The sequence below is a fragment of the Schistocerca cancellata genome, chromosome 1, assembly GCF_023864275.1.
Source record: "Schistocerca cancellata isolate TAMUIC-IGC-003103 chromosome 1, iqSchCanc2.1, whole genome shotgun sequence".
Classification (NCBI taxonomy): domain Eukaryota; kingdom Metazoa; phylum Arthropoda; class Insecta; order Orthoptera; family Acrididae; genus Schistocerca; species Schistocerca cancellata.
Window position 1 is genome coordinate 746,498,814 of NC_064626.1, and position 288,358 is coordinate 746,787,171.

The 288,358-nt window shown below is 42.8% G+C and overlaps 3 protein-coding genes and 1 non-coding gene across 4 annotated transcripts; all 4 read right to left on the reverse strand.

The window, feature by feature from the left end:
• Positions 1-36,368: 36,368 nt before the first annotated feature.
• On the reverse strand, positions 36,369-173,131 carry LOC126162212 (lipopolysaccharide-induced tumor necrosis factor-alpha factor homolog). The gene is made up of 4 exons (XM_049918558.1): positions 173,114-173,131; positions 74,213-74,340; positions 43,950-44,091; positions 36,369-36,698 (listed from the first exon to the last, which is right to left on the reverse strand). The coding sequence occupies exons 2-4, from the start codon at positions 74,337-74,339 to the stop codon at positions 36,599-36,601; spliced, it is 369 nt and encodes a 122-aa protein (XP_049774515.1). The 5' UTR covers position 74,340; positions 173,114-173,131; the 3' UTR covers positions 36,369-36,598.
• Positions 144,659-144,730, reverse strand: Trnah-gug (transfer RNA histidin (anticodon GUG)). Its single transcript has one exon. It is a non-coding gene; the product is annotated as a tRNA-His (tRNA).
• A 47,273-nt stretch (positions 173,132-220,404) lies between the features above and the next one.
• Positions 220,405-228,028, reverse strand: LOC126100197 (lipopolysaccharide-induced tumor necrosis factor-alpha factor homolog). Its single transcript, XM_049910796.1, has 2 exons — positions 227,860-228,028; positions 220,405-220,544 (listed from the first exon to the last, which is right to left on the reverse strand). Exons 1-2 carry the CDS (start codon positions 228,026-228,028, stop codon positions 220,405-220,407), a joined length of 309 nt encoding a protein of 102 aa, XP_049766753.1.
• Positions 228,029-245,179: 17,151 nt separating this feature from the next.
• Positions 245,180-262,336, reverse strand: LOC126100275 (uncharacterized). The gene is made up of 2 exons (XM_049910909.1): positions 262,215-262,336; positions 245,180-245,444 (listed from the first exon to the last, which is right to left on the reverse strand). Exons 1-2 carry the CDS (start codon positions 262,334-262,336, stop codon positions 245,180-245,182), a joined length of 387 nt encoding a protein of 128 aa, XP_049766866.1.
• Positions 262,337-288,358: the final 26,022 nt, after the last annotated feature.

Below are 288,358 nucleotides of genomic sequence, written 5' to 3' on the forward strand. Positions count from 1 at the left end.
AGGACACAAATAACTGCTGACTGCCGTCAGATTCCAACGGAAGAGGACATCGCCTCCAGAGTGGTGTTCTGAGGGCAGCAGACCACGGCTTCGTGTACCTGGAGGCGTCTTTTCATTTATGAGCGCTGCTTTGGCCCGTGATTGATAGATTCAGGAAACAGAACATAAATGATAGCTGGTGATAGAAATTCTATGAGTTATCTAACGGGAAAGTATGATTTTTTGTAGCATCGCGACAATGCCTCTCTGTTATTTTAACATCCGATTTTAGTTAACGTAGTGGATCATTTTTTTCCCACGCATTTCTCGGCAAAGTTTCTCGTACGGTACCCAACACGAACAATGAACTTGTGTGGTCGTGTGTGGTCGTGTGATACTAACATGAAGACTGAGAGAGGTAGCGCAGTGGTTAGCGTACTGGACTCGCAATTGGGAGGACGACGGTTCAAACCCGCGTCCAGCCATCTTGTTTTATGTTTTTCGTGATTTCACTAAATCGCTTCAGGCAAATGACGGGATGGTTCCTTTGAAAGGGCACGGCTGACTTCCCTCCACATTCGTTCCTAATCCGATGGGACCAATGACCTCGCTGTTTGGTCCCCTCTCCCAAACCAACCGACAGTGTGACCAGTACAACTGTCTCCGTCTCACCACTGAACGCTGCCTTCAGCAAGGTTGTTTACAATTGACGATTTTTTTCTTATCTATCTTTCCTGTTCCATGCTGTTTTTGTTGCTGTTTTGCTTCGTATGTAAATTCCCTTTCAAATGGTTCAAATGGCTCTGAGCACTATGGGACTTAACTTCTGAGGTCATCAGTCCCCTAGAACTCAAAATTACTTAAACCTAACTAACCTAAGGACATCACACACACCCATGCCCAAGACAGGATTCGAACCTGCGGTTCCAGACTGTAGCGCCTAGAACCGCTCTGCCACCCCAGCCGGCAAATTCCCTTTTCTTACGTGCGTAATACGAGGGGCGTTCAATAGGTAATGCAACATGTTATTCTTGTAAAAGCAGGTTGATTTTATTCAGGATTCCAATACACCATATTATTCCCCACTCCTTTGGTTATAGAATCCTATTTTTCAACATAATCTCCATTCAATGCGACAGTCTTACGCCACCTTACTAGGAGGGCCTGTATGTCCGCATGGTACCATTCCAATGGTCGACGTCGAAGCCAATATCTTTCTACATCAATAACATTCGCATCATCCACATACTGCCTCCCGCGCGGAGCATCCTTCATCGGGCGAAACAGATGTAAGTCGGAAGCTGCGAGATGCGCGTTGTAGGTGGATGAGGAAGAACACTCCAATGTTGTTTTGTGAGCACCTCTAGCGTGTGTCAGCACTACAAACAGAGACGTCCAGTTGTGCAGCTAAGAGTTTGATGGCAATTCGTCGTACACCTCTTAATGAGAGTGTCCGCACGTTCCAGAACCACAAGAGTCACAGCTGTGCGCGTCCACTCGGAATGACAGGTTTATACGACCTTGTTGCGATGATGACGGACGTCTTTCCCAACGACTCACCGTACTTTTGTTCAATGACAGGTCTCCGTAGACATTCTGCAAGCGCCTATGAATATCTGCGATGCTCTGGTTTTCTGCCCAAAGGAACTCAATGACAGCTCTCTGCTTGGAGCACATCTCGGTTAGAGACACCGTTTTGATGGCTTCGTATAGCGCTGCTACCTATCCATACTTCATGAAACTATAGGGGCCGAAGCGGGAATATTGCACGATATCCCACAACAATTCTGCATTTTTTTCAAATTAAACTTGCCGAGAAAAAAAAAGTGATGTTTTACGTATTGAACGTCTCTCCTACCTTTGTGTGTGCGCATTTGACCAACTAAAATTCGTCGCTTAGATAGACCCTGCACTTTTGCTAACCTGAGTGATGTGTTCATGTGCGAGAGCTGTGTTTTGCGGCCGGCCGGAATGGCCGAGCGGTTCTAGGCACTACAGTTTGGAACCGCGCGACCGCTGCGGTCGCAGGTTCAAATCCTGCCACGGGCATGGATGTGTGTGATGTCCTTAGATTAGTTAGGTTTCAGTAGTTCTAAGTTCTAGGGACTGATGACCTCAGAAGTTAAGTCTCATAGTGCTCAGAGCCATTTTTTGTGTTTTGCGTATTCACTGCAAAGCTTGCATTTATATTTCCCATTCTAACCCATGGGAAGCGTACCAATCTCTGGGTACAGTCGAATCGGAAACAGGTACCATGTGGCTAGTGAAAGTCAAGGCCTTAAGACAGGCTTCTTGCATAAAGAGAACTTGAATCTGCTACAAAACAGCGCCTTACGCACATCCCTGTTTTTTGTCTTGGAAGGATCTACTACAAACCCATCACGAAGATCTACAGGTGTTTCACCCCCTTTGGCGATTTCAAATTTGAATAATGCACGCTAAAACAAGATACAGCGACAGTCGCTTCGTTTATTAGTACCACAGAGTGTCTAGTTTCATCCCATATGCAGGTCAACAGTCATGTCGTACTGGTCGAAGCAACACCGTTAGTTTGCAGGGAATCTGTCGTGCGAGTGTAACGTGCCTTTCGTAACCATTTCAAGATTCAGGCGCGATATGCTATTCCTGCTCGTGAAAAATACTGAACTAGATAGGAAACTTCCGCTCAATCGATAGCGCACTGAATCGAAAGTGAACTGTCCCTCGGAAAACAGTCCGAACGCCGAAGACCTTGCGTAGCAGTTTACAGCCAAGCACTTGTCGTTCTTTACGAAAACGTGACGGCGCGACATGCCACACATACAGCAATGTCTTGGAAGATTTCCGTGAAGCGATTGATAACCGAATAATTTCCAAACACGCTTATCTCAAATGGCCGCCTCACTCGCCTGATTTAATCGCGCCAGACTTTTACCTATGAGATTACTTGAAGACAAGAGAAGCCGAGGAATTTACAACAGTTAAAAGATCTAATTCACGATGAAATTTCCAGAATTACTTCAGCAGTTACGAAGATATATTCAAAAACTGAACGAAACGCCTCGAGTATTGTGTAGCCGGTAATGGTCATCATTTCTTCGATTTAATATTTCATAAATGAACTCGAATAAATGTTGTACCTTGTGTAAAATATTCAGTTTTGTTTCGCGATTAGTTTGTGTGCTATTCAAATCTGAAATCGTCAAAACATTGTGAAAGACCCTGTAGAATAAAGGTCAACGCTTAGTCAACGAACGCTGGAATAATCATGCTGGTTCAATTTAACACCAGCTTGAATGAGTGGGTTCAAGTCATGGTATTAAAAACACCCTCAAGGCATCACAGAATTGCCTCCAGCCTGAACTAAACATGCAAATACTGCGGATGAATTGACTCTCCGTGCCGTCGGAGCATTGGACACCTCGTATCATTGGAAAAGAGGCAAAATCTCGACAAGTTGAACCACACTACACGCCTCCAGTCACCTATGCCCACTTTCTGTACTGTCTGGACCACTGAAGACGTGCAGTATTATGTGCTGCTGTGAGATATCCGACACCAAACTTCCATTGAATACAGTTTTCTTCGCAGAATTCGCTCGGAAACTGGACCTGCCTTTACTAACAACAGCAGTTTCCGGGCGGGAAGGAGTGCCTGGTTGGTTCAAATGGCTCTGAGGTCATCAGTCCCCTAGAACTTAGAACTACTTAAACCTAACTAACCTAAGGACATCACACACATCCATGCCCGAGGCAGGATTCGAACCTGCGACCGTAGCGGTCGCGCGGTTCCAGACTGAAGCGCCTAGAACCGATCGGCCACCAACGGCCGGCGAGTGCCTAGCCCCCGGCACGAATCCGCCGGGCGGATTTGTGTCGACGTCCGGTGAACCGGCCAGTCTGTGGATGGTTTTCAGGCGGTTTTCCATCTGCCTCGGCGAATGCGGGCTGGTTCCCCTTATTCCGCCTCAGTTACACTACGTCGGCGATTGCTGCGCACACAAATTCTCCACGTATGCGTACACCACCATTACTCTACCACACAAACATAGGGGTTACACTCGTCTGGTGTGAGACGTTCCCTGGGGGGTCCAGCGGGGGCCGAACCGCACAATAGCCCTAACTTCGGTGCGGGTCGGCGGAGGGGTGAAGTGGACTGCGGTAGTCGTCGTGCGCTTGTGGACCACTGCGGCTACGGCGAGGACAGAGCCTCTCCGTCGTTTCTAGGTGCCCGGTTAACATACAATACAATACAAACAACAGCAATTCCGGTCCGGTTTGAATATGACTGGTATTGAGAAGACGAGACACCCGTCCATGATCCCTGGCGTATTGGATATTTTTACCATCATTGCTCAAATGCCGTTTTACACGGCTGCGTGTGATACATCTTCCCTTGCATAATCGTTACACAGTCCAGATACACCAACGAATCGGTTAACTTCATTCACGGTGTTGTCATGGTCACTACCAAACACGACAGCTAACTTCCGTCCTTCTGTCACGTCCCTACGTCGACCTGTTTTAATGCGCTGGCTCCATCCAACCGACTGGCACATGCACAACACTTCTCTTTCGTGACACGTCAGCAGTAAATTGTCACATGACCGTTCGGTATTATTTCAACATTGTCTACTGCATTCCAAAGCGATCAGTCTGCTCTTTTAAGAGGGCAACTAATATTTTTTTTCGGTGAGATTACCTGGTGAGTCAAAATAATTTCTATTTGGAATAACCACCGACGGCACTTGATTGCATCTCCCTTTTATTCACTACAGATGCAACGTACAACTAATTTATTAAACCTAGAAGCATGAAAAAATGTTTCTAGGAATTCCCTAAAATTGGTTTCGGTGTTTGGAGTGATAACGTAAGCTAACCATCTGTTCCCCTATATTCTAATTACGTTCCGACTGTATTATGCCACTAGATAAACGAATACCTGGTGTAGAATTCGACTGGGAATCTCATTGTCATTGCTCTCTCTTGTATCAACAATGAACATCTTCATTTACGTCCCACAAAACGTTGTACAGAGCACGTGAAAGAATATTTAGTGCCTTTGTTCATCCTCCTTACTATCCGTATTGATTATGAGATGGAAGAAAAACCAGGTTGTCTTTACCTCCACGCCTTTTTTAATGTGCACACTGTTCATTCACTTACTTAAAGACGTTTAGCGAGAAGATGTTGCTTTTGTCGATGATTCCCAATTAACTTCCCTGTACATCTTCCTACCACCTTCATATTTGCGAAACCGGTTGGTTAAAAACTTAGCGGTGCGTGCCTGAATTCTTTAGAATTGTGTCTTTACAGACTAGCCCAGCATCTCAATAGGTTGAACCGCACCGCAGCATAGTACGCATACTTTTTATCGTACGTGCTACTTTTCCGCCACATAACATCGAGCCTTCCATTTGTTCTGCCTGATACCGATTTTAATGCGCTCCACTTCATTATATTATCGCTAGATATTGATTCGATGTGGCAACGTCCATAATTTATCAGTGCCATTCTAAATATCTATAGCTCATAACAGATAGCTGTGGTGCATGCTTTATTGCGAACTGGTTAACGTCGCCGGCCGGTTAGTTGCGGGTCGCCATTTCAAACCACCAGCATTCAACTGTCATTTAGTAATTATCATTTCTGTAAGATATGTTCGGGCTGTACGTTGGTGTCAGTAATAAATGTTCTTTTAGCAGTAAGTGACTTACTCCACTAAAGATCGGCTTCGGCTTTGCACTTTATAACAGTTTCGACCCGACATTGTTTGATGGTGACACCGGACACTTCAAAATCTCTACATCATCGAATAAGGCAACGTAAAAACGGACAGGAGCCACAACAGAAGCTGAACACCGTTCCTAAGACCCCTATTTTCAGGAGACAGATGGATTCCAAAACACCTGTAAGTCAGCTGCACGTAAAGCATATATCAATGTGTTTCAGAGACGCTGGTCATGACCTGAGAAATGACTGAAAGGATTCGAGAGAGTTTCCAAGTACTACAGATGTGGTGAAATTGTGTGTTTGGCAAACGTGTGCTTTTCACATGGGCGGCACAGCCCAGTAATTGTTCGAGAATAACGAAGAAGAGCTCAACAGCGCGACAAGTTTCAAGCTGAAGTAAAGAAAACGTTTGGCAACAACCAGCAAGTCCGTTTAGCGGAAGAACAATTGGAAGATAAAAGTCCATCGTCGTGGCGAAACGACACAATCAAAGGTACAGAACGGTTTGGCCCTATGCCACATCAGGAATTGGAATACGAGAGAAGTCCACAAAATCTCACACTTCATGAAGTGCCATGATGTGCCATGCTCTTTTGATAAAGGATGTCACAACGACGAATTCATCAAGTGTGTGAGTGAATCGAGGAAATGCAACAGAAAAAAAAAGTCGCACGGAAGAGGTATGACCTACTGCCGATAGTGGTCCCTGTTCCAGTTGTGGAAGATAACTATCCGGTCGCCTCTCTCAAACGTTAGGTAGTAAGTGAAGAGATACGTCAGTTTATGGCTGCCAGAAATGTCGGAGAGGCTATACAAGAGAGAGCAGCCACGAATGATAGCCCCAATCGTCAGGATGTAGTCAAGAATGTAGGAAAAGAGGTGTACCGAAATTTAGCACCAATCTCCGCCATCAGCCGAACTCGCCAGGAAGAATGGACTGGGCCAACTCGGACGCAGCAGCCATCAAATGACAACTCAGCACCCGACCAACGCAGGCACATGCGCCACGTATAACGAACCGTAGAACAGACATTTCTGGGCCAAAGGATAACAAGCTCGTGTGTTTTCACTATGGGCGCCCAGGACACGTTGTACGCTGCTGCACAGACAGACTGATTGATTAATTGAGGAGGTAATGAAATTAAGCGGCGAGGTCATCAGTCCCGCGATTCAAAAGTTGCGTAAGATAGAGGGTTCACTAAAAGTGGGCAGATTCAGCCAGAGGGGTCAAACTATAAAGTGAGACAGTTAAAACACATACTGCAGAAGACATAAAAGGGCAGCCCAAATCTAAAAACTGGAAAACCAGAGGGGTAGAAAAGCGGTCTTTGCATGGGGGAGTAGTCACGGCTCCCACACCTAGAAAACACACAGAGAGGCCCCAACCATAACTACCCTGCTCCTGCTCCAGGAGCAAAGCAAAACCTTATAACTGAAAATAAAAACCACTTTCACATACGAAACTGAGGACAGTTTAACCATCCGTGAATCGTCCGCTAATATTAAAGACAAGGAATCTGAAAGGTTATGCTTAGCATGAAGAGCCAAAAGAATGGGACATCCCACCAATATATGGGATACGTCAGTCTGGATCCACAGCCACATTTTGAGGGTGGCTCGTTATCCAAGAGAAAACAATGGGTGAGCCTAGTATGACCGACGCGTCGACGCAGTAGACTCCCCTTCAAGAGGAGCAGACAGAAGAGTGCCAAACTGCAGTAGTCTCCTGGAGTGGGTAGATTTATTACTATAGCAGTAGCACACGAGATGTTATTCAACTTTTGGGCAAAGAGAGATTTGATGTATATCCGCATATCTGCACCTGAAATGATGAAAAGGAATGGGGAGTGAGTATCTGCCTATCTAATCAAACGCTCAGCTAGTTCATTCCCTGGGATGCCCAAGTGACTTGGGACTCAGAGAAAAACAACGGAGCAGGCGGTACGGCCAAAGACAGAGAGAAGGTCATGGATAGCAGAGACCAAAGGATGACGAGAGTAGCATCGGTCTGTAGCCTGCAGGCTGCTCGTTGAGTCGGTGCGTATTAAAACACTGTGGAGCGAGGCCTGAGTAACAAAATGGAGGACCCTTTTAATGGTTAGCAGCTTTGCTATGTAATCCCGGCAGTAAATGATGTTCTGTGTCAGTAGGAGACGGAAAGCGTATCTTGCCTTATCTGTCGTTTTAGAACCATAAGTGTTGAAGATCGTAGCACTCTGGAACTCTTAAGGGTGGAACGTGCAAGGCGCCGGAATATCATAGGGGCAACAGAGACCTTAGAATCCTAGAATAGGTCGGTCCTAATCGGTGGGCTGGGTACCATCCAATGAGGTGGGAAGGGGGGGGGGGGGTGGCAGGAGGAAACACACCGGACATATTCCAGTGAGAGGAGATGAAGAGCCTGAGAGACGGGAGTGAGAAAGAAAGCGAGTTTCCGACGACCATCACGCCGACATACGTCACAAGCGTTCCATTCAAGCCAGTCAAATACAGACATCAAAGTCCAGCTGCGGAACGAAGCCCGTCACTGTACTCTGGTCGATGTCGCTCCCCAATGCGCCATAACCACTTCCCGACATCCTACAAAGGTACCAGCCACTCGCCTACATGCTGACTGCAGAAAAACTAAACGAGGCAACCACCTGTGAAGGGAAAGTCACCAAAGACGAAAATCCTCGACAGAAGATACTCGCCTAGATGTTACAATATCTTATTGACGTCATCGTCAACAACTCATTCCAGGCGCTATCTACTTAGGTGCTTCCTTTTCTGTAGAGCCGAATGCTTATCATCGTCAACTAAAGAAGACTATGTTCCATGATAAGGAAAGGATTGTGCCAAGAGTTACAGATGGGAAATACGCCCAGCTGACAGGAAAATGTATTGCAAGAAAAAAAATCAATGACAGAAAGCAGCACTTCTAATTTGTCGTTTCAACAAAACGTAGTCATAATTCTCTTCTTGGATGGGACTTCTTAATTGTATCAGAAGCGGTCAAACACTGTAGAAGATCAGAGATGCAGAGCGTTATAGCAGTTCCAACTCAAACACTTAATAAAAATTGCTCCGGGTGGTAGTTCGCCGCTGAAGACGTGCTTATCCTGTCTTCATCAGCCAGAAGAGTCCCAATCGTCAGTCGAGATGCTCAGTTAAATTCTGAAGATTTTGACTATTGCAAAAAGGCTAATTAGTCTCCAAAAAGGTACGTACATGCCAGAAAAGACAAATAAACATGGTAGGTGCTCAAGGATAACTTTGGATCACTAACTGTCACCAACAGCCGTAAAGCAATGTGTGTAGGGACAGCTGGACCCGTCCAGACCGGTGCAACTTAGTGTCACTGACGAAGAATCATGCTCTGCTACCACTACAGGCAACGCAGGGAAGAAACCTAATATCAACCTGTCAATACACCGAGCGAGATGGCGCAGTGGTTAGCACACGGGGCCCACATTCAGGATGACAACAGTTGAAATGACCAACCGGCGATCTAGATTTAGCTTCCCCTAACCCACTTCAGGCAAATGCCAGGAAGGTTCTTTGAAAGGACATGGCTGATTTTCTTCCACATTATTCCTTGAGCTCTGTCTCTAATGACTTCATTGCCAATAGATCAACAAACTTCCTTTCTTCCTTCCTTCCATCTGTCAACACAATTTGGCCTAACCGAGGAACAATGTCCGCAAATGATAGCCGCTCTTTGTAAATTCTCGGGTACTTTCAATTAGGAGTGGAGATTGAACAGGCCAGGCAGCTCATGGTAAAACACTATATCAACATTGGAGTACTCATGTGGAATGTAGCCAGCTGGACGATGGCTAACCAGGTAGGAAATTGAGAGATGCTGCAAGATGATATCATTAACCTTCAGAGAATCCTTAGTCCTCTCATGTGGTCCTCGTGAAGAAGAACGACGGCACATGGCAATTCTTTATCGACTGATCAAAATTAGGTAGAAAGATGTCTATCCGTTTTTGCACACTGATGACGCCATAGACTGCTTGAAAAGAGCAACGTATTTCTCCACTATGAAAATGCAGACAGATTACTGGCAGTCAGGTTGACGATGCCAACTAGTAAAAGGCTGCTTTCGTAACACTTGATGGTCTCTATGTGTTGGAAGTTATGCCGTTTCGACTGTTTAATGCTCAACTTCAAACGTATGCTGGATGACCTGCTTTGACACATTGAAACGTCCCCTTAGAAAAATTATACATGACTGTGCTTAAACTGACACACGATATTTTTAGGGCAACGCAATCTGACTTTCAATAATCCCTACAAAAGAATGGTCCTGACTAACATTAACCTATACCTTTCACAAATCACTTACCTCACAAAAATCTTCGTTACTCAAACTACCACAATACAGCGAGCGCCACTACTGCCAGCTAAATAAAAGATTCAAACTACTGAAGGCACTAACTACTGATAGGCATAGTTAGCAAATGAAAGATTTTGATAGAGAACAAGCAATGTATTTACCTTAATAGTGTTCAAAAGTCATTATATATATATATATATATATATATATATATATATATATATATATATATATATATATATATATATATACCTCAGTCTATGATATCCAATATTATAAATTTACTCTTTCTGATGGATACACGCCGAGATCGTCCCCTCTCAGAATTCCGCCATTTCTCTCCCCACATCCGCCGGTGGGCCACCAGAGGTGCAGACTCACTGCAGTCCTTGTAGAAATAATGGTATTGGTGAGTCATCAAAGGTGCAGACCCACTGTAGTCCTTGTAGAGACGGCCAGCAGCCATCTGTTGCGACTGTGCAGGTGCACAATCACCATCGAAGAGTCTTGCAGAGAATATAGCAAGTCCATAAAACACCACTTGAGCACTCACAAAGTTTTTGGATTTGTCCTTAGAACCATCAATGCTGTTAACCAGTCCCTTGCTGAATTATCAAACGTGCAAACACTAACGGTCCCAACTTCTCACATATTGTGCATATACTATGACCAACATAAATATGTGCAGTGAAATGAATGCTTACAAGTTACTTAACTTGAACTGGTGTCAATTACAATTTTATAACATGAGAATACAATAACGAAGGTACAAAATACATCATTAAAGAACATAACAATACAGATAACATTTGTAGTAATACGGGCTTTACAAAAGAATCGAAATAACATATACATCAGTGTTACAGGAATTATGACATAAGTACATACATAAAAGATCAGAATAACTTTTGAAACATCAACTTCACACATGAGCAACAAAACAGAACAGATAAATAATGTCTAAACATCTTTACAAAGGAAATAACATAGTATTTGAAAAATTCTACAACATAAATCTTATTAGCTAAAGACATAAAGACAGGAAAAACACAAATACACAAAAGTACACGAACATATAGCAGAATAACACAGGAGGAAAGGACAGGGTTTGTTTTCAGTGTAACATTTGGTACTACAGTCCAACCCAAAACTTCATTCCATAGATCTTTCGCCTTATTTCAACATTTGTTTCCACCAAAAAAATCCTATCCAAGCATGCTTTCTGTATTTATATGTTCACATATTTATTACCTCATTATTTATTTTCCATTAACTTACCTCATCATTTATTTTCAAGAAAATCCTACCTATACCTGCTTTCTGTACTTTTTTCGTATAACTTCTCAATGCATTTCTTCCAATTCATCGCAACTCATTCTCTTATATAGTCTACCCCCTCTTAAGCTAACTTAAATCTACTGAGCTCAGATGCTAAACTAAGGGACGAGGCAATGCAGCAGCACAAAACAATTAATACAAACAGCAATGAAAAAATGCAAATTGGCAAAGCTAGCAGCAGCAAATCTAAATTAGCAGAGCAAATGCAAATTACAACTAATATGAGCCAATGCGCAGCAACAAGAAAAATAAATCAGTAGTAAAACTGGCTTAACAGAGTAATACAAAGTGAACTTCAGTAGCACTATGCATGGCAAACAGCAGCAGCAAATGCTATAACTTATACCTAAACATGGCAAAGCTCAAGCAGAAAAAATATTACACTAAAGACAACAATGCAGATAAGGGAAATGTCTATTCACATCTTCATGTCTACATAATTAAAGTGGTTCACCACAACTTCTTCTACGAAAAATATTACCAAGTAGTTAAAAAGAAAATTATGTATGCAAGTCCTGTGAAGGGAAATGTCTTTTTGTGCTCCTTCGCTTTTTTTAAGTAGCTCATAAAATTATTATTTACTGCATCTGTAGGCATAAAATATCTATATTAGTACATCTATAAAACTTTATTTTAACCAATGTGGCAGTGCAGCTAGAAACTAGATATTAAACAAAATGAGCAAACTCTCAACTAGAAAGACAATAGATGTAAAATGTTTCTCATCATTTCATTAGGCATTTTAGTGAATATCATAGATTAAGAGATCCACAGTGTAATTATATGTTTTCAAGTTTGAACGTGTCGTATTTGCGATGCTTTCGACAAGGAAATGTCAATAGCGAGGATAATGGCCCTTTTTTTTCTACCTAATGGCTTTCTTTTGTCAGATGACTATCTCTCAGCTGGGCGCCCAAAACTCATTACATCAAGGTCACTTACCTTTCTTACAGAAATATTTACGACAGCAGTTTCTGCTACAGTGACAGTCTCACATAAAAAAAATTTCACAGGTCAATAATTTGTGTTACAAATCTGTAGAAACAAAATCCTATAAATATAACAGTGTTCAAAACATTTTCGTCGGCATTGTGAAACATTCACGCATGTACACACATTTCATAACTCTCAGCGTACGATTCTTGGTTTCCAACATCCGTTTCCACAAATGTGAGTCCCTAACCACTTCTCATTATTCCTTACCTTATTACACATATACATATTCGTCGACACGTCAATCTTGCGTCGACACTTCAGCATTTCATCATAATAAATATGTAGCATAATCAGATTCCTCATATAGCATCAGCTTATTGATCATAAACATACCTCAACAGCATAATACACATCATCATCATAATAATAGCATCATAAAACCTCAGTCAAATCTCAAAAACGTCGTAGCTTTCTGCAATAATTTCAAAACCTAAAAAAAATTCCCTGTTCATTTAAATAGTGCCATCTACCTCAAATGTACTTCAAATATCATGATCCCATACCAAGCATATCATTCAAAGCTCTCATAATATCACAATGGTTCCGAAAAAATATGAACAGTTCACAAAGTACAGACAAAATACAATTTCATAAGTATGAAGTTATCCAACTGTATTATTACGTAAACATCTGCCACTGATGTAGTAAAATAAATGTTTGTCTCTCCCAGTTAAATGATCAGATAGCTGCGTAATTTATGTGTTAGAGAAATATGGTACCGATGTGTAAAGTTGTATAAGCAAATACCATATTAGCCAAGGCTCCTTGTGCTTGTCAAACACATGGTACACAAAGTAAGCGTGTACCTCCCCTGAGGATTAATGTAATTATACCCTCAGGTGTTACAGATTACAGCAATGGAATGAAATGTATCACGGAAAACCTTTGTATCATTGTAATTCAAAAATCTTTAAAAATAAATGTTTTAAGTACAAAATTAATCACTCAAATACGTGTCCTTTAGCGCTAAATGTGCGTCTTGCTGTAAGATAATTCTGTAGAAGTGTCGTAGTTATCGTCCTCCGAAATCTAAGTTCTGCAGAAGTCAATGTACTTACCTCATCATAAACAAAAGTGAAATGCTATGCGTATAGATATCGTAGTTATTACGTACATTACCGTGATCAAGAAAGTACTGCACTATAACGTATTGTTGTGCTACAAAAAAAGCTGTCTCACTGTAGCTATACCACTAATGTTACTACTAAAACATGTTTTACTTTCCAGAAGAATTCAGAAAAACTGAGCAGATATAAAGCAGATACAGCACAAAAGCAACAATGTAAATTGTGTCACACATTAGTAGTGTCGTGATATAATCGTGTAGCTCTCAAAGCAACCAAATACTAAGTCATCTTTAATCTCACAAAAACTATTTCAAATAAGGAATGTCTTTTCAAGTAAACCAACATGTTTCATTTAAATCTCATTAGCAGTATATGTTCTAAGTATGTAAGCCTTATAGTCGTTACGCAATCGTGCAACTAACAAGCAAGAATGTACACACACAGTAACACTGTGTCCTCTGTTCACTATCACAATGCAGTGGGAATTACTGTCTAAATATGTTCCCTAGGTTCTAGACTGGATAGTTAACTTCAAAACATTGTTGGATGATAACAGTTTCAAAGTGTGACAACGCATACTACACTCCTGGAAATGGAAAAAGGAACACATTGACACCGGTGTGTCAGACCCACCATACTTGCTCCGGACACTGCGAGAGGGCTGTACAAGCAATGATCACACGCACGGCACAGCAGACACACCAGGAACCGCGGTGTTGGCCGTCGAATGGCGCTAGCTGCGCAGCATTTGTGCACCGCCGCCGTCAGTGTCAGCCAGTTTGCCGTGGCATACGGAGCTCTATCGCAGTCTTTAACACTGGTAGCATGCCGTTACAGCGTGGACGTGAACCGTATGTGCAGTTGACGGACTTTGAGCGAGGGCGTATAGTGGGCATGCGGGAGGCCGAGTGGACGTACCGCCGAATTGCTCAACACGTGGGGCGTGAGGTCTCCACAGTACATCGATGCTGTCGCCAGTGGTCGGCGGAAGGTGCACGTACCCGTCGACCTGGGACCTGACCGCAGCGATGCACGGATGCACACCAAGACCGTAGGATCCTACGCAGTGCCGTAGGGGACCGCACCGCCACTTCCCAGCAAATTAGGGACACTGTTGCTCCTGGGGTATCGGCGAGGACCATTCGCAACCGTCTCCATGAAGCTGGGCTACGGTCCCGCACACCGTTAGGCCGTCTTCCGCTCACGCCACAACATCGTGCAGCCCGCCTCCAGTGGTGTCGCGACAGGCGTGAATGGAGGGACGAATGGAGACGTGTCGTCTTCAGCGATGAGAGTCGCTTCTGCCTTGGTGCCAATGATGGTCATATGCGTGTTTGGCGCCGTGCAGGTGAGCGCCACAATCAGGACTGCATACGACTGAGGCACACAGGGCCAACACCCGGCATCATGGTGTAGGGAGCGATCTCCTACACTGGCCGTACACCACTGGTGATCGTCGAGGGGACACTGGATAGTGCACGGTACATCCAAACCGTCATCGAACCCATCGTTTTACTATTCCTAGACCGGCAAGGGAACTTGCTGTTCCAACAGGACAGTGCACGTCCGCATGTATCCCGTGCCACCCAACGTGCTCTAGAATGTGTAAGTGAACTACCCTGGCCAGCAAGATCTCCGGATCAGTCCCCCATTGAGCATGTTTGGGACTGGATGAAGCGTCGTCTCACGTGGTCTGCACGTCCAGCACGAACGCTGGTCCAACTGAGGCGCCAGGTGGAAATGGCATTGCAAGCCGTTCCACAGGACTATATCGAGCATCTCTACGATCGTCTCCATGGGAGAATAGCAGCCTGCATTGCTGCGAAAGGTGGATATACACTGTACTAGTGCCGACATTGTGCATGCTCTGTTGCCTGTGCCTATGTGCCTGTGGTTCTGTCAGTGTGATCATGTGATGTATCTGACCCCAGGAATGTGTCAATAAAGTTTCCCCTTCCTGGGACAATGAATTCACGGTGTTCTTATTTCAATTTCCAGGAGTGTAGTAACGTGAAGCGAAAAGTTTTATGGCAAAGACCTCAAGTTAAAAAAGCAGATCATCTTTCAATAAACGGTTTTACATGTGAAATGTGGTGTAAACCTTTACTCTTCCTAGTACGCAGAGTTTCAACTTCAACGCAATTATCATGTGGTATACGTCGGATTCTGTAAGGTCCATTGTAAATCAGAAAGAATTTGTGACTCAAGTGTTTCTTCTTATGTGACAATGAATGAGCTTTAATGAGAACTTTCTGACCAATATATAATTTCTTTGCATTTGGTTTACTGTGTAGTTTTCTCCTTTTGTCTGCTGCAGAATTTATACTTTTAATAGCCAAATCAATTATGTCTTTGTGTCGAAGTTTACGTGTATTCGGAAAAGGTACAAGCTCTCTGATTCTGTTCGGTGGTTCTTCATTCTGTAGTACAAGAATAGGTGGTAAAGCAGTGGAGTCATGAGGCATTTCATTCGGCACGTTTTGAAATAAGTGTAAACATCTGTCCCAATGCTGATGCTTTCTGTGACAATAAAGTTCTCAAAGCTTATTGATTTCTTTCATAATCCGTTCAGACGGGTTACAATGTGGTGAGTACAATGAAATAAAAACAGGTTTGATTTTATGGTTCCGAAGCATGCGTAACCAAACACCAGATCTGAATTGCGGTCCGTTATCTGAAATGACTTTACTAACGTGTCCAACTTCACGTAAGAAATTTTTAACAAAGGCGTTGGATACAGACCGTCCAGTGGCTTTACGTAACGGAGTGAAAGAACCAAATTTTGAAGTAAGTTCAACAGCGACTAGAACGTACGAAAATCCATTCGATGTTCTGACAAGGGGTCCCAAGAGATCAACAGCAGCAAATTCTTTTAATTTAGAAGGAATGATAGGAAACAACGGAACACGATGTGAGATAGTAGATGGTTTCGCCTTTTGACAAAGTTTACAAATAGACAAGACTCTTCGAATTCTCTTTTCCATATTGTTAAAATATCAAGTCGTTCGAAGAATATGATAACATTTTCGTGGACCAAAATGTGCGTAGCTGAAATGAATGTACCAAATGAGCTTATTAATAAAATTGTCTGCAATGCAAAGAACCCATAGCTTGTCATCAACAGTGCAGCGTTTGAACAGTATGTTGTTTCTAACCAGATAATAATGCCGAATCTGAGTGTGCGGCTTTTCATGCCATTTACTTTTGATGTCTTTCCAAATCGGATCTTTATCTTGTTCATGAGCAATGTCCTTTAAAGACTGGTGATGAAGTTTTCAAAGGCGACTTTCTGAATGTAAAGAATACTGAAATTTTTCTCGAGGTTGCCTTCTGTGTTACTTTTCTCAAGCCCAGGCGGTGCGCGTGACAGTGCGTCCGCAACAATGTTCTCCTAGCCGGGAATGTAGACTATTGTGAAGTGGAATTCTTGCAGAAACAATGCCCAACGTTTTAACCGGTCATGATTTAATTTTGAAGACATAAGAAATTGTAATGCACGATGATCACTGTATACTTTTACGTGCTTACCAGAAAGAAAGAAACGGAATTTGTTAAATGCCCAAACGATAGCTAAAGCTTCTAATTCAGTAACGGAATAATTTTTTTCAGATTTTGTTAGCACTCGGCTAGCAAAAGCAATGGTTTTATGAACGGTAGTGTCATTTTCTATGCCTTCTTGAAAGAAATGGGCACCAAGACCGTCTTTAGAAGAATGCGTGCTAAGGCAGAAATCTTGTGAGAGATCTGGATGAGCTAGTATTGGCGCGTTAAGTAGAGATTCTTTCGAAGAATTGAATTCCAACTGTGCTTGTTCGTCCCAGTTCCAAATAGTATTTTTTTCCAGTGAGAGAACAAAGTTTTGGTGTAACTAGAATTTGCATATTCAGAAAACGACGGTAAAAATTTACGAGACCTAGAAAACTGCTGACTTGTCTTTTTGTGGATGGAACTGGAATGGCTCTGATTGCTTCTAACTTTTCAGGATCCGGCTGAATGCCTTCAGAAGAAATAATATGTCCCAAAATCCTCACCTTTGACCTACCGAATTCAGACTTTTCCAAGTTAACTGTAATTCCAGATTCTGCAAAAATACGCAACAAAGTGTTGAGGATGCGATTATGTTGTTCCCATGAGGCTTCTGCTGTTAGAATATCATCCACATATAAGGTGATGTGACGTTTTAAGAAATCAGGTAATATGGAATTTAGCCTGCGAATGAACGCTGCCGAAGAAATGTTCAATCCAAAAGGAAGTTTCCGAAATTGATAACAAACGCCGAAACAAAGGAAAGCTGTGTATTTTCTACATTCTGGATGAAGTTCGATCTGATAAAAGCTGGATCTGAGATCAATAGAAAACAACACTTTTACACCATTAAAATTTTGAAGAAGTTCTTCCATCGTTTGCGGCTGTCTGTTTCAGGAATGATGATAGTATTGATTTGTCTCGAATCTAAGAGAAGCCTGATCGATCCATTTTTCTTCTCAACAACATGTAATGGATTGTTGTATGAGCTTACTGCAAGCTCAATAATGCCTTCGTCAAGCATAGATTGTATTTCTGTTCTAACACAGTCCCTATAATGTGCTGGAATTACGTATGGTCTAACACAAAATTTTGTATCCTCACCAACACGAAATTGGTATTGAAATCACTTGATTGTTCCTGTTTTGTGAGTAAAAACAGTGGAATGTGCTTGTAAAATCTCAAAAAGGTCCTGCCTATCAGTGTCATTACAATTCTCAATTGTTTGAATTTTATTCTGAATTAACACATTAATTTCAAATATGCCGTCGATATCATCCCTGTCAGTACTTGCAGAGTGATTGTTAGTGTCTAGTTCCGTAGAAAATTCCGAACTGTTGTCTAACAGAAGGTAAAGCCGATTAATTTCCTCGTCATGGTTTGAGACCCAATCTTCAAATTTCAAAGCTATTGACTTACCTTCCTTCTCTAAACTTATTTCAGCATCGTGAAAGTTTAAGATTGCTTTGTATTCATTCAAAAAGTCTACTCCCAATATAATTTCCGTCGACAATAATGGAACAATAAGAAAGTTCATAGAGAAGCTGTGCTGGCAAACGAAATCTAAATTGGTGTTTTGTTGGCGTACATCTACACTTTTTCCAAAGATTGCACCTTGTAATTTAATCTTACGTAACGGAAGTGTGGGGCAATCGTTCGATTTGTTGCATTTGCTAAAAGCTGTTTCACTAATTACTGAAATGGGACTGCCAGAGTCAAGTACTGCCGTAAATTTTATGTCATTTACTGTAATGTGAATCACAGGATACGCAATGTTGTTATGTTTTACGTCGTGTTCCTGGAGTAAGATGTCCCTAATGTCTTCCATTTTTACATAATTACTAGCTACGGCAGCTGCGTCGTCAGTTTCATACGTACGTTTTGTGGCGGCCAGCGGTGTAAGTCATTGTCTATTGTCTCTTTGTCTCGTTATTGGGATTTAGAGACGTAACTTCTACAAATTCACCTTGTCGAGAGGGCCCTGCCGTGTTTGAATGCCGCCAGTTCTGATGCAATTCACGTCTGTCGTAACAATCATATCGTCTGTCGTCATGTCGGTAGATTCCATAGTTTCTTTCTTGTCGGTCACGCGGTGGAGAATTTCTCCCTGAATCGTAAGTGCGCGCTGGACCATTGTGTCTAAAGTTATTCTGTCTCCCTTGATAATATTTATTTTGGTTCCCATAATGTCTGTTTCTCTGATTGTCTCTGTGATAGTCATTACCGCAGAGAGGTGATCTTTCCCTGTAATTGTTACTACTCTGCCAACTGCTGTCATACGGGTGGTGTCTGTTTTGGTCATGATATGTGTTGTGAGAACAGCCTTGTCGTGTCCATTATTATTGCTTTCATCGCGGAATTGCGACGGATGTGAACTGTAATCGTTGTGCTCCCGTTTTCGCGTTCCGCGATTGTCAGTGTCAATTTCCAATTCTTGTAAGACTCCCTGAAAAGCTTTAATGTCGTCTTTGCAACGTCCAACCAAAATAATATGTCGTAAATGTTCAGGTAATTTGATTAAGCAAATGCGCATGAGTTCTGAGGGTCTGTATGGGTTTGACAGGTACTGATTCTTGTGCAACATGTCTTCAAAATATTTCACAAGACTGGAAAATTCAGATTGTTCGAAATGTTTCATCATTATGATGCTATGTTTTACTCGGTCTTGCGTGGCTTGAGACCAATATGCTGCGAGGAAGGCATGGTAAAATTCTCCTACACTGTGGCAATCGTGAATGACCGATCGCATTCTTACAGCTGGTTCATTCTCTAGGTAGCCACACATAAATTCTAATCTGTACTCTAATGACCAGTTGGAAGGAAAACAATGAGAGAATTGATGGAGCCATGCTTGTGGATGAATGTGGTTGCCAGAATTCTTAAATGTTTTGAATTTACGTGTAGTAATGAACAGCTTATAGTCAAAATCATCATGTCGGCGAGTCGCATGTCGGTCATTGTTACGTCGTTTCGGCGGTTCCATCTCAAAATTCGGTGTACCTTGCCAATTTCTTTCATAATTTCCGAAGTGCCCTGTGTTATTATTTTGTGGCTGTTCCGGTATTTCTATGTCCCTCTTCCTGCATTGGAGCGCGAGTGTTCTCTGAAATACGTAATTCTTGTATTACCTATGTGAGCTGATCTTGTACTTCCCGGATTTCTCTTTGGCGTTGCGTATTAATTTGATTCTGATTTTGTTTGAATTTCCTAATTTGTTTGCACTCTTCTGTGTCATTAAAGACTATCGGTTTTGTGTCATTCAGATTATCATCTACCTTCGTAGATAAATTATTTAGCTGATCCGAAAGTTCAACTACTTTCTCTGATAATGAACTAATTTCCTCCATGTGTCTTTCTGAACCAAGTTTCAGAGTATCTACTGCGTCCTTTAAGTTTTCCTGAGTTTTTGCAAGTTGCGTAACCGAATCGGTAGATGCAACTGAGTCAATTTTAGCTTGCAAGGTCTCATGATTTTCATAAACAATAGTTTGTAGTTCTTTTCTGGCTGCTTCGTGATTCTGTAATGCATTTTTATGCCGCGAAAAAATTGGTTGAAAATGCTCACAAATTTGTGTTTTTACGTCATTACAGACTTTTTGACATTTCGATTCAATGTTACGTAACTCGGTAGTTAAATCTTCACGTGTTTGTTCAAGTGTAGTGTCTAACTTCCGAAGATTTTGTTCCATTATGTCTAACTTTTGAAGCTTTTGCTCTGTTTGTCTTTGATCTTGTTCCATTGTGTCTAACTTTTGAAGCTTTTGCTGTGTTTGTCTCTGATTTTGTTCCATTTGTTGCATTAATTCCAATAATAATGTATTAGTGTCTGGAATCTGTTTCTCTATGCTTTTTGGCAGTGCATTTTCACTGGCAACATTCACATTTGGACAAGCAGAAAATGTGTCTTGACTCATTTGAGAAAACGGTGAGGACCAAAAACCTGAGTCTACAGTATTTGCAATATTGTGTTCTGTCATTTCGGGTTCCTGAGGCAAGATGTTTCCGACCAATCGATCGATTATGCTTCCCTGTTCACTACTTGTTTCACTGTCTGCACCATTATTTGCCGATCGCTCCATTCCCCTATGCACTATTACCAAATTACTACTTTGAATGTCTGTTAATTCATTACACAGTGGTGTTGATAAGCTACACTCATCGTCACTATTATTTCTAAGTTTACTTTGGAGCCTAGTGTTACGTTTTTCACACGCCATTATTGTCACAATATTTCACACGATAACACAGAAAAGCACAATTTGAAGAGTAAATATAAGAGAACACATTAACATAGCACTGAAAATAATATCTAGTTAATTGCAAGCGCAGCTGCGAAATACTTGGTGCAAATCCACATGCATGCCACAACTGTTTTACTATACAACAATGAAAATCTACAACTACAAAGTAAATTCTCTCTATGATTACGCGCTAGCAATAAACAATAGCTACACTAATTACACAATCTACAAGAAAAAAATCAGAAGATTCCAGTGAGGTATCTTCGACTAAGGGTCGAAATATGAAACATCCCCTTAGAAAAATTATACATGACTGTGCTTAAACTGACACACAATATTTTTAGCGCAACACAATCTGACTTTCAATAATCCCTACAAAAGAATGGCCCTGACTAACATTAACCTATACCTTTCACAAATCACTTACCTCACAAAAATCTTCGTTACTCGAACTACTACAATACAGCGAGCGCCACTACTGCCAGCTAAATAAAAGATTCAAACTGCTGAAGGCACTTACTACTGATAGGCACAGTTAGTAAATGAAAGATTTTGATAGAGAAAAATGAATTTATTTACCTTAATAGTGTTCAAGAGTCATTATATATATATATATATATATATATATATATATATATATATATATATATATATATCAGTCCATGATATATGATATCCAGTATTATAAATTTACTCTTTCTGATGGACACACGTCCAGATCGTCCCCTCTAAGAATTCCGCCATTTCTCTCCCCACATCCATCACTGCTGGCGGCTCGCCTCCAACTGCGCAACGCTACGCGCTGTTAACATCCAACTGCCCAACACTACAATGGCAGACAACAGTGCAAACTAGCCACAGACTGCACACAGCACAGCCAGTGATTTTCATACAGAGCGCTACGTGGCGTTACCAATAAGAAAACCTAAACAGCCTACTTACAACATTAAAGGTACTGCGTGTATTTGTTACGTGGATGACATTGTTGTTTTTTCGAAGACATTTGGAGAACATCAAAGATTGCAAGCCTGTCGGTGAATCCCAAAAAGTGCCTTTTTATCACACAAGAAATATACATCTTGGGGCATCTAGCCACTGGCGACGGAATCTGCCCCATTAAAATATATATATACAGTGCTATTACAAATGATTGAAGCGATTTCATAAATTCACTGTAGCTCCATTCATTGACATATGGTCACGACACACTACAGATACGTAGAAAAACTCAAAAAGTTTTGTTCGGCTGAAGCCGCACTTCAGGTTTCTGCCGCCAGAGCGCTCGAGAGCGCAGTGAGACAAAATGGCGACAGGAGCCGAGAAAGCGTATGTCGTGCTTGAAATGCACTCACATCAGTCAGTCATAACAGTGCAACGACACTTCAGGACGAAGTTCAACAAAGATCCACCAACTGCTAACTCCATTCCGCGATGGTATGCGCAGTTTAAAGCTTCTGGATGCCTCTGTAAGGGGAAATCAACGGGTCGGCCTGCAGTGAGCGAAGAAACGGTTGGACGCGTGCGGGCAAGTTTCACGCATAGCCCGCGGAAGTCGACGAATAAAGCAAGCAGGGAGCTAAACGTATCACAGCCGACGGTTTGGAAAATCTTACGGAAAAGGCTAAAGCAGAAGCCTTACCGTTTACAATTGCTACAAGCCCTGGCACCCGATGACAAAGTCAAACGCTTTGAATTTTCGGTGCGGTTGCAACAGCTCATAGAAGAGGATGCGTTCAGTGTGAAACTTGTTTTCAGTGAAGAAGCAACATTTTTTCTTAATGGTGAAGTGAACAGACACAATGTGCGAATCTGGGCGGTAGAGAATCCTCACGCATTCGTGCAGCAAATTCGCAATTCACCAAAAGTTAACGTGTTTTGTGCAATCTCACGGTTTAAAGTTTACGGCCCCTTTTTCTTCTGCGAAAAAAACGTTACAGGACACGTGTATCTGGACATGCTGGAAAATTGGCTCATGCCACAACTGGAGACCGACAGCGCCGACTTCATCTTTCAACAGGATGGTGCTCCACCGCACTTCCATCATGATGTTCGGCATTTCTTAAACAGGAGATTGGAAAACCGATGGATCGGTCGTGGTGGCGATCATGATCAGCAATTCATGTCGTGGCCTCCACGCTCTCCCGACTTAACCGCATGCGATTTCTTTCTGTGGGATTATGTGAAAGATTCAGTGTTTAAACCTCCTCTACCAAGAAACGTGCCAGAACTGCGAGCTCGCATCAACGATGCTTTCGAACTCATTGATGGGGACATGCTGCGCCGAGTGTGGGAGGAACTTGATTATCGGCTTGATGTCTGCTGAATCACTAAAGGGGCACATATCGAACATTTGTGAATGCCTAACAAAGCTTTTTGAGTATTTGTATGTGTGTGCAAAGCATTGTGAAAATATCTCAAATAATAAAGATATTGTAGAGCTGTGAAAGCGCTTCAATCATTTGTAATAACCCTGTATATATAGAGCATACACATATTTCTGATTCATCAGCACATTCGTGATGGGAGAAATTTTCTGGAAATGGCAATTCATATAGAACTTCCGTACCAAGGCACACCCATTGCAATAACTATTGGAGTGAGACACCAAATTTTCTTGGAATGAGGTGCAAGAATGATCATCCTTGTCATTAAGAAAACACTAGCATCTACTCCTGTCCTATCATTGTATGGAGAAAATACCGAGACAGAACTTCATATCGACACTATAGAGTATGGGGTACATGCACGTCTAGTACAAATTCATGAATTTGCTGAAAACGTGGTAGCTTATGTTTCCAGACTACTCTCCAAGTCAAAGATGAAATACTCTGCAACTGAGAAAGACCGCCTTGCTTTTGTGTGGGCCGTCAACAAATCCCGGCCGTATTTATTTGGCAAACCGTTCAATGTTGTGACACACCTCTATTCTTTAGGCTGGCTGACTAGCTTGAAGGTCTCGACAACTCGTCTGGTGAGATGAGCACTGAGAATACAGGAGTACGATTTCACAGTGGCATAGAAAAGCGGACACGAACACATGGACGCCGAATGTCTTTCAAGGAATCCTTTGGCAGAACAGAGAAGTGTCCATTTGCTCTCAGACATAGCTGCTGAACAAAAAGGGAAGCACTGCACTACTGGAAAGCAAAAGAGCCTTGAAGAGGTAGGAATTGGCCAAAAGGAAATTCCAGTTAATAAATCGAAAATAGTATCAATGGAACCACCATTCAACGGCCAAAAATAGTTGCTCATCAACCTATTTCATCTACGGCTAGATATCCTGAAATATTTCGAAGACACTCTAACAGCTGGTCATTTGTAATTCGTGAAGACTCTAAACTAGATGGAGGTACCACTGGCCAGATCTCTACCGATCCGCTTGACACTACGTGAACCATTATAAAGGATGCTAGTGAAGAAACGCATGTCACATTTAACTCTGGGGCATCTGGTAAGAGTCCTGCCTGCAGCAACGCCATAGAACCGATTTGGAATCGACCTCTTGGAGAGGTTTCCAAAGTCGACAAACTGGAATCGCTGGATAATAGTCTGCAATGAAATCTTCACCTACTAGCTCTCTTGATAGCTGTGCCTAAGTTCCAGAAATTGCCAAGTTAACTGTAGAAAACAACATTTTGAAGCACAGAACAGCTCAGTGATAACACCTGACAGTGGAAAATTTTCCAGTCGGATTAGTATCAGAAGTAATTTCACGTTGCGACATCACCCACAGGATGACAACTGACTATCGCCTATAGGCGAATGGCCTCACAGAACGCCTTAATAATACTTGGGCAGGTATGCTCTCGAAGTACGCTGACGCCAAACAGAGGTATTGGGATGCAGTACTACCTATCTTGATATTTCCATGCAATACAACAAAGCAATACAGTTCTTTAAGCCCCACAGTCGAGTGGCCAAAAAGTTTCAGGTATACAATACTTAGGATGATTGCATGAAACATCTCATCACCAGGACCGTACAAGAAACTCAGCTGGCTCGCATGAGGACACTGGACGCCCAGTCAAAAATGGCTCTGAGCACTATGGGACTCAACATCGTAGGTCATAAGTCCCCTAGAACTTAGAACCACTTAAACCTAACTAACCTAAGCACATCACACACACCCATGCCCGAGGCAGGATTCGAACCTGCGACCGTAGCAGTCCCGCGGTTCCGGACTGCAGCGCCAGAACCGCTAGACCACCGCGGCCGGCAAGGACCAGTCACTGACATACTCATGTACTGAAGTGGGACTATTGGTATACTATTAAACGGCTACCTGGGGCTGTATCGTATCGTTCCTCACTTATTAGACGCCACATATGAAGTCGAGGAATATGACCCTTCATCAAGAAGACAAAGAGGCAGAGAAGTCATCCACATCCTCAGCACGAAATCTCACTACAGTCTAGAAGGCAGACCGATGATAAGAGGTTCAAGGAAACCGAAGGCCCGTTCGACGATCACGAAGCTTCGATAGGGCGGCCTACCTTGGATGCTCATCATAGTGAAGAGGATACAACAATACGACCAAAACACGAGGATTCGCCCATGCTGCCATACAGAGGATCACTGGCAAGATCTAGATCCAGGTATCTGTAGCCGGGTCTAATAAGCATCTATTTGGAGGAGCAATTCCGAGAGGTATGGTGCATGATGTGTGGCATAGTGATTGGCACCACTGGTTTTTGAGCTGTGGGTCGGCAGTTCAAACCTTACCAGTAGCAATTATTTGTTACTTAATAATTGTGATTTATGGAAGGCTATTGAAATATGTTGTGTTTGTAACGTCTGCATATACTGTAATATTCGATATATGTGTAAATAAGCTACTCTCTCTGTTCAAGTGTTCAGTTCTGTTCCGGCTGTTTCAGTAACAAACGTGCTACATGCTTTTAGGGATGCGAGTAAGTGTTTTACTTCATTGGCAACCATGCCTTAGGACGTGGACTTGATTGTGCTGAACTTGATTGTGGTTTCGATGCGACAGTATGCTGAAATATTCCGAGTACAGGCTTGCATCGATTAATGAATTGGTTAATGACGACATATGTAACTACTTCAGTGTTAATTAGTTGTTTCTTAACAGCGACCCACTGTCATTGACAGTCTGAGCAAGTATCTACGTAAATGACCTTTCAGAATTACTTAAATATGGTAATACACTACTGGCCATTAAAATTGCTACACCAAGAAGAAATGCTGATGATAAACCGGTATTCATTGGACAATTATAGTACACTAGAACTGACATGTGATTACATTTTCTCGCAATTTGGGTGCATAGATCCTGAGAAATCAGTACCCAGAACAACCACCTCTGGCCTTAATAACGCCATTGATACGCCTGGGCATTGAGTCAAACAGAGCTTCGAGGGCGTGTACAGATATAGCTGCCCATTCAGCTTCAACACGATACCACAATTCATCAAGGGTAGTGACTGGCGTATAGTGACGAGCCAGTTGCTCGGTCACGATTGACCAGACATCTTCAGTTCGTGAGAGATCTGGAGAATGTGCTGGCTAGGGCAGCAGTCGAACATTTTATGTATCCAGAAAGGCCCGTACAGGACCTGCAACATGCGGTCGTGCATTATCCTGCTGAAATGTAGCGTTTCGCAGGGATCGAATGAAGGGTAGAGTCACGGGTTGTAACACATCTGAAATGTAACGTCGACTGTTCAAAGTGCCGTCAATGCGAACAAGAGGTGACCGAGACGTGTAATCAATGGCACCCCATACCATAACGCAGGGTGATGCGCCAGTATGGCTATGACGAATACACGCTTCCAATGTGCGTTCACCGTGATGTCGCCAAACAAGGATGCGACCATCATGATGCTGTAAACAGAACCTGGATTCATCCGAAAAAATGACGTTTTGCTATTCGTCCACCCAGGTTCGTCGTTGAGTACACCATCGCAGGCGCTCCTGTCTGTGATGCAGCGTCAAGGGTAACCGCATCTATGGTCTCCGAGCTGATAGTCCGTGCTGCTGCAAAAGTCGTCGAACTGTTCGTGGAGATGGTTGTTGTCTTGCAAACGTCCCCATATGTTGACTCAGGGATCGAGACGAAGCTGCACGATCCGTTACAGCCATGCGGATAAGATGCATGTCGTCTCGAGTGCTAGTGATACGAGGCCGTTGGGATCCAGCACGGCGTTCCGTATTACCCTCCTGAACCCACCGATTCCATATAACAGTCATTGGATCTCGACCAATGTGAGCAGGAGTATCACGGTACGATAAACCGCAATCGCGATAGGCTACAATCCGACCTTTATCAAAGTCGGAAACGCTCCTTACATGAGGCATCACAACAACGTTTCACCAGGCAACGCCGGTCAACTGCTGTTTGTGTATGAGAAATCGGTTGTAAACTTTCCTCATGTCAGCACGTTGTAGGTGTCGCCACCGGCACCAACCTTGTGTGAATGCTCTGAAAAGCTAATCATTTGCATATCACAGCATCTTCTTCCTGTCGGTTAAATTTCGCGTCTGTCGCATGTCATCTTCGTAGTGTAGCAATTTTAATGGCCAGTAGTGTATTATGTATATCGTGTTGTAATATTATCTTACCTTCTCCTCTGAACCGGATTTTTGAAGATAAGAAATGTGAGAAAATGAACTGTTGGTGTCGGAAAGCTTAATCGTAATCTTCTTCCCTCACTCCCTCCCATTTTCATGACTGGTTTGAGCGTCTAATCGTCTCGCGTTTGGCTGCGTCTTAGAAATTGCACATCTGTGTATCTGTAATGGTAAATTCACAAAGTTCACTCTTTTTTATATCTTTTTAGTTTCCTGTTATTATCATTATCATTGCAATGGAAAATACAATATCTTACAAACAATCCGGAGTTTTTAGAGATTGTAACCTTTGTTTAAGACTGTGTATTTTCACAGAAATCCTGTGTGCTGTGTGCTCTGTACGCTCTTACGCAATTTTGTTTGTAATCTTCAGGTGCACCTCTTGTGTGGTATGCATGTCCTCCACAGCAGCAGCTGCATGTGCCTCGATGACTGATGCAGATTTCAAATATCTTCAGCTTCGTTATAGAGCTTTGGCATAGTCGCTTGAAATTCTTCCTTTCAAATTCGTATCATCACTAACTATCCGAAAGTTCTCCATCCGGTTTTTCGTGTTTTGTTGAAATTCATCATCTTCCAAGGGGCAAACGACAAGCACCGAAGTGTATAACAGAACATTTTTATACTGATTTACATTTTCCCTTCAGAGTTACAGGCATGAGAGGTGAAAATATTTACCATTTCCTTTATTAGTTTCTCAGATATTCACATGATATACTGCCCGAAAAAGTACACCTGGAAAGACGACGTCGATTTTGATCCGATGACGATACATCTCACCTGCAGGATATTAACTGTACTGATAACAGTTTCAGAGTCGTCCGCCAACAAATATTGAGTTGCACAGCACTATCTGTGTCTACCTTTTAATAGGAAATGCACGCTGCCGGAAGGCTCAGTATGGTGCAAACGCATGAAACAAGCGGGCAACCATCCCATAGAGACGCACTCGTACTTCCTATATCCAACTGAGTGAGTTTGAAAGGGGTTAACCTGTGGCTTTCCGAATAGCGAGTTGGTCCTTTCGGAGAATTGTCACACGAGTGGAACGTGTTGCGCCAGTTGTGCAACGATGCTGGTATCATCAACTTCGAAAAGACTCACTATATGCAATTCAGAACATCTAGTATATGCATAAAGTATGAAGAAGAGCAGATAGAAGAGGTTGACAGTCTTAAATTCCTGGGATTACAACTTGATAATAAATTCAGTTGGGAGGAGCCCACCACAGAACTTCAGAAACGCCTTAACAAATCTGTATTTGCAGTTCGAGTGTTAGCAGACATAGGCGACATAAAAACGAAAAAGCTTGCATACTTTGCCTACTTTCATTCCATAACGTCATATGGTATAATATTTTGGGGTAACTCTTCAAATCAAACAAATGTTTTCAAACTCAAAAAGCGTGTAATTCGTATTATTTGTGGAGTAAATTCACGGACGTCCTGTAGAAACCCCTTCAAAGAACTGGGTATACTAACTTCTGCCTCTCAGTAGATTTACTCCTTAATGAAATTTATCCTAAATAATGTATCTCTTTTTCCAACAAACAGCTTAGTTCATACATACAGTGCAAGGAACAAAAATGATCTGCACAAGGACTTGAAAGCACTTACTTTAGTTCAAAAAGGGGTAGACTACTCAGGAACACTCATCTTCAATAATTTGCCAGCAAACATAAAAAATTTAGTTACAAATAAAGATCAGTTTAAAAGGAGCCTGGAAGACTTACTAGTGGCCAACTCCTTCTACTCCATTGACGAATTTTTCAATAGAAACAAATGATGTATTGTATATACTCCAACTATTAGTATTGTTATTTCAGCTTAAAAAAGTGATGTATTGTATATACTCATACTATTACTATTGTTATTTCAGCTAAAAAAATGACATGTTCCACATCCACGAGGATCTCCTCAGCACGGATCTATGGAACGAAAAACTAATCTAATCATCTAATCTATCAGTTGTCACATGAACATTCTCACACCATAAACGAGTTTCTGGACGTCCTTCCAGCGTAGATGCCCGCAAGGATCACCGTATTTTTAAGGCAGCGGTGGCAGAACGTTCAGCTACCACGGCACAGAAAAGAGGATTTGTGGACCCGTGTGTGTCAACACGAACTGTTGCGAAGCGGTTAACATCAGTGAGACTATGGGCACACACACCTCTGGCCCATCTTCCACTCACGGCACATCATCGAAGTGCACGGCTCCAGTTGGATCTTTTGGAAGATGGGATGGCGGGCCGTGGTCTCCAGCGATGGAAGCAAATTCTGCCTGGACACGAGTGATGGTCGTTTGCACGCACGACGTAGACCTGGTGAGCGCTGCCTCGTAGAGTGCATTTGTCCAAGACACACTGGCCTCACCCCACACCTTGTGGTATGGGAAATGATAGGCTACAACTTCTGCTCTCCTTTCGTGTTACTGGAGGAGAAACTAACCAGAGCTTGGTACATGCAGAATGTTGTTACACCTGTTCTTTTGCCGTTCTTGCAACATGAAGGTGCTGTCTTGTTTCAACAGGATAACGCTCGCCCACACACTGCCCATAGGACTTAAAGCACTTCTCAAGACGTGCAGCAACTTCCCTGGCCATGATGATCTCCGGACTCGTCTCCAATTGAACACGTGCGTGATGTGGTGAGAGGAGAGGAGAAGTTGAAAGTTTACCGTCTAACCTCCTTGCCTAGGGACTCCAGATGTAAGTTGCTGTCGTCAAGCCCTGAATGAAAATTGCGCAACGGATAACTGGGGAGGGGAGCTTCAGAGCGCTACCTAGAGAGCGTGCCTTTTCTGTACGATACTAGGCAAGGGGCTGAAAGGCTCACACGCTGATGTATGGGTGCCTGCATTCTATATCTTCTATTTTTAAATTAATTCCTTTAACTGGACTCCTATGTGATTTTTTAAAGGTATGTTAAAGATTGATGACAATTGATTACCTATTTATTTTAAACATTATCACTCGATTTTACAGCGATTGCAGCAATTGTTCCAGTTTACAGATATTACAATTTTACAACTTATAGCCCGGGTACATTATATACTAATCTGCACGCACATTTCTACGGGCAGGACGGAATTGCGTTGGCCAAATGTATACCACCAAAGTCTCCCAATATTTTACATGGGACATCCACTATGTGAGGAGGATAAAGGGAAAACTGGGGACCAGATACATTAATACAGGGGTCAAATTTCCGGAATTGAACGAGAACATTCATTTCCTTACACAATCCAAAGCTGGAAATAAAAGAATTAGTACAAATATTCAAATACCTCTCTTCCATGCGTGAACATTGAGACAGACGCACTGAGGGCACGTCTGCTTACTTACCCGTCTTCTGAAACACTCCCCGAATATGGCGGGCCCCCGGAGGAGGAGGTCTTCCTGGGCCCCGGTGGAGCGGATGGTCTAACCATTTGACCGTGACCAACCTCTCCACCTCAAATCTTTTGACACTGGAAAGTCTTTTACTTTTACCTGCCTGTGCTGTCTCTCTGATCCCCTACAGATCTACTTCCCAACTAAGATTTGGCCACGCTTTACGGAAACGTGTGAGGAGGATTAGGAAAGTTCATGTGCAGATTCACATTCACGTACAAGAAATGTGTAATACACGACACATATAAATACGTATTATGAAGCCTGACACATTTCTTTCCACCCGTCCACATGGGTTCTGTTGCACCCGCGGCCGGCCGCGACGTGTAATAAAACTGGCGGCGGAGCCGCCTCTGTTTGTATTTCCCGGTGCGAGCGAGCAGCGAAACCTCTTGCTTATGGAGCGGAAACTAATGTACCGTTTAAAAGTGACTCGTGCTTCTCGTCAACCAACAGCTCTTACTACATGAACAGGTCGAGCAGACGTGGAATAACATATCCCAGGACAATATTCACTAATTATAAGATCGACAGGATGCCAGAGTCAGCGCCTGCACTGCCGCCCGTGGAAGCTACACCACGTACTAATATGGGTGTTTCAGCATGGGTTGATACGTTTTACCCCGTAACAACTCGCGTTATTAATTTATAAATGTAATCACATCACGCACTCCATACGCAACAATAAATTTTGAGTGAACTAGAAACCTCTAAAAGGATCTACTAATGTTGTTGTTGTGGTCTTCAGTCCTGAGACTGGTTTGATGCAGCTCTCCATGCTACTCTATCCTGTGCAAGCTTCTTCATCTCCCAGTACCTACTGCAACCTACATCCTTCTGAATCTGCTTAGTGTATTGATCTCTTGGTCTCCCTCTACGATTTTTACCCTCCACGCTGCCCTCCAATGCTAAATTTGTGATCCCTCGATGCCTCAGAACATGTCCTACCAACCGATCCCTTCTTCTAGTCAAGTTGTGCCACAAACTTCTCTTCTCCCCAATCCTATTCAATACCTCCTCATTAGTTACGTGATCTACCCACCTTATCTTCAGCATTCTTCTGTAGCACCACATTTCGAAAGCTTCTATTCTCTTCTTGTCCAAACTAGTTATCGTCCATGTCTCACTTCCATACATGGCTACACTCCATACAAATACTTTCAGAAACGACTTCCTGACACCTAAATCTATAATCGATGTTAACAAATTTCTCTTCTTGAGAAACGCTTTCCTTGCCATTGCCAGTCTACATTTTATATCCTCTCTACTTCGACCATCATCGGTTATTTTACTCCCTAAATAGCAAAACTCCTTTACTACTTTAAGTGTCTCATTTCCTAATCTAATTCCCTCAGCATCACCCGACATAATTTGACTACATTCCATTATCCTCGTTTTGCTTTTGTTGATGCTCATCTTATATCCTCCTTTCAAGACACTGTCCATTCCGTTCAACTGCTCTTCCAAGTCCTTTGCTGTCTCTGACAGAATTACAATGTCATCGGCGAACCTCAAAGTTTTTATTTCTTCTCCATGGATTTTAATACCTACTCCATATTTTTCTTTTGTTTCCTTTACTGCTTGCTCAATATACAGATTGAATAACATCGGGGAGAGGCTACAACCCTGTCTCACTCCTTTCCCAACCACTGCTTCCCTTTCATGCCCCTCGACTCTTATAACTGCCATCTGGTTTCTGTACAAATTGTAAATAGCCTTTCGCTCCCTGTATTTTACCCCTGCCACCTTCAGAATTTGAAAGAGAGTATTCCAGTCAACATTGTCAAAAGCTTTCTCTAAGTCTACAAATGCTAGAAACGTAGGTTTGCCTTTTCTTAATCTTTCTTCCAAGATAAGTCGTAAGGTCAGTATTGCCTCACGTGTTCCAACATTTCTACGGAATCCAAACTGATCTTCCCCGAGGTCGGCTTCTACCAGTTTTTCCATTCGTCTGTAAAGAATTCGCGTTAGTATTTTGCAGCTGTGACTTATTAAACTGATAGTTCGGTAATTTTCACATCTGTCAACACCTGCTTTCTTTGGGATTGGAATTATTATATTCTTCTTAAAGTCTGAGGGTATTTCGCCTGTCTCATACATCGTGCTCACCAGATGGTAGAGTTTTGTCATGACTGGCTCTCCTGAGGCAATCAGTAGTTCTAATGGAATGTTGTCTACTCCCGGGGCCTTGTTTTGACTCAGGTCTTTCAGTGCTCTGTCAAACTCTTCACGCAGTATCGTATCTCCCATTTCATCTTCATCTACATCCTCTTCCATTTCCATAATATTGTCCTCAAGTACATCGCCCTTGTATAAACCCTCTATATACTCCTTCCACCTTTCTGCTTTCCCTTCTTTGCTTAGAACTGGGTTGCCATCTGAGCTCTTGATATTCATACAAGTGGTTCTCTTCTCTCCAAAGGTCTCTTTAATTTTCCTGTAGGCAGTATCTATCTTACCCCTAGTGAGACAAGCCTCTACATCCTTACATTTGTCCTCTAGCCATCCCTGCTTAGCCATTTTGCCCTTTCTGTCGATTTCATTTTTGAGACGTTTGTATTCATTTTTGCCTGCTTCATTTACTGCATTTTTATATTTTCTCCTTTCATCAATTAAATTCAATATTTCTTCTGTTACCCAAGGATTTCTATTAGCCCGCGTCTTTTTACCTACTTGATCGTCTGCTGCCTTCACCACTTCATCCCTCAGAGCTACCCATTCTTCTTCTACTGTTTTTTTTTCCCCCATTCCTGTCAATTGTTCCCTTATGCTCTCCCTGAAACTCTCTACAACCTCTGGTTCTTTCAGTTTATCCAGGTCCCATCTCCTTAAATTCCCACCTTTTTGCAGTTTCTTCAGTTTCAATCTGCAGTTCATAACCAATAGATTGTGGTCAGAATCTACATCTGCCCCAGGAAATGTCTTACAATTTAAAACCTGGTTCCTAAATCTCTGTCTTACCATTATATAATCTATCTGAAACCTGTCAGTATCTCCAGGCTTCTTCCATGTATACAGCCTCCTTTCATGATTCTTGAACCAAGTGTTAGCTATGATTAAGTTATGCTCTGTGCCAAATTCTACAAGGCGGCTTCCTCTTTCATTCCTTCCCCCCAATCCATATTCACCTACTATGTTTCCTTCTCTCCCTTTTCCTACTGACGAATTCCAGTCACCCATCACTATTAAATTTTCGTCTCCTTTCACTACCTGAATAATTTCTTTTATCTCGTCATACATTTCATCTATTTCTTCATCATCTGCAGAGCTAGTTGGCATATAAACTTGTACTACTGTAGTAGGCATGGGCTTTGTGTCTATCTTGGCCACAATAATGCGTTCACTATGCTGTTTGTAGTAGCTAACCCGCACTCCTATTTTTTTATTCATTATTAAACCTACTCCTGCATTACCCCTATTTGATTTTGTATTTATAACCCTGTAATCACCTGACCAAAAGTCTTGTTCCTCCTGCCACCGAACTTCACTAATTCCCACTATATCTAACTTTAACCTATCCATCTCCCTTTTTAAATTTTCTAACCTACCTGCCCGATTAAGTGATCTGACATTCCACGCTCCGATCCGTAGAACGCCGGTTTTCCCTCTCCTGATAACGACGTCCTCTTGAGTAGTCCCCTCCCGGAGATCCGAATGGGGGACTATTTTACCTCCGGAATATTTTACCCAAGAGGACGCCATCATCATTTAATCATACAGTAGAGCTGCATGTCCTCGGGAAAAATTACGGCTGTAGTTTCCCCTTGCTTTCAGCCGTTCGCAGTACCAGCACAGCAAGGCCATTTTGGTTAATGTTACAAGGCCAGATCAGTCAATCATCCAGACTGTTGCCCCTGCAACTACTGAAAAGGCTGCTGCCCCTCTTCAGGAACCACATGTTTGTCTGGCCTCTCAACAGATACCCCTCCGTTGTGGTTGCACCTACGGTACGGCCATCTGTATCGCTGAGGCACGCAAGCCTCCCCACCAACGGCAAGGTCCATGGTTCACGGGGGGGATCTACTAATATGCAGGGTTATATATGCTGAGCTCTTAATATTTGGCTATCAGGAGATTCGAAACTATTAGGAAATTATTCAAAAAGTATTGCCGGTAGCGTGATGTATTTTGCTGGAAATATTGGGAAAGACATAAATTTATAAGAAGGAAGTTATTGTTAGGATAAGTATTTCATAGGCAGTTGCCTTACCGACAAGACCGTAGTTTCCAGTTTGCAGTGGTTTAAGTGGGAGTGGCAGCGAAAGGAAAAGTAAGTCTCGTCTGTCTAGTGGATAACTATTAGTCTACATAGTCTTCCATTTGTACCGGCCCTAAAGTACATTTCAATACTTATGGGTTGAACTCAGTGCACCTATAACGCCATTAGTCTCAATAAAATTGTGACTCTTACGGCACTAAATGTATCCTAGTTTATGTAAATCATTTACATTTCTAATGTGTCAGCTAGTACGTAAGCTTGAAGAACAGAGGAGGAACCAAAAGGTTACCGAGATCCAAACAAAGACTGCAGTACATTAGCTGCGACGGAAACGCCAGCGGCAGATAAAAGGCAACATTTTGTTGATTCAAGAGGCAAACAGATTTGTCTGTTTAGTTAAGTCTACGTAACGGGTAGGCAAACTGTGACAGTCAGATGTAAGCAATATCATCTTCATTTGAAAGCCTTAATATGGAACAGCCCGAAAGCACTGTGCAGTTGCAGTTGCAGGAAGTAGTTTAAGAATAGTCCTAAAAGCATGTGGTTCTCACAAAGTGACGTCTGTCGAAGTTAGGATTAACATAACATGTGAATATATATGCATATATATTATGAAAATTCTGCACTTGAAGAACGGGAATCATTATTTTGAACTTTGACTAGTAATAATTTGTTCCAGCAGGCGTTGGATTCACCTCAATACCATTCCCCTTGGACTATTGGGCTCTTCATTGCCGTAGTAAATGAAATTCGTAAATATTTTTATTTTAATATGGCTCAATTTGTACATTTATTTGTTATCATTCAGTTACATGTTTCAACGGCATTAGTTAATACATTTTGTATTTAATAGAAACATTTCTAAATGTCAGCTTATAGACTATAATGTTGTAGGTAATGCTTTACACTTAATAAAACTCTTCAGTACAATATAAAATCATAAATAATTAACAATAGATAACGTAATTAATCAAGACACAGATATTAAAAAAGGTTGATAAGATCATGTTACGCTAAAGCCTTACTTAGACAAAAAAAGTCGTTTTAAAATTATTCGTTGAATATTTTCCTACTGAAAACCAGCAGCATCCAACCACTGAAATGTACGGTAATAATATCGTAACTCAGTCATAGATTCCCTTGATAGTTTCCAGTCACATATCTGCAAAATTACATTACTAATGCACTGCTCACCCGAGCTAACGCTCTGGTTACTAATCATATGTTCCGAGGAATGTCTTGCAGTATGGACAATAGTGATTCTTCGCTTGGCAACTGTCTACACAGTATGGAATGCAACAGCAAAGCCAACACCTGAAACAGTCAACAAACTCAAAATTATAACATATTTTTTGTACTTGATGAACTCTAGGATCATTCTAAATACTATAAATTTATTTTAGGGTTTACGTTCAATCCATTTTTCGAGTCTGATTAATTTATTTTTCTCTATGTAACTTCCCTCCTTTATGTTACGAATAGAAGAGTGTAATTTAGACTTTTGTCAAAGTACTACTACTAATTTGATCACAGTGTATAATACATTTACTTCAGAGATAATACATTAAACATTAGAACTATGACTATCAAAATATGTTACAGATAATGGCTGTAAAAGGCCATATAACGTGGCTGATAAATTCAGCCCAGCATAAACCATGCCAATTAAAGATTAGCAAGGTCAAAAAGTGAACTGACAGTAAAGTACAATGATTTTTAATCTTTTGGTGATGTGGAATCAAATAAAAATTAAATTTAAAACACAACATCCGAAAAGTAACAAAAAAGGTCAAGATTGGCACATTTGCAGTGCGTTAAGGCAAATATATATTGTACAGCTAGATGGACAGTTTCAAATATTAGTGACAGCGTATTATTCTGAAACGAAACTTAGTAACAAAGTTAAATTTCTTCAGAACTTCGCGATGATATTTTACAGGTCAGGTTCCATAACAGCTGACACAATTGCCACAAGCATCGAGATGACTACAGACAGCACTGTAATCCCACATATGGAATGACTTATATATACCTTTGCAATAAGTAAAGGTAACAACAGCTGAAACACTAAATTCAATCAAAATGTTATCGGGCAATAATGTAAAAAACACACAAAGGAATGATTTTAAAAATGAAAGTATACAAAAAAAACAGACCAATAAAAGTCAGAAGCTGCTGTCTCAGTCAAAACCGTTACAAAAAGTCCTTGGTAAGTTTAATACTGAATGGTAGTTGGCCAAACAAAGTTCGCAAAGGAATATCTGCGTGCTCTCATAATACCGCATACACTCAAGTTGATAATTAAACGAATCAAACAATTAAGAACAATAATTACAAAAGGTAATTAGCTGAAAAACACGTTAATTGATTATGTACGAACTTGCAGTACGTTGCAGGTGAATTATAGGTCAGCAATATCTCTTATAATTGAAATAAATGGTAGTAGTTTCGTCATAAGCTGCATTCAGGAGTATCTATTTTTAATCAAGACGGTATATGACTGGCTTAACAACAGCAAATTGCACCACTTAGGATGGAAATTAGAGGTAACAGAATACGTTTGAGAAGTTTGACCTTTAATTCAGTGACCCAGTCAGAATCTTGCTTGGCAATGGTTGAAGTACGAGGGGGTAAGGCGGCCACAGAACATGGAAATAAATAGAGGATTTTCCAGGCCAAGCGAGATGTGTCAAACTTCTCCTTCCCTCTGGGTACCTCATGTCGCATGAAGGGACAGATGGCTTGAGGAATAAGAGATGATTTACCACATACGAAGGGCAGAAGATGTACTCAATGCAATAGAGAAAAGTAAAAAGCGTGAAGAGAAGTGTGGAAAGACTGCAGAGTAGGATCGTTTAGTGAAATTGTATTTAGATGTGAGCATTCCTACCAAGTACCAAAGGCCGATGGTGTTGGTTACTAAATGCGTAGTACTTCTGAGCATAAAGGCCAGATAACATCTGGCAAAAACAGGCACAGAGAAATTCCAGTGGAGGATACTTCAGTACGTACCCTCAAGTACATGATTCTTCAGCGTAGGTGTCAAGAGTTAAATCACAAATCGTCGATATCTCTTAAAATAAAGTGAGAGCAATAACGTTCTCGGAAGAAGAATATAAAGTTTTATGTATTATGTGTCCAGTCACGAGTGTTTGAGTATGACCTAGAGGAGATTGATGGTGAGAATACTGAGGGTGAAGTTTTCATAACAGTCTGTTGGCCGATAAGTAGATGAGAAGTTACGGCGAACAGTTCTTGATCACCAGAATGCCCACCGATGCGCTGGTATATTTTCCGAACCCATCCGATCCGCGTTATGGTACTAGGGCGTTGGACAACACTTGGTGGTAATATATCCGTCGAATGGGACGGTTAGTTCGGAACTGGCTTGGTGCAGTGCAAGGGGAGTAGGCTATGGGCCATAATTGGATTTCACCATATCTCATCTGCTTCTTCAGCGATATGCATTAATCGACAGAAACATACTACTTATATACGCCGAACAGATCTAGAAGAATTCTCACGCCCCTAGCCTTTTGATCATTTCGGCGTTTGAGCTACATCTCTTTGTGTCTCATCTATAAAGACTTTAAATTAAGCTCATCCGATATGGATCCTGTAGATCACCATGAATGTACATCAAATGAAATACGTCTACAGGGAACTAACGGAATAATCATTATTTTCATGAACTAATTTTCGCGCCTTTTTAGGGTCATCTGCAGATGAGACATCAAAATTGTAGCATCATGCTTCCCACCGGCCGTTTCTTCAGTGCGTCAAGAAGATAAAAAAACACTGTAATCTACTGCCTTGTAATTTGGAAATTTGCATCGAAAGGTTAGTTTATTTACTTTATGTGGCAGTGTGGATGGTATTGGTTTTAAAATCCTACTCTTGAGTTCCAATGTCATTGTCTTTCAGTCGTAGAGTTACAGCGAAACAATCTCCAGTGCCCAACAAGATGCTATAATTTTGAATAGGAAAACGTCCGCATGCCTCATCTGAAAATAAGTCTTAAAAGGTAGACATATTTCATAAGCGTCTGGTCCGAGGTATGTGCAGGTATATTTTGTCTAAAAACTTTCTTTAAATCGTTATTTTTGTACTATTCAAAGTCGGATTTTTTACTTAATGTGAAGACTGTCAGTTGGGAAGAATCTCAGTTTTATTCAAAAACATTGCGTTTAGTTCAGATCGTGTCTGAGTGTGACAGTGATGAACATTTGCTATTACTGGAATTTTCATACAGGGTACAAATCTGCATTAGATATCAGTAACTAATCGACAAATGGCATATTAGAAGTATTGTATACAACAATGAATCCTTATTACCCCGCGTAAAGCTCACACCTTGGTGCAAATCTTTTAATTGACGCCACTTCGGCTGTCTTAACTTACAGAGGTGTCTGTGATGAATGCATATTGAGTCGGCTTACAGTATTTCTGCTAATTGAGCGAAAGCAGCGAAATACCGCTGCAATAGTATCGAAGGAAATTGACGGAGATCCGAAATGTGAAATGATTTGGGTGAAGGTCACGGTTAAAGCAGGCTCAGACATGGTAATTGGATGTCTCTATAGGCTCCCTGGCTCAGCAGCTGTTGTGGCTGAGCACCTGAAGGATAATTTGGAAAATATTTCGAGTAGATTTCCCCACCATTTTATAGTTCTGGGTGGAGATTTTAATTTGCTGGATGTAGACTGGGAGACTCAAACGTTCATAACGGGTGGCAGGGACAAAGAATCCAGTGAAATTTTTTTAAGTGCTTTATCTGAAAACTACCTTGAGCAGTTAAACAGAGAACCGACTCGTGGCGATAACATATTAGACCTTCTGGTGACAAACAGGCCCGAACTATTTGAAAAAGTTAACGCAGAACAGGGAATCAGCGATCATAAAGCGGTTACGGCATCGATGATTTCAGCCGTAAATAGGAATATTAAAAAGGGTAGGAAGATTTTTCTGTTTAGAAAAAGTGACAAAAAGCAGATTTCAGAGTACCTGTTGGCTCAACACAAAAGTTTTGTCTCAAGTGCAGATAGTGTTGAGGATCAGTGGACAAAGTTCAAAACCGTCGTACATAATGCGTTAGATGAGTATGTGCCAAGCAAGATCGTAAGAGATGGAAAAGAGCCACCGTGGTACAACAACCGAGTTAGAAAACTGCTGCGGAAGCAAAGGGAACTTCACAGCAAACATAAACATAGCCAAAGCCTTGCAGACAAACAAAAATTACGCGAAGCGAAATGTAGTGTGAGGAGGGCTATGCGAGAGGCGTTCAATGAATTCCAAAGTAAAGGTCTATGTACTGACTTGGCAGAAAATCCTAAGAAATTTTGGTCTTATGTCAAAGCGGTAGGTGGATCAAAACAAAATGTCCAGACACTCTGTGACCAAAATGGTACTGAAACAGAGGATGACAGACTAAAGGCCGAAATACTAAATGTCTTTTTCCAAAGTTGTTTCACAGAGGAAGATTGCACTGTGGTTCCTTCTCTAGATTGTCGCACAGATGACAAAATGGTAGATATCGAAATAGACGACAGAGGGATAGAGAAACAATTAAAATCGCTCAAAAGAGGAAAGGACTCTGGACCTGATGGGATACTAGTTCAATTTTACACAGAGTACGCGAAGGAACTTGCCCCCCTTCTTGCAGCGGTGTACCGTAGGTCTCTAGAAGAGCGTAGCGTTCCAAAGGATTGGAAAAGGGCACAGGTCATCCCCGTTTTCAAGAAGGGACGTCGAACAGATGTGCAGAACTATAGACCTATATCTCTAACGTCGATCAGTTGTAGAATTTTGGAGTTGTGTTCGAGTATAATGACTTTTCTGGAGACTAGAAATCTACTCTGTAGGAATCAGCACTGGTTTCGAAAAAGACGGTCATGTGAAACCCAGCTCGCGCTATTCGTCCACGAGACTCAGAGGGCCATAGACACGGGTTCACAGGTAGATGCCGTGTTTCTTGACTTCCGCAAGGCGTTCGATACAGTTCCCCACAGTCGTTTAATGAACAAAGTAAGAGCATATGGACTATCAGACCAATTGTGTGATTGGATTGAGGAGTTCCTAGATAACAGGACGCAGCATGTTATTCTCAATGGAGAGAAGTCTTCCGAAGTAAGAGTGATTTCAGGTGTGTCGCAGGGGAGTGTCATAGGACCGTTGCTATTCACAATATACATAAATGACCTGGTGGATGACATCGTAAGTTCACTGAGGCTTTTTGCAGATGATGCTGTGGTGTATCGAGAGGTTGTAACAATGGAAAATTGTACTGAAATGCAGGAGGATCTGCAGCGAATTGACGCATGGTGCAGGGAATGGCAATTGAATCTCAATGTAGACGAGTGTAATGTGCTGCGAATACACAGAAAGATAGATCCTTTATCATTTAGCTACAAAATAGCAGGTCAGCAACTGGAAGCAGTTAATACCATAAATTATCTGGGAGTACGCATTAGGAGTGATTTAAAATGGAATGATCATATAATGTTGATCGTCGGTAAAGCAGATGCCAGACTGAGATTCATTGGAACAATCCTAAGGAAATGCAATCCGAAAACAAAGGAAGTAGGTTACAGTACGCTTGTTCGCCCACTGCTCTATTATTGCTCAGCAGTGTGGGATCCGTAACAGATAGGGTTGATACAAGACATAGAGAAGATCCAACGGAGAGCAGCGCGCTTCGTTACAGGATCATTTAGTAATCGCGAAAGCGTTACGGAGATGATAGATAAACTCCAGTGGAAGACTCTGCAGGAGAGACGCTCAGTAGCTCGGTACGGGCTTTTGTCAAAGGTTCGAGAACATACCTTCACCGAAGAGTCAAGCAGTATATTGCTCCCTCCTACGTATATCTCGCGAAGAGACCATGAGGATAAAATCAGAGAGGCATACCGACAATCCTTTCCACGAACAATACGAGACTGGAATAGAAGGGAGAACCGATAGAGGTACTGAAGGTACCATCCGCCACACACCGTCAGGTGGCTTGCGGAGTATAGATGTAGATGTAGATGTACTCTGTCCACTACCTTGGAACACCTCCAAGGGACCACCGAATGTAACATGTCCGTCTGAAAGACGGATTGCCACGAACAGAAACACAAACACTCTCCTTTAGGGGCCAAGGGGCGATTTCGGATTCAGTGCGGGGTATTGATGTCTCGGTAACGTTGCCTGTCTCTTTACTTCCACTTAGGCTAGGTATTCCGTATACACCGTTACACGCCGTAAGGACTACAGGGATTAAAGATTCAGTGATAGTGGTGTCCCGTACGATTATAAGTAAAATGGAGTCCTTAAGGCGCGGAGTGTGCGCTGATATGAAACTTGCCCGCGAAGGCAATGGTCCCGAGTTCGAGTCTCGGTCTGGCACACAGTTTTAATCTGCCAGGAAGTTTCATATCAGCGCACACTCCGCTGTAGAGTGAAAATCTCATTCAAGAATTCTTTAGCATAACTTTATCTTAACCTGTTTTGAGCCATACCTTTGCACGATTTGTTTGGGTTGTGGTGCTTGGGCAGCAATTAGTTAAAGCGCAATGCTGCATGATAAGGCGGTGCAGTGGGCATTACTAACTATGCTGTACGTGTGTGGTTTGTAGTAGTTGATGGCCAATGTGTGTGTACGTTCGTTGTATTTGTTTGACTATTAATGAGTGTATGTACTTTAAAGATAGTATGTTCAATCAGTCTGTCAGAGCAGATGTTTTAATTTTTTTTTTTTTTTGTCTGAGTTATTGAGAGAGTAAAGGAAATGAGATTGCTTTTGTTATTTGACTTTAATTTTAACTATCCACAGTACTTTGATAGTCTCTCGGTATCACTGCTGGATTAACTACTGTTCATTGTGGTTAAAGGCTCTGGGGCTTTGTAAGTGGCTCACTGCACTATGGCTGTCTTAGTTGCAGGTGGAGATCGATGCATTTGGCTGAAGAAACCGTGGGGCCTAGCGTCTTCTCCTGAGCTGATAGTTATGTAAGCGCGAGGTCCTTGTTAATAAATGGTATTCAGCTTAGTCTCGTCAGTTAAATACTCACAACTGCGAAAAATTCTGCACATTTATGTGCTATATGAGAATCGTATTCGCATTTGCGAATATGGAAAATCTTTGCTCTATGTATTGGTGACAGTGAAAATTTTTGCCAGGACAAGGCTCGAACTTGGATCTTCCGCTTGTTGCGATTGGTTACCGTGACCCGAGAAGACTCCCCAGACCGACCAAACTTTCATATGTTACCGTTTCACCTGTACCCTATACTCACACAGGTCCTGTGAGTCCCGTTCAGGAAGAGACGTATGATTTGAAGTAGAAGCCCGTTTTCCAGACGTAAAGGACATTGAAAAGTACTTCAGAACGACACAGACAGTGCAATTTAATATACACTTGTATACGTTAGCGACCTCGTCTGCGTAACATCTGTGACACGACCAACGGTGGATAAACCATTTAGAACTGGTATATACAGCCAGGTTAGGGACTTTATGGAAGACGAGCGACACTTGCACAGCACCTGCCGCCGCCCTCTGCAGCAGATGGCGGACTGCACTCACCCGACGGTGCAGAGTAGGATGGCAATCAGATGCGTCCGGGTGCTGGCCTTCACCGTGACGTCAGACTGCACGTGTCTGCCGCACGTGGGGCACAGCACGAGGCTCGGGCCAGGCCCTACTGCCGGAGCCGGCACCGCCACAGCTGCAACGCGAAACAACATGTTGCTCTTGTAACACAGTGAACCTCCGTTAAGACAGTAATTTCATTTAATCTCCGGTAAGACTGGAAAAATGCGCTGTTTGATAGCTACACGTTGAGCAGCGCATGGGTAAAAGAAATTAATTAGCACGGAGATTCACACAAACTACATTTTATATACACTACTGGCCATTAAAATTGCTACACCACGAAGATGACATGCTACAGACGCGAAATTTAACCGACAGGAAGAAGATGCTGTGATATGCAAATGATTAGCTTTTAAAAGCATTCAAACAAGGTTGGCGCCGGTGGCGACTCCTACAACGTGCTCACATGGAGAAAATTTCCAACCGATTTCTCATACACAAACAGCAGTTGACCGGCGTTGCCTGGTGAAACGTTGTTGTGATGCCTCGTGTAAGGAGGAGAAATGCGTACCAGCACGTTTCCGACTTTGATAAAAGTCGGATTGTAGCCTATCGCGGTTGCGGTTCATCGTATCGCGACACTGCTGCTCGCGTAGGTCGAGATCCAATGACTGTTAAAGAATATGGAATCGGTGGGTTCAGGAGGGTAATACGGAACGCCGTGCTGAATCCCAACAGCCTCGTATCACTAGCAGTCGAGATGACAGGCATCTTATCCGTGTGGCTTTAACGGATCGTGCAGCCACGTCTCGATCCCTGAGTAAACAGATGGGGACGTTTGCAAGACAACAACCATCTGCACGAACAGTTCGACGACGTTTGCAGCAGCATGGACTATCGGCTCGGAGACCATGGCTGCGGTTATCCTTGACGCTGCATCACAGACAGCAGCACCTGCGGTGGTGTACTCAACGACGAATCTGGGTGCACGAATGGTAAAACGTCATTTTTTCGGATGAATCCAGGTTCTGTTTGCAGCATCACGATGGCCGCATCCGTGTTTGGCGACATCGCGGTGAACGCACATTGGAAGCGTGTATTCGTCATCGCCATACTGGCGTATCACCCGGCGTGATGGTACGGGGTGCCATTGGTTACACATCTCGGTCACCTCTTGTTCGCATTGACGGCACTTTGAACAGTGGACGTTACATTTAAGATGTGTTGCGATCCGTGGGTCTACCCTTCATTCGATCCCTGCGAAACCCTACATTACAGTAGGATAATGCAAGACCGCATGTTTCAGGTCCAGTACAGGCCTTTCTGGATACAGAAAATGTTCGACTGCTGCCCTGGCCAGCACATTCTCCAGATCTCTCACCAATTGAAAACGTTTGGTCAATGGTGGCCAAGCAACTGGCTGGTCACAATACGCCAGTCACTACTCTTGATGAACTGTGGTATCGTGTTGAAGCTGTATGGGCAGCTGTACCTCTACACGCCATCCAAGCTCTGTTTGACTCAATTCCGAGGCGTATCAAGGTCCTTACTACGACCAGAGGTGGTTGTTCTGGGTACTTCTTTCTCAGGATCTATGCACCCAAATTACGTGAAAATGTAATCACGTGTCAGTTCTAGTATATTTGTCCAATGAATACCCGTTTATCATCTGCATTTCTTCTTGGTGTAGCAATTTTAATGGCATGTAGTGCACAATAGTCTATTGTCGTCATCAAGAAAGTGGGCTACAGTAAATGAATAAAGTCTTTTGATTTATTTTGTTTTTCAAAACTCTTGTGACGACCATGCAACCGTTAGCGTTCGACAACCTGACTGGTCTGCGACCCTGATAATGCAGTGTGTCTCCTGACAGACATTCTGAAAACAGGCTGTTTAGGTTTTTAAGTTGGCGCTCTCTGTATTTCAGTAGTTCGAGTAACGAAGATTTTTGTGAGGAAAGTGATTCATGAAAGGTATATGTTACTGTTAGTCAGGGCTATTCTCTTGTAGGGATTATTGAAAGTCGGACTGCGTTGCGCTAAAAATATTGTGTATCAGTCTAGTGATGATCAGAATAAGTAAAGAGAAAACTGTCTGAGTACGTTCAGTTTTACTCAGCTGTTTCAGTATCAAATATCGCAAGAGTTTTTCCAGCACTGTCATTCTTAATTTTCAAAGAGGAAGTTTCAATTCGAAGGAAGCTACAGTGTGGACGAAAAGTCACCGTACCCCTGTAACCCCTGCTTAGTATCATACAATATTATTCAGATTGGTAGCTATGATACTTCTCATCAGTTGTTGGAATCAGTTTTGGAATTTTTATTTAACTCGGTATGCCGAGGATAACAATGCGAGATCACTAGAAACAAATAACTTAATATCAGAACTTCTAGTCCAACGTTAGTACAGAGGTATCGGATACGGACCACAATGAGCACGTTTTAACATGCCGTGCTTCGTGAACTCAGTTTCCAAAAACAGTGAACCGGCCAAGGTTATGTTTTCAGATGAATGTGCCGTTTATAGCAGCTCACCTGCTAAAAGACTTGTCGTTTGGAACAAAGAGCACCCTTATTACACATTCAAGTTAAAGAAAGAATGCGGCTCATGTAGTGATATGGGCAGCGATTACTACATCTGCTTGGACCGTACTTTTTGAACCGATTGTGAATGGTGCAAATTATTTACACATGTTACAAACATGGTTAATACCCCAGTTTCAAAAAAATGGCCTCACACAACGCATATGGTTGCAGCAGGACGGAGCACCTCCTCACTATGCTATGGTAATACTTGAGTTCCTAAATGAACATTTTGCAGGACGGCGGGCAGGTCTTGGTCCATCGGAAATACCAGCTCCCTTGAAATGGCCACAAAGAAGTCCTGACCTCACCACCCCTGACAGCTGGTTGTGGGGAGTTATTAAGGCGCATATATCTGTACGTCGTTATGCTGCAAACGAAAAACTGTGCAATGTTGTTGAGGATGCATTTCGCACTATAGCACAGCACATTTTCAAAAATATGACAAGAAGAACATGGTGGCATAATGAAATGTGATTACAGTTTCATGGAGAAGACTCTAAATACATAGTCCCAGCCGTTGTACAAATTTTAATTCATTTCTTCAGCTTCTATTGTTAAAGAAGACAAAGTTGGGACTCCTATGTCTCAAGGAAAATGTAATTCCATCTTGACTGCGCATTTAGATGAATGCAGGCTCTCGCTAGCACACGACAAAGGTACCTTTCCAATTGCCTACCGGTTTCTAGTGTGACGTCACAAGAACTTTGTGGGGCTCGTATTTCTCGTAGACCCAGTCAAAATGACGTAACGTTTGCAGGAAGTCTTATGAGGTGAGTGATGAGAGACAAAGCACACTTACGTTTTCGCCGATTGATTGGTTATTCGCATCATGTCAACGCTGCCTGCACTTTTCGTAGTTCTATTGGTTCAAATTCGATGACTTTGTCTAAAGTTTCATATAGATGGTCATTTCTACATTGCAAAATATTGAGCTTATGGTGAGAGCGTTGCTTCCGTAATGTTCCATTCGCGTAATTTTCTGCTTTGTAGATATGCTTTCTTTGTGATGAAGATAAAATCCATTGTCCAAAGCGAAAAAAAAATCTGTATTGAAATATCAACATCGCACTTTCATTAACTCACCCATGAATGTAGGTCATGATTCACTTCGCTACCCCACTTAATTAATGTAGAGTGACAATTATTGAACTACATGAAGTAAAATCGTCATAACTTCTGAACGGTTTGCGTTAGGATGTTCAAACGTACGGTTGGCCGTGGGGCATGATGGGAATTGGTATGGTATGGTTTATTGACGAAACCCACTTTCATATGGATGAGTTCGTAAGTAAGCAAAATTTGTGCATTTGGTATGGTTTCGTTTATTGACGAAACCCACTTTCATGTGGATGGATTCGTCAACAAGCAAAATTGGGGGACTGAGAATCCGCATTTCGCGACCGAGAAGTCTCTTCACCCTCAGTGGTGTGCAATTTCCAGTCACGGAGCAATCGGTGCGTTATCCCTTGATGGCATGGTGACTACTGAACGGTACGTGAAGGTTTTGGAAGATGATTTATCAATAGCGACCCTGATTTCGACAAGATGTGGTTCATCCAAGACGGAGCTCGACCCCATCGAAGCAGGAGAGTCTTTGGTGCCCTGGAGGAGCACTTTGGGGACCGATTTCTGGCTCTGGGGTACCCAGAGGGCAGTGGCATTGGCCTCGATTGGCCGCCATATTCTCCGGATCCAAACACATACGGCTCCTTTTTGTTTGCCTACATTAAAGAGAAGGTGTACATGAATAACCCTAAAACCACTGATGAGCTGAAAACAGCCATTCAGGAGGTCATCGACAGCATCGATGTTTCGACACTCCAACGGGTCAAGCAGAATTTCGCTCTTCGTCTGCGCCACATCATTGCCAATGATGGTAGGCACATCGAAGATGTCTTAGCCTGAATCCGAATACCTGAAGTGACGTTCACTTGTTGGTTAAAGGGTGTGCACGCCGTAGTATGTAACTAATTGAGTTTTTTCATATAGTTCAATAATGGTCACTCTCTATATACACTCCTGGAAATTGAAATAAGAACACCGTGAATTCATTGTCCCAGGAAGGGGAAACTTTATTGACACATTCCTGGGGTCAGATACATCACATGATCACACTGACAGAACCACAGGCACATAGACACAGGCAACAGAGCATGCACAATGTCGGCACTAGTACAGTGTATATCCACCTTTCGCAGCAATGCAGGATGCTATTCTCCCATGGAGACGATCGTAGAGATGCTGGATGTAGTCCTGTGGAACGGCTTGCCATGCCATTTCCACCTGGCGCCTCAGTTGGACCAGCGTTCGTGCTGGACGTGCAAACCGCGTGAGACGACGCTTCATCCAGTCCCAAACATGCTCAATGGGGGACAGATCCGGAGATCTTGCTGGCCAGGGTAGTTGACGTACACCTTCTAGAGCACGTTGGGTGGCACGGGATACATGCGGACGTGCATTGTCCTGTTGGAACAGCAAGTTCCCTTGCCGGTCTAGGAATGGTAGAACGATGGGTTCGATGACGGTTTGGATGTACCGTGCACTATTCAGTGTCCCCTCGACGATCACCAGTGGTGTACGGCCAGTGTAGGAGATCGCTCCCCACACCATGATGCCGGGTGTTGGCCCTGTGTGCCTCGGTCGTATGCAGTCCTGATAATGACGCTCACCTGCACGGCGCCAAACACGCATAAGACCATCATTGGCACCAAGGCAGAAGCGACTCTCATCGCTGAAGACGACACGTCTCCATTCGTCCCTCCATTGACGCCTGTCGCGACACCACTGGAGGCGGGCTGCACGATGTTGGGGCGTGAGCGGAAGACGGCCTAACGGTGTGCGGGACCGTAGCCCAGCTTCATGGAGACGGTTGCGAATGGTCCTCGCCGATACCCCAGGAGCAACAGTGTCCCTAATTTGCTGGGAAGTGGCGGTGCGGTCCACTACGGCACTGCGTAGGATCCTACGGTCTTGGCGTGCATCCGTGCGTCGCTGCAGTCCGGTCCCAGGTCGACGGGCACGTGCACTTTCCGCCGACCACTGGCGACAACATCGATGTACTGTGGAGACCTCACGCCCCACGTGTTGAGCAATTCGGCGGTACGTCCACCCGGCCTCCCGCATGCCCACTATACGCCCTCGCTCAAAGTCCGTCAACTGCACATACGGTTCACGTCCACGCTGTCGCGGCATGCTACCATTGTTAAAGACTGCGATGGAGCTCCGTATGCCACGGCAAACTGGCTGACACTGACGGCGGCGGTGCACAAATGCTGCGCAGCTAGCGCCATTCGACGGCCAACACCGCGGTTCCTGGTGTGTCCGCTGTGCCGTGCGTGTGATCATTGCTTGTACAGCCCTCTCGCAGTGTACGGAGCAAGTATGGTGGGTCTGACACACCGGTGTCAATGTGTTCTTTTTTCCATTTCCAGGAGTGTATTACTACAGGGATTATAAATTTTATGGGGTACCATTTGTTCTAATTTTCATCATGTATAGTAATGGTGCTACCATGGCGGGCATCTGTAGTTTCTGGGTTGAGATACATAATGGTTTTCTAGAGCAATAATCAAGAATTATTCCAACTGCTCCTCAATTATTTCTGATCCCAAAGGCAAAATAACTTACCAAGCTTCCTTTGTGCTCATTCACTTGTTGTCTAAAGTCGTAGCGGATGCTATCACGTTAAAGTAAATAAGTTCCGCCTTCAGTGGAGTCGTTATTCAGATAAACTGGCATCGGTAGATTGTATGCATACTACAACAAAGTATGAAGCAGGTTTGAACTTCTGAGACAAGTGCTGATTCTGAACAGGCTGAGAGCGACAACTGGGACTAGCGCTTTATACAAGTAGGTGCGAGACTATACGACGTTGCGTTTACTTCTCCATCGCACGCTCCATCACTATAAGGGAACATGAAGTACACTTCCAAGTTGTGTTAACAGGCTTAGCTGTACTGGTCATAATGATGTATTATTTAAATGTTTGTTCAAAATCTCCTACATAAAATGAAGAGAAGATACGTTGATATTCATTTATGTGCCACATTTTTGTATACGAAGGATAATATTTTCAGGGCATTGACACAGATGTCATATCTGCTGCGTACGCAGATTAAATACAAAAAGGCGTAGGAGTCTTTCAAACTCTTTTGGCAGAGTTGCTGTTTTACAGCGTTTAACTATCTGAAGTCAGAAGTTAGTGGACTTCGTGACCTAGAAAGTGACTAAATCTGCAGGGAAACACGTCGCTTGAACTGTCTCACGCGACACCTATCTCTAAGAGGCCCTACAGTGCGGGTACGAGTAGGAATTCCGAGGAAACTTGAAAGAAACTTTTCAACATATCACTCACGGTAGCGCAGTGGGTCGTCCTCTTGGTATTTTTTTTTTTTTTCGATTTATGAATTGGGTTTTAGCGCTAGCTATTTAGCCAGGGATGTGAGTACTGACAGAACTGTAATTCTATATCATAGAAAAAACTTCGTCGTTTTAGATTGCACTTATGCAATTGAAACGTCGTGATACACGTTTCACGGTGAAAATGGTTGAGAATATTACAAAAACAATGAGGAATCAATGTTGACAGAAGCTGTAGACAGTCCTCTGTATGTAACGTATGCCAGTATCCTGAACGTACAAATTACCGTAAAAAAGAGTGCATCGACTACATCAAAACCGCCTCACTGGTATTCCTCCTGCTGACCATCGATTGCTGAACACGGTCCACATCAGACGACCTAGTGAGTAAGGAGATCCCTTTGTGTTGGAGTTTCCTCTACCCTTGGGTGTCCTGTGCAGTGTAGAGCTTGCGTTCTTGCGGTTATGGGGGACACAAGTGCCGGCTTGTGGCAACCGGTAGATGTGCCTTTGTCCAGTCTAGAACTAAGGGATTACGATTTCCAGTGTTCCATCTGAAGAGGCGGGCTTGATGATAGCGACTTTCCCACGAAGGCATGTGTCTTCCAGCGGCTGCTGTTAACAAACTTTTGACACTTTATGGCAGCAAGCAGCTGTTTCAAGAGAAGTGCTACCAGTGGGGAAAGAAAATTACCAGCTGGAACGCTGGCATTCTGTCCGTCAAAGTAATTCGTTGAAACCGTCTAAATAAATGAAAAGAAAGACATGGAACTGCTTGGAGCTCCTGACGCCAGGAGTCTAATGGTAGGTCTCCTGGTAGTAGGAGATAATTCGTGTGCGCCGGCCGTTGTGGCCGAGCGGTTCTAGGCGCTTCACTCTGGAACCACCCGACCGCTACCGTCGCAGGATCGAATCCTACCTCAGGCATGGATGTGTGTGATGCCCTTAGGTTAGTTAGGGTTACGTAGTTCTAAGTTCTAGGGGACTGATGACCTCAGATGTTAAGTCCCATAGTGCTCAGAGCCATTTGAACCATTTTAATTGGTGTGCCTTGTCTGACTGAGGTGGTATTTCATAATAATGTTATTTTTCTGAAATTGGGTTTAGTGATATTTCACTATCAACAAAGCCAATTTTCTGGGACTGAAAGGCTAGAATAATTCCTAAACGTGGACATCGAATTCTGTTTAGTCGTTTTTCCCATTTGCTAAACGAGTGTTCCAGTTTAGTGAGTGTGCACGTGTCCAGCAGGTAAAGACCGCAAAGCAGTATACGGAATCGTTGGTTAGCCGAAGATGGTATTAACTAACTTTTATTTCTGGCCTTCAGACTTACCCTGCTCTGTCCTGACGGAAATGGTTCCAACAAGTCACCACTAGAACACACTGCTCTGTATCGCAATAACTCAAGATGTAAAGTAATACTACGATACTACAAATAACAGGAAACACCTTATCACAGGTAAGACTGTCCTTAAGGCTTGTAAGATCACATTTATTACAAGAAATGACATACCTGAATGTTACCACTCTCATTATTACGTCAGATAGGTAATGCACGTAGTAAGTTCGTCGTATTCATGATTTCCTCTTCAAAGTAACATACCGTACTTATTATTGAACACAAAATGACATTAAAAATTTAAGTTATTCACGAGCAGCTAGTTGAGGATATGTATGAACTTCAAATGACACAACGGACCGTCTCGTTCTGCATATGGATTCAAACCCAGGTCATGCAGACTAAGCAAAGATTTCGTGACTGACGGAAACGAACAGTCATTCCCGATTAGGCATACAGGGAGTGCTATACCTCGATTTTAGACAGTATCAATTAGCAAATACCAACTTTAAATTACATAACGCAAACATTTTTAACAGACGCGAATTCCTACCCAGAACCTATTGTCCCTGTTAAGTAACTACGAGAGATGTTAAATCTTGCTTCTTAACAAGTAACTTATTTGAAATGCCATGAGGTAAAGCTTTGTGTAGGACAGGGATTCGAACCCAGAACCTAATAAGATAGATATCGAAGCACAATCAACTGTGAAATATCGCATTTTCTCGGCAGTAGCTATATGTTTTAACTGAAATGACGAAACGAAACATTAATTTTTTCCTTCCCAGCACACCAACCCGGCACCTGTCGCTGTTATATTCTAGAGAAAACGAACGTTAAATATGGGTTTGTTGCACCAGCAGCGACATGTGAGCATGTTTGAACTAGAAATAATATGACGAAGAGTTTAGTGCTGACTGGGAATAAAGCTCCACACATATCGTTGTTGACTACACACAAAGAGACATCGGCTACCGAATGTTTCTCCACCAGCAGCTGGGAATAACATCTTGAACTTACAGTGATCTCGCAAATAGTTCTGTGTCTCACTGGGAGTGAAAAACGTCAAATATCGTTAGTGTTGACAACGAATGAAAATACATTAAAAATCGAAATTATTATCCACCAGCAGATAGGTGTTCTCATGCTAGATCTTGATAAACGTAATGAAATCTTTAGTGCCGGGCCAGGATCTGAACCCATTCACATTCACGCGCAATATGTGGAGATGTTGAGGAATCTGGAGTTTTGAACAAACAACAAATTGTAGCCGAGCTGTATTGTCACGTAGGGATCAAATTCCGCGTTCAAGGGCGGTCTGAGTTGCATTCCCAGTTCAGAACCAATTTTATCGCCATACAGAAGCTCAGATAAAGGATGGAATAAGTGTCCTATGAGCCTACATTGCGTTTGTTTCGTCACTAGAAATAAATAACTAGTATAAGAAAGGTTACTGGTTATAGAGTTTCTACTTGTCGCCACTCCAGACTTTATTGTGGCTCAACCTAACGTCTACTTGGTAAAGAAGGAATATCATTTTTAATGTGAATTTCAGACCACAATGCCATTATATCTTCTTCACTTGGTGTAGCCAGAAGAGAATAGAATCTGTCTCTCCCTATCTAAAATCATTGACCGAAGTTGGAATCGAACCTAGACCATCGATATATGAACCTATCATCTGCCAAAAAGACCACCAAATCCTCTTCTCAGGGGATCATTTTTCTATCATAACGCCGTTGTACTACACTGACTGAGAATTCTGACACACAGGCTCCCTGTATCAATTTGCAACATGTTCAGTAAATTCATTTACTTGGCTGACCGAATCACCATGAACTAGCTGCCTCGGCTACCCAGTGTATGCATTCATCTTTATTTTGTAATCACCAAAATAAAATCATGTAACTGCCACCAACACAGAACTGCCAACAGTGTAGGATGTAGAAATTTAAATAGAAAGTGTTCCTTTCCACTTGAGCTACTCTATTGCGCTATCTGTTTGTTGAAAACGTCGTGCAGTGCAAAAGAGAAGGTATAACTGTTTGTCTCTCATAAGTATTGACCTGGCGATATGCATTATCCCACAGCGCTGTGGTATGCAGAAGTTCTGGATGAATTGTTCTTGACTTCTGGAGCTATTATAGCTACGTGTTAGCTAGTGGCGTAATGGTAAGTATCGCCCACGGCGGATAAGATGTCGCGAGATCGAGTACATTCCCTGCTATATTTTTTAAAACGCAATTCTGCTGTCTGCTAAAATTATCAATCTAATGGAACTTTTAACATAATTTCCTTCACTTCTCAACCCAAAATTGTCGTATGTGGAAAAAGGGCTAACTTCTTTGACATTTTGTTCATTTCAGGTTTAATATACAGCCAGACAGTAGATGCATCTCGAAACTTTTGTATTATGTATGGGTAGAGCACATCGTGTATTTTTTACATTAGCTGTCGTCTGGTAGTGGCATTTTATTCTTCTTCAAACCTTGTTTGACAGCTTTAACTCAGAACAAGTTTTCTACATGCATGTAATCAATAAACTACATGTGCATTTTCAGAATGTTATAGATAACATCAAAGAATTCGCATATGATGATTAGTTTCTCACTCACGTTTAATGTTGTTTTAACAACATTAAAGGAATCCTAACGAAAATTGTGGACTGTATTATAAAAAATGAAACCCACGATAGCGTTATGACGAAAGTTTCTTTGATAAAACTGAGTATCTGTACACAAGTGTGACTCTATCGTCACGAATTGGTAAAATACTTCTCACTTAGATTTTGATTGGGTCTGTGTTTAATTGGTATGCTGTGTCATACTCAAGAGGTATGCAAATATGGCATTTCATAAATAAAGTTATGTATTCCTAGAAACCCAAACTTTGCTTGTTAGCAGCGGAAAGATACGTTACCTATTGTGCAGCATTATAAGTTTTTCACCATTGCACTATGAGCCGAAAGTATTTTCTTGCGATTTTCTTATCGATGTTTGATGTGACTGCTTGTAGCTCTTTCACAGAAGGGATAAAAACGCTACACTCAGTGAAACTGGAACTGCGAACCATATCAGATGCCTTTTCACAGGTCAGCACGTTACCACAGAGCTGGCGAAGAAGTATGTGCCTTATCTTCCTCTCACGAGACCAATAGTGGCCATAACTGGTAAACCGCTATTTGAAGGAATAGATTAGTTGCGGTTTCCACGTGCAACAACTTTCCTGGGTTGAAAACCGTAAATTTACAATCTTTTGCTACACCTCAAGCGATAATATATCAGATTATTCAATGGAAATGACAGATAAAATCAAGTGAACTTCGAGGCTAGGAAGTAACTCGTCGATCACAGAGTTGCCAAACATCTCAGTTACAATACCAGCAGGAAGACGACGAACCGATGTGATCTTACAGCGGGCTGTGAAGTGACCATAGCGGGTGTCTCCAAGTCGCGGCTGCAACGGCCTGGAAAACGTAATGCGTCTGATTCGCATTTCTGTAACTAGGTTTAGGAACTGGAGCGTAGTTACTAATAATACTCAGAACTGACTGCAAACTAAGCAGTACACTAATAAAAAGAAAAATTAATTTGTGTGTGTGTGTGTGTGTGTGTGTGTGTGTGTGTGTGTGTATTTTGCCAAACTGCAAGAGATCTTACTGCCTTCCGATATACGTCGCTGTCAGTTCTTCCATATGATTTGGTCGACATGACCTGTTTCAAGTTGTGTATGACAGACAATGTTTAAGAAAATCAATTGTTTTCCTTTGCAATAAACAGAAAGATTTTCATTCTAAGCTATCCAAGTACAAAATTTTCGCTATATTAGTTCAAATTTAATATTCGCTTCTATAATGTATTAAAGTATTTCACAGTTGCAAAACTCGCATCTGACTCATTAACCTTACACTTAGTCGCTGACCCTAAATTCTACCTCAGAGGGACACCAGTTTAAGTAACCTAATGTAGCGAAGACTGTTTGCCAGTGCTCACCGAAAAATACGCAATTCACTCATTGGGTTCCATAAGTACACTGTAATAGTAATATCTGTGTGTATGCAATGCTTACAGTAGAATTTAGTGGTGCTCTCTCTTCCACTTCTGTATACAATATGCCTGACCTAAACGGGCCTTTTATCATTACAGGCCCTGGACAGTGCAACATCATACTGACAACAGTAATGTGCTTATACTGACAACCTGACTGTTCGTTTTACCTGATTTTGTAATCATTTAAATAAAACAACATGACCTTCCAGTGGGAGACATTTCGTCCCTCTTTTCCTTCTGTGAAATTGTCAGTAAGCTTTTTGCCTTCCAGCCAGCGAAATGCGGCAGAGTACAGCCGGTAAACGATTCACAAACCACGATTTAGTGCCGTTAAGACGATTTCCTTAAACATTGTCGTAGCTGAAGGATCTCAATCAGCAACGTTCACAGACATCTCAAATAGGAAAAAGCTCGTTATCCAGGTACGAAGGTTATACAACAAACTTCCCACAGTTTGTGTCAGGTTGATCTTTTCGTCTGATAGCACTGACAAGGGAATGGTCAGACTTGTCATGTCGAAACCTGTGTTGCTTTTTTTACCACTGTGAGTTAACATTGCAAGAAGTCTGTATGCAGAATTTTAGCTGCTGACATGATTTGGAAGTCTGTAAACAATTTTATGAAGTAAGACATTATTGTCGCACGGTTTCCGCGCTTATAACTGCCTCTTGTACAACCCTGACCTCTCTCGCTACGTTATACCAACGCCATCTAGGGACGAGGTGGCGTTAGCTACGCGCCGCTCTCTTGCCACAGCAGTGAGAGAGCTGATTCCCCCAGTGAAAGCGATCGCATGATAAACATTCGTTGACAAATATGGCTGATATGTTATCTACAACATTCTTTCCAAATAGCTATGAAATAGACACAAATAAATATACGGTTTAGAACACGTCCAAATTTTATTTCTTGTAATTAAAGCAAAAATGCGAAATATTGATACAATGTTCAAAACAGAGGTTTTTTGTGCACCAAGAACATACAAGCAAAGACGATATATGACAGCCCTGTGAATCACAGACGTTGCTAGATGTCCGTAGACAAAACTGGACTGATGTTAGGAACGAATCAGGCCTAGTATCAGTATATTTCGAGGGGTGCCACGCATATTTAATCAAATTTTGAAACCGTGGGGCGGAAAATTGATAATGTACTACTGACTGCAGCTTGAGAATATTGTCACGATGATAGACAGGAAATTGCAGTGATCTGCACACAATAATTTTCTGTTATTTTTCTGTAAAAAGCCTTCCACTGACGGAAAAATTCTCTGTCTAAAGGTTGAATTACGTTCGTCGTGCCGGGTGGAATCTGAAGTATCTCTACTTCTTTGTCAGGGTGGGCTCGAAATACAGCTTTTAATGAATCAGACCTTTTATGACCTGACCACGAATCTAGAAGGAGAACAGATTTGTTACCGGAGAACGGAAGAAAAGCATGACGCATGAAAAGTGTAACGTTCTCATTTCCCATTTTTCCAGACTTCGATGCCTCTACCACAAGATTGTTTGCGTAGAACATTGTTCTTTTGACACGTTGTCCAAAACGTCCAGTTGGTTCTTCAAGACCCACATATAGTTTAGGCAGCAATGAACCATCCAGTCTAATTATGGGCTTTATAGTGTATGAATGGGTGAGTGCAGTCGTGGACTGCGAAATCGCCTCAATATGTTTTTCCCATTTGAATTACAGTGTTCTTTTCGCACGCATTTCTTTTTGAAAACCTGACTGATCTGCATTGTACACGTACGATTCACTAACACTAGCGATCTTACTTTTGCATTCGTAAGAAAAGCCTATATCATTTCGATTTGTGTCACTTCATTTTCCGACCTGTTTCTCGATACAAATTTTGTTATTTTTCTTGCCACAGTTTTATGTAATGTTTTGAAGCGACTAATCCAACTTTGAGAAGCTGTAAATTCTTTAGCGCCTATCGCGTTGGCAATCTCTAACGCCCAATCATGCAAAGTTGTATCGCTGACACTGGCATCCGTAAATAGCTCAAAAAGTCGCGCATTTATCTCCGTCGCAATTTCCAGTCGACTCTTACGTCGTCCAGCGACTTCCTTTTTCCAGCTATACAATTCACGTTCAGAACGGACAAAGCGATACTTATTTTGAACAGTACTGACACGTAGGCGTTTCTTGCCACTTTCGTTCAATCAATACGTCACCGCTTTTTCTTTGTCTGATAAGGTAATTGTAGTTGCTGGTGTTATTTTCGGAAATAACTGATGATGGTATAGTCTGTCGGTAAACTGAAGAGCGAGCGAGCGAGTCCCCACTCTGCCTACCCTGCTACGCCACAGGGCGCTTCTACAGGCTGTTCCACAACGTAGTACCGTCCCTGCCGCGGCGCGCGCTTTAAATCTGTGGCGACGCCGTGCACAGGTACGTCCCGGCTGCGTTTATGTTTAGACAAACTCGGTAAGAGTATAAGGAAAACAAAAGACGATAGCTTCTTTCGAAACACAACGTTATAGAGGAGTTAATATTAACATAAGAACGAAAGTCAGGATTGTACTACAAAGATAGAACCGAATGACTATTCATGTGAATGTATGTTGCTCTATTCGTAAGACGAACCGGATATAGTGCAATCAGTCTAGAATTTAAGGCTAGTTCCTACTTTGTGTTTTTACTAGAAGCAGAAGTTTTCTTTGAAGGGCTGCATTGAAACTTAACAATTCTTGCAACACGAAGAGTGTATAAGAAGTAACAAGAAATTTATAATTTCGTGTGTTGTATTAGTTCGATTCGCACTGTCTTCGTAAACATGTCTGAAAAGTATTTCCAGGTAAATCCCATTTCACGCAATGTCTTATGTAAAACTTCTTTCTGCCAAGGAAAATGTATTTTTTGTTTCACTGCAGTAAGTAATTTCCGTAATGTGGCCACTATTTTTTTGGTTTATGTAAAAGACCTGCATCGTTTGTCGAATGACCAGTTTTGTGGAACTGTCTATAACGACGGGTTTCCTCCCTAAATTATTAGTTTTCCTTCGTGGCGATTCCAGTAAACCATGCGCCTTGTTTTCGCGTTCCTTCCTTATGCGTCCGATTGTGGTGAGGCTGACGTTTGCATAAACTGCAGGCCTTTGATTTGGACTGGTAATATTAGCCAACAGTTCTTTTTGTGTCGCCTCCTAAACACACGCTGCAATAACGTTAGAGACGATCTAACGCTCGTTACTCTGCAAATACCTTCTCTTCTTCGTATTCTGCACATTTTCTTGCAATGCAGGGCCATTATCCATCACTTCCGGATACTGAAGTATATCAGTGAGTACACAAAGTCAACTGACTGACACTAGCAACTAAGATCCCACGAACAGAAACGATGTATATCACTGCACGCCGAACTACACCGCTAGACACGTAACGTGCAGCCGATTTTGGGTGGCCCTGTAGGCCGGTGGCAGAGTTCTTCCAGGAAAGGCGACTTCCTCCACCAGAAGCGCTGCTCGCTCTTGAGTTTACAGACAGACTATACGTGGCACTATGACTCGAAGAGTCTTCACGAGTGCAACTTTCGTCGGTGTCTTCGCCGTCTGTAGATTCACAGTCTGCAATATCGAGTGTTTCAGTTGTTTCTAGCCACATGTCTGCGCCATTTACATGGTCGTCTAGAAGTTTAATAACCATGTCGCACAACACATAGTCTTCACGCGTGTTTTCTGTTGATTGCTTCATTTGGCGTCTGTGGTATATCTCCATGGCAAGCAGCAAAACATTTACAGGGTTCGCCATCACCTGTGAGGGGAGATTGAATGTTCACCGTAAAGCGGCTTGCGGAGTATAGATGAACATGTACAGAACATCTTTCACATCTCTAACCAGTTTCAGGACGGTATGTTTCGAAATACGTACCAGAAATTAAAAGGACGTGCATGCCACAGAAACGAATATTCGTTTCTCCTTTCCACCAAAACCGTGCAGCGATATTCCTCTTTCGTGAACGCCGCGATAAGACGGCCGCACTTCCCGAGCATGCGCTCAACGCTCGCGACTCGCCATTTCAGGGGTGGCCAGCCGTCACTGCAAGCGCCAAGCGGGAAACACAGCCATGTTCGTGATTTTTTTTAGGTGACTTCCAGTTCATGTCAGCAGCTACAATTTTGCATACGGACCTTTTGCACAGTTAAATAACAGTGCTAAAAAAAGCAATACATGTTTCGGCATGACAAGTCTGACCATTCCCTTGTGAGTAACTATTTTGTCTATGACGTATCACAAGTAGTGTTGCTGTAGCTGTGGGAATCATTGGTTGAAAACGAGTTTAACACCAATGGGTACAGTACTGCTTAATATTCAAAATGATTATCAACCTAATTCTGAGTTCATCCGCAAACTGAGGCGAATTAATAATATTGAAGCTAGACTGTGTACTCTTGTCTTCCTTGAGTGGGCATTGGAAGGCATTTACACACATGTATACAATACTATGAATACTTAGAACGCTATAGTTAACGTTGCTGTCATAAACTACTTCTGTGTTTTAATTCTTCTGGGTCTTCAGCGTGCAATATGTGTTGTAGATGCAGTCTTAGAGGAAAAAATTGACTGCCGATTCGTTCACGGAAGGTGGGCAGTACAGTCGTGCTCCTCTCAAAGTCCTATGTCCGGCAATATGCTCGATCTGGCAACATTGTAGACTGCGGCACATCCCAGAGGAAGTAATGACTTCAGTCTTAGTACTCTATTCTTGACTACGACCGTAGTTTTGAGGTAAAACGCGAGACTAGCTAATACGACGTCTGGTAACAAAAAGCACACGTCGACAAAGTTTTTATCGCCACTTTCCTCTCAGCGCTGAAGCTATGAGTGTAATTCAAGCGAATCTACAATAGATTTCGTTTTCTGTCGCACTGGTAATAATAGTTTGATCCAACAATGTTTTAGCGAAAGATTTCTTTGCCGACCATCTGCCTCTGAACACCGCATGTGTCTGAGTTCTCTGGGACCCGTTTACTGCCCACCGGCGGGGGCTGAGGCACTGCATTGTCTCGCCTACTGCCGACAACGTCTGCTCCCCTCTGCACTCTCGACCATGTAAAATGCTTTAATGTTGTTGAGTGGTGACCCATAAAATCTGTCTACGATTTGTGTTTCACTCTTGATAGCAAAGGGGGCACAAAACCGATTTTATTTGATGATTATTTTATTACACTAGAATGCAATACATCACTGTGGCACAGAATTAATTTCATTGTTTCTGTTCCAGTGCACTACAATTAAAGCGTCACAATCTGTTCTTTTTCTTTCACGAGAGGTTCCTCCAATAATTTATTATTGTCATGGATTCATATGTGTTAGTCAAGGCACAGAGAGTATATGCAATGTAATGTGTTTGGTTTCTTTCTTTGATTCTCTATGGTAAATGGATGCAAAAGATTGTGTCAATACCTATCAGAACCTGCTCTATAGCTACTCAGGCAAATTGCTTGTTTTGAGGTCTATACCTTAATTAATGGAGAAGTGAACACTGTTCACAAGTGATATTTAAAACATTCAATTGGATTTAAGGCGACAAAATTGCCCATATTTGAAGCTACCCAGAGAAAAGGTAAGTTGCTAGAGCCGCTGTTAGCAAATGTCTGCAGGGAGTTCCTAATTGCTACTGTGGAAATTTAGCATAGAGGCCCTATAGTAATCAAGAGGTTCATTTCCTTCATACTTATCACCCTGGCATGTGAGTCTTAAGTGAAGAACGATATTGAAAATCGTATCGCTGATGGTCGAATCGAATTTCTTCAGAGACGCTGGTATTGTGAAGCAGCTTGGCAGTCAAAAAGCTAAGATCTAGACCATTAACACAACTTACTGAGTCGAGCTACCAAGAGGATTTGATGTGTAAAGGTTTTCTTCCGATTTCGATACAGGATTTTTTCTGGAAATTCGCAGCTCCATAAAACATATCAGAAAAAGAAAAGGTCGCACACGCTGGCCCCTACCAAGGTTAGAACTGACGACTGATTGAGCCGTTCTGACCTGAGACACGGGCAGTACCACCGGGCTACGGACACACTGCTGCCTGTGCGCCACTCTCATCATGGTATTTGCACTCAGCCTCACAACGCATCGTGAAAGATAATAAAAGTTGTCACTTACGTGAAGAATAGCATTTCTTTAGAGAAACATACTGAATTTTCTGTCTCAGTGTCTTAGTTTACATGAGGATTATATAGCACGAGTCATTCAAATGGAAAGGGAATATCAAGTGAATTTAGCGAGTCAGTTCAGTACCATACGCGTAAGTGATTGCCCTGTCACAGTGTTGCCTAATGTTTGTGACGATGTTGCCAATTCTCAGCTGTGCTCGTAACAGTTCTGTAGTGGTATGCGAGGAGAATCCTGTGCTCATGTCATAGAAGGATATGGAGAGGAGGCGCTGGGTTTGGTTAATATGCAGCGTTTTCTCCTACCAGTTGTGTCAAACATTCAGGGGAATCAACTTTCATCACGATTACAGTTTCCTACAAAATATATATGAATAAAACACTTACCTTGTTACTTTGTGACAAAAGATTATTTCAGTAAAATAAAAAGTTTTTGGAAATCACTTATGCCCACCTGTCACAAAAGTAAGATAACAAACACTTTGCACCTCGAAATCGATTGCACCTATCAAGTGCAGTCTTGCGACGTTTAAATAAATCGTCTTAACGTCACTAAATCGTGGTTTGAGAATAATTTACCGGCCGTACTCTTCCGCATTTCACTGGTTGGAAGGCAAAAAGCTTACTGACAAATTTCACAGAACGAAAAGGGGGACGAACTGTCTCCCACTGGAAGGTCATGTTGTTTTATTTAAATGATTACAAAATCAGGTAAAACGAACAGTCAGGTTGTCAGTATCAGCACATTCCTGTTGTCAGTATGATGTTGCACTGCCCAGGGCCTGTAATGATAAAGGGCCCGTTTAGGTCAGGCATACTGTATACAGAAGTGGAAGAGAGAGCACCACTAAATTCTTATCCGTATGCATTGCATACACACAGAAATTACTGTTACAGTGTACTTATGGAGCCCAATGAGAGAATTGCGTATTTTCCGGTGAAAAAGAGCACTGGCAAACAGTCTTCGCTACATTAGGCTACTTAAACTGGTGTCACTCTGAGGTAGAATTTAGGGTCAGCGACTAAGTGTAAGGTCAATGAGTCAGATGCGAGTTTTGCAACTGCGAAATACTATCCTACATTATAGAAGCGGATATTAAATTTGAACTAATATAGCGAAAATTTTGTACTTGGATAGCTTACAATGAAAATCTTTCTGTTCATTGTAAAGGAAAACAATTGATTTTCTAAAACATTGTCTGTCATACACAACTTGAAACAGGTCATGTCGACCAAATCATATGGAAGAACTGACAGCGACGTATATCGGAAGGCAGTAAGATCTCTTGCTTTTCGGTTTGGCAGTACTTGATAGCCATTTCTAGGCGCAAGTAAATGAAGAAAGGCGGCGCGTTTTTGTTATCAAGTAACGTCTTCATCAATTACTTTAGTTTTAATGTAATCTACGAGTTATTGCTGATGTTTGATATTAACATGAAAAGGAAGCCGTAGACAGGGAAAGAACCTGTTCTTGGGGAACTACTTCTATAGTGACCAAAAGGAATCAAATGATCTTAACGTACAGTGTTCCAGCAGCGGTATGAAGATAATGATAGTAATAATGACGTAATAATCGAATTATCCGGTAACTTCACACTTCCCATTGGATTCTCTCGAACTAAGAAATTTGCTGAATTTGCGAAAATTTCAAAATGGCTTCACATCGAGCCTATGACGCCTAGAAGAGTCTTTACACCCTGCTGACATGAGAATAGCATAATCTCCGCTTCAGAAGCTTGCTTCTACTTAACCATTTAATAGTCTCGCATTTTTGTCCACCGTGACTAATTTTGTAAGCTAAGCACATCACCTATTACAGCACACTCCTGGGGTTGGGAAATGTGGCCACAATGGTCTGGAGGAACGAACTATCACAGGTGCAATGCGTGGGTTCAGGCATTTACTTTTAAGAGGCACAAACAGATTTACTTTACCCCTCTTAACATCAAGAGAAAGACGTTATAATCCAGAATCCGCATTAAACATCACGTTCCTTCATTACCAACTGGGCAGAGCCGGTTTACGTTGGGAAATGACATAGCGGAAGTCATGGTGAAGAGAAATACTGTCGCCAGTAAACTTACTTACATTAGAAAATTTTATTTTATTTGATGAACCGATAGCCATTTAAAGGAACAGAGCTCTTACATTACTTGTGCTTGATTGAACTAGATACGTTGAAAAATTTGGTGCTGGACTGTGATTCGAATTCGTGTCTCCTCTTCCGAGGATCTGAATCTCTCGGAACAGTATAGTTCAATCATTTCGTTCCTTTCCTCAAGACTGCAGTCTTCTCTAGATCTCCTCCAAAGCTAAGTATATGGGTCGAATCCTGATTCAGCACAAAAATATTCATAATTTCATTTCAAGCCCTATCACGTGCACACCGGCCTGTTAGTGAAAATAAACGTGCATTTTTAATGTCTGTTCATGTGTTGCCAACTATCGCAATAGCTGTTGTTATTTCTGGTAAAACACGCACACATTTTACTGTTAGTGAGTAAGCAACTGATACTTAAGCTATATTCGTGGATGCATGGTAGGTGAGCAGTTCGATTGTCGCTTAGGCACAAAAGTTTGTATCCTTATTTTAGAGTCAAACACCTAGCAGCTAGTAAGAAAAACGGATACGTAACATTTGAGTTTACTTAGTTAACAATCCGAATACGTGTTGGGTTCTTATCTCCATCACAGAATTTCACATCATGCACCTCATCTTTAAATGCATGCACACTTTGTTACTTCAGAATACACGTACATCAGACATCTTTCGTGGTTAGTTAACAGGAACGAAAGGGTCTTGATAGAAGTCCCGGTTTATTACAAAAACTGTCGTCTTTTATTTTCAAGTTTAGATTTGGTTACTGGTATTGGCAAAAACTTCGGTAATACATGACTCTTCATGGCTAGTCATCAATATGATATGATTAGATTAGATTATATTAGATTAATTCTAGTTTCATAGACCATGAATACGATATTTCGTAATGATGTGGAACGTGTCATTTTAATGAAAGACATCTTTACATACCATGATTCAATTTCTCTACAATTTTTTACTCTCTCTCCCTTTCTTTTTGATTTTTGTCTCTCTCTCTCTCTCTCTCTCTCTCTCTGTCACACACACACACACACACACACACACACACACACACATACAAACATACTTTTTTATTGGTATTTGTTTGTTGTGCACGACTATCGGCGAGGCATGAAAACTTCTGTGAATGAGGTTCTTAGTTTTGAGTACACTTACGAAAGAAATAAGAAAACAATAATGAGAGCTACTGATTTATGATGCTTAATTTTTAGTCAGTTCTGAGTATTATTAGTAACTACGCTCCAGTCCCTAAACCTAGCGCTACAGTCTGGAACCGCACGACCTCTACGGCCGCAGGTTGGAATCCTGCCCCGGGCATGGATGTGTGTGATGTCTTAGGTTGGTTAGGTTTAAGTAGTTCTAAGTTCTAGTGGACTTATGACCACAGAAGTTGAGTCCCATAGTGCTCAGAGCCATTTGAACCCTAAACCTAGTTACAGAAATGCGAATCAGACGCATTACGTTTCCCAGGCCGTAGAAACCACGACTTGGAGACACCAGCTATGGTCACTTCCCAGCCCGCTGTAAGATCACATCGGTTCGTCTTCTTCGTGCTGGTATTGTAATTGAGATTTGGCAACAAGGCAATGTATGTTTGGCAACTCTGTGATCGACGAGTTACTTCCTGGTGTGCACGGAATTAAGCCTCAAAGTACACTTGATTTTACCTGTCATTTCCATTGAATAATCTGAGTTATTATCGCTTTAGGTGTAACAAAAGATTGTAAATTTACGGTTTTCAACCCAGGAAAGTCGTTGCACGTGGAAATTTCAACTATTCTCGTCCTTCAAATAGCGGTTTACGAGTTCTAGCCACTATTGGTCTCGTAAGAGGAAGATAAGGCACATACTTTTTCGCAAGCTCTGTGGTAACGTGCTGACCTGTGAAAAGGCGTCTGATATGGTTCGCAGTTCGAGTCTCAATGAGTGTAGCGTTTTTATCCCATCTGTGAAAGAGCTATAAGCAGTCACATCAAACATCGATAAGGAAATCGCAAGAAAACACTTTCTGCTCTTAGTGCAATGGTGAGAAACTTACAATGCTGCACAACAGGTAACGCCTCTTTCCGCTAGTGACAAGCAAATTTTGGGTTTCTAGGAATACATAACTTTATTTATGAAATGCCACATTTGCATACCTCATGAGTATGACACAGCATACCAATTAAACACAGATCCATTCAAAATCTAAGAGAGTAGTATTTTACCTATTCGTAACGATAGAGGCACGCTTGTGTACAGATACTCAGTTTCATTAAAATAGACTTTCGTCGTGAGGTTATCATGGGCAGTTTTATTTCATGTTTTATAATAAAGTTCACAATTTTCGTAAGGTTTCCTTTAATATTGTTAAAACAAAAGTAAACATGAGAGAGAAATTAATCATCAACGATATGTGCGAATTCTCTGATGTTATCTATAACATAAAGCTGTCAAACAAAGTTTGAAGAAGAATAAAACGCCACTACCAGACGACAGCTAATGTAGAAAATAGTTTTCCGACGTATTTTAGCACGATACACTCTACCCATACACAATACAAAAGTTTCGAGATGCATCTACTGTCGGCTGTCTATTAAACATGAAATCAACAAAATGTCGCAGAAGTAAGCCCTTTTCCACATACGACTATTTTGGGTTAAGAAGTGAAGGAAATTATGTTACAAGTTCCATTAGATTGATAATTTTAGCAGACAGCAGAATTGCGTTTTAAAAAATATAGCAGGGAATGTACTCGATCTCGCGACATCTTGTCTGCCGTGGGCGATACTTACCATTACGCCACTAGCTAACACGTAGCTATAACAGCTCCAGAAGTCAAGAACAATTCATCCAGAACTTCTGCATACCACAGCGCTTTGGCATAATGCACATCGCCAGGTCAATACTTACGAGAGACAAACAGTTATACCTTTTCTTTTGAACTGCACGACGTTTTCAACAAACAGATAGCGCAATAGAGTAGTTTAAGTGGAAAGGAACACTTCCTATTTAAATTTCTACATCCTACACTGTTGGCAGTTGTGTGTTGGTGGCAGTTACATGATTTTATTTTGGTGATTACAAAATAAAGATGAATGCATGCACTGGGTAGCCGAGGCAGCTAGTTCATGGTGATTCGGTCAGCCAAGTAAATGAATTTACTGAACATGCTGCAAATTGATACAGGGAGCCTGTGTGTCAGAATTCTCAGTCAGTGTAGTACAACGGCGTTATGATAGAAAAATGATCCCCTGAGAAGAGGATTTGGTGGTCTTTTTGGCAGATGATAGGTTCATATATCGATGGTCTAGGTTCGATTCCAACTTCGGTCAATGATTTTAGATAGGGAGAGACAGATTCTATTCTCTTCTGGCTACACCAAGTGAAGAAGATCCAATGGCATTTTGGTCTGAAATTCACATTAAAAATGATATTCCTTCTCTACCAAGTAGACGTTAGGTTGAGCCACAATAAAGTCTGGAGTGGCGACAAGTAGAAACTCTATAACCAGTAACCTTTCTTATACTAGTTATTTGTTTCTAGTGACGAAACAAACGCTATGTAGGCTCACAGGACACTTATTCCATCTTTTATCTGAGCTTCTGTATGTCGATAATATTGGTTCTGAACTGGGAATGCAACTCAGATCGCCCTTGACGCGGAATTTGATCCCTACGTGACAATACAGCTCGGCTACAATTTGTTGTTTGTTCATAACTCCAGATTCCTCAACATCTCCACATATTGCACGTGAATGGGTTCGAATCCTGGCCCGGCACTAAAGATTTCATTATGTATTATCAAGATCTAGAATGAGAACACCTATCTGCTGGTGGATAATAATTTCGATTTTTAATGTATTTTCATTCGTTGTCAACACTAACGATATTTGACGTTTTTCACTCCCAGTGAGACACAGAACTATTTGCGAGATCACTGTAAGTTCAAGACGTTATTCCGAGCTGCTGGTGGAGAAAAATTCGGTAGCCGACGTCTCTTCGTGTGTAGTCAACAACGATATGTGTGGAGCTTTATTCCGTCAGCATTGAAATCTTCGTTATATTATTACTAGTTCAAACATGCTCACATGTCGCTGCTGGTGCAACAATCCCATATTTAACGTTCGTTTTCTCTAGAATATAACAGCGACAGGTGCCGGGTTGGTGTGCTGGGAAGGAAAAAATTAATGTTTCGTTTCGTCATTTCAGTTAAAACATATAGCTACTGCCGAGAAAATGCGATATTTCACAGTTGATTGTGCTTCGATATCTATCTTATTAGGTTCTGGGTTCGAATCCTTGTCCTACACAAACCTTTACCTCATGACATTTCAAATAAGTTACTTGTTAAGAAGCAATATTTAACATCTCTCGTAGTTACTTAACAGGGACAATAGGTGCTGGGTAGGAATTCGCGTCCGTTAAAAATGGTTGCGTTATGTAATTTAAAGTTGGTATTTGCTAATTGATACTGTCTAAAATCGAGGTATATCACTCTCTGTATGCCTACTCGGGAATGACTGTTCGTTTCCGTCAGTCACGAAATTTTTGCTTAGTCTGCATGACCTGGGTTTGAATCCATATGCAGAACGAGACGGTTCGTTGTGTCATTTGAAGTTCATACATATTCTCAACTAGCTGCTCGTGAATAACTTAAATTTTTAATGTCATTTTGTGTTCAATAATAAGTACGGTATGTTACTTTGAAGAGGAAATCATGAATACGACGAACTTACTACGTGCATTACCTATCTGACGTAATAATGAGAGTGGTAACATTCAGGTATGTCATTTCTTGTAATAAATGTGATCTTACAAGCCTTAAGGACAGTCTTACCTGTGATAAGGTGTTTCCTGATATTTGTAGTATCGTAGTATTACTTTACATCTTGAGTTCTTGCGATACAGAGCAGTGTGTTCTATGGTGACTTGTTGGAACCATTTTCAACAGTCAAACGACTGTACCAAGTAGCGATTAGAAGCTGGACAGCTGCGTTATGTGGGTTGTATGCGAATCAGGCGAAATGCAATTCCGGTCGTTCGGATACTTTTGAGCACGACTGTACATGTGTTAATGAAGTGCAGGTTAACTCGACAAACTAGTCTATATTTATAGAATGTTTTTTCATTCAGATGCAGATACATGGAGGGTCTGCATAGTTGAACATTTTTTATGAGTATTATATTTTTGACACATTTTTTTAGCTCTTGCTGTTAACAAAAGCTAGTGTTAGATAATGGTCTTTTACCGAAACCAAACGCAAAATAAAGTATTAGTCGAGCAGCTGCATAAGGTGTTACATGATGTTATTTCCACTAAAGCTATCAGCTTACAACCCAACTTGAAACTCGCGCTGCGTCAGTCTGTCTACATAACGAAAAATTCACATTTGCATTAGTTGGCTTCGTCAACTCACACCCAGTCTCTCACCTTCAATCCAGCATAGACCTCTCGATGTGCTTCAGATCAGTCTGTCATCACTAAATCGATCTGCAATTCTCAGTTGTGTAAATACTATACAAATGGACAACAAAACGCCAATATGTGGCACAAGTGGAATGTAAAGGGTAGGCCGTCCACACGTAACGTCCTAATCGCTTACAGAATACCGAAGTTAGCGATTTCGTATTCGTGCTAGGAATTCTGCAACCGTTCTACACAGGTGTGCTTGAACCTCACGCAGGTCGCATTAAAGAAAACGGTTCGTTACATTTCTCATGGCTGGGTTTCACAGTCACGTAACACTTTTTGGAAGACATTATAATCGCCATTGACTGTTGAGGTTATGAATTTTCACTACTGAAATTTCTGTTCAAGGCGATTATCAAGTGGTATCCTGCAAAATATTGTGTTTTAAGACATGCCAACCTTTAAAAATGTTCCGACATATACAGATGTCATCGATGTATTTGGGCCTTTTAACAATGTTACCATCTATAAGGTAAATCCCAACAAACCACTGTTCTTGTACACCATTTAGGTGAATATCGTTGCAGATGTCGCGTCAAAGAAGGCCACAACCGTGAGGGAAAGCTCTTGCACAAAACTGGCTGGGCCGCGCGGGATTAGCCGAGCGGTCTTAGGCGCTGCAGTCATAGACTGTGCGGCTGGTCCCGGCGGAGGTTCAAGTCCCCCTCGGGCATGGGTGTGTGTGTTTGTCCTTAGGATAATTTAGGTTAAGTAGTGTGTAAGCTTAGGGACTGATGACCTTAGCAGTTAAGTCCCATAAGATTTCACATACATTTGAACATTTTTTTTGAAAACTGGCTGGTCGGGAGTGCCATGAATCCGCGGCGACAATGCCCAGTTGCGCTCAACGGTATGGGCGGATAACTAGAAACTAAGAAACGTCGGAATGTTAGTAATTCGTATTCTCCGGCGTAAAGGTATGATCTGGTTTGCAGCTGATAAGTTGGTGTCACTTATTGTCTTCCACTGGGTGTCTCAAACATGACACACGACACGGGGACTCAATGCAAAGATGCACCATGTACAGGTGCACAGAGTGGACTGCCCTTAGCAAAGTTTAGCAGTGTCAAGTACTCTTGCTGACTTTTCAGCATGCTAAATACTCCCCTTAGAAATAGTGAGAGCACAATTTAATGACGCCTATTACACATATATACTCATACACAAACACGTATCGCGGAAAATGCTTATGAACATGGAGAGGGGCGTCAAATGGGCAAATTCATTTATCGTTATCGATGTATATAATATCTAATGGAAAAGCCAAGCGATATAAATTATGCTTACGTCAGCAAATATTCGATTAGTATTTTGGTTTATTCATTTTATGAATGAATCAAACTACCGTATCCTTGGAACAATCATCAGCTGTCAGGCAATTTTAAACTTCAAGTCTGACTACAGGGTGGCGCACGAAATGCGTTACCAATTGTTTCTTTCACAATTTACAACACGCATTAGATATCCTGCTGGGATCTCTGCAGCAGTACCAGCAGAGCTTGGAAAAAAAATGAGTTACGAAATGACGTGTAATTCACGATACTGCCGCTAGGAGACTAGTAAGCAGCAATGGCTGACAATGGAAGACTGACGACACAGCAACGATCGGCAATTGTGTTACGTTTTCATGAAACGAAAAGCCTTGTTGTGGCTCAAAGGCGTTTTCGACAACAGTTTAACACACGATGGGTCCCTTGCAAGAAGACCATCCACAGGTTGTACGATAAATTTGTACAGGAAGGAACAGTATTGGAAACGAAGCGACCTCAGCCTAAGCCTGTTTGTTCGCCAGAGAATATTGAAACGGTACGAGTTGCTGTACAGAGAAGGCCCGTGAAGTCGTGTAGAAAGGCAGCAGTGCAACTGGGAATATCCAGACGCTCCGTTCAACACATTCTTAAAAGTGACCTCCATATATACCCATACAAGATGACCTGTGCACAGAAGCTCACTGAAGAACACAAGTAGCAGAGACTACTGTTTGCTCAGTGGGCGGAGGATAGGGAAGAAACACTCAACAACGTTTGGTTTTCAGACGAGGCGCATTTTCATTTAGACGGTGTGGTTAACAAACAAAATGTACGCTTTTGATCCACTGAAAACCCACAAGTGCTTCATGAATGATAACATTGTGCTCCGAGGATTACAGCGTGGGCAGCAATTTCTAATCACGGACTTACTGGACCCTTTTTCTTTGAAGAAACTGTGAACAGCGAGCGTTATTTGAGCATGCTTCGCAATAGCTTCATTCCACAGCTTCTTGCTACTGCCTTGCCCTTCAACACGCAGTGGTTCATGCAAGATGGAGCAAGGCCACTTACTGCAAACACTGTGTTGGAGTTTTTACACAAGCATTTCGACATGCGGATCATTTCACTAAGGTTTCCAGGTCGCTCCAATGACGGACCAAATTGGCCCCCCAATAGTCCAGACCTCAATCCATGTGACTTTTTTCTTTGGGGCTACCTAAAGGAAAAAATTTACCCGAAACGTCTACGTGATTTAATGGAGCTCACAAGACTTATTCTTCAAGCTTGCAGTGAAATTACGGAAGACATGTGCCGTAGGGTAATCACTAACTTCAGTGTTCGGTTGAAGGAAGCTAGGAAACGAAGTGGTGGACATATTGAGCATGTGCTGAGTTAGCACAAATTTCATTGTAGTATACGTTCCTTTCAGATTGTATTGACAATAAAGTTTATATTGGTAACACATTTCGTGCGCCACGTCGTACATTTTGTCCTGTCCTTCTCCTTCTCTCTCGCTTCGACTGATTTATAGTCGGTGCCTTTTAATCCACACAAGAAAGAATGCTAATGGGGGACAAGCTATCTCAGTATTCGCAACAAATTTCGGATATCACTTTTGTGTAAACTTCTGTACAGTGGTTGAGACTAATTGAGTTGGAAGGGCTGACTCCATCTTGGAGCCACCTAGCGTGCCAAATTTTGGGGGAGGAGCTTCAAACAGAAGGTAATAATCCAGACACTTCCTACAAGCAATTCATATGCTGTCAGAGAAAAGTAAAAATTATCCAAAGAACCTCAATAAGAAGACTCCACATATCTTACTGCCAAGAATAATACCAGTGAGATTGAAGCACGAATAAAATGGCCTGTTCCTGAAGAATAATTTCACAAACGAAGATTTAAGGAAGACGTGTTTGAAAGTTTTGATCTCCTTCTGATTGAGACTGATGGATGGTTGAGTCTAGAGGATCTAAAGTGCCTATCCCATCTTGAAGAGATACTTGTTACATCATATCAAATGTATGCTCCAGCTATACGACATATGGCAGAGTTGCTTGGAGCACATACTGAAGACTTTAACTGTGGCAGGCTTCAGGCACAGTTCGAAACGTTGCAAATCATTACGACTGGTGTAATGTCTTCGCTGCTGAAAGAAGATTTCATCCTGAACTCACTAGGGTTGACGAACTGTTTCATGAAGTAATCCAATGGCTTATTCTGAGTGTGACTGTTTATCATCAGCATCCTCTAAGAGGTCATTCAAGGATTTAAGAAGACTTAAAACCACCTCATACTGATAAATGCTCTACTCCTCCATGTTAAAGAGAGGGATGGAAAAATAATTCTTATGGATCACATGAAAGGATTTGTTTCAGAACTGTGGAAATAAAAAAAAACATTCACAAATTATTTGTAAAATTATTTGACTCTAAAAAGAAACTAAACAAATACCTCCTTCTTTTTCAAAGTTATTATGTTTTTCTTTTTTTCTTAACATGTGACGCACAATGGTTGTAACACAGCAATAATAAATAGAGGCTAATCTATGGCCGACTGCTATTGCAGCCTACACTAAATCTGAATCACTGGTCGTAAATGGTCTTAGGGCATAGTTAGACCAATTTTTTCCCAGCTAAATGATGTCTTTTTCCACAGTAAAAGAACTGAATTGTTTACAGGAAGCAGAACTACAAAACTGGGCCCATATTTAGGAATTTCAGTATTAATGAATTATTTCTCTTTGTAGCACAATAGAGGCACTGACTGCCTAACACAGCATCCCACACTATAGGTGTAATGTAGTTCAACGGTTTAGCTGTATGGTGTATACTATATTCACATTACATGAAATCAGTGAATTAGTTCATTTGTCCCTCCCCCCGCACACACACACACACACACACACACACACACACACACACACACACATACATATACAGATAATGAAAATTAGTTGGCACACCGATGTGACCCGAGGTCTTACGAAGCCGTACTTACACGCTGTGGTAAACACAACAGCTGTGTGTGGAGACGAACTGTAGGGGCCACCAACCCCGTAGGCAGGCGGCAGAGCCCCGTGTAACGGTTGCGGCTGCGGCTGGTGGTCTTCTGCCGATGAATACATCCTTTAACACACAAAGATATATCAACGTGACATTAATTGCAGCAACAGAAGACGCTCCATACAGAAACAATCTCAATCCAGTACTCTTAAACTGTCACTAATGAACACTACTGGCCATTAAAAATGCTATACCAAGAAGAAACGTAGATGATAAACGTGTATTCATTGGACAAAAATATTATACTAGAACTGACATGTGATTACATTTTCACGCAATTTGGGTGCATAGATCCTGAGAAATCAGTACCCAGAACAACCACCTCTGAAGTAATAACGGCCTTGATACGCTTCGGCATTAAGTCAAACAGACCTTGGATGACGTGTACAGGTACAGCTGCCCATGCAGCTTCAACACGATACCACAGTTCATCAAGAGTAGTGACTGGTGTATTGTGACAAACCAGTTGCTCGGCCACCATTGACCAGACGTTTTCAAATGGTGAGAGATCTGGAGAATGTGCTGGCCAGGGAAACAGTCGAACATTTTCTGTATCCAGAAAGGCCCGTTCAGGACCTGCAACATGCGGTCGCGCATTATCCTGCTGAAATGTAGGGTTTCGCAGGGATCGAATGAGGGGTAGAGCCACGGGTCTTAACACATCTGAAATGTAACGTCCACTGTTCAAAGTGGCGTCAATGCGGATAAGAGGTGACCGAGATGTGTAACCAATGGCACCCCATACCGTCACGCTGGGTTACACGCCAGTATGGCGATGACGAATACACGCTTCCAATGTGTGTTCACCGCGATGTCTCCAAACACGGATGCGACCATCATGATGTTATAAACAGAACCTGGATTCATCCGAAAAAATGACGTTTTGCCATTCGTGCACCCAGGTTCGTCGTCGAGTACACCATCGAAGGCGCTCCTGACTGTGATGCAGAGTCAAGGGTAACCGCAGCCATGGTCTCGGGGCTGATTGTCCATGCTGCTGCAAACGTCGTCGAACTGTTGTTACAGATGGTTGTTGTCTTGCAAACGTCTCCATCTGTTGACTCAGCGATCGAGACGTGGCTGCACGATCCGTTACAGCCATGCGGATAAGATGCCTGTTATCTCGACTGCTAGTGATACGAGGCTGTTGGGATCCAGCACGGCGTTCCGTATTACCCTCCTGAACCCACCGATTCCATATTCTGCTAACAGAGATTGGTTCTCGACCAACGCGAGGAGCAATGTGGCGATACGATAAACCGCAATCGCGATAGGCTACAATCCGACCTTTATCAAAGTCGGAAACGTGATGGTACGCATTTCTCCTCCTTACACGAGGCATCACAACAACTTTTCACCAGGAAACGCCGGTCGGCTGCTGTTTGTGTATGAGATATCGGTTGTAAACTTTCCTCAAGTCAGCACGTTGTAGGTGTCACCACCGGCGCTAACATTGTGTGAATGCTCTGAAAAGCTAATCATTTGCATATCACAGTATCTTCTTCGTGTCGGTTAAATTTCTCGTTTGTAGCACGTCACCTTCGTGGTGTAGCAATTTTATTGACCAGTAGTGTAAATAACCGTTTTCATGTTGTTTAGCATGCCATGAGGGCTATGTGGAAAGATCTCGACACATATGAAATTTTGTTTCACTATATTGGTCATATGTTTCAGCGAGACAGATAAAGCACACTGCACATGTCTATATCCACACAAACACACACACCATCACGCACGCTAGGCTATCTTGGACATACTGCTGCAGAATTAAATTAAGTGTAGCTTCTGTTCCCCCAGGTCAGATCGAGATTTTCGGGAGAATTCCCTTGGTCGTTGGGCAAATGGCGGAAATGGAAATCTTCTACCAAATATTTCCAATTGTGACTCTCTCTGCCCATCTACCAGATGCCTGGTATTTGGCTGAAAATCAGTGACTGTAATAGAAATTACTCGGACAGCCTGCTTCCCTCTAGAATATACATATACACAAAAATAAGATCAGATAGTTTCCTCAACTGCAAAGGTAAAGTAATGGGAAGCTGAATTCAAAAGTCTTAGTTCTTCTCTTAGGGCAGCTGGGAACAGCTACCACAGATGAAAACAACGAGAAAGAGTACAATATGTTACTGGACGGTCATTGGCTGAAATGCACGAAATTGTTAAATACATAAACGTAAAAGAAAAGGACGCAATCTAACATTTCACATTAAAAATTACGAATGAGAAATCTTTGTGCAAGGTGGGTACCAAGTTTGTTAAACCTCTATCAAAAGCAAGAGCGGAAAAAAAGATTCCTAGTAATGTTCGGATCGTTTTAAATTTGTTGGTATTCAACTATCAACGATTTGCGTGCGTTAGGTTTTTAATGCGCATCACTCGTGGGCATACCACATCACGATAAATATGAAACCTTAAGCAAAGCATTCCACGAAAGACCGCGGTTGCTGCACTAAATAAGCTGAATCAATTTTGAGCGCAAAGATTTTTCTTATGTTTTAACTTGCCAGTGGTGAAACAACAACTGGTGAAATACTCCGGTGTAGAAAAAGAGAACTTACGACATCTTTATTGCAAAACGAAAACGAATGATATTTCATTCACAGTAGAATACACAGAGGAGCTTGCAAAACAGGAAAACAGAGATATGAAGTGCTAGCTGGTGATACATCAATCCTAATCAACAATTTCTCACCCTTTATTTTTACGTATCGCCATGCGTAATGAAATTTGACCAAATGAAATGTTTGTATCAAGGCACACCCACATATCCCAAGTCCCATTTCTGCGAACATTGATGTGTTAGAGATGAGCTTAGTATATAATGATTATAGATTAGTATTTCGCGATACTTAAACGTATCCGTTGTGATATTACTGTCACATGTTGCTAAGTGATATTGTTTCATGTTGTTTTACTACCGCTATGTTATTGTTTTATTGAGAGTACTGGACATGTGAGCTTGCAAGACTTTGCGTTTTTCTCACTGGCAAGGTGTGCTAACGGTGTGGTCTCAGGTTCCTCTTTGTCGACAGAGAGCACTCAGTGAATCTTATTAGGAGAGACGAGACTCCCCAGGAAGATGGGCAGTTTTTGCGGAAGTGGGGCTGCGGCCTGCCTCGTGCATTTGTGGGCAGGGCCAATACATGTCCTTACTGAGGACAGAAGACGCCTTGCTGCCACTGTCATCACCAGAAAATAACTTAGCAGGACATTTTTGCCTTTCCTGCACGAACATCTAAAGTTAAGATCTCGCAAAACTGCCCACCCAGGGCGAAAAAGCCAGCTGCTTTTGTTTCAAAAATTTTGTTTACTCAGTCGAATATTTCACGCCGCCACTTTTCTTGGAGCGAAGAAGCCGACCAACGGAGGAGACACTGTTTCGCGCCAGTATCAACCTTGTGTTTGTAGAAGCGCACTTCGTGAGCCAGGAGTGGGAAGTTTCTGCTGCATTCCATGGTTGTCAGCCGAGCGTGTTGACCGAACAGTTCGAGGCGCTTCAGTCCAGAACCGCGAGACTTCTACGGTCGCAGGTTCGAATCCTGCCTCGGGCATGGATGTGTGTGATGTCTTTAGGTTAGTTAGGTTTAAGTAGTTCTTAGTTCTAGGGGACTGATGACCTCAGATGTTAAGTCCCATAGTGCTCAGAGCCATTTTTGAACCACTGTTTTCGTCTTTCGTGAAATAAGCGCTATTATCATCTTTTACACTAGCGAGAGCATTGAGTCGTCCCTCCATACGGAGTTATTGAAAGGTAGGAACTGAGGTCTGAGAAGAATGATTAGCGACCATTCATCTCCTGGCAGCCACGCTACTGCGTTTCCCACCTGACATCAGGTATTGATGGGCACACGCTTAGTTCTTCTTGGAGTAATGTAAGTGTAGCATTCTGCAGCAGTGCAGTCCATATTCTGACACACAACTTGCGTTGCCTATTTGATTATACACTGACGGAAAAAAGTAGCAACACACCCAAGGAGATATTCGACATAAAAGGAATTTGGTAGACGTGTCTCTACATCTGGAAGATGGCGTGTATTCAAATTTCGTGCTATTCGCATAAAAGTGCCGTTAATTGCGCCACTGTAAGGATGCAAATCGCGTTTGCTTTAAATGCACTCGGTAACGGTCGTGAGCGTTATGTACCTTTCAGACTGGTGAGTTGGATGTTAATCAAGAACGCCTTTAAGGCGACAAAGATGCCATAATCAACACCTCACTGAGTTTGTACGAAGTCGTGCAGTAGGGCTACGAGGGGATGGATGTTCCTTCTGCGATACTGCAGGAAGACATGGCAGGAATGTAGCCACTGTACATGAATGGTGGCAGAGATGATCATGGGAATATACGGTCACGAAGAGACTGGGCTCCCGACGGCCAAGTGACACTGCCGAGAGGGAAGACCGTCGTATTCAAATGGTTCAAATGGCTCTAAGCACTATGGGACTTAACATCTGTGGTCATCAGTCCCCTAGACTTAGAACTACTTGAACCTAACTAACCTAAAGATATCACACGCATCAACGCCCGAGGTAGGATTCGAACCAGCGACCGTAGCAAGAGCGCGGTTCTGGACTGAAGCGCCTAAAACCGCTCGGCCACAGCGGCCGGCCCGTCGTATTCGGCGTATGTCTCTGGCGCATCGTACTGCATCTGCGTCAACAATTTCAGCAGCAGGTGGCACGACAGTGACACAACGAACTGTTACAAAGCGGTTACTTCAAGGCTGGCTCCGACCCAAACGCCCTGTAGCGCGCATTCCTCTGACCAAAAACCCGCCATTTGCGACTTCAGAGGTGTCAAATGAAAGCTCATTGAAGGGCAGGGTGAAGGTCTGTTGTGTTTTCATATGAAAGCGGGTTATACCTCGGTGCCAGTGACGGCCGTCTGTTAGTTAGTTGGAGGCCAGTGGAGGGCCTATAACTAACCTGTCTGCGTGCTAGACACACTGGACCTACAGCGAGAGCTATGGTCTAGGGTGTGATTTCGTATGACAACAGGAGCACTCTCGTAGTTATCCCTTGCACCCTGACTGCAAATCTGTACGTCACTCTGGTGATTCGACCTATTGTTCTGCATTTCATGAACGGGTTTCCAGGGGGTGTTTTCCACTAGGAGATCACTCGACCACATAAAAACACTCTTTTTAAAAGCGTCGGCTGCTCGATTACCAGATCTCTGTCCTTTCGAGCATGTACGGTACGACAAATCCAACGTCGTCCATAATCAGTGTTACCGTCCCTTTATTGAGTGAAAAAGTGCAACCCACAAACTGACATCCAGTAACTAAACAACACAATGCAGGCACATTTGCATGCTTGTATTGAACATTCTGGGAGTTACAATTGTAAGTAGGCTGTTTATGTTTTCTTCATGTAAGTAGGCTGTTTATGTTTTCTTATTGGCAACGTTACGTAGCTCTCTGTATGAAAATCACTGGCTGTGCTGTGTGCAGTCTGTGGCTAGTTTGCATTGTTGTCTGCCATTGTAGTTTTGGGCAGCGGCAGCTGGATGTGAACAGCGCGTAGCGTTGCGCAGTTGGAGGTGAGCCGCCAGCAGTGGTGGATGTGGGGAGAGAGATGGCGGACTTTTGAAAGTTTGTAAAAATGGATGTAATGAACTGCTGTATATATTATGACTTTTGATGGCTATTAAGGTAAATACATTGTTTGTTCTCTATTAAAATCTTTCATTTGCTAACTATGCCTACTAGTAGTTAGTGCCTTCCGTAGTTTGAATCTGTTATTTAGCTGGCAGTAGTGGCGCTCGCTGTATTTCTGTAGCTTGAGTAACGAAGATTTTTGTGAGGTAAGTGATTTGTGATAGGTACAGGTTAATGTTAGTCAGGGCCATTCCTTTGTACGGATTTCTGAAAGTCAGATTGCGTTGCGCTAAAAAAAAAAAAAAAAAAAAAAAAAAAAAAAAAAAAAAAAAAAAAAAAATGTGTGTCAGTTTAAGCACAGTCTTGTATAATTTTTCAAAGGGGACGTTTCACAATGATTATCAACTTCCCAGCATTTCACATTTGCAATGCCCTATCTCGCTCTTACATTACCCAGTGATCTTGCAATGTTAGTCACTTAACGTTGCCTGGAAGAGTGTATTTCAGAAATTTATTTACTCTGCGTTAATTATCGTTCGGTGTTGGTATCTTTTTCTGTCAGTAAGTATTGTGACCGTTTCAGTTATTTCTGTATTCGTGAGCTACTCAAATAAAGATATCATATTACAGTTTTTCCATGCAGTCTAATTGCGTCTTATGACTGCTACAGAAGCAGACAGACGCGAGGAAATGCTCAGGAAGCAGGCAGAGTGGAGGTCGTCCGTGTCCCTTGGGCTTGAGCAGGTCACCGACGGCCTCACGCGCAAAGCCAGAAAGGAACTGCTCGCCGCACCTTTTGTTGACGCCGTGTTGACCAGCGTATTGCAGGTGCCGACAGACGACGGAGTTTCGGCGAACTTAAAGTAACAGATGTGGCTGTCCTTTCAAAGGAACGCAGCTATGCGCTACGACAAAATGTAATTGAGTTGCATCTCAGAGAAGAAACAAAATTGTTAAGGCTTTCGTGGCCACTTGTTGACAAACTGCCTATTGGCTTCTGTCTCGGGTTCTTCGGCCGACGTTCATCTAGTGATTTTTCTGACGTTTCGCCAGCACGAGTGGCTGGCATTGTCAAAGCTTCACCCTCCATTGCCGGTGGTGAACTGGAGGCGAGCTCGCGGCCGCAGACTATATGTACCTGGCGCGCCAACGTCCGAGGGCTTCTCCGCGGTCATTTCCGCTGCGGTTCTCCTCTTGCTACCTGCGACGGTCGTTCGCACGCACTGAATGAGACGGACCACGTAATAAAATTCGCCGACACGGAAGTTCTGGCTGTAGAGAAGCACTATCACACGCGCTTGTTCAGAGAAGCTGTAGAAATCCAAAAACACGCGAACAGTTTCAACAAGAAAGAGGAAAGCCTTAAGGTAAACGGATCCTGGCTTCCCGACAGAAGCCAATAGGCAGTTTATCAGAGAAGAAAGTTTGCACTGTTAAATCTACATATTATACTAACATAAAGACAATCCATTTTTTAGAACAAAAATTTCATGCACAGACACAATTATTTTTTTAAAAAATCTTAGGGACCAAATGTACTGTAAATAATTTTCCATATTTATTTATTTTGCATTGTATACACTTTGCAGACGCCACCATTTGATCATGCAAGAGATATAGTTTTTTTCAGTAACTGTAAAATTTAACCATGAGTGAGAAGTATGGGCTCTGTCGTAGGTTTGTGAGTAGTGGGTTACGGTGTGGAATTTGTTCAAAGTACTTTCATTGGGGGGGGGGGGGGGGCGGAGGGGGAGGGAATGTAGTGGGGAAGCCAGTGGCAATTTTAGTGAGATCCTCTCCTGGAAATGCAGAATCTGTAGTAGAAACAAGTTGATAGAGGAGCAGGAGCGTAAGATCTGTGTCCTTCAGGTGCAGTTACAATGCGCAAAGGATGAACTACGAGGTGCATTCAAGTTCTAAGGCCTCCGATTTTTTTCTCCGGACTGGAAAGAGATAGAAACATGCGCATTGTTTTAAAATGAGGCTGCGTTCATTGTCAATACGTCCCAGAGATGGCAGCACCATACGGCAGATGGAATTTTACCGCCAGCGGCGAGAATGAGAACTGTATTAAATATTTAAAATGGCGACGTTTTCCTTACTTGAACAGCGTGCAATCATTCGTTTTCTGAATTTGCGTTGTGTGAAACCAATTGAAATTCATCGACAGTTGAAGGAGACATGTGGTGATGGAGTTATGGATGTGTCGAAAGTGCGTTCGTGGATGCGACAGTTTAATGAAGGCAGAACATCGTGTGACAACAAACCGAAACAACCTTGGGTTCGCACAAGTCGGTCTGAAAACATGATCGAGAAAGTGGAGTGAATTGTTTTGGGGGATCGCCGAATGACTGTTTAACAGATCGCCTCCAGACTTGGCATTTCTGTGGGTTCTGTGCACACAATCCTGCATGACGACCTGAAAATGCGAAAAGTGTCATCCTGGTGGGTGCCACGAATGCTGACGGACGACCACATGGCTGCCCGTGTGGCATGTTGCCAAGCAATGTTGACGCGCAACGACAGCATGAATGGGACTTTCTTTTCGTCGGTTGTGACAATGGATGAGACGTGGATGCCATTTTCCAATCCAGAGACAAAGCGCCAGTCAGCTCAATGGAAGCACACAGATTCACCCCCACCAAAAAATTTCAGGTAACCGCCAGTGCTGAAAAAATGATGGTGTCCATGTTCTGGGACGAGGGCGTAATCCTTACCCATTGCGTTCCAAAGGGCACTACGGTAACAGGTGCATCCTACGAAAATGTTTTGAAGAACAAATTCCTTCCTGCACCGCAACAAAAACGTCCGGGAAGGGCTGCGCATGTGCTGTTTCACCAAGACAACGCACCCGCACATCGAGCTAACGTTACGCAACAGTTTCTGCGTGATAACAACTTTGAAGTGATTCCTCATGCTCCCTCCTCGCCTGACCTGGCTCCTAGTGACTTTTGGCTGTTTCCAACAATGAAAGACACTCTCCGTGGCCGCACATTCACCAGCCATGCTGCTATTTCCTCTGCGATTTTCCAGTGGTCAAAACAGACACCTAAAGAAGCCTTCGCCGCTGCCATGGAATCATGGCGTCAGCGTTGTGAAAAATGTGTACGTCTGCAGGGCGATTACGTCGAGAAGTAACGCCAGTTTCATCGATTTCGGGTGAGTAGTTAATTAGAAAAAAAATCGGAGGCCTTAGAACTTGAATGCACCTCATAGATAGGTTGAGGAGGGTGAAGGGTGGTGGGGAATGGTAACTGGCAGTTCGTAAGACGGCAGCTAGGAAGAGGAGGTATTCAAACAGTTTTACTCTACTTATTTGCAATAGATTTGACCAACTGTCAGAGTTGAGTGGAGAGGAGCCTCGTGTAGCTGTAGATGTAGGAAACATGCAGCAGTGCTCAGCAGTTAGGAGGCCTAGGTCAGTTGCAAAGTCTAACAGAAAGACGAAGGTTCTGCTGCTACCTAGTTCTCACAGTACAGGTGTGAGCCAGCAGTTGTAGGAAGTGTTCGGGAGCGAGTACCAGGTCACCAGCATTTTGAAACCTAAGTGCAGGGTTGGCTCGAGTGACTGACAGCATAAGGGAGTTATGTAGGAATTTTACGAAGGATGACCAAGTAGTGACAGTGTGTGGAGCAGGGAACAGTCTCGATAGGGACGGGGAATATGATGTAGGTGGTGACCTGGTAAAGATAGGTACTCAAACTGCTGGCACCAATGTGCATTTCGTGCAACTGTTTCAGCATCATGATCGGCCTCACCTTAATGCGGCTGTTAGGCGCGTTAATATGGGGCTGGGGAGGGCGCTGATGGCAGAGGGCGTGGGTCACATCTCAGTGGTACCAGTTGGGCCTATCAGTAGATCGGGTTTCACTAGGTACGGCCTGCACCTCAATAGGTATGGGAAGGGGAGCCTGGCTAAGCTTATAGGTGACAGTTTAGTTCGTGGTGTTGGTGGTGGTGTTGGTGAGGACCACTCATGGAAAAATTCCTGTAGTAGTTGGTGTTAGAGCTGCACCTTTTTTAGAGTGAAGTCAGCTAATGGGTATGCCTGCTAAAAGCAAGTCCCTCTAACTAAGCGATCACCTTTAGAGGATGTAATGTTTCCAAGTAGAGAAGGAATTAGCATATTTCATCAAAATATAAGGGGTATTAGAGATAAAGTCAATGAACTGCTTATAGAGGTTGACTCTGAAATTATTGGTACATCAGAGCACAATATGAATAATTTGACAATTCAGAGGCTTACTTTACCAGGATACAGATTAGCTGGCTGTTTCTCAAGGAGTTCCTTGTGGAGTGGGGGAGTAGCTATGTACGTAAAAAACAGTATTCCATTTGAGTCCATAGACGTATAACGACACTGCACTGAACAGATATTTGAACAGATATTTGAATGTTGTGCAGGGGCAGTTGAATTTAGTGAAACTAAGCTTCTAATTGTGCTTTATAAGTCCCCTAACTCTGACTTCAGAGCATTTCTGCTCAAGTTAGAGAGAGTTCTTGATTCACTTTGAAGGAAGTACTAGAAATTAGTTACATGTGGTGACTTCAATATTAATTTTATATACGATGGTGCAAGAAAAAGGATGTTAGTAGATCTCCTAAATTCGTATGACCTGATGCAGACTGTGTTTTTTCCAAATAGGGTGCAGGGGAACACTAGCACAGCCATGGACAATATTTTTATTCATTCTTCATTACTAGATGGATGTGTTAGTAAAAGCGTGAATGGCCTTCAGACCATGACGCATAAATTTTAACACTAATAGGCTTTTGTACTCAAACGAATGTCATATTTAATTATAAACTATGTAGGAAAGTTAATCCAACAGCAATAGAGAGTTTTTTTAAACCTTGTTGAGGAACAAGAGTGGCAAGATGTTTATAGTGTCGATAACATAGACGATAAATAAAATGTTTTCCTTAACACATTTCTCATGCTCTTCGAGAGTTACTTTCCATTAGAACGTTCTAAACGGGGTACTAAGAGTGATAGACAGCCCAGGTGGCTGACTAGTGGGATAAGGATATCTTGTATAACAAAGCAGGAATTATATCAAAAAGTTAGAAGTAGTCACAATCAAGCTACAGTAGCCCATTACAGACAGTATTGTAAGGTGCTCTGACAGGAAATCACGAATCCAGTCGCACAACTGAGGAGATACTCCGAAGGCACGCAGTTTGATTAGAAGAGGTTGTGAGGAACGGTGTCGAAAGCCTGAGAGGTGGCATGAGCCCCCTCTCATATTTCTATCTTACGATTCTCCTCTCTAATTGCATGCGGTGGAAAGTTGCTATTCCTTCACACGCGGACTTCCCACGCAGCGTCTCTCGTCACCCGGGTGGTCCGGTGACAGGCGGGCTCTTCTGATTTTGAAAGGGTAAACCGACAGTTGTGAAGGAGTCGAGTGAATGCTTTCCAGACGCCGACATTGTAGAATAGCGGCGGAGACACGCTCTAAAGGGGCCTAAAGTAGCGGCTGGGCTAGAGGTTCCATTACTTCGCAGAAACTTAGCGAAAACACTTTCTGGCAGGCTACCAGCGAGCGTGGGAATGACTTGTGTACCCAGGCAGTTGTGGCAGGCAAATTCCCGCACTTTCTGCAAAATCGTAACTGTGATTGGCATACTCAGGGCATAGCTCCGTGACGTAGCAAAATCGGCGCAGAAATTGGCGCCAAGAATCTCAATTGGTGGAATAGTAGTGTTCCGGCAATGGAGTGGAATTTTCCGCCGGTTTTCGAGTTGCTGATTGGAACGTTTAACCACGGCCACTGTCGTGTGGGCGGGAATGTTGTGTGTTCGGCCTGTACGGGTGCTCTAGGTAGTCGGTTCGTAGTCGGTTCTCACCTTTCGGTCGAGGACGTCTAAGCAACCAGCCATCGCTTCCAGTACGCCAGATCGTGTTCTGGCAGTTAAGAAGACAGTTTGGTAATGTATGTCCGCAGCACCGGCAGATAGGGATTTTCCTAGGTGATAATCAGAGCTCAGCAGAGTGCGCCTGTTCGTCTTTTTCTAACTTTGTCCTGTCTTGAGTAGCAGCAATTAATGTTGGGTTAGCTGTGTGTCTCTCTTAAGATTTGAGTGGCAAGGAATTGGCTCCACATACCACTTCGTCTTAAACCTCACAATCTAGTTTAGGGACAACTTCACCTTCATAGCGTTTGTTTGAGTATCCAATTTGAGCCAATTTTATGTATTATAAATGTTTCATGTGTTTTTGTTTATTATTTTGTGTTTAGTCTTAATAAATCATATTGTTATTTTGGACAGAACTTTCATTCTGTTAATCGGTAGAGCAACCCCATCATTCCTCACTATGTTAATGAAACCTTCGTTTATTTAACTTATTTATCAAATTAAATTATTTCAGGTGCCAAACTCTCTTCTACTCCACTGGCAGGATTGATTAGTCAGTTCGCGTATTTTTTTTAATCCTTGTGCAACAGCAAACGTTGGAGTTAGAATAGGGGGGGCTAAGAGCATCATTTACATATGTAGATTCTAGAAGAATTGAGTGTTAAATACACTGCTAGCCCCGGCACCTCACAAGCCTTCTGGAAATCAAAATATATGGAATCAATTTGACATCCCCTGTCGATAGCAGTTGTTATTTCATGAGTATAAAAAGCTAGTTGTGTTTCACAAGAACGATATTTACTGAATCCGTACTGACTATGTGTCAATAAATCGTTTTCTTCGAGGTACTTCATAATGTTCGAATACAGTATATGTTCTAAAACCCTACTGCAAATCGACGTTAGTGATATAGGCCTGTAATTCAGCGGATTACTCCTACTTCCCTGCCGGCTGGTGTGGCCGTTCTAGGCGCTTCAGTCTGGAACCGCGTGACCGCTACGGTCGCAGGTTCAAATCCTGCCTCGGGCATGCATGTGTGTGATGTCCTTAGGTTAGTTGGGTTTAAGTAGTTCTAAGTTCTAGGGGACTGATGACCTAAGAAGTTAAGTCCCATAGTGCTCAGAGCCATTTGACCATACTTACCTTTTTGGGTATTGGTGTGACGTGAGCAATTTTCCAGTCTTTAGGTACGTATCTTTCTGTGAGCGATTGGTTGTATATAATTGCTGAATATGGAGCTATTTTATCAGCATACTCTGAGAGGAACCTGACTGTATACAATCTGGACCGGAGGCTTTGCTTTATTAAGTGATTTAAGCTGCTTTGTTACACCGAGGATATCTACTTCTACGTTTCTCATCTTGGCAGTTGTTCTTGATTGGACTTCAGGAATATTTACTTCGTCTTATTTGGTGAAGGAGTTTCGGAAAACCGCGTTTAATAACTCTGCTTTAGTGGCACTGTCATCAGTGACTCCATCGTTGTTATCGCGCAGTGAAGGTATTGATTGTGTCTTGCCTCTGGTGTGCTGTATGTATGACGTGAATCTCTTTGTGTTTTCTGTCAAATTTCGAGACGGAATTTCGTTGCGGAAATTATTAAAAGCATCTCGCATTGAAGTACGTGCCATATTTTGAACTTCTGTAAAACTTTGCCAATCTTGGGGATTTTGCGTTCTTTTAAATTTGGCATGCTTTTTTCGTTGCTTATGCAACAACGATCTGACCCCTTTTGTGTACCGTGGGGGATCAGTACCATCACTTATTAATTTATGTTGTATATATCTCTCAATTGCTGTTGATAATATCTCTCTGAAAACATTCCATAACTTTTCTACACTTACATGATCAATAAACTACCATTCTAATTCAAAAATCTTAGCAATAATCCAAGCGCTTTCAAATAGAAACTGAAGAGTTTCCTCATGGATCACTCCTTCTATTCTGTCGAGGAGTTCCTTGAAGAATTAAGCTGATTCTTATCGTATTGTTGATTGTCTTTACTTAAACTTATGGACTGACTTTTTTCGGGTTCATAAACATTTATTTTTATCTGTTATTACTTTTATGTACTGACACGTTCCATGACCTTGGAGATTTGCTCCTCAATTTGGTCCTACGGAACTTGACGTGTAAATAAATAAGTAAATACGTCATAGCTACTAGATGGCAATTGTATTTAGGTTTTTAAGGCGCCACTGGACTCCCTTTTATGTTATGTGATTTTCTAATCAGAGCGATGAGTGATATAACTTGTAAAAAAATTAACAAATCTTTGCTAATTTATGAGACATTGTTACTTTAATCAGGACATCACAATGTGGGACAACATTATGTTACGATGCCTGTTCATTGTTTCAGAAAAAGCAATTCCTACTTGAAATCTCTTACATTTTTGTACGTTACACTCTAATTTTATATAACATAACATGAAAATTTCGTCCGTTAAGTCGATCGAGACTACGCTCCTAGTATCAAGCCTGCCCTGTGAACCTCAGGCTAAAACATAACTTTAAGATTATTTGAGGTAAGAAGAGTTGTGATACTACAGCGGAATGTCAATTATCCGAACGTCAGTCAACCAAACAACCGCGTAACAGAACTGTTACTCGCTCGTACCGCCCTCGGTCTTACCGGAACCTCCTTTTCCTTGCTGTAGTAGTAGTACTATGGTGAAATTTTATGTATGAAGTTCTTGGTTTCTTACTAACGACGACAAGTCACCTAACGTATTTGTGGGCACCCTGTTATCCGTGTAGTCGGTGGAGAACCGCGGCACAAGTTGACACAGTCTGCTTTATCGTCGCTTTTCACTTGGGTTGTAGTGTAAAAAAAAAAAAAAATTAAAATGAGTCTGAATTGTTCAGAAACTCACAGTGCACGGCGCTGCACAACAAGCTGTATCGATGATTACCTAAAACGTAGCTTGAAGTTGGATTAATAAGATTCTGAATTGAATTATCTCCCTCGCATGTCTTGCAATAGGCAAATTAGTGATCTACATCTATATCTACGTGGATACTCTGCAAATCACATTTATGTGCATGGCAGAGGGTTCATCGAACCACCTTCTCAATTCTCTAATATTCAAATCTCGCATACCGCGCGAAAAGAACGAACACCTATATCTTCCCGTACGAGCTATGATTTCCCTTATTTTATCGTGGTGATCGTTTCTCCCTATGTAGGTTCGTGTCAACAAAATATTTTCTCATTCGTAGGAGAAAGTTAGTGAATGGAATTTCGTGAGAAAATTCCGTCGCAACGGAAGACGCCTTTCTTTTAATAATGTCCAGCCCAAATCCTGTATCATTTCTGTGACACTTTCTCCCATATTTAGCGATAATACAAAACGTGCTGCCCTTCTTTGAACTTTTTGATGCACTCCGTCAGTCCTATCTGGTAAGGATACCACACCGCGCAGCATTATTTCAAAAGACGACGGACAAGCATAGTGCAAGCAGCCTCCTTAATAGATCTGTTACATTTTCTAAGAGTCCTGCCAATAAAATGCAGTCTTTGGTTAGCCTTCCCCATTCTATGTGTTCCTTCCAATTTAAGTTCTTCATAATTGTAATTCCTAGGTAGTTATTTGAATTTACGGCCTTTAGATTTGACTGATTCATCGTGTAACCGAAGTTAACGAATTCCTTTTAGCACTCACGTGGATGATCTCACGCTTTTCGTTATTTAGGGTCAACTGTCAATTTTCGCACCAATCAGATATTTTTACTAAATCGTTTTGCAATTTGTTATGATCTTCTGATGACTTTATTAGTCGGTGAAGGACAGCGTCATCTGCAGACAGCCTAAGACGGCTGAACAGATTGTCTCCCAAATTGTTTATATAGATAAGGAACAGCAAAGGGCCTATAATGCTACCTTAGAGAACGCCAGAAATCACTTCTGTTTTACTCGATGACTTTATGTCAATTACTACGAACTGTGACCTCTCTGACAGGAAATCACAAATCCAGTCACACAACTGAGTCGATATTCCTTAAGCAAGCAATTTCACTACAAGCCGCTTGTGTGGTACAGTGTCAAAAGCCTTCCGGAAATCCAGACATACGGAATAGATCTGAAATCCATTGTCAATAGCACGCAACATTTCATGCGAATAAAGAGCTAGTTGTTTCACAAGAACGATGTTTCCTGAAGCCTTGTTGACTGTGTGCCAATAGACTGTTTTCTTCGAGGTAATTCGTAATGTTCAAACACAATATATGTTCCAGAATCCTGCTGCATATCGACGTTAATGATAAGGGCCTGTAATTAAGTGGATTACTCCTACTACCTTTCTTGAATATTGGTGTGACCTTGGGTACGGATTTTTCGTCGAGCGAACGGTTGTATACGATTGTTAAGTATGGAGCTAATGCATCAGTATACTCTGAAAGGAACCTAATTGCTATACAGTCTGGATCACAGAAATTGCTTTTATTAAGAGATTTAAGTTGCTTCACTACACCGAGGATATTTACTTCTACGTTTCTCAGGTTGGCAGCTGTTCTTGATTCGAATTCTGGAATATTTACTTCGTCTTATTTTGTGAAGGGGTTTCGGAAGGTTGTGTTTAGTACCTCGGCTTCGGCAGCACTGTCTTCGACAGTATCTCCATTGCCATCGCGCAGAGAAGGCATTGATTGTTTCTTGCCGCTAACATACTTCACATACGATCAGAATTTCTTTGGATTTTCTGCCAGGTTTCGCGACAAAGTTTCGTTGTGGAAACTGTTATAAGCATCTCGCACTGAAGTCAGCGCTAAATTTCGAGCTTCTGTAAGAGGTCGCGTGTCTTGGGGATTTTGTGTCTGATTAAATTTGGCATGTTTGTTTCGTTGTTTCTTCAACAGTGTTCTGACTCATTTTGTGTACCAAGGAGGATCAGCTCTGTCGTTTGTTAATTTATTTGGTATAAATCTCTCAATTGCTGCCGATACTATTTCTTTGAATTCAAGCCACATCTGGTCTGCACTTGCATTATTAAATTGGAAGGAATGGATATTGTCTCTCAGGAAAGCGTCAAGACCATTTTTATCTGCGTTTTTGAATAGGTATCTTTTTCGTTTATTTTTGGAGGATTTGGGGGTTATAATATTCAATCTCACTACGACAGCCCTGTGTTCACTAATCTCTGTATCCGTTTTGATACTCGTTATAAACTCAGGATTATTTGTTTCTAAGAGGTCAAGTGTGTTTTCACAACCGTTTACTATTCGCGTGGGCTCATTAACTAACTGCTCGAAATAGAATGTGTTTAGTACAATTTCGGATGATGTTTTATGCGTACCACCGGAATTAAAGTTATATTTTCACCAACATATCGAAGGTAAATTAGTCACCACCAACTATATTCCTACGAGTCGGGTACGTGTTTCAAATCAAACTCAAGTTTTCTTTGACCTTTCAGCAACTGTATCATCTAAATTGGTAGGTCGGGAAAAGGATCCAGTTATTATTTTATTCCGGTTGCCAACAATGATCCATGTCCATACTAACTCACAGGAACTATTTACTTCAATTTCGCGACAAGAGTAACTACGTCTACCACAACAAACACGCCACCGCCAACCGTATTTAGTCTATCTTTTCGGAAAACCATTAGTGATCGTATGAAATGTAATAATGTTTGCCCCATGTTGCTTGATTGGCGGACAAATCAGAGAATCTGTTACTTCCTTCGAAAATCTCTCAACTGACTAGCGATTAGCGTAATGTTCACTACGCTAAAATTTCAGAAATCAGATGTTAAGTATTATCACTTCAATGCTGTTCATTGTCCATATTCTTTATCTGTTAATAATTTCAGTCTGTTTAACTATCTCCGGAAACAAGTATTTCTATTGATTTATCACACTTTGGGACAAATGGTGATCTTTGGAACCAATGCCAGTCATACAGCGAATTCACTTGTTAGACTAAATCGGATAAAACACAATTTTAATAATGCCTGAACTTCCAATTTACAACTACACATCACATGGAAGCGAAAACTACTAACGGACGAGTTCCTCACAGAATAGATCTGAACACGAGCGTACAATGAATGTTTGTGGCTTATGAAACAAACCAATGTGTTGAGGTTTAATTTCTTATAGTTCCTTTACTCTTAGTTACTACTCTTCTCCTTTTAAATGCTTTTTGCTGAAATATTATTCAAATGCCTGGCTGAAACGTGTTATTAGAAGCAGGAATGAATTAAATATCTGTTAATTACTCACCGGAAAGAGAGAGTGGTTACGCCACATGCGCGCGCACACACATACACACACACACACACACACACACACCAAAGCTGAGTTGTCAACGATAGAAACTGTGCTTTGTTTCGATCATCTGCGTTAATTCTGTCGCGTAAAGCAAATTTGCGATGTAACGTGCCTCAATGTAACTGTGTTGTCGTTTCTGTAAGAGATAAATACAAGATTAATAAAATGTTAGGGGAGGGTGAATCTGCAACCAGTTATCAAATGAGTACAAGGTTGTTAAGTCGCCAATTATAGATAAAAAATAACAAAAGACAAGCATCACAAATTTTATATCTAAGCTTGATTCTGCTGATCCATCGACTTATCGACATGGTTTATAGCCGTGAAGCTCATTTCGTACAGGATCTAGATGATGCTGTTTACGAGTGGTTTACACAAAAAAAAACACACACACACAAGGAGACCCCGTCTCTGGTCCTATTCTATGTGAAAAGGACATCGTATTTTAAAGCAAGATCGGGCTCGTTGAAACGCTTTAAGCCAAGACAGGATGCTCGTGAGCTTCAAATAAAAGCAGAAAAAACTTTTTGCTGATTCTTCAACAGCTTATTCTTTTAAAATCAAGCTGAGGGACGAACTGAGGGAAGAAGATTATGATCTCAAAGACGTTTATAATTCTGACGAAACAGGAAATTGGAGAGCTTTGCCAAGAAAAACTCTTGCTTCAAGTTGTGAATTACTAGCACCTGGTCATAAAATATGCAACGATGGTATTACTGTTTTACCTTGTGTTAATGCTACTGGCAGCCATCGATTGCTTATGTTCGTCATTGATAAAAGTAAGAAACCGCATTGTTTTAAACACGTTAATATAACTGAGATGCCTGTTGTTTGCACCTCACAAAAGAGCACCTGGGTGGACAGTACGATTTTCATGGAATGGTTTATGGAAATTTAGTACTCTCTGTAAAACCTTCATCAGTTAAAGAATAGCAAAAGGAACAAAATGTAATATATTAAACAAAAAGGACGAGATCATAAAAATGTTTCTTTCGCATAACGTAACATCCCTATTACAGCCTATGGATAAAGCGTTATTGACACTTTCAAACAGTATTAGAGAGAAGAACTGTTACGTGAGTTATTGTTAGAAAGAGAAGACCAAGGAGAAGCAACTCTCTTAAAAATCATAAAAATATTGATTTAACAGATGCGTCCCACGCGATTGGTGCAGCATGGTATAGTCTAAAGGTACAGAATCTGAAAAAAAGCTGGAATAAATTTTTGAGTACAGCGGAAAGTTCTCAAAGAACGGTTGAAAAAGACGAACAGAATGCTCAATATGTTAAATATGCTAAATGAACTCAGTTGCTGTGAATGTGAATGGATGACTGTTAACGATGCAGATCCAGGGCATAATAAATTTCTTAGGATAGCGAAATTGTAACCTCATCACTGATGAGACTGCCAGAAATCTCATCAACTAGTGGTCCACAAGAAGAAGATGAAAATAAACTGGATGTTCCTGAAGCGTTTAGACGTTTAGACATTGCCTTGCTATTCTTTGAAGCTCAAGATGAAAGTGACCAGTATCAGATGCCGGTCCCAAGAAAAGGGCATGACATAGCTGCCCGTAAGGGGGTACGTTTGCTAAGGCAGACCAAAATAAAGGATTTTTAAAGTGTTAATTCTATATAAATGTACTGTACATGCAAAATGCATAGTATTACTTGGTTTTTGATTACATTGTTGTACCAAACACTTTCCTACTGTACTTACTTTTGTAATAATAAGAGAGATTCATGTTATTATAAATGTATGTAGAATTTGGTAAATAAAATTATACAACTGGATTATTTGAATGAACCAGTTTTCTGATCACTCATCTCTCCCAATTAGTTAGGATAATCAACGCTCTATTGTATTCTAGTATTGCTAACATATGTTATTTATGTTCAAACTACAATATTTATCCTGATGTAATATGTTTATTATGAACCAAGAAGGCAATATGACGCCTTGCCGTTTTCTTTATCCTGTGAGAAGACTGCTGGCAGATCTTTTTTGGTTCCAGTAGGTATATGAGTTACTTAATTTCCAGGACACCGCCGGCCGGTGTGGCCAAGCGGTTCTAGGCGCTTCAGTCCGGAACCGCGCGACCGCTACGGTCGTAGGTTCGAATCTTGCCTCGGGCATGGATGTTGTGCTGTCCTTAGGTTAGTTAGGTTTAAGTAGTTCTAAGTTCTAGGGGACTGATGACCTCAGATGTTAAATCCCATAGTGCTCAGAGCCATTTGAACCATTTTTTCTAGGACACCTAAGCCAGGTCACCAACGAGGAACGCAATTTTGGGGATTTTGACACTTTTTTAAAAAAGGGATAAAAGGGTGTTGTAACATTGCTGTTACGTATCGCTAAGCGCTATTTTTTTGCCAATATTTCGTAGTTATTTTATTGAGAGTACTGGACATTGGAGCGTGCGTGGAAAGCTTTTCATGTTTCTCCCTGGGAAGATCCACTCAGAGTGTGGTCTCAGGTTCCTCTTTGTCAGCAGAAGGCAATCAGTGAATCTCATTAGGAAAGGCGAGCCTCCTCAGGGAGATGGGCAGTTTTCAAGGAAGGGAAGATGCAAGTCGTTTCATACTTTTGTAGGCAGAGCTGGCACCTGCCCTCACTACGGATAAACAGCGTGCCATTACTGCTGGCCCCAGAGCATAATTCATCTTGATACTTTTGTATTTTCTGCGTTAACAACAAACGATGAGACGCAAGACCCCCAGTACGAAAATGTCGTTTGATTTCACTTCAAAAAATTGTGTTTATCCGATAGAATATGTCGTCCCTCCACTATGCTTCGCGCGAAAAAGCCGATCAAATGAAGAGACACTGCTCCTGGCTGGTACCAACCGCATGCTTTTTGAAGTGGATTTTTTTCGTGAAATAAGTGATATTCTCGTCTGTTTCCTTGGCAACAGCAATGAGTCGTCCCTCAATGTAGGATGTTTGGAAGGGTGGAGTTCAGGGCAGAGAAGGAAGGTTGGCAGCCATTCGTCTCCTGAACGCCATTCTACTGGGTCTCCCAGCGCATTAAGATGCTGATGGATGCAGACTTTTCTGTTCTTAAGAAGTCTAAGTGTTGCATTCCGTAGAAGCTTGGTCCATATTCTGACAGATAGCTTCGTAATTATTTTGGCATGAAACTTGAGTTGTCTACGTGATTATATGTTATTATTTTGTGTCATTAACTTTGAATTCCAAACCTGCTGTGATAAAGAGACCTTGTTGCGTATTCTCCGTGAAGTCTTCCATGTAATTTGGCATCTCCTCACAGTGTCAGCGTCCTTTTGCTTCAGTTCAATCGAGATATTAGGGAACTTTGGTTCCTGTCAATTTCTTGAGAACTGCGTCCAATACTTAGACCAAATAAAAACCTACTATATTTACATTCCATTTAGATTTCAAGATACTTTAATTGTTCTGCAACTTTTCATGGTTACACGAACCATTAATAACAAATACAATCTGCTGTATTCCTAAGTTTGTTTTTCTCACTGTTTCAGTGTTGTTGTTGTGCACAGTGGTCCTTGATAACCATCGGTCATCGTTTAGAGAGGGTAACGAACATTGCGCTAACCACCGGCCGCTGTCGCCGAGCGGTTCTAGGCGCTTCAGTCCGAAACCGCGCTGCCACTACGGTCGCAAGTTCGAATCCTGCCTCGGGTATGGATGTGTGTGATGTCCTTAGGTTTAGTTACATTTAAGTAGTTCTAAGTCTAGGGGACTGATGACCCCAGATGTTAAGTCCCATAGTGCTTATAGCCATTTGAACCCATTTGCGGTGGCCTGTCTTGCGTAATTATAGATCTGTGTACTTTCTAGGGAGAGTCGATTTCCCATAGGATTATAAGTTAGCTGGATGTTCTTGCATGATAATTGCGCTAACGATTTTACAGTATTCAGATATAACAAGCAACAACATTTTTATAACAGCTTCATCTAATAACGCAGATAGAGGGCTTGCTGCCCACACAAGAAACCGACACACATCTTGAGCCATGTTATTTGATATGGGCGAGGTCTGCGGCTCTTACGAATGTTATAAGCTGGGTCATTTGTGACTGATAGTCGGTCAGACTAAGACTATCTGTTATTTTTATTTCTCAGTTTCAAATTTCACGAAAAAGTAGTTTTCGGTCTTCGGGATCTGACACGAATTTCGAAAACCTGACGTCTTCAAAGTGAACCCGGTGCCATATGTCACAACTTGACCCACCTGTATCAGCTCTGCGATGGTTACAATGTCGGCGTGAACCTCTGAATTGCGGAGGGTGGAAGACGAAAGGAATGTGCAAGGGATCTTGTGCTAAAACAGAGACTTGAATAGGTAATGTGATCTCGCTAACAGCACAGCTGACTCGCAACTGTTATTTTTAAAATGCTCCAAGTACAATTCAGAACTGACAAATATCTAAGCATGAATGCAGAAACTGACCACTCTTAATTAAACAGTTCAAGAAGTTAAAGTTATAAAATCAGTGAACATTAAACGTCAACGCAACAACGCATTTTACACGGTAATCATACGCTTGGTAATAACTAAGATTCTCATAATCGATGTATGGCATTTCACAAAGATGCAGGCGCATAATGATATTGATTACCACACAGGCCAAATTATCAACGCCGGTTACCATTACCAAACCACACCCATAGCACAGTTAGTTACCCCACTCAGATATTACCATGTAGCCGGTTCGTAATAATGATTGCTATGAATTAGCAAACACAGTAGCGTCCCTTTCACTAAGCTACACCAAAGCTAACTCTTAAAATAGGGCGCTCATTCGATGTTCTTAGCTTCCATGACAGTAGAGCTATTTACAACTGAGCCAGTATCCCAAGACAGCACTAGCCGTAGCTTATCCACGTTCTCAGTGTAGGATGGGGAAGTAGCCCATTTATAACTCCACGGACTTCAGCCTGGCCAATACCAACAAGAGAGTAGAAGAATACGGCAGTAGGCTTGCTGGTAATCAGCGCACTAACTATCACTGACACAATGAGAACAGCTCTAGTTGGAGGGTTTTGCAACTAACAGTCCAAGATACCGACTCAGCATAATGGGTGAACGTCGTTCCTTACAAGCCAATTTTATCATCGAAACGCACAACGGCAAAACTCAAGCCATACTCTGATCAACACAAGACGCTCAAAATAGATAGGCAGACGTGTTTTCATTATACAAGTAATCAAGTAATACCAAAACGTACGATGGAATACAAAGCAGTCAGTCAGCAACACAAGGCGACAACTTAAAATGGTTACGGAGACGTGTGTTCATCACACCACACAGGTGAAGACAAAAAAAAAAAAACGCAAGAATGATCAAGGCAGACACTGATCATCACAAAAACATAAAGTAGATACGCAAACATGTGCGCGAAATACACGCACAGACAACAATATTAAGACGAATTCAGGAAACGCAGCCAACCGAAGCTCAGTGCATGAAATGTATTCGCAGTTGAGAACCATCAACCGTATAATGCAATGACGACAATGAAAATTCATTCCGGACCGGGTCACGAACCCGGATTTCCGTTTATGCCGAGTGGTTATCTTACCACAGGCTATCCGAGCACGGCCGGATCCAAACTTCCTATGTCGTCGTTGAAGCGTCACAACCTGCCCTCTTTCACATTATGTAATTCCCGTACAGGCGAGGATATTTTAATAGAATGTCGCTGCCTGGTTTCGGTGGAATAAGTACGATATTGCAATGCCTGAATTGTTGAGAAAGATGTAACGTTCTTTGGACAAGCAAGCAATCCGAAGGAACATTGCATAGTACTTCTGAACAACACAGGCACTGCAATATCGTATGCAGTCAAAACTCAATGTTTGCTCAGACACTGGTTTCGTGAACCACCCATCCTCAGTCAGTGCACCGAGTGATAATTTAAACAAAGTGGTTCAGCCAGTGCCAATTATGACAACCACGTGTACTTGCAATTGGTTAACATTCTACATAGTACAATAAACGACACGGAGTAACTGCTTCCTCCCAAATTAAGTGCAGATTTCATGTAACATCACTAAAGTCACTACTCGGATGGTGAAATTACTGAAATCAGTACAAAAATTAAATCAGTCCACAACTCGAATAACGCAATAGGCACATGATATTACAATGCATCAGACAAATAAACTAATAGTCCGTAATACTGCATACAGTTCACACGCAAAAAGAACGTAAATGGTCCAAATTAGCAACCACACGTCACTGCGGCAATACTCGCAAAGCAAGACAGAACTAATTTCCCTACATGTGGTGCCTAAACCGACCAGGAAGACACGCTCATTGGTGCAAAACATCAGATCAAGAACCGTTAATGACTAATCCAGTCCTTCAAGCGGTTCGCATCCGAAAATTCAAATGTGCCGAATCACCGACGACGCGTCATTTGCGGAAACGCTCACAAGCGAGCCAAAACAATTTCCGGAGACGTGATACCAAACTGATTCGGAACGCGCAGGAAACAATGCCTAAGCTGCAGCTGATAGAAAGTACCTATTCCAGCCGATGCTTTCACAGTTCTTAAGTCAGTGACCACAGCATCGGACAGCTGAGCAAAATACTCGAAGCACTTCCAGTTCTTAGAAGAATACTGTTCAGTATACTGCAATTGACGGCTTGATGGGAACCTGTCAAAACACCTACCTGAAAAGTCTCCGAATTTCTTATTCTGTTCTCAATATCTTTTGAGATATTATATGTCATGTATACAGGGTGTTACAAAAAGGTACGGCCAAACTTTCAGGAAACATTCCTCACACACAAAGAAAGAAAATATGTTATGTGGACATGTGTCCGGAAACGCTTACTTTCCATGTTAGAGCTCATTTTATTACTTCTCTTCACATTAATCATGGAATGGAAACACACAGCAACAGAACGTACCAGCGTGACTTCAAACACTTTGTTACAGGAAATGTTCAAAATGTCCTCCGTTAGCGAGGATACATGCATCCACCCTCCGTCGCATGGAATCCCTGATGCGCTGATGCAGCCCTGGACAATGGCGTGTTGTATCACAGCCGTCCACAATACGAGCACGAAGGGTCTCTACATTTGGTACCGGGGTTGCGTAGACAAGAGCTTTCAAATGCCCCCATAAATGAAAGTTAAGAGGGTTGAGGTGAGGAGAGCGTGGAGACCATAGAATTGGTCCGCCTCTACCAATCCATCGGTCACCGAATCTGTTGTTGAGAAGCGTACGAACACTTCGACTGAAATGTGCAGGAGCTCCATCGTGCATGAACCACATGTTATGTCGTACTTGTAAAGGCACATGTTGTAGCAGCACAGGTAGAGTATCCCGTATGAAATCATGGCGGTGAATCGAGGAAGTACAGTACATACTGACGAAACTAAAATGAGCTCTAACATGGAAATTAAGCGTTTCCGGACACATGTCCACCTAACATTTTTTCTTTATTTGTGTGTGAGGAATGTTTCCTGAGAGTTTGGCCGTACCTTTTTGTAACACCCTGTATTACTCGGCAGACTTTCCCTCTTCGCTGACGCAAGAAGCAACTCCTTGCCGCTAGAGGGTTACGAATTGTAGTGTGTAACATGGCGGTGTGTAATGTAACTACATCGTTGCTTGAGAAACATCTCAGAAAATTGAATTCGATAAGGTCGTCCTTGCGTCGAGCATCTTCTCCTTCAGCACGATAATGCCAGAACAAACACGAGCTCTGCGACACCTGCGACGTAAATTCAACTAAATACCTAGGTATTACAATTACGAACAACTCAAATTGGAAGGAACACACAGAAAATGTTGCGGGGAAGGCTAACCGAAGACTGCGTTTTATTGGCAGGGCACTTAGAAAACGTAACAGACCTACCAAGGAGACTGCCTACACTACGCTTGTCCTTCCTCTTTTAGAATACTGCTGCGCAGTATGGGCTCCTTACCAGATAGGACTGACGGAGTACATCGAAAAAATTCAAAGAAAGGCAACACGTTTTGTATTATCGCGAAATATGGGAGATAGTGTCACGGAAATGATGCAGGATTTGGGCTGGAAATCATTAAAAGAAAAGCGTTTTCGTTGCCACGGCATCTTCTCACGAAATTCCAATCACTAACTTCCTCCTCCGAATGCGAAAATATTTTGTTGACACCAACCTACATAGGGAGGAACGATCACCACGATAAAATAAGGGAATCAGAGCTAAGATATAGGCGTTCGTTCTTTCCGCGCGCTATACGAGATTGGAATAATAGAGAATTGTGAAAGTGATTCGATGAACCCTCTGCCAGGCACTTGAATGTGATTTGCAGAGTATCCATGTAGATGTAGATGCGACAATCTGAAGTCTTGAGTTCAACGTCATCGATCATCTTCCATACAGTCCCGACTTCGCCCCATCCGATTCTCATCTGTTCCCAAAACTTAAGTAACACTTTCGACGACTCGATTTTGATACTGATGAAGGGGTGCAAGCCGTGGTGAGATGGCTCCGCCAACAAAGCCAAACATTCTACAGTGACGGTATCAACAAACTGGTCTCTCATTGGGAGAAATGTGTTCGCCGGCGAGGTGACCAAGTTGAGAAATAAGTATCTATACATGAAGAATGAAGACGTATAATGTTAATAAAGGTTTTTTTTGTTTAAAAAGCTTGGAATCCTCATAAAAAGTTCTTTTCAGCACGTCCTCGTACATTAGTAATTTTATGCCTCAGCGAATCAAAGAGGAAACCACCTATCACCTCAACCGCTAGGAGCGGCCCCGTGCAAGGAAGAGCGCTGCGCCAATAGGCGGCGGGATCTGTAAACCTAGAGAGGCAGGACCATTTGGGTCAGGTGTTATTCTCGTGCCCACAGAAATGTGTAGTTTCCGTGGCTGAAGAAGCAGCTACATTTGATCTTGTGAGGCTAGATATGTTATTTGACCATGTGAATAACGTGTTCTGTTACATATGAATTATCTATTACGTTATTTGCATGGTAAATAGAAGGAAGAAAGATTAGCAATTAAGGGGAGCTAGAGGTGGTCAAATCCAAAAAATTACGATTTTTTTTTTGCTACCGAAAATTAATTGGAACATTCCTCTTTAATGTAAACTTTGAATTATTGTTCTACTCGCCCTAGAAGTGGAGTTATTACCATTTTCCCCCACGCCTGCAGAGGAAATGTGCGGCCGCTGAATGCATCTAACACCCTCTCGTGACTTCCTGGCGAACTGCTTGGAATTTTCTCGGCCTGTTACGCACACAGCGCTTTATGTTACGCATATAGCGAGTGTGCAATGGTTGGCTAAATTGTTTTCTGTGACAAATATTACCCGTATTTCCTTACAGCTTACTCCTATTTTCCCCAGAATTTCGAACATCTTGCTCCATTTAATATTGTCGTACACTTTTGTTCTGGTTACGATGCCACGTTTTAGTAACCGTGTATATAAGAAGAGGAAGAACGTAGGGAAAAGAAAATTAACACTAATACCAAGTTGCGATACTACAATGAATAAGAGCGCGGAACATCGTCTCTTTGCTGTTTACCGTTTCAAATTAGTTCAATGTTGCGCCTGTTGTTGGTAGTATTACACTTCTTGTGTAAAGCGGGTAATATGCAGTATGTACAAGAATCAGGAAGGAACAATAAAACCAATTTTTCATGACTTAGCACAGCCAGAATTGTTACACAAATGTCTACACGAAAAGACGCAGAATCCTAATGAGAGCGTAAACAATTTGATTTGGAAAGTGATTCCTAAAAGGGTGTTTGTAAGCATAAAAACACTGTACTTTGGCATTTATGATGCAATAGCAACCTACAACCAAGGGAACAGTGTGAAGTGTGAAGTTCTTAAGGCATTAGGATTTACAGCTGGGCTGAACACTGTACGAGCACTAAGAAATATTGACAGAGAAAGGATAAGAGGAGCAGAAAGAAGAGAAAGGCATATGAAGTATGATGGAACAACAGGCCAGAAAAGAAGACAGAAGAGGAAGCTTTTGGAGGATGAAGAAGAAAACCCTGATAATCCATCCTATAGTGCAGGAATGTATTGAGAAACTTTGATAGCCATTTCCCGTAAATTAGAATTTTTCGAATATAAGGAACATTTTCTCAAAATCCACTCAAGCTAGAGAGATGAAATTTTTATACAGCACTCCTAGTGGTCAAACTTACATTGTAACACAGCCATTTGGCAATATGTTCAGTAGTTTCATTTCAGTTTAATTATAAAGCAACTATTTGTAAAAAAAAAAAAAATTGGGTCATTAATAAAAATATAATTGGAAGGAAATTAGAAAAGATACTCCAAAATCCCTCTGTCATAACTGCAATATTAAACCACTCTATATGTAAAAGAAATTCAAATTTTTCTATTTGGTAGTTTATTCATAAATGTTCCTCAAACTTCGTGATTTTAACATGGGCAGCATAGGCATCTCCGGCTCTCCTTAACGTTCCGTCGACAACGAAGTTATTAAGTGACGGAACACAAGCTAGAAACCGGCCTTGTCCTTTCACACGAACCATAACGGCATTAACGGTGATTTAGGGAAGTCACGGGAAACCTAAATCTGGACTGTCGGACGTGGATTTGAACCGTTGTCCTCTCGAATGCCAGCACAGTATGCCAACTAATGCGACAACTCGCTCGGTCGTAGGTGGAAGGGGTTATACAAAAAGCGGGAATGTTTTAATTGTGCAAGGTTCAGTATTCCTTGACTCTTTAAATTTTCTTTTTCTATTGTTCTTTTAATTGTCCCTTACAGCAATTATTTTTATGACCGTGTAGCATTTCTTTATCTGGTGTGGAACGAAAAAGAGTATAAACAAATTTACATCGTCGCGAATAGGAGTATGGGAACAAAAGTCTCAGTCTGGATTAATATTGTACAGAAGACAAGGAATAGGTTTTAATGTTTATCTTTGGTTTACTATTTATCTTTACTCGTAGGTATGAGACTGGATATGAATTACTGCTTCGAAATATTAATATTTAGACATGTTGTCATATCTTGTAAGTTCGCAGACGATGGCGAATTGTAGTTCCCATCGATTAAATTACTGGTAATGACGGACGAGCAGGAGAAAGTATCTTATCTGTTTCAGTGGAGTACTAGACCTACTTAGCTAGGTCCGTAGCCTCCGTTTTCGGCGAGAGGAAGACAAAAGAAAGGAATCCACAAATGAGTTACTATTATGAATATACACTCCTGGAAATGGAAAAAAGAACACATTGACACCGGTGTGTCAGACCCACCATACTTGCTCCGGACACTGCGAGAGGGCTGTACAAGCAATGATCACACGCACGGCACAGCGGACACACCAGAAACCGCGGTGTTGGCCGTCGAATGGCGCTAGCTGCGCAGCATTTGTGCACCGCCGCCGTCAGTGTCAGCCAGTTTGCCGTGGCATACGGAGCTCCATCGCAGTCTTTAACACTGGTAGCATGCCGCGACAGCGTGGACGTGAACCGTATGTGCAGTTGACGGACTTTGAGCGAGGGCGTATAGTGGGCATGCGGGAGGCCGGGTGGACGTACCGCCGAATTGCTCAACACGTGGGGCGTGAGGTCTCCACAGTACATCGATGTTGTCGCCAGTGGTCGGCGGAAGGTGCACGTGCCCGTCGACCTGGGACCGGACCGCAGCGACGCACGGATGCACGCCAAGACCGTAGGATCCTACGCAGTGCCGTAGGGGACCGCACCGCCACTTCCCAGCAAATTAGGGACACTGTTGCTCCTGGGGTATCGGCGAGGACCATTCGCAACCGTCTCCATGAAGCTGGGCTACGGTCCCGCACACCGTTAGGCCGTCTTCCGCTCACGCCCCAACATCGTGCAGCCCGCCTCCAGTGGTGTCGCGACAGGCGTGAATGGAGGGACGAATGGAGACGTGTCGTCTTCAGCGATGAGAGTCGCTTCTGCCTTGGTGCCAATGATGGTCGTATGCGTGTTTGGCGCCATGCAGGTGAGCGCCACAATCAGGACTGCATACGACCGAGGCACACAGGGCCAACACCCGGCATCATGGTGTGGGGAGCGATCTCCTACACTGACCGTACACCACCGGTGATCGTCGAGGGGACACTGAATAGTGCACGGTACATCCAAACCGTCATCGAACCCATCGTTCTACCATTCCTAGACCGTCAAGGGAACTTGCTGTTCCAACAGGACAATGCACGTCCGCATGTATCCCGTGCCACCCAACGTGCTCTAGAAGGTGTAAGTCAACTACCCTGGCCAGCAAGATCTCCGGATCTGTCCCCCATTGAGCATGTTTGGGACTGGATGAAGCGTCGTCTCACGCGGTCTGCACGTCCAGCACGAACGCTGGTCCAACTGAGGCGCCAGGTGGAAATGGCATGGCAAGCCGTTCCACAGGACTACATCCAGCATCTCTACGATCGTCTCCATGGGCGAATAGCAGCCTGCATTGCTGCGAAAGGTGGATATACACTGTACTAGTGCCGACATTGTGCATGCTCTGTTGCCTGTGTCTATGTGCCTGTGGTTCTGTCAGTGTGATCATGTGATGTATCTGACCCCAGGAATGTGTCAATAAAGTTTCCCCTTCCTGGGACAATGAATTCACGGTGTTCTTATTTCAATTTCCAGGAGTGTATGTGGCCTTCGTAATAGTAGGTTGTATCTACTCATTGCTAATGTTGTTGTTGTTGTGGTCTTCAGTCCTGAGACTGGTTTGATGCAGCTCTCCATGCTACTCTATCCTGTGCAAGCTGCTTCGTCTCCCAGTACCTACTGCAACCTACATCCTTCTGAATCTGCTTAGTGTATTCATCTCTTGGTCTCCCTCTACGATTTTTACCCTCCACGCTGCCCTCCAATACTAAATTGGTGATTCCTTGATGCCTCAGAACATGTCCTACCAACCGATCCCTTCTTCTGGTCAAGTTGTGCCACAAACTTCTCTTCTCCCCAATCCTATTCAATACTTCCTCATTAGTTATGTGATCTACCCATCTAATCTTCAGCATTCTTCTGTAGCACCACATTTCGAAAGCTTCTATTCTCTTCTTGTCCAAACTATTTATCGTCCATGTTTCACTTCCATACATGGCTACACTCTATACAAATACTTTCAGAAACGACTTCCTGACTTAACAAATTTCTCTTCTTCAGAAACGCTTTCCTTGCCATTGCCAGTCTACATTTTATATCCTCTCTACTTCGACCATCATGTTTATTTCAGAACTATTAATTTGGTTCATAACGACGTTAGAGGTAGAAAATGAAAATATTACAAGAAGTTATAACTGTCGTTGAGAATTACTAAACTGCTTAAGTTTTGAAATGTGTCTGTCATCTTCATGAGGACACAGCACAAGCCCCGTTCTGACATTAAAATTGTCATTTTAAAAGGAATAAGTTTTTAGCTTCTTGGCACAAGCTTGATAGATCTACAAAGCCGTCTGGTTTGCTTTAAATTGCTTTAAGACAACAGCTCATTCACATTTTAGTGGTTCCCGTCGCTGCGATCCAACAGGGATATTTTATGATATAGTTCCCAATCCGTTTCCGCCATAAGGTTCTTGAAAACAAGAATAGACTAGTTACAGCAGGCACAGAGACATTCAAACAGTCTTCCAGCCCTCCATTCATCTACCTCTACGTCTACGTGATTACTCTGCTATTCACAATAAATTGCCTGGCATTGGTGACTGGAACTTGACCCACCTGTATCAGCTCTGCGATGGTTACAATATCGGCGTGAACCTCTGAATTGCGGAGGGTGGAAGACGAAAGGAATGTGCAAGGGATCTTGTGCTAAAACAGAGACTTGAATAGGTAATGCAATCTCGCTAACAGCACAGCTGACTGGCAACTGTTATTTTTAAAATGCTCCAAGTACAATTCAGAACTGACAAATATCTAAGCATGAATGCAGAAACTGACCACTCTTAATTAAACAGTTCAAGAAGTTAAAGTTATAAAATCAGTGAACATTAAACGTCAACGCAACAACACATTTTACATGGTAATCATACGCTTGGTAATAACTAAGATTCTCATAATCGATGTATGGCATTTCACAAAGATGCAGGCACATAATGATATTGATTACCAAACAGGCCAAATTATCGACGCCGGTTACCATTACCAAACCACACCCATAGCACAGTTAGTTACCCCACTCAGATATTACCAAGTAGCCGGTTCGTAATAATGACTGCTATGAATTAGCAAACACAGTAGCGTCCCTTTCACTAAGCTACACCCAAGCAAACTCTTAAAATAGGGCGCTCATTCGATTTTCTTAGCTTCCATGACAGTAGAGCTATTTACAACTGAGCCAGTATCCTAAGACAGCACTAGCCGTAGCTTATCCACGTTCTCAGTGTAGGATGGGGAAGTAGCCCATTTATAACTCAACGGACTTCAGCCTGGCCAATACTAACAACAGAATAGAAGAATACGGCAGTAGGCTTGCTGGTAATCAGCGCACTAACTATCACTGACATAATGAGAACAGCTCTAGTTGGAGGCTTTTGCAATTAACAGTTCAAGATACCGACTCAGCATAATGGATGAACCGAGATAATAGATATACGTTGTTCCTTACAACATCGAAACGCACAACGGCAAAAACTCAAACCAGACTCTGATCAACACAAGACGCTTAAAATAGATAGGCAGATGTGTTTTCATTATAAAAGTAATACCAAAACATACGATGGAATACAAAGCAGCCGGTCGGAGTGGCTGAGCGGTTCTAGGCGCTACAGTCTGGAACTGCGCGACCGCTACGGTCGCAGCTTCGAATCCTGCCTCGGGCATGGACGTTTGTGATGTCCTTAGGTTAGTTAGGTTTAAGTAGTTCTAAGTTCTAGGGGACTGATGATCTCATAAGTTAAGTCCCATAGTGCTCAGAGCCATTTTTTTTTAATACAAAGCAGTCAGTGAGCAACACAAGGCGCAACTTAAAATGGTTACGCAGACATGTGTTCAGCACACCACTCAGGGAAAGACAAAACAAAGACAAGAATGGTCAAGGCAGACACTGATCATCACAAGGCAACAACATAAAGTAGATACGCAAAAATGTGCGTGCAATACAGGCACAGACAACAATATTAAGACGAATTCAAGAAACACAGCCAGCTGAAGCTCAGTGCATGAAATGTATTCGCAGTTGCGAATACTGAGAACCTTGAATAACTACAATGAAAATTTATTCCAGGCCGGGATTTCCGCTTATCCCGAGTGGTTGTCTTACCACAGGCTATCCGAGCACGGCCAGATCGAATCTCCCCATGTCGTCGTTGAAGAGTCACAACCTGCACTCTTACACACTATATAATTCCCGTACAGGCGAGGACATTTTAACTGAATGTGGCTGCCTGGTTTCGGAAGATAAATACGATATTGCAGTGCGTGTTATGTTCAGAAAGATGTAATGTTCTTCGGACAAGCATGCATATCCGAAGGAACATTGCATCGTACTTCAGAACAACACAGGCACTGCAATATCGTATGCAGCCAAAACTCAGTGTTTGCTCAGACATTGGTTTCGTGAACCACCCACCCTCAGTCAGTGTACCGAGTGATAATTTAAACAAAGTGGTTCACCCAGTGTCAGTTATGACAACCATGTTCACTTGCAATTGGTTAACATTCTACATAGTACAATAAACGACACGGAGTAACTGCTTCCTCCCAAATTAAGTGCAGATTTCATTTAAGATCACTAAAGTCACCACTCGAATGGTGCAGTTACCTAAATCAGTACCATACTCAGTTTAGTACGAAAGTCGACCGTTCGCGGGCATAACAAAGAAGGGGGGGGGGGGGGGGACTACAACGTCTTGCTGTGCAACGGGTGTGTTGCGGTAGGAAGCCACTGTTGGCAGTAATGTCTTAGAAATGGACTGGAGATGCAATGGCGGGGCCAGACGAGGGGAGCCAAGCAGCTCTATTCACAGGCGCGCAGACGGGACAAAGCGCCCTTTCACCCCTCGCGCCACGTGCTCCCCTGCAGTTCGCCACCCATGAAGCGGCCGCAAGAACCGGCTGACTTGGTCGTGTAGCCCAAAACGTGGTTTGTCAGACCTAAGTTCAGCCCGTTGCTCTTAATTGTGTCGGGGAAGAATGAAGGAAAGGAAGAAATCGCATTCGAAAGCTCCACCGTTAGCAAGCCGAACACAGTGTCCTATGGACTTGCAATACCATCTAGCTTATAAAAATTTGACGCATTGTCGTCAAGGCATTGGGGTGTCAGCGAATCTGTTGATAGTTAGAAATGGAATGTCTTCGCTGAACACTGGTTAAACGTGAGAAGCTATACCCAACACTAATACTAATTTTATGCTGGCTTCAAAATACTACCGCTGTATTCAGAAATCTCTGTCACGAAGGAAACTACAGACAACTACATTTTCTGAATGAATTATTTCTTGCACAAATTTCATATATTTATCTAGAAAAAGAGGAGCTTTTGGTTTATACAGGGTGAAAAGTATTTAAACCGACAAACTCTGGGAGGTTATAGGGAACATCGAAACAAATATTTTTCCCTAATGTCATATTTTCCTATGAGGATTATTTAAACCGGTGGAGGCCGTATTACGCTCTTCAGTTGTCAGAGGCCATATTACGTTCTTCAGTTGTTAGAGGGCGTATTACGCTCTTCAGTTGTAGGCAACTGCTGTCCACCAGTGTAGTAGTGCATTGTGCCTGTTTATTAATGGAGTGATACACCTGGAGTGAGTACATAATCCCGCATCATACAACCTTTGCTGCTGTGTACCAACGTCTGCGTGAGACCGGGTCATTTAGCAGTTTACCTGGACAGGGACGCCGTCGCACGGTAAGAACGCTGCAATTTGAGGAAGCTGTCTTGCAGCACGTGGAGCGGAATCCTTCAATCAGCACTCGTGCAATTGCACATAACATGGGGACGAATCGAACGAATGTAAGAACAGTCCTTCGAGAGCAATTGTTACGTCCATTTCACATACAGCGTGTCCACAACCTCGAACCAGTTGATTATCCACCCAGAACACAGTTTTCGCAGTGGTACCTGGAACAGTGTGAAATGCATCCTATATTTCCATCCTCTGTGTTGTTTACCGATGAAGCAACGTTCGGGCGTGATGGAGTCTTCAACATGCACTATTCACATGTTTGGAGTGAGGATAACCCATATGCCAAAGTTACTAACGCTCATTAAGTGCGGTTCTTCGTTAATGTGTGGGTCGGTGTTTTTGGGGACTGTTCAATTGGGCCGTATCTGCTACCTAGGCCATTAAATGGCAGGCACTATTGCAATTTTCTCGCCAGAGCATTGCCAGAATTGCTGGAAGACATCCCGCTCCCTACAAGACAACGCATGTGCTTCCAGCATGACGGGGAGCCGGCACATTTCAGTCGTCCTGTGCGTCGATTCCTGAACCGCCGGTTCCCAGAAACGTGGATTGGCAGAAGTGGTCCTGTACCATGGCCTGCTCGATGCCCACATATGCCCCTATGGACTTTTTTGTGTGGGGAGAGATGCGCAACCTTGTTTACGCAACTCCTGTTGCATCAGAAGAGAATCTGGCTGCCCGGATAGTAGCAGCAGCAGGAACAATTCAGGATACTCCTGGGGTTTTTGCCCCTGTCAGACAGAACATGATCCGACGGTGTAACCTTTGTTTACGTGTCAATGGAAGCATTTTTGAAAATCTACTGTAACTGAAATTGGGTTGTGTTAATGTGTTGTCTCTTGGTCATAAAAAAATGGAAAAGTGTTTGTTGGTTTAATTAATTTGCTGCCAGAGAAATCTTCCTCTACCGGTTTAAATACTCCTCATAGGAAAAAATGACATTAGGGAAAAATATTTGTTTTGATGTCCCCTACAATCTCCCAGAGTTTGTCGGTTTAAATACTTTTGACCCTGTACACACTTCAAAAAGAGTTTTGCATCACCTCGTTTCCGAGAGTTCCGGAACCTGTACAGAAAAGTGGAATAGAGATCAACATAAACTTTATTTCCGCCCTTTTTATTGCTCATGAAAACCACACATTGCATGTTGTACCACCATACAGCGAGACCTTCAGAGGTGGTGGCCCACACTGCTGTACACACCGGTACCTCTAATACCTAGTAGCACGTCCTCTTGCATTGATGCATGCCTGTACTCGTCCTGGCAGCCTATCCAAAAGTTCATCAAGGCACTGTTGGTCCAGATTGTCCGACTCCTCAACGGCGATTCGGCGTAGATCCCTCAGAGTGGTTGGTGGGTCACGTCGTCTATAAACAGCCCTTTTCAATCCGTCCCAGGCATGTTCGGTAGGGTTCATGTCTGGAGAAGATGCTGGCCACTCTAGTGCGCGATATCTGAATGAAGTCATTCACAAGATGCGCACGATGGGGGCGCGAATTGTCTTCCATGAAGACGAATGCTTCTCCAATTTGCTGCCGCTATGGTTGCACTATCGGTCGGAGGATGGTATTCACGTATCGTACAGCCGTTACGGCGCCTTCCATGACCACCAGTGGCGTACGTCGGCCCCACATAACGCCATCCTAAAACAGAGGGGAACCTCCAGCTCGCTGCACTCGCTGGGCAGTGTGTCTAAGGCGTTCAGTCTGACCGGGTTGCCTCCAAACACGTCTCCGACAACTGTCTTGTTGAAGGCATATGCGACACTCATCGCTGAAGAGAACGTGATGTCAATCCTGAGTGGTCCATTCGGCGTGTTATTGGACCCACCTGTAGCGCGCTGCATGGTGTCGTGGTTGCAGATGGACCTCGCCATGGACGTCGGGAGTGAAGTTGCGCATTATGCAGCCAATTGCGCACAGTTTGAGTCATAACACGACGTCCTGTGGCTGCACGAAAAGCATTATTCAACATGTTGCCGTTGCTGTCAGGGTTCCTCCGGCCCATAATCCGTAGGTAGCGATCATCCACTGCAGTAGTAGCCCTTGGGCGGCCTGAGCGAGACACGTCATCGACAGTTTCTGTCTGTCTGTATCTCCTCCATGTCCGAACAACATCGCTTTAGCTCACTCCGAGACACCTGGACGCTTCACTTGCTGAAGAGCCCTTCCTGGTACAAAGTAACAATACGGACGCGATCGAACCGCGGTATTCACCGTCTTGGCTCGGTTGAACTACAGACAACACGAGCCGTGTACCTCCTTCCTGGTGGAATGACTGGAACTGATCGGCTGTCGGACCCCCTCTGTCTAATAGGCGCTGCTCATGCATGGTTGTTTACGTCTTTGGGCGGGTTTAATGACATCTCTGAACAGTCAAAGGGACCGTGTCTGTGATACAATATCCACAGTCAAAGTGTATCTTCAGGAGTTTTGGGAACTGGGGTGATGCAAAACTTTTTTTTTGATTTGTGTATATTGAAGTATGGAGGTCTGCTTCATTGATAGGTGTATTTGAAGCGCTCAGTCATGGTCCATACTAACGACACCAAGCTAATGGTTTGCCGTTCTACATATTAATGGATCATAGCACGATGCTGTCTCCTCTCTCTATGTATATATTGAAGCCGCCTCCTCGTGTCTGACTGTATATGCAAACTAACCTCAGGAACAGTTGAAGGGATTCTGATCCGGTTTTGACTAATGGGTTCTATACACTGATTCACAAGGAATGTTTTTGCGTATAATTTATAAATACTTTGTACAAATTGTTGTGATTATTGTGAGTTAAATTTTCATGGTGAAAGCGACACCACTGCCACTTAGCGAGCGGCCGCCGCAATTCGAGAGAGGAGCAGCGATTTGCGAGAGCGGAAAGAGTGACACAGTTTGCATATCGTGTGGTAGTCTAGCGGCCGACACGCTAGCTCATTGTGCTCGATCATAGGGCTGCCTGCCCCCTGTAATACAAAAAAACTGAGTGATGTATTCAGCTAGGAACTTTAAGGGATATCCTGTGACATCTGTCCAGACCAAATGACGAGAACCATGACGAACAAAAGAAGTTGTATAGCGTATAGCGAGAAACCAGAACACTGTAGGATCGAATTCCTGCTGAGTCACTTTTTTTTTCTCTGCATTTTAACCTAGCATTTACCTTCTAATCATGTGACGATTTACTATAAACGAAACGTGGCTCGGTTCCATGTTGCACTGCAGTTCCCTTTTTCCCTGTTGTATAACTGGTTAGGAACATGCAAGGCATTTAAGTGATATCCAACTGATTGTAATCGCTTAGGGACAACTGCAGAGCGAAAATAACATGCGTTTTCAAAACCTATGGTTTTCAGTTCTTTGTTCATAAAGTAAAACGCAGCAGGGGATGCAGCTTTGCTTTAAAGCAGTGCAACATATTACCCAGCGTTCAGCTTTCTGCTTTCCTTGAATCAAATCAGGATGTGGAGACGATTCCTCGAGTGGAACAGCGAAGAAGTGTGCCATAAGGAGACCACGATAAACAATTGCAGCAGTGAGTCTCAACAGTGCGCTATCGTTCGTATTAAGCTTCACAAGAGGTGTGCTGTAACACAAACTAAACATGTACATTATACGTAGTTTTTTTTCTTTTTATTTGTTCACCTCACCCAACCTCTGATACGTATTGTATAACTCGCCACCCCCCCTACCCCCCCCCCCCCCCACACGCGCGCGCGCGATTGCATACAATATTTACATTGATTGCAGACGTATTATTTACATCACGATGTGCTCCTATCATTGCTATGAGATGTCACTTCAAACGCCAATTCAGTATGTAACACACAACCTCATGCCTCCAGAAAACTTCGCAGGAGAGCTTCTATGAAGTTTGGAAGGTAGGAGACGAGATACTGGCAGACGTAAAGGTGTGAGGACGGGGCGTGAGTCGTGCTTGGGTAGCTCAGATGGTAAAGCACTTTCCCACGAAAGGCAAAGGTCCCGAGTTCGAGTCTCGGTCCGGCACACAGTTTTAATCTGCCAGGAAGTTTCACACTTGAGGCTGCTGTTGCAGGTCCAGAGGTTGTGCACGTATCTCAAGATGGCGGCTGAGGTTGCTGCTGGCCTGGACGTGACAGAGGTCGACATATCTGCGGTCACCCCTGTAGGCCTCGACAGATCAGATGCTACTGCTGAACAAGGAGGAGGAAGCATCACATGCAGACCAAGACACAAAAGAACCAACAATAATGCTAACTAGAGAAAAAGATTCGATACCTACTTTTCCGTTTCTTCTTGTTCTGCTGGGCTGTGCTCGATCTTGATGGCTACTGTTGATGCTTCATAGTTCTTCTTCTGATGTTGCTAGTTGACTGAATGAGACTGAGGCTATGGAGCTGCTGAGCCCACCTGAGCTCTCCAACGATATCACCAGTTGCCGTGTTCGTGTGCTGGTTGAAGCCTATCACATGACCAGATTCAGTGTTTCTGTTGGTTCCAGCCCTTCTTTTCTGCACCATCATCTTGGATTACATCACGAGAGGGGTGGGAAGGGGGTGTTGGGGAGAACCGACAGTACCCTGTGGTAGTGGTGTTGTGAACTAGGTCAGTTGGTCTCCAGACTTCAAGGTGAACACACGAAATTTGATGTTCCCACCAATAAATTTGCATTTCCTGTCTTTTTTTAGTTTCCTGCCAAAATTTTAATATTTCACCATTTCCAGAGGTGGAGAGGGGGGAGGGGAGGGGAGGGGAAGGGACCCACATGCCAGCTGGGGAAAACCCATGACGCCATCAGGTGGTGGGGTAATTAATTGATTTGTATAATTAATATGATATCGATTTGATATCAAAATTGGAGTGGGAGCCCGGTTACCCCAATATTTGCAGCTAGACCCCATGACTACAATGAGTCATTCTTTTTAAACAGAGCCGTGCATAGTCCTTAAGTACCAGTATCCACATGCACTCGTTCTTCACTCATACGGGATGCTGTTTAGAAAAGCAACTACACTAGCAGTAACCGTTAGGTATCGTTGCAGTGTGTGTAGGTTAATTAATTTTTTTATTCATGGTTGCCCATCTGTAAATGAGGATGCTTTCAATGTTTCTGTTTTTGTGCAGTGAACACTACGCCTAAGATTGATGTCACTAGAATGTAATAACCTTAGTTGCTTTCACGTAGTACGGCGTCCACCCCCGGTAGCTGAGTGGTCAGCATCACAGAATGTCAATCCTAAGGGCCCGGTTTCTATTCCCGACTGGATTAGATATTTTCTCCGCTCAAGGACTGGCTGTTTCATCCTCATCCTCGCCCAAGTCGCCAAAGTGGCGTCAAATCGAAAGACTTCCAACCGGCGAAGGGTCTACCCTACGGGAGGCCTTAGTCACACGACATTACCGCACTACTAGCCTTTAAATTGCTACACCAGGAACAAATGCAGATGATAAACGAGTATTCATTGGACAAATATATTACACTAGAACCGACATGTGATTACATTTTCACGCAATTTGGGCTCATAGATCCTGAGAAATCAGTACCCAGAACAACCCCCTCTAGCCGTAATAACAGCCTTGATACGCCTGGGCATTGAGTCAAACAGAGTTTGGATGGCGTGTACAGGTACAGCTACCCATGCAGCTTCAACACGATACCACAGTTCATCAAGAGTAGTGACAGGCGTATTGTGACGAGCCACTTGCTCGGTCACCATTGACCAGACTTTTCAGTTGGTGAGAGATCTGGAGAATGTGGTGGCCAGGGCAGCAGTCGAACATTTTCTGTATCCAGAAAGGCCCGTACAGGACCTGCAACATGCGGTCGTACATTATCCTGTTGAAATGTAGGGTTTCGCAGGGATCGAATGAAGGGTAGAGCCAGGGGTCGTAACATATCTGAAATGTAACGTCCACTGTTCAAAGTGCCGTCAATGCGAACAAGAGATGACCGAAACGTGTAACCAATGGCACCCCATACCATCACGCCGGGTGATACGCCAGTATGGCGTATACACGCTTCCAATGTGCGATTCACCGCGATGTCGCCAAACAAGGATGTGACCATCATGATGCTGTAAACAGAACCTGGATTCATCCGAAAAAATGACGTTTTGCCATTCGTGCACCCAGGTTCGTCGTTGAGTACACCATTGCAGGCGCTCATGTCTGTGACGCAGCGTCAAGGGTAACCGCAGCCATGGTGTCCGAGCTGATAGTCCATGTTGCTGAAAACGTCGTCGAACTGTTCGTGCAGATGGTTGTTGTCTTGGAAACATCCCCATTTGTTGACTGAGGGATCGAGAAGTGGCTGCACTATCCGTTACAGCCATGTGGATAAGATGCCTGTCATCTCGACTGCTAGTGATACGTGGCCGTTGGGGTCCAGCACGCTGTTCCGTATTACCCTCCTGAACCCACCGATGCCATATTCTGCTAACAGTCATTGGATCTCGACCAGCGCGAGTAGCAATGTCGCGATACTATAAACCGCAATCGCGATAGGCTACAATCCGACCTTTATCAAAGTCGGAAACGTGATGGTACGCATTTCTCCTCCTTATACGGGGCATCACAACAACGTTTCACCAGGCAACGCCGGTCAACTGCTGTTTGAGTATGAGAAGTCGGTTGGAAACTATCCTCATGTCAGAACGTTGTATATATATATAGCTTATTTCAATAGTGGTACAAGTCCATTAACTCCACTTTTCTGTCTATAATGTTTCTGAAACTAATGGACCAAACAAACAGAAAGAAAGTTTCATCTCTAGCAAGAAGCCATATGCTTGAATATTTCTGGTATCTCAACTGCAGGTTTTCCAGCGCTCATTTAACTTTAGGGCTCTGTATCTCAATATGAACAAAAATGGACTTGGACAGTCATGCTCAAAAGTATCCGAACGACCTGAATTGCATTTAGCCTGATTCCCATTCAACCCACATAACGCAGCTGTCTAGCAGGTCCTCTAATCGCTCCTTGGTACAGTCGTTTGACTATTGAGAATGGTACCAACAAGTCACCACTAGAAAACAAAGTAACATACCGTACTTATTATTTAACACAAAATGACATTAAAAATTTAAGTTATTCACGAGCAGCTAGTTGAGAATATGTATGAACTACAAATGACACAACGAACCGTCTCGTTCTGCATATGGATTCAAACCCAGGTCATGCAGACTAAGCAAAGATTTCGTGACTGACGGAAACTGACAGTCATTCCTGATTAGGCATACAGAGAGTGATATAAATCGATTTTAGACAGTATCAGTTAGCAAATACCAACTTTAAATTACATAACGCAAACATTTTTAACGGACGCGAATTCCTACGCAGCACCTGTTGTCCCTGTTAACGAACTACGAGAGATGTTAAATATTGCTTCTTAACAAGTAACTAACTTGAAATGCCGTGAGGTAAAGCTTTGTGTTGGACAGGGATTCGAACCCACAACCTAATAAGATAGATATCGAAGCACAATCAGCTGTGACATATCGGATTTTCTTGGCAGATGTTTTAACTGAAATGACGAGACGAAACATTAATTTTTTCCTTCCCAGGACTCCAACCCGGCACCTTTCGCTGTTATATTCTAGAGAAAACGAACGTTAAATATGGGTTTGTTGCATCAGCAGCGACATGTGAGTATGTTTGAACTAGAAATAATATGATGAAGAGTTCAATGCTGACTGGGAATAGAGCTCCACACATATCGTTGTTGACTACACACGAAGAGACGTCAGCTACCGAATTTTTCTCCACCAGCACCTCGGAATAACATCTTGAACTTACAGTGATCTAGCAAATAGTTCTGTGTCTCATTGGGAGTGAAAAATGTCAAATACCGTTAGTGTTGACAACGAATGAAAATACATTAAAAATCAAAATTATTATCCACCAGCAGATAGATGTTCTCATGCTAGAGCTTGATAATACATAATGAAACCTTTAGTGCCAGGCCAGGATCCCAACCCATTCACATTCACGCGCAATATGTGGAGATGTTGAGGAATCTGCAGTTTTGAACAAACAACAAATTATAGCCGAGCTTTATTGTCACGATGGGGTCAAATTCTGCGTTAAGGGCGGTCTGAGTTGGATTCCCAGTTCAGAACTAATTTTATCGACATACAGAAGCTCAGATAAAAGATGGAATAAGTGTCCTGTGATCCTACATAGCGTTTGTTTCGTCACTAGAAGTAAATAACTAGTATACGAAAGGTCACTGGTGATAGAGTTTCTACTTGTCGCCACTCCAGACTTTATTGTGGCTCAACCTAACGTCTACTTGGTAGAGAAGGAATATCATTTTTAATGTGAAATTTAGACCACAATGCCATTATATCTTCTTTACTTGGTGTAGCTTGAAGAGAATGGAATCTGTCTCTCCCTATCTAAAATCATTGACCGAAGTTGGAATCGAACCTAGACCATAGATATATGAACCTATCATCTGCCAAAAACACCACCAAATCCTCTTCTCAGGGGATCATTTTTCTATCATAACGCCGTTGTACCACACTGGCTGAGAATTCTGACACACAGGCTCCCTGTATCAATTTGCAGCATGTTCAGTAAATTCATTTACTTGGCTGAACGAATCACCGTGAACTAGCTGCCTCGGCTACACAGTGCATGCATTCATCTTTATTTTGTAATCACCAAAATAAAATCACGTAACTGCCACCAACACAGAACTGCCAACAGTGTAGGATGTAGAAATTAAAATAGGAAGTGTTCCTTTCCACTTGAGCTACTCTATTTCGCTGTCGGTTTGTTGAAAACGTCGTGCATTGCAAAAGAAAAGGTATAACTGTTTGTCTCTCATAAGTATTGACCTGGCGATATGCATTATCCCACAGCGCTGTGGTATGCACAAGTTCTGGAGGAATTGTTCTTGACTTCTGGAGCTGTTATAGCTACGTGTCCGCTAGTGGCATAATGGTAAGTGTCGCGCACCGTAGATAAGATATCGCTAGTTCGAGTTCATTCACTGCTGTATTTTCTAAAACGCAATTTTGCTGTCTGCTAAAATTATCAATCTAAAGGAACTTGAACATAATTTCCTTCACTTCTCAACCCAAAATAGTCGTATGTGGAAAAACGGCTATTTTCTGCGACATTTTGTTCATTTCAGTTTTAATAAACAGCCGACAGTAGATGCTTCTCGAAACTTTTGTATTATGTATGGGTAGAGCGCATCGTGCCCAAATACGTTGGAAAAGTATTTTCTACATTAGCTGTCGTCTGGTAGTGGCATTTTATTCTTCTTCAAACCTTGTTTGACAGCTTTAACTCAGAACAAGTTTTCTACATGCATGTAATCAATAAACTGCATGTGCATTTTCACATTGTTATAGATGACCTCAGAGAATTCGCATATATCGTTGATGATTAATTTCTCTCTCATGTTTACCATTGTTTTAACAACATTAAAGAAAACCTTACGAAAATTGTGAACTGTATTATAAAACATGAAATAAAGCTACCCACGATAACCTTACGACGAAAGTCTGTTTTAATAAAATTGACTATCTGTACACAAGCGCGCCTCTATCTTCATGAATAGGTAAAATACTACTCACTTAGATTTAGATTGGGTCTGTGTTTAATTGGTATGCTGTGTCATACTCAAGAGGTATGCAAATGTGGCATTTCATAAATAAAGTTATGTATTCCTAGCAACCCAAAATTTGCTTGTCAGCAGCGGAAAGAGGCGTTACCTGTTGTGCAGCATTGTGAGTTTTTCGCCATTGCACTGAAACCCGAAAGTATTTACTTGCGATTTCCTTATTGATGTTTGATCTGACTGCTTGTAGCTCTTTCACAAAACGGATAAAAACGCTACACTCAGTGAGCCTGGAACTGCGAACCGTATCAGACGCCCTTTTTTCTTTGTTAAATTTTTCGCTCGAGGGAGGACTTTTTTTTTTTTAGGAGGGGGAGGGCGGGGAAGGCAGAGCGATCAGGGGTCGTAACCCGAGGCCTGGTCGCAGTGTCCCCCTCGTCCGTCAAGAAATCGGGGATGGGAAGGGGAAATCTTTCGTGGGAATTATTATTTGTTTATTTATTTTTATTTAGTGTTTTTAATACATTCTTAATGTGGTTTTACTTTATACCACAGCAAAAATAAATGTATCTAGCACCGCATCGTGCTCTGAGAAAAAGAAAACAATATCTCGGCACGTTCCTACACCGAGGTAATGTATATGGGGAAAACGAAAAAAAAGTGCTTCGTACAGGATGCAGAAGGGTGTGTTGCTACTCTCCTTACGCTTCATCATCCAGGTACGTCTTCACGTATATCATGTTGTTCCACCGAGAATCGAACTTAGTCATGTCAGCTCACTCAATGGGTATCTTCTCCTACCTGTTGATGATCCAGCTGCGTGGAGGGTCGCGTAGGGCACTCCCTAAGTAATTAGAAAAATACTGTCTGTATTTTGGGTTCCGTACGATCTTGCAATGACGTTCTTGTAGGTAGTTCCAAAAGTCGAATACATCTTTAGGTCCATCGTGAAATAAGTAGTGTACCGCATGCGCACGGATCCACGTGACAGCGTTGGTCTTGGCGCGCGGGAAATACTGTTGATCCGGAAATAGTAGAAACCGAGGTGTAATGTGTTCCGGAGTCACTCGTAGAAAATACGACAAAATTTGTCGAACCAACGCCATACGTCTTCTGCCGCGCCACATGTGAGACGGTGTTCGTCCGTGTCTGGTATCCCGCAGTCTACGCAGAGAGGCGATTCCGCCATGTTTATTTTGTGGAGGCGTGATCGGGTAATCTGTTTACCATTGACTGTGATGTACCATGTGGATCGGACGGCTGTGTCCAGTGGAATCGCGTGAATCGTCTTCCACACCACCTTCCAATTAACATGAGGGCTTTTGGTCTCCACGATGTTTGGTGGGCGCCTCTGCTGTAGGACATGACATATATCCCGCGCCGACGCCTGTTTCGTCGGTGGTACTGCGATACGGACATAGCTGTGTTCAATGTAAAAGGTCCCGAAGTAGTAGAAGGGGGGGGGGGGGTATGTCTTGCGTCGTCAGTGGGGGCATAATGGAGGGCGGAGCTAAGGACTCCCACAGCAAACCTGTCAAACGTTCCGGGTGGTGGCGCCACAACTTGATGTGTGAGCTGACATACAGGGCCACAGCTCTGTCGTGGACATGGACTAGACCAAGACCTCCCCTTTCTGGGGGAAGGGTCAGTGACTCATAACTGACTTTGAAGAGCATGCCTGTACTGACGTAGGCTCCGAATGCCGTTAATAGACGTCGAGCCATCAGTAACGGTATTGGGAGAACACGCGCTATGTTTGGAAGGCGCGGTGCGAGGTAAACGTTGACGAAGTGTGTCCTTTGGAGAATGTCGAGGGTCCGCAGACGAAGGTTGAAGATCTGGACCCGAATTTGTTGTAATAAGCGGCGGTAGTTAAGAGCCGCGGTGCGCCGTATGTCGACGTGAAACTCTATTCCGAGACATTTGATAGTGCCACGAAACTGTAGGGGTTCGACACACGCTGGGGTCAACCCGTCTCCTATGGCCATGGCGACCGATTTGGCGACGTTGAGACATTTGCCGGAAGCCACACCATACGTGGTAATCCATTCTAGTGCTCTGTTGACATCGTCGCCATTGCGGAACACGAGAACCAGGTCGTCTGCTTATCCTGTACAGCGAAATGTGACGTCACGTAGGGTAAGACCGGTGAGGCGTTGACGGAGACCACAGAGGAGCGGTTCCAGTGCCAGAGCATATAGTAACGTCGACAAGGGGCAGCCTTGACGGACGGAGCGGAAAATCGGGAGGGACTGCGAGAGACGCCCGTTAACGAGCACTTTGGAAGTCGCCCCTCGGAGTAGGCGCATCACGACGTCTGTGAACTGCTGTGGGTACTGCATGTGCTGGAGAACGGACCTTAGGTACGCGTGATCCACTCGAGCAAAAGCTTGGCTAAAATCTATTGATGCCAGCGCTCCCGGGATGCGGCGTGCCCTGGCTAGGGCTATTAAGCCACGGTACCGACATAGTGCTGTGTGGATATTGTTGATACCCCCTAGGGAAGTCTGATCTGGTGAGAGGACGTAAGGTAGGGTCGGTCGTAGACGGTTTGCTAATAGTCTGGTAAATATCTTCATGTCGCAGTTGACGAGTGTTAGCGGGCGGTAATCTGATATTCGAGCCCCACCTTTAGGCTTGTGAACCGGTGTAATTATTCCTTCTACGAAGGTCGCAGGGAGCGGCACCGCGGGGGACATAAGCTCCCGACAGATGTCAGTTAACGTGGGAGCCAGTAAATACTGGAAAGTTCTATAAAACTCCACAGGGAACCCGTCGGAGCCAGGAGACTTATTCGCCGCTCCTTTACCGATGGCGTCGATAACTTCGTCTTCCGTAATGTCGTTCAATAATTCAGTTTGTAAATCCTGTGGGACAATGCCGTAAACCAGTTATGAGACTGCTGTCACCGTCGTCGGGTCGGAACATTGAGCAGAATAAAGTCGTGCGTAATGTTCGAAGAAGGCTGCAGTAATATCGCGTTGTGTGGTGTGATGATGGCCGTCCTCAGTGGTGATGGCATGTATCAGCGCCCGTCTTCGCAGTGTACGTTCTCGGATGACGTGGTACATGGTGGGTCGTTCTGTTGCGAGTCTGTCTTGTGTCCGTGCTCGGACGATCGCCCCTTCGAGGTGTTGGCGCATATGGGCTACGATCTGTGCTTTCGCACGCTGAACTGTCAGCTGTCGTTCCGGTGTGGGTGGCAAGGAGGCGCATTCGCGAAGGACGGTGAAATAAAAATCAAGGGTCTGCCGCCTCCAAGCAGCAGTCTCACGACCATACGTAATAAAGGTTCGCCGTAGGGCCGGCTTGGCGCAGGTTAACCACCAACTAATCGACGTAGGATACGTTGGGAGGTGGCGGACGCACAAACTCCACGTGTCTTCGATGGCGCGTCAACAATCCGGAGAAGCGAGATGAGCAAGGTTTTATTTCCAGGGATGTCGGCTGCGCCGCACCCGTTGGCGACGAGGGGTGACGGCACATATATAGGCCTCGTGATCAGAAAAGGCTACTGGCCACACCTCCGCGTCACTCACCGTTGCCGCGAGAGAACGGGAGACGTAAATCCTATCGATGCGACTAGACGAGTGACTCGTGAAATGGGTGTATCCCGGTCTAGTTCCTCGGACACGTTCCCATGTATCTACTAGCTGGAGATCGCCGATGAGTGTCCCAAGTTCGGGGCACGGTGAATGGCGTGGCAGCTGATCTTTAGGTGCTTGGGTGCAATTGAAATCGCCCCCTAATATCAAGTCATCGTGCCTGCCCTGAAAAAGCGGTGCTATTCCTTCTGCGAAGAAGAGCGATCGGTCACGACGGCGATTCGTTCCGGAAAGGGCGTACACATTGATAAACCGGACGCCTTGCACCGTTACGGCCATTCCTCTATCGTCGAGGAGATATCGGACTTCGTCCGCCTCGAGGCCCTCTCTGAGGAGAATGGCAACCCCACTGTTATTTTGCGAGGCGTGGGACACATGAGCCGTATAACCATACATACCCGGGAAATCGGCGACGAAGACTTCCTGGAGAAAGACAATGTCAACGTCTGCTGCATTGAGCATGTCTTGGAGCAGCGACAACTTCGTACGTGTCCGAATGGTGTTAATGTTGATGGTCGTTAAGCGATAGGTTTGTAGATCGTCTCCTGTGGTGGGGGCTGCCGTCAGTGTCGCCGTAAAAGGTGGGGCCTGTGATCTGCTGGCCGCGTCCGCGCCGTCATCTGTTGCTACTCGGGAGGAGCCGAGGTGTGGGAGGAGAGACCCCTCTCCTCATCCACCACAGCGGCCGTAGAATAGTCTTCAATGTCATCCGCCCAAGGTCCATAAGTAACGGTGGCTGCGGTAGAAAACTTGTGGGCTGAGTGACGAAGGGTGAATCCGCAGTTGTTTCCGGTTGTGTACCAACGGCGGGCGCTGTGCTGGCCATCCGTTTGTCCGAGGGAGTGGAATCGGGTTTGTCAAAATCAGACAAAGTGACAGGTGAGGGCGATCCCGTGTCATCCATTTTCCTCGTCGTTTCGTCGGCCGTCCGGTCGTCAACTGGAGAAGACGTCCGCTGGAGGCAATCGTCTGAGGGTGTGCGACGTCGCTTTTTATGTTTTCTCGGTGACCTTTGTTTGCGGACGTGGGTATCTGTGTCCGAAAGAGTTTGTGGTTCCCGTATAGCATCCCCCTCAGGGAGAAAGGCAGAGGTCGGTACAACCCTAGCGTCGAGTTCCATTCTCTCGTGCGAATCTTCATGTGGAGTCGATGGGCGGCGTTCGTCAACCCCTGCAGACACCGTAATGGTGTTGGTCAATCCAGGACCGGCGACAGGTGCGCATTCTAACGCTTCCTGTCTTCCGGGGGCGTTGTCGTGTGTCATTACGGTCGATCGTGTCACCTCTGCGTAATTGAGGGGGAGGGCCGTGAGCGTAGGAGGTGGTGTCATGTCATGCAATGTAAGTTATGTAACCCGACGTTGAATACACGCCGAGCGCACAAGACCCTCCTGGCCGCAACCAGAACAAGTACGAGGTTGGCCATCGTACATTATGGTTGCTCGACAGCCACCTATGACTAAGTAGGACGTCACATGTTTCATTAATTCAATTTTCACTTGTCGGACGCCGTTGAGGACTTGGTACGTCTCGAAGGTGTTCCATTTTTCGGCCACGTGGCTAATTACCGTCCCATAAGGGCGGAAAGCTGAGGTAACGACGTCCGGTGGTACTTCGAAAGGGAGTTCGAAGACTCTTAGTGTGCGTAATCCTAGTCCAGCATGGTCAACAGTAACCTCTCCGATGTGCCCATCGGAGTGTTTGAACTTGAGAGTGTTCGCGCATGTGTTCACAACTGCGTGACATAACTCGTCATCGACCATCTTGACGTAAACGACGCTGCTTGTGATGGATAGGTGGATACCGATGATGTGCTGTGTTGGTATTTGAAAGGCTCGTGGTCGTGCGTAGTCGGGCTGGAAGCTGATCTTGATGGTAGCTTTTCTGTACGAATGAGCCATGGCGACTCAGTGTTAACGGACGCGAGTATTAGCTGCGGCGAGGAAGTAAACAAACTACGCGCGCTCGCGACTCTGCGGACGGGACCGCGACTCTGCGGACGGGACGTAAACAAGAGTCCTCGCCGCTCATCGGCCGAAAGCAGACTGATTTAGGCAGTGGCGGGGACCGAATACCTCAAGCGATAATAACTCAGATTATTCAATGGAAATGACAGGTAAAATCAAGTGAACTTTGAGTCTTAATTCCGTGCACACCAGGAGGTAACTCATCGATCGCAGAGTTGCCAAACATACATTGCCTTGTTGCCAAATCTCAGTTACAATACCAGCAGGAAGAAGACGAACCGATGTGATCTTACACCGGGCTGGGAAGTGAACATAGCTGGTGTCTCCTAGTCGCGGCTGCTACGGCCTGGAATACGTAATACGTCTGATTCGCATTTCTGTAACTAGGTGTAGGGACTGGAGCGTAGTTGGTTGGTTGGTTGTTTCGGGGAAGGAGACCAGACAGCGAGGTCATCGGTCTCATCGGATTAGGGAAGGACGGGGAAGGAAGTCGGCCGTGCCCTTTGAAAGGAACCATCCCGGCATTTGCCTGGAGCGATTTAGGGAAATCACAGAAAACCTAAATCAGGATGGCCGGACGCGGGATTGAACTGTCGTCCTCCCTAATGCGAGTCCAGTGTCTAACCACTGCGCCACCTCGCTCGGTGGAGCGTAGTTACTAATAATACTCATATCTGACTGCAAACTAAGCATCATAAATCAGTAACTGTAATAGTTGTTTTTATATTTCTTTCGTAAGTGTAATCAAAACTAAGAAATTCATTCACAGACGTTTTCGTGCCTCGCCGATAGTCGAGCACAACAAACAAAAAAAAAAAAAAAGAATGTGTCTGTTTGTGTGTGTGTGTGTGTGTGTGTGTGTGTGTGTGTTGCCAAAAGGCAAAGAGATCTTACTGCCTTCTGATATACGTCTCTGTCAGTTCTTCCATATGATTTGGTCGACATGACCTGTTTCAAGTTGTGTATGACAAACAATGTTTTAGAAAATCAATTGTTTTCCTTTGCAATAAACAGAAAGATTTTTATTCTAAGCTATCTAAGTACAAACTTTTCGCAATATTAGTTCAAATTTAATATTCGCTTCTGTAATGTAGGAAAGTAATTCGCAGTTGCAAAACTCGCAGCAGACTCATTGATCTTACACTTAGTCGATGACCATAAATTCTAGCTCAGAGTGACACCAGATTAAGTAACCTAATGTAGCGAAGACTCTTTGCCAGTGCTCTTTCTCACCGGAAAATACGCAATTCACTCATTGGGCTCCATAAGTACACTGTAACAGTAATTTCTGTGTGTATGCAATGCAAACGGATTACAATTTAGTGCTGCTCTCTCTTCCACTTCTGTATACAATATGCCTGACATAAACGGGCCTTTTATCATTACAGGCCCTGCGCAGTGCAACATCATACTGACAACAATAATGTGCTTATACTGACAACCTGACTGTTGGTTTTACCTGATTTTGTAATCATTTAAATAAAACAACATGACCTTCCAGTGGGAGACATTTCGTCCCTCTTTTCCTTCTGTGAAATTGTCAGTAAGCTTTTTGCCTTCCAGCCAGCGAAATGCGGAAGAGTACGGCCGGTAAACGATTCGCAAACCACGATTTAGTGACGTTAAGACGATTTATTTAAACGTCGCAAGACTGCACTTTATAGGTGCAATCGATTTCGAGGTGCAAAGTGTTTGTTACCTTACTTTTGTGACAGGTGGGCATAAGTGATTTCCAAAAACTTTTTATTTTACTGAAATAATCTTTTGTCACAAAGTAACAAGGTAAGTGTTTTATTCATATATATTTTGTAGGAAACTGTAATCGTGATGAAAGTTGATTCCCCTGAATGTTTGACACAACTGGTAGGAGAAAACGCTGCATATTAACCAAACCCAGCGCCTTCTCTCCATATCCTCCTATGACATGAGCACAGGATTCTCCTCGCATACCACTACAGAACTGTTCCGAGCACAGCTGAGAATTGGCAACAACGTCACAAACATTAGGCAACACTGTGACAGGGCAATCACTTCCGCGTATGGTACTGAATTCACTCGCTAAATTCACTTGATATTCCCTTTCCATTTGAATGACTCGTGCTATATAATCCTCATGTAAACTAAGACACTGAGACAGAAAATTCAGTATTTTTCTCTAAAGAAATGCTATTCTCCACGTAGGTGACAACTTTTATTATCTTTCACGATGCGTTGTGAGGCTGAGTGACAAATACCATGATGAGAGTGGCGCACAGGCAGCAGTGTGTCCGTAGCCCGGTGGTACTGCCCGTGTCTCAGGTCAGAACGGCTCAATCAGTCGTCAGTCCTAACCGTGGTAGGGGCCAGCGTGTGGGAGCTTTTTTCTTTGTGATATATTTTATGGAGCTTCGAATTTCCAGAAAAAATTCTGTATCGAAATCGGAAGAAAACCTTTACACATCAAATCCTCTTGGTAGCTCGACTCAGTAAGTTGTGTTAATGGTCATAGATCTTGGCTTTTTGACTGCCAAGCTGCTTCGCAATACCAGCGTCTCTGAAGAAATTCGATTCGACCATCAGCGATATGATTTTCAATATCGTTCTTCACTTAAGAGTCACATGCCAGGGTGATAAGTATGAAGGAGATGAACCTCTTGATTACTATAGGGCCTCTATGCTAAATTTCCACAGTAGCAATTAGGAACTCCCTGCAGACATTTGCTAACAGCGACTCTAGCAAATAATTTTTCTCTGGGTAGCTTCAAATATGGGCAATTTTGTCGCCTTAAATCCAATTGAATATTTCAAATATCATTTGTGAACAGCGTTCACTTCTTCATTAATTGAGGTATGGACCTCAAAACAAGCAATTTGCCTGAGTAACTATAGAGCAGGTTCTGATAGGTATTTACACAATCTTTTGCGTCCATTTACCATAGAGAATCAAAGAAAGAAACCAAACACATTACATTGCATTTACTCTCGGTGCCTTGACTAACACATATGAATCCATGACAATAATAAATTATTTCAGGAACCTCCAGTGAAAGAAAAAAGAACAGAATGTGACGCTTTAATTGTAGTGCACAGGATCAGAAACAATGAAATTAATTCAAATGGTTCAAATGGCTCTGAGCACTATGGGACTCAACATCTATGGTCATAAGTCCCCTAGAACTTAGAACTACGTACACCTAACTAACCTAACGACATCACACAACACCCAGTCATCACGAGGCAGAGAAAATCCCTGACCCCGCCGGGAATCGAACCCGGGAACCCGGGCGTGAAATTAATTCTGTGGCACATTGATGTATTACATTCTAGTATAATAAACTAATCATCAAATAAAAACGGTTTTGTGCCTCCTTTGCTATCAAGAGTGAAACACAAATCGTAGACAGATTTTATGGGTCACCACTCAACAACATTAAAGCATTTTACATGGTCGAGAGTGCGGAGTGGAGCAGACGTTGTCGGCAAAAGGCGAGACAATGCAGTGCCTCAGCCCCCGCCGGTAGGCAGTAAACGGATCGCAGAGAACTCAAGACACGTGCGGTGTTCAGAGGCAGATGGTCGGCAAAGAAATCTTTCGCTAAAACATTGTTGGACCAAACTATTATTACCAGTGCGACAGAAAACGAAATCAATTGTAGATTCGCTTGAATTACACTCATAGCTTCAGCGCCGAGAGGAATGGGGCGATAAAAACTTAGTCGACGTGTGCTTTTTGTTACCAGACGAAGTATTAGCTAGTCTCGCGTTTTACCCCAAGACTATGGTCGTAGTCAAGAATAGAGTACTAAGACTGAAGTCATGACTTCCTCTGGGAAGTGCCGCAGTCTACAATGTTGCCAGATCGAGCATAATGCCGGACATAGGATTCTGAGAGGAGCACGACTGTATTGCCCACCTTCCGTGAACGAATCGGCGGTCAATTTTTTGCTCTAAGACTGTATCTACAACACATATTGCACGCTGAAGACCCAGAAGAATTAAAAAACAAAAGTAGTTTATGAGAGCAACATTAACTACAGCGTTCAAAGTATTCATAGTATTGTATACGTGTGGGTAAATGCCTTCCAGTTCCCACTCAAGGAAGACAAGGATACACAGTCTAGCTTCAGTATTATAAATTCGCCTCAGTTTGCCGATGAACTCAGAATTAGGTTGATAATCATTTTGAATATTTAGCTGTACTGTACCCATTAGTGTTAAACTCGTTTTCAACCAATGATTCCCACAGCTACAGGAACACTACTTGTGATACCTCATAGACAAAATACTTACGCAGTGCTATCAGACGAAAAGATCAACCTGACTCAAACTGTGGGAAGTTTGTTTTACAACCTTGGTACCTGGATAATGAGCTTTTTCCTATTTGAGATGTCTGTGAACGTTGCTGATTGAGAAGATTTAGGACGAAACTAAATTCCTTCAGCTAAGACAATATTTAAGGAAATCGTCTTAACGGCACTAAATCGTGGTTTGTGAATCGTTTACCGGCCGTACTCTGCAGCATTTTGCTGGCTGAAAGGCAAAAAGCTTACTGACAAATTTCACAGAAGGAAAAGAGGGACGAAATCTCTCCCACTGAAAGGTCATGTTGTTTTATTTAAATGATTACAAAATCAGGTAAAACGAACAGTCAGGTTGTCAGTATAAGCACATTCCTGTTGTCAGTATGATTTTGCGCTGCCCAGGGCCTGTAATGACAAAGGGACCATGTAGGTCAGGCATATTGTATACAGAAGTGGAAGAGAGAGCACCACTAAATTCTAATCCATATGCATTGAATACACGCAGAAATTACTGTTACTGTGTACTTATGGACCCCAATGAGAGAATTGCGTATTTCCCGGTGAGAAAGATCACTGGCAAACAGTCTTCGCTACATTACGTTAAAATGGCTCTGAGCACTATGCGACTTAACTTCTGAGGTCATCAGTCGCCTAGAACTTAGAACTAATTAAACCTAACTAACCTAAGGACATCACACACATCCATGCCCGAGGCAGGATTCGAACCCGCGACCGTAGCGGTCACGCGGTTCCAGACTGAAGCGCCTTTAACCGCACGGCCACACGGGCCGGCACATTACGTTACTTAAACTAGTGTCACTCTGAGCTAGAATTTATGGTCAGCGACTATGTGTAAGGTCAATGAGTCGGATGCGAGTTATGCAACTGTGAAATACTTTCCTACACTATAGAAGCGAATATTAAATTTGAACTAATATTGCGAAAAGTTTGTACTTGGATAGCTTAGAATAAAAACTTTCTGATTTTTTTTTTATTTGTTTGTTGTGCTCGACTATCGGCGAGGCACGAAAACGTCTGTGAATGAATTTCTTAGTTTTGAGTACACTTACGAAAGAAATATAAAAACAACTATGACAGTTCTGAGTATTATTAGTAACTACGCTCCAGTCCCTAAACCTAGTTACAGAAATGCGAATCAGACGCTTACGTATTCCAGGCCGTAGCAGCCGCGACTTGGAGACACCAGCTATGTTCACTTCCCAGCCCGCTGTAAGATCACATTGGTTCGTCTTCTTCCTGCTGGTATTGTAACTGAGATTTGGCAACAAGGCAATGTATGTTTGGTAACTCTGTGATCGACGAGTTACTTCCTGGTGTGCATGGAATTAAGACTCAAAGTTCACTTGATTTTACCTGTCATTTCCATTGAATAATCTAAGTTATTATCGCTTGAGGTGTAAAAAAAGATTGTAAATTTACGGTTTGAAGCCCAGGAATGTCGTTGCACGTGGAAATCGCAACTATTCTCGCCCTTCAAATAGCGGTTTACGAGTTCTAGCCGCTATTGGTCACGTAAGAGGAACCTAAGACACATACTTCTCCGCCTGCTCTGTGGTAACGTGCTGACGTGTGAAAAAGCGTCTGTTATGGTTCGCAGTTCCAGGATTACTCAGGGTAGCGTTTTTATCCTTTCTGTGAAAGAGCTACAAGCAGTCAGATCACACATCGATAAGCAAATCGAAAGAAAATACCTTCGGCTCGTAGTGCAATGGTGAAAAACTTACAATGCAGCACAACAGGTAACGCCTCTTTTCGCTGCTGACAAGCAAATTTTGTGTTTCTAAGAATACATAACTTTATTTATGAAATGCCACATTTGCATACCTCTTGAGTATGACACAGCATACCAATTAAACACAGACCCAATCTAAATCTAAGTGAGTAGTATTTTACCTATTCATGAAGATAGAGGCGCGCTTGTGTACAGATAGTCAATTTTATTAAAACAGACTTTCGTCGTAAGGTTATCGTGGGTAGCTTTATTTCATGTTTTATAATACAGTTCACAATTTTCGTAAGGTTTTCTTTAATGTTGTTAAAACAATGGTAAACATGAGAGAGAAATTAATCATAAACGATATATGCGAATTCTCTGAGGTCATCTATAACAATGTGAAAATGCACATGCAGTTTATTGATTACATGCATGTAGAAAACTTGTTCTGAGTTAAAGCTGTCAAACAAGGTTTGAAGAAGAATAAAATGCCACTACCAGACGACAGCTAATGTAGAAAATACTTTTCCGACGTATTTGGGCACGATGCGCTCTACCCATACATAATACAAAAGTTTCGAGATGCATCTACTGTCTGGCTGTCTATTAAACCTGAACTGAACAAAATGTCGCAGAAGTTAGCCGTTTTTCCACATACGACTATTTTGGGTTGAGAAGTGAAGGAAATTATGTTACAAGTTGCATTAGATTGATAATTTTAGCAGACAGCAGAATTCAGTTTTAAAAAATACAGCAGTGAATGAACTCGAACTCGCGACATCTTATCTACGGTGCGCGACACTTACCATTATGCCACTAGCGGACACGTAGCTATAACAGCTCCAGAAGTCAAGAACCACTCCTCCAGAACTTGTGCATTCCACAGCGCTGTGGGATAATGCATATGGCCAGGTCAATACTTATGAGAGACAAACAGTTATACCTTTTCTTTTGCAATGCACGACGTTTTCAACAAACCGATATCGCAATAGAGTAGCTCAAGTGGAAAGGAACACTTCCTATTTTAATTTATGCATCCTACACTGTTGGCAGTTCTGTGTTGAAGGCAGTTACGTGATTTTATTTTGGTAATTATAAAATAAAGATGAATGCATGCACTGGGTAACCGAGGCAGCTAGTTCATGGTGATTCGGTCAGCCAAGTAAATGAATTTACTGAACATGCTGCAAATTGATACAGGGAGCCCGTGTGTCAGAATTCTCAGCCAGTGTGGTACAACGGCGTTATGATAGAAAAATGAGCCCTGAGAAGAGGATTTGGTGGTCTGTTGGGCAGATGATAGGTTCATATGTCTATGGTCTAGGTTCGATTCCAACTTCGGTCAATGATTTTAGATAGGGAGAGACAGATTCCATTCTCTTCTGGCTACACCAAGTGAAGAAGATATAATGGCATTGTGGTCTGAAATTCACATTAAAAATGATATTCCTTCTCTACCAAGTAGACGTTAGGTTGAGCCACAATAAAGTCTGGAGCGGCGACATGTAGAAACTCTATCACCAGTAACCTTTCGTATACTAGTTACTACAGTTTGTTGTTACTACAGTTTGTTGTTTGTTCAAAACTCCTGATTCCTCAACATCTCCACATACTGCGCGTGAATGGGTTCGAATCCTGGCCCGGCACTAAAGATTTTATTATGTATTATCAAGCTCTAGCATGAGAACACCTATCTGCTGGTGGATAATAATTTCGATTTTTAATGTATTTTCATTCGTTGTCAACACTAACGATATTTGACGTTTTTGACTCCCAGTGAGACACAGAACTATTTGCGAGATCACTGTTAAGTTCAAGAAGTTATTCCGAGCTGCTGGTGGAGAAAAATTCGGTAGCTGACGTCTCTTCGTGTGTAGTCAACAACGATATGCGTGGTGCTCTATTCCCAATCAGCACTGAACTCTTCGTCATATTATTTCTAGTTCAAACATGCTCACATGTCGCTGCTGGTGCAACAAACCCATATTTAACGTTCATTTTCTCTACAATAAAACAGCGATAGGTGCTGGGTTGGAGTCCTGGGAAGGAAAAAATTAATGTTTCGTCTCGTCATTTCAATTAAAACATCTAGCAACTGCCGAGAAAATCCGATATGTCACATCTGATTGTGCTTCGATATCTATCTTATTAAGTTGTGGGTTCGAATCCCTGTTCAACACAAAGCTTTACCTCACGGCATTTCAAGTTAGTTACTTGTTAAGAAGCAATATTTAACATCTCTCGTAGTTCGATAACAGGGACAATAGGTGCTGGGTAGGAATTCGCGTCCATAAAAATGTTTGCGTTATGTAATTTAAAGTTGGTATTTGCTAACTGATACTGTCTAAAATCGAGGTATATCACTCTCTGTATGCCTAATCAGGAATGACTGTCACTTTCCGTCAGTCACGAAATCTTTGCTTAGTCTGCATGACCTGGGTTTGAATCCATATGCAGAACGAGACGATTCGTCGTGTCATTTGTAGTTCATACATATTCTCAACTAGCAGCTCGTGAATAACTTAAATTTTTAATGTCATTTTGTGTTAAATAATAAGTACGGTATGTTACTTTGAAGAGGAAATCATGTATACGACGAACTTTACTACGTGCATTACCTACCTGACGTAATAATGAGAGTGGTAACATTTCAGGTATGTCATTTATTGTAATAAATGTGAGCTTACAAGCCTTAAGGACAGTCTTACCTGTGATAAGGTGTTCCCTGATATTTGTAGTATCGTAGTATTACTTTACATCTTGAGTTATTGCGATACAGAGCAGTGTTTTCTAGTGGTGACTTGTTGGAACCATTTTCAATAGTCAAACGACTGTACCAAGGAGCCATTAGAGAACCTGCTAGACAGCTGCGTTATGTGGGTTGCATGCGAATCAGGCGAAATGCAATTCAGGTCGTTCGGATACTTTTGAGCACGACTGTACCACTATTGAAATAAGCCCTTCATATATATACACGTAGTATGGCTTATTCCTTTTTCCTTACTATGTGTTCGAGTACATACTATTAAACATTCGCCGGACTGCTCTTTTTTTTTCGGACGCGAGTATCTAATTTCCCTGAGTGAAAACCGGCGGTTTGAGTATTTCTACACGTAAAATCAAAAGTGTTGCTGTCCCACAACGCAAGCGACGGACCTGACGTAACCCGCAATGAGTTACAACAATGCTCAATCCTTTATGCTTGAAGAACCAAGACCCTTAGAGCGAAAAAAATAGAGGCTGTATTCAGTCTTGCTCATGGTATACTAAACTGCTGGTCGCCGTTGCTGATTTACTTTTCAGTTCCACAGAACCAGTAACCACTCTTCTCGCTTATCCTCTCTCTGCCTTCTCTTTTCAGCAGGCAATAATTTCGTTCTCGGGGCAGGCACGTAGAATATTCGCTCGACTGCGCCGCTCTGTGTTCAGGCGGTGCCTTAAGGACGGGCCGAGTTTTTGCCCGCGGCATCGCGACCCTGACCTCAGCGTCCCCCCTCAATGTGTTTCACCTTGGGTAGCTGCAACAGGCTGCTGTCAGAAGCGGAGCCTTCCGTCCACCTACAGGCTGTGGCCGATTCCGGCCAAAGCTTTCTAGATACAAGGCCTGTGCACAGCGGCCACATTGGCACGTGACGTCACAAACTGTTGGCCATCTTATCTTTGGTCGGCAGTCCTGTTGGCGTGTATGTTGTGTTGAAAGTGTGTGCCACGTGAAAGTGATATATGTTTCATACAGTATTCCAGTGTGCGATTTTCAGGGGGGATGGGGGGGGATTTCCCCCCCCTCTGCATCAGACCATCCCCTTCTCTGGTTTTAGTTTATGCATCCCAACCTGGCATGTTTATTTCCCACGCACTGGAGTAAAACTTTACATATAATTTAAATTTGTGGAGCCGAACACTGAAAGTTTTTAATACAGTCGTAATATTAATGCTATTAATATGTTTGCTTATTAATTTTGAAAAAGTGTTATGTAGTAGGTAAGCATTTCAAAACATTTGGAACTAAATGACAAGACGACGCACGCCACATTTCCGTAGCATGCCACAATGTTGCAAGACGTCGCCCCAGCGTAAACGAGGCTTTAGAGCCAGGTCTGTATTGTATGGTGGATGTGATGTGTTGCGTACGAAACTAAAACCTGCAATCAGATCCAAACGGCGTGGAAAACTGTGAAGAGGTGTCATCCTGCAGCAAAATAACGCTCGCCCACATTCTGCCAAACGGACAGCCGACGCAATAAAGGAGTTGAGATTCGAGGTGCTGGAACATCCACCACACAGTCCACCTGGCTCCAAGCGATTTTCACATGTTTGGACCCTTAACGGAAGCACTATAGGGAAGAAGATTTGAAAGTGATGAAGACGCCATTGCTGCGGTGCAATATTGGTTACAGATGCAACCGATAAACGTATTTTTCTGATGAAATAAAAAAAAAACTCGTAAAACGCCGGGAAAACTGCATTGAGGTCAAGGGATGTTGCGTAGAAAAATAACGCATGTTTCAGTTTTCTATCATCAGAATAAGTACAGCTTTTCACAAATGTACGTTTGCTATTTGAACTCCCCTCGTATACCTGTATGCAGATGATTTTGTAAATAAGCTTTACCTATAATGTACTTTTAAAGATATAACAAGGAATGGCTTTTCTGATAGTGCATACGCGTGAATAGTGACTTTCGGCATTAACATCTATTTATAAATAACTGTTTAACCATGGGTAACGCCAGGGTCCAAGCTAGTAACATATATAATTATACTAACCCTCTAGGACATCCCCCCCTCTGGTAAAAGCACAAATCGCACACTGCAGTATTCGCCTAGAGTTCTTCAAAGCATGGGATACAAGTGCTGCGCTCCCTTTTACCAGGGAAATTATAAATCCAAAACAGGCATGAAAGCGCACATGTTTCGATTTCTCAAATGTGTGAAGTTGAGAAATCGCTGGATTGCAGCTATTCCCAGACAGGAATTTGTGACTATGCATCATTCAAGGGTAAGTAAATGACGAAAAAATTTGTAACGTATAATTTCTTTCCATTGCACCATATTTGCCAATTGTTTTTAAAAGCAGTTATGCATGATGTCCAAGTATCATTTGTTTCTTAATTCTGGACGATTGCTGCGACGTTAACACGAATCTGGCTGTGAAATGTCTCTCTTTAATGCAACTATTCTCACACAGAATAGATATATTAATTTGTGTTGTGCTGTTACAGATCTGTCACAAATACTTCCAACCGGAAAGTATTGTATGTACAACAAACTGCTTTGACGAGAAGACAGGAAGGATTTTAACTGTAAATTTCGAACGACCGAGGATAAAAGATGGATGTGTTCCATCGATATTTCCTGGTTGTCCTTCCTGTTAATCATCGCAACTGGCTTCCCGGGAATCGCCTGATGAAAAGCGGATGCGTCTGGAAGCAGCATAACTTCAGAAAGCGATAAGTGAGAGTGTGAATTCTGCACATCAACACGAAAGTGAAAACAAAATTTCAAATATATCTCAGTTAACAGGGGGGAGGGGGGGGGGGGCATGAAGGCAACTTTTCTGCGTTCTCGGCCGTCATCAGCAAGGCAGACAGTGTAAGTTTTGTTAACATTGAGAGAACAGGATCTGTACCTAATTTATGTTACACTGCAGTTATTAACGAACAGTTGCAAGTTTCATTTTTTTTATAAAGGAGTATCATTCCTCCCAGAACAGATACCAGTTTCCTATGAAAATAAATTATTTTCATGATATTGAAAGCATACTGAAATCTCTTGGAAACAGTGCATCTACAGAGTATGAAGATAAAGAGCATTTATTAGAGGTAATGCAAGGTATTTTAGATAAGTTTATTGAAGAATCTGATGATAAAAGCTTTTTCATTTCGCTTCAGTCCGGAACTGCTGTGCTGTTACGGTCGCAGGTTCGAATCCTGCCTCGGGCCTCGGGCATGGATGTGTGTGGTATCTTTAGATTAGTTAGGTTTAAGTTGTTCTAAGTCTAGGGGACTGATGACCTCAGATGTTGAGTCCCATAGCGCATAGAGCCATTTGAACCATCTGTAGGAGTTCCATTAGCTTTATTTAAAACCGAAAACGTCCGCTTGTTGTTGCATTTGCCGATTTTTTACTGCAAGAAAACATAGCTCCTGAGGCAAAAGACAGAATTTAAAATTACAGTTTGTTTTCAAGCCTAGAAACGCGTATTTAAGGCAAATCGTCAAAACAATTTTACATGTTCAAATAACATAGGGCAGTTTTGTTCAGTTACTTTGTGCAATGATACAAATTTCCATGCGTTCATTACAAGGCCATGTAGAAGAGGAAAGCACGGGAATCCCTATGAAGTTTCAGCTCTGAAACTCGCGAAGTTCGTATAGCTTCAAGTGCTTAACAGCAGCGTTCTGATACAGACCCGGCCATCAGTATGTGACGTCAGAAGTGTGCGCGAAGGCCTGTAGTCCAGGTGGTGGTGTTCCAGCAGACAGTCGTCTTCTAATTGCCAACACTTCCAAGTTTTTTTATGTGGCGCTCCTTCATAAATGTTTTATTTAATGTGAGATGAACGCTTAATGTTTGTATCCTCACCTTACTGAGAGAACAAAATAATTTTGCAGCGTTATTTATAACATCCCTCTTAAGAGTGATTATTAATAACTGGCCTTTTCCGTAAGTGCTTGTACTGTCATTATAGAATGAAACGCACGTGGAACAAAAATAAGTATTACTGTTTGTTCCACGAAAGGAGGAAGTTGCAGTTCTGTCACTACGTTGAAATATTATCACTACATGTTCTACTGTTTAATTCTCCATCACGGATTGAATTGGACAGTGGCTGTCAGAACGCGAACGAAGCAGATATTTTTGTTTATTTCTTTCTTTCGATTTATTCCATTTCTTCTCTCTTTTTTCTGGGGCTGTTTTATGGACATCTGATATTTCGACAGTTGGTGTCACAAAACTACTCAGTTACGTGTTTTATAAATAATTTGCAGCGCGGAGTGGCCGCGCAGTTTAAGGCGTCCTGCACGAATTGCGCGGCCCCTCCCGCAGGAGGTTCGAGTCCTCCCTTGGGCATGGGCGTGTATGTTGTTCTTAGCAGGTAGTTTAAGTTAGTTTAAGTAGTGGGTAAGTTCAGGGACCGATGACCTAAGCAGTTTGGTCCCTTTGAATTCACACACATTTGAACATTTTTATAAATAATTTCAATGATTCTTTTGTCGAGTTGATTCTGGAAAGTTACTCTATAGGATATGTTCACATGATCAGCTTTAACACTGCTTTTAGTTCTACTCATGCAACTACACTTAAAAACAATAGTTTTTTGCAGGCTATCTGTTTTTAAGTAAAAATTAGTCCATTAAATTAGGAAAAATAGTTTGAGGTTGAACTTCCAACTTTCTTGGTACTAGTCAGTCGTTTTATATTATTGGGCAAATGATGAAAAATTTTTGTTGCTGGACTTTGAACTTCTTTCTGACTCACTAACAGCCTTAATAATGGGCAATAAAGGTCAGTCTTTCCTCTATTGTTGTAGGCATGGATTTCACTATTCTTCTCAAATTGTGATGAATTATTTATGTCGAATTTCATTAGCGAATATGTATGTATATTGTGGTAGTGCAGTTGAAATGCCTAACTTCTTCAAGAGGAACCTTGAAGGTTCTCCACAGGAGAACGTCACGTATTAATTTTACTGCTTGCTATTGTTCGATCAATACTTTCTTTTTACGTGATGAGTTACGCCAGAAAATTATTCCATAAGGTGTTATTAAATGGAAGGGTAAAATACTCGTATGTCGGGAGGTTTCTTCGGTTGTTTCCATGACTATAATTACATGGAGATCAAAAATAGACGAACTGAAACGCTTGATTAGCTCAGGTATGAGGTTCTTCCAGTTCAAGTTTTCATCAATATGCACACCCAAATATCTGGAACATTTTATCCTATTTACTGAGTCCATGTGCTACATTAATTGTTTGTGTGATCCTATTTGGTGTTCAGAATTGAGTATAGTATGTTTTTTTTTTTTTTCAAGATTCAGGGAGAGTTCATTTCAGACAACCACTTAGTGATTATCTGAATAAGTAATTAACAACCTCTTCTGTTGCTTCACCTTTAGTGGGACTTCTACAACACTAATACCGTCCGCATAAAGTCCCAATTCCGCCTATAAAATCGAGTTTAAGGGTCGTTGCCGATAACATTTTCTGTGTTCGTATTCCCCTTCAGAGCTCTCAAAGTATTTCTAAAGGGGCGCAGACACAAGGCCAACGAAGATCAACGAAGAACAGTCAACAGTCAACAATCGAACGTTGGTCGCCAAATCACTGGCGCGCGGCCTCTCTCACACAAAACCAAGGAGGTTGCAGCCAACGTATACGGCCACGTGGAGTCGCAGCTGGCTCTGATAACTTGTCGAGGCTGCTCCAATTTGGTTAGTATTATTAGTAGCGCTTTAATTACAATTTCATCGGTCCATATTATGAGTGAAGAACAGGACTTAGCAGTCGTCCCACACGCATCATTTATTTTACTGCAAATAAAATGCAATAAAAGAAGAATAAGAAGAAGAAGAAGAAGAAGAAATGACCCTGGTGGACGACCTCTCTTTTAAAAAAGTGGGGATCAGTGTGATGAAACGAAATTAATGTCTGACCTTAAAGCTGAATTCCAATATGACCTATTTTTCAATTTTTTCCAAATGCAGTGTTTTTAATCACAATAAATACACACCCTTTCGACAGATAGCAAATCGCTACTGAATCGACGAACATTCTACCCAACGCCCACACTAGGAGAGAAGTCCCAAGGCCAACCCACTGTCCAACGCTTTGATGTTAATTCCGTTAGTCCAAACCGCAATCAAAGCAACCTCTCCGTTGGATCCGATTTACAGCCCGTAAACATTAATCAAATGTCGGCCAACGAAACGGATGGCTGTCGTTCGTTGACCTCCGTTGGCCTAGTGTGTAAGCGCTTTAACCTCCACTTTAGTCACTGATTACACAGTCAGTTAATCTGTACCGATTATTCCTAAAAGAGCGAGGTGGCGCACTGGAAAACACAGTGGACTTGCATTCGGGAGAACAGCTGATCAAATTCATGTCCGGCCATCCGTATTAAGGTTTCCTATGATTTCCCTAAATCACTTAGGACGAGTGGCTGGATGGTTCCTTTGAGAACGTTCGGGCAGCTCCCTTCCCCACTGTTGCCCAGTCTGAGCTTGTGCTCAATCACTTCTGTTCGTGGCGTCGACGTGACGTTTAACTCTAAACCCAGCAACAGCGCACAGTGATGACGCCTAGTCGCAGCTTGACACCTCGACTAATTTAAACTAATAACGCGCCAAAGATAATGGATGCGGCCCCAAAACGTCAAAGTAAGTAACACAAATAAAAAAATAAACTGTAGCTATGTAATTCCTAATTCCAGAAAATACTTTATCAGCTACCGATTCACAAATAAAATTCTCCTCGCAAAATAATTGAGATGATGCTCTTCCTACGTATACCGTTCATTAAATGAACTTCTCTCGGCATCACAACCTTGCCTCCGTTCGTACGTTCACTTTTGAATTTTTCAGATATCTGATCTCAATAACGTGGAGAAAATTAGGCACGTTCGATACATCTTCATCGAGCAATCGAAGAATCGCAGATTTACTACTAAAGTGAAAAATTTATTTTCCGCCTAATGACGGGGAGAGAGGAGGATGAAATAATAAATTCTCTTCGCAGTAACTAGTCTAACGATCATTACCAATTTTTTTCTCGTTTATGAGACGTAAATAACTCTTGCAGACATTTTTGTGCAACCTAGTTCGTAGGCGAGTCTCCTAACTTGCTGTTAGTCTAGGAAAGGAGTTAGGAGTTTGATGTCTTATCGTCATCGACATCCTTAGAAAAGCATCAATTCAGTTGGACAGGGAGTGGAGAGTGAATAGGACGTAACCTTTCGGAGTAACTGTTCCAGCATTCGCTTAAGCATATTCAGGAAAATGTGTTGAACCGGCCTGGGCGGACGGTGAATTGAATCTGGCTCCTCTACGGTATGGTCCTGCGTGTTACAGCTCACCACCTTCCTCAGATACCCCGTATCTGTCGGCCAACGAGAGCTTGCATCGTAACGAAACCGTGAGAAACAATGTTACGAAGTACATCCAGAACGTAAGTTCCATTCGTATTTCATTCGACGGCAGCACTATGAGGGCGTACTAAAAAGTAATACCTCCAAAATTTTATGTGAGAACTCTTAAAGCTTTTTAAATAAAGCAAATAAACATAGTCACTCTGTCAATGAAAGTATTTAACAAGAGACCAGTATGTTGATACCAGTTACCGCGAAGAGAATTTAACATTTCGCCCCCCCCCCCCCTCTCCTCCTCGTAACGCGGGAAATATTTGACTTTGCTGACGGAACCACAACCTAATCTCTGCTTGCACTGCTTCATTACTATCAAAATGAAGTCCTCGAAGATGTTCTTTAAGTTCTGGATGAAAATCGGAATTGTCCAAGTCGGGATCGCATTGTTACTCAGTCAACTCAAGGCGTCGGGTTGTTCCAAATGTCAGAACGCTCGGGTGTGGTCTTGCATTGTCAGACTGAAGGAGAAGATGCTCTGCGGGTGGTCGAACTCTTCGGATTCGAAACTCGATTATAGCAAGCTGATTTGCACGCACCGACATATGTAACACACTGTTACGCTACATGCGACAATTCGGAGCCCTCTAGTGTCACAGGACTGCATATATGTAGACATGAAGAATAAAGGCGTAGAAAGAATGTTAATAATGTTTGTTTTATTTAAAAAGCTTTAAGAATTTTCATTCACGTTAAAAATTCGTAGACATTACTTTTCAGCACGCCCTCCTATAATCGCAGTTGGGCTTATGTTCCGTATTTGCTTTCAGTCGAGGAGAAAGAGATGACACGATTTTGATATCTCTCTATGTTTTCCGTTCTTTAAAGTGCTCATTTCGAATGGTAAACTTGAAAGTTACGCCGAGTGTGAGATTATTTCTGAAATTACTTTTCTGAAAGCGAAGAAGACTAAACCAGTCTACATGCATCGACATATCTCCGAGGCTTACAGAGAAAATGAGATGAGCGATTCGGTGGTAAGGAGAAGAGTTCGATCGTTCAATGAAGGGCGTGATCGGGTGCACGAAGATGAACGAAATGGGTGCCAATCTTTTGTTAATGAATAACTGGATCGTGCAGTTTAAAAACTCGTAAAGGAAAACCGCATGTTTTCATTACTCGATATTTCAAAGAACTTCCCGCATATCTCGAGATCATTTCTTCGTGAGATTACTTATCAAAAACTGAATTTTCAAAAACTGTGTGTTCGATGGGTGCCAAAAACTCTTTCTGTGCAACACAAAAACAGCGTCTGGTCAGTGCACTTGGCTGTCTTTTTGAGACGTTAAAACAAAGGCGGTGACAATTTTTTTAGCAAGATAGTGACCACGTGTAAGACTTGGATCGCTTGTGAAACCTTCAACCGAAACTGCGGGCACATTGTCTCTCCAGTAAACATTAAAGCTATGCACATCTTGAACCTCAAAAAGCAATTTTTTTAGCAAGATAGTGACCACGTGTAAGACTTGGATCGCTTGTGAAACTCTCAACCGAAACTGCGGGCACATTGCCTCTCCAGTAAACATTAAAGCTATGCACATCTTGAACCTCAAAAAGTAATGTGCACTCTTTTGAGATACACACGGCGTCCCACTGGTACATTATTTACTGTGAGGTGACATGAAGCTGCAAATGCTTATTGTGAGACGCCTATGTAATTGTGTTGCCCAGTACGGAGTAAACGCGGCGAGAAGCTCAAAAACGGTGTTGCTTTGATTCACGAGAGTGCAGGACTCAACTTTTACCCGACTTTGACAACTCTCCGTACAGGACTGACCAAGCCCCTATCGACTTCCATCTCTTTTCGCACCGAACACGTTTTTATTTTTATTTTTTTATTTTTGAGTCATCGGTCTTCTCACTGGTTTGACGCCGCCCGCCACGAATTCTTCTCCTGTACCGACTTTTTTATCTCAGAGTAGCTATTGCAACCTACGTCCTCGATTATTTGCTGAATTTATTCCAATCTCTGTCTTCCTTCACAGTTTTTACCCACTACAGCTCCCTCTAGTACCCTGAAGGTAATTCCCTAATGTCTTAACAGACATCCTATCATTTTGTCTCTTCTTCAGTGTTTTCCATATGTTCCTTTCCTCATCGATTCTGCAGAAAACTGCCTCATTTCTTGCCTTGTCCAGTCCAACTAATTTTCAACATTCTTCTGCAGCACCACATCTCACATTCATAAATTCAACAACGGTGACGAGCTCGAAGAGGTTGACAACACTGCCAGCAACATGCTAAAAGGAAAGCATACAAAAACTTTTGCCATGCAGCGACAAGTGCCCACAAAATGGTGGGAGCTATGTAGAAGAATAATTTAAGATTTCTTTTGAATAAATAGATTTTCTATATTTGTACTCGTTTTGTTTTTAGTACAAAACGGAACTTATTTTCTGAACGCGTCCCGTATATGAGATTAACGGAGTGTAACTCCAATTTGAAGTCGTTACCACTCTATTCCATTTTTTTCATATTAAAAGTTGTATTTCGTTGACTCTTATTTTTAGCCATTATTTTCACATATACTGATGCAGATTCATTGTCCTGAGCGGACACTCTCTACGTGTAACTGTCACAAATAGCGCCACAAACACAAAGAATGACGACCGTATCGCTCTAATCGTAATAAATCAAACATCCACTTTGTGCGTAGCTTCGTACTATAAGATTTCATAAAGCTATGGAATAGTGAAATACCTTACTATTCAAGACGTGAAGGACAAGGAAGTGATCATTGGGAGAAATGACTCCATCAGCTTTACCGAAAATCCGTTTAAAAAATAACAAACGGACCCTGAGCCCTAAGGGACTCCGTCCAATCCCTTGATGAATGGGGCTTCCAGGACTTGCGCCTTGGGGTGAGAACTGTAAAATCCCCCTAAATGAGTCAGGTCAGCTGTACACATCAAATGCCGCTACCTAAGCAGCCGGCTGTCTGTGGGATGCACATAACGTTTTCTTTAGATTAGGCGACTCTCCATACGGTCTAAATAACGCCAACTGTATGAGACCTGGAGGTATTAGTTTAAAAACCAAAGAAATGCCCCTCCCCTTCCCCCCCCCCCCCCTCACACACACACACAGGCGAGAGCATTAAAATCCTAGTAGTTCACAACAAAGAGCCAGAGTCTGAAACACTCCTGAAAAACAGTAAAGGCCACATACTACCAAGTACCGAAAACTTGTTAAAACCTGAAGATAATAACAGTATGATCTTTGGGGAAATTTAAACATGCATATAATGAAGGACTAACAGGAAATGGTGTTGACGTATTTGTTGCAGTAGACACGAAATTCAAATCCACCGTAATAGAGACTGAACATGCTTGTTAGACTGTTTGGGCAAGACTTAGTATTAGCAATGGGCACAAAATTGTAATTGGATCCTTCGATCGACCACCAAACTCACCTTTAGACAAAACCTTAGTTCGCTTATACCAAAGTTACTCAGTCATACTGTAATCATCACTCGAAACTTAATCACCCGACAATCATCTGGGTAAATTACAGTTTTGTTAGTGGTGTGTGTAACAAGACGTCCTATGAAACATTATTAAATGCCTTTTCCGAAAATTACTTAGACCAGATAGCTCAGAACCACACTCATGCTCGAAATATATTATATCTAGTGACAACAAATAGGCCTGACCTCTTTGAGGGTGTCCACAAACAAACTGGTATTAGTGTCCTTGATGTACGTGTTGCAACATTGGTTGCCGACGTACAAAAGGCGACTAAAACAAGTGTATAAATACATATATATATAAAAGCACTCGCATTCAAATGGGGAACTTTTCTTCGTTTATAAATGTATAGCTATGGTGTTCTTTTAATCATTGCCAAAGGTCTTCATAGGCGCTTGTGGGTTTTATTGTTCTGAAGAAGGTGTAGTTATCTAAGCCGAAACCTAGGTTAACACTAGGTGCTATTTTCGCAATCGAGGCGGGTTTCTAGTTTTTTAATATATTAACCAACGATTGCTGACGCGCTGCGATGTTGAAGGTTCTAACTTTATAATTCTTCTATTCGTCTACTGAACAAGCAGTGTAGCAGTCGATAGTGGCAACATGAAGCATAGCTCTGCTAATAGTTTTTGTACTGTCTTCCACGTTTTATCATAAAAATCAGCAATCAACACACATCATAAATTTTGTAGATGAAGGAGCTGCTGTGCTATGAAACAACGAAGGTCTGCTATAAAGAGCCGATTTATTAAATAATACAAAAAATATATAAATTATCCCACTGAAACATAATTCATAATTGTTTTCGGCATTAGATTAATAACTCGATTTCGCATAATAAATTGTAACGCAAAAAGTTTCGGAACCAGTGATTAATTTTTGGCCATAAGGGCTTTAGTGGAAAAATTACTGTGTTTAAGAAGAAAACTAAACTGTACGAAAATAATTTACGCTTTCATTCGATATCAGTTTAAAGTATAATAAATTTACAATGCATCTCCACCGGTTAAAATAACCTCCGCCGTGACAGTGTTTCACCACTGCCGTGACCAGGATTCGAACCTGGGTTATTGCGGCCACAACGCAATGTCCTAACCACTAGACGATCACGGCTATACCGGAGGGTCGGCTGAATCCCCTCTTCTTAAGGTTGATACTGTCGTAGCAATGGCGGACGTAGAGTTGCCTCGGCATAGCGGTTGTCATGCCATCTAGGTGTCGCAAGCCGAAGCACGAATGAGGCAATCGAATGCGTTTGGCGACGTAGTTCCGAGATCGAGATGTATTTCGTAAGTTGCTGTTTCACTTATACGGAAACAATGAGAAACTACATTCACCATAAAGGACAAAACTGACATACAAACATTTTTAACTACTCTGAGCGATTCATGTGCAAAATACAATACTTATATTGCGGCTACCAGATACGGCCGTAGTACAAAATGTGTATGGGCTTGAAAAATTCCGTAGCCATTTACCCAGCATTTCATCACTATCACTAGTTTGTTGGTGTTCTTAGGACAAGGGATATATTTCGCCTTTTTTAAGATATTGCTCTAAGAATGAAGTATTCCCTTTCTTCATAGTCGTTGATTCGTAGATCGTAGAGGCATACGCGTCTGCGTAAATTCGTACAACAGGTGGCAAGATTCTAACATTGCCAGTGAGTGTGAGAAACGTCTTGTGTCCTTAATTCGACAGGAGAGCCCACAATTTGTGCCCTCTAACGTTTGACAACCATCCCTTGAATATGTTTTGGAAGATCACGTTATTTTTACACCTAAAAGGTAAGCATATTTCACTAGTATTTGTGAAGTACATGTTTTGAAATGACATTAAATCCGACAGTTACGAAATAGAATTAGAAAATATTTGCAAAGTGTACGTATATTCATACGTCAATTATGTCAGTTTGATACTGAAAAATTAAAAATATGACACAGAAGAAAATCAGTTCCGCAGAAGAAACCCTATTTCCTGTCAACACAAATAATCAGCAGAAAATGCCTCTGACACTATTCTGAGTGGAGAAGTATGAAATAAATTTATAAAATAAATAAGATTTATGACAAATGTCCGAAATATTTTTAAAAAATTATATTGAGCCTTATAACCGACTCTTCACATACTAGAACTGAACGAGTGCAGTCCTTCAGTCTTAATAAGTTGTTGTATAGTCATGTCAAAACGCACAGTGCAGTTAGTAACACGATGCCTGCATGCTGCACTGTGTTGAAAAGAATAGGAATTCTATTTCGGAAATTTCCTCAAAAGGTCCGCATTCACCGTGGCTGGAAAACAGCACTGAAAGCACCGCCGACCCAAAGAAACTGCTTTAATCTACCGTAAAAATTCTCACAACCAAGCTAATCCAACTTAACGCAGTGCTTGCTACAGCATCCCGTCGCACTAGATGCCATTCGGAATAAAAAACGTATTTTGCAGATTCCAGTAGGGATCATCTGCCCTCTCCGTCTCCTGCCCCCCCCCTCCTCCTCCCCCCTCACCATGCACGCCTGCTCTTAGACACAAAATCAGTTTCATAAATTTGAGATCGCTGAAGTCACATGATTCCACTGCTAATGCGTTACAGCCAACCATTGTAGCTTTTCACCAATCAACTGGTATTACTTTTGTTTCAGATGGCTGGGGCTCCATCTACTGACATTATTTTGGACCAAAATAATAGATTTAAATATAGTTCGTATTTCCTTTTAAGTTCTTTGGCTTGTGCCGAGTGCGAGGAAAGCTTCTGACAATGGCGATTTCTGTTTATGATTGTTAAGTACAAGTGATGATGTCTTTCATAACTATTTTTTAACAATTCCATTGTCCTTGTAGTTTACATTGATGCAGTTTGATCTGAAATTATTCGTTACTGTATCGACATAACCACTGTGATGTAACTAGCTGCAGATTCACGCTCCTCTTAGGATAACAATGTACTGGTACAAAGTTAGGGCAAGATCATGGTTATATGCTTACCAGATCGAAACTAGAACAATATATCAAGATTAAAATTGAGACAATGTCTTGGTCCAGCACGAATTCCCTGATTTTGATGGTTGAGCCTAACGATACTGGCATTTATTTGAGTACAAATTTGGAAATTCATGTATGAATAGTGAAACAAACTTGTTGCAAACGACTGCGCAACATTTGATGTCACATTCCTAATTATTCAAAAATTACAGTAGGCTAAATAATAAACAGACTTAAATATTTATTCTAAGCCCCCCTTTAGCCATCAAGTTAAATGGCACAGTACGCTTACTGTGTTCTCCTTCTACAGAAATGTGACAGCAGAAATCTTTCAAACGAAGTACTCGGAAATATTACACAAATACCCGTAATTCGAATGAACACTGCAGAAAAAAGTTAGAAGTAATTACTACTGGATACACTGGTCAGATGGAAGCTGCAAGGAAATATAACATTCCAAGGCAAACCATTTTGAATAAATCGGAATACAAGCCCAGTTGTTAAGAACGAAGGCCCACCGGTTCACTGAGATTGAAGAAATATCTTGTAGTCAACAGTATCCAAAGCCTGAAAAAGATCTAGGAATATACCTGTGATACACTCAACTTTGTCAAGAGCATCAAATGCCAATTTTGGGAAATCTACTATGTCTGACTCTCTAATCCTACCACTTCAATGAGAATTTCATATTTGTTCTAGTAATTCATTAGCCTACCTACCATAACTGATTCTATTATCTTCGTAGAACGATAACGGCAGTGAAATGGGCCACCAGTTTTCCATGTCTTCTGTATTGCCTTCCTTTAGCATAGACAAAATTCTTACCTGTTTTCAATACTCTGAAAACGTCCTTGATGCAAATCACGTTTGTTAAGAAGTTAGTGCATTCTGTTTCAGCACACATACTGGTATTTCATCTAAGCCTACTGGCTTTTTATTACTGTATTATTATTATTATTATTATTTATTCGTTTCGCCCTCTAAGGAGCACTGGTCTTCTTAGCTTTCTTGTTTTCTTTTCTTCCCAAAACTTCCTCATCTTTTCACTATGCACCTGTCTTCTTTCTTGTGTCCATGCGTTTTTCAATTTCAGATTCTTTTCCGTCGGGTTTTTGGTTGTGAACTTTTGAGAGTTGATTTTCTGTCTGTACGCAGTCCTTGTGGTTTCTAGTGGGTCAATACTGAGTTCCGTGAGGTCATTTTGGGTTCCTGTTAGCCAGCCAGCGTGCTTTGGTTTGTCTAGTTCCTTTGATGATAAGGAAGATTTTCTTGGTCATTCTAGAGGCATACATTCTTGCTAAATATCTGCAGAATTTCAATCGACTTTACCGTGCAACTAACGTGAAACTTGAGTACAGTTCTTCAGAGCTTTGGCGCCTCCAGATACCGTTTTGAATCTTGGGTCCAAATATTTTCCTGAGTATTTGCCTTTCCATTTTCTCAACTTCCTTGATGTTGATGGTTAATGATGATGATGATTCAGTTGCGTAGAGCGCTTCTAGAAGAGTGACTGTATGATAGTGGTGAAGTTTGGCTTGGGTGGATAGCGATTTCTTATTGTATGTGTTTACATAATTTTTCTGCCCGTGTTTTGTGAGCTACTTTTTCGTTGCCAGTGTTGCTGATCATTTCACCCTAGTACTTGAAGTACTTAACTTGTTTGATGTCATCATATTTTGTTGCAAGTGGTTTCTGTTTTGAACTTTTGGAGTCCATGACCTGTGTTTAATCGTAAGAAATATGGAGTCCGGTTTTGATGGCAACCTCATGAAGTTTCTACATGGCATGTTTGGCCTCCTGGGGAGTCCGCGTAATTATTGTCAGGTCATCAGCAAAAGCAAGGCATTTTATGTTGATTGGTTTGTCCTCTGTTCCCATATTTATTCCAGGTATTCCTTTCTCTCACCTCTTGATAATCTTGTCCAGTACCAGGTTAAAGAGGAGTGGGAACAACCCGTCACCCTGTCTCAATCCTGTCCTAATTTGATAAGGTTCAGAAACTTCTTCCATGAATTTTATTTTTGAGGTTTTTATTTTTTAAGTTTTGTACAGCTTTACTGAGCTCATGCCCTGTGATCTATAATAACATCATCGCACCAATACATTCATATTTACAAGTCTTTTACATGTTTGGTGAATTTTTGTTGTAATTTCTCTGCAAGATTTGAAAACTGCCCACTCACATAGTTTCCTAGGTGATATGGGTCGTACATTACATCATCCTCTGCCTTAGCAACACGATAAACCTTTGTTCTTGTCTTCCTGTTTCGTTTTTAACTACATCCAGACTGATATGTTTTTATTGTCTGCATTGTATATTACTTTGTCATTAAACGACTTTTTTCTGTAGCAATCAGACCCTACAATAATCTTTTGCACCGGTGGCAGAAATTTAAGAACTGAGGCTCATTATGATTCTTTTATCATGGAATTGGGGTATTTAAAGATTTGGAAGGACTTTCTAGTGCCTGCTGTTATTCATTTGGTTTTATGTGTTATTGCTACTCCTGTGGCTATTATTGGAAATTTCTGTTCAATGTTCCATGCAAATTAGGATCATAACTTAGAGAATTTCTCATTTACGTTGTTTTCTCTATACAATTCCTCACAATTTTCATTTGCTAGTTCTTTTGAAAAATCCTGTATTTTGATTTTTGATAAGTCTTTTCCAGGCCTACAGTTAAGGAATTGTTTCTGCAGCTGACTTTACTGTCATTATTTGGCAGAAATGGTGAGAGAATCCTATTACGCTTCCTGAGGGCACATCTGATGGTATTATTGTTTCTGAAGAGCGGTCGTCATGCAATGAGGTCTACTAGTCAAACATTCACCGAACTACTCATATACCTGATTTGGTACTCCGTATGATCTTATCTTGCTTGATTGTATACGGCAAGCTTTATCCCGACACACTTTACTGTCTAAACTTGGTAAATGCATTTTTTTTTCTACTGTCTAGCCTCTCTGGCCCTGCAGCGACACAGAAAAACCGAAATTGTGAACCACATTAAGAGTGGTGAACACAGAACTTTTCGCTGTTTTGGTGCTGCACTGTTGTGGCAACAGCAATTGCGCTCCATAGCTACAGGAGGGTCGATATCGCAAGAGGGTCAGCAAATAGACGGTGTAAATATCACATGGCAACACGTTTGCGCTTATTGACTGCTGCTATACTGGGTCGCGAAAAAACTGTCTGTTCTGTAACACTGGTATATCTGGAAACACGACAGTCACACAGACGTTACGTCACCATTGTCCGCATGACACGTAAATCAGTAAATATAAAAATACATCAGTATCCATAGGGACTGTGAGATAAAACAAGTAAAGCCTTTAGTTCCAGACCACAACTGTCTCTTTAAAGCCTTCACTATACGTCGACCTGTATGGGATAGTGTTGTGTAGAGGATAGTATACCTAAAAACACGCGATGTTTTGTTTGCGACGTCAGTATATTGACAGATTTTAGAATCACATGAAGGAATTATAGAGTATAAATATCTATGGAGTGAGCATTCGGATGAGCAGAACGAGAAATCTGTCCGCAACATCTACTGCAGCTCAAGTTACGTGACAATGGGACGGCGCGTTTTTAGCTAATATATCGCTTAGTGTATGTTGAGTGTTGTTACTTCGGTGCTACAGATAGGTCACCGCGAAAGTTTGTACATGCGTTTTACAAACATCTTAACAATTTGACGCCACAAACTGAAGTTGGCTTAAAGATGTGAAGAGAAATGGTACTGTGCTTTTTCGCCACAGTATCACAGATCAGATTCCACTTTATTTACGTTTTTTTCGGTAACAGGATAAGAAATGACAGCCAATAATATTATTTTACATTTTCTGTTGCACTTATTCGTTTTGTCGAATCCGTGTTCTAATTAATTAAGTTACAATGACACTGTATACGTCGCCGAAGAGTCACAAAGAAACAACGCATTTGGAACTATGAAATAGTTGCAGTTTGCACCATCTTCTTTTACATTATTATTTTCAGTTTTTGTTTATTGACCCATCTGCTCTTTATAGACAAGTAAAATATCTAAAACAATTTTTCGCTACCCCAGCAGAAAAGTAAAACCATACACTACGCACAAAGAAATTACCTTACAATGACACAGACTGGGAAACTGTTTCATGCAGAAATACATAGATACACACACACGGGTTTGAGAACCTGTGTAAAATGGAAGAAATTCGTCAGACTACCATGTATAAATTTTATCTCTATTTGAACATAGCACCAGTATATATACAGTGATTGTCGGTTTACTCAAACGCACTTCTAAATTTATCCAGCTCTGGTCTCGTAAACACATGGCCATAAAATCACAGAAATTATCTCTACAACACAAGACTTTATAATACCGTGTCTCGAAATATTTCCACGTATGAAGTGCCTGATATCAATATGACAATTGTGATCATACACTTGTTGCACACACATATGAAAAATAACCGACCTTTCACATGCTTCTCTCTACATCCGCAGGAACGGCAATGTTACACAATAGCTGTTAACAAAACTCAAACGTCCAGAAACGTACATGAAACAAGGCGAATTCGTGTAGTATTCAAGTTTCGCTATCAAGGCGAATTTGTGTAATATTCAAGCTTCGCTATTACCGCAAATTGTAGACAAGAAGCTTCCTCCCAAAATAAGATGACTAGGCCGGTATTATGTTGAGAACACGCGAGCAGAGTATGCTCACTCCACAGATATACATATTCTATGGAAGGGATGCACACTAGAGACCGCCATTTTCTACAGTTTTGATCTTGTTAGATATGAAGGTGTCTTTTGTGTAGCATTTGTAAATGCTTGGCATTCCATATATTTAAGTGCTGTTTAATATGTTAAAGCTGTATGGAATATACATAGTTAATTCTTCAGGTATAGAATTTTATGGTGAGTAAAATGCTATATATTTTTAAAGCTATTTATATAACATTGGACAGTAAAATCATACTTTGTCGGTCGTTTACCAGCTTGTACCTTGAAACAAAAGACGGTATTTTATCATGGAATATGTGATATTTGCAAAGGAACTGAGTTTCTTTAATGTCTTACTAATTTTACCCATCCTGAAAATGGAAATAGGTCTTAGTTTCCAATATCCTCTATTCCAGAATGTATTTAACTTGCAATTGTTTTTTTTTTTATAATGCTTCTGCTTAATTTTATTTTGCTTACTGAGTACTGATGTGTAGCAGAGCAATAATATAATATATACACTATTGAAAATAGTACTGGCAAGATTTTCTCTATTGCAACTATTTTAAACTGCAATCGAATATTTGCTTCTAGGTACATGACCATCTTGTACCTTGAAACATGTTTTCGTTTTGGAAAAAATCTTAATATTCAGGAGAAATTTTTTAATTTAAAAAAGACTGCATTACGAGGCGAAGTTTGTAAAGTGTATCGAAGTAAATAAATCTCCCCTACTTGGGTAAAATCCGCGGGTGTCTCGCGAGCAAACGGAGATTGGGGCGGAGAGCACATGATGCACCAAGATCTTTCCACCCATTAACACATATTCCCTTCTTCGTTTTCTCCGTAAAGAAAACTTAAAATATCCGCTTGGGCTGCTGAGAATAGTTTGGTGATACGGAACATCCTTGCCTGATCCCTCTTGCAATTCTGAATCTCTTGCTATCGTAATAAAGACTAAAGTAAGCTCTATAAATGAAGCATACACTATCTGATCAGAAGTATCCGGACATCCCGATGTAATGCCAAATTGATCACTAGATGTCACGAGAGGTGCCGCCAGAATAAAAGGAGATGTGGAGTATTACGTAGTCAACAGAGAAGCGGTAACAGCAGAAGGGTCGATCAGGGAGCTCAGAGACAACACATCTCACCTGAGTGACAGACGCGTCAGGGACATTTCTACCCTTCTAAAGTTATCCAGGTCGACTGTTTGTGATGTGACTGTGAAGTGGAAATGCGAAGCAGCAACCGCAGCTAAACCAACTCCATGCATACATGATGTACCGACGGGCAGGAACAGACGGGCCTTACGGAAGGCGACTGTAAAAAATCACTTGAAATCAGCGGAAAGAGACACGTGAGTTCCGAAAGTGCTGTCAGTATTCCAGTTCGCACACTACATGCAGACAATGTCGGAAGTTCCAAGAAGCTTTCCGCGGATGATGCCGCTGTATACACAGGCTGAGTCACGTAAGATGTATGTAATGATCCAGATTGGAGGGAAAAGAAGTATGGAAGTATACGATACTGAGGATAAATTACGATTTTTCAGTAAATTAAACTCAAATTAGTTAAATTTCGTATGGGTGCAATTATGATGCGATGTTTTTCAATGTAATTAATATATAATATTTCGATCCAAAATAGATTGCAAAAGCATGGTACATTTATTTTAGCTGTTTTAACACGAATATTTCATTAGGAACTGTTATGTTTTGCTCAAATAGGCTTATTCAAAGTGTCAACATATGTGACTACGAAATTGCTCGTTATAAAATTTGGCCAGGAAAACCTGATTATTCACTACACTTAGTATGAAAAACAAATAAGTTTAATATTACTTTTGTACTGTATACTAACGTAATTTACAGATGTGCACTTTTTAGCCCCAATGTTATGCAAGGTCATATTCAAGACTTTGTAATCCAGTTATTTCACTTGGTTGACACTTGTAATTTTTTGTAAAATGCACCATTTATGTTTTTAATCTAAACACCTCAGCACCAGAATCATTCGTAACTATTTCATGTAAATAACTCATTGAATAACAATTTAATTGACTCTAAAAAAAGAGATAATCTGTTGATATCTTTGGAAGGTTATAAATACGAACACGGATAAATTCTAGTGTTAGATACCGCCTGTCAGCTTTGACCAATGACGTCATACGTAAGGCAAAGATGCTGCAATGGACTATCTATAGATGGAACGGATCATAGTTGTAAACAAACGAATGAAGCATGCCATAAAATAATAAATTTAACGCGACTATTATTTACGAGCGAATTTCAGTTAAACGAGTGGAAGATGACTGAAGTAACTAAGAAAACGAGAGCAATTACGAGTGCATATATTATATTTTCCGCATGTACTGCAAAAACGGTGTAAATAATGAACCGTCGAGTAGTTGGAATCGGTAACAAGAAGCAATCTATGTAGGACGTCGTTTGTAGTTACGGATTCCAATACTGCTGTTTGTTGCGCAAAAATCGAATAACATATCAGAAACGTGCTTAAAAAATTATCTTGTTTGTGGACTACAGAATACGACTAGACTTTCAAAAAATGAAAATCCTTACGCACATTACTGCACACACAAAAAAAAAAAAATAAATAAAACGCAAAATGACCTAACCTTGCAATCCATAACTATACTACACGAAAGACACACCAACTACAGTAGCTCCAAATAACACTCAGTAAAATCGATACACCAGGAGTGACAGGAAAAATAAGAGAAGTGTAGCAGAAACATCGGTAAGGAAAACATAAAAGTGGCTGCATAAAAAGAAACTTACCGCATATGAACTTCCAAAGGAGTCAAAGATCGAGGCTGACAAGAACGAAATAAGGACATCACAGAAAATAATAATGTTAGAAGGTGAAACTGTAACGAAAGAAGCAAAATCCAGAATAACAAATGAAAAAAATAATAAGAAACGCAAACTGTCTGGCACGAATGAGGTACCACCAAAATCAGTTGTTCCCTACCACCCGCCCACAATCAGATGCAAACTTTTAAAACAAAAAAGAAAAAATGAAACCACGAGTCAGTCACATAAACCCTCCGGCAAAGAAACAGCAATACTCCTCGGCCCACAATTGTAACCAGAAAATATTAAAAGGACAGAAAAACCTCCCTCCAGAGAAACCAAAAAAGTAGAACTCGCACAATACAGTAACATAAAAAAACGCAACGCAAAACAAGAAAAAAGTGTCAGACCCACCAACACCTAACTAACAAAACGAGGCTTGTACATTTTGTTGACAACTTTCATAAATGCAAGAAATAAACAATAACCTTTAGGAATACTCTTCCTCCAGCAGTATTCATCTAAATGGCCTTGCAAAACTGAAATCCTTTTCTTTCCCCGCCCGGCAACAGATTTCACAGCCCAAATCGACAGTACCAGTACATGCCCCCGTCTTATAATTTTTAAACTGAATATTGTGATTCACGACCAAATGATGATAACCCCTTTCACCCAACCCCTTGTACGAAGCAAACCCATCCGACCTGACTACAGAACCTTCTTCCACATATTCTTCTACTAAAGATGTCAAGATTTCCTTTGTCCAATTTGGTGGAACCCTAAATACAACATCAGCACAATCTCCTTCAGAAACTACTACTCCAAAAACCCAAGGCCCAGCAACCTCGTGCCCCCTTTCGTACTTTCTCTTTCCAACATGTGACTCATCTACTTCAACTATAGCCCCCCCCCCCCCCCCAATGACCCGGTATACTTTATAAATTCCCCGCAGACTTCTGTACAAAATGAGTACCATTCGACTACAGTGCCACACGAAACCCCTGCTTCGTGCATGACAGATTTGCAAGAATATTCATAGCAAAAATAGTAGGTTAGCATGACAATTATTTGTAAATTCAGCCTCGATCTTTCGAATCAGGCCCCCTGCGTATGGATCTCCATATGTTATTTTTTCTGCACCTCCACATGTATTCGTCGGAAGTTCGTGATTGCGCAACCTTCGTCAAAACCATATAATTTCCACAGACACTGCACTTGCAAAATTCAGCAGTGACGCTCAATGACTGCAAAAATTTTATAGTTGATGAACGGTCACTCATTTTGTGAAGCAGAATTTTCGCAATTAAAAACAACTGACTCATCCATAACGAACAGCGTGAGAAATCAAGGCCTTATAAATCACGACTACTTTCATTAACAAAAGATGTTCAAAACAAGTTACGAGACTAAAACAAAACAATCTCCATCTAAGTTTTAATACACCCGCGTAACGAGGAAATCCAGAGATATCATTTAACGTTCATCGACAGCAATCTGCGGCACAAACAAAATAACATCACACATTACGTCATTGGTCAAAGCCGATGAGTGGTATCGGACACTAGAAGGTCATATTCAACACTTTGTAATCCAGCTATTTCACTTGGTTGAAACTTGTAATTGTTTGTAAAATGCACCATTTATGTTTTTAATCTAAACACCTGAGCACCAGAATCATTCCTAACTATTTCATGTAAATAATTCATTTAATAACAGTTTAATTGACTCAAAAAAGAGCATTTGTTGATCTCTTTGGAAGGTTATAAATACTAGCACTGTCAAAGACCGGCGGGCAGTTGGCTCAGTGTAGTTGTGAAAGTCACGTCGGACAGTGTTATTAGTGCCGGCTAATTCCATTGTATGTAAACATGTGTGGATCGCAGAACCAAAGAGGGTGATGCACAAGATGTAACTGTTTTGTCAGAGACGCCATGTAAACCCTACGTGTGTTTTTTAAGGAGGAATAAAAACGTGTGATGAGTTTTGTAAAACTACTAGATGTCTCCAGTCTTCCCTTTTTTAAAAATCCGGACCTCTTATTTAATACCCTAGACAACAAAAGTGAAGATCTATAAATTTTATCTTTGAAACAGTATCATTCAGTGTTGTGACGACCACCCTGCGAACATCTTTGAAATGTTTTGATGAGAAGTTCTATTCTCCTAAAGCATGTGACATTTTATTTACTAACATAAAACTGAAGCTTCATCATATTAAGGCAGGGGGCCGTTATATGTAATACCCTTTTTATTTCGTGGACCGTTACGCATATTGAAACGCGGTTTTCGGCAAATGTTAGAGCGTCGAGGAGCTAGTTCGCTTGGTTTATGTTTCTAATGCTAATATCAACTGAGATATTGAAGTAAGTGCGTTTTCTTTAATGGAACCGTGTACGTTTTTGTAACTTCACTCTACGGGCCTTGAGAACACAATTACAATAACATAGCGTCGTAAAACCTATAGTAAAAAATTCGAGAAACCTGTCGTAAAAAATTCGAGAAACGTCCGAGAATATGAGAGCAAGGTGGCCGGAAACGGCATTTGCGGTGCAGATGCCGCCAAGCTGACGTCTCGGAGCAGGCTGCGTAGTTGTATACTATAAGGTGGGCCTGCGCTACAAGCATAAAGCTTCATCTCCCCTTGAACCAACTTACGACCTAGATGCAGGTTCACCCACTAATGTTGTGTATGGAAATACGACACAGGTTAGAATCTAGCGTATGACACAGTCTTAGGAAAACTGTTTCACATTTGTGAATCATCCCAGATTTACGTGAGCTGAAACAGAGAAATCAACTGAATTCTCTTCAAAAATAAAGAGGACTTACACTCTGCAAAAAGCAACTACTGTATTAAATATCTAAATGTTAGAAGGAAAATTTAACCTTTCTTTTCCTGTACGTGGCTGTGTGCTTCTTAGAGGTAAAATACATGCTGTCGGACAACTGTCTCTGCATACACTGCTCTGGATTATATCACATGGGATACATTTGTTGAACTAAATATTTTATTAAAAATACTTTGTACATCGCAAAATAAATATTCTTCTTAACGAAACGTCGTTTCATACTGAACGTAAGAGCGTAATGGCAGTGTTACCTGCTAGGTGCAATATGCGCAGTCGACTTATTTTACACTGCAATGCAATTTCGTAAACACTTAAATGAAGTAAACGGTTGACGAACAATGATTTGTAACCACCCGAACTCTTTAACATAAATTTTGTCTCTCCCCCCCCCCCCCCTTCCCCCCAAAACAAGAAAAAGTTTGTCCTTTATTTAAGCATGTGTTCAAGCAGACGTCTCGGAACAGGCTGCGTAGTTGTATACCGTCCGCAGCTCGTGGTCGTGCGGTAGCGTTCTCGCTTCCCACGCCCGGGTTCCCGGGTTCGATTCCCGGCGGGGTCAGGGATTTTCTGTGCCTCGTGATGACTGGGCACATTTGCAATCGCTGTTAGGAAGAACGACGGACAGATATAAGTACAGTTAATGATATGGTAGTGCACCCACTGGCGTTTCGACAACACACACCGGCTGGTGTCAATGGGACTTCGTCACAGACTGTATCTTTGAGCACTCTCCAAGGAAAGAAATCAAGAGGAGTCAAATTGGGCGGCCTCGCAGATTATTTGACAACAGAATTTCGTCCAGTCCAAAGGCCAGGAAAGTTCTCATTCAGTATTTTCGTTGCAACACTGGACTAATGAGCTGGACAACCGTCGTGTTGCAGCCATATACACTGTCAAATATCCAGTGGTGCCTCTTCTAGAAGACCCAGTAGAATGTTCGTCAGAAAATGTGCGTACGGATGTCCATTTGACTGCCTGAGATGAAGAAAGATCCCAAAATTTAACTTCTTACGATGCCGCACCATACGTTTACGCTCCACGGGCGTTGATATTGCACCTGACGAAGGCAATGTGGATTTCCCGCTGCTCAGTAGTGTATGTTATGCAAATTAACATTAGCGTGGTTAGTGAATTTTGTTTCATCGATAAGAGCACTCGTTGGAAAAACGTAGGGTGGTCTCTCAGCTGATGAAAAACAAACCGACAAAATTGTGTATGACGTTCGAAATCACGGTGATTGAGTGCCTGATGGAGGGACAGATGTCAGTGATGGAAATTCTGTCGATGCAGAATGCCTGATTCCATATTTCTTGGCAATAGGTCACGTACAACCGTGCGGATGCATTACCGTCGTAGGCAGGACAGCTTCTTCGTGTCATCTGTCGGTTGCAGTCTTCTTTCTTGTCTTGCTTTTGACGTTTAAGCGGCCTCTGCGCACTAGCGTCTTAATACGAGACGTGTTTTTTTTAACTAAGTACCGTTTTGAAAATAAAAAAAAGACGTGCTAAGATATCTCAGTAATTTTATTTTTACACGAAAGCCTGTACCATAATCTACGCACTGCCGCCATTACAGTCTGATTCTTCCTTGTTTACGTTGTTTACTGAGTGTTTAAGATGCTTCCGATAATCTTGAGTCCCGCCGACTGTGAAGTACGGGCTGTTATAAGATTTCTTAGTGCTTAAGGCCTAAAAGCGATCGATATTCGTCGTGAGATCTGTGAAGTTTACGGAGAAAACATTATGAGTGATGGAATGGTAAGAAAGTGGGTGAGAGCATTTAAAGATGGCCGCACAAATGTGCATGATGAACAACGGAGTGGGCGCCCTTCGGCCGTTAATGAAACTTTGATGTAGGAAGTGGACAATGAGATGAGAGAAAACAGACGCTTTACGATTTCCTCCTTGCCGGATGTCTTTCCTAATGTTTCTCGTAGTGTTTTGTGTGGCACTGTGACTGAGCAATTGAATTACCGAAAATTGTGGGCACGTTGGGTACCAAAAATGTTGACGGATGTGCACAAAACGAAACGTTTAGACAGTGCATTGACTTTCCTTGAGCGGCACCACAACGACAGTGATGATTTCTTAAGCCAAACTGTTACGGGCGATAAAACATGAGTGGCCTACGTCACACCAGAATCAAAGCAACAGTCCATGAAAGTTGAGCAAGGGCATCGTTTTGCTGCAAGAAAATGCCCGTCCGCATGGGGCGAATCAGACCAAAGATCTCATCACATCTTTTCGATGGGAAACTCTACATGATCGCCGGCCAGTGTGGCCGAGCGGTTCTAGGCGCTTCAGTCTGGAACCGCGCGACCGCTACGGTCGCAGGTTCGAATCCTGCCTCGGGCATGGATGTTTGTGAAGTCCTTAGGTCAGTTAGGAGTAAGTAGTTCTAAGTTCTAGGGGACTGATGACCTCAGAAGTTAAGTCCCATAGTGCTCAGAGCCATTAGCCATCTACACCATCCACCGTACATCACCGATCTTGCGCCCAGTGACTACCATCTGTTCCTGCACTTGAAGAAACACCTGGGCGGTCAGCGTCTCAAGACTATGACGAAGTCAAAACAGTGGTTTTGCAGTGGTTAACAAGTCAGGCGACTTCTATAAGGAGGGTATTCAAAAACTGGTATAACGTTATGACAAGTACCTCAACATAGACGGAAATAATCTAGAAAAGTAGATTAATGTACAGGCTTTCATGTAAAAATAAAATTATCGAGATATCTTAGCACGTCTTTTTTTAATTTCAAAACGTGTCTGGCACGTCGGACATTGGCGATCGGGATTGTTAGCTCTCACTATACCGCTGTACTGTTTTTACGGCATTTCTTTTACACTCACCATATGAAAGTAGTATATCCAATTTGTCCTCATTGGTGTACAGTCATGCTCAAAAGTATCCGAACGACCTGAATTGCATTTCGCCTGATTCACATGCAACCTACATAACGCAGCTGTCTAGCAGGTCCTCTAATCACTCCTTGGTACAGTCGTTTGACTATTGAAAATGGTTCCAACAAGTCACCACTAGAAAACACTGCTCTATATCGCAATAACTCAAGATGTAAAGTAATACTACGATACTACAAATATCAGCGAACACATTATCACAGATAAGACTGTCCTAAAGGCTTGTAAGCTCACATTTATTACAATAAATGACACACCTGAAATGTTACCACTGTCATTATTACGTCAGATGGGTAATGCGCGTAGTAAGTCGTCGTATTCATGATTTCCTCTTCAAAGTAACATACCGTACTTATTATTTAACACAAAATGACATTAAAAATTTAAGTTATTCACGAGCAGCTAGTTGAGAATACGTATGAACTACAAATGACACGACGAACCGTCTCGTTCTGCATATGGATTCAAACCCAGTCATGCAGACTAAGCAAAGATTTCGTGACTGACGGAAACTGACAGTTATTCCTGATTAGGCATACAGAGAGTGATATAACTCGATTTAGACAGTATCAGTTAACAAATATCAACTTTAAATTCCATAACGCAAACATTTTCATCGGATGCGAATTCCTACCCAGCACCTATTGTCCCTGTTAACGAACTACGAGAGATGTTAAATATTGCTTCTTAACAAGTAACTAACTTGAAATGCCGTGAGGTAAAGCTTTGTGTTGGACAGGGATTCGAACCCACAACCTAATAAGATAGATATCGAAGCACAATCAACTGTGACATATCGGATTTTCTCGGCAGTAGCTATATGTTTTAACTGAAATGACGAGACGTAACGTTAATTTTTTCCTTCCCAGGACTCCAACCCGGCACCTATCGCTGTTATATTCTAGAGAAAACGAACGTTAAATATGGGTTTGTTGCACCAGCAGCGACATGTGAGCATGTTTGAACTAGAAATAATATGACGAAGAGTCAGTGCTTTCTGGGAATAGAGCTCCACACTTATCGTTGTTGACTACACACAAAGAGACGTCAGCTACCGAATCTTTCTCCACCAGCAGCTGGGAATAACATCTTGAACTTACAGTGATCTCGCAAATAGTTCTGTGTCTCACTGGGAGTGAAAAACGTCAAATATCGTTAGTGCTGACAACGAATGAAAATACATTAAAAATCGAAATTATTATCCACCAGCAGATAGGTGTTCTCATGCTAGAGCTTGATAATACATAATGAAAGCTTTAGTGCCGGGCCAGGATTCGAACCCATTCAAGCGTAAAATGTGAAGATGTTGAGGAATCTGCAGTTTTGAACAAACAACAAATTGTAGCCGAGCTGTATTGTCACGAAGGGATTATGCGTTAAGGGCGATCTGAGTCGCATTCCCAGTTCAGAACCAATTTTATCGACATACAGAAGCTCAGATAAAAGATGGAATAAGTGTCCTGTGATCCTACATAGCGTTTGTTTCTTCACTAGAAATAAATAACTAGTATAAGAAAGGTTACTGGTGATAGAGTTTCTACATGTCGCCACTCCAGACTTTATTGTGGCTGAACTTAACGTCTACTTGGTACAGACGGAATATCATTTTTAATGTGAATTTCAGACCACAATGCCATTGTATCTTCTTCACTTGGTATAGCCAGAAGAGAATGGAATCTGTCTCTCCCTATCGAAAATCACTGACCGAAGTTGGAACCGAACCCAGACCATAGATATATGAACCTATCATCAGCCGAACAGACCACCAAATCCTCTTTTCAGTGGCTCATTTTTCTATCATAACGCCGTTGTGCCACACTGGCTGAGAATTCTGACACACAGGCTCCCTGTATCAATTTGCAGCATGTTCAGTAAATTCATTTACTTGGTTGAACGAATCACCATGAACTAGCTGCCTCGGCTACCCAGTGCATACATTCAACTTTATTTTGTAAACACCAAAATAAAATCATGTAACTGCCACCAACACAGAACTGCCAAAAGTTTAGGATGCAGAAATTAAAATAGGAAGTGTTCCTTTCCACTTGAGCTACTCTATTGCGCTATCTGTTTGTTGAAAACGTCGTGCAGTGCAAAAGGAAAGGTATAACTGTTTGTCTCTCATAAGTATTGACCTGGCCATATGCATTATCCCACAGCGCTGTGGAATGCACAAGTTCTGGAGGAATTGTTTTTGACTTCTGGAGCTGTTATAGCGACTTGTCAGGTAGTAGCGTAATGGCATCGTGCACGGTAGATAAGATGTCGCGACTTCGAGTACATTCATTGCTGTATTTTTTAAAACGCAATTCTGCTGTCTGCTAAAGTTATCAATCTAATGGAACATCTAACATAATTCCCTTCACTTCTCAACTCAAAATAGTCGTATGTGGAAAAAGGGCTAACTTCTGCGACATTTTGTTGATTTCAGGTTTAACAGACAGCCAGACAGCAGATGCATCTCGAAACTTTTGTATTATGTATGGGTAGAGCGCATAGTGCCAAAATACGTCGGAAAAGTATTTTCTACTTTAGCTGTCGTCTGGTAGTGGCATTTTATTCTTCTTCAAACCTTGTTTGACAGCTTTAACTCAGAACAAGTTTTCTATATGCATGTAATCAATAAACTGCATGTGCATTTTCAGACTGTTATAGATAACATCAGAGAATTTGCATATATCGTTGATGATTAATTTCTCTCTCATGTTTACTTTTGTTTTAACAACATTAAAGGAAACCTTACGAAAATTGTGAACTGTATTATAAAACATGAAATAAAACTACCCATGATAACCTCACAACGAAAGTCTGTTTTAATGAAACTGAGTATCTGTACACAAGCCTGCCGCTATCGTTACGAATTGGTAAAATACTACTCTCTTAGATTTTGATTGGGTCTGTGTTTAATTAGTATGCTGTGTCATACTCAAGAGGTATGCAAATGTGGCATTTCATAAATAAAGTTATGTATTCTTAGAAACCCAAAATTTGCTTGTCAGTAGCGGAAAGAGGCGTTACCTATTGTGCAGCATTGTAAATTTTTCACCATTGCACTATGAGCCGAAAGTATTTTCTTGAGATTTCCTTATCGATGTTTGATGTGACTGCTTGTAGCTCTTTCACAGAAGGGATAAAAACGCTACACTCAGTGAGACTCGAACTGCGAACCATATCAGACGCCTTTTCACAGGTCAGCACGTTACCACAGAGCTTGCGAAAAAGTATGTGCCGTATCTTCCTCTTACGAGACCAATAGTGGCTAGAACTCGTAAACCGCTATTTGAAGGACGAGATTAGTTGCGATTTTCACGTGCAACGACTTTCCTGGGCTGAAAACCGTAAATTTACAATCTTTTGTTACACCTCAAGCGATAATAACTCATATTATTCAATGGAAATGACACGTAAATCAAGTGAAATTTGAGTCTTAATTCCGTGCACACCAGGAAGTAACTCGTCGATCACAGAGTTGCCAAACATACATTGCCCTGTTGCCAAATCTCAGTTACGATACCAGCAGGAAGAAGACGAACGGATGTGATCTTACAGCGGGCTGGGAAGTGAACATAGCTGGTGTCTCCAAGTCGCGGCTGCAACGGCTTGGAACACGTAATGCGTCTGATTCGCTTTTCTGTAACTAGGTTTAGGGACTGGAGCGTAGTTACTAATAGTACTCATAACTGACTGCAAAATAACCATCATAAATCAGTAACTGTCATAGTTGTTTTTATATTTCTTTCGTAAGTGTACTTAAAACTAAGAAATACATTCACAAACGTTTTCGTGCCTCGCCGATAGTCGAGCACAACAAACAAATAAAAATTATATATATATATATATATATATATATATATATATATATATGTGTGTGTGTGTGTGTGATATATATATATATATATATATATATATATATATATATATATATATATATATAAATCAAAAAGAATGAGAGAGAGAGAGAGTAAAAAATTGTAAAGAAATTGAATCATGGTATGTAAAGAAATCTTTCATTAAAATGACACGTTCCATTACGAAAAATCGTATTCATGATCTAATGTAATCTAATCTAATCATATCATATTGATGACTAGCCATGAAGAGTCATGAATTATAGAAGTTTTTGCCAATACCAGTAACCAAATCTAAACTTGAAAATAAAAGACGACAATTTTTGTAATAAACCGGGACTTCTGTCAAGACCCTTTCGTCCCTGTTAATTAACCATGAAAGATGTCTGATATACCTCTATTCTGAAGTAACAAAGTGTGCATGCATTTAAAGATGAAGTGCGTGATGTGAAGTTCTGTGACAGAGATACGAACCCAACACGGTTCTTTCCCTGTCTACAGAATCCTTTTCATGTTAATATCAAACATCAATAATTAGTCGTAGATTACATTAAAACTAAACTAAATGTTGAAGACGTTACTTGATAACAAAAACGCGCTGCCTTTCTTCATTTACTTGCGCCTAGAAATGGCTATCGAGTACTTCCAAACCAAAAGGCAAGAGATCTTACTGCCTTCCGATATACGTCGCTGTCAGTTCTTCCATATGATTCGGTTGACATGACCTGTTTCAAGTTGTGTATGACAGACAATGTTTTAGAAAATCAATTGTTTTGCATTGCAATAAACAGAAAGATTTTCGCCGGCCAGTGTGACCGAGCGGTTCTGGGCGCTACAGTCTGGAACCGCGCCACCGCTACGGTCGCAGGTTCGAATTCTGCCTCGGGCATGGATGTGTGTGATGTCCTTAGGTTAGTTAGGTTTAAGTAGTTCTAAGTTCTAGGGGACTGATGACCTCAGAAGTTAAGTCGCATAGTGCTCAGAGCCATTTGAACCAAGAAAGATTTTCATTCTAAGCTATCCAAGTACAAAATTTTCGCTATATTACTTCAAGTTTAATATTCGCTTCTATAATGAAGGAAAGTATTTCACAGTTGCAAAACTCGCATCCGACTCATTGACCTTACACTTAGTCGCTGACTATAAATTCTAGCTCTGAGTGACACCAGATTAAGTAACCTAACGTAGCGAAGACTGTTTGCCAGTGCTCTCAGCAGAAAATACGCAGTTCACTCATTGGGCTCCATAAGTACACTGTAACAGTAATTTCTGTGTGTATGCAATGCATACGAATTAGAATTTATCGGTGCTCCCTCTTCCACTTCTGCATACAATATGCCTGACCTAAACGGGCCCTCTATCTTTACGGGCCCTGGGCAGTGCAACATCATACTGACAACAGTAATGTGCTGATACTGACAACCTGACTGTTGGTTTTACCTGATTTTGTAATAATTTAAATAAAGCAACATGACCCTCCAGCGGGAGACATTTCGTCCCTATTTTCCTTCTGTGAAATTTGTTAGTAAGCTTTTTGCCTTCCAGCCAGCGAAATGCGGCAGAATACGGCCGGTAAACGATTCACAAACCACGATTTAGTGCCGTTAAGACGATTTATTTAAACGTCACAAGACTGCACATATGTGCAATCGATTTCGAGATGCAAAGTGTTTGTTATCTTACTTTTGTGACAGGTGGGCATAAGTGATTTCCAAAGACTTTTTATTGTACTGAAATAATCTTTTGTCACAAAGTAACAAAGTAAGGGTTTTATTCGTATATAACTAAAATGAGCTCTAACATGGAAATTAAGCGTTTCCGGACACATGTCCACATGACATCTTTTCTTTATTTGTGTGTGAGGAATGTTTCCTGAAAGTTTGGCCGTACCTTTTTGTAAAACCCTGTATTTGTAGTATTTAGTATTATGTCTAAATACTTAGGGATGTGACGTACTCAGGATTAATCCTACAGTCGAATACAATCGAATTCATTCCCTTTGTTATAGGCATTATCTTCCAATTATTCACTTTTAAAGACACCTACTATTCATTATACCAAACTAAAATTTTGTCCAACTCTTTCTGCATTTCTGTACGATCGTCTAACAACGATACTTTCCCGCAGATAACTTCATGGTAAGGGGTACAGTCTGATGGTCACGCTGATGCTACAAACCTTAACAGATCATTTGGTTTGTCATGTTCTGCAGACAAGAACTGTTATTTTATTTGGAGGAAAAGCCTCAAGAATTGTTTGTTACTTAAAGCAAACACGGGCAGAAACAGTGAGCTTTCTGAATAAATCACCTCAAGATTACTACTAGAGTTATTGGTTTGCTCATTTGGCGCACTCCCTGGTGCAAGATTTCCTCTTTTATGGCACTTGGGTAGTTTGCTTATCACGTTTCTTACCTCTAACTGGCCGGCCGTGGTTGCCGAATGGTTCTAAGCGCTTCAGTCCGGAACCACGCAACTGCTACGGTCGCAGGTTCGAATCCTGCCTCGGGCATGGATGTGTGTGATGTCCTTAGATTAGTTAGGTTTAAGTAGTTCTAAATTCTAGGGGACTGGTGACCTCAAATGTTAAGTCCCATAGTGCTCAGAGCCATTTGAACCATTTTACCTCTAACTGCTTGTAAATGTGAGGATAACTTGTGAACTTGTGTACTGTTTGTGGTGTTAATGATAGCATAAGGAGGAGGGCTTGACACGGTGTCGGCACGTTGCCTGCTTAGTTCGATCAACAAAAAGGGAACCGCGAAACCATTGTACCCAACCAATTGGCAGAACACAATCGACAGTGTCGCATCTCGTCCTCCACAAATCACCGCTGCGAGGTTCAGAGTCTAATCCAGGACACTGGTGCAAAATCTGGTACTCAGCAACGTCACGCCACACCTCTTCACACCCCTCCCCTCCTCCCCCCCTCCCCCACCCCTCCCCCCACCACCGCCGTTTAAAAACAGGCGAGGACTTTATTTTCACTAGCCAGTATTGGGTGTGCCTACTTCCAATAACAGCACCATTACAGTATGTGGTAACGAAAGCCACATGCTAGAATGGCAAGAAATGATTTTTACTAATAATTAGCAGTCAAATTGTGCTCATAAAGTCGAAATAGCGAAAAGTTTTGTAGAAGTTAAAATGTGTGTGAATTAATGAGTGACCAAACTTCTGAGGTCATTGGTCCCTAGACTTACTACTGAAACTAACTTATGCTAAAAACAACACACACGCTTGTGTCCGATGGATGACTCGAACCTTCGGAGGGAGGGGCCGCACAATCCGTGATATGGTGTCTCAAACCACGCGGCCACTCCGTGCGGCTTTGTAGAAATCTTTTAAAGGGCTTTCTACATATTTTCGAGGGCGCTGAATCCGAATTTTCAAAGACGAACCATAATTTCGGCCCGGAAATGGAAAATCACCTCGACTTTTCTTGGTTTTTTGCTTATAACTACGAAACGACGGAATTTTCGGCAAAGTTGACTAAAATAAAGATGATAAAATTTCCGAGAAAATAGATTTTCGTCCTACCAACCGTATGGTGTGTAGCGCGTGTTGAAGTTGGCGTTATTTCAAAGCTGAAGAGATGGGTCATCTCAGGACCTAACCGTCGCGCCCTTATCTTACTTTTTAGTACATCCATTGCCGAATTCCATGCTCCAACAGTATGACGATGTTATTGGAGTAGTTGGTAGTTGATACTTGCCGTGCTGGAGGGATAGGATGTTTGCGAGATACCAGTGATTTCCCTTCCTTCCGACAGGGGTAAGGCCGGTCGTTTTGCTGGTCTCCTGCGACGGCAGCTGTTTACGAGTTCGCCCTCGGATGGTCGCTTGGAACGTATTTCTGGTCGTTAAATTCAGTGTAAGTGTATAAAATAGTAAATGAAATTAAATGAGCGTTTGGCAGGTCCGGCCGCCTTGGAGCAGGTCTTATTACATTCGACGCCACATCGGGCGACCTGCGCGCCGGTTGGCAATGAAATGATGATGCAAGACAACACAACACCCAGTCCCTGAGCGGAGAAAATCCCCGACCCAGCCGGGAATCGAACACGGGCCCCTTAGGACGGCAGTCCGTCGCGCTGACCATTTTTATTTTTATTTCATTTTGTTCGATAGAGTTCGTTGCATTCGGTCCGGGCGGACGTCAAGTTGATCGTTGATTCCTTGACTCAGTTTTTTTATTACAGAGAGCACACAGCCCTTTGACCAAACACGCTGAGTTACCGTGGCGGCAGCCATTCAGCTATCAGGGCGGACATGAAGTATATAATGAGTTCAAGTGAGATGTGTGTTCCATGTGATGGCGTACTGGATGATGGTAGGACAGTGTCATCACTTAGGAATGAAGTGGGCTTGAAGAATGTTCTTGAAACGATTAAGAGGAGGACAGATTGGATGGCAGCTCTTTTGAAGGACAAAATATTAGTTGAGGTTCGTGAACCATGTCTAAGGCAGTACATTAACGAAAAATTAATGGGTGCGGAGGCTAAGAGGATTGCGGCTAGTTGCAGCTGAAAAGAAACTCTATCTCCTTAAACAGATCTTGATTTCAAAACCATTTTTTGTTTGTGGGTAGGTTATTACGACAGAACCTCTGGCTCAAGAAAACAGGCTACCATCCAATCGACGGAACCTAGAGTATTATGTGCTTACGCAGGGGCTACGAGAGACTGTCGTGAATCTTGCTGAGAGACAAAACAATGACTTAGGTCGCTCAATAATACGTCGTATTGGACCAGTTCACGGCTCGGTTGCAGCAGATGCCCAGTACAACATCAAACGCATGAAGGTCGTGCAGGGCAGTCCAAAACAGGTATGGAGAAAAACCAGATCTATACGTCACAGTAATTGATGGTGCTATGAAGCGAATTTGCTACAACATCAGTGAAAATGATGACAAGTGTCAATTTTGCTGTCAGCAGTTAATAGACCAAATCCACGGTGGCTGGCATCCTTACGTCAGGACTGTGAAAGCTGGGCTGTTGAAGAAATATGGGAGTGATATAGTTACTACGTCGTCAGTGAAGAAATCAATTGTTGTTTGTTTCAGAAACACTAGTAAAATTCGTACAGATAGTTGGTATCACTCAAAAACCTCATCTCGAAAGGAGGAGCGTCGAAATGTGATTTAAACAACATCAGACACACTTGCTGAACGTATATGATCGCACTTTCACAGCACAACGAAATATCCCCTTCCAGACCAGTTTCTTACAGGTAACGAGGTCATCATGCCTGATACTGTTCAAAATTTCGTTAATCAACTAGTGATGAAAAGGAAGTGAGGAAACTTGAAGAAATGGAAGACCAAAGGTTTGCCCATAGTACACAGCATGGTGGCAGCTATCGGACAGAACTCTTTCTTGTCACCATTGCAAGCTGGTCTGGCCACATTCATCTGGAAGATGTAGGGCTCTATGAAAGTAGTTGATGTACTGTCTGCTTTAGGATGCAGTGCCTCCTACACAGGGGCAGTACATTTTGGGGTTTAGCAATGATGGCAAAGTGATTGGAATTTGATCCAAACGCGTCATTTCAATTTGCCTCCGACAATGCTGTCTACAGGATGCAAACTCTTGATGGAAACGGGGAGGAATCTGATTTACCACACCATGCGAAAGAGAGCCGTATTTCACATTGTTGTTTCTATAATTCCCCACTGTCAAATCTCATGACCTCATTAGTGTAACAAACACTCCAGTTATTTACCAATTACCTAGTATGACCGAGCGAGGTGGCGCTGCGGTTAGCACACTGGACTCGCATTCGGAAGGACGACGGTTCAATCCCGCGTCCTGCCATCCTGATTTGGGTTTTCCGTGATTTCCCTAAATCGCTCCAGGCAAATACCGGGATGGTTCCTCTGAAAGGGCACGGGCGACTTCCTTCCTTAATCCGATGAGACCGATGACCTCACTGTTTGGTCTCTTTCCCCAAAACCAACCAACCAACCTAGTATGAACTGAAATCAGTCATCTATTATCTTACTCATCTGTAATTTACCTATACATAATCTCATTTTGCTGATGAATCAAGTAAAGCGGTGCCAGTGCTACACGAAGTGCTGATAGGATGGTTCAAATGGCTCTGAGCACTATGGGACTTAACATCTATGGTCATCAGTCCCCTAGAACTTAGAACTACTTAAACCTAACTAACCTAAGAGCAGCACACAACACCCAGTCATCACGAGGCGCTGATAGGATGAAATTTCTTTTAAATTTCTTTAAGTTTATTATATTAAAGGCAAAAGAAACTGTTATTATGGCGACATTCACCCTGTTCCTCCCTTTCTTTCCATACCTACTACAACTACGAGGTGCATTCAAGTTCTAAGGTCACCGATTTTTTTTCTCCGGACTGGAAAGAGATAGAAACATGGGCATTGTTTTAAAATGAAGCCGCTTTCATTGTCAATACGTCCCAGAGATGGCAGCACCGTACGGCAGATGGAATTTTACCACCAGTGGCGAGAATGAGAACTGTTTTAAATACTTAAAATGGCCTTTTCCTTACTTGAATAGCGTGCAATCATTCGTTTTCTGAATTTGCGTGGTGCGAAACCAATTGAAATTCATCGACAGTTGAAGGAGACATGTGGTGATGGAGTTATGGATGTGTCGAAAGTGCGTTCATGGGTGCGACAGTTTAATGAAGGCAGAACATCGTGTGACAACAAACCGAAACAACCTCGGGCTCGCACAAGCCGGTCTGACGACATGATTGGGAAAGTGGAGAGAATTGTTTTGGAGGATCGCCGAATGACTCTTGAACAGATCGCCTCCAGAGTTGTCATTTCTGTGGGTTCTGTGCACACAATCCTGCATGACGACCTGAAAATGCGATAAGTGTCATCCAGGTGGGTGCCACGAATGCTGACGGACGACCACACGGCTGCCCGTGTGGCATGTTGCCGAGCAATGTTGACGCGCAACGACAGCACGAATGGGACTTTCTTTTCGTCGGTTGTGACAATGGATGATACGTGGATGCCATTTTTCAATCCAGAAACAAAGCGCCAGTCAGCTCAATGGAAGCACACAGATTCACCGCCACCAAAAAAATTTCGGGTAACCGCCAGCGCTGAAAAAATTATGGTGTCCATGTTCTGGGACAGCGAGGGCGTAATCCTTACCCATTGCGTTCCAAAGGGCACTACGGTAACAGGTGCATCCTACGAATATGTTTTGAAGAACAAATTCCTTCCTGCACTGCAACAAAAACGTCCGGGAAGGGCTGCGCGTGTGCTGTTTCACCAAGACAACGCACTCGCACATCGAGCTAACGTTACGCAACAGTTTCTTCGTGATAACAACTTTGAAGTGATTCCTCATGCTCCCTACTCACCTGACCTGGCTCCTAGTGACTTTTGGCTTTTTTCCAACAATGAAAGACACTCTCCGTGGCCGCACATTCACCAGCCGTGCTGCTATTGCCTCAGCGATTTTCCAGTGGTCAAAACAGACTCCTAAAGAAGCCTTCGCCGCTGCCATGGAATCATGGCGTCAGCGCTGTGAAAAATGTGTACGTCTGCAGGGCGATTACGTCGAGAAGTAACGCCAGTTTCATCGATTTCGGGTGAGTAGTTAATTAGAAAAAAAATTGGAGGCCTTAGAACTTGAATGCACCTCGTACAACACCAGCACAATAAATATTACTACTTTGCAGTCAACCACACGAGACAAATACAAACTTCATCCTTAACTAACGGGCACTGAAGAGAGACATGTTTATTCATTGATTCAAAACACTTCGTAGATATAGTATACTGCGAGTGAGGCAAGGATCCAGTTTCTAAAAAAACGTGTAATGCATGCATCTAGATAGACTTATTCTTTGACGAAGGAACATAAACAATCTTCCAGGACAAGTCCAGAACTCAGGCATTCCAACTGACATGTTACTGCATCTGAGGCATGACGATGACGCTTCACATCAATAAATGCGTCTTGAAGGAGATGTGACCGTAGCCTAATAACATTTGTCCTAATTATTCTTTTAATACGCCGTCGCATTAAGAAACGTCATTGAAACAGCAACATATCACTATTCAATGCGCAGATTACAGAGACAGCTATGTCTGCTTTTACAGCTACTTTGCAGACGTGTCGGAGATACTTCTGATACCATCATCTTTTCACCTCTTCCCTTTTCCATTGGGTGGCGCGTAGGATGAATGATTGACGGCAAAACCCCGTACGTGCTCTAATTTCTCAGATTTTCTCGTCATCGCCATTCCGCGAAACAATGACGAGAGGAAGTAATAAGTTGCCCGATCCTTCTCGGAAAATACGCTCTCAGAATTTTAACAGTAAACCTCTTCGTGAAACACACTTCCTCTTTTGTAACGTCGACGACTGAAGTTTTTTGAGTATCTCCGTAAAGGTCACGCACCTACTAAGATTTTATGACGAAGCGTGCCGCTCTTCGTTGCGTCTACTCTATTTTTTCTCATACTTGATAAGGGTCCCAGACTGAGAAATAGTGCTCAACAGTTGCTCGAACGAGTGTTTTGTAAGCCACTTCTTTCGTGGGTATTACATGTCCTTAAGATACTCTCAATTAATCTCAGCCTGGCGTCTGTATTTGCGTCATGGGGGTCAGACGTTCCAAACTGTTTCTTCTAGGTATTTTTACGGTGCTTATTTTTTCCCAGTGATTTGCAGCCAATTGTGCAAGAGAACAGTAGTGGATCTCTTTGCCTACCTGTGCGCAATACGTTACATTTACTTACATTGAGGATCCACTAGCATTCCCACCCGAATTCTGGCTACACTTTTATGGCATTCCATCCTCACAGTAGACTATAGCAGCGGCCGCGAACAACTCACAGCTTTCAACATTATCCACTAAATCATTAACATAAACTGCATACAGAAACGGCTCTGTAACACACCCCTGGGGTGTTCCGGAAATTCCCCGTGTTGAGCTTTAGCTGCAAGGAAGTTCCGAATCCAATCACAAATCTGGTGTCCGATGCACGGTAAGCTAATTTTTTCCATTAAAACGATAGCATGAAACAGTATCGGATGACTTTCGGAAGTAAAAGAACACGGTGTCATACTAGGCGCCTTTATCTACGGCACTGTGGATCTCGTGGACGGGCCGAGCGGGCTGAGCTTCGCAAGATCCTTGTTTACGGAACCCGTGTTGATTTTTAATGAGCGGATTTTCGTTCTCCATAGACCTTATAACGCGTGAGAATAAAATATGTTACATTAATTCTACAACAGACCGACGTCGTGAATGCAGTAGGCGACTGTAATCGAACGACACTTTTGAATGCCAAGACGTGCACCGTTTTCGTGTTGTTCGTTGTACTTTTAGAGGCGCAATAGCAGCCGCGTGTGCTTACCGTACGTGTTCCGGAGCGCGTGTGCTGCAACTGCGGCCTCAGCTGATGCGAACAATAAATATATAGTAGCGTGTTGCGATTATGCTGTAGTCATGGCAACGCGCGCGCGTTTATCCTCACAGTGCACACGGCTGTTTTGTGCGACACTTCCGTCAGCAAACAAGTAAACTTCGTTACCATAGCAGCGAACACTTTGCATGACACTAACGTGAATGACTCCAGTTCCTCACTCTTGACGCATCGACTGCAACTTTCGCTGATTATACAATTAAGGCAGATAGCTAGTTCGATATGAACCGAACATTTAAAATGGACAGATTCAATGAAACAGTAAACACACACTTCCCAATAACTTTTTTGTTGTTTACTTGATTAAAAGGTACGGCGATTATTATGCACAATTGGTTGAAAATATGTGATTCATTTAGTACAACATTTGTTGGAACTACATTATCCCATTATCAAGTTCTAGAAGACAAGAGACAGAAATCATTACTTCGCTTACTACATATATAAATACACGTCTAATTTAAATCATCCATTTTGCCCTGTAGTATTACATACCTCAAAATTAATACGCCATTACGCGCAGTAAAAAGAAATAAGCAAACACACATAGATGACTATCCCTTGTGCATCTCTTGGTGGAACATAACAATCTCACAAAGCTCAGTTTATTAATTACTGTCAACTGCCCTCACCTATCAAAGACTGTATTAACTCGTTACGCGTACGTATGCCTACCAACGATGCTGCTGTCGACAGTAAAATCTTTGTATCATTATTGTGAGACGAAAAATGTGGGCCAGATATGAAAAACTTTAAAATAAGTTCCAAAGAGTACAATAATAAAGACAATGTAGAGAAGTCCACATCGCTGTGGGCCGTCCAGAACACAAAATAAAGAGAATGGTACGGAAGTGTATTAAGAACGGCCAACATTCGTTAGGAAGCAGCGATGACGGCTTTAAGGTATTGTATTTATACGAAAAAGACTAACTGCTGTCAAATTTAGAGAAAATGGAGATATTTTACTCTTTAAGGGACGAATGTATCATGGTGTTAAATGAAAAGACATAATTGTCCACAGTACACACATGGGCCCATTTCAGCCACGTTCTCTTGAAAACCAGCCACCAACTTCCTAATCTTCTCGGTAGTAGTTATGTTTCAATGTCTGCTACTGGTGATTTTCAATCTACAGAAACACTGGCTATGATATCTTAGTAATTACATAGTACAATCTTTGGAGCAAAACACATTTTTTTCTTTCCTTCTGTTTGCTAGATACGTTTCACTGAAGTTTCATCATCATAAGTGGGCTTTTATTTTCTTTCTGTTAGACAGGAAAAAAGCTTGTACAAAATAAATTTGAGTTTTGAGGACAGTGCAATAATCTCTCGATTATCCGCAATAATTGGGGATTTGAAAACTGCGGATAATCGAATTCCGCAGATAATCCGTAATTAAACTACGCAGTAATGTATTAGGGTTGGCCGAAATCAAAATTAATTACAGTATCATAATTAAAATCAAAACTAACGTTTATAATAAATTCTGTCATAGAACATGTGAAAATTCGGTTTTTGCAATGAATACAGTACAGTTCAATTTCATATTGCTTTACACTACTTTGAAACAAAATACAGTCCAGCTCTTGCAGTGTTCAAGCAGTACATCGTTTACAACACTCGTAACGTAAGATTACGCTCATCCGCGACCACTCCCGGGTTAATGGAACATTTTCAGCAGAAAAAAGAGAAAAGGAAAGTGGAAAAAGTAGGATGCGGATAATCGGCAAAGCGTATAATGCGCCCTCGAATATTCGATAATTTACTGTATTTTCAAATTTCAAAAACAGACAAAGCTCTGTGTACATACCTTGCACTACACGCTGTGGATTTACTAGGTTTTTTTATGTTTTTTAATGGCGTTGGTCTTCTTTCAGATTGTCATCTGCAACCATATAGAACTTAATGTAGGGGAAACGTATTTGCTTCCTAATTTTGCGACTGTTAATGCTGTGGTAGGCCTAATAAAACTAATTCTATGTGGGAGATTGTCTGTGTGTGTGTTGTGTGTGTGTGTGTGTGTGTGTGTGTGTGTGTGTGAGAGAGAGAGAGAGAGAGAGAGAGAGAGAGAGAGAAAGAAGAAGAAGAAGAAGAAGAGAGAGTAGGTGAATGGGTGTGGGTTTTATTCATTTAATTACGTACTTTTATATTTTTATTTTAATATTTTTTAATGTTTTACTTTTTTATGTATTATTCATTTATTTTGTAATTGTGTGTGTGCGACACAGTGTGTGTCCGTGCGCAAGTAGCTGAAGGTTTGTGGGTTTCGTTTAATTATTTAGCTTTGTGTGTGGGGGGTGGGGAGGGGGAGGAAAGGTGTTTATGGGTGGGGTGGTCTGATAGTTCTTTGAGGCAGGAGAGCGGAATTCTGCTGCACACAACTGTGTACTCGTTTATTACTTGTTCTCCTTCAACGTTTTGTATTTGAAATTTTTTATTCATTTATTAGTTTTTGTGTGTGTGTGTGGGGGGGGGGGGGGGTGGAGACTGTTACTAAATTTAAAAATTTTCAAGTCAGTGTTTACGTCTGTCGGGCTGTTTCAGTTGTTTCATTTCCTTTAGGTATTCAACATTATTATGTAGAATGACAGCTGTTAATTTTTATGCCCTTCTGTGTTCTATGGTATGTGGTACTAAAGTTTCTGGTTGTTTGTCCTATAAAAAGAGATTTGCAATTCTGTTATGTCAGTTGGTAAATACAAGATGTGTTGTGTTTCACTGTGTTTATGTTGACTGCCCTTAGTTCTCTCTATCTATCTATATCCGAATCCCGCTCCAGCTACTGCCGGGTCTGGGTGCTGACGAGTCCTCTCCATTTGGCTCGGTCCTCCCACCACTTTTCTTCCTCCACTTGCTGCCAGGTCACACCTCTCCTTTCAACAGATATTCTCACTCCCATTTTCCACCGTGTTCTTGGGCGCCCTCTAGGTCGTTTCCCATCCATCTTTAGTTCTTCCATAATTTTGGGGAGTCTCTGCCCATGCATCCTCTTAACATGCCCATACCATCTTAATCTCTTTCTTTCAATTTCTTCTCTCATACTTTCTTGTTTGAGGTCCTTTCTAATCTCTACATTCCTTACTCTGTCCATTCTTGTTTTTCCCTTTACTGCTCTGAGAAATTTCATTTCCCCTGCTTGCAGTCTGCTCCAGTCCCTTTCTTTCATTGTCCATGTTTCTCCACCATAGGTGACAATAGGGAAGTAATAATTCTTATACAGTTCTCTCTATACTGAATTATTTGTCCTGTGGACTATTTTAGCCCTCGCTTTTTGAGTATGTTACCCAGTATGTGGGGTGCTTTGTTATTGTAAGTGAGAGTGTACCATTTTCGTGTTTTATGAGTGTTCTTTGTTCATGTGTACTTGATATGTGTTCTTTGTATCTGTGTTCTGTGTGTCTGTGTTTCTAAGTTGGTGATGATCTGTTTGTTTTTGTGTAGTAGGTGTCCCCTTTATTTTTTGTTTTAATTTTGTGATTTGGTTGCTGTAGAATGTGTGATCATACCCATTCTCTACAGCTATTTGTTTGAATATATGAAATTCATTTTTGTATTTGCCTTGAATGAGTGGAGTTTTGTTCAGTCTGTGCAGCATCTATTGGAAACCGGTTAGTTTTTGTACAATCAGACGATCTGAATATTTGCGCATGATAGCGCTAAAGGCAGTGACTTTTCCTGAATATGGAGAATTGATGTTGGTTCTTGAGTCTGTGTATTGTGAGGTCAAGTATTGTGTCACTTTTTAGCTTTGTTATGTTGTTGCCTTCTAGAAATTATCATGTTTTATCTTTGCATTCCTCCTGAACAAACGTAAAAACGACAGAGAGCATACAAGAGCAGCAACATAGTAGAAATAAAATAGGAGGATTACAAAGATAACGCTTTAAAACACCTAGAAGAAAACAACGTAAGAAAGCTAACCAGTGATCCAACACAAAGACACCAAAACAACACACAGACACATCTAAAAAATATCCCACACATATTCACAAAACAGAAAGTGAAATGGCTAAAACAAAAGAATCCCAAGGCACTCACACTGAACAGCTTCCTGATGCTCCACAAGATGGATATTCCAACATGTCCCGTGATAAATTTCAGACGTGCACTCACGTATCACTTAGCCAGGGAAATACGCACATACTTTTAAAAAAACGACGTTACGTGTACACAAACAACAGAAACATACACGAGACTGAAGAGCTGATACAAAAAAATCAAAGACGTCAATATACTCACAATTACCGTATTCACATCGTTCAACATCACATCCATGTACATGAATGTCACATCCATTGAAACCATCAAGGTAATCAAACAACAATTAGAAGAACAGAATGACATTCCCAAAGACAACTTAAAAGAAATAGTAAGTATTCTAAAACTAACCACACAGCAAAATTATTTATCATTTGACAACCAGCTCTATTCACAATAAGATGGGTTTCCCAAGGGCTCACTAGTCAATGCACTCCTACCCAACATTTTTCTCGGTCACATTGAAAACAAAACAACTGAAACAATAGGCAGATCCAAACAACACAGGATAACATACTGCTATTGCTATGTACATGACATGACCCAGTCACATCTAACAACTGCACAATGACACAAACACAGTTCACTCAAAAATAAAATTCGCCATATAGAAAATGACAAAATGTTATATTTCCTTGACTCATAAAACACACACAACAACCAACACCAACTGTCTACCTTCAGGAAAGTCACCACAACCGGTACAGCCATACACAAATCCTAAAATAATCTTATTGTGCACATACTAGTTGGTTTCCTGTATAAGCTGCACAAACTAAACAATATTCCACACAGTCAAGAGAAATACAAAAATGAATTACAGATAATCAAACAATTAATTGTAGAGAATAGATGTCATAAAAACATTATAGAGAAACTGAATCACAAAATGAAACAAAATAAAGATGACACCTTGTACACAAAAACAAACAGCTCATCAGCAATTTACAAACACGCAGAACACAAACACACGGAAGCCATACCAGGCTCACATGAACACGAAACACCCATAAAACAAGCACATTACACACTATCTCTTGCAACAATAAAGTAACCCACAGAATAGACGACAAACTCAAAATAACAAGCACTGAAAATTGCCTACAGGACAGATAACTCAATAGGGAGAAAACTAAGGGTAATCAACACAAACATAACACATTGGAACTTACTAACTGACATGCCAGGACTACAAATGAATTACTATAGGGCATACAAGCAGAAACTTTAATACCAGATACACAGAACACAGAAAAGCATTAAAAATTAACAGCTGTCATTCTACATTTCCTGAACACCTTAGGGACCTGAAGTACAGCCCAGCACACATCAACAGTGGCTTGAAAATTCTCAACTCCAGTAACAGCACTCCACAAAAATTGATGACTGAGGAAGACTATCCAATCCAGGGTGGTTCAGAAAGAATGATATGATTTCAAACTTCCATGTTTATTGAGGAAAATGTCGTACAAACATGGTGTGGATTGCAAAATACTCATAAAATCTTTAAGTTTTAGCTATGCTATTTCAAATGTCTATGTGTCAACCCACATCAGCATCAACAAGATCTAGATGATAGCGAAATCTGTCATAAAGTTTATGCTTTATAGCTGCTTTTACCGAAGTTATGGAGGCTGTTATTCTTCTCTTCACTTCTTCTGTGTCACGAGGTAAAGGGACGATGAACACACTTTCTTTCACATATACCCACACGAAAATGTCGCATGTGATCATTTTTAACGATCTTGGAGGCCAAAAGCTCTTGACAGTGTCTCAAGTTCCCATGTGCCCTATCCAGCGTTGAGGCATAGTGTCATTGAGAAACTACGCTCTTCTGCCAGTGTGGTGGGGCACCATCCTAGTGGAACTTCTCCTGAAGTTGTGGAAAAAACCAATTCTGCAGTTTTTGAAGACAGCTCATTCCAGTCACTATATTTTCTTCAAAAAAGGAGCGGCCATACACATTTTCACGAGAAATGGCACAAAAACGTTCACTTTAGGTAAGCCTCTTTCTTGTTCAATAATATCATGAGGTTTCTGGAGACCCCATGTGCGCAAGTTATCGCTAACATGAAATGTTGCTTCATCGCTGAAAACTGACCATGGTAAAAATGTAAAAAGATGTTATTCGTACTATTGTTGGTGGACACACAGAGCATTTGCAATAACATAGCCAAACGTTAAAATTTTGATAGGATTTTGCGATTCGTGCCATGTATGCAGTATGCTTTTTTCAATAAATATGGAATTTTGAGATCGGGCAATTTTTTTTAAACACGCTTTACAAAAAGTCGGAAGGAAACAAATAATAATTGAATGTCTTCATGGCAAATGATAACAGCCAAACAGTTGCAGGATAAAGATTTACTGAAATCCTTGTCCACGGTTTCGGTATGTCTAAATATACCTTCATCAGAAGCAAAAATATACCTGAACAGGAAGACACATTCATTAGCAAAAAACTTAGCACCATAGCTGAGATAGAAGAAAAAAAAGAAACACTTATGGCTTTAAGTAACAGTGAAAATTACCGAAGTATTACAAGCACAAAAACTTGTAGGCACTTACTAAAATCACATCCTGCAGTGAAGATACATAAAACAATCGTGCCAAAGGCGTCTCCAGTAGTTAAAATTAAAATATCATCTCCATCTGTACAGCATTAATTATGAAGAGAAGGTCGATGCGAACACGGCCTATTGTCAGTACTTACCCTGTGAACTTGCGTGAAGAGAGTGTGGAAGCCCTAGGGCAGACAGTTTCACCAAAAGAGAGCACTTGTGGTATGTGCGAGACACTCGCTCACATTAAAACCCAGAGATACATACTCATGCGCATCAAAATTTTAAAGGTTGTGCTAATTCAAACCCTCTGTCCTAATGAATAAAACATATCAGAACCATTTAAAACACCTACATACAATAGAAAATATGAAACTAATTTAGGTATACCGAAACTGTGGTCAAGGATTTCAATAAATCTTTATCCTGCAACTGTTTGGCTGTCATCATTTAGCGTGAAAATTTTAAACAGTTGCTACTTCAGCCATGTTCATAATTTGGGAATAATTGAATACATAGTTCCCTGCCTCAAAGAACTATCACACCACACCAACGAATAAACACACACATGCACACACAATAACGAAATAAATAAACAAATAATAAATAAAAAGTAAAACAAAGATAAAAATAAAAAGTAATAGAATAAATAAAACCCACACCTATTCACCTAAGCTCTCTTTCTGACGCATGCACACAATCAAACACACACACACACACACACACACACACACACACACACACACACACACAAAATGGTAGACACACCTCTGAAGAATTCAAAATGCCGCCCAGAACACATTCAACTATTTACTTTTCCGCCATCTTGTTTTGTAATGGGGGTACCCAGAAAAAGTAAGTGAAACATGTTGCGAACACACACACAAGCAAACTTTAATAGAAAGGAAATAAAAGCCCAGTGATGATTCTGGAACTTCTGTAAAACATGTCTGGAAAATAGAAGAGAAGAAAAAATTGTGTTTCGCTCTAGGTGCACCCCCCCAAAAAATAAATCTATTTTGCAAGCAAACATGAACAGAAGAACTTCAACCACAAGGCGAATAGACAATACAGACTTTGATAGGTGACGCAGTTGACTTTAGTTAATACACTTGGTTTTGTGAGAGTGTTACGTGCCAACAAGGAAGAGTGTTATATGCTCGATAACGCATATTTGCTGCTTGCTTATTATTTTTGATTGTGCCTGATGGCATTTTGATTTTAAGGTATGTAATAGTACATGGCAATACAGAGGACTTACATTATTACATTTAGTATGTGTAGTAAAGCGAAGTAATGAATTTGTGTTTCCTTGTTTAATAGAGCTTGATAATGGAATAATGTAGTTCCGAAACATGTTGTGTTAAGTAAATCACACATTTTCGACAACTGGTGCATAATAATCTCCATACTCACTAGTGATACATTTGTACAATATCTTTACAACAGATAACCCATTAAAACGTGCATCTAACAGAAACAGCATTGAATGAATACAAACCGTTATCATTAAATCTTCAAATGACATGATATTTCTGTTATGTTTATTATTATTCAGTGTGTCTGACTAGTACATTGGGGACCTGGATTCTTTTGCCAGTTCAACCTGCGGTTTTTTATTGGTGGGAGGACTGAAATGGTATGCACTCAGCCTTGTGTACTAATTGAGGAGCTACTTGAGTGAATAGTAGTGGCCTCAAGTTACAGGAATGTGGCAATTCTCTGTTTTGAGCCTACATGAATCCTGCTGCAGAAAGTGGTACTCGTGTCGTGAAGAACAACTGACAGATGTATTCACGCCGAAACAGGTACATAGTAAAGCTCTAAGCACAGACTTCTGAATAGTCAAGCACAAACTTTTCAACAAGGCCTCTGACACTTGTGGAAATGCTACAGACCATTGATCTTTTCACATGAAGTTGACATATTGTTTCTCCAATCAGAAAGCAGACATTGCTAGATTACTCAATACCGAAACAAATCAGCTCCATATACATTTACTGACTTCAACACGTGAGTATGCCCATGAGCCAGATGGCTTGTAAACAAGGGAAAACTATTAAAAATGTGGGAACCAGTCTGTACCGCCTAAATCGCCCTATTTCCTGCAGTCGGGAATCATCTATTCCTTCACATACCAAAGAACAATTATCACCTCTCTGCCCCCCTCCCCACTACTTTCCCTCCCCCCACTCACGTCAAACACAAACACACAAAAACCCTAAATATTCTCTCATAGTTTTATAACAAAAGCAAGCTTTAATGTAAGATAAACGTGGTACAATAACGATGATTAACGAAGCTGATTACAGTGCAGCTCACAGTGACAAAAGGAAGAGAAAGAATCGTCGACAGGGACCCACAAAGGGTTCTCTAACTTCCTAATAGCAAAGAATTTTCTTCCTCCACACACAATGATCAATTTTCCACATACGACAGACACTGACGGAAGTCGTTGTTCTTCATAGGCTGTTGTTTTATTTTGAAATAAACACATACTTTCACTATTTAGCAGATGGCTACTTTCCATCTCATTGGGCATCGTGAACCTACAGCAATGTAAAAATATTTACAAACAGCACAATATATTCCACACATTTCCGTGGACCCATACATGCATATCAGTGCATGAGAGTTATCTTAAGTACTCTGTGTGGCAAAAACAGTGATGCACCCATAAGATATGGTCAGATGTCAATCTAACGTCATACATGTATGCAACATTGGTGGGTATGTAAATGATTAGAGATGCAATTCTCTGTGAAACATAGAATAGTCATCGGAGTGCTTCAGTATCGTTCAAGCTTTGTGTTGTTACCAGGCCTGGTAGTATATATAAGTGGCGTGGACAGTGTTAGATTTCGAGGGATCACCATGAAGACATGTAGAGGCCATATATTCGTGTGAGACAGCATTACCAGGACACACTGAAGTTTGAAAGGTCTCATTGTGGGTCTCCATTCAGCCAGCTGATCGAATCGTGTCTTATCCATATTTTTGGGGCATTCATATATCACTGGCAGTATGTTGGACTGTATAGGAACATGACGGCATGCAAACTTGACTTAAATGCTGTGGCAGACTGTGTCTGACCATCACAAGGCAACATCGCCATATTGTACAGCAAGCACACAGTAATCCCTTCACATCTGTGCCTATAATCTGACAATAAGTAATGGACTGCTTGCAACATTTTGTATGACCCCACACCATTGGTCAAAGTCTAGCAGCAGCCAGACTACGACACTATCGTCCCACATGTAGGCTAACTTGACACAAACGGATGCATTTGTAGTAGTGCTGTAACAGGGAAGACATCCAATTCTCTTCAGCCATTAATTGTTGTTCTGCAGCGTGTAGGGCGGCAACCTGGAGAGAAATCCCACTCTACCATTGTTTTGGAGAGGCACTATAGTATTACTCTTGATGCCATGGTGTGACTTCAGATTATGGCTGTTGCTAATTTAGGGAACTCTGACAGCACAATGGTACATCACGGACATTCTGTGCCTGCATGTCACCTCTCTTGTGACAGTAAGGTGGTGCCTGTTTGAATCAGAACAATGCTCGTCCAAACATTTCACATTTGTCTCTGAATTGTCCGCATGATGTTGAGATACTCCTGTGGCCAGCAAGATCCCCAAATCCATCCTCAGCAAAACACATTTAGGACTAGCTCGGATATCAGGTCTGTCCCAGTACCAGTATCCAAGATTTCAAGGACCTGTAATAACGTTTGTGGGCTAGCTGGCCTCAGTAGAGGATACAACAACTTCATGACACCCTTCCAAAGCGAATTGCCAATGTATCCAGGCTAGAGGGGGTGCTATGCCATACCCATAAGTGGGCTGATACTGCCAAATTCATAGTAAATGTGACTCGATTTTGTGCTCACTTAAATACCATCACATACTCTCTGAACCCATGACGCTTTATTTCGTTTCCTCTTCACCTTCTGGGAGCTTAAATTATTTATCTGACAGTGTACTTCTGTTTAGTTTAGGTGAGTATAATAGGTGTGCGTGTGCTGTAGTCTCACATTTGTATTTTATGACAGTGAGAGCAGGTGCAGGGTGAATACCAGTACCAACACGTAGCTTACTCTTCTCGAACAGCACCAAAGGGACTGCCGGGCTTAACGTCCCCATCTGGCATACGACTCACCATCAACACCATCAACTTCATAAGACACGCAGCAAAAAGATAGGCATGGATTGGAATAAAACAACACTTACTCATTGCACATTCGCCAAGTTCATACTGCATGCACTATGTACTTGAACAAACTGACTTGTCACTCTACGACGACTTGGCCCACTGGCTGATGGAAATAGCTGAATCTGTATAAGGCAAATAGCCATGGTGTCTGCCAACAGCTTTCTCAGAGTAGACAGCCTTACCAAGCAGATGATTAAAGATAGCATTAATATGACATGTAACTGACTTTAAATTATTTTAAATTAACTGGTGAGTTCGATGGAGATACTCTTTTCTCCAAGTATTTACATCTACTGTTGGCAACGATTGGAAGCAAATGGATCTTGTTTCAGTACGAAGTCAATAAGCTGTCTTCCAACTTCTATCGAAAAAGCTATTCGCGTCAGCCACCGTGGCAACAATCTTTTTAAGAAAATGGCTCTGAGCACTATGGGACTCAACATCTTAGGTCATAAGTCCCCTAGAACTTAGGACTACTTAAACCTAACTAACCTAAGGACATCACACACACCCATGCCCGAGGCAGGATTCGAACCTGCGACCGTAGCAGTCCCGCGGTTCCGGACTGCAGCGCCAGAACCGCTAGACCACCGCGACCGGCAATCTTTTTAGAGTGAGCGGTTAATACGTTACATGCTGGAAATATTTTTCAAATACAACTCTAAAAATGCAATGAGTCTAGACCAGGGGTGGCCAAGAATTCGGCTCGTAAGCTGTGCCCTGGTACGAATGCCATAATATTCTGCCTCGCTGCACATTATTTCGCCCACGGCTACGCCATGTTGTCTAACCACTAGACATGATATAGCTTTTATGTGGTACTAACTGTGGGTATACGGAGAGATGCAGACAATTTCACAGATTTTGGCACTCAGGTTGCCACATACTCCTGATTTATTTAGTTTTATAGTCGAAAAAAAGTCTTTCACACTCATGTCAATCGAAATATTGTAATACATTTGCAACTCATTATGGAGAGGTAGAACTTTACCTGAGGAAAGCTATGTAGACGTCCTGGACAGTTTTAACGTAGAAGAATTTGTCCCTGAAACAGGAATTACGTGGCAACTCAATCAGTTAGATCTGCAAATGCTTAGGAACACATTCAAATGAAACGCCAAACGTTCTCGAAAACAGCTCAAAAACTGATTTAAGATTGTCAGTGTCCTCAAAACGTTTAGAAAACTGTCCTTGTAATTCTTTCATTGCGACGATGAATTTTTCTATAATGCCAGTGAGCGTTGGGAACTGGACTGTCTTTGTCAGAATGTGTCCCTTTTAAAACAACATTTTCTTTTTAAATGGCTCCCCATAAAGTCAGGTAGAAGTTGTTTCTCTCCTTGCTTTGTATTGCTGTGGATAGTGGGCAGTCAAATCCATTTACAATTCAATGTCTGCAATGCATTCCGGATGTTCCAGTTTTCGTTGCAGCACTCTTTTTCCTTCATAAATTCAACAATAGCAAGCTTTGAATTTAAAAAAATCGTTCCAAGCATATGCCCCTTGAGTTAACCAACGGACTTTGCAATAATATAGAAGGTCCCTGCGGTATCCAAGACTATCAAATCTCCATACCGAGTAACAGCGCGCTCCATTATGCTCGACCGAGAAACTCATCATTGTCTCCGTGCGCGGTCAGCTGCTGACATCGCAGGCCGTCTTCGCGTGCGCGCGTTTCAACCCACAGCGACAGGCCACCACAACTCGGAAGTGATACGCTGCATTGGACTGTTTCGTCTCATGGACTGGTGGTGTACCTGTGTGGAATAACGCGTGCGACTACAGTAATTTTAGCTCGCCCAGCTAGCGCGATCTAACGCGCTGCTTCCCGAGCGGGAAGACGTGCCGGACCCCGGCATTAATCCGCCCGGAGGTCCGGTGTGCGAATGCGGGCTAGTTCCCCTTATTCCGCCTCAGTTACACTATGTCGGCGATTGCTTTGAAAACACAAACGCGTACACCATAATTATTCTACCACACAAACATTTGGGGCTACTCTCGTCTGGTATGAGACGTTCCCGCCGGAGAGGGGGGAGGGGGGGACGGAAGGGGGGGGGGGCACTGCACTGGGGGTCGAACCGCACAATAACCCTGGGTTCGGTATGGGGCGGCGGCGGTGAGATGAGAGGACTGTTGTCGCTTGTTGTGGGGTTATGAAACACTGAGGGCTACGGCGGGACGAAGCCTCTCCGTCGTTTCTATGTCCCCTGTTCCATACACAATACACAGCCTCTAGAATGAAATTTTCACTTTACAGCGGAGTGTGCGCTGATATGAAACTTCCTGGCAGATTAAAACTGTGTGCCGGACCGAGACTCGAACTCGGGACCTTGCAGAACTGCAAGGTTCGCAGGAGAGCTTCTGTGAAGTTTGGAAGGTAGGAGACGAGGTACTGGCGGAATTAAAGCTCTGAGGACGGGGCGTGAGAGTCGTGTTTGGCAGCTCAGTTGGTAGAGCACTTTCCCGCGAAAGGCAAAGGTCCCAAGTTCGAGTCTCGGTCCGGCACACAGTTTTAATCTGCCAGGAAGTTACAATACACAGTAATTTTCCTATTCGTGCCATCTACTTCTTCATGTGCTGTATGCCTGCAACTTTAGCACAAAGTAGGGATAGGGATTATCGCTGAAACAACTGGTTCTCGGTTATGTTGCTTTTGTCAACGCCAACTTAACCTGACTGTTAAGATCGCTCAAAATAAACAGTTTCTGAAATAACTGATTTTCGGTTTTTTATTCCCACTGTTTCCTATAATAACCGTAAAAGTCGAAAAACTATCTTTACTCCCTGGGACTGAAGACACACAGAATCAAAATTTTAAACAGACAAATAAAAGAAAACTTGTTCGTCCATCGTTCGCTGCTTTTTTCGAAAAGTAATAAGTGTTTTAACACTACAAAGAAATCATCGTGTTATAACCACGGACACACAACTATTTGGGCATTACAAACAGTCAGTGCTAAAGAGTGAAAACTAAGGTTGAAAAATATCTGCTTGTATACTTTGGAAACGGACAAATTTGTGCGAAAAATAAAGGCATATTACGTAGACACGAAAAGCAGATCAGCTATTATTGTGCCCCCCCCCCCCCCCATTTTTAATCGTTTAAAGCGAATGGAGCAATATATTTCACTGATAACGCACTTCATAAAACATAAAATAGCTCCAGACTAGGGATGATGCCATTCTGTAATAAAATCATGTCCTACGAAAGGAGTGAGGAACTACCATGTAGACCGGGTGGGACAAGTAATGCACACTGCATGTACTCGTACAGTTGTACCATCTAATACGCCAAGCCACATGGTAATAGGTACATTATTATCTCAGCAGCCCTGTACCATTTCTTACGCCATGTGTTTGTTGTTCGCTTCTGTCATCGTTGTTGTTAAAATAGCCATGATCGCTTTTCTCATTTTCTATTATAAGGTAATACGATAGCCGAAAGTTTTACGAATAAAATACTCGTTTTTTTTAAAAAAAAAGTTTATTTGAAACAAAACTTAGCTCTTCTGCTAAGGCTAAATAATATTTTGGTGTTTTAATCAAGTTATTAGTAAACATTAAAAAGCCTCTGCTATAACCGCTCCCAAACAAATACCGAAAAATAAAGATTATTCAGAACTAAAATCCCGTTATCGGACAAAGCGCTTCTTGATGTACTGAACAATGAATCCCGTCTGTCGACCGTTGTAATTTTTTCCTCTTTATATTCTTTCTAGTCCGCCCCGATAGCTGAGTGGTCGCAGTCTGCTTTCGGCCGATGAGCGGCGAGGACGTCTTGTTTACGTCCCGTCCGCAGAGTCGCGAGCGAGCGTAGTTTGTTTACTTCCTCGCCGCAGCTAATACTCGCGTCTGTTAACATTGAGTCGCCATTGCTCATTCGTACAGAAAAGCTACCATCAAGATCAGTTTCCAGCCCGACTACGCACGACCACGAGCTTTTGAAGTCGAACGATTCATCCGTGACGAAGTTCAAGTACCAACACAGCACATCATCGGTATCCACCTGTCCATCACAAGTAGCGTCGTTTACGTCAAGATGGTCGATGACGAGTTATGTCACGCTGTTGTGAACAGATGCGCGAATACTCTCAAGTTCAAACACTCCGATGGTCACATCGGAGAGGTTACTGTTGACCATGCTGGACTAGGATTTCGCACACTAAGAGTCTTCGAACTCCCTTTCGAAGTGCCACCAGACGTCGTTACCTCAGCTTTCCGCCCTTATGGGACGGTAATTAGTCACGTGGCCGAAAAATGGAACACCTTCGAGACGTACCAGGTCCTCAACGGCGTCCGACAAGTGAAAATTGACTTAAAGAAACATGTGCCATCCTACTTAGTCATAGGTGGCTGTCGAGCAATAGTAATGTACGACGGACAACCTCGTACTTCTTCTGGTTGCGGCCAGGAGGGTCATGTGCGCTCGGCGTGTATTCAACGTCGGGTTACAAAACTTCCATTACATGACACGACACCACCTCCTACGCTCACGGCCCTCCCCCTCAATTACGCAGAGGTAACACGATCGACCGTCATGACAGACTCCTTGGAACACAGATAGCGTTAGAATGCACACCTGTCGCCAGTCCTGGATTTACCAACAACATTACGGTTGAAACGTCCCCTTAGAAATATTATACATGACTGTGTTTAAACTGACACACAATATTTTTAGCGCAACGCAATCTGACCCCAAAAATCCCTAAAAAAGAATGGCCCTGACTAACATTAACCTATACCTTTCACAAATCACTTACCTCACCAAAAATCTTCGTTACTCTAACTACTGCAATACAGCGAGCGCCACTACTGCCAGCTAAATAAAAGATTCAAACTACTGAAGGAACTAACTACTGATAGGCATAGTCAGCAAATGAAAATTTTGATAGAGAACAAACAATGTATTTACCTTACTAGTGTTCAAAAGTCATAATATATATAGCAGTTCATGACATCCAGTCTTACAAATTTCAAAACTCCGCCATTTCTCTCCCCACATCCACCACTGCTGGCGGCTCACCTCCAACTGCGCAACGCTACACGCTGTTAACATCCAGCTGCCCAACACTACAATGGCCGATAACAATGCAAACTAGCCACAGACTGCACACAGCACAGCCAGTGATTTTCATACAGAGCGCTACGTGGCGTTACCAATACAAAAACCTAAACAGCATACTTACACGGTGTCTGCAGAGAATGAAGAACGCCGCCCATCGACTCCCCATGAAGATTCGGACGAGAGAATGGAACTCGACGCTAGGGCTGTACCGACCTCTGCCTTTCTACCTGAGGGGGATGCGATACCACAAACTCTTTCGGACACGGAAACCCACGTCCGCAAACAAGGGTCGCCGAGAAAACATAAAAAGCGACGTCGCACACCCTCAGACGATTGCCTCCAGCGGACGTCTTCTCCAGTTGACGGCCGACGAAACGACGAGGAAAATGGATGACACAGGATCGCCCTCACCTGTCACTGTCTCATTTTGACAAACCCGATTCCGCTCTCTCGGGCAAACAGATGGCCAGCACAGCGCCCGCCGTTGGTACACAACCAGAAACAACTGCGGAGCCAACCTTAGTCACTCAGCCCACACGTGTCCTAACGAAGCCACCGTTAACTTACGGAACTTGGGCTGATGACATTGAAGACGATTCAACGGCCGCTGTGGTGGATGAGGAGAGGGGTCTCTCCTCCCACACCTCGGCCCCTCCCGAGTAGCAACAGATGACGGCGCGGACGCGGCCATCAGATCACAGGCCCCACCTTTCACGGCGACGCTGACGACGGCCCCCACTGCAGGAGACGATCTACAGACCTATCGCTTAACGACCATCAACATTAACACCATTCAGACACGTACGAAGTTGTCACTGCTCCAAGACATGCAGCAGATGTTGACATTGCCTTTCTCCAAGAAGTCTTCGTTGCCGATTTCCCGGGTATGCATGGTTATACGGCTCATGTGTCCCACGCCTCGCCAACTAACAGTGGAGTCGCAGTTCTCCTGAGAGAGGGCCTCGAGGCGGACGACGTCCGATATCTCCCCGACGCTAGAGAAATGGCCTTAACGGTGCAAGGCGTCCGGTTTATCAATGTGTACGCCCCTTCCGGAACGAATCGCCGTCGTGACCGGTCGCTCTTCTTCGCAGAAGGAATAGCACCGCTTTTTCAGGGCAGGCACGATGACTTGATATTAGGGGGCGATTTCAATTGCACCCAAGCACCTAAAGATCAGCTGCCACGCCATTCACCGTGCCCCGAACTTGGGACACTCATCAGCGATCTCCAGCTGGTAGATACATGGTAACATGTCAGAGGAAATAGACCGGGATACACCCATTTCACGAGTCACTCGTCTAGTCGCATCGATAGGATTTACGTCTCCTGTTCTCTCGCGGCGACGGTTAGTGACGCGAAGGTGTAGCCAGTAGCCTTTTCTGATCACGAGGCCTATATATGTGCCGTCACCCTTCGTCGCCGACGGGTGTGGCGCAGCCGACATCCCTGGAAATTAAACCTTGCTCATCTCGCTTCTCCGGATTGTCGACGCGCTATCGAAGAAACGTGGAGTTTGTGCGTCCGCCGCCTCCCGACGTATCCTACGTCGATTGGTTGGTGGTTAAACTGCGCCAAGTCGGCCCTACGGAGAACCTTTATTACGTATGGTCGTGAGACTGCTGCTTGGAGGCGGCAGACCCTCGATTTTTATTTCACCGTCTTTCGCGAATGCGCCTCCTTGCCACCCACACCGGAACGACAGTTGACAGTTCAGCGTGCGAAGGTACAGATCGTAGCCCATATGCGCCGACACCTCGAAGGGGCGATCGTCCGAGCGCGAACACAAGACAGACTCGCAACGGAACGACCCACTATGTACCACGTCATCCAAGAACGTACACTGCGAAGACGGGCGCTGATACATGACATCACCACTGAGGACAGCCGTCATCACACCACACAACGCGATATTGCTGCAGCCTTCTCCGACCATTACGCACGACTTTATTCTGCACAATGTTCCGACCCGACGACGATGACAGCAGTCACACAATTGGTTTACGGCATTGTCCCACAGGATTTACAAACTGATTTATTGAACGACATTACGGAAGACGAAGTTATCGACGCCATAGGTAAAGGAGCGGCGAATAAGTCTCCTGGCCCCGAAGGGCTCCCCGTGGAGTTTTATAGAACCTTCCAGTATTTACTGGCTCCCAAGTTGACAGACATCTGTCGGGAGCTTATGTCCCCCGCGGTGCCGATCCCTGCGACCTACGTAAAAGGGATAATTGTACCGGTTCACAAACCTAAAGGTGGGGCTCGAATACAAGATTACCGCCCGCTAAAGCTCGTCAACTGCGACATGAAGATATTCACCAGACTATTAGCAAACCGTCTACAACCGACCCTGCCTTACGTCCTCTCACCAGATCAGACATCCGTAGGGGGTATCAACAACATCCACACAGCACTGTGTCGATACTGTGACTTAATAGCCCTAGCCACGGCACGCCCCATCCCGGGAGCGCTGGCATCACTAGATTTTAGCCAAGCTTTTGATCGAGTGGATCACGCGTACCTAAGGTCCGTTCTCCAGCACAAGCAGTACCCACAGCAATTCACAGACGTCGTGATGCGCCTCCTCCGAGGGGCGACATCCAAAGTGCTCGTTAACGGGCGTCTCTCGCAGTCCCTCCCGATTTTCCGCTCCGTGCGTCAAGGCTCCCCTTGACGTTACTATATGCTCTGGCACTGGAACCGCTCCTCTGTGGCCTCCGTCAACGCCTCACCGGTCTTACCTTACGTGACGTCACATTTCGCTGTACAGCATACGCAGACGACCTGGTTCTCGTGTTCCGCAATCGCGACGATGTCATCAGCGCACTAGAATAGATTATCACGTACGGTGTGGCTTCCGGCATCTGTCTAAACGTCGCCAAATCGGTCGCCATGGCCATAAGAGACGGGTTGACCCCAGCGTGTGTCGAACCCCTACAGCTTTGTGGCAATATCAAATGTCTCGGAATAGAGTTTCACGACGACATACGGCGCACTGCGGCTCTTAACTAACGCCGCTTATTACAACAAATTCGGGTCCAGATCTTCAACCTTCGTCTGCGGACCCTCGACATTCTCCAAAGGACACACTTTGTCAATGTTTACCTCGCATCGCGCCTTCCACACACAGCGCGTGTTCTTCCAATACCCTTACTGATGGCTCGACGTCTATTAACGGCATTCGGAGCCTACGTCAGTACAAGCATGCTCTTCAAAGTCAGTTATGAGTCGCTGACGCTTCCCCCACAAAGGGGAGGTCTTGGTCTAGTCCATGTCCACGACAGAGCTGTGGCCCTGCATGTTAGCTCACACATCAAGCTGTGGCGCCACCACCCAGAACGTTTGACAGGTTTGCTGTTGGAGTCCTTAGCTCCACCCTCCCTTATGCCCCCACTGACGACGCAAGACATACACCCACCCTTCTACTACTTCGGGAACTTTTACATTGAACACAGCTATGTCCGTATCGCAGTACCACCGATGAAACAGGCGTCGGCGTGGGATATATATCATGTCCTACAGCAGAGGCGCCCACCAAACATCATGGAGACCAAAAGCCCTCAGGTTAGTTGGAAGGTGGTGTGGAAGACGATTCACGCGGTTACACTGGACACAGACGTCCGATCCACATGGTACATCACAGTCAATGGTAAACAGATCACCCGATCACGCCTCCACAAGATAAACATGGCGGAATCGCCTCTATGTGTTGACTGCGGGATGCCAGACACGGACGAACACCGTCTCACATGTGGCGCGGCAGAAGACGTATGGCGCTTGGTGCGACAAATTTTGTCGTATTTTCTACGAGTGACTCCGGAACACATTACAGCTCGGTTTCTACTATTTCCGGATCAACAGTATTTCCCGCGCACCAAGGCCAACGCTGTCACGTGTATCCGTGCGCATGCGGTACACTACTTATTTCACGATGGACCTAAAGATGTATTCGACTTTTGGAACTACGTACAAGAACGTCATTGTAAGATCGTACGGAACCCAAAATACAGAGAGTATTTTTCTAATTACTTAGGGAGTGCCCTACGCGACCCTCCACACAGCTGGATCATCAACAGGTAGGAGAAGACACCCACGGAGTGAGCTGACAAGACTAAGTTCGATTCTCGGTGGAACAACTTGATATACGTGAAGACGTACCTGGATGATGAAGCGTAAGGAGAGTAGCGACACACCCTTCTTCATCCTGTACGAAGCACTTTGTTTTCGTTTGCCCCATATACATTACCTTGGTGTAGGAACGTGCCGAGATATTGTTTTATTTTTCTCAGAGCACGATGCGGTGCTAGATACATTTATTTTTGTTGTGGTATAAAGTAAAACCAAATTAAGAATATATTAAAAACAGTAAATAAAAATAAATAAATAAATAAAAATTCCCACAAAAGATTTCCCCTTACCATCCATGATTCCTTGATTCCTTGACGGGCGAGGGGGACACTGTGACCAGGCCTTGGGTTACGACCCCTGGTCGCTCTGCCCTCCCCGTCCTCCCCACAAAAAGGGCGGTCTGTCACGCCAAGGGGTCCGGGTTCGATTCCCCGCTGGGTCGGAGATTTTTCTCCGCTCAGGGACTGGGTGTTGTATTGTCCTCATTATCATTTCATCATCACCAGTGGAAGGCAATGGGAAACCACCACTGGAATCACTTCCCTAGACGCTCATGCGGTGGACCTCTCTGACGAAGCTTCGCCCATGACAAGACCTGCCGTAAGGCAGAACACAAAGTTATAATCTTTCTGCGTGGTATTGTAATGTCATTTAATAGCAAATATGCAGAATCCATAGTTTATGCAGCTGCATAACGTACCCGGTGATTATAATGAAACTTTCCTATTTAATACTTTATAACACGGAAACTAATTACCGCACGAGTACCAAACTTGGCAGCATTAATGTCCAGAGTATGGGGTGCATGATTTCTATGCGTCACAGCGCCACCGTCCAGTTCCAACTATGGCCACCAGGTGCCGTGGTCAGTCATCGTGATTCATAGTCTCACACACCTGCCCAGTCGCAGTGCACTTATTGACGTGTCAACACGAGATTGGACAAAAGGAGCAGGGCATTATTGGTGAAGCTCTATTGTCAAAAGAACAGTAACGCCGCAGCTGCACTTCGAGGATATCGCCGTCTGAAAGGATTACGGAAGAGTCCTCTTTCTCCACTTGCTGTGCGGAGCATGAAGAAGTTCGAATCAACTGGAGAACTGGACGTCGCTCCAGGAAGAGGCCGACTACCGGGTGCACCACAGGCGGTTGATGAAATCGCTGTTGCTATGGCAGACAGCTCTGCACGCGATTCCCGATCGTCAGGCAGTGCGCGTGCTGTGTCACGAGTGTTGAACATCCCGTTGTCCACTGAACGGAGGATGCTTCTAACCATCCGTAAAAGACTCATATCTTACAGCAACTTCTACCACAGGACGCTCAACGACGTGTTGACTTCGCTCTCCACTTTCTCTCAACGATTGAAGCTGGTTGACGAGTGCTGGCCCAGGGCCATCCTATGGACACACAGCACTGGGGAGTGTGGGGATCTTCGCGTCCAGACACTGTGCATTAAGTTCCTCTGTATGGTGAACGTGTCACCGTATGGTGTGGCTTCACGGCTATTCTCATCATTGGCCCATTCTTTTTTGAACAGGTTGGCGCTCAGGGACCAAAGACGTGCAGTCAGTGTGACTGCCCAGAGTTATTGCGATATGCTTCGCCAACATGTCACCCCCCCTACGGGAGAGAGATGCATTGAACACAACAGTTTTCATGCGAGATGGGACCCCACCGCACATGGCTCGTGAAATTCACCTGCTTCTCCGAAACACATTTGGCTGGCACGATATCTCACTTCCTGTCATTTCTAGTTGTGGTGCTACCTGAAGGACAGGGTTTACCAGGGGACAGTCACACATATGCTGATCTGAAGCGCAAGATATCAAGAGAGGAAGCCAGCATACCTACGGACATGCTTCGACCTGCTGTGCAGAATGCAATCCTGAGCTTTAAGACTCTTCTGGACACTGATGGGCAATGGCCTTGCCGCACTGGATACGCCGGTTCCCGTGAGATCACCGAAGTTAAGCGCTGTCGGGCGTGGTTGGCACTTGGATGGGTGACCATCCAGGCCGCCATCCGCGGTTGCCATTTTTCGGGGTGCACTCAGCCTCGTGATGCCAATTGAGGAGCTACTCGACTGAATAGTAGCGGCTTCGTTCAAGAATACCATCATAACGGCCGGGAGAGCGGTGTGGTGACCCCACGCCCCTCCTATCTGCATCCTCGTCTGAGGATGACACGGCTGTCGGATGGTCCCGGTAGGCCACTCGTGACCTGAAGACGGAGTGAATACTGACGGCGCCATAAGGAGCCCCTTTTGTAGCAGTAATGTTACCGGTATGGATTGGTATGATGTACCGTAGCAGCACATTAAAAGTGTTTCAAATGAATTGATTCTGCGTTATTTTTTTTCCCGATGTCCTTCACATTAATGCTACCAAGTTTGGTTCTCGTACGGTAATTAGTTCAGGTGTTATAACGTGTTAAGTAGGGAACCTTTAATTATAACCACCCGGTATATTGAGACTGTGATCCCTCTCTTCTGTCGTTCCCACTCATTTTTAAAGGTTTGTGAGCTAGATTACTAGACGTCCTCTTTTCCTGAAAACAGCCACTTGACCTGTGAATGGTCTACGTAACATGAACAAATAGCAAAGGATAAACAGCGCCGAAACCACGATTACGCCGAACTGAAGGCAGTCGTGCCAACCGAAAAATCCCACAGAGGAGTATTAAATGAAATGTCGTGCCATGCCATGTACTTCCGAGAACGATCGAGTAAAACCGAGACAGGCCGAGCTCTGGCGGCGCACGCGGCCCACATACTGGTCTGCATTAAATTTGGCATGGCGTGGCCGGCCCTGGCCTAGAGTATTGCCGAATCTAGTAACTGATTACCTGTATTACGAAATTACTTTGCAGTGTTTCTTTAATGTTGTTAATCCGTCATAAATCATTATTTGACAGTTCACACCAGAATATTAACATTACACTAAGGGTCTCAATTTTCAATTGCAGTCGACACATTGACCAATTAAGACCGCTACCAACAATGAACTATGCGCTGTATATTGTTGAAATTCCTTATAAGGTCCTTGGAATGATTAAGTTTACCAACAATGAAGACGCAGTAAAAATTTTTCATTTTTTCATGGACATTTACCGACTTATGAAACCACCCGCGTAATATGTAGCTCGGCTCTCTTGTCACACTGCGTAATATATCTCGCGAATTATATTCATTAGATTCTGGATGACAGCGATATCAGTAACATCATTCCTCTTTAATGTTTGTTTCTCTATTTCACCATTTCTTGTCACAATGCAATCAATTACAGTACATTGCAAAACGGATTTCTTCAGTGTATGGACATACTGAAGATAAAATTAATATTCGGCCACCTTGTTTCATCGATACATTTTCTATGTTTATTGGAGGGCACAGGCAACCAAGCGACCTCTCATCTATTTAGTTCCTTTGGGGATGAATGCAATATTGCTTAGTGTTAAATATCCTATTTCACGACTCAATCAACCAAACAATGGAGAAATATATTATGAAGATTCACAAATCGATAAAAGTGGACTTAAATCTCCGAATTATGTTACCTATAGACTTCTTGAAAATATAATTACATAAAGCTTACAGTTTCCGCCACTCACTTCCAGTTCTGAACACACATTCAAAATAAATTATCGTTGGTACTGCCTTGATCAGACATCTTGTAGATGACATGAGAGTTAACAGTTTAAGTGTTGCTCAAAGTTGAGGAAACGACATCCGTTTCCTATCGCCTGGAGCAAATCGGATTACACTTGGATAATCTCTATCATCAGAGTAGAATATTAAGGACATTGATTTTGAATAAGTGGGTGATGTATGAAGCATTAAATGGCGTATTTAGTGATGGGATATCAGCAAATAAAAACTTCGGGGCTGATACCCGCCACTACTGAGGTGCAGAGGAAGGTACACGAAAGTACGTTTTAACGGCAGTACTTGCCATTGCGATACGAGAGGCGGTTCTTTACCTGTGTAGGACACAGGGGGCCGTGGCTTCCATACTCATATTTTTATTTTTGCTTATTTATGTACTCTTTTTAAGCCAGTATCTGGTAACTCCAGTGCCATTGCCGATAGAAAAGTCGTTGCCGTGGATTCAGAAAACTGCAACGGACAGTAATGATGAGAATTCTAATTCATTCGCCTCCAACTCAGACTGAACCACCACTGTACTCAAACGACGTTTCCATTATTTCGTACGCCATTTGTTAGTCTAAGTTGGAAACTGGAGACTATAAGTGTAACGCCCAGGAAGAGTAGGATTAACATAATAATGTCTTAAATTAAGTTAAAAGACAGCGTTGATTCTCTTGTACTTAGATGATGACTGTGCTGCAAAGCTTAAACTATCGATAATGCTGACATTACAATGTGAGACTGATAATACCTAATAGACTTGGCCACTGTTTCTATGTTTCGATACAGTGTATCGATACGTGGAACTGTTTCAGTGTTTCGGAACGGCTGTGGTTCACTGTTTCGAAACAGTGGTGTTTCATTCCACCCCTGCCTCGGATAACCGGAGCACATTCGATCTCGAGCCAGACACAGAAACTGTATTGTTGTTTCAAAATAAGGCTGTTTCAGTCCACCTGCGCTTGGAACGGACTAACTGTATCGAAACAGTGATATTTCATTCCGCTTTGTGTCGGACGAGATTCGGGCTCGGCACAGGTACTGAAACACAACATACCACTTCATGAAACACTTTCAAGAGTGTCGGAATCTTTTTGACAAGCAATAGCATGAAGCTTAAGATACCCGAAAATAAAGTTTCTTTTCTAGCTGACTCTCCTATTCCGAAATGGCGTAACATCTGCTTTATAAACACTAACCAAACAATAAAACAACGCATACTATTCACATTCAAAACAATAAATATGTGAAAATCATTCAGTTAAATTACACTGTTTTTTATAACATAGGCTTCTCTGTTCATGTACAGTAATCATTTTAAGAAACGCAAGTAAGCCTACAACATTTTGAATAAAAAAGGCGTAGAGTGACAGTTATTAGACATATACATAAATTTGATGTAGGTATAATTGCAAGCAATCTGTTTGACATATCACTGATAGTGTAATGGTGTGCGGGAAAGGCTGGGAAGCATGGTGAATTTGTAATAACGGTTCGAAACACCTTTAAAGACAAAATTTTTTTCTCTTATATTTTGTTATTTATTCGAATTATTTGGCGTTATTTGTGAATCTACAGTTAATGTGCCTATAATCCACAATGATTCCCTTTGTGTGCATGGAAATTAGCAGGATGGGTGTATTACCCATACTAACGGAATGTGGGAATCCCAGTAGCATATCCGTTGTTTCTGCACTTTGCTCCCACCCCCAGTTCCGTTCGTGGTGGTTCTTCTGTGATCAGCTATGGCTGTCCTCAGCCAATTGAAAAGTATGAAAGTCACACGACACGGAACTGCCAAGACGTCTAAGTGATAGTTTCATACTTTCTGCGACATGATTAGCGCTCTCGCACCTCATTTGTGTTTATATGGACATACTTATACAGCAGACATTCAAGATGATAAAATGTGTAGGTTTATTAGATTACAAAGCACAAACTGTTTCACTGTTTCGAAACAGCGTATCAAAACATTACATTGTGCTGTTTCATTTGTTTCGAAACAGTTACATGTTTCAGTTTGCCCATCTGTAATACCTAATGTCCTTCAGTTACTGGATATTGTTACGATGTATACGGTATATATAAAAAATTATATATATGTTATTTTACCAAGTGAATTTTTCTTTTGTTAGAGCATGACTCTTTCTCTCAGGGGTATTATCTTTCCTTATCACTTTTACTTACGTGCAAAAGTAAATATGAAACGGGTTCTTGAAGGGCCGCTGTTATTGATGTACCAACTTTAAATTTTGAACGTGAGACTAAAATATAGTTGCCGTTAACTGAATTGAATATAATTTTGTTAATTTCTATTTATTGATTGCAAAGCAAGGCTCGAAAGAATTTCGATTGTTGCCGTGGAGCGGCCAAAATAAAACTTACTGAACTCATGGAATCTGTATAATTTAAAAAATGAACTTTAACGTAAATTAATGATCTGTTGCAATTTAGAAAGGTTCTTACAACGAAATCTCTCACATTTACAGTTACTGTTAACACTTCGAAAAATAAATTAATATTTCGGCGCGTAATGGCCGACCAGAGGCTGCATCGGAAGATGAGCTTCCCACAGCGCAAATTACTGAAAAAATGCTTATTAAAAATAATTAGCCGCTGCGACCATTTGAGGTGACAACTATTACAAAGAAATTCATTTTGTGATAACAATAATTAGTTTATTTTAGCAGAATACCGAGTAACTTACATAAAATATGTGTAGCTGCTCAATGGCTGCCTTCCGTATCGCGAAACAAAACAGTGTGAGTACCATAAAGTATGTCCTTCCTCCTCTGCCGTACAGTCGCGCCTCTTAACGATCCTTTTTTATTTTCATAGGCATGTTTTAAATAAAGATGCTACTTTTAAGTTATCGCTGGATATTAGTTGTTTCAAGAACATTAACTGTATCTTTTATACTAATTATGTTCATAAAATACGATAAGTGTTAGTTTACCACTGTTTACAACCGATAAAAATGTCAATATATATGTGACGTACCGTCACAATCTTTGACATTCGTGCAACTAACATGAGGAAAACCAATAACGTGTGCACTATAAATCAAAATTGCTGAACGTACACCGGGATGTTAGTGAACCGTAAAACCGGACGTGGATGGTACTCACCGTGTGTGGTATCCTACCGGTGACATGCAGAAGTTCAGCGAGAGTTTCTATACCCTTCTGTGGCAATACTGGAAGCACAGATGTTCCCTGTTCCGTGGTTAAGTCCATCCAGCACGGCTTGCAGTAACTCCGCTTCTGGGCACGCAACTTCTAGAGGCTTACGGTGGCGACGTTAGAGCCGAAGTCCTTCTGCGTTGATCGTTTTAACTTGCATTTTCGATTTGATTTCTGCCCAGGGAGCCATTTGGATACTCAAGACATGCAGTGTCATCACGTTGCGAGGTACTCCGTGCCATTGGTGTCGCCAGGCATTATCTTCCATCAGCTGGTACCTTAGGAACACATGCGCCACGAGAAAGGTACGCATACCACTGCAAGATGACTCCCAAAACTTCCCAATAGTCACAGTGACCCAGGCAAGCGCATGCAGCGACGCTGCCCCGCAGAGGAACTTTACATCGCCGTGCCGGTTCCTTTTCACAATATTAACAGTGTTTTTTCACATCCCACATACACATGAAGTGAACAGATGGGGAGAACCATCTTCCATCCTAAACGTAGCTCAACCGCGAACAGGAGCAACACATCACTTTCGTGGAACCTCACAATATTTTTTCGAAACTGTCGTGTCGCCGACCATACACAGCAACCAATCGAAGTGAATGACACGTAATGTTACGGAACATGTATGACCTAGAGGCTACTGCGAAGTCTGTTTATGCTGTGCTGGTTGGAGCCATTCAGGCAGCTGAAACTAGATATCAAACCTGCCGTTCTTAGATTTGAATGGTTCCTCCATCCTTAAATCAACTTCGTAGAATCTCGACCCACCTTGTACGAGGGTGAGTCAAATGAAAACCTTAAATATTTTTTAAATATTATTTATTATGCAGATGTGGTACAAAGCTGTATCACTTTTCAACATAATCTCCCCCAAACTCAATGCAGGTCCTCCAGCGCCTACAAATTGCATAAATTCCTTTAGAAAAAAATTCTTTTGGTAGTCCGCACAACCACTCATGCACCGCGTGGCGTACCTCTTCATCAGAACGGAACTTCTTTCCTCCCATTTCGTCTTTGAGTGGTCCAAACATATGCAAGACACTCAAAATGCAGGTCTGTGATTGTTGCAACTATCGTACGGGCAGTGTGGAGCCTTGCATTGTCATGTTGCAAAGGGACACCTCCTGACAGCAGTCCACGTCGCTTTGATTTGATTGCCGACCGCAGATTATTTTTTAGGAGATCTGTGTTTGATTCACTGGTGACAGTGGTCCCTCTAGGCATGTAATGCTCCAAAATGACGCCTTTTTCGTCCCAGAAGAGAGTCAGCATAACCTTCCTTGCTGATAGTTCTGTTCGAAACTTCTTTGGTTTTGGTGATGAGAAATGGCGCCATTCCTCGCTCGCTCTCTTCGTTTCCGGTTGCTGGGAGTGAACCCAGATTTCGTCCCCAGTAACGATGCTTGCAAGGAAGCCATCACCTTCTCGTTCAAAGCGCCGAAGAAGTTCTTCACAAGCATCAACACGTCGTTCTCTCATTTCAGGAGTCAGCTGCCGTGGCACCCATCTTGCAGACACTTTGTGAAACTGCAGCACAACATGCACAATGTGGTGTGCTGACCCATGACTAAACTGTAAACATGCTGCAATGCAATTCAGTGTCACTCGGCGGTTTTCCTTCACTATGGCTTCAACTGCTGTAATGTTCTGCGGAGTCACAACTCGTTGTGCCTGACCTGGACGAGGAGCATCTTCCACTGAAGTTACACCTTTTGCGAACTTCCTACTACATTCGTAGACTTGCTGCTGTTACAAACATGCATCACCGTACTGAACCTTCATTCGTCGATGAATTTCAATAGGTTTCACATCTTCACTATGCAAAAACCGAATAATAGAACGCTGTTCTTCCCTGAAATAGTCGCAAGTGCTGCGGCCGTCTTTATACTGATACTGCGACGGATTGTGTGCATTTGCACTATGCTGCCACCTACAGGCCATTATGCACGCTGTTTGTAGCACGCTTACCAACTTACAGGATAACGGCGCGATATTTCGATTTCTTATTACAAATTTAAGATTTTCATTTGACTAATCCCCGTACTAATTGCGGCTAGCCTATGGTCTGAGAATAACCTGACCAGACGTAACGTAATCTAGATGTTACGAATGAAAATCACAGTATTGTGTATGTTCTACAGGATTAATTATCATCAGATTTTGACTATCGTCGTCAAAGAAGTTACGTTATTTGTAAACAACACTAAAAAGCTGTGATTCCTTAGATTCTCCGGGCATATCTGTTGATCGAAGAGTCCACGGGTGTACTACCGATTCATAGTGCTCAATGGTCACAATAATTCAGCGATCAAACATGTTGCGTTCGTTAGGTGCGCAGTTCGTCAGCGCAACTGACGATAGCAACATGTTTGATCGCTGAAATATTGTGCCCGTTGGACACTATGAACCGGCAATACACCCATGGACATGGGCGTACCCAGCGAGGGGCAAGGGGGGGGGGGGCAGCTACCCACTTCCCCCCTAGAAGATATTCGCAGTTTTTCACTAGTTTACTGTTTTATTTAATAAGAAAAGCTGCATATTTTCTCGGATTGTACAACTGCATTATTGTATTTAAAATGTTTATTAAAAGCAGTTTTTCACTGGTTTACTGCTTTATTCAATAAGAAGTGCTGTATGTTGTCTCTGTAGAATAAGGCACGAATACAAACTAAATCTCATCTTTGAAAGTGTAGCGGTACTGCATTAAAAAGATTGAAAGTTGAATGGTAAATAAATATAAACGGAGAAAACCAAGAAAAACCTTCAAATTAAACTCTAAAAACATTGCGTACACAAGTTTAAATTAAATTAACAATCCCATTAAAATAAAATTATTAGTTGACGAGAGTACTAAAGAAGAGGTGTTTCAAGAGGAAAGTGACACAGAAAAAGTGTAAAAGGTAGAAAGGACAGTTGTAACAACGAAATGTATCTAATACATTGGCAATCACAATAAAATACATTAAAAAAAGAAACATGAAGGAAGAGAAAGGAACAGACAGTGTGGGAAGCATTGGAAAATTGCGAGGATTAAGTGATATTGTGTACATTCTCATACCTAGGAAATGTAGCACAGAGTGTAACAAAAACACTGAAATTCTGTAACTGCAGGATTTCCTACTGTGTGGGGGATACAGCCTAGTCAGTTGTCAATAGCAAAGTCAAGATCGACTATTAGCCAACAATGGGAGATACAAAATTAGTTGTCCTGACTGACGTAAGTTTTGTACTGGTCAATCAGGGAGAGACACAGCGACCACGTTGGTTGAACATAGATGCAGCAGGAAACTGCAGAATTATGACTCCACATTTGCTGAGCATGTGCTGAGTGTGGGCTGTAGCTACCAACCACAGTCTCTTATTCTCTGGTTAGCAAACGAAGGCCAAAATCTCAGAATGTCGGAAGCCCTTGAACTCAACAAACATCTGGCCCACAGTCCGGATTTAATATCAAATGACGAAACGTAGCATAATACTTCGCTTCTTCTAAACTTCGCTTAATACTTGCAGTTTTCCATTTTTTCTTCGCTGCCTTTTCTTCCTGTTCCTCCATTTTCTTGCTTTTACTTATTTTATTTCTATTGCCTACGTACTCCAGTACTCTGTTGTTACAATTGTCAATTCCATCTTTTTCCTCTCTTTGTATCACTTTCCATATGTAATGCCTCTTCTAGTTATTGTTTAGTGCTCTTGTCAAGTACTAATTTTATTCTATTGGGCTTGTTAATTTAATTTCAATTATTATACAGGCACTGTTTTTCGAGCTTAGTGTTAATGTTTTTCTTTTTTTGCTCCCTTTATATTTGTTTACCGCTCAACTTTTAATATCTTTAACTGCATTACCACTGCATTGTCAAAGATGTAATTTATTCTGTATACGTTACTTGCTCTAGAAGAGTAATATTTTCCAATGTTGTTTACAAATACTGCAACTTCTTTGACGAAGATAGTTAGTTGAAGTCAGATGATGGCATTGTAAGCCGAAAACAGGTTAACTAAGTACATTAATCGTGTAGAACATACATAATATTGTGTTTTTTCATTTATAATTATGTTGTTCTACCATGAACCGACGGTAGATTCAGTTAATATGACGTTCCATGAGTGTTCATTGTGTTATCCTACTTCGCTGATGTTGACCAAGAAGCTAAGAATTTGAAAAATATAGACATAAACATAAAAAGGCAGTGAAACTGCATGAAATATCGAAATAATTAATGTTCATTCTGCTATATCGAGACTGCAGAAAGCATGAATTACACTGGAGTCATTGTTCATTAGACATTTATTTTGCGGACATTTAGACGGAACAGTGGACTTGGAGATTCATAGAAGCTACTATGCCCACGGAGAGCAGGTTCCCAGGTATCTTCGGCACACCGGACAGTAGTGGTGCGTCCTCTGAAACGAGCTGAGGCAGTATGGTAGCAGGCAGCACAACCAGCACCTGTGGGACCAGCAAACAAACACACGCCTAACACAGTAAGTAAAACAGATCAAATCTCAAGAACGACAGCGTTAGTTCTTATCTAGTAACGTTTGTGGAAACAGCAACACCTAGGAAGAGTGTCCCGATTGATTACACCCACATGGGATGCGTACAGCAAAGTAATTGACGTGACGAAAACCGCAGATAGACGGTGTGTACGTTAGCTAAACAGCAACTTTTCATATACGACCGGAAAGATCAATATTACGCCAAACAGACTCACAAGCGGACCCTCCATATTGTAAATCACGGATTTTCATGCGCTTCAAATATGTTGTAGAGGAACTTACCCTGAGTGCCTAGCTATCTGGGTTTTTAGCGATGGGCCTTGGTTTTTGAGAAAATCGATTTTGAAGTTCATTGCGCAGTTTGTATGCCTTAGATATATTCCGAGCAAGTCAGCGTAGCGCAGCGGTAAAAGTTCACGGCTACCGCGCTGGAGGTGCCGTGTTCGATCCTGCTCGTGTACTTTTTTTTTTTCAAAATCGACCGAATTTTTCATTTTTATTTCAAATAATATCAACAAATACTGAAAGGTGTGCGAAATTATAAAGATACACTCCTGGAAATGGAAAAAAGAACACATTGACACCGGTGTGTCAGACCCACCATACTTGCTCCGGACACTGCGAGAGGGCTGTACAAGCAATGATCACACGCACGGCACAGCGGACACACCAGGAACCGCGGTGTTGGCCGTCGAATGGCGCTAACTGCGCAGCATTTGTGCACCGCCGCCGTCAGTGTCAGCCAGTTTGCCGTGGCATACGGAGCTCCATCGCAGTCTTTAACACTGGTAGCATGCCGCGACAGCGTGGACGTGAACAGTATGTGCAGTTGACGGACTTTGAGCGAGGGCGTATAGTGGGCATGCGGGAGGCCGGGTGGACGTACCGCCGAATTGCTCAACACGAGGGGCGTGAGGTCTCCACAGTACATCGATGTTGTCGCCAGTGGTCGGCGGAAGGTGCACGTGCCCGTCGACCTGGGACCGGACCGCAGCGACGCACGGATGCACGCCAAGACCGTAGGATCCTACGCAGTGCCGTAGGGGACCGCACCGCCACTTCCCAGCAAATTAGGGACACTGTTGCTCCTGGGGTATCGGCGAGGACCATTCGCAACCGTCTCCATGAAGCTGGGCTACGGTCCCGCACACCGTTAGGCCGTCTTCCGCTCACGCCCCAACATCGTGCAGCCCGCCTCCAGTGGTGTCGCGACAGGCGTGAATGGAGGGACGAATGGAGACGTGTCGTCTTCAGCGATGAGAGTCGCTTCTGCCTTGGTGCCAATGATGGTCGTATGCGTGTTTGGCGCCGTGCAGGTGAGCGCCACAATCAGGACTGCATACGACCGAGGCACACAGGGCCAACACCCGGCATCATGGTGTGGGGAGCGATCTCCTACACTGGCCGTACACCACTGGTGATCGTCGAGGGGACACTGAATAGTGCACGGTACATCCAAACCGTCATCGAACCCATCGTTCTACCATTCCTAGACCGGCAAGGGAACTTGCTGTTCCAACAGGACAATGCACGTCCGCATGTATCCCGTGCCACCCAACGTGCTCTAGAAGGTGTAAGTCAACTACCCTGGCCAGCAAGATCTCCGGATTTGTCCCCCATTGAGCATGTTTGGGACTGGATGAAGCGTCGTCTCACGCGGTCTGCACGTCCAGCACGAACGCTGGTCCAACTGAGGCGCCAGGTGGAAATGGCATGGCAAGCCGTTCCACAGGACTACATCCAGCATCTCTACGATCGTCTCCATGGGAGAATAGCAGCCTGCATTGCTGCTAAAGGTGGATATACACTGTACTAGTGCCGACATTGTGCATGCTTTGTTGCCTGTGTCTATGTGCCTGTGGTTCTGTCAGTGTGATCATGTGATGTATATGACCCCAGGAATGTGTCAATAAAGTTTCCCCTTCCTGGGACAATGAATTCACGGTGTTCTTATTTCAATTTCCAGGAGTGTATATTCAGTTATTAATTTTTTTCAAGTATTCATTCCGTCTGTGGTTCGCAGTTTGAGTTCCAAATGTTCGTACCACGGTCGCTTGTTATATTAACTGAAATCGATCTCCGCCCATTATTATCCCCTCTCCCGTGAATACCGTTAGCCGTAATGAGAACCCCAGTTCCGAGATGCGGCCCATGAGGACGCGAGCTCCATTCCTTTTCGTTTGCATCTAATTACAGCGTCACTTGCTCGCAAAGCGCCTCTAGTGCCGTGTGTTAGAAAAATTCTGTGAACTGGAAGAACCAAGTGTTTCTGCAGTAGTGCAGCCAGAAGAAGATCCACAAGTAGAGGAGTTGAACGAAGAATCAAAAGGCGAAATCACAAATGCTATTAAATACGCCGAAAATATACTCCGCGAGCAGGATTCGAACACGGTACTTCCAGCGTGGTAGCCGAGAGCCTTTACCGATGCGCTACGCTGACTTGCTCGGAGTATATGTAATGTTACGGATATAAAAGTGCGCAATGAATTTAAAAATCGATTTTCTCAAAAACCAAGGCCCGTCGCTAAAAAACCGGATAGCCAGGTACTCCGGGTAAGTGCCTCTAGAACATATTTGAAGCGCATCAAAATTCGTAATTTACAGTAAGGAGGGTCCCCTTGTCAGTGAAGAGCATTGAGTGAGCCACTATGTCTATTCGACATCGAAAGCGGCTGTGTCAGTAAGCGAGTGAGTCGGAGCAGCGCAGAATAATAATTCTCTGGCAATTGTGTTACATTTCCGTTTGTAAAGGAGATAGCGCTACGGCAAGCTGCAGCTGTGGAATCTGTGAGCAGAAGACGGTCACCAGCACCGGACCATTCAGAGAGCCCACACTACGAGACAAGCGCCGCTTTATTGGTTTTGTCAATATTTTTGCCGAATAGTTGCATCCAGTGTTACCTTGACGCTTCAGGACGGATGTGGTAGGGACTGGTGGCACAACTGTCTTTACGTCATCATCCATGGTATAGAAACCTCAAACGCTTCAGGCATCAATAGGCATGTGTATGCTGCCATTGGCGTGCTCAGCGGCAAATATACTATTTCCGAAGAGTTCGCTTGAGTCATCCCTGCAGTAATTGCAGCAAACATGTTAGGAGCTGTCGTTGTCACCACAGCGTGGCACGCGTATTATTGAGAGGCATACCGATCAAACGCCATATGTTATCAGGATGAAATTTTCCTCTGCAGCAGAGTGTGCGCTGATATGAAACTTCCCCGCAGATTAAAACTGTGTGCCGGACCGAGACTCGAACTCGGGACCTTTGCCTTTCGCGGGCAAGTGCTCTACCATCTGAGCTACGCAAGCAGGACTCACGACTCGTCCTCACAGCTTTAATTCCGCCAGTACCTCGTCTCCTACCATCCAGACTTCACAGAAGATCCCCTGCGAATCTTGTAGAAAGGCAAACGTCCCGAGTTCGGGTCTCTGTCCGGCACACCGTTTTAATCTGCCAGAAAGTGCCATATGTTATGTTTCTGGGATACAATATGCTATCGCAGAAGCTACGTATTGAGGGAATTTTTGGAACCTGAGGTACTGCCTCTCTTTCAAGTAACTCCACATTCCATATTCTAGCAGGACAAAACACAGCTACATATGGTGTAGCGCGTGAGAGACTTCTTCGAAGAACGACTGCATCCGAGAGTTTCACACTGAAGATGTTGTGGTGTTGGTCGACAATGTTTTCGCAACAGTCATCCTTTAACCAACCCTAATATTTAGAGGATTCGCATGCAAACCGTTTGGACTGAGATCCCCCATCAATATATCGAAGCACTCTTTGAATCCATGGCACGACGCTTAGGGGTTTTGGTTGCAGGATTTGGAGGCTTCACACAGTACTGGATTCTGAAAGCTGTAAATAGTTAGTGAACTGTTTAGTAACTAGCCTGTGGTATAAAGTTCGTTGAAGTCGCATGTATCCCGTTTGGTACTGCAGTTTTCATAGACGTTAGTGTACGAGAAGGAGTAAACTGTTCGTCATTTTTTATGTTTTTCTGTCGTTCCTTAGCTGCTGCCTTGCTCCGGAAAATATGATCCGTCAATGCAAGTAAGTAAAAGGTTGTTAGTTTTATGCCATACGCGTTTCGCTTCTTTTTATTTATTAAATACATTTAGTAGTTTGTAAAACATGTTTGCTTTTTGTAAATAGTAACCGCGTTACATAATATGAGGTTGGTGCATAAATTTGTAGCGTTTCTTCCACAGGTTTAATGAACACAAAAGATATACACAACAGGGACTTTAGTCATCAATAATGTATTCTCCTTCACTATTTACAATAGTCTGCCAATGCTGGGGTAACCTGTCAGAAGAATATGTCGGATATGTTCCGATTTCTTCACTTGCGACTTCATTTTCTAGCGTCCACAGCTCCACTCAGTATCTCCAAATGACAGTATGACAATATGTAAGCTCAAATATCAACATTGAACTACAAATACAAAGTGACAATCGATAAACAATCCCATGTCAGTCGGAGTACCAACATGCTAAACAAAAACTCTATGTATTTGTGCAACAACCTAATATTCCCAGATATATTACTATATTGCAGTGTTTTGGCATTTTATTGTTGTTAGGTAAGAAACAACTATTTGGAGTCCAAGTTTCGTAGGGTTAAATTACCGTCTGGTTCGACTTACGATTTTGTGATCTTATTATTCCATATGTGTCGTCCTGGAGCTGTACTTACTTGTTAGTTGTCCTGCGTATACAAGGTGTCCGATTTTCAGCGTTTTTGGGCACATTTTACTTGTACACTCGCTTTTATTGGCTGTTGATTGTGTGTGTGTGTGTGTGTGTGTGTGTGTGTGTGTGTGTGTGTGTGTGCGTGCGCGCGCGCGCGTGTACTATATAAATATAATGTTGCCAGGTGTCGCTGTGTGTTACTAGGTCCTTTTTGTGTTGCAGTTATCTGTATTCAGCTTGATATTCGTTTTTTTGTTATTTTAAATTTGTATGTTATTGAGTATAGCGGTGCCTCCTCTGAGGAAACTACAGAATTTCGTGTGGAGGCAATCGCAGTTTTTGTATTAAATGTCTGTGGTGGTTGTTATTTAGCCTGTTTATGGTTTACATCACTCTTTGGCCTTATTTTACTGGTTAATATGGACACCGAGTTGTTACTCAAATTGATTTGCTAGTTTATTACTTTGTTGTGCGTTGCAAGAGCTCCTTGTATGTGAAAGTTTGCCTGTAATGATAAGAGTTTTCTGTTGTAAACTTTAATTCTAATAATTTTCATATACTTTTCCATGTTGAATTGTACATTCCCATACTTTATAAGGTGTTCAGCAAAGGTAGACTGTCTATTTTCATACTTCCAGTTTCTTATGTGTTCTTCGTATATGGCTTTGAAATGTCTGTCTGTCGATCTCTGGTGCACTGATTTGTAATCTTGACATTCTAGCTAGTGTGTACCAGCTCCTTGATACTTGCTTCGCTTTCCTATTAGTGTTTGTAAATGTGATCTGAGTGTGCTCGTTGTTCACTGTACGTTGCGCAATCCTTGTTTCTTCAATGTATTTGCTGTTCTGTGTGTTGATTCGTGTTTATGTCTTCATGTGTACCATTTATTTTTGTTAGCCATGCCCTGAATATTCCTGTTCTGTGTTCATGCTTGTACTGTGGTATCCGTTAATGGTTACAGAGTTTTGTGGTGCTTGAGTTCCCTGCTTATTTTCGTTTTCCTTTAGTTGTTTTTTGATTCTGGGGTTGAGTCTTCTTGCCATATGGGTGCTATACCCACTGATTTTGGATATGGAATGTATTTGTTTACTTATTTTACATAGCTTTCTTTGTTGAGCGGGATTTTGTTCAGTCTGTTTATGATGTGTTGGAGAGCTGCTAGTCTGTTATTTTGTGGGTTATTTTACAATCATCTATTGCCGTTGGCTTTTAGTAAACGTTAGATTTTTGCTTATTGCCATCTCTCTTTACTGTTATGCCCAGGAAGTGTACTTGTTTGTGTGCTTCTTTTCCCAAGGAGAATTAGATATTTTTATGTATATGTTTATGTATGTGTAAAGTTTATTTATTTTCTCTGTTGCTTCATCTATAATAAACATTACGTCATCCACAAATCTGCAACAGTGAACTATTTTGTATCCTTTCTTGCTGATTTATCAAAGATTACATTTCCTATATGGTTGGTGAATATGTTTCCCAATGTTCCTCGTATTGCGGACTTTACTGGGAGGCCACACTTTTGTAAGTAATACTCATTTTCAAAGGGGAAGTCAATTTGAGATGTGATTTCTTTAATGGTTTTGGTTATTTCTCTGATGTTATCTGCAGGTAGTTTGTTGTATGTGAAGAGGTTCTCTTCGACAAATTTTATTGTGTCTGCAGTTGGTACTCAGATCTTCATTTTCACATTGGATAATACTAGATATCTACTGCTGGGGCACAAACATTTCTTGCCGGGCGAAGGGAGGGAACAGGAGGAAGGGGTACCTGGCCACCCTCCACCACCAACATAGCTAGATCTGAAAATTAAAATGATGACCGTGTGAAGATACGGGTAAAGGCAGGAAAAAGAAGACGGTTTCGTTGTTCTTCATTTCATATTGTTGTGTTATGATTTCGTTTAGAAAAATCTGTTCTTTGGTTTTTCTATGTACACTCCTGGAAATTGAAATAAGAACACCATGAATTCATTGTCCCAGGAAGGGGAAACTTTATTGACACATTCCTGGGGTCAGATACATCACCTGATCACACTGACAGAACCACAGGCACATAGACACAGGCAACAGAGCATGCACAATGTCGGCACTAGTACAGTGTATATCCACCTTTCGCAGCAATGCAGGCTGCTATTCTCCCATGGAGACGATCGTAGAGATGCTGGATGTAGTCCTGTGGAACGCCTTGCCATGCCATTTCCACCTGGCGCCTCAGTTGGACCAGCGTTCGTGCTGGACGTGCAGACCGCGTGAGACGACGCTTCATCCAGTCCCAAACATGCTCAATGGGGGACAGATCCGGAGATCTTGCTGGCCAGGGTAGTTGACTTACACCTTCTAGAGCATGTTGGGTGGCACGGGATACATGCGGACGTGCATTGTCCTGTTGGAACAGCAAGTTCCCTTGCCGGTCTAGGAATGGTAGAACGATGGGTTCGATGACGGTTTGGATGTACCGTGCACTATTCAGTGTCCCCTCGACGATCACCAGTGGTGTACGGCCAGTGTAGGAGATCGCTCCCCACACCATCATGCCGGGTGTTGGCCCTGTGTGCCTCGGTCGTATGCAGTCCTGATTGTGGCGCTCACCTGCACGGCGCCAAACACGCATACGACCGTCATTGGCACCAAGGCAGAAGCGACTCTCATCGCTGAAGACGACACGTCTCCATTCGTCCCTCCATTCACGCCTGTCGCGACACCACTGGAGGCGGGCTGCACGATGTTGGGGCGTGAGCGGAAGACGGCCTAACGGTGTGCGGGACCGTAGCCCAGCTTCATGGAGACGGTTGCGAATGGTCCTCGCCGATACCCCAGGATCAACAGTGTCCCTAATTTGCTGGGAAGTGGTGGTGCGGTCCCCTACGGCACTGCGTAGGATCCTACGGTCTTGGCGTGCATCCGTGCGTCGCTGCGGTCCGGTCCCAGGTCGACGGGCACGTGCACCTTCCGCCGACCACTGGCGACAACATCGATGTACTGTGGAGACCTCACGCCCCACGTGTTGAGCAATTTGGCGGTACGTCCACCCGGCCTCCCGCATGCCCACTATACGCCCTCGCTCAAAGTCCGTCAACTGCACATACGGTTCACGTCCACGCTGTCGCGGCATGCTACCAGTGTTAAAGACTGCGATGGAGCTCCGTATGCCACGGCAAACTGGCTGACACTGACGGCGGCGGTGCACAAATGCTGCGCAGCTAGCGCCATTCGACGGCCAACACCGCGGTTCCTGGTGTGTCCGCTGTGCCGTGCGTGTGATCATTGCTTGTACAGCCCTCTCGCAGTGACCGGAGCAAGTATGGTGGGTCTGACACACCGATGTCATTGTGTTCTTTTTTCCATTTCCAGGAGTGTATTTTCCTTTATTGATCGGTGTTGTAGTTTTCCTTTATAGGCTGTGGTGACTATGATCTTTACTCGAATGCAGTTTATCTTTTAAGTACTTGATTGTATTGTTTTCTAATTGAAGTTTCCTGCTGTGCTCTTTCTTCGGCTTAGTCATTATGTTATTTATTTATCCCTCTGACAGTTCTCTTACTAGTCCTACTACTGCCACACATACAGTGCTACTTTCGTGTTTCTCTTCCTCTATCGGGATTTTTTATGCTTAAATTGTTAGTACAATAACGCTCACAGTGGTATCACCTGCATACCAGTGGCCACTGATTGTATTTGTTCCGTCTGTACGTAGCAAAAATACCGGATGCTGAGCATAGACCCGCATGTGGAGCCGTGGAAGCGAGAGAAGAATGTTCACATAGCCAACTTAGACGAAGCTATTGATCACTATAAGAACGCCATGACAGTTTGGAAGCAGGCCAAACTCTGAAAGAGACGGATAGTTTCTTAAATAATCGTACTCTACGAGTGATGTACTCTAGAGTGATGTTCAGGAGGCTTCAGTACGTTAGTACGTATCTGAGGCGTCATTCATCATAGGAGGCTGTATTTGCAACGGGCATCTTGAAGTATACAGTGAACAGCAGATTTACGTTGGACCATTCTGTTCTCACTTGAGTTTCGATGTAGCTTGCAAAATGAGAGATGATGTATAAGATACAGACCAGTATACAGTATCATGTATCAAACATCAGAAGGAACTCAAAGTCTCCAGATCTACAGAGCTGATTTCCTTAATACTTCCTTAAATTATGATGGTGTCATAGTTTATAATCTCTATCTAAATACTGTCTTGTTCCTGCTGAAGATCGTCTTCCTTATATCCTTGATGAACCAACAGCAGCTTTGCAAGAACAATAACCCTTTTTCTCAGGGAGCTTTTGGACGTAAGAGTCAATGATATCAGTTAACAGACTCTACAAGACAAGCCAATACATCAGATTCAAACAAAATGGCAAAATAAATAATGTAATCGCAGGTGATGTTAATGTAAATGTAAGAAACATCCCAAAGGTAGCACAAAGAACGAAATCGGTCTCACAAAAGATTTGATTGGGAAACGAAATCAAATCACTAAGTGCTAAGAAATTGATGCGTATTAGAATTTTATGTTATGTACGTTCAAATTATCTGCATTTATTAATAATTCGAAAGTAATGATCAACATGATACAGAAAACCGAACACATCGGAGAAAGTACACTGAAATATACACACAGCAAATACACACACGAAAACTTACAACACTTACTACTTACCAGTAAATACAGCCTTGCGGATAAGCAGAAAAAAGTACACCACACACATCATCACGTATTTCACCCAAAACTAGTAAACCTCACAGAGACAGAATTAACTATTATTGAATCAAAGGGTTCGGGGATACACCAGCTTCATTCAACACTGGAGGTATGAAGTGAGAAATCTCTTTTTCTAACAAACCATCGGCAGTTAAGGATCTCACGACACCTCACTCATCCTCTTTGTTAGCCTCTATAATGAGAGGGGGCGTTGTTTGTCACGTGCCCACTACGTATCCACTGCACTTTACCATATGCCTGTGTGCTGAAGAGAAACATTCAACGCCTGAATTAATTAACAACTAACAGAATTTACCACCCGGTCAACATCGAAGTTATTAGGAGCAAATTAATACGAATAAATTCAAATGGACAAGGTTAAATCACGATGGAGAAACCCTCGCAAAACTCTCCTTCGGTGATTTAATGATAGCGAGCTAAATTGTAGTCAGTATGACAGGACAAGGGTTAGCATATCGATTATTGTCCGTACAAATGTTAAACACTTAGTTAAGTCACTCTACTGTATGCTATTAGGTGACTCTTTAATACCTGCTTCCAAGAAACCTCCATTCCAGAGGATTTACAATTATGTAATTAATTAATTAAGGGTTATTATAACTGTTCAGAACGAGCACGCGAATATAGTTAAATAAAAATGTTATTATAGTATATATTATCACTTCAGGGAATTACACTGTCGACGTATCAGTACACGCGTTTACTATGACAATGAATTTATTTGTGCATCAAACTGCAGTCTCATGAATTTAACTTTTTTTATTTCTATTACTATTAATATTAATAGAAAGTTATTTGTAATACAGTATACAGTATCTGAAAACGTTAACAGGAGGTCATAATTGCTTTTGAAAGGAATAAATTTTTGAATGCTTCGCCAAAATTATGTAAACTACTGTGAGAGGCTTTCCCTGGTAAACAGTTTTATCCATCTTTGATATTCGGAATGCTTTGTAAAGTAGCAGGTTACACCCATTGTGTCTGTAGCTGAGGCTGCAGTGTGTATCGAATGCCACTAACTGATAATTTACGTGATGGCCACCTGTGCAGACCGTACTTGCAGCTATGCGTGAGTTTCAGGACATGCATCTACGTCTGTCTTGACGCTCATCTAGCAAGTCAGTCTCCTGCTTTCAGACATCTGTCAAAATACCCAAATGGAATGTATCTGATAGAATCTTTCATAGAATGTATCCATCAGAATGTTTATAATAGAATATCTGTAATTGAGTGTTCTTTTTTCACTGTCTATATTCCCACATGTGTGTTTTTCATGACGCCTACATCATTTGGAATGTACATCTTTGTGCTCTTAGTGCTGTGAATACAAAAATTGGTTGCAAACCTGACTGCATTTAGGGTACTCTCTTAGCAACTGCAGAAGAGTAACTGTCAAAATCCTCCCGTCTGCCATTTAGGTGTATTCCATTTAATTTCACCCTAGACAGACTCTCATGCATCCTTCGTATAACGTAGAAAACTTAACTCGTCGGAGAGGGAGCTGTTGTCTGCAGGCACCATATACCATGAAGAGAAAGCAGATCACTGCCGCGAACCTGTTCCAGAGCTCCATCTGCAATAACGTTATGTGAAACGTGATAAACAAGTGCGTTCGAGACTCCTGGTTCACTTCTATGGTGACTTCTCCACCACAGAATGTCAGCTGTCCCCCCTGTACTGTGGCAGACGTTTCCTTCGGTCAGCAGCGTCACTTGGGGCTCAGCTATTCCCACGTCAGGTGCTCACAATGGCGTCACTCATACAGAGGAAATACGACTTTTACTCTAGAGACGTCCACAAATTTCGTTATGTAATAAATCTTGCATTATTTGCCCTATAGTGATCACCTTTTTTCTTCCTTTACCTAAGACGGTATAGAGCAAAATGTTAGCTCGCGACATACCCCGTTCACCAGTGACTATCATGTGATGTAAATGAAAATGCCGTGTTGCTAGTGCCTCTCGTCGGGTAGACTGTTTACCTGGTGCAAGTCTTCCGAGTTGAAGCCACTTCGGCTACTTGCGTGTCGATGAGGATGAAAGGAAATGATAAGGACAGCACAACACCCAGTCCCTGAGCGCAGAAAATCTCCGACCCAGCCGGGAATCGAACCTTGGCCGTTAGGTATGACATTCCGTCGCGCTGACCACTCAACTACCAGATGTGGACGTCATGTGATCATGTGATATAAGTCAAGAGCTACATGTCAGAGGTGGTCTCTGTAACGTGCCTTGACGGTATGCGCTAGAAGAGTGAACATCTTTGCAAGGTATGTTCAGGTTCTAAGGTATGCGATTAGGTTACTCGGAACTAGGAGCAGATACAAGCACAAGTTGTCTTAAACCACTTCGGCAATCTTGGTGCATTAGTGACAGATGGCTTTATTTTACGGGGTACAGACGTCTAGTTATTGCCCTGAGAATGGGGAGTGACTTTGATACTAGAAATGGTGACATTTACATTACAAGAACATCAAGTAATCGTTCGTTTTCTCCACTTGTTATGCTTAATACTCGTCTAAATTCATTGCAAGTTATATGAAGCACATGGGGAACGTGTCATAACTGAGAAGAATCTGCGTTCGCAATGCGCGACAAAGAAGGGCGATCATCGCACAAGCTGATCTGACAACATGGTCATGAACGGATACAGTTACTCTGGAGAATCGCCGACTGAGTTTGAAAGATACAAGTTTCATTGTTGACATTTCCATGGAATCTGAGCGCAAATCTTGCATTATGACTTGAAAATACCATATGTCTCTTCCAGGTGGGTACCACGAATGTTTAGAGATGATGTCAAGGAATGTTGGCACCCGATTGCAGCGTGAACAGGACTTGCTTTCAACAATGTGACAATGGATGAGATATGAATGTCTGTGACAATGAATGAGACATGGATGCTGTTATTCAGTTCTGAAATGCAGCGTCGGTCAGCTCGTTGGAAGAACACACTCACTACTGACCAAAAAAAAGTAGGGTACGGGCCAGTGCCGAAAAGATTTTGATAGCCATTTTTTGTACAATAATTGGATAATTCTTTGAGAAAAACATTATGATCCCCATTCCAAAGAAGGCAAATGCTACAAGATGTGAAAATTATAGGACGCTCAGACTAGTTATTCATGCCTCTAAAATAGTAACCTCAATTATCCTAAAACGCATAGAACAAAAAGTCGAAGCTACACTCTCTGAAGACCAGTTTGATTCCGGAAAGATAGAGGAACCAGAGAAGCAATATTTGCTCTAAAACTAATAATAGAGAAAAGACTAGATAAGAACCTGACAGCATACATAGCTTTCGTAAATGTAGAGAAAGCCTTTGATAATGTTAAATGGGATAAGATGTTTGAGGTACTCAAAAAATTAGGAATAGACTATAAAGATAGAAAAATGATATGGAAAGCCGGCCGCGGTGGTCTAGCGGTTCTGGCGCTGCAGTCCGGAACCGCGGGACTGCTACGGTCGCAGGTTCGAATCCTGCCTCGGGCATGGGTGTGTGTGATGTCCTTAGGTTAGTTAGGTTTAAGTAGTTCTAAGTTCTAGGGGACTTATGACCTAAGATGTTGAGTCCCATAGTGCTCAGAGCCATTTGAACCATTTGATATGGAAAGTGTACAAAAACGAGACAGCAGTTATCCGTGGACAGGCTAAACAAGAAGAGATGCAGACACGGAAAGGTGTCCGACAAGGTTGCGCACTATCCCCTGTTACCTTTAACCTATACATTGAAGAGGCGCTGAAAAAAGTAAGGGAAAATTCACAGACAGGTATAGTTATTCATGACCAACGAATAAATATGATAAGATATGCCAATGATATAGCTGTCCTACCTGAAAGTGAAGAAGATCTTGTAGTCCTACTGAATAGAGTGGAAAAAGTTATGGGGGAAGAATATAATATGAGAATTAATAAAGCAAAGACAAAAGTAATAGCATGCGACAAAAAAGATCAAGTGAAAGTCCAAGTTCATGTAGGCAATGAACTGCTTGAACAAGTTGATAAATTTACTTATCTGGGCAGTAATATAACCAGGGACGGAAGCAGCAAGGCAGAAGTGAGAAGTAGAATTGCTCAAGCAAAGGCTGCTTTTAACAAGAAGAAAAACATTTTAACATCTAAGAGCATCTGCCTTGAAATCAAGAAATTTTTTTTGAAATCATATGTGTGGAGTGTGGCATGCTATGGGTGTGAAACATGGACCCTCGGGACAGAGGAAGACCAGAAGCTAAATTCTTTTTAAATGTGGTGCTACAGACGCATGCTCTAAATAAAATGTTTCGACAAGGTCACAAACGAAGTGGTTCTGGAAAAAGCAGGTGAGAAGAGAAGCTTATGGAGTTTCATTGTTAAAAGAAGAGTGCAATTTACAGACCATCTATTAAGACATAAAGGACTCCTGAACACAATCATAGAGGGATATGTCGAGGGAAAAAGACCAAGAGGAAGACCACGGCAGAGGTACATGGATCAAATCGTGAAAGAGGTGAGATGTAACACCTATAAAGAAATGAATAGAAAAGCCGAAAGACGCACAGAATGGAGACAAGCTGCCATTGTAGTTGTTGCAAACCAATCCTTGGATTGACCACTACAGAAGAAGAGAAGAAATTGGATAATGCTTATTCATTGTGTTCCACAGTGACAGCTGCAGACTACGAAGATGTTTTGCAGAACTAGCTCCCTCCAAAATTGTGAGAATACAGTGCGTGTGCTCTTTCACCAACGCAATGCATCAGCGCTTCAGATGAACGTGATGCCACTGATCCTTCGTGAATACAAATTTGAAGTGGTTTCTTGTGCTCCTCACTCACCTCACCTAACCTCACCTCACGCTAGAGATTTTTTGCTTTTTCACGTTCTGAAAAACACACTCCCTGTTCGCATATTCTCCAGTCGTGCCGCTGCTGCATCAGCAATTTTTCAGTGGTCAAAACAGACTGGATTTCATTGTAATTTCATTCTAAATGTTGTGTGTGGATGGACTTTAAGGGCGCGCGACGGCAAGGCCTTCAGCGCCCGCTCCGTAACAGATTGAGACGGGTGTCAAGAAAAGACTCAGAGCAATAAGATTAAACAGAACGTAAGACACAGGAAACTAGCTTGGAAAAATATGTGCCTACCCACACCGAAGCGTGGGAAGAAGCATGTCGCCAGCAGTAAAACATGGACAACCCAGGAAGAAAGTTGTACATGGAGCTAAAACAATATAGCAGATGGTAGTGACTGGCTGGCCGCAAGGAAAAAGGGAGGAGCCAGTCACTTTGCAATACACTAAAACCTCCAATCTAAAAGTTTAGACCAGAGTCCAGACACATCACAAAACTTTAAAACCCTAGACACACACGTCTCATCATTAGCTAAAACACAGGGCAGATCCCCATCTACTTGTGCTTCTGCCCTTGCATCACAGTATAAAATGCAGTCTGTTATAATGTGCCGGACAGAGATATGCACACCACAAGCATCACAAAACAGGGGATCCTCCCGCCGTAATAGAAAGCTATGTGTGAGAGGACAGTGCCCAATCCGAAGACGCGTGAGGGTCACTTCTTCCAGCCTGAGCGGTACGCCACGGCCGAGTTGTTGACTTCACCAACCGCAGTTTATCGGCCGTCACCGCCAGCCATTCTTCCTCCCACAACTCCATGCACTTCTTGTGGAGTGCAGAAATCTAAGGCTGCATGGGAATAGGACACTGGACCACATCCTGCTCTCTGCAGGCCTCCTTGGCAGCCCGATCGGCCTGTTCATTGCCCCATATTCCTACGTGACCAGGCACCCAGCAGAAGGACACCTCCTTACTCCGCCGTTGGAGCAAGTACAGCTGGTCATATATCTGCTGGACCATCTCCTCAGTTGGGTACAGATTCTGCAATGATTGTAAGGCATTAAGAGAATCGGAGCAGAGGAGAAATCGATTGCCCCGAACACGATTCATCCGCTCCAGTGCCTTCAGGATCGCGTGGAGCTCCGCTGCGAAAACGGCATATTCATCAGGGAGGCGAAGCCGGGTAACATGATCAGGGAACACTACAGAACAGCCAATGAAATTCTACTGTTTGGAGCCATCAGTGTAAACGACGGTAAAACCGTGATGCGCATCTAAAATGTTAAAAAACTGAGATTGGAATGTAAAATCTGGTGTACTGTTTTTCTTAAAATTAGTCAAATCTAAAATAAGTCTGGGCCTTCGGAGGAGCCAAGTTGGAAATCTGCTCCAATCGCGACGGAAAACATGAAGACCAGCCATATCCATCGCAGAGAGGCAATCCTGTGCGCGAATCCCACAGGGCCGCGTTCGCCGTGGCCGTGGAATCAGGACGTCGACTTGTGAAAAGTGTACATTGATGTAGTGGAATTCTTCAAGTTTTTTTTTGTTTGGCTGTTTTATGAAAAGAAAGCTGAAGATCTTGGAACTTAAACGCATCCCGTACTGGTGAGATGCGGGCACTCACCCCAGCAAACAGAGGATGCACGCGGCGACGTGTGTGGCCGCGCTGTGCTCGGAGTAGGTGGCGGTGACGATATAGGCGCCGCAGAAGGGGCACACCATCTCCATTGGCCACGGTTGCAGGCCCCGCCGCCCGTACACTGCACACACGTACGGTGGTGCGGCGCTGTCATCCTCGTGGCCGCAATGCTGCCATTGTAGTGATGTGCACGTAAGAAGGAGGGTGCAAGGTAGTGACGGGGAGCTCGTGAATGAGTCGTTCAAATGAACGCTTCATTCCAGTGAAGTGTGAACTAACCACTCAATTTCAGTGAACTGGTACTTCAAACTCTTCACAGATAGCACACTCCACACTTTTTTCTAGTTCACTCACTCTCTTCCCCTCTCCCTCTCCCACTACATCGGCGCTACGTCACTCATCCTCCCTTCACTTTAGTCCTCCCTCTACCGCCTGTCGACGAATCGCGCTGTGTTTGTGGGGAACGATAGGTTTACGGGTGGTTGGGGAGGTGAGGGGCGAGGGGAAGGCAGCATCAGCTGCTTCCTACAGTGCTGACATCATTACACGTGACTATTTGTCCAGTTACAAACAAAGACGCTGGCTGTGTGAGCACGCACAGCCAACATGAAAATAAAAGGTTTGTTAATAACACTGAAAGAGGGATTTTACCTGAAATCGTACCAATGACTACAAGTGACAGTTTACGTTTTGAATCTGGAGGGTTATTATTCTCAACAAAAATAAAATCTACAGGAAAACTTCTGAATAATTACTTAACGTAGGTATATAGACTTTGTGACAGTGGTAAACATACTCATTCTATTTTGGATTAAATTTTAAAAGGGACATAAAATTGGACTGCATTTCGTTGGTAGTCCTAGTTTTCAGTCCATGAATACAACAAATAATGTATCATTTGGCAGATAAAGACTTTTTTGGGCGCTTCATGAGAAAATGTCGAGCAAGATTAAATGTGATTCCTTCTTTATATGTGACAGGTTTCTCTGTTTATCTTTCCTTTGTCCCCTTCGACCATGCTCTATTTAAGTGAACTCAGACGCTGTAAGAGCGTAAAACGTTGCGTGCACTTTACTGCATAGTTCGGCCATCTGTTGGTAAAATTATGAAGTATTACGAAGCTTTATTGTACGAGCGAGGCGAAGCGAGCGGCGAACTGGGCAACTTCGCCAGGCTTCCATACTTCATGAATGAACTACTTCATTTGAACGCTTCACGGCAAAGAGTGAATGAATGAAGTAGTTCACGGGAATGAACGAGTTCGACCCATCTATAGTGCAAGGGCCAGCGAACCACGTAACATACCAGTCTATACCATCATTCTACCGCGCCTATCTGTAGAGCGCGCTTCTTGGTGCACATGGAATATGTAACCGTGATTTAGATGCTGAGTTACGTATGGTTACGGTATTTAGCGATTTTTGTGTTCATTGTGGGGGACATACAGGAAACTCGACAAGTTTTACATTAACCGAGTTAGAAGCAGATAGAGTATCCCAATTTGGCGCTTATCCAGGAGATGCCAGCTAGCAGCAGGGTAGGCAACGGCTCGAGCATGTTCCGTAGAACAGAGACACCGCATAGTGTTCTCCCTCCCTCTCCCCCTTTCTCCCACCCTTCTCTCTCTCTCTCTCTCTCTCTCTCTCTCTCTCTCTCTTTCTGCAGAAAGATTCGTTCACTCACCTTCTTACTTGCACGCTACTGAATAATGAGGTGCCAAACATCACGGGATAGCGATAGCGATATGCACATATACAGATGGTGGTAGTACCACGTACACAAGGTATAAAAGAACAGGGCACTGGCGGAGCTGTCATTTGAACTCAGGTGACCTACGTGAAAACGTTTCCGACCTGATTATGGCCGCACGACGGGAACTGCCGTTACAGACTTCGAACGTTGATTGGTAGTTGGAGCTAGACGTGTGGGAAATCGTCAGGGAATTCAGTATTCCGAGATCCACAGAGTCAAGAGTGTGTCGAGAATACAAAATTTCAGGCATTACCTCTCACCACGAACAGTGCAGTGGTCGATGGCCTTTCACATAACGACCGAGAGCAGTGGCGTTTGCGTAGAGTTGTCAGTGCTAACAGACAAGCAATACTGAGTGAAATAACCGCATAAATCAATGTGGGGCGTACGACGAACATACAGGATGAGTCAGGAGGAAAGGAATGTGTTTTGACGAGCGACAGCATTACTGATTCTGAACAAAAATCTTGATGTGGACATATGCCCTACTCCAAATGGTTTCTGAAATAGAACACTTTTAATGTACATTCCTATTTATTTTCTGTATTATTCATTGACATTGTTTACAACGTAGAAGAGTAATATAGAGGATGTTGAGACGAACATTTTGATACAGGACGCTTGTTGTCTATCAAGTCGGAAAAGTAGCTCAAACTGGCCTACGGAAAGTACCTAAGCTTCAGCATACGCGGGTCGCGCGAGATTTTCAATATTCTCGCGATCTCTCCACGCAAACTGTTAGTCCTAGATAAAAATAAATAGGACCTTTTTATGTAGAAAATTTAATTTACTTTAATTGTGTACTAAGTCACATTTTTGTTGGAGTGTGCCGTTTTCGAGTTATTAAAGAAAAACGTACAAAAGTGATATTAAACGTGTTCTGACTCGGAAACAGTTCGCAATAGGGCATATGCCCACAGGAAGTTTTTTGTTCAGAATCACTAATACCATCGCGTCTCAAAGCATGTGCCTTTCCTCCTGACTCGCCCTGTATCTTTTCCGGCAGAGCGGCTAAATTTGACGTTTGTGGGCTATGGCAGCAGAAGACCGACGCGAATGCCTTTGCTAACAGCACGGCATCGCCTGCTGTGCCTCTCCTAGACTCGTGACCACATCGGTCGGATCCTAGCCGACTGGAAAACGGTGGGCTGGTTAGATGAGTCCCGATTTTAGGCGGTAAGCCCTGATGGTAGAGTTCGAGCATGGCGCAGACTCAACCAAGCCATGGTCCAAGTTGCCAGCTAGGCACTGTGCAAGCTGATGGTTGCTCCATAATGGTGTGGGGTGTGTTAACGTGAAACGAACTGGGTCCTCTAGTCCAAAGAAGTCAATCATTGACCGCAAAGGGCTATGTTCGGCTACCTGGAGAACATTTTCAGCCATTCATGTTCTTAAAGTTTGAAGAACATTCTGGACAATTCGGGCGAATGATTCGGCCACCCTGATCGCCCGACACGAATCACATCGAACATTTATGGGACATAATAGAGAGGTCAGCTCGTGCACAAAATCCTCAGCGGCAACACATTCGCAATTACGGACAGCTATACAGGCAACATGACTCAATATTTCTGCAGAGGACTTCCATCGACTTGAGTACTTGAGCTCATGTTACGTCGAGTCTCTGCATTACGCTGGACAAAAGAAGTTCCGACACGTTGTTAGGAGGTACCCCACGACTTTTGTGACCGCGGTGTTGTGTTCCACTATTATTGCATGCGCAGAAATGTCAAAACACAGGTTCGTACCTATCTGGTGGAACATGCTGAAAATGTAAATGATGGGCAGGTATAGAGTAGAACTCAACTTTCCCAAAGTGGCGAGAACGGGAATCGCAAATAAGAAACTACTATTTAATACGAATATTTTCACAGAGACATCATCATCGTGCTCCGTCACATTTATAGGTAAGCATAAATCTACAGTACTTTCGTCTATCATTGAAACTAGAATGCAATATTTGTAGACAGGCGCTCTCATAAGTGAAATGAAAAAAAGAAGCAAAACTATTTTCATTATGAGTGGCGTGACCCAAGATGCTTCTGTGTCAGTCCGCGAAGCTTGGACCATGCTTTTGAACAACAAGATAACAACAAAATCAAGGGAGATAAAACGGGCTTAAAATATAGGAAGATCAATCCACGGTCCAGGCAAAGTCGGGTGGGTTAGCTGGTCAGCTGAGGTGCCGTATCGTGTCTGAGTGTTGGTAAATACAGGAAAGTATGCTCGACATGATTCATAAGGGACAGCATTTGACTTAGACAGAGGCACCCTTAGACATATAGAAGACTGTAATAAAATCGAATTCGCATCAGAATTCATATGCGAAAAATATCTATTCCAGACAGATTCCACATAATTCTACCGAAAAGCAAAAGCAATCTCGTGTTAATCGGTGGAGGAAAACGCTCAAAAATTCGACCGAATAAATGCATAATCCGCATATGACATCGTCACAGCAGACAAATTTGGATATATTCATTTGTGCCGGAAAATAAGCAGCAATTAAGTGTCTGAACCGAAATCTTCAAACGTGGTTCTTCCGTGAAGCACTTCCAAGAAAATGTTCGCTTGTTTCTTGGGTAACATTGGAGATTTCATGACCATTGGTTTAAAGCAGGTTTAAATTTTCTGAGGGCTGAAAACAAAAGGGCTATTAATGTTACCACTGTTTCGTAACACTATAATACTAATTACGTACGTTATCATAACAAATTTTTTCAAACACTAGCATTAACACTTGACACAGTGTGTGGAGGTTACAACCTGTGGAACGAATCTACGAAAAATGCCTTCCTCACATTGTCCGATCGCAACGAAGTTACATTAAACTTTGTACTATGCATGTATGACATAAAACTGAGACATACACGACACACTGGCTTAAATATCTCAAGAAAATGTGTTCTGCGAGTTTTAGGTAGTTCCTGGACTGGACCAAATATTGCTTCAAAAAATTGTTCAAATGGCTCTGAGCACTATGGGACTTAACTTCTGAGGTCATCAGTCCCCTAGAACTTAGAACTACTTAAGTCTAACTAACCTAAGGACATCACACACATCTATCCCCGAGGCAAGATTCGAACATGGGACCGTAGCGCTCGCGACGTTCTTGACTGCAGCGCCTAGAACCGCTCGGCCACAAATTGCTTCATTATTCACTTCGCGACAGGGAAACGAACTAATTGACAGCGCAACACAACATTTACTATATTATGGCTACTACATTGCTGCAGGGCCTACAAGCTTTATTAAAATTATTATTATTATATTACTATTATTATTGATAGTGGTCTGAACTCAAAACATTGACATGCTAAAAACTCCTAATTTCTACCAATTCAGAAGTAAGTCTTGCATCAGTCAAGTGATTTACGAACAATAAGCATAATGTACAAATTTTAATTGGGTTGTCTTTAAAAGTTGCACGGCGGAGGTTCGAATCCTCCCTCGGGTATGGGTGTGTGTGTTCGTCGTTAGGATAAATTAGGTTAAGTAGTGTGTAAACTTAGGAACTGATGACCTTAGCATTTAAGTCCCATAAGATTTCATACACGTTTTTTTCTTTAAAAGTGGATGCAGGGTGTGACAGAAAAAGCGTTGCTAGGGAGAGGATTTGTCCTAGCATAGTATGTGTATACCATCAATGTGCATGGTTGGTTTTCCATTCTGAGGAGGAGTTGCAGGTAACATTGTGCCGAACTGAGAATTGTTTCATCAATCTGTAAGTAAAGCTTGAAGGAAAAATCATTAATAACTGTGTCTTTGGCTCATTAAACGCGTACAAAAAGTAAATGTCATTTATCTTTCTGTCATTTTAAAAATAAAAGTGGTCAAGGAAAATTCTTCTTCATTCTAAAGTTTAGTTAGGCAATGAAGTTCGTACACTACTGGCCACTAAATTGCTACACCAAGAAGAAATGCAGATGATAAACGGGTATTCATTGGACAAATATATTATACTAGAACTGACATGTGATTACATTTTCACGCAATTTGGGTGCATAGATCCTGAGAAATCAGTACCCAGAACAACCACCTCCGGCCGTAATAACGGCCTTGATACGCCTGGGCATTGAGTCAAACAGAGCTTGGATGGCGTGTACAGGTACAGCTGCTCATGCACCTTTAACACGATACCACAGTTCATCAAGAATAGTGACTGGCGTATTGTGAGAAGCCAGTTGCTCGGCCACCATTGACCAGACGTTTTCAATTGGTGAGAGATCTGGAGAATGTGCTGGCCAGGGCAGCAGTCGAACATTTTCTGTATCCAGAAAGGCCCGTATAGGATCTGCAACATGCGGTCGTGCATTATCCTGCTGAAATGTAGGGTTTCGCAGGGATCGAATGAAGGGTAGAGCCACGGGTCGTAACACATCTGAAACGTAACGTCCACTGTTCAAAGTGACGTCAATGCGAACAAGAGGTGACCGAGACGTATAACTAATGGCACCCCATACCATCACGCCGGGTGATACGCCAGTATGGCGATGACGAATACACGCTTCCAATGTGCGTTCACTGCAATGTCGCCAAACACGGATTCAACCATCATGATGCTGTAAAAAGAACCTGGATTCATCCGAAAAAATGACGGTTGGCCATTCGTGCACCCAGGTTCGTCGTAGAGTACACCATCGCAGGAGCTCCTGTCTGTGATGCAGCGTCAAGGGTAACGGCAGCCATGGTCTCCGAGCTGATAGCTGCTGCAAACATCGTCGAACTGTTCGTGCTGATGGTTGTTGCCTTGCAAACGTCCCCATCTGTTGACTCAGGGATCGAGACGTGGCTGCACGATCCGTTACAGCCATGCGGATAAGATGTCTGTCATCTCGACTGCTAGTAATACGAGGCCGTTGGGATCCAGCACGGCGTTCCGTATTACCCTCCTGAACCCACCGATTCCATATTCTGCTAACAGTCATTGGATATCGACCAATAAGAGCAGCAGTGTCGCGAGACGATAAACCGCAATCGCGATAGGCTACAATCCGACCTCGGAAACGTGATGGTACGCATTTCTCCTCCTTACACAACAACGTTTCACCAGGCAACGCCGGTCAGCTGCTGTTTGTGTATGAGAAATCTGTTGGAAACTTTCCTCATGTCAGCACGTTGTAGGTGTCGCCATCGGCACCAACCTTGTGTGAAATCTCTGAAAAGCTAATCATTTGCATATCACAGCATCTTCTTCCTGTCGGTTAAATTTCGCGTCTGTAGCACGTCACCTTCGTGGTGTAGCAATTTTAATGGCCAGTAGTGTAATTTGGGGGGGGGGGGGGGGGTACTAGCTGATGTCTCACTGCATTTAAGGATAATGGTATCAGAAAAGTAGGGAACTACTGGTTGAAAATATGAGAGGAGGATTAGTCCTGAAAGGTATAGGACCTACATGAATTTGTAAGCCATAGGTCGTCAATGAAATCAACAAAAACAACGGAAAACGTCGCATTATTCTTCAATTACTCAGCGCGTCAAACACTTGGTTATTTGAGAAATAAAAACAACGGGTAAATGTTTCCCTGCCCCTATTCATCTGGTTTGTCTCCTAAGGACAACACATTAATTTGAAAGGTGAGTATTTTGAGAAACAATAGAACAATTTGCCCCAAAAAATGTTTTTCTTTCACTGCGTTTGTAAAATCTTAATAGGCAGCCCTCGTACAAGTCGCAGCCGCTACCTGGCCTCGCAGTAATGACGACGGCGGTAACTGGAGGGTGCTCCAGCCGGCGTCCTGGGTTCGAAGTCCGTCGGTCTCTGATAGCCTCCTCATAAGGAGGCGGCGGCGCCGATGGCACAGGCCGAGGCGGGGACGGTGGCGGCGCAGACGGCGTCGGCGGCGACGACATCGGGCTCTGGCGCTGCTGTCGCCCGCTGCTGGGGATCAGCACTGGAAGGTGCACAGCTTCTGTCTCAATACTGGGTTGGTGGGATTAGAAGTGGCAATAGCAGCAACATAGGCCGTGGGTGGAACTGGCTCTTGGTCGTGAATGGGTAATTAATTATTATATGGTAGTGATACTATTTACGAGGGCTTTTCAGAATTCAATATCTAATTGGTCGCGAAATGGCAGCCACTGTGAACATCACAAATATTTTTTTTGCAACAATTCGATACTACTTCCAGCTGCTTCTATACATAGTCTCCGCTCCGACTTAAACATTTGTCATAGCTGGAGTGAAATTTTCACTCTACAGCGGAGTGTGCGCTGATATCGAACTTCCTGGCAGATTGAAACTGTGTGCCGGATCGAGACTCGAACTCGGGACCTCTGCCTTTCGCGGGAAAGTGCTCTACCAACTGAGCTACCCAAACACGACTCACGCCCCGTCCTCACAGCTTTACTTCTGCCAGTACCTCGTCTTTTACCTTCCAAACTTTACAGAAGCTCTCCTGCGAAACTTGCCGAACAGTTTTAATCTGCCAGGAAGTTTCATATCGGCGCACACTTCGCTGTAGAGTGAAAATTTCATTCTAGAAACATCCCCCAGGTTGTGGCTAAGCCGTGTCTCCGCAGTATCCTTTCTTTCAGGAGTGCTAGTTCTGCAAGTTTCGCAGGAGAGCTTCTGTAAAGTTTGGAAGGTAAGAGACGAGGTACTGGCAGAAGTAAAGCTGTGAGGACGGGGCGTGAGTCGTGCTTGGGTAGCTCAGTTGGTGTCGGCACGGTAGCTCAGCGTGTTCGGTCAGAGAGCCGGTTGGCCTCTGTAATAAAAAACTGAGTGGAACGATCAGCCACCGAACTTGAACGTCCGCAACGACCAAACACAACGATCAATAACGAACAAAATGCAAAATAAATAAATAAATTTGGTAGAGCACTTGCCCGCGAAAGGTAAAGGTCCCGAGTTCGAGTCTCGGTCCGGCACACAGTTTTAATCTGCCAGGAAGTTTCATTTGTCATAGCGCTGTGCCAACTTCCCAGTACCCTCGTCATGGGAGGCAGCCACCTTTGCTTTCCGCCACTTCTCTGAGCTAGTCTAGAGTTCGTTGTTTGTGCCAAAATGTTGTACTCATGTGCGTAGAGATGATCATCAGAGGGAGCCAAGTCCGGGTTATTTGGTGAGTAATCAAACACTTACCACAGAAAACTTTGCAGAGGCGTCCTCATCGTCCTTATAGGTGAGATCGACAATTGTCATGAAGAAGGAAATGCATGACCCGTACGTTACGTGGGGTTGCAATAAATCAGGCGGATCCTCGCAGCGGGCATCCATACTTGGCAGGAGAGACTGCTGTTCTAGGTTTCCTTACGTGCTCACTGTGTGCTCACGACTCAAAAGAGTAACATGACGCGATCGACGGGCGTGCTAGAGACACTGCCTAACAGCTTAATCTGATTTTCACTGTCGTTTCCATTTCGCGATCAATCGGACTTTACGTTCCGAATATCCCTCGCATTAGCAACACTAGTAGTGAACACAAGCAGTAAGCAAGAGCACAACAGTGTAAGCAAAATCTTACTGGTTCGTCAGTAACAATAATTTGTATATAGTGACAGACATATAAGGGGCAGTCAAATGAAAATGAGACCCACGGGAAAAAATTAAGTAAACTGTTTATCATTTCAAAAGTGATTAGCGTAATTGTTAATACTTTCACCTTACTGAGAGACAAAACGGTCAATGCCTTCATGGAAAAATGTTTGCGGTTGCCCACGTAACCATGATTGTACGCATGCGTCCACCGTTTCGTCCGAAACAAATTAACTGCCAAGGATGTCTTTCTTCAGGGCTCCAAAAATACCGAAATTGCATGGACAGAGATCAGCACTGTATGACAGATGTGTAAGGGCCTCCCAGTGAAACTTCTGCAGCGTAATCGAAAGAGCCTTGGCAATATCTACCGTGCATTTTCCTGCAACAGAAAGATGCTGTCATTTAACATCCCCAGGCGTTTGGACTTGATGACGTGCTTCAGTTCTGTAAAGTGTCCATGTACTGCTGTACGTTAACCGTGCAGCTGTGTTACAGAAAGTCAATGGGCAGCGGGCCCTTGCAGTCAAAGATAAAGGTCATCATGACATTCGAGATGACGTGCCTCTTGTTTCGACTGGGCTGCAGAAGTTTCGCTCGGAAGCCCTTACACATTATCCGAACAGTCCCGCTCCCTCCCCACTGAGATAAATGTATTAACAGTTAGGGTTCAAAATGGTTCAAATGGCTCTAAGCACTATTGGACTTAACATCTGAGGTCATCAGACTAACTAACCTAAAGACATCACACACATCCACGCCCGAGGCAGGATTCGAACCTGCGACGGTAGCAGCAGCGCGGTTCCGGACTGAGGCGCCTAGAAGCGCTCGGCCACAGCGGCCGGCAACAGTTAAGGTGATTACTTTTCAAACAGTAACCAGTTTGCGATCTTTTTTTCACCTGTCTCGTATTCATTTTACTGCCCCTTATAGCGTTACCAACAGGTCACTAGAAGGGGATCTAAATCAATCTGCACGTGTGCTACAGTTCTCCCAACGCAGTAATACTCGAGTCCCTCAATCAGAGAATAGCCTGCAAGTTAACACTAAATCCTAAGAGGCATAAAATAATATTACAATTAAAACTTAAATTTCGCACACGGATCACAGGAATAATGTCGTTATGGAAATTTTATGCATCTCAGAATATATTGTATAATGCAAAACAAGGCTTCCCAACCTTTTCAGCTGGCGGACCCCTTCTTCAGTCGATAATCCATGGCGGACCCCTAGTCAGTCAAGAGCACAGTAACTTCAAATTTCAGAGCGAAACCCATGGGAACTGAAAGATTCTTAATGCAGGTGCCATGTTCCCAATGAACCCCCCCCCCCCCCCCCCCGAAGTATCAATAGTCTTTGGTTTAGAGATGAATGAAACCAACCTGAAATTAACGATCCAATTGGAATTCTCACTGTATCCAGACACTTACTAGTGGATTTTCTCCCTTTGTTCAACACACTATAGCCTGGTTAAAATTACTTGGTAATTGAAATTTCATACGATGGACCTGTCTTCCTCCAAGAACAATCAACATCACGTCCAAACTGTTCGCTGTTGACAAGCTGTCGCTTATGGTCTGTTCACTCCCACTATTTAGCTACTGTTATGTAAGGAGCATGCATATTTCGTAACAGTCGTGTGTGTAAGTGTGTGTGGGGGAGATGAGGGGGGGGGGTTTCGTGAAATCCGAAGAAAAACATTCAAATGTATGTAAAGTCTTCCTTTGATCGTCCTCCCTCCTCATTCATTTCAACTGGAAACTTCCCTTGTTGTGAAGGCGATGGAGAAACTGCAGCCTTCTTCAATGATCCTGACTTCAGCCACCGGTCCATGTTAGAAGTAATAAACTGGTCAAAAATCGACTTAGTGCACTGACAAGGCAAGTTTAACATTTAATGGTGCCTGGGGCCGCATACGTGCCAGCGAGCGCTGTGTTTGGTCGACAAAGCTCGCTCCGCGCATGCGTAAAAGGTTTCAGCGCATCTAGCACCGTGAGCCGGCGCACAAACGACCCCCGTATTGTTGCTAAACAGTCGATCACAGAAGCCGCATTCTCCGGCACGAAACTGCGTATACGTTCTCACTTAGGAACCGCAAAGACTGCTTGGGGATACGACCTGAAGTAAAAGTACACATGTTTTTCACACGAAAAAACAAGTGATGAATTTGATTATCACATTTTTATTCAATAATTTTACTCATTATTTGACACTATTTGGTGAAGGGCGACCGCGGACCCCCTAGAAAGAGCCGGCGGACCCCTAAGGGGTCCTCGGACCACAGGTTGGGAAACCCAGATGTAAAATATAGTTGCCGCTACAATTCACGTTCTTGGTTTCCTGTTTGATAATTAATTTAATAATACAATAAGTTTGAGATAATATAAAAGCGACAGCAGTCGTCTGGCGGCAACTGTCAGTAAAAACTGCATTGAAAGTGACTGAGTGGATTTCTTTAGATGCTTAGAAAGTATCCTTAAATAGGCAAATAAAATAGTTATACACAGAAATAAGTACCTTTGTAAATAATATACAAGCATTTAATGATCATGATTACATACGGAAGAAACTCTAGCAGGCTATATAACGCTTTGTGGATGACCTGTAGCGTTATCTCTGTTGATTAAATTCAAAAATATATTTGTGATTGTTTTGTTATTGTATATTTGCTATTTTCAACATGCACTGTGCATGCTAAATTGTGTAATGATGTTAAAGTGAGCGTGTTTCTACATAAGTGGACTACAGAAAGCAATAAACAAACTTTTCGTTTCAAAATTCACCATAGACTCTATATAAAGATCAATTTTAACTACAAACTTGCGCGTGTTTGATATATTACAGTAAGGGCAACGAACAATGCAGCACTCCACACATCGGAAGCAGTACTCGTAAATGACATAATACATGATGAGCATGCTTGACATAAGGTGATGTCAACCGTAGTGATGAAGAGTCCTTTCTATCTTTCTACAACTATTTAGTAAAAAAATGAATTTATTTTCTGTGCTGGTTGTAAACGTAAGTATAATTTTCGAGCTTACCTTTACCTTTTAATCAGCTACTTCAATGCAATCCAACTCCTGTTGACCTACCGTATGTTTTTTCGTCATCACTTAATTTTCCCGCCTTCTACAACTCACTATCAAGTCCATGATGTTATGTAAATGGAGTCAGAGATTCCATTACCTGATTACAAAGAATATAATGTACCACATCAACATGACATACAAAATCTTTGTTATCGCGCATAGTGTGCTAAAATCTCTGGAGTGACCCACTGGATGCCCAGAACGGATATTTTGACCGCAACATACATTGACCCCCAGATCACGTGACACTGATGTGGCGCATATTTGTCATCAAAGCGTTCTGCAGCTACTGAATGTTATTCGATCGCAAGTACCGACAAATCCCGTAAAAAAGTGCTACAGATTCAGTATCGGCGTTTCAGAGGCGTCTTAAATGTTTGCATGTCTCTGGAATGAACTTGCCTTAAAGCAAGGACATTTCTCGTGTTTGAGACAAGTTCACCTTAGATGTATCTTATTTAGCTTTGGGGGAAAAAGTGGATTACCACCGCTATTCTGCAGTTTCGTACTGTACTCGGTCTGATTTCGGAGTATCAGTAGTAGTAAATTATGCTCCAGTGGCACTGCTAAATGGTTTCATAGTGCGCCAATATCATCTAAAAAGAGTCCCAAAAATGTAGCATTTATCACTATGATGAACAGAAAATTATTGACTTATAACAAGTGTTCGTCCATTACTCTGTTTTAAATATTTATCTTCCCCATAGACAAGCACACATTAGTATTCAACGTTTTAACTAATTGTTTGGAGCAGTTTATGTACGTGTGAAATTTGCATTGTAAAATAAATATGTGGCGGAAAAATTTGAAGAGTTGAATAAATGCACAACAAAGAAACCTTACACTAAAAAAATACATTTCATTCTCCTTTATAGACATTCCCGGTAAGCAGTATAGTTAGCAGTATCTTACATTAAAATTCGGCCTTTCAAAAATTTTTCTAGTCCTAAAGTATCATCTTTTATGTGAATTTACTACCCTAGGTCCGCCTGCTTAGCTGGGTAGTAACGTGCTTGTCTCTCGTGTAGTGGGCCCTGGTTCGATTCCCGGCCGTGTTGGAGATTTTCTCCGCTCGTGGAGTGGGGGTTGCGTTGTCCTCATCAGCGACGTGCAAGTCGCCCAATGTGGCGTCAACTGAAACAAGACTTGCCCTTAGCGGCCGAACTTCCCCGATGCGGTCTCCCGGCCAAAGATGCCATACGCTCATTTCTATGTTACCAACATACGGGAAAGGTGGGCCTTCAAACTGTACTCGGAACCAAGATCTGGAGAGAACCCGAAATAAAACGTTTCAGTATATTTAGCGAGATGTGGTGGAACGTATATCGAAAAGACAGGTTAGACGCCTTATGAGGGGGAGTGTTCATTTCAGTTGACAAAAATGTTAAGTCTATAGTGGTTGAAACTGACTCTGATTGTGAAGTTGTCTGGAGGCACGCGACAGATCTAAGTGCACTCAAGTTAATTATCGGATGTTTTTGCCGGCCACCCTACTCCGCCATAATAGTTGTATAAATATTTAAAAAAAAACTCTATACGAAGTAACGCGATCATACCCCAATCATCTCGTGTTAGTTAGAGGCGGCCGCAGACTACCGAGTACTGAATGGGATTTTTGTGGACTCACTGCAGATGGTACAGACAGACGGTCTTGTGAAGTTGTAAGTAGGCTGTTTATGTTTTCTTTATGTAAGTAGGCTGTTTAGATTTTTATATTGGCAACGTTACGTAGCGCTCTATACGAAAATCACTGGCTGTGCTGTGTGCAGTCTGTGGCTAGTTTGCATTGTTGTCTGCCATTGTAGTGTTGGGCAGCGGCAGCTGGATGTGAACAGCGCGTAGCGTTGCGCAGTTGGAGGTGAGCCGCCAGCAGTGGTGGATGTGGGGAGAGAGATGGCGGAGTTTTGTAATTTGACATGAACTGCTATATATATTATGACTATTAAGGTAAATACATTGTTTGTTCTCTATTAATATCTTTCATTTGCTAACTATCCCTATCAGTAGTTAGTGCCTTCCGTAGTTTGAATCTTTTATTTAGCTGGCAGTAGTGGCGCTCGCTGTATTGCAGTAGTTCGAGTAATGAAGATTTTTGTGAGGTAAGTGATTTCTGAAAGGTATAGGTTAAAGTTACTCAGGGCCATTCTTTTGCAGGGATCTTTGATAGTCAGATTGCGTTGCGCTAAAAATATTGTGTGGCAGTTTAAGCACAGTCTCGTATACTATTGTTCTAAGCCACAAAACTCCGCCATCTCTCTCCCCACATCCACCACTGCTGGCGGCTCACCTCCAACTGCGCAACGCTACGCGCTATTCACATCCAGCTGCCGCTGCCCAACACTACAATGGCAGACAACAATGCAAACTAGCCACAGACTGCACACAGCACAGCCAGTGATTTTCGTATAGAGCTCTACGTAACGTTGCCAATATAAAAATCTAAGCAGCCTACTTACATAAAGAAAACATAAACAGCCTACTTACAAAGTATAAGAGATAAGTAATTGCAATGACTGTTAATACATTTATGCCACTATAAGACGGTCAATGCCTTCATAGAAAAAAGTTTGCAGTTGCGTATGAAACGAAAATTGTAACCAAGGTGCATCTCTTCGTCCGAAGCAAATCGACAACCACGAATGTCTTTCTTCAGAGCTCCAAAAATATGTAAATCGTGGGTAGAGAGACAGTGACTCTGTGGAGGATGTGTAGGGGCTTCCAAATCAGAGTCACATGATGAGTCTTAAGGAAATGTAACTCATACACGAAGGAAGTGGATTATAAGGCGCTTGTTAGACCGATTCTTGAGTCTTGTTCATCTATCTTGGATCCTTGTCAGATAGGACTGATAGAATAGATAGAGACGGTCCAATAAAGAGCGGCACGTTTCCTCATGGGGTCATTTAGACGGCATGAGGCAGTTACGGAGACGCTCAACAAACTCCATTGGCAGACATTACAAGACAGGCGTTGTGCATCACGAAGAGATTTACAGCTGAAATATCGAGAGAGCACATTCCAAGAAGAGTCGGACAGCAAATTACTCCCCCTCCCCCCCCCCCCCATACACACACACAAATACGTCCCGCTTAATGGCTATGAGATAGGCTTACCGACAATCATTCTTCCCACGCTCTATTCGCGACTGCAGTAGGGTTGGAGCGCTCAGTTAGTGGTACAAAAAGTACCCTCCGCCATACACCAATAGGAGGTTTGCGCAGTATGATTTAGATACAGATGTAGAAATTCCAGTGTCCCATCCGTAGTTAACTGCTGAGAGATTCCAATGCATCAGCGACTAACCATCAGGCTGAACCGAGTAGTGACGATTGTGTTTCCAAGAAAGTGTTATTGTATTTTATTTGTCGGTCTCAATAAAGCTCCTTTGTTCTTGGCTATCTGGACATATCAATCGTAGAATTTTTTCCCTTGGTGTCAAACACTGCAATAGTGACGAAAATCAGCATTCTTCCGCACTTGTCCCACACAGCAGTGATGACCAGAATTGATGCTTGCGTAGTTTAGTCATAGTCAGTAACACCTAGGATCGAAGATAGCACACTCGTCCCCACCACTAGGATAGCAACGAAGAGACTTGACTTTAGAGATTACGTCTCCACAACAACTACCATCCAGCCTCTCAGACTTTCTGTGCGTTTGTGCCTGCCCAGAGTCGCCCTCCGTAACTGTGCTGTACTTTGGAGTGTTGTAGATATTTTTTCATTGCACATGTGTACTTTCAGTCACTGCTGTACCTTTTCTGCTTTCTCCTCAGTCTTTATGGTGCTCGTCCCTATCGCCTTCTTCAGTTCCTTAACCCAAGGCTATCCTATCCTGTATCTACTTATGGACTAATTCAAGGCTTACCCTGCCCCGCCCCTGCTTGGTCGTCTCTCCGTAGTTCCTCATGGCAGTGACACTGCATATGTTCCTGGGTCCCCTTATGTTGCACAGGGCTGCAGCTGTTCCTCATCTGGACACACCATTCACGTCATCAGCAGGACTTCCATGGTCCTCTATTTGTGAACTCACAACCCCAGGCCACGTTTGGTCCTGCCTCCATCAGCACCTTCGGTGGATTCGATCGACGTTCCAAAATGATGAGTGTGCACGTCTTCCTTTTTCAGGTTTGCTCTTACCTACTCTCGTCTGACATAGCCCCATTTGTCTTGACCACTTTCCGGCCACCTGCCTTCAGGTACTGCTCTGTAGTTCAGGCCTCCACCATCGTGAGCGCCCGTCACAGTGACCTCCTTCCGGCTCTGGGCAACTCCTCCCTTTGGTATTCACGTCTTTTCCCTCAGGAGGTGAAGAATGTTGTATCCCCTGGTGACACAGCCTCCAACCATAAGGCTGTATTCCGTGAGCTGCTGAACCCTGACCCACTACCAACACTTACTCTGGAGTTCAGACGACAACAGTCCTTAGCAGCACACAAATACGCCGTTTTTTCTCTTTTTTCTTTTTTTACAGCCAAATCTCCACCAACCGCCTTGGTACTAGGTACCATGTAGCGCCAGCCTTGCCGCCAGATGTGTAAGCACCACTACAAAAAGCACTATTAACACAGCATCACCTCTCTTCTCCGAGTCATACGTATACCTCCACTTGTATTCTTCCATCAGATGAGTGTTCAGGTCGCCGCCACCTGATCGCTGTGCAGGGAGTTCACACTCCAGACTTTTCTCTAATCATGCCTAGTCATTCCTCAATAAGAGCTCTCTCACTGACTGCACTCCACACTCCGGGCACAGTGTTGCTGAGTGTCCTCTGTGCTCTATGCTGCCCGCATCTAGTGGTCCATCAATTGGAGTTAACCACAGCTCACCAGTTCTCAGGAATTCGTCTCTGATTCGTCTCCAAGCTCTCCACCTAACAGGAAAAGATCACCATGGGCTTTCTCCACGTAAGAACTTCCCTGCTCCATGTCACTGATTACCAGGACATTTCTGTGCCGTCAGTGGTTACCTGCTGAAATATTCCAGAACATCAGTGATCAACCATTAGGCTGAACTGGGTGGTGCCAATTGTCGTTCTAAGAAATTGTTATTTTATTTTGTTTATTAGACGCAATAAAGTTGCATTGTTCTTGACACATCAATCGTAGTGTACTGCTTCACTGGCTCATGAACGCTACAATAGCGACAATGATCACTATTGATCACACTTTGTCCGATGCTGTAATAAGTTCGAATATAACAAATTTCCTTGAGACACTAAAGCTTCCATCTGCAAACCAGCAATAGGAAGCATCACTGACGAGGAACTCAGTTTTTCATTTTATCTCATGGTATCCTGCGAACCACGGATGAAGGGCAACAGGCAGATTCCATATTCCTAGACTTCTGGAAAGTGTTTGAGACAGTACCCCACTGCAGACTGTTATCGAAGGTCTGAGCATAGTTTCCCACATATGTGACTGGCTCGAAGTCTCCCCAGTACATCGCCGGGATGGAAAGCGTTCAGCAGGACAAGCATATCGTCAGGAGAACCCCAAGGAAGTGCGATAGGGCCGTTGTTGTTCTCTATATACACAAACGATGCTAGTGATAAAGCGAACAGTGCTCTGCGACTCTTTGCTGGTGACACTGTGGTGTAGTGGAAAGTTTCGTGTTCACTCACTGTAGGAGGATACAAGAGGAAGCAGACAATATTTCTATTTGGTGTGATGAATGGAAGCTTGCTCTAGATATAGAAAAATATCAGGTAATGCAGACGAGCAGGAAAAACGTAAGGTTCTCATAAGTTTTATGCTATTGTAAATGATTCATCTCTACTGCATTGGGACAAAGATGAATGAGCACATTGCAAGAATAGTAAATAAGGTCCTTGACTCTGTGTTTAAATTTGTTTATGGTTAACTCTCTAGTAAGCCAGTTGTGCAGCGCCGGGGCATTCTTAATTGAGGCATGGCAGTGGGCAGTTGAGTTTTCAGAAAATGGGATCTGTTATTTGTGAATCTCGGCGAAACTATCCGGGATACTTTATTATGGAGATGAAAACTTGTTTCTATTTTATTGATTGTATCAATTGAGAAGATTTATGGAAGAATAGTTCGAGGTAACCCATATACGCACAAGAATGAAATGCTTGTTTGTCCGAACTATCAACTGAAGGAAATGTTTTTGCCTTAGATAATTAATAATATTTATGATTTGTGTTAATATGATCTGTTTGTTTTAATTATGTCACAAATCACGCAGTTGGTTGAAATGTCTGTAGTTTTTGTAGTGAGAGAAATTCGTAACTGTTAGAGTCTTCTTACGTTGTACAGTCTTTTTGGCAATAATCAGAGTTTAAATATTCAAGAATGCATTTTTTTAAAGTAAAACCATCCTCCGTTATTCTTAGTAAGGTTTAAAATATTTTGTTGTGTGTGCATTGCACCTTACGCCGCACGCAGCCACAGATTTTTTTCTGACGAGCAAAGAAAAATGTAGGGTAGATTACTTTTCTTTAGTTGCTACATTTTCTGATTTCTATTTGCTTTCGAGAACAGACACAAAATAGCATGCTGATTGAAAGGTAAGTTCCTTTTTTCTTCCGAGGGAGATCTCATTTTGCACTTTGTGAGTAAATAGTACATAGTCAGAATTTTCAGGTATTGTACTGAGTAAGCAGAATAACTTACCGTGAACACTGAAGGTAATATTAAATCGTCATTTTCTTCCGTGTTGGTCAGTAATTTATTTCGTAGATATTTCAAGTCAGACATTGCACATCATGTTGGGTAACTTTCATAATGAGCTTCAGTAGCGAGAGTCAGTTAAATAGTTTTCACTGAGGACACAATCATTTTCTTTTGGGATTTGATTAGATTCATTTTCATTATTTCAAATTTAGCATTTCATTTAGATTTATGTTTCGTTTCACGACACTGTTCAAGTGAAATGTATAACACAGGGCCAACCAACAGTCAGCTTTGCTCAGCAGTTGAATACGATATCTAAAGCACACATTACGCGAGGATAAAGTTTTTGAAAAAAGAATATTCAGTATTTCATACATATAGATAAATGACAGGAAGCTTACATCCTTCCTAACATATTTCAAACGTTTTCGTTATCCACGGGGTCAAATCGATCACTGGATAAATGAAGTGACAAAATACTAAATGATCAATACGTTTGTTGTAGAGTATTCCATAATGGGATCGGAAAATTCCTTCATTCATCAGGTTTCCGATAGTTATTGAAGTTATTCCCGATGTTTTTGTTAGTTTCTTTATTGCATTTCGCATAATCTTCTGAGTGAATTACTTTTTTGGGTCCGACGCAGTTGCTTTTTTTTTTTTTTTTTTGTGCCCAATTTTTCTCATGTACAGGAAAGCCTCTTGAAATGATTTCTGCAGTGGAGATCGGAGTAAAGCTGAGTAAACAATATTGCCTTTCCTCTTTCAATTTCGGACATGGATATGCACGAGCTACCTAGTTCTCGAATTTGTTTTTAGATCCATTTTTGCGAGTATTTCTATCGCATTTGAGGAAACATCTTTTATTTACAACTTGGTAGTTCTATGAGACATTGGACCATTTCTAAATTTCTGTAGTGAACACTAACGCTGATTAATGAATATGCAGTGAATATCCAGAAAGAATACCAACAGTAATTATTTAAGTTAAATGTCTGAGTGTACTTCATAATCCCCTGCATTTACAAGTTTAAATCGTACAGAACATAGACAGTATCTGGGGTGGTGCATGTAAGCAGCTGGAAAAAAAATGCTGCAGATTTTTTGCAGCATGTTTTGTGTTTCTGCATTTTCTTTAGTAGAAAATTCTGTAGTGAAACACATCTGAGTTCTTAAAGGAATTCCGTGCGCTTCAGTTAGTAGGACGTTCGTGGAAGTAGAATCCATCAACCCAAGGGAGAATGGGAAGCAAGATAGGTACATACGTCGAATTTATCAAGACTTCTTTTGGATCAGTTGCCATATAGGAAGTTTCTCTAATTTATTGCAGATCGAATAGGAGTTTTGTGTGTATGGCTGAAAGCATAGGTGGATGAGCTTTCTGACAAGTGCCATCCGCTGTTTCATAAAATTTGTTGGTGCTTCTGTTCTATTTCATATGTTGCCAGTATCACCAATCCACTCGGAACATGAATTGAATCTCTTTCTCAGAAAGACCACTTTGGTTTTGACTGGAAGCAATGTATCACTTATTCCTATACAGTCATTTGAGTGTTGTAGATGGTTTGAAAACTGAACAGCTAACCATTTTTCCTCTGAAACAGTAATACTGTGTGTATCCAACCACATTGTTACTCCCTCAACTAGAAAAAAGTTTTTTTTTTGTGTCAGCCACCAACTCGGCTACAACTACATCAGTTCAATGTATAATTTTTCTGTGAATACTTCTGTATCCGAAGTATGATTTTTTTGTACGGATGTCTTAAAAACTTCCCAAGATAATTGAAGATTAGGACCTGAGTGGATTCATAATCTTCTTAGTAACGTCGTGACTGATCAGTGTTGTGCATTCAAAGAAAATATTATATGTATATTTTTGTAACGAGTAACAAAACCAAATTTACAAAATACATGTTTGTCCCGAAGTTAATCTGAACACAAATCATTCCTTTAACATATTATACTTTGGTCACAGGTGAGCTTTTCTGGTAACAGATTAAGTATTTAATTACAATTCCTTGTAAATAATAGTTTTATATAAGGCAGTGAAACTACAGAGGGTGTCAAGACATTTGTGAAAGCTGTGCAAACTTTGCTTACAGTAGCTGTTTTACTTTGGTCAGATGTTTAGAAGTGATACATAATATTCGTGAACGGAATCTTCAGTTACCGAAACGCACAGAAGTACTTCAAACGATTCTTTGCAAGATAGGGAATTCCTGTGATTTGCGTCCTTCAGTACTGCAGATTCGGTCACTCCAACAATTGTTGGAAGTCCCAGAATGACTTTCGATAAAAATTTTGGAACTGTCTATTGTTATCTGCAAGCAGAACACAGAAAAGATCGATTGGGCCGTGCGTTAAGCTACTGTTTAACACTGGAGTTGCCCATTGTCAACGGTTTTTCATATTCCTTCTTGAACAGTGGTACAGTTCAGTGAAAGCTGCACTTGTAGTGGCACACTGTGTTCTACTGTGCCCGCACGCTTTAAAGTAAACCACGTGCGAGTCTATGAACACCATGCGTTCAGTGTGGAAAGTCCTCGGGACGTAACCACCGTCATCATCGAGTTTGTGCTATTAATAACAGCGTGTAGCATTCATAGATCTAGCATTACTGATATGCGGGGTACGTCAGGACTCGGTACCTGGACCCGTTCTTTACCTGATATATGTAAGTAACATAAAATACTACTCCCCAAATTCAAAGACAGTTCTGCCTGCTGATGATACAGCTACTATGTGCAAGCATAAGGATAATGATCAATTAGAAATATTGTGCAATTGTATTACAAATGAAATAATTTAGTACTTCAATGAAAGTCGCCATAATGTCAGCACCAAGAAAATAGCAATAATGGATTTTAACGCACACGACAGATTTTGAAATTCAGTTGTGCATTGGAACTGATATTTCTGTCAAAGGGAACTATGCGAGATTCCTGGGAATAGCAGTACAACATATACTTCAATAGGGTATTAATGTTCACTCTCTGACAAGCAAACTGGCTAAAAGTGTATTCACAATAAATACGCACAGCAAACACTGCAATGATACCTGTGAACTAAAGACCACTTGTCATGCATTGATGTCTTTCTGTACAAACCACTGAATAGAAGTAATGGGTGCTACAACTCAAGCAAACCTTTACAAGCTTTTAAAGATACAAGAGGAGCCTCTAAGAACAATTTGTCGTGCAAAACCAAGACACTCGTGTCGTGATCTATTTCCTAAAGCTGGGATATTAACTGTTATAAATACGTATATTTCGAAATCAGTCATAAGGGTCCGAATACTTATAATGTAAACTCTGACCAGGAAAAAAACAACACCAGAAACAAAGATCAGTTTTGTCTCATATACCACAGGACTTCAGTTTATCAAAGAAATCCGCTGTGTGCAGGAGTGGGGCTTGTCAATATATTATCGAATTCAGTCATGTAACTCCCTATTGCAAAATTTAAAGCCAGACCAAAAAGACAGCACTCATTAGGATTGTCTTTGCTTTGCACAGCATAATGACAATTTTACGTAGGCTTCATTATGTACCGGGTGGTTATAATTAAACTGATGGTGTTCTGAGAACTCAGTGCGGGTTATAGTCATCACAGGACGTTATCCTTCAGATCACGGAGAGTCCAGAGACATTCCTGATAGACATGATCTTTCAGACATCGTCACAGTCAGAAGTCACATGGATTTAGTTCAAGGGATCTGGAACGCCACACACCTTGAAATGGCTTAGAGGTGATGCCGTCGTTAGCGGTTTCTGAAAGCAAATCTTTGATCTGGCAAACGATATGAAGTGTCCCCACATCTTGCATGAACGTAGTGGTGTGGACACAGTTTTATAACGTGCAGGTGTCACGGTAAACTTAACAGGTCTGCGAAATGTCATCATATCGAAGAAAACTGGACCGAGAATGAAGGAGCTTGTGAAACCACATCACACAGTGACGTAATGTGAGTGCAGTGGGTATCCCTGCGCAGCATGTGTCGAAGAAGAATCCGATATGCCTCAGTTCTGTACAGTGACGGCACCCTGCAGGGTAAAGCGCGCCTCGTCTGTCCAAACAATTTCCCCAGCCACATGTCATCGATTTCTATGCGTGCCAAAAAACGAAGGGCAGTGTATCGGCGTTGTAGCCTCTCATAGGGCCTCATTTGGTGTCCATTCTGAATCTTGTAGAGATACCCGCGTAAATGTTTGGAACTGTTGTTTAACAACTTCGTCAACAAGTGCCCTGGAATATGCTGTCTTCCCCTCTCTGTTGCACCACCTGTTTCACGTGTTTGTTCGAATTTCTCGATCATTTTCTTTAGCCCATTTCTTGACATTGGGCCTCTTCTCAGCTGTTTCTGTCAGCAATATTCCCGCAGTGCAGTGCTGCTATTGCTGCCGTTCGTCCGCAGCTCGTGGTAGTGCGGTAGCGTTCTCGCTTCCCACGCCCGGGTTCCCGGGTTCGATTCCCGGCGGGGTCAGGGATTTTCTCTGCCTCGTGATGACTGGGTGTTGTGTGCTGTCCTTAGGTTAGTTAGGTTTAAGTAGTTCTAAGTTCTAGGGGACTGATGACCATAGATGTTAAGTCCCATAGTGCTCAGAGCCATTTGAACCATTTTGCTGCCGTTCTGATAAAACAGTAGCAGCACTGCACCCTATTTTTTAATACCATTGCATTTCGTACGGAAAACTTCAGCCATCTTGCCCCTTTACATCGAGAATCACTTCACAAAAGAAGTCACACCTGTCACCAAGTGACAAACAGCATACTCACGCCAAAACAGGAAACATCTGATATTCTGACTGCTTACGGTGCCGTATTTTCCATTTGGTAGCAGTAAGTGGAACTTTTCTTTTTTCAGCGTACTTTGCGACCGCACCGATCAGTGAACATACTTCGGATGTTTCAGCATTCTGCGATGTACACAGATGGCACTTGTGACGGTACGTCACATAAATATTGACATTTTTATCGGTTGTAGACCGTAGTTAACGTATTTTATGAATATAATTAGTATAAAAGATAGAGTTAATATTCTTGAAACAACTTATATGCAGCGATAACTTAAGAGTAACATCTTTACTTAAAAGATGTCCATGGAAATAAAAGAGGATCGTAAAGAGACGCGACTGTACAGCCGAGGAGGAAGGACGTACTTTACGGTACAGATACTGTTTTGTTTCGCGATACGGAAGGCAGCCATTGAGCGGCTACACATATTTTATGTAAGTTATTCTGTATTCTGCTAAAATAAACTAATTATTGTTCTCACAAAATGCATTTCCTTGTAATAGTTGCCACCTCAAATGGTCGCAGCGGATAATTATTTTTAATAAGCATTTTAATAAGTAGTTTAATTATAAACATGTGGTATGTTTAGTATCGTTTAATATAAACACTGAATCATTCAGTTTTTGTGCACCCATTTCTTAAACACCTAACCTAAAATAAATCTTAGCTGCTAAGATGAACTGCTCTCTACTTTCATATCAAGCATGACCCATAAGTAAGTTACTTGTAAAACTGCCATGTCATATCACCGTTGAGTGCAAGAAAAATATGTACATTCATTTGTTACGAATTGAAAAATTCATAAAAAAGATCCTCGTATCATTTGGTTTTGAATACAGTTATTATTACTATTATTATTATTATTATTGTTATTATTATTATTATTATTATTAATGAACAAGATTGTAGTGGACCTAGTGCAGTATCATGTGGCGAGTAAATGAAACAGCACCTGGTACGGCAGACAGACGAATTTTATTACGAGAGACGAGACACTGACAATAACAGAGTTAGTCCTCTGGGGGCGTGGGGACGCTGGGCGCCGAGGTGGACTTGGCCCTTTGGTCGGCGGACGCGCGGTGCCCGCCGTCGGCCGCGGCTTTGGCGGGGGCGGCGCTGGGGGCGGTGCTGCGCGGGAAGGCGGTCGTGCGCAGCGGCTTGGGCTCTCCCGTCCGCGGGTCGTAGGAGCCCAGGTAGCGCGAGCAGTGCGCGCAGAACAGCTGCGCCTCCTCCGCGCACAGCATCAACAGCGGCAGCAGGCAGAACGGCCAGCACCTGCGCCGAGGCACACCTCGCTGACTGCCTAGGTTCTCGGCGTACGCCTACTCATTTGTTGCACTGAGAGCCATACTCTGTTCATCGTCAAGTTCAGCCCTGTTGTGATGTCACACTAGTCTGCTTAACTGTCACACTACGCGAACTTTCGGCTCCGTGCAGGACCCATGAGAAATCAATACGTAATTGAAAGGTTTCGCGCTCCACTATTTTTCTGTACACTGGTTTACTTTGGTTAATTGTACACTACTGGCCATTAAAATTGCTACACCAAGAAGAGATGCAGATGATAAACGGGTATTCATTGGGCAAATATATTGTACTAGAACTGACGAGTGATTACGTTTTCACGCAATTTGGGTGCATAGACCCTGAGACATTAGTACCCAGAACAACCACCTCTGGCCGTAATAACGGCCCTGATACGCCTGGGCCTTGAGTCAAACAGAGCTTAGATGGCATGTACAGGTAGAGCTGCCCATGCAGCTTCAACACGATACCACAGTTCATCAAGAGTAGTGACTGGCGTACTGTGATGAGCCAGTTGCTCGGCCACCATTGACCAGACGTTTTCAATTGGTGAGGGATCTGGAGAATGTGCTGGCCAGGGCAGCAGTCGAACATTTTCTGTATCCATTAAGGCCGTTCTGGACCTGCAACATGCGGTCGTGCATTATCCTGCTAAAAGGTAAGTTTTCGCAGGGATCGAATGAAGGGTAGAGCCACAGGTCCTAACAAATCTGAAATGTAACGTCCACTGTCCAAAGTGCCGTAAATGCGAACAACAGGTGACCCAGACGTGTAACCAATGGCACCCCATACCATCACGCCGGGTGATACGCCAACATGGCAATGACGAATACACGCTTCCAATGTGAATTCACCGCTATTTCGCCAAACACGGATGCGACCATCGTGATGCTGTAAACAGAACCTGGATTCAGCCGAAAAAATAACGTTTTGCCATTCGTGCACCCAGGTTCGTCGTTGAGTACACCATCGCAGGCGCTCCTGTCTGTGATGCAGCGTCAAGGGTAACCGCATTCGCACTCTCCAAGCTGATAATCCATGCTGCGTGCAAACGTCGTCGAACTGTTCGTGCAGATGGTTGTTGTCTTGCATACGTCCCCATCTATTGACTCAGGGATCGAGACGTGGCTGCACGATCCGTTACAGCCATGCGGATAAGATGCCTGTCATCTCGACTGCTAGTGATACGGGGCAGTTGGGATCCAACACGGCGTTCCGTATTACCCTGCTGAACCCACCGATTCCATATTCTGCTAACAGTCATTGGATCTCGACCAACGCGAGCAGCAATGTCGCGATACGATAAACCGCAATCGCGAACGGCTACAATCCGACCTTTATCAAAGTCGGAAACGTGATGGTACACATTTCTCCCCCTTACACGAGGCATCACAACAACGTTTCACCAGGCAACGCTGGTCAACAGCTGTTTGTGTATGAGAAATCGGTTGTTAACTTTCCTCATGTCAGCACGTTGTAGGTGTCGCCACCGGCGTCAACTTCGTGTGAACGCTCTGAAAAGCTAATCATTTGCATATCACAGCATCTTCTTCGTGTCGGTTAAATTTCGCGTCTGTAGCACATCATCTTCGTGGTGTAGCAATTTTAATGGACAGTAGTTTATGTTGGGAACAAATGAGATTAATTATTATTATACTGGAACTGGCTTCTTATTAAATGACCAGTTTTGTTACTGTAACTCAATAGAATGCACAACGTATCTGTCTCTGTTAAAACTATCGTAAAAATGTTCTGAAATTATTTCTGTTATCAAAAATAATGAAGTTACCGTACGCAATGCTTAAGGAACCTCAAACCTTGCAGTGGATTTTTCGTCAACATTAATTATTAATCAGTGCCACGGCTAACACTAGAGCATGAGACTCTCATTATTAAACAGAAAATTATTTTTCCGTAACTTTTACCAGACCACATTTTTTCATAGCAAGGTTTCATTTTGAAACATGAAAGTATTTTAACTTTGACACTGTCAAAGTTCACAATATTAGAAGCCCGCGTCCGCCTGTGAAACACAACGTAAATTCTGCTGTTTTGTACTCCGATCTCTAACTGCTGTAATAGATAATTTTGAATTCACTTTTTTCCTGACCGCTTATTGCAGTATGGTGGCCCTTATTACCAGATCTGAATCTGCCGCGGCGGTGGCTCGCTCCACCGAGTCGCAGCTCTGCACCACGAACTCTACTTAAAAAGCTGAAAATGTCTGAAATAAATGGGTAAAATACCAGCCAAGCTTTCTAATAATACCATACGAATTCTCATTAAATAACTATATTTAAAACTCGAATAATAACAGGTTCACACACCTTTCTTTATAATCAGCGCCTAATGGCGCCCAGCTTACAATCTTGACAAATGAAAGCTACTTATGCGTTAAACATAGCATCAGAGGTTCCTCCTCTCTACGTGACTCCAAGAAGACGACGACAATGACATTATTATTCTTACACTACTATTTATGCAATGGCTGATTGTCATGAAATCTTTGAGATTTTTTTTATTAATTCTTTTCTGTGGCGGTTTCAGAACTCGCCGACACAGATATTATTTCACAAATCCACTACTGAACCCTCTGGCAACGGCCTAGCCGAAGTGGATACACCGGCTCCCGTGAGATCATCAAAGTTAAGCGCTGTTGGGCGTGGCCGGCACTTGGGTGGGTGACCATCCAGCCGCCATGCGCTGTTGCCATTTTTCGGGGCGCACTCAGCCTCGTGATGCCAAATGAGGAGCTACTCGACTGAATAGTAACGGCTTCGGTCAAGAATACCATCATAACGACCGGGAGAGCGGTGTGCTGACCCCACGCCCCTCCTATCCGCATCCTCCTCTTAGGACGACACGGCGGTCGGATGGTCCCGGTAGGCCATTCGTGGCCTGAAGATGGAGTGCTTTTTACTGCTGAATCCTCTACAAATACAAAATACAACATAATTGTCCCTATTCTATTGTTATTCAGAGTCCACAGACGTAATCAGTGCATGTGCATAAAATTGTAATTGCATAGCTATAAAGCATGTTTTACCAGGAAACGTTATAAAAGGAACCAAATAAAGTCTTAACTTTGTCACTTCCTCTCAAGAGCTTGCATGCATTTAAACGCGCAGTCAAAAATTACGAAAGTAGTCTGAAACAGTTACTCGCCGGAAAAAAGGAAATGAGCGTTTAGCTTCATTGGCCGGGGCAGGAGCAGGTCCGGCCACATCGGTGCAGGCCTTATTACATCCCGCCGGAGACGGCTGCTGGCACTCTTAAGGCCTACAGTGTCATGCTCTGTGACGTAAGCGGCACGGCCTGTCTTTTTCGTGGGGCTCCTCTTTTGTAAACAAACAAATAGGGTCTACTTTTCCATTAGTTGATTCGTTCTTACTATAGCTTGAATGGCATAATCAGGCATGCTAATGCTTCTAGAATCTTCACTGTTTTTCACCAGTAACAGTGTTAAATGTTTAATTCTTGTAGTTCTTGTTTCAGGTCTCACTGGTCCACCACTATCTCTGTCTCATCAGTCGTCCTCAAATGGTCTGGTCGTCGATATACATTTTGAAGCATCCCCTTAGAAAAATTATGAATGACAGTGCTGGTAAAACTCGCACGTTATTTGATTTTCAAACAGCTGAGCAAAACTGGACGTACTCAGACAGTTCTCTCTTTACTTATTCTGATCATCACCAAACTGACACACAATATTTTTAGCGCAATGCAATCTGAGTTTCAATAATCCCTACAAAAGAATGGCCCTGACTAACAACAACCTATACCTTTCATGAATAACTTACCTCACAAAATTCTTCGTTACTCGAACTACTGCAATATAGCGAGCGCCAATACTGCCAGCTAAATAAAAGAATCTAACTACTGAAGGCACTAACTACCGATAGGCATAGTTAGCAAATGAAAGATTTTGATAGACAACAAACAATGTATTTACCTTAATAATGTTCAAAAGTCATCAAATATGTATCTATCAATTCATGACATCCATCTTTACAAATTTCCTTTTTTCTGGCGGACACACGTCCAGATCGTCCGCTTATAGTAATATCTCAAAACTCTGGCATCTCTCTCTCCACATCCACCACTGCTGGCAGCTCGCCTCCAACTGCCCAATGCTACGCGCTGTTCACATCCAACTGCCCAACACTACACTAGCGAGTATTCCGACAATGAGTCCAACCAGCCACACACTGCACACAGCGCAGGGGGTTGGGTTGTTAGGGGAAGTAGACCAGACAGCGAGGTCATCGGTCTCATCGGATTAGGGAAGGACGGGGAAGGAAGTCGGCCGTGCCCTTTGAAAGAAACCATCCCGGCATTTGCCTGGAGCGATTTAGGGAAATCACGGAAAACCCAAATCAGGCTGGCCGGACGCGGGATTGAACCGTCGTCCTCCCGAGTACGAGTCCAGTGTCAAACCACTGCGCCACCTCGCTCGGTGCACACAGCGCAGTCAGCGATTTTCATACAGAGCACTACGTGGCATTACGAACATAAAAACCTAAGCAACCTACTTACAATTTTAATCACATGAAACAATATGGTTCCAGAGACCTTTCGAAGTGTTAGGCATCTATCATGTTTACAAGCAGACTGAAGGGGCGAATGAAATTTTGTACCATGGCCAGGATGAAAACCCAGCTCTCCTTCTCACTAGGTGAATGTGCTAAACATTGCGCTATCCTGTCTCTGCACAACTGCCTGCACTGCTCTGGACGTCTCCTTCCTCAGTCCAAATTCCATTAACGCATCAGCCCACTTGGTACTCCCCTTGAACTCGAACAGCATAGGTATAGCATTTAAGCATTGAAAGAAACCGGTGACCCTGCCTGAAACCCAGGTACATATGCTTTAATAAAATGAAGCTTCTTTTGACAATGTTGACTAGAATACTCTCTTTCAGATTCTGTAGGTGGCAGGGGTAAAATACAGGGAGCGAAAGGCTATTAACAATTTGTACAGAAACCAGATGGCAGTTGTAAGAGTTGAGGGGCATGAAAGGGAAGCAGTGGTTGGGAAAGGAGTGAAACAGGGTTGTAGCCTCTCCCCGATGTTATTCAATCTATATATTGACCAAGCAGTGAAGGAAACAAAAGAAAAATTCGGAGTAGGTATTAAAATCCATGGAGAAGAAATAAAAACTTTGAGGTTCGCCGATGACATTGTAATTCTGTCAGAGACAGCAAAGGACTTGGAAGAGCAGTTGAACGGAATGGATAGCGTCTTGAAAGGAGGATATAAGATGAACATCAACAAAAGCAAAACGAGGACAATGGAATGTAGTCGAATTAAGTCGGTAGATGCTGAGGGTATTAGATTAGCAAATGACACACTTAAAGTAGTAAAAGAGTTTTGCTATTTGGGGAGCAAAATAACTGATGATGGTCGAAGTAGAGAGGATATAAAATGTTGACTGGCAATGGCAAGGAAAGCGTTTCTGAAGAAGAGAAATTTGTTAACATCGAGTATAGATTTAAGTGTCAGGAAGTCATTTCTGAAAGTATTTGTATGGAGTGTCGCCATGTACGGAAGTGAAACATGGACGATAAATAGTTTGGACAAGAAGAGAATAGAAGTTTTCGAAATGTGGTGCTACAGAAGAATGCTGAAGATTAGATGGGTAGATCACATTACTAATGAGGAGGTATTGAATAGGATTGGGGAGAAGTTTGTGGCACAACTTGACTAGAAGAAGGGATCGATTGGTAGGACATGTTCTGAGGCATCAAGGGATCACCAATTTAGCATTGGAGGGCAGCGTGGAGGGTGAAAATCGTAGAGGGAGACTAAGAGATGAATACACCAAGGAGATTCAGAAGGATGTAGGTTGCAGTAGGTACTGGGAGATGAAGAAGCTTGCACAGGATAGAGTAGCATGGAGAGCTGCATCAAACCAGCCTGAAGACCACTACAACAACAACAAAATGAAGCTTAGGAGGAATATCAAGTGGGCTAAGGTGCGAATGGGAATTCAGATTGAGGAAGAAAGCGTGGCAGGCAAGTCCGTGCAGTGGTACAAAGCCACTGTGCCAGACTGGTGTAGTGGTTAGTGCTTCTGTCTAATGAGCAGGACAACCGCTTTCGATTGCCAGCCTTGGTACAAATTTTCATTCGTCACTTCAGTTCGTTTATGTGCTGTGAACATGTGTGAAGCTGCTTTGTTTTCTGTATTGATATATGGATGCAGTAAACCGTTAACAAGTAGCGAGAAGTTTTGGGGAAAAACCCGTCGCTATAGTTACGGCAGGTTTTAAAAAGAAGACGGGATTTTAGGGCAGGTTGTGTGTCGCGTGTATAAATTGGTCGAAAAAGAAAAGGAGGCAGTAAACTGGGTACCCCTGGAAAGATGAGACGAGGACCAGTGTGACAAGATTACTGAGACGATTTTGTGAAATGTGCAAGACTGGAGTCCAAACCTACGCTAATAATCGTATGGTTTATTGGCCCTTGGTCTATTCCATAAGGTGTTCTGTAAATGTGGATTGACAGCTCTCACGTTTTAGTGCCCTTGTTTGATCTCTTTAGATAACGTATTCCTACATATATAGAGTGTTAAAATAACTATCCAATGTATCAGGGGATAATAGCATGCATCAAAACAAGACAAACCTGTCTTATGATCATGATTCTTACAAACCATACGTTCTTCTGACATGTTCACATATGAACACGTGTTCATAGAATGTGCTCTTATGGTGTGACCTATGACAACTCGTTACTTTGCAGTGAACACATAGTTTTCATGGTTTATAAATGTTAAACTACATTCAGATCCGACGATGCCACCCTTAGTATGTTGAAACCGGATATCCAGTAAACAGTATTTAAGTGATCTTGGCTTTTGAATTATTTCTACTACTCGTTACTTGTCGTACTACAGGTGACTACCCAATAATTAATTACAACGCCTGGCATGGAATACTGCGAGGTAGTAAGGCATCACGAACAGGTGGTTGCGGATATGAGCACCGTTGTTGCATTGGCGCTTGGTATCATACCAGGGTCAACAACGTGCTGGGATGCTGCCGTGCAGTATCGATGTAACCTTTAGCTGGCTCGGCGGTCTGCAGTGAGTTGCTCCGCTTACGTTGTTTGATTGTACTGTAGTCTTGTTACATCTGTTTACATTCCGTGCATTTCTCCTAACTCTGGATGCGTACCGTGATGTTTGGCGTACTTACAGGCCACGTTTGAAGTACATGTTGTTGTGATGTCTGCGGTGCGGTACAGCATGTTTTCTCTCTTGTAGATACTGCGACACAGCCTACCTATAGCGGCCTTTTATTTCACAGGAGAAATGGCAGACGTGATTTAGTGCTATGGTTTAGCAGATGGAGTTAACCTGACAGCCCGTAACCTGTACACTGAACGACTTCCAGCACGCATGGTACCATATGTTAAGCTGTTCAGCTGAGTGTTCCAGCGTCTCGCGGAAACGGGTTCCGTAGTATCTAACAAAGTAGACAGTGGAAGGCCTCGTTCAGTTCGCACGCCTGAAATGGAGGAGAGTGTTCTAGGTACAGTGGACGACAATCCTGGGGCCGGTGTGTGACGAACGGCAGTTGTCGAAGGTGTTAGTCATCCTCTGATCTGGGAGGTACTTCTTGAGCAATTTGTTGTATCCGTACCATGTTCAGCGCGTCCAGGTTCTTAGGGCACAAGACCATCCTACCAGAGTGCAGTTCTGCCAACGGTTCTTGCGGCAGTGTGGTGCAGATTTTCAAATTGCCTCCAAGATTTTGCTTACTGATGAGGCGGTGTTTACACGAGACGGCATTGCAAATGGCCATAATCAGCCTGTGTGGACCGATGAGAATCTCCATGCGGTTCAAGAAACAAGGCATCAGGGTCGATTCTCAATCAATGTATGGGTAGGCGTTCTTGGCGATAGATTCATAGGGTGATACGTGCGACCACAGAGATTAACATGGGCTCGTTGTCACCGCCTTATGAAGAATATACTGACAATCTTGCTCGAGGATGTGCAGTGTCAGGTCAGACTACAGATACCGTTCATGCATGATGGCGCACCAGCACATTTTCTCTCCATTGTGCATCGGCACCTGACGAGAACATTTGAAAACCGGTGTATTGGCGGGGAGGTCCCATACTTTCGCCCGCTCATGCTCCGGACTTAACTCCACTAGACTTCTGGTTATGGGGAGACATGAAGCAATTGGTCTATGCCGCTCCAATGTGCACACAATTCACAATCGCATCTTCCGTGCAGCTGAGCAAATTGAGAATCAACCAGGGCGATTCCAAAGAACGCGTTAGTTCTTACACCGAGATGAATGGATATCACATTGAGCGCCTCCTCTGAACAAGTGGTCGTATCAGAACGTAAGCTTTGAAGGACCATGCTTATATTTTTTTATTTCTTTGATGAGTACAATCATCTCCTGATACTGGATAGAGTAATCACTGTGACTTAATACATTCATCCCACTATACGACGAGACGTTCTGTGCCTTCATGGGAAAAATGTTTGCCTAGCCTACGGAACCATGATTGTACCCAGGCGCGGACCTCTTCATCCGAAACAATCAACGACCACGAATATCCTTCTTCATGGCTCCAAAGATACAGAAATCGCTTGGGGAAATATCGGGACTGTATGGAAGATGTGTAAAGGCGTCCCAGCGAAACTTGTGCATCGTAGTCGAAAGAGCAGACACACCACCTCCGGGAAAATCATGATGACCTTTTCCTTTCACTGTAGGAGCCCGCTGCTCATTGACTTTCTGGAACACGGTCCCACAGTTAACGCACGGAGGTACAAGAACACTCTGCAAAACGAAGCATGTCTTCAAGTCCAAACGCCCAGAAATTTTGTCGGATGGCATGACTGTTGCAGGATAGTGCCTGTCAATATGCTGCCAAGGTTGTTTGGACTACGCTGCAGAAGTTTCACTGGGAAACCCTTACACATCCTTTATACAGTCCCGATCGCTCCCCTTTCGACTTCCATATTTTTGCAGCCCTGAAGAAAGACGTTCGTGGCCGTCGACTTGCTTCAGGCGAAGAGGCGCACGTCTGGGTACAGTAATGGTTCCTTAGGCAACTGATAACATTTCCCCTTGAAGACACTGACTGTCTTGTCTCACAATGGGATAAATGTATTAGCATTCATAGCAAATATTTTTTAAATAACGAACATTTTACTTACCTTTTTCCATATGTCTCGCTTTCATTTGACTGCCCCTAATGTATCCAATACACAGGGTGTAAACGATAACTGTTTACAACGTACCAAAGTGCCATAGATAAAGTGGAGTCGAACAGTTTGATGAAACATACCTGCTGTCTATCAAACCAGGAAACTATATCAAACCGACCACAGAAATCCACCTAAGAGATAGCTCATGAGCGTCGCACAAGGTTTTCAATATCCTCTCCCTGTCTTATGCCACCGGATTAGTCGGCTCTTACGTTAACATTACTGACTTAAACTTTCCCCTAAGAGTGATGAAAGATGACTTTAATAAACGTTACGCAAAACTTGATTACGTTTACAGTTCGATTTAAACGTAACCATTACCAGGACATTAGTTTCGTAGTAAGGCAGCCAAAGCAACAGAAAAATTTAATCCCTTGATGCAATAATTTACCAACAGCCATATGTGTTGTAGAAATTTATTTTATGAACTTCTTATGTGCTACCAGTTTCGGCATTACATGATACCATATTCAGGCCCCACAAGTCATAGTCGTAAAATCGCTATACACGGAAGGAGCCACATAAGTGGGTCCGTATATCAAATCGTTATGCAACAGCTCTTGGTGGCCAGGCGCCCACAAGATGGCATCAATGTAATGCCGAAACTGGTAGCACATAAGAAGTTCATAAAATAAATTTCTGCAATAGATACGGCTGTTTGTAAATTGTTGCATCAAGAAATACATGCCAGCCGTTGTCCCAGAGTCCATAATGGATCAACAAAGAAAATTTTAATTGTGAATTTTATGTTGCAAAAGTTTTCACAACATTTTGAGATAAAATTTAAACAAAAGTCAGTTTTTACACTTTTAAGTGCAGGAACAAGGAGTTTTTTTTTATTCAAAGATGAGTTCAGCTACAGAAGGAAAAGTACTCGCGCAGCGCGCATGTGCTGCAGATCCGTTGGCTTTTGTAAGGCAATTTGAGACTGTTTCCCGGCACAGTAAGCCACAAGTGTCCTGTATCAATGTGCCCGTCTCGACTTCACCTACACCACTGTGCTGCGTTGTAGACAGTTACCGCTTACACTCCATATACGACTTTCAGTTATGATATGTGAGCTGATAAATAACCAGTTGTATTGTGTTATTCTGTACTTGTGCTTGTTGTCCAGTTTTTTTTTTTTGAGTCCTCTACTCTGCAGCCTATTTTCAGTCTTTGTTTCCTGAATATGTTCTCAACCCTGTGAGCTACTTTACTGTTATAGTAACAAACTTCTTAGTCATACGTTTTTTTTTTTGTACAAAAACTACTTTTGTAACTGTTTACAGAGAGTAGACACATGTAGAGAAACATCCTTAGTAGTGTATGAGAGACTTCTTAATAAACCTATGAAAGACTGACACTATCATCTACTCTAAATCTACGACAAAGTAGCGGTGCTCTCCCTTGATGCAAACATTAGTCTTTTGACGTCTATTGTTTTCTTAAAGGGATCTACGTCGAGCAACGTGAAACTGACTTTGAGAGAACTGTCGCGGAGTTTAAATTACTGTCGTGTCGATGCGTAATGGCGGTGCTGTAGAACTGCTTGGACGGCGGATGTAATGAAAGAAGACATACCAAAGGCACGAGAACTGAAGAGCGGACACAGGCGTTTTGCTGCAGAAGATTCGTGGGCTAGAAAGCAGATTAGAAGATTTTCGAAGGAACTTTAATGGTGGATAGCGTGAACAGTACATGAAATTCGAAAATTCTTGTAGTGTGTCTGTTCGTGAATGGGCGTAAGAATGTGTATAGTCTGCGCTGTTGAAAGAGACTATAGTAAGGAAACAGTATTTTTCGATCCAAAGACCTTATTAAATAGAAGACAGCGAAAGGTTTTAGCAGCAGTACCAAAGATTGGCAGCTGTTTGGCAACATTTAGCACAGGAAAAGCATTTTTATAGACATCACCCGTACATATTCTACCTCATTCTTTACTGGTTTCGGTTTTTATAACGATCGTCACTGGAAGACTAAACAACAACAACAAAACATAAAGGAGGAAAAAACATTACAGTTGTACTTATGTGCATCAAAATAATAATCAGTACTTACAAAGTAGTATATCATATGGATCAAAAATGCATATTTCTCATGAATGACTCATCAGCTTACCAAATACAACGATGTTTCACAGTGGTATGTAAAATACACGTAATTTGGCTAATGTCGTAAATCACACAAGAAGATTACAATCCAGTGCATAAAGGATTACGTAAGGACCCAAGTAAATGACATCGAAGAAAGAGGTAAGCCAAGATCATCAAAGAGCGTTGAGTTATCTTCAAATGCTGCAGAACTGTCTTTTTCGACAACGTCACGACTTCGATCACTTCATTTTAGGAAGGTATTGAGCTCCACCAGCCGCGCGGGGTAGGCGCGAGGTCTTGGGCGCCTTGCCACGGTTCGCACGGCTGCCCCCGTCGGAGGTTCGAGCCCTTCCTCGGGCATGGGTATGTGTGTGTTGGCCTTAGCGTAAGTTAAAGTTAGATTAAGTAGTGTGTAAGCCTAGGGACCAATGACCTCAGCAGTTCGGTCCTAAGGAACTTACCACAAATTTCCAAATTTTGAGAGCCACCACACTGTCACAACAACGTACCTGGACACACTGCATCAATGACACACTGCCTTAGGGTTGGATAGGGCGCGCGCGATCACGAAACACTGCTCTGTATTCCTAGCCTGTAAGATCACCAGACATGACCCTATGAATTTTTTTCTTACGTGCATGTGAGAAGGGAAGTGAGTTCATCTCCCCTTTACGTCGTGAGGTAAAAGAAGCGAACGACAGAACAAAAATGGTTCAAATGGCTCTGAGCACTATGGGACTTAACCTGTGAGGTCATCAGTCCCCTAGAACTTAGAACTACTTAAACCTAACTAACCTAAGGACAGCACACACATTCATTCCCGAGGTAGGATTCAAACCTGCGACTGTAGCAGTCGCGTGCTCCAGACTGTAGCGCCTAGAACCGCTCGGCCACCCCAGCCGGCACACCAGAACAACAGGAGCCTTAACTTCTGTAAAGGCCGATAGTTTATGACGAATTTAGCTGTTGCCTAGGTGTTCTTGGTGCTGCTGCTGGTGGACACACAGTCCATTTGTAATAGCTCAGCCAAAACTTTAAGATTTTGTGAGTACTTTGCAATTAATCTCATATTTGTAATTTTTTAAAGGATAACTATGGAGTTGTGTATGAGGGTTGCCCAGAAAGTAATGCACTGCTTTTTTTTTCTTCAACAATTCCTTATTGAACATAATGAGAATTACACACACGAAAGAAGCGTGTTTTACCTTTTTTTTCTTTGTTTTTGGTCATCAGTCTGCTGACTGGTTTGATGCGGCCCGCCACGAATTCCTGTCCTGTGCTAACCTCTTCATCTCAGAGTAGCACTTGCAACCAACGTCCTCAATTATTTGCTTGACGTATTCCAATCTCTGTCTTCCTCTACACTTTTTGCCCTCTACAGCTCCCTCTAGTACCATGGAAGTCATTCCCTCATGTCTTAGCACATGTCCTATCATCCTGTCCCTTCTCCTTATCAGTGTTTTCCACATATTCCTTTCCTCTCCGATTCTGCGTAGAACCTCCTCATTCCTTACCTTATCAGTCCACCTAATTTTCAACATTCATCTATAGCACCACATCTCAAATGCTTCGATTCTCTTCTGTTCCGGTTTTCCCACAGTCCATGTTTCACTACCATACAATGCTGTACTCCAGACGTACATCCTCAGAAATTTCTTCCTCAAATTAAGGCCGGTATTTGATATTAGTAGACTTCTCTTAGCCAGAAATGCCTTTTTTGCCATAGCGAGTCTGCTTTTGATGTCCTCCTTGCTCCGTCCGTCATTGGTTATTTTACTGCCTAGGTAGCAGAATTCCTTAACTTCATTGACTTCGTGACCATCAATCCTGATGTTAAGTTTCTCGCTGTTCTCATTTCTACTACTTCTCATTACCTTCGTCTTTCTCCGATTTACTCTCAAACCATACCGTGTACTCATTAGACTGTTCATTCCGTTCAGCAGATCATTTAATTCTTCTTCACTTTCACCTTTTGTTTTACCTACACACCCTATTTTTCCACGTAATCTCCATCCCGTTCTATGGCCTCCCTCCAGCGCGAAACAAGGCCCTGTCGGCCCAATTCCCCTCCTGGTGGCGAAGCCAGTGCTTTACTGCGTGAACTTCCTTTACTGACTGACAGATGCAGCGCCAACTACCGAGTTGTAATGCATCTGTCCTCGTGAATGACATCATCAGGTCGCTGCAACATGTCAACTGTAGCAAACGTGGATACTCCCGACCGCTCCAGATCGTGGAGCCCGCCGAACCGCCTTCTGATGTCCTTACCCTCCGTGACCGCCAACTAAATGTACTTCTGTCAACAGCAGATGATGATGATCTTTGGTTTTTTGGGGCGCTCAACTGCGCGGTTATCAGCGCCCGTACAAAATTCCCAATCTTTGCTCAGTCCAATATCGCCACTGTCATGAATCATGATGAAATGATGAGGACAACACAAACACCCAGTCATCTCGAGGCAGGGGAAAATCCCTGACCCCGCCGGGAATCGAACCCGGGACCCCGTGCACGGGAAGCGAGACCGACAGCAGATGCTCCATAGACTTTGCACAAGCGTTTGTGAATATTCCCCACAGTTTGTTTTTCTGCAGCGAAAAATTCAATGAGGGTACTTTGCTCGTAACGTACGTCACCTACAGACGCCATTTCGAAACTGTCGTGCAGCTGCGCTACCCGTCGGAAGTGACGGAAACTTGGAGCACTCACTCAAGAGGCTTCAAATAATGGCTACGTAAAGTTCCACATTCGTAGCATTGTTTTCGGCTTATGAAAAAACAAAAATTCGGGGCATTACGTTTTGGGCAATCCTCGTAATTCGCTCATTCTTTTGGGAACACACTGTGTAATTTTGAGAATTTTCGTTCTTTTTGTCCGTGTATCCTAATACGTTCTCGGTTGTTGTTATTGTTTAGTCTTCCAGAAATGATGGTTGTAGAACCCAAAAGAATAAAGTTGGATGTATAGTTGATGGTTACAAAAATGCGTTTCAAATACACTACTGGCCATTAAAATTGCTACACCACGTAGATGACGTGCTACAGACGTGAAATTTAACCGATAGGCAGAAGATGCTGTGATATGCAAATGATTAGCTTTTCAGAGCATTCACACAAGGTTGGCGCCGGTGGCGACACCTACAACGTGCTAACATGAGGAAAGTTGCCAATCGATTTCTCATACACAAACAGCAGTTGACCGGCGTTGCCTGGTGAAACGTTGTTGCGGTGCTTCGTTTAAGGAGGAGAAATGCGTACCATCACGTTTCCTACTTTGATAAAGGTTGGATTGTAGCCTATCGCGATTTCGGTTTATCGTATCGCGACATTGCTGCTCGCGTTGGTCGAGATCCAATGACTGTTAGCAAAATATGGAATCGGTGGGTTCAGGGGGGTAAAACGGAACGCCGTGCTGTATCCCAATGGCGGCGTATCACTAGCAGTCGAGATGACAGGCATCTTATCCGCATGGCTGTAACGGATCGTGCAGCCACGTCTCGATCCCTGAGTCAACAGATGGGGACGTTTGCAAGACAACAACCATCGGCACGAACAGTTCGACGACGTTTGCAGCAGATGGACTATCAGCTCGGAGACCATGGCTGCGGTTACCCTTGACGCTGCATCACAGACAGGAGCGCCTGCGAAGGTGTACTCAACGACGAACCTGGGTGCACGAATGGCGAAACGTCATTTTTTCGGATGAATCCAGGTTGTGTTTACAGCATCATGATGGTTTCATCCGTGTTTGGCGACATCTCAGTGAACGCACATTGGAAGCGTGTATTCGCTATCGCCATACTGGCGTATCACCCGGCGTGATGGTATGGGGTGCCACTGGCAACACGTCTCGGTCTCCTCTTGTTCGCATTCACGGCACTTTGAACAGTGGACGTTACATTTCAGATGTGTTACGCCCCGTGGCTCTAGCCTTCATTCGATCCCTGCGAAATCCTACATTTCAGCAGGATAATGCACGACCGCATGTTGCAGGTCCTGTACGGGCCTTTCTGGATACAGAAAATGTTCTACTGCTGCCCTGGCCAGCACACTCTCCAGATTTCTCATCAATTGAAGACGTCTGGTCAATGGTGGCCGAGCAACTGGCTCGCCACAATACGCCAGTCACTACTCTCGATGATCTGTGGTATCGTGTTGAAGCTGCATGGGCAGCTGTACCTGAACACGCCATCCAAGCTCTGTTTGAGTCAATGCCCAGGCGTATCAAGGCCGTTATTACGGCCAGAGGTGGTCGTTCTGGGTGCTGATTTCTCAAGATCTATGCACCCTAATTGCGTGAAAATGTGATCAAATGTCAGTTTTAGTATAATACAGAGTGATTCAAAAAGAATACCACAACTTTAAAAATGTGTATTTAGTGAAAGAAACATAATATAACCTTCTGTTGTACATCATTACAAAGAGTATTTAAATAGGTTTTTTTCACTCAAAAACATGTTCAGAGATGTTCAATATGGCCCCCTCCAGACACTCGAGCAATATCAACCCGATACTCCAACTCGTTCCACACTCTCTGTAGCATATCTAACAGTTTGGATAGCTGCTGTTATTTCTCGTTTCAAATCATCAATGGTGGCTGGGAGAGGTGGCCGAAACACCATATCCTTAACATACCCCCATAAGAAAAAATCGCAGGAGGTAAGATCAGGGCTTCTTGGAGGCCAGTGATGAAGTGCTCTGTCACGGGCTGCCTGGCGGCCGATCCATCGCCTAGGGTAGTTGACGTTCAGGTTTCATAACTAACCTTTTTCGTAGGACTCTCCGTACAGTTGATTGTGGAATTTGCAGCTCTCTGCTGGCTCTGCGAGTCGATTTTCCTGGGCTGCGAACAAATGCTTGCTGGGTGCGTGCTACATTTTCATCACTCGTTCTCGGCCGTCCAGAACTTTTCCGTTTGCACAAACACCCATTCTCTGTAAACTGTTTATACCAACGTTTAATACACCACCTATCAGGAGCGTTAACACCATACTTCGTTCGAAATGCACGCTGAACAACTGTCGGTTCACTTCTGCCGTACTCAATAACACAAAAAGCTTTCTGTTGAGCGGTCGTCATCTTAGCATCAACTAACGCTGACGCCTAGTCAACAACGCCTCAAGCGAACAAATGTACAACTAAATGAAACTTTATAGCTCCCTTAATTCACCGACAGATAGTGCTTAGCTCTGCCTTTTGTCGTTGCAGAGTTTTAAATTCCTAAAGTTGTGGTATTCTTTTTTAATCACCCTGTATATTTGCCCAATGAATACCCGTTTATCATCTGCATTTCTTCTTGGTGTAGCAATTTTAATGGCTAGTAGTGTATTTATAAGCTGTAGCAAGTTACTTTTATAAAGTAACATTTAGCGTAAGGTAGTGTTGCTGCACTGTATAGCTAGGCTGCATGCCGGCCAGGGCGGGTACTGACCCGACAGCGCAGAGGGCGCCCAGCGGCGTCCTGGAGCGGTCGGTGCGCGCGCGCCGTATCACGGGAGGCGCCTCCATGCCGCACGCCGGACACGCCACCGCCGCCTTGCCCGGCCGCCACATCTCCACTGAAACAACGCCAACAACAACCACCTGCATCCCACCCACCACTCGGATGCACAGTACTGCGCCTAACGCACGCGCATTTTTTAAGTTTACCGCCCCATCCTTCATTTATGTCTATTTTCTTGTCAATGTTGTACTTGGTGTAGTGCTCTAAATCACTTATAAACAAACGCACCTGTTTTTCACAAAAGCAAAATCACGAAATAATCGTCAAAATTGTGTGGTAACACGTCCCTTGAAGAAGTCTGATAGGAGTTACGGCAATGAAATTCAAATATCGGTGACAGTCGATTCTACACCTGTTCGATATACGAGGGTAATCCCAAAAGTAAGGTCTCCTATCTTTTTTGTAAGTACATAGACCTGTTTATTTCTACAATGGCTTGCATCAGTTTACTTCTTGAACATTTAGCTATTTTTCGACATAATCACCAATTCAGTCGATGCATTTTTGTAGACGCTGTGGCGGTTTTTGTGTGCCCATGTCATACGGGCTCGCCGCCATGCTGTTCAGAAAGTTATGAGCCTCTTCTTTCACCTCATCGTCGGAGCTGTATCGCTGGGACCACAATTAACGAAGACAGGTACTGTGAGACTCTGAAAAAACTGAAACGGGCAATTCAGAATCGGAGAAGAGGGATGTTGAGCAAGGGCGTACACATTCTCCATGACAACGCTCGCCCACACTTCGCTCGGCAAACCGTTGCTCTGCTGCAACAGTTTCAGTGGAACATAGTCACCCACCCACCCACCCTATAGTCCTGACTCGGCGCTTAGTGACTATCAGCTGTTCCCTAGGCTGAAAGAACATTTGGCCAGAAAGCGATTCAGCTCCGACGACGATGTGAAAGAAGAGGTTCATAACTTTCTGAACACCATGGCGGTGAGCTGGTATGACATGGGCATACAAAAACTGCCACAGCTTCTACAAAAATGCGTCGGCAGAAATGGTGATTATGTCGAAAAATAGCTAAATCTTGTAGCTGTAAACTAATGCAAACCATTGTAGAAATTAACAGGTCTATGTATTTACAAAAAAAAATAGCAGACCTTACTTTTGGGATTACCCTAGTACCTAGAATTCGTATGTCGTATCGAGCGAGTACTGCTAACTTCATTTCCTGCTTAGGGAAGTAAGACATTCAACTACGTCCATCGTGTTCTTTGCTCGGCTGTGTATTGCATTTTGGAAGTCGTTTCTGATCACCGATGCATTCAGTCTTATGTTTTGTGATTTGCTTTTGTGCTGAAGTCTGGTAATTGGTAGTGATAGTTTTTGCTCGGAAAAAAAATTCAACAGTAGTAATTAACGTGTTTGACAAAACTACAGAGGTAATTCATTGCAAATACTGCAATGTGTAAATTGAATGGCAGAGGAAAGACACGTCGCTAAAACATATTAATAACAGCTCTTCTCATAAGAAGAACAAGGGAAAACGCTAGCTACGGTAGGTGTCAAAAGACAGTTGCTCTCTCATACGTCAGTGCAGCGAGAAAGCAAGCGAAACCAACAAAAAAGAATTCATTTTATCAACGACTCGGCGTTCCATCGAGGCTAACATTCCACTGGAAAAAGGTGAGCATCCCATCTGATAGAGTGGATAAGCAAATGCGTACCAGGTTTGTGTAGTACTTCACATTTTTCGCGGGGGAAAAGTATGAGTTTAACTTATGTTGGTTCCTGTTAGATTGCGGGGATTTGAAGCAGCAATTTTCCTTGTGTTATTAAAAATAGACAGACGTGGTTTTGTGTAACGAAATGTGGCTGGGAGGGAAGATACTTCCTTCATGCTGGTCTAGAAGCCAGCATCAAGCCCCAGAAACTACCCTAACTTTTATAGCAAGAATGAGACTAACACCTTGTGAATCAGCAAAATTCGAACTTACCTGTGCTGCCAACAGTCACACAGCAATAATTTTAAAATTAAGAAAAAGTGACGTAATCACTCTAAGCAAACTGTCACGCGTCAGGATTTCATAATGTTTACAGTATGAGGTTTTGGCATGATGTATCGAAGTTGACAATATTGTATTTACACCTGCGCGAGTCGGCCATGACGCCGTGCGGTCGCTATCTTGGCAATCAGAAGCCCCGCAGTGGAACCTACACCGCTAATTTTTTTTCATAATATGGCTTACTACATTTACATGGAACTGGAAATGAAATGAATACGCTTTTTATACTCAGTTCTTTAATATGTTATTCTAATGTTTGCATGGCAAAATATGTAGTCTAGTAAGCTGAAGCACTGAACACAAATACAATCGCATTATGTGCTATCAATGATTTTTGCTTCGGCTTTTATTGCTGAAAAGTGGAAATAAAAAATTTAGCGAAATAGTTGACGAAATGACATAAAAATTACTAAAATATATCGAGGGCCGAACTGCACAGTAACCCTAGGTTCGGTGTGGGGCGGCAGTGGGGTGAGTGGACTGCTGTAGCCTGTTGTGCGGTTGTGTACCACTGAGGGCTACGGCGGGGACGAAGCCTCTCCGTCGCTTCTCGGTCCCCAGCTCCATACAATACCACACTGAAGGCCACTGCCGTCCACTATGCGGAGTTACCTGGCGATTCTCTTTTTCATATGCTGCCGATACAAGCCAAAGATGGACATGGAAAGACACCGCGAGGCATCAGCTAATGATGCTGACTGGATGGTTTTTCAGTCCATGCTCTCTGATTTCAGGAAACTTTGTTACAGGTGTGAAAGAGATCTGAAAGCTAAATACCTGTTACTTCTGAATGAGCAGCTAGACGAAGCAGAGAAGGACACGTCGGGATTAGCTGCTTCTGTTTGTTCAAACACATTGTCTACCTGTAAGTAGAGTTCACCATCCATCGCTACACCATCGACGGTAACTGACTTCACTTCAAATCCAACTGTTCTTCAGAAAACTCAAGAACTTGAATGATATAGAACGTAATCATCTGCAACATGCATATCGGTAGACGAAAATGTTCCTCTCATGGGGTGTGACTACCTCCGATAACAATGTGGGGCTGACAACGACGTGTCATGCTGTGAATGATGTCACGAATCTCATGTTGAGGTAGTAACGCCAATTCTTCATGCAGAGCAGCTGAAAAGTCTTGGAGAGTGGTTGGTAGATGCTGAAGTGATGCAACCCATATCCCTAGTGCGTTCCAGACATGCTCCATGGGATTAAAATCGGAAGAGCGGACAGGCTACGAATGCGTGCAATATCTTCCTTTTCCGAAAAACATCAATCACCGGTGCTCTATGAGGTCCAGCATTATTGACCATCATTACGAAGTCTGGGCTTACAGCACCTCGCAACCTGACAGCAGCTAAATCTTGCTGATTCACCCGTACAATTTCATGAAGAGGTACTCGAGTGGTGAACATAATCGTTGCCCACACCATCAGGGATCCTCCTCGACATGGGTCTCTTTCCCAATGTTTGGATCCCGAAATCGTGTTCCACGTGTCCTCCAGATGCCAATCCGTCGAGAATCACTCTCCAGACCAAATTGGAACTCATCTGTGAAAAGAACATTGGCCACCGTTCGACCGTCCAGGTGGCATTTGACGGCTCCACTCTAGACGTCCCCTTCCGGGAAGACACGTCAGAGGTAAACAGACAGCAGGTCACTCCGCTGAAGCATTCTGTACGCCGTTTGCCTCGATACAACACGTCCAGGGGATGCTGGGAGGCAAGATGCTAGTTGCAGTGCAGTACTAAGGTAATTTCGCGCCCTTGATGCCAAATAACGGCCCACTCTTTCTAATGTCACACGTGGTCGGCCCTGTCCTGGTCTCCAGGATACAGTTTCGGTCTCTCTAAACTGTCACCTAATCAGAGAAACAACAGAACGATTGGCATTAAGCCATTGGCCACGTCAATTTGCGACTCTCTTGCTTCTATTCTTCCTATTGCCTTCCACAGCAGAGAGTCTGTAGGTGTTCTTTCGTGTCATCCTGCACCGTGTGCGACTGCGTACACAGGGATTGTTGATGTGGGACTACCCTGCAAACACAACCTAACACTACCCCGCTTGATAGGTGCCCTGACGTCGTTGCTAGCGTGGTTGTCCGTTGATCGGAATGCCATCTTCTGTGTAGAACACGATCGTAATGGCATGTGTTGACAGTCTGTATGATTGTATCTTGAATTAGACACAGGAGGGGGAAATAGCAGTTTGCTGCTTTAATTTTGGACACTAGTGTAACAAGAAACTTCCTGGCAGATTAAAACTGTGTGCCCGACCGAGACTCGAACTCGGGACCTTTGCCTTTCTCGGGCAAGTGCTCTACCAAAGCATGACTCACGCCCGGTACTCACAGCTTTACTTCTGCCAGTACCTCGTCTCCTACCTTCCAAACCTTCGTAGAGCACTTGCCCGCGAAAGGCAAAGGTCCCGAGTTCGAGTCTCGGTCGGGCACACAGTTTTAATCTGCCAGGAAGTTTCATATCAGCGCACACTCCGCTGCAGAGTGAAAATCTCATTCTGAAAACTAGTGTAACAGTTTGCGGAAGTCAACGGATGCTGGAACACTTTCCTAGCTTTATTAATTTGTAACCATTAGTTATCTATTTACCACATTGAGTGAAGTACTGTACTATGGTGCCTTACAAAAAAAAGAAACTTTTCATGGCCGCATTTTGAACGTCATTCACACACTTTCACCAGCTTACATTACTGCAAAGGTTTGCTTCTCATAGGAGAAACAGCAAGTAGAATACTTGGGTTCTGATTTGTCAGAGTATCTGTCATTGTTGCTCCAAAAAATGGAAGCTATCTAGACTAACGTGTGGAGTTTGTGTTCCTGCGAGATACCTCATATGAAATCACAGCCGAACTATGTCTAATACACTGCAGCGCCAAAGAAACTGGTAAAGACATGCGTATTCAAACACAGGCAGAATACGGTGCTGCGGTCGACACCGTCTGTATAAGACAAGTGTCTGGCGCAGTTTTAGATCGGTTACTGTTGCTACAATGGCAGGTTATCAAGATTTAAGCGAGTTTGAACGTGGTGTTACAGTCAACGCACGAGCCATGGAGCACAGCATCTCCTAGGTAGCGATGAAGTGGAGATTTTCCCGTCCGACCATTTCATGAGTGTACCGTGAATATCAGGAATCAGATCTCAGATGTCGCTGCTGCCGGGAAAATATCCTTCAAGAATGGGACCAACGACGACTGAAGAGAATCGTTCAACGTGACAGAAGTGCAACTCTTCCGCTAATTGCTGCATATTTCAATGCTGGACCATCAACAAGTGTCAGCGTGTGAATCATTCAACGAAACACACTCGATATGGGCTTTCGAATTCGAAGGCCCACTCGTGTACCCTCGATGACGGCATGACACAAAGCTTTACGCCTCGCCTGGGCCCGTCAACACCTGCATTGGGCTGTTGATGACTGGAAACATGTTGCCTGGTCGGACGAGTCTCGTTCCAAATTATATCGAGCGGATGGACGTGTACGGGTATGGAGACAACGTCATGAATCCATGGACCCTGGACGTCAGCAGCGGACGGTTCAATCTGGTGGAGGCTCTGTAATGGTGCGGGGCTTGTGCATTTGGAGTGATATGGGACCCCTGATACGTCTAGCTACGATTCTGACAGGTGGCACGTACGTAAGCATACTGTCTGATCACCTGCATCCATTCATGTCCATAGTGCATTCCGATGGACTTGGGCAATTCCAGCTCTACATTGTGACACCCCACAAGTCTAGAATTGCTACAGAGTGGTACTAGGAACACTCTTCTGAGCTTAAACATTTCCGCTGGCGACCAAACTCACCAGACATGAACTTTATTGAGCATATCTCGGGTGCCTTGCAACGTGCTGTTCGGAAGAGATCGCCACCCCCTCGTACTCTTACGGAATTATGGACAGCCCTGCAGGATTCACGGTGTCAATTCGCTCCAGCACTACTTCAGATATTAGTCGAGCCCATGGCAAGTCGTGTTGCGGCACTTCCGCGTACTCGCGGAGGCCCTACACGATAATTAGGGTTGGGTTGGGTTGTTTGGGGAAGGAGACCAGACAGCGAGGTCATCGGTCTCATCGGATTAGGGAAGGATGGGGAAGGAAGTCGGCCGTGGCCTATCAAAGGAACCATCCCGGCATTTGCCTGGAGCGATTTAGGGAAATCACGGAAAACCTAAATCAGGATGGCCGGACGCGGGATTGAACCGTCGTCCTCCCGAATGCGAGTCCAGTGTCTAACCAATGCGCCACCTCGCTCGGTCGATAATTAGGCAGATGTACCTGTTACTTTGGCTCTTCAGTGTATTTATAGCATTGTAAGGGTGCATCCAGTATTTTCTTCTGTTTCTCAGTTTTTCTTTTTTAACAACGATAAGCTACAAAAACTGAAACTGAAACAGAAACGTGAATCGTGGTGCCTTGTTGATTCTCGTATCGAGAGTCACATCGCGCATCATATTGTACACGTATTCTCTCTCAGTGGGAACACGAGTGTCGCACCGATAAACGTACCGTTGCACGACTTCTTTTTCGACGTGTCTCATCACATATCGTATCACCTCTGTGAGAATCGCTTCCGAGTTGCGTAGGTTGTACAGGACAGGACAGCACAGCACAGCACACCCTGTAGTTGTTAAACAGTGTGGTTGTGCAGGCTATTAGCCGCCCCAGTAACTTGGTCTGGACAGCATACTGCGATCGTTTGTTGAACTGCTCATTGATCTCAGGAAGAGGTCAAATTATAATAGACACGGAGACACACATTATTGGAAATAAGTTCATTATCGTTGGCTGAGAGGGGGGAATGCAACGTCGTTACTGTGAATGTTCCGGTAATGTGTCGATTTTGTTGTGTTTCCACCGTAGGGATTAAGTTTGCATTTTTAACATGCTAGCCGCTTCACTCAAGCAAAGTGAACGATTCAACTAAAGGTAAATATATATGTTCCTGTAAATTATTTTACTTATGATTGCCATTCACATACGTTTTTGTAACAGTCTCCACGATCCCGTTTTATTTACATCGATGATCATTTGTGAGAGCAGTTCCAATATTCAAATCGAGCGACGTGGCGCAGTGGTTAGCATATTGGACTCGCATTCGGAAGGACGACAGTTCAAACCCGCAGGCGGGCCTCGATATTTAGGTTTTTCATGATTTCCCTAACTCTCTCCAAGCGAAAGCTGGAATGGTTCCTTTGAAAGGACCACGATCGATTTTCTTCCCCATCCTTGACACAATGCGAACTTGCGCTCCGTCTCTAATGACCTCGATATCAACGGAATGTTAAACCCAATCTTCAGTCCTTCCCTCCTATATTCCATATGCGCATTAGGCAGTAGAAAGTCCAAGAAGTTGAAGGTCAAGAACTGTTAACTCCCTTAAAGTGAAAGCGGGCCTTGTCCACAACTGGTTGAATCCCGGTTGGAGCACGACATTTTCAGTCTCTGCCTTTAACCTAGCCTTCACCTCTTAATGATATGAAGGCTCGCCAGGATCGTTACGCGGTTCGGATTCCAGATTAAACTGTACGTCTCGTTCAGCGAGCAGAGTTACTAGGGTAGGTCACCGACACGCAAGTCGCCGAAGGGAATTGAAAGACACGTTCCAGGCCGTTGAGACGCACTCAACCAAATGTCCGTAAGCTCGACGATACTGATTGTCTTCTTGTGTTGTGACTCAGTGTTGCTGTCGATTGTCTCTGATGGACGTCTGGTTGCGACTGTGGGATAAGGGAAGTTTGTGTCTTGGAGAAATAGCGCAAGTTCCTGCTGACAGATTCCAAACTATCCTGGCAATTCACATCCAAGCCGAGCATAGCATAGTATAGCAACAAAGAAATTAGAATAGCTAACTGGGTATGGCGTAACTGTCCCGTCAATCGGAATTAGTCTCAGTTTCGCAAGTGTCGTGAATTCTGATGAACGCTGTTGTCAACTTTTCATAAATGCTGTAACGTCTGTTCACCATTTTAATTGGATGGTAGACTGCCTCAAAAATACACACATCAAGAAAAGTTTTGCATCACCTTGGTTCCGAGAGTTCCGGAACCTGTACAGAAAATTGCAATACAGATCATCCGTCCTTTTTGTTGCTCATGAAAACCACACATTGCATGCTGCACCACCATACAGCGAGAACTTCAGAGGTGGTAGTCCAGACTGCTGTACACACTGGTACCTCTAACACCCAGTAGTACGTCCTCTTGCATTGATGCATGCCTGTATTTGTCGTGGCATACTACCCACAAGTTCATCAAGGCACTGTTGGTCCAGATTGTCCCACTCCTCAACGGCAATTCGGCGTAGATCCCTCAGAGTGGTTGGTGGGTCACGTTGTCCATAAACAGCCCTTTTCAATCTATCCCAGGCATGTTCGACAGGGTTTATGTCTGGAGAACATGTTGGCCACTCTAGTCGAGCGATATCGTTATCCTAGTGGAAGTCATTCACAAGATGTGCACAATGGGGGTGCGAATTGTCGTCCATGAAGACCAATGCCTCGCCAATATGCTGCCGATATGGTTGCACTATCGGTCGGAGGACGGCATTCACGTATCGTACAGCCGTTACGGCGCCTTCCATGACTACCAGCGGCGTACGTCGGCCCTACATCATGCCACCCCAAAACAGCATGGAACTTCCACCGTGCTGACTCGTTGGACAGTGTGTGTAAGGCATTCAGCCTGACCAGGTTCCCTCCAAACACGTCTCCGACGATTGTCTGGTTGAAGGCATATGCGGCACTCATCGGTGAAGAGAACATGATGCCAATCCTGAGCAGTCCATTCGGCATGTTGCTGTCTCCATCTATACCGCGCTGCATAGTGTCGTGGTTACAAAGGTGGACCTCGCCATGGACGTCGGGAGTGAAGTGGGGCATCATGCAGCCTATTACGCTCAGTTTGAGTCGTAACAGGACGTCCTGTGACTGCACGAAACGCCTTATTCAACATGTTGGCGTTGCTGTTAGGGTTCCTCCGAGCCATAATCCGTAGGTAGCGGTCATCCACTGCAGCAGTAGCCCTTTGGCGGCCTGAGTGAGGCATGTTATCGACAGTTCCTGTCACTCTGTATCTCTAAGTCCGAACAACATTGCTTTGGACACTTCCCTTGATGAGAGCCCTTCCTGGACAATGTAACAATGCGGACGCGATCAAACCACGGTATTGACCGTCTAGGCATTGTTGAACTACAAACAACACGAGCCGTGTACCTTCTTCCTGGTGGAATGACGAACTCATCGGCTGTCGGACCCCCTCCGTCTAATAGGCGCTACTCATGCTTGGTGTTTACATCTTTGGGTGGGTTTAGGGACATCTCTGAACAGTGTGTCTGTGATATAATATCCATAGTAAACGTCTATCTTCAAAAGTTCTAGGAACCGGGGTGATGCAAATTTTTTTTTTTTTTTTTTTTTTGATGTGTGTACATTTGATTTTACCAGATTAGTCTGTGCTTTCTTTAATGGTGCACCGACAACTTTCAGCGTGTTTTTTATTGGTGTGTGGTTCAAGTATGTGTACATGTGGAAGCGCAGCACAGGAACAACTGAATCACAGGTAAGGGAGGGTAGGTGTAACAGGTCGAGAATGTGCTGCTGGGCTTCCGAAGTACGCAGCATAGGAAAGTAGTTTTGTGTTGTAAGTGGATCACGCACCCCTGTTAGACTACTGCTACCGTTCTATGTAGGGTGTTCGATATTACATTGCAGAAGTGAGTTTTTAGCTGTATTTTTCTTGACGGAAACCCATGTATGCATACTGCTGGAATAAGACTTACATATTAGGGACGGTATAGCCACCATTGTCGTGCCCCTCTCATCTTTTTCTTTCTCCTCTCCATCATAGCTTCGAATTTTACCATTCTATTTTTCTTCCTCTAACCTATCTACCTCTTCTATATCTCTTTCACCCCATTCTATCGTCTTATGTCTCTGCTTGATGAGAATAACTCACAAACTGCAAGAATATAACGAGAAAATTCCCAACTAGCAATAGGACTGACATCCATAAAAGAAAAAATATGTTTACTTTCCTATACATAGTCATTACTATTATTATTATTCTTGATTATTATAATTATTTTTTGATTGTTATAATTATCATTGTACTACTTTTATAATCTCTAATTTTTTCTGTAACATTAATACTGTATAAAATGTTATATGTCCTTAATGTTCTGTAGAAACTGAAATTTGTTGAATCTGAGTATGCCTGGTTAGGTGTAAGAGAGGGCCTGAAGGCCCTAATCTTGCCAGGTAAAATAAATGCATAAATAAATAAATAAATAAATTGAACTGTGTTGTTACACAGGGCAGGTTTTTACTCTAGTTACCGTCACGTTGTTAAAACAGTATTCGTTAAACAACCGAAAGAAAGTCACCTGTGCTTCAAATTGTTGGAAGCAGTGAGATGTTAGTCAAACAGTTGAATCCACTTGTAAAAAAAGTCAATGATTGTTTAGAGTGTGGTGTTTACCCGTCCCACAAATTTTCATGTCTGTAAGTCTTTGTGAATCTCTTCATCCGCTGGGCTGACCTCACCACAAGGTTCCCTCTTGAGAAACAGCTGACAATACTCTGTCAAGCGTACTCTGCGGGCAACTGCTCTTCTGCCTTTCGTGCCTTTACCTGCTCTCAGTCTAAGGCCGGCACTCCGTACCTTCCCCGAAATCAGAACCTGTTAACGAGTACAGTAAACGGCAACCCGCTGCATGGATGGTCTTGTACGAAAGACGCATTGTGGAGGACTTACTGATGGAGACATCTGCGACCTCTGAGGAGCGTAGTTACAACGTGTTCGGAAATTCCGTTAAAAATTTATAGGACCTGCAGAGGGGAGTGAGTATTTTGAATAGGAACTTAGGTCCGGAAACGTCATCCATCGACGCTATAGAGCGTCAGAGCTATAGGCGACGGTGACTGTACAGGATGATTCCGTGATGGTGTTACAAACTTTCCAGAAACTTTCCTACCCTAAAAAAAATGGCTCCGAGCACTATGGGACTTAACATCAGTGGTCATCAGTCTCCTAGAACTTAGAACTACTTAAACCTAACTAACCTAAGGACATCACACACATCCATGCCCGAGGCAGGATTCGAACCTGCGACCGTAGCAGTCGCGCGGTTCCGGACTGCGCGCCTACCCTAAAAGCTTAACAACAGTACCAGTAAATGTATTCCCCTGTCAGAGGTATCAGAAGGGTTTTCGATCATAGTTTCGACTCGTTCATTACCGGACAGAGAACCTTACCACAAATTGATCCATTTATCGGCTCCCATCAACCTAGAAAGTTTGTAACATCATCATGGAATCCTCTGTTTGTAGGGGAACTCGGGGCAGAACGGGATAGCGGGGCACAATGGGAAATTGCTCTTTTCTAGACTGGACAGTGTTGCAACCTGTTGTATGGGAATGTAACTATTTCTCCGAATGGAAGGGAAGTCAGGGTAGCCATTTTGATTTAGTTTGATGTGCAAGATCTACGTGACTTCTTGTCCGTCACGTTACCGCTTGCGTTGTTCTAACGTTTGGTGAATTTCAACGCCAGGTAAGCTGTTAATTGTATACCCTAAAATGACACATTCCCTTAAAGTGCATGGCATTTGTTATACCTTAGTTAGGCTATTTAATGCGTTTAAATACGTCAGTTATTACACTCCATAAAAGTTGTTAACCACAAAAGTGCTCTTGGGGCGGAACGGGACGGGGCAGAACGGGATAGTGTCCCGTTCTGCCCCGTCATATTTTGATGCATGTAGAAAGCAAACCCAGCCTGGATGTTCATGGATGCCAGACTCTCCCAACCAGCTATGTTCGCCGAACAACTCAGTTTTCCAGATACCGACCGAGGCTGTCATTCCAATCCCACTAATCTGTCAAAATACTACAAGACGAAAAGGAAAACCCGTCGTATTAAAAGACTCTCCTTATAAGAAGGAACTGCAGAATGCTGTCGTATGTAAAGTAGGCCTACAGAATGGAGGAGGGTGCACAAATATAAATAATGTCAGGACAGACGTCAGGTGCAACGCAACTTAAGGCAAAAATATCAAACTGTGCACCCAAAAAAACCAAAAGAGAGGACATCAAAGACCTTAAGAAAAATAAAAGGAAGAAGATGATGGAGAAGAGAGATTCAGAGAGAGAGGATACTGACTGTCTCTACTGTGGGGACTTCTACTCCGTTTCTAATGAGGGCTGGGTCGCTTGCCAAAGTGGGAACACAATTCATGTGCTGGCATAGACAGTGAAGATGAAGAGGAAATACTGATTTGTGACTACTGTCGAAAGGGTTAGTAGTTAGTGTGTGGTTAGTGGTTATTAAGCATTGTACATTTTTCAGAATGACATTTTAATTGTTAAATTACACATTCCTTAGTCTGTATTGCCTGTTATACAACATTTTGTCATAGTTTAATACGATATTCGTGATTCAAATTCAACGTTTATGCAATAATTTAACAAAAAATACCCTTATCTCATTCTGCCCCGAGGGTGGGGCGGAACGGGAAATATGCAAGACTTTCTTTGGAAAATTATAAAAAATGCAAAATGTATTATTTTAAGTGATTTTAAAATAAGGTACATTAGGTTACACTACAAGTTGTTTTTTATCGCTTTAAGAAGTGTTTCCTTGTGTTCCCTTATTTTATAGAAATTGTTAAACATGAAGTATCCCGTTCCGCCCCGAGTTCCCCTACATACATTTACAAGCGCCGGCACCTGCAACTTTGACGTTCTGTAGTGTCTTTTGATGATGTTTCCGGACTCAGGTTTCGTTAAAAATATTATGTACTCGCTCCCCTCTAGAAGTCTTTTTAAGTTTGTAAGGGGATTTCCGAACATCTTGTATTAAATTAGCGTTACAGGCAACTTGTAGGCACTTAGAGTGTGCAACTGTTGGAGAAGTATTGAACTGATAAGGGAAGTGAGGCATAGCTTTCGATGATACTTGTGTTTCTATTGGTGACTAAGCAATAGTAGTGTAAACTCTCTGCAGCATTTGTATTCAGCATCCCTCTAGGGAAGCTCAGCTACGACACGCCGGTTCGATGGTTGGGACTACAGACGTATGCGTACAAATGTCTCTATTCACTATCTTGAACAGACTCATTGTTCGAATACTACAGTTATACCGAAGCGTGGAGGTGTGATGTATGGGAGCACTCACGCGTGGTGCGGTACCTCTTCTGACGCTGCTGCATCTCCTCGTCAGCGCTGCCCAGTAGGATCGTTGACTTGGCTGCCTGCAAACCAAACCACCGTCAACATTCTCAAACGGGCTTTCCTCACAGCACTGGATGGTCGTCAGCATCATCTCACAGTGTATCGTATGAGCATGATCGAGTTTAGCAGATATTTTACAATGCAAGTAAGCATAAAATCTTGTAGTTGCTTACACTTACACACACACACACACACACACACACACACACACACACACACACACACACGCGCGCGCACACGCACACGCACACGCACACGCACACATTCAATAGGTGTACCACGTGGACTAAGCATTCCTTTCCGTTGAGGCTGCGGTGTTACATTCACTCCTGAAAAGTGACGTGAATCTCTGCACCCGCCTTACCGAAGAATGACCCACGCGAATGAAAGAAATTGGCCAAGAGCGAGTAGAGCTCGTACACAGACGCTTCCGTACGAAGTATGCATCCCGACAATCGAGGATCTGATCGATTTTTGCCTATTATCGATATCATTTCAGAAAGAACAGACACCATATCCATGTAAGTGTATCGTTTTGGCAATATCGGCCATGACCTCCTCCTTCTGTGCGGAGGCACACGTATTTCCCGAACTCTTACGGGACACAGTAAATGGAATGACCCCATTAATAAATATAGACTTCGATCAGAAATGGGTAGCTAAGGCAGAATATTCAAAATTTCTAGGTGTATGCATTGATGAGGGGTTGAACTGGAAAAAAACACACTGAGGATCTGCTGAAACGTTTGAGTTCAGCTACTTATGCTATTAGGGTCATTGCAAATTTTGGCGATATACATCTGAGTAAATTAGCTTACCACGCCTATTTTCATTCTCTGCTTTCGTATGGCATCATATTCTGGGGTAACTCATCCTTGAGTAAAAGAGTGTTTATTGCACAAAAGCATGTAATCAGAATAATTACTGGAGCTGATCCAAGATCATCCTGCAGACACTTACTTAAAGAGCTAGAAATCTTCACTGTAGCCTCACAATATATATATTCACTTATGAAATTTGTTATTAACAATCCGAACGAATTCAAAAGTAATAGCAGTGTACATGGCTACAACACGAAGAGAAAGGATGATCTTCACTACTCAAGGTTAAATCTAACTTTGTCTCAGAAGGGGGTAAATTATGCTGCCACAAAAGTCTTTGGTCACTTACCTAATAGGAGCAAAAGTCTGACAGATAGCCATATAGCATTTAAAAGGAAATTAAAATAATTTCTTAATGGCAACTCCTTCTACTTATTAGATGAATTTTTGGATATAGTAAGTGGGTAATTTCCCAACCTCCAATAAATAAATAAATAAATAAATAAATAAATTGAGTGTCATGTAACATTTTGTCTAATATAATATCTTGTATAGACACCTTTTATTAACCTGACACGTTCCACATCATTACGAAGTGTCGTATTCATGATCTATGCAACAAGTACTAATCTAATCTAATCTACTTGGTAAGAATGTCTTCCACGAGTAATGAGTGTGTTGGGGTGGGACACTACGAATGTAATGTGTAGACATACAAGGTGAGAATGTGGGTCTCGCGGGACGCGCGCCCGAGATAGTCCCTGCAGTCGCGCTATCCTCTGTGCCCTCGGTGGCTCAGATGGATAGAGCGTCTGCAATGTAAGCAGGAGATCCCGGGTTCGAGTCCCGGTGGGGGCACACATTTTCATCTGTCCCCGTTGATGCATATCAACGCCCGTCAGCAGCTGAAGGTATTAATATAATTCTCATTTCGTTCTAGACAGCTGCGGGTCATCATATTCACATAAGTATTTCAAGAGTCTAGGTTGACGGAAGTACCCTATAGGTTTGGTGAGAGAGTTTGCGAGTTTCAAAATATGTGACGTAAATGGCCTCAGTAAGAACCGCTGGAATGACGCAGGAGGCCGAGAGGAGCGCCGACCTGCCATGTGCCGGAGTCGACCTGGCAGCGGCTCTCGAAGGGCGCGACGCTGAGGTCGGGGTGCTGGTCGACCAGGTGCCGCAGCAGAGGTGTCGTGTCCTGCAGCGCGTACGGCACCAGCTGCTGGCACAGCAGGCAGCGCGCCTTGCGCTCCTCGCCCGCCATCCGCCGCGCAGTCGCTTCCAGCTGGCTCTTCTGCACCAGTAAGGCACACCACATGCGCACCTGTCTATAAAAGGCAGCAGGCCCTGCTGGAGCGACATCCAAGACATCAGTGGTACTACGCAACAAGGAAATGTAGCTCTGCCTTGAGCAAACACCGTTTTCCTAGTTTTATTACCCATACATACTAACATGAATTCTGTACAGACGGCCGTCCGAAGTGGCCGAGCGGTTCTAGGCGCTACAGTCTGGAACCGCGCGACCGCTAAGGTCGCAGGTTCGAATCCTGCCTTGGGCATGGATGTTTGTGATGTCCTTAGGTTAGTTAGGTTTAAGTAGTTCTATGTTCTATGGGACTGATGACCTCAGCAGTTAAGTCCCATAGTGTTCAGAGCCATTTGAACCTGTACAGACGAATGGAAAAAATGGTAGAAGCCGCCCTCGGGAAAGGTCACCTTTGGATTCCGTAGAAATGTAGGAACACGCGAGACACTACTGACCCTACGACTTATCTTAGAAGATAGGTTAAGGAAAGGCAAACATTCGTTTATGGCATTTGTAGACTTAGATAAAGCTTTTGACAAAGTTGACTGGAATACTCTCTTTCAAATTCTGAAGGTGGCAAGGGCAAAATACAGGGAGCAAAAGGCTATTTACAATTTGTACAGGAACCAGAAGGCAGCCGCGCGGTCTCAGGCGTCTTGTCACGGTCCCCGCGGCTTACCCCGTCGGAGGTTCGAGTCCTCCCTCGGGCATGGGTGTGTGTGCCGTCCTTAGTTTAAGTTAGATTAAGTAGTGTACAAGCTTAGGGACCGATGACCTTAGCAGTTTGGTCCCTGCTTACCACAAATTTTCCAGAAGGCAGTTATAAGGGTCGAGGGGAATGAAAGGGAAGCAATAGTTGAGAAGAAAGTGAGGCAGGGTTGTAGCCTATCCCCCGATGTCATTCAGTCTGTGCAATGAACAAACAGTAAAGGAAACCAAAGAAAAATTAGGAATAGGATGGTTCAAATGGCTCTGAGCACTATGGGACTTAACATCTATGGTCATCAGTCCCCTAGAACTTAGAACTACTTAAACCTAACTAACCTACGGACACCACACAACACCCAGTCATCACGAGGCAGAGAAAATCCCTGACCCCGCCGGGAATCGAACCCGGGAACCCGGGCGCGGGAACCGAGAACGCTACCGCACGACCACGAGCTGCGGACAGAAGAAGAAGAAGAAGAAAAAGAAAAAGAAAAAGAAAAAGAAGAAGAAGAAGAAGAAGAAGACGACGGCAACAACAACAAAATGTTTCGGAGAAGTTTGACCATCTTTTGTGGGTTTCATTTATTATTTTATTATTATATATTGATGTTCCCAAATCTGACTGATATTTGCACCACAGCTACGATTTTGTCTTCCAGTACGATAGTTACAGAGAAAATGACAAACTGGAAGGTAATAATTGCAACTATGCTGCAAACACCAGACAGGTTTGCGAACATCAATATGTAATAAGATAAAATAATAAATGAAACCCACTGAAGATCGAGAAACTTATCAGAAACATCTAATAAAACATCAGCTGTGTTTGCTTAACACTTTCGCTGCGGCTGACGCTTATAAGCGTCATAACAAGCCATGAGCCAGTGCGGCTGACGATTATAGGCGTCCGCGCTCACTGTCGGATTACTCAGTCTAATTGCAGCGTCTAAGCTAGCATCAAATCGTGTTTTATGTGGTCAGTTATCGAACGTATATTGTCCGTAATGGTGGCTAATGAACCGACACCCGGACCTTCTAATGTGAAAAGGAGCAGGAAAAGTGTTAAACTGACAGAGGAACAGTTACTTAGTGTACTAGACGACAGCGATTTTCTGTGTAGTGAGGACGAGGCATACCACGGAGATTGTCATTTAGAGGCTGCTGAAGAATTGCAGAGTGATGATAGCGTGCAAGCACAGCTTTCGAAATTGTTTCGTGACAGTTCCGAATCTGACGATACGGATCACGACGATTGTGTGGAAATCGACGACGAAAAAGAGCCCGACCTGTCACACGGAGATAATCCAGGCGAGTCGTGGCATAAAGAACCACATAATATGCAGTATCACCCATTTACGAAGGAAGAAGTTTTGCAAATTCATCCTGCTGATAATTCTCCTATAGATTTCTTCAGGTTATTGGTAACAGACGAAGTGTTGCAACCTGTAGTTGACGAAACGAACGATAACGCAGTCAACGTATTGCTGAGCTAAAATGCAAAAGAGGGATCTAGGAACTGTAAATGGAAACCTCTAAGTATAGGCGAATTACTAGTTGTCCTCGGGTGTTTCGTTACGTATGGGTAACTTTAAATATCCGCGATTACAAGACTACTGGAAGAAAGAACCGCTGTCTGAGAATAGACGAATAGCGATGAGTATAAGCAGAGACCGATATTTGATCATATTACGCTTTCTTTCTTTCTTTCTTTCTTTCTTTCTTTCACTTGCGCCGTTGTCCCACAGTTTTCGCAGGGTCGGCGTGGTTACAACGGATTTGGCAAGGTTAATTTAAAGGGGTGGCCGGATGCCCTTCCTGCCGCCACCCCGTACCCCCCAGGACGGAATCAGTGTACCCCAGCTGTCTGCGTCTAGTGGAAACCATGAAATAGTGCGGAAGTGTTACAAATGTCTGCGTGTCGTGTAACTGAGGCGGGATGTGGGGACCAGCCCGGTATTCACCTAGCGGGATGTGGAAAACCGCCTAAAAACCACATCCAGGCTGGCCGACACACCGGCCCACGTCGTTAATCCGCCGGGCGGATTCGATCCGGGGCCGGCGCGTCTACCCGAGTCCAGGAAGCAGCGCATTAGCACTCTCGGCTAACCTTGCGGGTTGATCATATTACGCTCTCTGCATTTTGCAAAAAGTCCACTTCCAGGAAACCCGAAACCAGACGATCATTTATATAAGATACGACCTATATTGGATTATTTTAACACGAGAATGCCTCAGGTGTATTACCCAGGAAGAGAATTATCAATGATTCTTTGGAGGGGGAGATTGTCATTTAGACAATACATAAAAAGCAAACGGAGTAAATATGACGTTAAGATATGCGTGGAATCAAAAGTTTTCCTGAATGCAGTGGATTTGTTGCTTGTTTGAATTTTGTTTTTTGTTACATTATCAATAAATCACGAACATTTGAATGACGCCTGTAACGCCTATAGGTGTCAGACAGCAAACAGACTTTAAAACACGACCACAATACAGTCGAAGCTTATTTGAAGTAATGCATCTAAGGTGTCATCATTAAGTCAGTATAGAACATGATCCTACAAGGTCTCGACGTCAGCCTGTAGCTTAGGTGTGCTTAGGAGCGTCCTGCCGTTTCAGAGTGTTATCGGCCCGCACTCGAGCGTTACTGTCGTACTCGCACGTTGCCGCGCCGCACTGGAGGGTTGCGCGTCTGCACCGATGCCGCAGCGAAAGTGTTAAGGAAGAACCACATATCCTGATTACATATTAAATGCAAACGTGCCCAAGAAAAGAGCGTCGACTATAAAATGATTATCATTAGTAGCAGCAGTGGTAGTGGTGGTGGTGGTGGTAGAAGAAGAAAAAGATTTATTCATCCGAGGAGCATTTTTAGATGGGCATTCCACATCTAGATTTACGTGATTACTCTGGTATCCACACTAAAGTTTCCGGCAGACAGTACACACAACCGCCTTCACACTATGTCTCGACTCTTCCACTCTATAAATGCCTGTGGAAAAAATGAATCTTTTGGGCGAGATCTGATTTCTATTACCTTATTAGGACGGTTATTTCTCTTTCGGGAGTCAACGAATTGTGCATTCGGAGGAAAATGTTAATCTAAATGTCCCGAAAAGATCTCACCGTAACGAAAAATACATTTGTCTCAAGGCTTGTCACAGCGACTCGCATATCATAGCCGGCGCACATCTCGTCTATTTCGCGATAGTACAAAACGACCCACATTTCTTCCAACTCTTTTTCGTGTCCTCTGGCATTCCTGTCTGAGAAGGATATTGTACCACGCAGGAATACTCCAGAATAGGACAGACAAGACAAGTGTAGGCCAGTGGTCGTCAAACTGCTGCCCGAATCACGTATTTGAGCTGCCCGCATTTCACAGTATCATGCATCGCATTTAACAGTATAATCGAGGAACGACAACTTACGTTAAGAACTTCTCAGAAGTGAAGTTTTCCTTATCAGAAACAAGCAAAAGTATTGACGGAGGCAGTTATATTGTAAAATGTGTTAAATTTTTATTGACCTTTTGAATTCACTTATGAGCTATGTGAAGTTCGCATCTTATCTCGTAGTCAGAGGAGTAAGTAGCACAGTCATTGCAAGATCAGAGGATGTGGGAGGGGAATGTTTTATTGCTTATCTTCCAGTTATGACTACTCACAGGTGTGCACGACTCGTATCGATCAGCTGCTACGGTATGAATTTTGAGACAGAAACGTACATGGATTCGTGAGTGCGAATTACAGAGATGATCATCTTCAAATATGGTATATATTTGTAGGATGGAAGATTAAATTAATAAGGCTCTTATAATACAGAGCAAAGACTAGAAATAAATGACATCAGAACATTTAGTAAACATATGTGATCATATTCATAGTGTATAATGCATTTAAATGTATGTACAACTATTGTGGCTAGTCGATCACCCAGTCACACAGACAAGAGAACAAAACTTCACCAAGCGATTAGTGCCATCGATCTGAAATAGACAACGCTCGACACAAAGGATTCCAAATGGTGCTTATATGTAACAATCAGTACTTGGAGGCCGGTGACCAACTTATCACACCCTTACAATAAGACTATCAAGTCCACTGGAGGCTGATAATAGTACTATTTTATGTAGATAGCCAATGAATAATAATATCAGTATATATGCGGCCCGGGTTCCGCCCCACAGTGTCAGTATTGGGCTTTGAGCAAAAAAGGTTGACGATCATTGGTATGGACAGTATCTTTAGTAAATTTTTCGCACCTTCCGAGTACTGCGGCAATAAAACGTAGTCCTCGGTTTGCCTTCCCATCATTTTCAGTGTCTTAGATCCAATTTATGCTGTTCGTAATTGTAACCCCAGCTTATTTATGTGAATCGAGGGCCTTTAAATTTGAGTGATTCATCGTGTAACCGAAATTTAACGGAATTTTTTCTAATGCCCGTATGAAGAACCTCACTATTTTGCTTAACTGCCGATATTTGTTTTATGAGCATTAGGCCCTGGTCCAAGGCATAATTCTCTGCCTTACGTTTCGTCTTCCAATGCTGGAGACATTATCAGAGGCTTGAATGACTCAAAAAGCAATTACAGAATCTAACAAACTTACTTACTAAATGTTCTGGTGTTTGAATGTATCTACGCAACGGTCGGTTCATGACGTCATCAGACCGCTCCGAATATCGCGGAGTCTGATGAAGTGTCCAGCATTGGAAGACGAAACATTAGGCAAAGAATTATGCCTTGGACCACGGACTTGCTACCATCCGATAGGTGTGACACTCATCTTTTGTACATATCTTAAATTTTATGAGCTCAAACGCAATGAGGCCACACACCCCGCTCCTGGCATTAGGTAAGTTTACGAAATTTTAATGAAATAGCGTTTAAGCAAACGAACGCGGACGGGTATCACAGCTTCCCTGTTCGTCCAGTAAAGGTACATCAAAGAGTACTTAAGTGAGAAATATATCGTATTTGTAGGCTCATTTCATTTGTGCATGCATCTCGAGCTTCGTGTTGGTGAGTACTTTTGAACATGTGTCAGGTTCGATTTGCGAGAACCACTTCACTTCAGACTTTTCTGGGGAGGAAAGGTATGCAGGTGGTCCACACAGTATTTTTGGGCCGAATGAGAAACCGCTTCAGTAAAAGAGCGCAGTGATTGACTTGCAAGCTGCTGGACATGTATCAGATCAAACATCTTGCACCAGAGAGCCACAGGGCATTTAATCTGTTAATATGGGCGTGTCCCATCTAGCGAAAGGAGCTTCATCACAATATTGCTGCCAGCAAAGTAAATGAGAGTGATCTTCTCATCTATTTCCTGCAGGTCAATAAATAAACTGAAAAATAAAAATTAATAACAGAATTTGAGGTCATATAATGTTTTGATTACATGTGGGGGTAATATACCTGTTCAAATAATTTGTATCTACCTCATCTCTATATGTTAAATATTGATCTGTGATTTCTCTATAGTGCTTTACAAACCACTGCTATTCAAAAAAGTCACTTAACAAATGGAAAGTATCTAATCACAATTCTGTGAGATAAACGAAGTTGTATGTTTAGCATACTGCCTTTTAAGTAATGTGAACTGCTGCTCGTTCATGCAGATCAGTGTATATTTTTATTACAATTTTTTATAAGCACGGTAAGGTGTTTGGGAAACTTACACATAACCTGAAGAGTCATGGTGAAACATGAATTAACGATCATGTGAAATCAGTCCATGTGTTATTTTAGTGTGCAGGAAGCGCCGAAGACTAAATTTATATTATAAAAATTTAATCACTTTTTTGCAGGGAAATGATTTTCAAAGTAAATCGGTTCACAAACATGGAAGCCTCGGGCTTCGAATTTCAACTAGCTGCTACGTTAGAGTCTTTATTCATTTCAATAATATAAACAGAAACATAAATGCCCAGGATAATGTCTGATAAACCCGGCGCATCATTTTGCCTTTTTGCCAACCTCTGAATTACTTATCTTGGAACAGTAACACGCAAGATTCCTAAAGGTATCAAGAAACGGATTCAGCCTATTGGAAACACAGATAAACTTTCTAAACCGTCAATACTTGTTATAGAACTCTATTACAAAGGTACTGGTTCAGTAAAGATCAGTGTCCTCTATAGAATAGAAAACTTAACGTCAGTGTGAAGATATCATAGCACAGGAATCGCTGCCAACTTCACATTTCGCATCGGAGTCAATACAACTCACTAAAAGTCAGTAACTTAATGTTCTGTTCAAATATCACTCACCAATAGAATCCCGACACCACAGACTCTCCAGGAGAGAAATTGCACAAAAGCACGTTTAAATGCACCTCTTACCTTATATGCATAAACTGCGTCACTTAACATTGACAAATTTGATTTCCCACTCCCTTCCGCTCCATCCTTCGTGACTGTTTCCACGGTAACAAGCAACAGATGCGGTGAATCGATGTCTGTAAGGAAGCTCCGACTGGGTGAGTGGCAGACACACTAATATTTACAAAATATTAGCAAAACGAATTTTATTGAACTTTCGCTATGTTTAGGACTGCAGCCTGCACAATTTTACAACAGTAAATTCGTACTATAATCTCAAAACAGTACGTCGTATCTGGCAGGCCGGTTAAAATTGGCTAAATTTTCCTGTGAACGAAGTCATATTAGAGAGCAATGCGTCTGAAAATTACGAACGCGATGAGACAGTTCTGAGAAACTATCTTCTACCAGTAAAATCAGTTACTTTGTAGGATGAACTAAATTATTTAGGTGATTTTTTTCCGTATCAAGAATTTCAGACACGGGACGCTTATCATAACCGTGAATGTTAAAACTGAAAATCATCAACCAGATGGGACCACCTTAGTAGTTTGTAGCTCTTGAAGTGATTAGATTTCAGGTGTGTATTGTGTACTGCATGGTATCCAGCGAAGGAGTCCCTGATTAGGAAATTAAATAGCACGAAAACCAAGATCGATAGACGAGTGCAACGAACAGTTATGTTCATTGTGAAAGCTGTAACAGTTTTATAAGAAATTTCGAAATAGTTCGGAAACAGATGGCTCCGTAATCTAAATACATAGTGCCTATAAATAGTGCACCGCATCTCAGAGCGATGAGTTCCGTTGAGACACTACAAGATGTGATGGCAAATTTCATTATTCGTTTGCGTTCCTCCGTATTGCGAGTGGTGAACATTTCGAAAATGTTGTGATGTGGTTGCAAATACTTTTTGCGGAGAACGTGTTTAATTGAGCACGCTGATACTGTGCGAGATGTACAGCACCATTTGTTACAGGGTTTTCGAACTATTTCGAAACTCCAGCGGTCACAGTAAACATACCTTTTGTTGCATTCATCTGTCGATCTTAGTTTCCGAAATAGTTAATTTTGAAATCAGTGACTCCGTACGTTACAGATAATTAAGAAAGGTACTGTGTGACGGTAAGCCAGTCAGTGTCTTATTTACAACTAAGCACCTACAGAATAACATGTGAAGATTATGTCGATGACAAACTGAAGCAATTCACTATACTGTTATACGAAGAAACAGCTACTCAGTAAAAACGTAAATGTCGAGTGACTAGGGCCTCCCGTCTGGTAGACAGTTTGCCTGGTGCAAGTCTTTCGATTTGACGCCACTTCGGCGAGCTGCGCGTCGATGATGATTAGGAAAACACAACGCCCAGTCCCTGAGTGGAGAAAATCTCCGACCCAGCTGGGAATCGAACCCGGATCCTTACGATTGACATTATGTCGCGCTGACCACTCAGCTACCGGGGACGGACAGCTACTCAGTGATTATTCCGCACTGTGTAGAACTATATTTTCGCTAATAAGATGTGTTAACTCCTGATACTCTATTAATTGGAGCCCAATACACTCACAAATTTATTGCTAAGACTAAGTTTTGTTCGATACTGTCACGTAGTGTGATGAGTAATTCCAATTAATCTCCAATCACAACAACGTAATTTTTCGATATACTTTTTTGTCGATCATGACTAATACCAGCGAAAAAATACTGTCTGAACACAAAGAAATGGAATGTTCCTCTTCAGATCACTGACAGTAAGATGGGGAATCAGCTGCCTCAGTCCTCATTCCGCCTTCCTTGCGAAAAACTTTGTCATGCGAACACATTCGCGCTCTTAATATACCATTCTAAATACTTTTCTCCAGTCTCTCAGCAATCTCCCTATCACTGTCACACTCTATACGTTTCTCTCCCTCACATTCTCCTTTTCACCCCATTATTTACAAAACATCCCACTCCCACTATCCCACCCCTCCCTCCCTCCCTCCCTCACTCGCGCGCGTGCCCTTTATCTCCATCCATCTGTCTGTCTGCCCCAATAGATGCCGGCACGGTAGCTCAGCGTGTTCGATCAGAGGGTTAGCTGCCCTCTGTAATAAAAAAAAAGTAATAAAAATAAATAAACTGAGTCAATGGCTCGACACTAAACTTGAACAGGTGTCATGGGACATCCGCACCGAACAAATGCAACGAACAAAATAGCTGAACGGTGAGCGCGTTGAAATGCCATGCACGGGGGCCCGGGTTCGATTCCCAGCTGGGGTGGGAGATTTTCTCCCCTCAGGGACTGAGTGTTGGGCTGTCATCATCATTTCATCCCCATTGTCGACGCACAAGTCGCCCAATGTGGCGTCGCACTCAATAAGACTTGCACCTGGCGGCCGAACTCCCCGCCTGGGAACTTCCGGCCATACGATCATTTCATTTTCCATCTCTCTCTCTCTCTCTCTCTCTCTCTCTTTCCTTCTTTTACTGCCACTGTCTCTAATCATCAATACCTCCTATCTCTTTGGCTTCCACTGACAATGTTTCCTCTCTGTTCCACCGTTGCTGCCTGCCTCTCTACTACACTCTTTCAGCACAAAAGAGGGGGGGGGGGGGGGAGGAGTAAATTCGCGTGCAAGAATTTTTGGTTAGGAAGGCAGAATGAGGCAGCTGGTTCCCCATTTTTCTGTCATGCTGTGCTCCAACAGGAGCATTTTCCAGCTGCTTCCCTTGCTTGCCCTGGTACAGCAGGTTCTGCTGCTTATACAAAACGAATTATACACTCCTGGAAATTGAAATAAGAACACCGTGAATTCATTGTCCCAGGAAGGGGAAACTTTATTGACACATTCCTGGGGTCAGATACATCACATGATCACAGTGACAGAACCACAGGCACATAGACACAGGCAACAGAGCATGCACAATGTCGGCACTAGTACAGTGTATATCCACCTTTCGCAGCAATGCAGGCTGCTATTCGCCCATGGAGACGATCGTAGAGATGCTGGATGTAGTCCTGTGGAACGGCTTGCCATGCCATTTCCACCTGGCGCCTCAGTTGGACCAGCGTTCGTGCTGGACGTGCAGACCGCGTGAGACGACGCTTCATCCAGTCCCAAACATGCTCAATGGGGGACAGATCCGGAGATCTTGCTGGCCAGGGTAGTTGACTTATACCTTCTAGAGCACGTTGGGTGGCACGGGATACATGCGGACGTGCATTGTCCTGTTGGAACAGCAAGTTCCCTTGCCGGTCTAGGAATGGTAGAACTATGGGTTCGATGACGGTTTGGATGTACCGTGCACTATTCAGTGTCCCCTCGATGATCACCAGTGGTGTACGGCCAGTGTAGGAGATCGCTCCCCACACCATGATGCCGGGCGTTGGCCCTGTGTGCCTCGGTCGTATGCAGTCCTGATTGTGGCGCTCACCTGCACGGCGCCAAACACGTATACGACCATCATTGGCACCAAGGCAGAAGCGACTCTCATCGCTGAAGACGACACGTCTCCATTCGTCCCTCCATTCACGCCTGTCGCGACACCACTGGAGGCGGGCTGCACGATGTTGGGGCGTGAGCGGAAGACGGCCTAACGGTGTGCGGGACCGTAGCCCAGCTTCATGGAGACGGTTGCGAATGGTCCTCGCCGATACCCCAGGAGCAAC

What these genes read in the sequence shown, in the direction of transcription:
- LOC126162212 (XM_049918558.1), bottom strand. Translation starts at nt 74,339, where the DNA reads ATGTATTCATCGGCAGAAGACCACCAGCCGCAGCCGCAACCGTTACAC. An exon ending in TGTTGTGTTTACCACAGCGT is followed by an intron (nt 44,092 to 74,212) that starts GTAAGTACGGCT and finishes TTCGCGTTGCAG; the next exon opens with CTGTGGCGGTGCCGGCTCCG. An exon ending in ATCCTACTCTGCACCGTCGG is followed by an intron (nt 36,699 to 43,949) that starts GTGAGTGCAGTC and finishes TGACTGTTTCAG; the next exon opens with GTGTTGGCTTTGCTGTTGCA.
- LOC126100197 (XM_049910796.1), bottom strand. Translation starts at nt 228,028, where the DNA reads ATGTCGTCGCCGCCGACGCCGTCTGCGCCGCCACCGTCCCCGCCTCGG. An exon ending in CGTCATTACTGCGAGGCCAG is followed by an intron (nt 220,545 to 227,859) that starts GTAGCGGCTGCG and finishes ACGTGTGTGCAG; the next exon opens with TGTACGGGCGGCGGGGCCTG.
- LOC126100275 (XM_049910909.1), bottom strand. Translation starts at nt 262,336, where the DNA reads ATGTGGCGGCCGGGCAAGGCGGCGGTGGCGTGTCCGGCGTGCGGCATG. An exon ending in GGCGCCCTCTGCGCTGTCGG is followed by an intron (nt 245,445 to 262,214) that starts GTCAGTACCCGC and finishes GCCTCGGCGCAG; the next exon opens with GTGCTGGCCGTTCTGCCTGC.